This window comes from Oncorhynchus mykiss, chromosome 5, assembly GCF_013265735.2.
Source record: "Oncorhynchus mykiss isolate Arlee chromosome 5, USDA_OmykA_1.1, whole genome shotgun sequence".
NCBI lineage: Eukaryota > Metazoa > Chordata > Actinopteri > Salmoniformes > Salmonidae > Oncorhynchus > Oncorhynchus mykiss.
Window position 1 is genome coordinate 53,177,835 of NC_048569.1, and position 223,575 is coordinate 53,401,409.

The window sequence follows — 223,575 nt, forward strand, 5'->3', positions numbered from 1 at the left end:
TCCCCAAAAAATACATTTTTATATATTTATATTTGAAGCCTGAAATGTGGCAAAAGGTCACAAATTTCAAGGGGGCCGAATACTTTCGCAAGGCACTGTACCTTCCATAGTATGACACCAGTCAGGCCCCCGAGGACTGGAGTTGCTCATACCTGTTATAAATCAATGGGGCACGACTCTGACTTTCTGAGAGTCTATCTGAACAGAGGGAGAAGCCTGAAGGGGCCCTTCTGACCTCGGTAGCCTCGTATTCATCCACCACATCAGGGTCAGAGCACGACTGAGGGATGGTAACGGGGAAGAGGGTGCTTCACTCTATGTCGTAGCAGTCGATGTCAGGGCTCTCCAACCCTGTTCCTGGAGAGCTACCCATCTGTAGGGCTACCCTCCTGTAGGTGAAAAGCTTCACGTTCCTCGGCGTACACATCACTGACAATCTGAAATGGTCCACCCAAACAGTCCACCCACACAGTCGCCTCAGGAGGATGAAGAAATTTGGATTGGCCCCTAAGACCCTCACATACTTTTACAGATGCCTGGTACTGCAACTGCTCCGCCCGCAACCACAGGGCTCTCCAGATGGTGGTGTGGTCTGCCCAACGCATCACTGCCTGCCCTCCAGGACACTTACAGCACCCAATGTTACATTAAGGCTAAAAAGATTATCAAGGACATCAACCACCCGAGCCATGGCCTGTTCACCCAGGTATCATCCTAGAAGGTGAGATGTGTACAGGTTCATCAAAGCTGGGACCGAGAGACTGAAAAACAGCCAAAGGCCATCAGACTGTTAAACAGCCATCACTATCCGGTTACCACCGGGGTACTCAACCCATCACCTTAGAGGCTGCTGCCCTACATACACATAGACATGGAATCACTGTTCACTTTAATAATTGAACACTAGTCACTTTAATAATGGCAACATACGGCTTTACTCATTTCATATGTATACTGTATTTTATATTTTTGTCACTGACATTGCTCATCCTAATATTTACATATTTCCAGTGGAGTAAGTACTTAAGTAAAAATACTTTAAAGTACTACTTAAGTCATTTTTCTGTATCTGTATCTGTACTTTACTATTCATATTTTTGACAACTTTTAATTTAATACATTCCTAAAGAAAATAATGTACTTTTTACTCCATACATTTTACCTGACACCCAAAAGTACTCGTTACATTTTGAATGCTTAGCAGGACAGGAAAATAATCGAAATCATGCACCTACAGTATCAAAGAGAACAGCCATGACCGTCCCTATTGCCTCTGATCTGGCAGACTCACTAAACACAAATGCTTTGTTTGTAAATGATGTCTGAGCGTGGAGTGTGACCCTGGCTATCAGTCATTTTTTTATACATTTTTAACCTCAATGGTATCGGTATCCCCCCGCGGGACGGTTGAGCTAAATTAGGCTAATACGATTAGCATGAGATTGGAAGTAACAAAAAAATGTCCCAGGACATAGACATATCTGATATGGGCAGAAAGCTTAAATTCTTGTTAATCTAACTACACTGTCCAATTTACAGTATCTTTTACCAGATCTGTAATGAACATGATGGGAGACAGAGAGCTGGTTTCAAGCACAGGGCGCAGTAGGTGTTTATTGGTGAAGGAATACAGGAGGAGGCAGGTAGCTGGGTCCAGGGGCAGGCAGAAGGTCATACACAGGGCGTCCAAAAAGGCAACAGTACAGGCAGGGAAAAGGCAAAAAGCATCATTAGTGAGGCAGGCCAAAACTATCACACATAGGAGGATTAAATTACAGGCACACCAGCGCTCCGAATAGAAGCGTGTCACAAACAAACAATACCTCACAATGATGGGGGCGCAAAGAACTCAACTAAATTGTGTGTGATAATGACATACAGGTGTGTGAACAGGTGATCAGAATTCAAGTGATTGGGATCTGGAGAGTGAGCTGCATTCAGGGGATCTATGTGTTTGAGTGTGAGCTGGAAAGTGGGCTGGAAAGTGAGCTGCGTTCAGGGGGCCTATGTGTTTGAGAGTGTGACTTGGAAGCAGACGTTACAAGATCTAATGTATCAAAAGTCAAAGTAAAAGTATAAATCATTTCAAATTCCGTATATTAGGCAAACCAGACGGCACCATAAGGATCGGACCCTTTTTAAAAATGTGAAATGTATTCTCCTACATTCATTTCACATTTCCACAAACTTCAAAGTGTTTCCTTTCAAATGGTACCAAGAATATGCATATCCTTGTTTCAGCACCTGAGCTACAGGCAGTTAGATTTGGGTCTGTCATTTTAGGTCGAACATTTTTAAAAAGGGTCCGATCCTTATGGTGCCGTCTGGTTTGCTTAATATACGGAATTTGAAATGATTTATACTTTTACTTTGACTTTTGATACTTAAGAACATTTGAGCAATTAAATGTACTTTTGATGCTTAAGTATATTTAAAACCAAATACTTTTAGACTTTAACTCAAGTAGTATTTTACTGGGTGGGTTTCACTTTTAATTGAGTCATTTTATATTAAGGTATCTTTACTTTTACTCAAGTATGACAATTGGGTACTCTTTCCACCACTGTATGTTTCTTAATTCCATTCTTTTACTTTTAGATGTGTGTATATTGTTGTGAATTGTTAGATACTACTGCACTGTTGTAGCTAGGAACACAAGTATTTCGCTTCACCCGCAAAAACATCGGCTAAATATGTGTATGTGACCATAACTCCAACCCCTGCTGTAACTAACCTGATTCAGTTTATCAACCAGCAAATTATTAGAATCAAGAACGCTAGATTGGGCTTGGAGCGCAAACCTACAGGACGGTATCTCTCCAGGAACAGGGTTGGAGAGCCCTGGACTATGTCATATCACGTCTGCCTCTTTTAGGTAGGTCATTAGCCCCTGCGTCGCACCTCCCGCACAGGGCTGTCTCGTAGCGTAGTGCCGTAGCCTTGTCCTTACACCTCCGGAGCCTGCCAAAAATACCCCCATTGTCAGTGAATGATGATGATATGAATAATGGGCCATCCCCTGTAAATATGACAAGCGTTCTCCCTAAACAAATGGCTCTTTGCTCTCTCTGGAGAGACTGGAGAGAGAGCGAGAGGTCGGTAGCCAGCGGTCAGAGCCCAGTGTTCTGGAACTATGGTTGTGTCTCTGCACTCTGGATGTAGAGTGTCACCTAGAGGGAGCTGCAATATGGCAGCCTCCCAATGTCCCAAGGCTGGATGGAAATCTGGGGTCATGCGTGTCAAGCATCTCAGAATACAAGTGCTGATCTAGGATCAGGTCTTCTCTAACAATGGAACCTTTTTTTCAATGTGATCTAAATGGCAAAACTGATCTTAAATCATCACTCCCACTCTGCGACACTTGATACATGCTGACTCGGATCATTTCTGCTACCAGGGTGAAGTGGAAATGGGGGTAGAAAAACATCCAACACCTTTTTGTACTGAATGGCGATTTCCCAAAGAGAAGTTGAAGATGAAACGTCTTGGGTGTGTTTGCCGGAGCATAGAGACTTCATAGAGAGGTCTGGAATATACAGGTTGGTATGACTACGGTTAATAGGAATTATTCTCATTCATGGCAACCACTTTGTTGAGCTGCCCCTGGTCATGACAGTTTCATTCAGCTGTCATTTATTTCACCAAACAAATCTGTTGAGCCCCCAATCGAAACGAATGGTATGTTACTAGGCAACAAGACACAGATAACTAGCCTGGCTCATGTAGCGGTATGCTCGCCAACTATCCCTGGCGTGTCAGCTGTACTGTGGCTAATTAGGTAAGCTGTATCGCTGCAGGTTTCATGACTGCATTTGTTTGGAAGGGACATGGCGTGTAAGCATCGCTTAGACCGTGGAGCACGTCGACCCTGTCACGGCTGTATGCATGTTGCCGTTCCTCAGTAATGGCGGTACAAAGAGGACGGTAAATGGTGATGGTAAAGTGTCTTCCCGTCACTCAGTCTCCGACGTGGCATCGAAATCTAAAGCAGTGTAAACCACTCCGTGAGAGGGTGAGAAAAGTGTGGGGAAGATAATGGCTCGTCTAAATCGCCGACCGTGACAGGTGCAACATTATGCATGCTGAAAGGTGCAGTAATGAACACGTCAAAAAAGCACATTAAAGGAAACTGTGGGGAGATAGGTACTGTACACTAATAAAGCTCTGTTCTCCCTGTGCTTGAGTGACGCCATTGAGCGGTAGAGAAAGGGGAGATGTCTACAGTTGTGTGGTATGCAATAAAATCTGGAAGAGTGCCTTGGCCCATTAACAAGGAAAGGGAACCGGCAAATGATAGGCACACTAATGCGTATTAAGCACAACTGCACTGTGCGTAGCTGGTCTCTAGTCTTTGAGCAATACCTTAATGGGGAGAATTGATTAAGCCATAAATAATCACACTACAAAAGATGCAAATCAAAAGTGTGAGGACGTGCAATTTCTCATCTGCAGGGGGGGGGGGTGTCTTCGTCCCTCGAGGACCCTGGGTTTGATTGGCTTGATTGGTGTTGTGCTCAGAGAGTGGAAGTTTTTGCGTGCATGTGTGTGTGTGTGTGTGTGTGTTCACTGCTGAGAGCCCAGCTGTGTTTCCTCAGCGGACCATTCCATTTTAGGAGTTCATAATCACGCTCTCCTAACAGACAAGTCTCTGTGGCACAATTGCTGTGGAAGAACAAGGTCGGAAGACTGGCTTCAGCAGTGTCCCTCCACACCAGTCATTCTCTGCCTCGCAGTAGTGATTATGACACACTCATCTACATGTACGTTGCCAACCCTCACCCATCATACAATGTTCAAACAATGGAGCAAATATAATTAACAGCAGACAACACTGAATGTTCTAATTACCTGACCCTTAACATGCATTCATTGAACCATGTGGGTCACCCAGATCAGGTGATGGTCAATACGACACAAAATGGACCTTTGTGTGTTTTCTTGACACCTGGGGTGCTGCTTCCTGCACCTCTACTGGCCTGTGCAGGACCCCTCTTTCCGGCAAGTCCATCATAGCAAAAGGGAGAGCGGAATGGATAAAACCAGCAGACATTTGACATTTCTCTGACATTTCCTTTCTACTCACTCTATTCTTTTGGACATTCACCCACTTGTAAACAGTATGATGGCTTTGTACAAAAGCTACGACTTCACAATAGAGACTGGAAAGCACTAACCTTTCACAGTGCATACGGAACAAATGGTACCACTCCGAATCACTCTTTGGTCCCCTCCCCCGTACTAAAGTGTGTGCCTTTGTCACAATGGGCAAGATTATTATGGTCTGGCACCGTAAAACTATTAAGCTCTTTTGAATTAAAACCAAGGGAAAGACAACTTTGTTTCTATGGTTGCGACAGCACGCTGGATATATTTGATTGGAAGTAAATACCAGTGTATCAATTCATCATAACACTGGCAGAGGGGAGGAAATGATTGGATGCCTCCCTCATATGCTTTGTAGCAGATGTGGGTGCTACCAAACGCATGCACGCAAACCATTAATTAGTCATCAACTGCCTCTGCTACCATGATTATCAAAACCTGGGAAGTGGCTTGGCGTAAATGTAAACGAAGCATAAGCGCTGGCTTTGTCTTTGCCGCTTTCAGTCTTACACCAGTCAAAAGATCACCATTTCCTTGGCAGTATCTGCAACATGGAATGCAACATGCACATTTTAATCCTCCAAATATAACATCTAAAGATGCTCTTTGTTTCTCTTGTATGGTGTTACAGTAACTTTGTTTCTCTTACATGGTGGTACAGTATCTTTGTTTCTCTTGTATGGTGTTACAGTATCTTTGTTTCTCTTGTATGGTGTTACAGTAACTTTGTTTCTCTTACATGGAGGTACAGTATCTTTGTTTTTCTTACATGGTGGTACAGTATCTTTGTTTCTCTTACATGGTGGTACAGTATCTTTATTTCTCTTACATGGTGTTACAGTAACTGTGTTTCTCTTACATGGAGGTACAGTAACTTTGTTTCTCTTACGTGGAGGTACAGTATCTTTGTTTCTCTTACATGGTGTTACAGTAACTTTGTTTCTCTTACATGGAGGTACAGTAACTTTGTTTCTCTTACATGGAGGTGCAGTATCTTTGTTTCTCTTACATGGTGGTACAGTCAACAGCCTAACGGTCCATTGGCTGCAAACAGGGAGAAAAACAAGAGGCTCAGTAATGAGGGAGAAACGGGTAGAGAGAGGGGTTCTCTAAACCCATCTGCGGTCCTGACCAGGCCCAGCCTGGAACCACTTAAATCCCCCAGCCCTCCATCTATGAGATCAACACAGTTAGGCACACAAACACACACACACACACATGCACACAAGGATGCAAACACACACACACACTCTGGGGCCAGTTGCCATGCACACTTCACCTCTGGTGTTGCTGCTTAAATGTGTCAAAACTCGCCCAGCCAGGTGGAGAATAGCTTCAGCTCTTCTTACTGTACTTAATGCCCACCTACCATTTGTCACAATTATGGCTCAAAATTGTCATACTGCTTTCTCGTCAAATCAAATCAGATTTTATTGGTCACATACACACATTTAGCAGATGTTATTGCGGGTGTAGCAAAAATGCTTGTGTTCTGACAGCTCCAACGGTGCAGTAGTATCTAGCAATTCACAACAATACACAAATCTAAAAGTAAAAGAATGGGATTAAGAAATACACTGTATATAAATATTAGGACGAGCAATGTCGGAGTGCAAATGACTAAATACAGTAGAATAGAATACAGTATATATATGTGAGATGAGTAAAGTAGTATGTACTATTATATTTGCATTATTAAAGTGAATAGTGTTCCATTATTTAAAGTGGTCAGTGATTCCATGTCTATGTACAGTACAGGTCAAAAGTTTGGACACACCTTCCCATTCAAGGCTTTTTTCTTTATTTTTACTATTTTCTACATTGTAGAATAATAGTGAAGACATCAAAGCAATGAAATTACATATATGAAATCATGTAGTAACCAAAAAAGTGTTAAACAATTCTTCAAAGTAGCCACCTTTGCCATGGTGACAGCTTTGCACACTCTTGTCACCTGGAATGCTTTTCCAAGTCTTGAAGGAGTTCCCACATATGCTGAGCACTTGTTAGCGGCTATTCCTTCACTCTGTGGTCCAACTCATCCCAAACAATCTCAATTGGGTTGAGTTCGGGTGATTTTGGCCAGGTCATCTGAAGCAGCACTCTATGACTCTCCTTCTTGGGCAAATAGCCCTGACACAGCCAGGAGGTGTGTTTTGGATCATTGTCCTGTTGAAAAACAAATGATAGTCCCACTAAGCGCAAACCAGATGGGACGGCGTATCGCAGCAGAATGCTGTAGTAGCCATGCTGGTTAAGTGTGCCTTGAATTCTAAATAAATCACAGACAGTGTCACCAGCAAAGCACCCCCACACCATCCCACCTCCTCCTCCATGCTTCACGGTGGGAACCACACATGCAGAGATCATCCGTTCACCTACTCTGTGTCTCGCAAAGACACAGCGGTTGGAGCCAAAAATCTCAAATTTGGACTCATCAGACCAAAGAACAGATTTCCACTGGTCTAATATCCATTGCTCGTGTTTCTTGGCCCAAGCAAATATCTTCTTCTTATTGGTGTCCTTGAGGAGTGGTTTCTTTGCAGCAATTCGACCATGAAGCTCTGATTCATGCAGTCTCCTCTGAACAGTTGATGTTGAGATGTGTCTGTTACTTGAACTCTGTGAAGCATTTATTTGGGCTGATATCTGAGGTGCAGTTAATTACCGATTTCTGAGGCTGGTAACTCTAATGAACTTATCCTCTGCAGCAAAGGTAACTCTGGGTCTTCCTTTTCTGTGGCGGTCCTCATGAGATCCAGTTTCATCTTAGCTCTTGATGGATTTTGCAACTGTACTTAAAAGAAACTTTAAAGGTTCTTGACATTTTCCGGATTGACTGACCTTCATGTCTTAAAGTAATGATGGACTGTTTCTCTTTGCTTATTTGGGCTGTTCTTGCCATAATATGGACTTGGTCTTTTACCAAATAGGGCTAACTTCTATATACCAACCCTACCTTGTCACAACACAACTGATTAGCCCCCAATGCATTAACTTTGAATAATGCATTCCAAGTGACAACCTCATGAAGCTGGTTGAGAGAATGCCAAGAGTGTGCAAAGCTGTCATCAAGGCATAGGATGGCTACTTTGAAGAATCTCAAATATAAAGTATATTTTGATTTGTTTAACACTTGTTTTGGTTACTTTGGTTACTACATGATTCAATATGTGTTATTTAGTAGCGTTGATGTCGTCACTATTATTCTACAATGTAGAAAATAATCCAAATAAAGAAAAACTCTTGAATAAGTAGGTAATGTCAAAACTTTTGACTGGTACTATATATATAGAGCAGCAGCCTCTAAGGTGCAGGGTTGAGTAGCCGGGTGGTAGCCGGCTAGTGATGGTTATTTAACAGTCTGATGGCCTTGAGATAGAAGCTGTTTTTCAGTCTCTCAGTCCCAGCTCTGATGCACCTGAGGGTCTTAGGGCCCAGTCAAATTTCTTCAGCCTCCTGAGGTTGATGAGGCGCTGTTGCTCCTTGTTCACCACACTGTCTGTGTGGGTGGACCATTTCAGATAGTCAGTGATGTGTACGCCGAGGAACGTGACGCTTTCCATCTTCTCCACTGCGGTCCCGTTAATATGGATAGGGGTACGACTTAAATTATTTGATGTAAAGATACAAATATAATCAAAATAGATAACGGTGAAGGTGCATTAAGATGTACTTACCACAAATGTCTTGTTTACTAAGTTTGCCATATTGAACATTGCTCCCCGTTACTTTTTTTGTATGGGCATTAGCGCAGTATACATGATCCCAATTCTAGCTCCAAGACGGCTGGATTTGTGAAAATAAAAAAAATTAAAAAAAAGTAGATTGTGCTGATTTACTGGCACATTGAACCAAGTCGCGCGCCATTGCATGACCAAGAGAAGTAGAACACTGCATGAACAAAAATGGTCTGAGACAAAAAAAATCACCCCTGGCATTTCAGCTGAACCGCACGCACTGTTCCAGTGACCAGTGAAACATAGTCCCAATCATTTTTGAACTAGCTCATTTTGAACCAGCTCACATTTAAGACAAATACAACATGTAAAAACACCACTGTAGATGCAAATGATCACTATAACTGTGACTCTGTTGCCTCCCTGTTGTGCAGTCTGTCTCCGTCCGTCCGTCCGTCCGTCTGTTACTTCTGCAAATATAAAAATATAAATGTAAAAAATGTCAATAAACTGGCAATTCATGTGTCAGTGTCTCTCTCTCTCTCTGTGTGTGTGTGTTTTCTCCCTACGTCCACTACACTGGACTGCAGATGTCTGCGCTGCTATACCTAGCATCACTGGGACCAGAAGACCAGGGGACCACACTGTCAGTGCTGGGCCCAGCAGCCCTCTAGGGTAACACTCTATTTTAAGGGGCCATAATAAACCATTTATAAGGCATTTACAAAAACCATTTGCTCACCGTTTATGAATCATTACTCCAACATCTGTAAATGTTAGTAAGCTAGTTATTCACACATGTACATATATTTCCTTAAACATCCTGTGTCGCGTGCTTGTTCTTTTACCAGGTACTGTACTGCAGGAACATCTACCTATGGCATGCCCGGCTTTTTGTGAGAAATTACACTGGTCAATCAAAACATTTATAAAGTATTTAAAAAGTTTAAATATCACTCACTTTAGATTATGGACTCCAAAAAGAATTGACTAGTAAATGGTTTAAAGTGGAAGTAGCGATTAATAAATGGTGAATCCACAATGTATAAATGCCTTATAAATGGTTTATTACACACCATTAATATACACTTGAAATGTACTGATTTCAAATATGTAGTTAGACTGTATGTATATAAGCCAATGGTCATCTATAAGGCATTTATTCAGTGGTTTTCTTTGTCTAATGTACGTGTTCATTCATTCATTCACAACTAGGACGGAAAACAGAGAGAGAGAGAGAGAGAGAGAGAGAGAGAGAGAGAGAGAGAGAGAGAGAGAGAGAGAGAGAGAGAGAGAGAGAGAGACTACCAGTTCCTTGAATATTTTGGGTGTAGCCAATGGCTACATTAAAGGAACTGGCAGTCTCTCTCTCCCCCTCTTTCTCCGTTTTCTTCTATTGAACTCAACGTACAACCTTCTGCGTTTTTCAAAGAACGATGCCGGGTCTCGTTTATGTGGACGTTGAATGGATTCCCAGCACTGTGCTACGGCCTGACAGTGCCGCGTTCGTATGCGTTTTCTTTCTTTCGGGGAATGAAATCAACGGGAGATAGGCGGGACATTCCCAACCTTCAGTGCTGTGGCCATGTAGTGTAATCCGACACCAGAGTCACTTGTTACCACAGCTCATCAACTCACTCGCTGGGCTGAAGAGACTGAGATTCAGAAGCGAATGAACATTGATAAAACAATTCAAATACGCAGTCCCCGAATTGACCTTTATTGTAATTCATGATGACTTGTGTTTAGTAAAAAAGCACTGTATGCATGTCTAATAGATGCCTATTGCCTCAACTATGTGTTATAAAAGTCAATCTAACTACTGTTAGGATATGCTGCTTGTTAGCCTATATTATTCCCCTGAATCACCCTTCCCCAATTACGCTACTATAGTAGGTATAACATATATTTCATACAATATACAGCCAAAATATTAGGCCGAACTGGCAGTAGTAGGCTACATGATCTGTGTCAGTGTGCATAAGTGTCTTTCTCTGTTTTCCCCCTACTGTACGTCGACTGCATCACAGAAGAGGGTCTGCCCTTTCTCACGGACACAGACACAGCACTCTGACCAGCAGAACCGGAACTTGTAGCAAAAGAAATCGGTTAATTTCACACATTTAGCAGCTTCTCCCTTTTTTTGGTCTCTCAAAATGTTTCGCCGCCACCATTCCGTTTTTTTCCGCGGGGTCTCACTCTCTTTGATGATGCACGTTTGAATGCGAATTTGCGCTATTCCATTGTTGCCAACTCCTCAGTAAGGAAAGTAGCTATTGGCTGTCCTAAAAGTCGCTAAATGACGTCATTGCATAATTTGCATAATGTGCGATGTGTAATGTAATTGTGATGGACGCTGTAGGAGGGAAGAATAACGTCGTGGGAGAGACCAAAAGTGAGTAAAAAACACCCTAAATATGTTTAGAACTACAAATGAAACTTTCTTCTGTCGATTGTTTTATTTTAGATGTCACAATTCCAATCCTCCTCCTTTATCCGGGCTTGGGACTGGCAAAAGTGACCCAAAAGAGACACTGGCGGAGTTACTTAGTTTTTTATTTTATTTTTTGTTTTTTTGTTTAGTTTTATTAATTTGGTTTGGTTTTTAACCTTATTGTCCACCTAGCAGCCTACAACAAGTCACAGTAAAACATGAACATTTTTAACCATAATATAAAAAAAAAAAATTTGTACACAATCTACATTAACAATCTAAATGGACCAAAAAGAGACAATAGAAAAAACTGTCAATGGCAATGTGAGAAAATTATGGTAACTAGTCTGGCCCTAATTCAGGTGAATAGTTTTTTTTTTTAAATGTAAGCCAGGGCGGGATCAGCCAGCGGCGGCTTCCCACATGCGCGATTCATTTGCTGTCTGGACGCAGAGGGGTGAACATCTCCTGCTCTGACTGCAGCTGGGAGGAACTACTGCACGAGGACTGGGCCACCTGTGAGTGCTTTGGAACGGGGTGGGGCCCACAGCAGCACCCGCTGCTTGTTGAGAATTGTAAGAACAATAAGCGCTTTCACGTCAGAGTCTCCAAAAGTCTCCAGTAACACCAGAAAAAGTTGTTAGATTTGCCGCTAGTCACTTTTTTGAAAATGTGTCGCTAGAGGGGTCTGAATACTCGCTAAAAATAGCGACAAAGTCCCTAAGACGGCAACACTGGCTACTTCAGTTTAGCCAATCAGAAAACCGGGGGGGGGGGGGGGGGGGGGCTGGCCATTGGTCACTGGTCAGCCAAATGCTCAATTTGAGTATACAAAACATTAAGAAAACTCATTCTATGACATAGTTTTCTTTCCATGACATAGACTGTCCAGGTGAATCCAAAAGAAAGCTATGATCCCTTATTGAAGTCACTTGTTAAATTTACTTCAATAAGGATTTTTAAGCCTTGAGACAATTGAGACATGGATTGTGTATGTGTGCCATTCAGAGGGTGAATCGGCAAGACAGAAGATCTAAGTGCCTTCGAACTGGGGTATGGTAGTAGGTGTCAACCTAGGCCAGTGTACCTATGGAACGCTTTCGACGCCTTGTAGAGTCCATGCTGTTCTGAGGCTGTTCTGAGGGAAGGTGCTCCTAATTTTTGGTATACTCAGAGTAGATTACTATGACAACAGAGAAATAGCGCAAAAGCAATAGAAAAAAGTCACATGGGCCGCAGGCCGTGTCCATTTATCATTTATTATATGTATTATTTTTGGGGGGGGTCAATTTCGACCAGCCTACCCTAATAAAAGATGGTCCAGCCCTTCCGGCATTTGTCAGAATTGCCAGATGTCCAATCTGCCCATGTACTGATGAGATGGCCCACCCTCAATAGATAAAACGTTTAAAGCGTTGCTGGAAAAATGCACTCAATCCCCAGACTAGGGCTCTCTTTAGCAGTACTGTGCATAAGAGAAGCCCCCTCCAAACCCTCCACACTTCATTTACCCTGTCACACTACCCCTCTTCCTCTCCCCCCTAACTGCGGCTGTTGGCTTGTAACAGCACAAAAAGGGACTAAGATACAAATAGTTTATCTGAGAGTAATACATCTTCCCAATGGGGTCTCGTGGGACGGTGTGCCTGGAGAGGGGTCCCTGTAGCTGTTGTGTAAGCGAGCTGCCACTGCCCCCGTGGAGCAGAAGGCAGAGAGGGTAAATGCAGTCGTTGCCAGGAGGATGTAACAGTGGTTACGGGGGAGTGTGACGGTTCTCATCCCGTCACCATCTAGCATAACTGATTAGAGACACAAAGGTAATATTTCATTGGTTATTGAGCACCGGTGTGTATAATGTGTAGCAGAGCACCGCATGTGCAAAGTGTTTCCGGGTCGGGGCAGGCACACCGTAAGCTGTAATAGAAGAAACACACAACACGTTTTTGCGATCTCTTGCCCATTAATAGACAGCTCACCTAGTATTGTTACCAATCTTTATGTTGTGATCTGTGTGTTAACATTTGCACTTGTCTTCATGTGCACATTCCATTCGCTTCTGCATCCCATCCCGGGAAGGAAGTGACGTCGCATTCCGACCCTTTTTATGAATGGGTTCCTGCCACTGTTGATGGTGGGCTAGTCCAAGTTCATGAGTGAATTGTAATTTTCTAATTACTCAGGACGTTCAAAATGATTTGTCAATGTTGGATAAATGATCAAGATTAACGTGTGAAAATAAGAAGAATGTAACACGACATTTCAAGCTAATTGATATGTTGGCTTGTTCCACATCTGCATGCTATAAGAGCCTGACCAGGCAGAGCCAGTTAGAGCTGGAGTGCCAAGAGGGCAGGCTGGGTTGGCTCGCCTCGCCTCGCCCCCCCAGCTATGCTAAGTCTAAAATGCTAAGCTAACACAGTGCAAGGGTTCAGTTGGGACAAGTTATTTGAAGTTTATACATTTAAAAAAACAACTTTATCCTCTTATTTTCTACACTTCTCTATTTTTTTTCCATCTTCGCTTGAAAAGAAAAGAAAACGAGTTGCAACTGTCTACCATCCTCCTGTCCAGTCATTTGGCACCTTAGACACCACTCCTAACGGTGCATCTCCTTACACGGAGGAAAAACACTTCAATGCTCTGTCACAGAGAGGATTTATCAGTGTTCAACTGTAGCTTAGCAGTGATTAGTACAGTCCTATCTTAATATGGGAACAACAACAATTTTACACTTTGGAAAATGATACATGATACAAATATTTATCTGTCTTTGAAGTTGGCTTGTATGTTGACTTATCTCCCCCCCATCTGTGCAAATTACTTAAGAGTTATTATGAAATGTCAGGAGGATATTTCTCCTCTGACGAATGCCATTTTGCCACTCATCAGAATGCCAAGATGGAAGAGTGACACCCAGTGGTCGTCTCGGTCTCTCTCCTCATGAGGGAGGTGGTCTGTGGATTTACTGCTGGATACCTGCTGACAGGATCACGGCAGGGCCTCAGCTGCTGCATGTATGAATAATAATTAAAATTCATCATGCATAAATGCATACATATGAGATAAATAAAGTCCAAGATCCAATCATTTTTGCCAGCTCTCTCTCTCTCTCACGGGCTACGTATCCATAATGGATTCCCCTCTGAAGTCATCTCTAGAACTCAGTTTTATACATTCCTCCATTTGCAAGCTATTTTTATCACAAGGCAGTGACGCAGACATGCAGTATCAGACTCATCCACCCCTCTCTCCCAACCCAGTACCCATCTCCCACTTCATACCTTGGCCTCTGGCAGAACCATTCCTCACCCACTCTCCCACATCCATCATTCCTCCCCTCTCTCCCTCCCCAAAAGCCATCTCTCACTCCACCCCTCTCCCACCCCAGAACCATCTCTTTACACCTCTCACTACCCAAAAACCCATGCCTCCCTCCACTCCACTCCTCGCTCCCTCCCACAACCCATCTACCACTGTATCTCTAAGTCACTACCCCAGAAACCATGCCTCACTCCACTCCACTCCTCGCTCCCTCCCACAACCCATCTACCACTGTATCTCTAAGTCACTACCCCAGAACCAATGCCTCACTCCACTCCACTCCTCGCTCCTTCCCACAACCCATCTACCACTGTATCTCTAAGTCACTACCCCAGAACCAATGCCTCACTCCACTCCACTCCTCGCTCCCTCCCACAACCCATCTACCACTGTATCTCTAAGTCACTACCCCAGAACCAATGCCTCACTCCATACCTCTACCTCCCCATAACCCGTCCCTTCTTAACCTAAAACCCATCCCTCACTCAACTCCTCTCAATCCCACACCACAACACATGTACCGCCGCCACCTCTCGTTCTCTCTCCAGCCCCAGGACCCATCTCCCACTCCATACATCTGACAGCCCCAGAACCCATCCGACACGCTCCATTACATACTGCGTGTTCCAATTAAGCCTGACTCCATTAGATGTCAGAGCATGGCGGTGCCCTGCAGAACGGGAACCCTCCCCACAACTGAGGGGGGCCTGACACTCAGTCAGTCAAGGTGTCTTCGACGGATGGGGGGAGGTAGATGTGATAGACAACCAGGGAAGGCATTGTCCCACACCAGCACGGTTACCAGAGTAGAGAACTCAAGCAGACACGCCGCTGTAAATGTCATCATGTCAAAAAGGGGGGAAGCATTTAAATGGCACACAAGCACTGATTGTAGCTTAGGGCAAAGATCTGTCTATGTTTTTCTGCTTATGGGTGATGAGGTTGATGTGTGGCCCCACTATGGGTATGGGTATTCTCTATGAGAAAACACTTCTGTTCCAGACAGTAATTGGCCAATGGCAAAAATGCATAAACACGTTATGTAAAAAGCACATTCTGAGAAATTAGACAAAGAAAGCTCATCAATAGCGATCCCCCCTGACAAAGCAGTCAAAACAAAGTCGTTGAGAGGCTCAAAATGTTCCCTCAGTCCCAGAGTGCACTGGATCCCACTGATCACCCAAGTCCAATCTAAGGATTACTAGGGAGGGGAGAGGGTAAGATGCAGTAGACGGGACTGAAATGGGTAATGAATGGAACTAACGAGAATAGCCAAGGCGCCCATTTCAGCTGGACCCGATTCAATGAGCGCACGAGGTACAGTACAATAATTTCATTTGCTCTGAGGTGGATCTGGAGGGCAAGCCTTTTTAAGCAGCTAGGCTGGCAATCTGTAGAGAAAAGGGTAATAACAATTCAATTTGGTCTGGTCCACCTCATTATTACTGACTCAGTCCCCACGTACATATGGAACTATTTTACTTATATTAGAGATGTCCACCAATTCAACACCAGAGCCAAAGACTCTGATATTGCCATTTTAAATGTAAGAGTCTATCAGGTAAGAACACCTTTTTATATAACGGCGATGTTGAGTGGAACAAACTACCACAGCAACTCAAAGCCATGCCGACCATAACTTTGTTTAAAAATGAAGTCAAAAGCTGGATGATGATTAAAGAATAGAACAATTGTTTCATGTCTGTATCTATGTGATGTTGTAATGTTTTAGCACCATGGAATTTAGGGACCACGATGGAAATACTTTTTGTGACATCCCTGTCAAGTTTAAAAAAAATGTATATACTGTGAGTATGTGTTTTGTTTACTGGCAAATGAAATCAATCAATCAAGGCTCAAAGTGGAGCTTCTCATATTGCAGACACACCTCAAGATGACTTTCTAGATCTATTGATGTGGTGTGAATGGTGGGATAGTCTTACTCATTGACATAGAGAGTCTGTCACAAATCTGTCACGGTCACAACTAGGGCCGGAACGATTCCTGTATCGCCATACTTGTTAGTATAGTGGCTAAGAAACAAAACAAGAAGTGGGTTTTACTTGAGCAAAATCAACCCTTACGTTAGAAGTAAACATCATAATGTTGTCATTGGAAGTCACATGTATTTATTTTCCAAGCTTATAGCGCACAATATTTTACGCACAGCAGGTTTTTAAAGGACCAAAAGAGTTGGGTCTGCTCCATTTTCATTTTATTGCGAATGTTGTGATACTAGTATCGTCACAGCCCTAGTTACAACCTGGGCAAGCAACATTGGCCTGAATACTGTAATACAAAAGGGATCCGAAAAATCAATACGCTCACATCAGTAGAGTAAATGGTTTTACGGCGTCGCCGTCCTAGATCGGATCCTTTAACCTTCATTCACACCCTAGCCTGGGATGAGGGGACCCATTTCTTAGTAGTGTAAAACATTTTGCCCTATTGCGTTTGTCAGAGTTTGGGTGAGGAACAACTGCGCAACGTGAGTGATAGAACACACAAAAAAACAGGAAAATCAAAAGAAAATGCTATTTTGTCACATGCGACGAATACAAGTGGTGTAGACTTTAACTTGAGAGGCTTGCTCACGAGCCTTATACATTAAGTTTAGAAAACAGTAACACAACAGGAATTAAAGACAATACACAATAATTATATACAGTATATATACACAGTATACAGTGCATTCGGAAAGTATTCAGACCCATTGACTTTTTTCCACATTTTGTTATGTTACAGCCTTTTCTAAAAAATTTATCAGATCGTTTTTTTCCCTTCATCAATCTACACACAACAACCCATAATGACAAAGGAGGCCACTGCGTTCTTAGGGACCTTCAATGCTGCAGATATTTTTTGGTACCATTCCCCAGATCTGTGCCTCAACACAATCCTGTCTCGGAGCTCTACGGACAATTCCTTTGACCTAATGGCTTGGTTTTTGCTCTGACATGCACTGTCAACTGTCGGACCTTATAAAGACAGGTGTGTGCCTTTCCAAATCGTGTCCAACCAATGTATTTTACCGCAGGTGGACTCCAATCAATTTGTAATAACATCCAATGGATATAACATCCAATGGAAACAAGATGCACCTGAGTTCAATTTCAAGTCTCATAGCAAAGGGTCTGAATACTTATGTAAAAAGGTATTTCTGTTAATTTTTTGTAATGAATGTGAAACAATTTGGGGTGTTGTGTGTAGATTGAGGAAACATTTAAAACATAAAATATATTAATTATTTTATAGAATAATGCTGCAACGTAACAAGATGTGGAAAAAGTCACGAGATCTGAATACTTTCTGAATGCACTGTATTCAGGGAGTACCAGAACCATATCAATGTGCAGAGGTATGAGGTATTTGAGGTAGAAACAGCACACTTGGAAAGTATTCAAACACCTTAATCTTTTCCACATTTTGTTACAGCCTTATTCTGTAGATTACTTTTTTTATCAATCTACACACAATACCCCATAATGACAAAGCAAAAACAGGTTTTTAGAAATGTTTGTAAACTTACTAAACATAAACTGAAATATCACATTTACATAAGTATTCAGACCCTTTACTCAGTACTTTGTTGAAGCACCTTTGGAAGCGATTACAGCCTCAAGTCTTCTTGGGTATGACGCTACAAACTTGGCCACACCTGTATTTGTGTAGTTTCTCTCATTATTTTCTGCAGATCCTCTGTTAGGTTGGATGGGGAGCGTCGCTGCACAATAATTGTCAGGTCTCTCCAGAGATGTTCGATCAAGTTCAAGTCCAGGCTCTGGCTAAGCCATTCAAGGATATTCAGAGACTTGTCTCGAAGCCACTTTTGCGTTGTCCTGTTGAAAGATGAACCTTCACCCCAGTCTGAGGTCCTGAGCACTCTAGAGCAGGTTATTATCAAGGATCTCTCTGTACTTTGTTCCGTTCATCTTTCCCTCGATCCTGACTAGTCTCCGAGTCCATGTCGCTGAAAAACATCCCCACACCATGATGCTGCCACCACCATGCTTCACCTTAGGGATGGTGCCAGGTTTCCTCCAGACGTGGTGCTTAGCATTCAAGTCAAAGAGTTCAATTTTTGTTTCATGAGACCTGAGAATCCTGTTTCTCGTCTGAGAGATTTTATGTGTCTTTTGGCAAACTCCAAGCGGGCTGTCCAGTGTCTTTTACTGAGGAGTGGCTTCTGTCTGGCCACTCTACCATAAAGGCGTGATTGGTGGAGTGCTGCAAAAATGGTTGTCCTTCTGGAAGGTTCTCCCATCTCCATAGAGGACCTCTGGAGCTCTGTCAGAGTGACCATCGGGTTCTTGGTCAGCTCCCTGACCAGGGGCTAGGGGCAGGGCTACCAGTTCTAGGAAGAGTCTTGGTGGTTCCAAACTTCTTCCATTTAAGAATGATGGAGACCACTGTGTTCTTGACTCCAATAAAGTTGTAGAAACATCAAGGATGATCAATGGAAACAGGATGCACCTGAGCTCAATTTTGAGCCTCATAGCAAAGGGTCTGGATACTTGTGAAAATAAGGTATTTCTGTTTTTAATTTTTTATAAATTTGCTAAAAAATGTAATAAAAAACAGTTTTCACTTTGTCATTATGGGGTATTGTGTGTAGACTGATGATGATTTTTCTTTTACAGTTTTTTGGGATTGCTTACACACTAAAATTAAAAGTAGTACAATATTAGCAAAACCTTACACTCAAGAAGCAAAACATCAGCCCATATTTGCACAACTATAAGCACATTGTCAACCTCACACTTGTTGCAAAACTCTACACACAGTGATTTGCAAAACACTAAACACACTTAACATACATTACACACAAAAATCTATCATGAAGTCACGTCCTTGCAATACCAAAGCACTGACTGTCAAATTACCACACCATCCAACCAATTGGTTCAGCACAGTCATCAGGTGTGCAAACACTCGTTTGCTTAATTATAGACACACCAATCAGGTGTATTAGCACTATAAAAAGCAGCAGGTGAGGTCATCGGTCTTCAAGCACAATGGAAAGAGTCAGAGAAAGAGTAAGACGACGATGAGGAGGAGGACAAGGAGAACGAGGAGGATGAGGAGAACGAGGAGTAGGAGGAAGGGGAGGAAGAGGAAGACAAGAAGGTGCTCAAAGAGGACCGAATCTGACAAATGAGATCCGCGCAACACTGGTTGACAACGTTGTCAACCACGGCCTGACGCTGAGGGAGGCTGGACTGTGAGTACAGCCAAATCTAAGCTGATATACAGTGGCAAGTGTGATAAGAACATTTCGACTGGAAAATAGGTATTGTAAAAATATCATCATATCAAAAACATCTGCACGGTTTCAGTAACTGCTTACAGTACTGTATTCTATGCACTATCAGCACTTCTGTTACCTTTTCCTGTGAAATTACTGTACTAGTGTATACTGTTTTTTTTCTACATAGGATTGAGGGTCAGGGACGACAAGGGGGAAGGCCTCCTATGTTCACAGAACAGCAAGAGAGGGAGATATGGTTTTGGCCAACAATGCTATAACACTCAAGCAGCTCCAAGCTAACATTGTCAATAACCACTGCATTTTCAACGATATCCATCAGGTCTCAACATCAACAAATGGCACGCATCCTAAAAAAAAAACACATTCAAATGAAGCAAATTTATTGAGTGCCTTTCGAGCGCAATTCCGAAAGGGTGAAACGACTGCGGCATGATTATGCAGAGGTATGTATTCACTTTAGCAGTGTGATCTTGCATACTGTCTCATAATCTTTTACTGTACTGTAATATGTATACTAGATCTACACTGAACTACACAATTTTGCCTGACACTGTTTTTCAGAGTTTTACGAATGGATGGAGAGGAGATCCAGCATGAGTTCATTTACGTAGATGAGGCTGGGTTCAACCTGATGAGAACATGAAGGAGGGGAAGAAACATCATTGGCCACAGGGCTATAGTCAATGTCCCAGGGCAACGTGGGGGTAATATAACACTCTGTGCAGCCATTACACAGAATGGGGTCCTCCACCGCCATGCCTATATGGGCCCTTACAACACAGCACTCATACTTGCATTCTTGGACCAATTGCACAACATAACAGCAGCAAATCAAATCGATCATATGCAACACATTGTTGTCTGGGATGTGTGTCTTTCCACCGCTCTGCTCTGGTTCAGAACTGGTTTCAGCAACATCCCCATTTCACCGTCCTATATCGTCCACCATACTCTCCATTCCTCAACCCTATAGAAGAGTTTTCTCGGCATGGCGGTGGAAGGTATATGATCTCCGTCTCCAGGCTGAGGTACCCCTCATCCAAGCCATGGAGGAGGCCTGTGACCAGATGGAGGTAGCAGCAATGCAAGGATGGATTCGTCATTCAAGACGTTTCTTTCCAAGGTGTCTTGCTAATGACAAAATTGCCTGCGATGTTGATGAAATTCTCTGGCCAGATCCAGCTAGGCGAAGAGACAATGTCTAGTTGTTATTATTATTATTATTATTATTATTTTTTACTTACAATACGTAAAGTGACGTTTGGTTACATTATTATGAATCTCCATGTCAACATTTTGGGCGTGTTGAGAAATAAATTAGTTTCTTCAGTCTGCAACATTGGTCTTGTGTAGTGTTTGGTGAATTTACATTATATTTGTACTTTGTTGATAGTAGCCTACTCTAATCATAGGGAAGTAGAAGTGCTAAAAGTGTTTTAGGTTTATCACAGTAGAGTGTAACTCGTGCAAACAGAGTATAGTAATGTGAAACGTGTCTGTTTTCAAATGGTGTGGTTTTTAAAAAGAAGTGTATCGTTTTTACAAGAGTGTTTAATTTTGCAAAGGATCTGTAGTGTTTTGCTAATTGGTTGTGCTAATTGTGTGTAGTGTTTCGAAAACACGGCAAAACACCGGCCCTGTTTTGAAAATCGTGCTTAAGCAATCAAAAAAAAACTGTAAATCCATTTTAGAATAAGGATGTAATGTAACAAAATGTGGAAAAAGTCAAGGGGTCTGAATACTTTCCGAATGCAGGATAAAGTGACTAGGCATCCAGATAGATCATAAGAGCAAAATGAAAAACAGAGCAGCAGCAGCAAATGATGAGTGTGTGAGTGTGCGGGTGTGTGTGTTTGTGTTGTCGGTCTGCGTGTGTGTGTTGTGTGTGGGCGTATGCGAATGTGTGTGAGAGTGTCAATGTAGTGTGTGTGACTGTCTGTATATTGTTTGTATGTATAGTCTAGTGTACAGTACGTAGGGTCAGTCCAAGATAGAATCAGTGCAGATAGGACAGGATAGAATATTATAGGTCAAGGGTATTCATCTTACCCTACGAGGTCCGGAGCCTGCTGCTTTTCTCTTCTACCTGATAATGAATTGCACTCACCTGGTGTCCCAGCTCTAAATCAGTCCCTGATTAGCTGGGAAGATTGAAAAAAAAGCAGTGGAACTGGCTTCAATGTCCAGATTTGAATTTGAGGGTTGCAATGTTGGAAAACTTGATCCATGGTGCACCATGGTGTAAGAGGGGCTGGTCATCAACAGAACTGTATACTGGGTAGAGAGCGTTGTAATTAATGGCCCAGAATGCATGAAGCCGTGGCTTTGGCTTGTCAATAAAGCATAGACAGCATCATCATAAGCAATCTCTAATCAATTAATAATGTAGGGCCCCAGTTTTCAACCCAAAATATTTTTATTGAAGAACATGTACCATACAACTTATCTTTGCTGTCTTTACTAAGGAGTGTAGTTACATTCACATGTTAAGGGTTCATTTAGACTGTATAGAGCAAATATTTCAAGAGCCTGAATAAGTATACCATTTGGATTAAGCCACACAAAAACAACAGAAACAAACAAAAAGCCCATAAATTACAGAATAAGACCCGTACGATATGTCAGGAACTCTGACCAGACACCTTCATACCTATGCTGTCCATGTCAGCAAGCTCCCCGCAAAGACCTAACCACATATCTTTTGAATGTGCATGTTCGTTTTTCCAGCATTTTGTTACACATTTCCTTGCTGCTGCTAAAATATGATCTGTCAATTTAAGTGGAGAGGATTGGAGTGTATCCACATGAAAAATAACTATTTGTCTACACTGCCTCCAACACGTAGCTGATGACCAAAAATAGCTTAAATTGTATTTTTCACCACTTCCGGTTGTGCTGTGAGTGAGTTTGCAACAAAAAAAAACACCTCCCGAAATCTGTTTAAAATGACTAGGGGATATCGACAGCGGCGTGTATTCAAGGATGCCAAGGGAAGCAAGAGTATGACATTGTTGCTTTCCGTAGTATTGAGTGTTTAAAAAATATATAGATATTTCACCTTTATTTAACCAGGTAGGCCAGTTGAGAACAAGCTCTCATATACAACTGCAACCTGGCCAAAGCAAAGCAGTTCAACAAAAACAACAACACAGAGTTACACATGGGATAAAATTAAGGGAGGGAAGGCAGTGAGATTTTAGCTTCCCTTGATAAAAAACATATAAAATAGTAGCCAATCAGCATTGAGCAAAACTGTCACATCTGCTCCTGCTACACCCTCTGGTGTTCATCTGGTGTCTTCTTGACCTGCAGTTACTCCCCTTGTACACTCTCTCTCTCCCTCTCCCTCTCTGTGTGATTGTGTGGTTGGAGACAGGTGTGCTGGAGTCAGAGCAGATCCCTACCAGCTGCAACTAGTTCCATAATCATTACCTCTACAAATACTCAGTCCTGCCACTTCCAGATTGTAATCTCAACCCAGTCAGTTCATGATTCTAGCCATTTATGATTATTCAAGATCCTGTTACTCTGCTGTGCCTGTTTCCCTGCCTGACACCGTTTATCCTCTCATTGCAGTTACCTCCCTGGCTCCTGTCCCACATCTCACCACCCAACTACCTTGCTCTGGATTTTACTCACCACCACTACCTTGGATTCCTCTCAGGACCTGTTTACCCTGTTCTACTCAGCTAACTCCAAACTCAGTCTCCACACCTAGTTTTTCTGCAACTCATCCGAGCTTCCCCGGATCTACACTCCATATCTCCCTGTGTCACGATACATATTTTCGTTCATTCATCCCTGTTTCCTCATCTGAGTCTGCTCTTGGGTTCCCCTGTGTCGCTCCGTGTAACATAAACTGAGCATACGTCATTGACAGAAACAACTTGAATTGTTGCATCTCATTGTGTTCTTGCCCTCTAGTGGCTAGCTAGCTAACTAAAATGGTTTGTTTCCTAAATTAGCCATGGGTGGAGTCTAGTGGTGGGAGGTGACCAAGAACCCGATGGTCACTCTGACAGAGCTCCAGAGGTCCTCTATGGAGATGGGAGAACCTTCCAGAAGGACAACCATTTCTGCAGCAGTCCACCAAACAGGCCTTTATGGTAGAGTGGCATGACGGAAGCCACTCCTCAGTAAAAGACACTGGACAGCCCGCTTGGAGTTTGCCAAAAGACACAAAGTCTCTCACATGAGAAACAGGATTCTCAGGTCTCATGAAACAAAAATTGAACACTTTGACTTGAATGCCTGGCACCATCCCAGGTGAAGCATGGTGGTGGCACACATCATGGTGTGGGGATGTTTTTCAGCGACAGTGACTCGGAGACTAGTCAGGATCGAGGGAAAGATGAACGGAACAAAGTGCAGAGAGTTCCTTGATGATAACCTGCTCCAGAGTGCTCAGGACCTCAGACTGGGGTGAAGGTTTCATCTTTCAACAGGACAACGCAAAAGTGATTTAAAACGGTGATTCTGATCCAATCATTAATTCATACATTGTGCCCCTGGCCTGAGAGGATGGACGTTCAATATGTAGCTAGAAGGAAGAAGGTTAATGTTAACTAGCCTGTGAAAGGAAGTTAGGCTAGCATTTTAGCCAGGTAGCCTTAAAGTGTGTACTGTATGACATAGTAATAGAAGTCAACATGGAAGAGAGGAGGATGGCATTGGCGTTTCTCTACAAGTAGGCCGAGTCAACATGTTTCTTTTCTACTTGCACAAACGTTCATGCACGCACAAACACACATATGCACACAGAAATCAGAAACATGGATAACCACATATTTAGCTTATTTAGTTGATTGAACTAAATAGTTTTTTGTATATTTTAGTTGTCACTGTATTAGACTAAGTTTAGGTGATTTGATGATGTTGAAATGGTGCTGGGATAGTCCTCTCCAGCAGTGTGGTTGAATATATTCTGCCACTGTCTCTTCTTATTGTCTTGGCCTTAAGGCTTATATATCACGGTGGCAAGGCATAAGAACTAACAGGTTACAGAGCAAACAGCGCAAATATCACAACACGTAGGTTGTAATATGGCTTTGTGACGACCCTCCCACTCTGTCTGAGGTAATTCTTTCTCTTTGCTCTTGTTTTCCTTATTAGGATGTCGGTGGGTGGAGCTGGGAGCGATATGGCACACACCTGGGCATTTCGCTACTTGCCAAGCATTTCACCACACTCGCATTAACATCTGCTAAACATGTGTATGTGACAAAATACACATTTGATTTGATTTGGGTGTGTTCCCGGGATAAATTGTCCTTTTCCCCATTCGTTGAGGAGACTCTCTCCATGCAGTCACACCGTTTGATTTTAGTTGTGGCATTTTTGTGTCCATTTCCTTTGTTTCCTTTGGCACCTTTCAACATCCCTCATTGTCACATCTATGCACACAACCACTCACTTACACCACTGACTACATACACCAATTGTTTCTTGTGTATAGGTTACTTCAGTTCTTAAAAATATTTGATCTCCACATTGTCTGCCTTTTTGTTACGGGCTTCGAGCCGGTTCGTGACAGCTTGGGCCGCTACATTGCGCACGTGTGTGTGTGTGTGTGTGTGTGTGTGTGTGTGTGTGTGTGTGTGTGGTGTGGAGGCGGGGGTTATGGCCTGTACAGAAACACACTATTCATTCCCTGCCTGCCTTGTATCTGTCAACTGCTGAGTAGAGGAGCAGGAACTTATTTCTGACAAGACAGTTTTTCTGTAGCCCCCTCCCCCGCTCTCCAACACAAAGCCATCCCTTTCTGCTGACTGGCCACTTCCAGGAGCAGTGGCAGAAAGGAGAGGAAAGAAATGATCGAGGGGGGGGTGGGGGGGATTCAGTCCACTGAGAAGTTTATGACCTCCCTCCTCTCCTCGTGCTCCTCTGTTCTCCCCCTCCATTTCCCGATGTGTGCAGAAGGGATGCCTTTTATCGCCTATGTAGTTTGTGTCCATAGGAGAGTTGTAATATTTATAAGGACACAAAGGACTCGTACTCTGCAGGTACTTATGATAACGTCGACAGTACCACAGGGGCTTTCAAGAGCATTTCCGCATGCAGGGAAAAGTCGTCACGTTTCACCACCTGTTCTGAAGTACTGTGTCTTCTGGGTATCCTAACCCATCATAGCACCCAAAGGAAACACAGCTGAGAGGATACTCAGTCAAAGAGCGGGCATTTACTTGAGGTATGCAGGAGTGGTTTTAGCACTGTAGAAGGATGAAAGAATGTGAATGTAAAGCAATGGTCTTTGCAAACTTAACTGCTCTCTATCCTTGTCGTCCTCAGGAAAAAGGCATTGCTTTCCATTCTATAATGCAATTGGACTGGGCGCCACTCTCTCGCTCCTTTTATGCATTAACAAAGGTAGTGCAAGCATCCATGATCCCTGTAGCAGACATGCGTCGAAGATTGACAAGCAAGAATGTGCGGAAACAAGGCAGTTGGATACAAGGGGTTGTTGGAAACATCCCCAAGGAGCCAGGGCCTGCACCACGCAATTATGTAGATCAGATGGTGTGCATGAGAATTTGAGCTGAACATGGGAGGTATCACAGAGGGGCTGTCATTTTCCATCTTGATAAGGCTGGCTGGGGATTATCTACAGTATAGTACAGTATCTACGTGACGTGACTAGGAGTCCACAGAGCCAGAGCCGGCTGATATCCCAGGATGCTAGCCCAGTGGAGGTGTGTCGAAGTGAGTTCAGGGCGTATTCAGCCCAGGGAAGGAACCGGTCCCACTCCCTCTGCCGGTCCTGGCAGTGACTCCTTAGGAACCTCCCCAGCTCCTGGTTGGTCCACTCCACCTGCCCATTGGATTGAGTCTGGTACCCCGCGGGATGTGAGGCTGACTGTGACCCCCAGCTTCTCCATAAAAGTCTTTACAGACCCGTGATGTGAGCTGGGGACCACGGTCCTACGATTGTCCTACGGAAGTACCGGAAGTCCTGCTGGAATAGTGGTAGGTAGAACAAAGAGAAGGATGAAACGGCAGGATTTAGAGAATCTGTCAACAATAGCCAGAAAGGGAGTTACAAAATCTATTGACAGATGTGACCAAGGTCACTGATGCATGGGAAGGCGAAGTAGCTTCCCTGCAGGAGCGTGCTGGGGAGATTTAGATTGGGTACATACTGAACATGAGTTGACATAGTGGGCGACGTCCTGCGCCAAGGTGGGCCACCAGTACTTCTTGGAGAGGGATTGGATAGCGAGGGTGATACCTGGGTGTCCAGCAGCGAGGGATGTGTGTGCCCAGGTCAACAGACGCTCTGGTTCGCTGGAACGATTCGTGGTAAAGGGTCCTCCGCTGGTTGGAGGTGGGCTTGGTGACATCACCCCTCGGACGATGTCGAGGTGTTGGAGAATACGGAGGACCTCATCCATAGCCGTACCCAGTTGCACCAGTTGGTTGTGGTGTTGGCGGATTAGGTCTCCCTGTTCGCCGACAACTCTGGGAGATGTCTGGATTTTCTGCTGCTTCCATTTGTTGAAGTAGCATTTTGTAACTAATGACTGAGCTCAACTGAGGGCCAAATAAAAGTGGGCTGATGGTGAACAGGTGTGTGTAATATACCGGCCACGTCAAGCACAGGAGTAGGCATGACATAACATTTTATTTGATTATCACAGGGTAAGTACTGGCTTCCCTGTCTACCCTGACCGCACGTCACTCACAGAAAAGAATGTGGCAGCTAGGCCGCCCAAAAATATCAAAATCTCACTGCAATGATTCCATGAAAATATAAGACAATATCTGAGGCAGTTTGCACTCATTGAGCACAGAGTGTATTCAACATTTTGAAATCCCAAGAAGAAAATAATAATTGAAACACTAAGAACAAACCCTACTGAGAAGGAAATTACCATTCAGCATCTCCAGTACAACATTGGGCAATCAGCCACCCTTCACTTTCAACAGTATTACAGTTCTCATGACAGCGTAATCACGGAGCGAGTTCACAAGAGGAACAGGGCGACTTCTGTCACATTCTATTTATTTATTTGTTTGATTGTGTGGTTTCCAGATGCAAATGGCGGTTGTAAGTCAATCGTGTTAGACAATGATGAAGGGCTTCGCAAGACAAACAACAGACTGAAAGAGGAAATAAAAATAGCAATGGCCACCCATGGTGAATGCTTGAGGGAAGATGGGAGGACGGGAGTATAGTGAGGCGCGAGGAGATTGATAAAACATAAAAATAGGTTAAAGTCAGGATTATTACTCAAGTCAAAGTCTTGGGAACACTCCGTACATCATCAGAAGGAGCCGGCCAGGGAGGAAGGGAGGGTGGGGTTGGGTGTATAAATAAAGAGCGGATGAGCAATCTTTCCTGGTGCTTATCAATCACCACGTAGGATTGAGCACCGAGCACCAAGCCCTAGAACCATGACTCACTCACTTTGGCAGTACATAAACGAACCCAAAGGGGCCGCTTCCCACAACACACCGCCCCTGTTCCATCATTCCCCGTTCCCCAGGTCAGCAACCGACGCGGCCGTGTGTCTATGAATGACGGGTCACATCTCGGAGAGGTGACGGTAGGTGCTTATTCCGAGACACGCTCGAGTAGGCACTCTGACTAATGGAGAATGGTTCAGTCAATAACATGTAATCCAGGATGTCAATAAGGTCCTCTGGTTTTTCTTGTAGTATTTCTGCGAGCTAAATGAGCAAGTGGAGAGTTCAACCAAGGGAAAAGGGCTTGGCTGCTGTTGTATGGCTGATGAAGGAATGACCTGCCGCCTGGAGCCAGGTAAAAACTGACTTTACTGCTGAATCCATTAAAAGGAAGGAAATTAAATGACTGTGGACCTAAACACATTGAAGCCTACAGTTGCATCTGAAATGGCACCCTATTCCATAAATAGTGCACTACTTTGGACTACAGTATGACCCTTTGGGAGAATGTAGTGCACTATAGGAATAGGGTGGCATTTCGGACGTATGTAATGAAAACGTGTATACTTTCAGTTACTCCTGCAGAGGGAGAAACAAAATGGCCATTCTGTGTTGGGATTTTATGTCTCCACTGCAGGCGTTGAGTGCACTCACATCTCACAGCACAAGTACATGTGTTGCCTGGCAGGAGCAGGGCGTAACTTGGGCAGAACTTTTAAATTATCTAATTATCGACCGACTTGGGATAAAGCTGATCGCTGGGGCAAAAAGGCAACCAGACGCCTAAAGTTATTTAAAAGGCTGCTCTCTCAACAAATGGGGGAGTGGTAGAGTTGACAGGAGAGAGGGGTAGAGGGGAAGAGTGCCTCCAGCCAGCCGGAATGGACACGTCATCTGGTTGCAATTAACACACAGATTATGTTTAACCAATGTGACCCTTTCACTAACTGACACTGATTGGAAGAGACTGGGAAGTGTGTGTGTGTGTGTGTGTGTGTGTGTGTGTGTGTGTGTGTGTGTGTGTGTGTGTGTGTGTGTGTGTGTGTGCGCGTGTATAAGGAACCTGTCATTTGAAGCTTATAAATTAATTAAATGTAATTTTCATGTCAAATCGTCAATTGGCAACCCATCCCTTATAGGATTAATTGACACATAAACAAACATTACAATGATTCACTGTCGTAATTCAATGATAATTCTTCTTCCGGTGTTCTCTGCATTGTGCATCGCACAAAGAGAGAAAAAAATTGAGGTAAAAATCTCTATATAATAATAAACAAGGTTATTCAAACATGAATTATATCCCTAGAGCAGTAAAATAATATACATACATACATAGACACACACACACACACACACACACACACACATACATACATACATACATACATACATACATACAAACAAACAAACAAACAAACAAACAAACAAAAAGAAACAGAAGACATTTGAACCCAGACGGGCACAAAGAGATGATTCAAATGGGAGACAAGCCTACACACAATCTATATACACATGTACTATTTACCACATAGAAGCTAAATATTTTTTACAATTGAATTATAGGTAGCTCTTATTCTTTCATTGCAGGCTTTATCTAAATATTCTGCAAATGGAAATACACAATGGGCAAAAAACATTTAAGTTTCTCCTCATCGCTCAGCCACATAATGCCAGGGTATATCTGGTGTGCTTTCTGGAATAATATCAAGCGTATGTCGTGGTAGAAAGGGCAATAGAGGATAAAATGAGTTGCATTCCCTATTTCTCCGAGGTCACAATAGTTACATCGTCTTTCCTCTTCCATTTCACCACCATATACTGACCTGTTTCAATACGCAGAGACAATATCCCTGATCTTACCTGTTTCAATACGCAGAGACAATATCCCTTATCCTACCTGTTCACATGGTGATCTCAAATCAAATCAATGTGTATTTGCCACGTGTGCCGAATACAACAAGCCTTACAGTGAAATGCTCACTTACAAGCCCTAACCAACAGTGCAATTTTTAAAGTAAAAAATAGATATTAGGTAAACAATAGATAAGCAAAGAAATAAAAAGTAAAATGACAGTGAAAATAACAGTAGCGTGGCTATATACAGGTGGTACCGGTACAGAGTCAATGTGCGGGGGCACCAGTTAGTCGGGCTAATTGAGGTAATATGTACATGAATAGTTAAAGTGACTATGCATATATGATAAACAGAGAGTAGCAGCAGCATAAAAGAGGGGTTGGCGGGGGTGGGAAGAGGCACAATGCAAATAGTCCGGGTAGCCATTTGATTACCTGTTCAGGAGTCTTATGGCTTGGGAGTTAAAGCTGTTGAGAAGCCTTTTGTTCCTAGACGTGGCATGCGGTAGCAGAGAGAACAGTCTATGACTGGGGTAGCTGGGGTCCTTGACAATTTGTAGGGCCTTCCTCTGACACCGCCTAGTGTAGAGGTCCTGGATGGCAGGTAGCTTAGCCCCAGTGATGTACTGGGCCGTACGCACTACCCTCTGTAGTGCCTTGAGGTCAGAGGCCGAGCAGTTGCCGTACCAGGCAGTGATGCAACCAGTGCTCTCGATGTTGCAGCTGCAGAACCTTTTGAGGATCTGAGGACCCATGCCAAATCTTTTCAGTCTCCTGAGGGGGAATAGGTTTTGTTGTGCCCTCTTCACGACTGTCTTGGTGTGTTTGGACCATTCTATTTTGCTGGTGAGGTGGACACCAAGGAACTTGAAGCTCTCAACCTGCTCCACTACAGCCCCGTCGATGAGAATGGGGATGTGCTCGGTCCTCTCTTGCTTTTAGGTAGGTTATAGATTATATATATCTTACACACAAATTCACCCTTAATCAAAGAAAAGGTTCTCAATTTGGGTTTATGATTCATCTCCTCCACCCATTTTTTTTCTTCATATTGCATCAACAGTTTAAAAAAAATCATATCTATGTCTCCCTTCATTTGGTTTTTCGTACAGATGTTCACAGTTAGACTGTTGAAAAAGGTCAGACATTTCAGTTGCTCAGGCTCCCCCTATGGATAGATCCCATTGAAAAACTTGACTAGCTATTCATGGCAGTTGGCATATCCCACAGTCTATTCCAAAGTCTCACCATACACGCCTTCCATCTCACCTCACAGGGTTCCCAGCCCATGTCCCCAGTTGTTGCAAGAACATGTGCAAACTTGTGTACACCTAAAAAGTAACGTACTGCTCTGCTGTGGACATGTTCGTTTTTAAGACACCTAACGGCACCCCACACTCTTGCTGAATAGTACAGAACAGGACACACGCAGGTCTGACACAGTTTGGAATACGTAGCATAACCAATCTATTTGAGTGTTTCTGTTTTCCCTATAACTCCCCTAAGAGCTCTACTTGCTGAGTCAGGCAGATGTTCTGTATAGAAAGGTAATATGTTCATCAATAAAAATACAAAATATTCCTAATTGCTAGTAAATTCAAGAATGTCTTCTTCAGTTTAACAAAACTGAAAAACACTTCTCTTAGTAGCTGCTTTTCTAAAATGCATTCTGTGTTTTTGTCTGGTTAATCGTAAGTCTTCATCTTTTACACCAATTGACTGCACATGTTCTGCAGGTCTTGTTCCGTTTCTGCCATCAAAATAATATCATCAGCATATAAAAGGTTACTTAGCATTTCGTCGTCATATCTTACTCCAAAATGTTACTGTTTACTGTTTGCCAAATCATTTAAAAACAGAGCAGAGTCGGTGATAAGGCGTCTCCTTGTTTAACACCCGAGGGTGTGTGAAACCAGTCTGTAAGATATTCATTAACACGCACGCAAGCAATTGGTATTTTGCAAAGAGACTGGATTGCATGATAACATTTCCCATCAACCCCTGTCTTTAACAAACTATAGGCTAAAACATCCCTATTTACAAAATCAGAAGCTTTCTGGAAATCACTTAAACATGCAAAAGTAGACTTCTCTTCTTGTAATATATTTCTAATTATTGTCCAGACCGAGAAGATATGAACCATACAGGCTCTGGATTTACGAAAAACAGTTTTGTTCGTCGACCAGAAAGTTTTGATCCTCCAAAAAGGTAATTCACCTATTGTTGAGAGTGGATGAATGTAATTCATAAACCGCACTTAATAAACGTATGCCTCTGTGGTTCAGTGGAACTATAGAGGCATACGTTTTCATGGAGCAATTTTTGTGCCCCTGGAGTCAAGCATCGAACCAAGTTCATGAAATCGTGGCCCTCCTGCTGGCAGAGTGAATGGATGGAGCGAGAAAAAAGGGAGGAAGAGAGGAAAGAGGATAGAAGGCTGCCAGAGCCTTCAAGCTGAAAGTCTAGGAGAAGAGTTTGACATCATGAAAGAAAGCAAAAAAAACGAGAGGAGGAAAAATATCCTATGGACATGAAACACGAAAGAGCAGAGCCAATTTCACTGGTTATACAGAAACATAATGGATTTTTCCCACTTCAGTTGAAACATGCTTCGGTGGCATAGCACGCTCTCCCAGTCCTGCCACGGGAGTAACAGCGCATTAAGGGCATCACCAGCAAACATTATGAGTGCTCTTATCGCGCCGAAACATCTTGGCACTTCCAATGCTTAATATTGAATAGTCACTCCTGTTCGTTCTCCCCACTCAGAGCAACAACAACCAAAAATGATGATTTAGCTGTGTTTTATTGACCGAATGAAAATCAACGCTGTTAAGAGAACAAATTAGGTCTGGAGAAGGAACATCCCCTCGAGCCACAGGACTTCAATTACAATGGAGTGCGTGTTTGCAAAAATTGTCTAGTGGATTCGCAACTCCCCGTTTCCTGCAAATCAATTTGTCATATTCAGGAACATGAATGTAAGTATGAGAAGCAATCTATTTCACATTCTAAAATAATAACTTATTTCCAAATTCCATTGTTGACATTTGAGCTGTGTTTTTTTTTTTATGTGTACAGGGCCTCTAGGCTTGGCAGCACAACCGAGAGGTCAATTAATCATCAAATATGATTTGCATATTTACAGTGTGCTAAACTGATTAGTGCTACTCCAATAGCAACGGTTTCAACAGGGCTTAGCGAGACACAACTTGATGAGGACTCGGGGCAGTTTTATGGGCAATAGGATAATTTCCCTGTAAACCAACTGACTAATAAATTACCTTGATCATGTCCCGCATTTGATCAACAAATTCAAGCTCCATTCATTTTGGAAAAGAGTCAGACATTCCAACCTGTCTCAACCTGTCTAACTCCTGTCTCTTGGAGTTAGTACGTGGTACTGGGGACGTTAAACACAACTGTTTTAAACCAACCAGAAATGTTCCCATGGCCAAATATTCCCATATTTTCATAAAACAATCCCACAGGTGGTCTCGTTTCTGCGTCACCAAATGTTGCACAATGCAAAAGAGTAGGCTAGGTGCGCTTCAATTAGCTCGTTTCGTGCAGTGGGAGCAGGGGTGTAGAGTTGCTGACGCGCACCGGAGTGTCAGTTTCGCTCCGACACTTCTCACAATGGGGCTTTTTTAATAAAGTTAGATCAAAGCTGAATCAATTAGAAGATCACATAATGATTCATTTGTATTCTACATAACAGAAACACATTTAATAGCTTATAATAGCATGTAATGTTACTGTTACGTCAAAAACACCACCTCATTTCTCATTCGATTTTAGGTCACACTTTTTTTCTCGTGCGGCCAAAACTCAACCTTGTAGGTAGGATGTGCTTGGATTGAAACAAAATACAGGAAATGCTGTAGGCTAGGCTATAGTTTGTTACCACCGTCTGCTTTAGTTTGTTCACGAAACAGTAATTCAAGATATAAATGCATATTCCCATGAAACTGATTTAGATCAAATGACTAGCATGCAGAGGCAGTCAGTTAGGACGTTTCACCGGTAAAACGTGATCTGAATGATCTTTTTTTATTTTTACTAGGCAAGTCAGTTAAGATAACTGCCTTGTTCAGGGGCAGAATTATATATTTTTTACCTTGTCTGCTCGGGATTCGATCTTGCAATCGTTTCGGTTGCCCAGCGCTCTAACCACTAGGCTACCTGCCGCTCAAGATTGACAATGATGATGGTCTATTTTGAAATAAGGTATGCCTAACTTGGTGTTTGAGTGTACAGTGGGGCAAAAAAGTATTTAGTCAGCCACCAATTGTGCAAGTTCTCCCACTTAAAAAGATGAGAGAGGCCTGTAATTTTCATCATAGGTACACTTCAACTATGACAGACAAAATGAGAAAAAAAAATTGTCTGATTTTTAATTAATTAATTTGCAAATGATGGTGGAAAATAAGTATTTGGTCAATAACAAAAGTTTATCTCAATACTTTGTTATATACCCTTTGTTGGCAATGACAGAGGTCAAACGTTTTATGTAATCTTTATGTATCTTCACAAGGTTTTCACACAATGTTGCTGGTATTTTGGCCCATTCCTCCATGCAGATCTCCTCTAGAGCAAAGGGTATAAGTATTGAGATAAACTTTTGTAATTGACCAAATACTTATTTTCCACCATCATTTGCAAATAAATTCATTAAAAATCCTACAATGTGATTTTCTGGATTTTGTCTGTCATAGTTGAAGTGTACCTATGATGAAAATTACAGGCCTCTCTAATCTTTTTAAGTGGGAGAACTTGCACAATTGGTGGCTGACTAAATACTTTTTTGCCCCACTCTGTATTAACAATATAACATATTATTGAGACAATATCAAATCAAATCAAATTTATTTATATAGCCCTTAAATCAAATGAGATCTCAAAGTGCAGTACAGAAACCCAGCCTAAAACCCCAAACAGCAAGCAATGCAGGTGTAGAAGCACGGTGGCTAGGAAAAACTCCCTAGAAAGGCCAAAACCTAGGAAGAAACCTAGAGAGGAACCAGGCTATGTGGGGTGGCCAGTCCTCTTCTGGCTGGGCCGGGTGGAGATTATAACAGAACATGGCCAAGATGTTCAAATGTTCATAAATGACCAGCATGGTCGAATAATAATAAGGCAGAACAGTTGAAACTGGAGCAGCAGCACGGCCAGGTGGACTGGGGACAGCAAGGAGTCATCATGTCAGGTAGTCCTGAGGCATGGTCCTAGGGCTCAGGTCCTCCGAAAGAGAGAAAAAGAGAATTAGAGAGAGCACACTTAAATTCACACAGGACACCGAATAGGACAGGAGAAGTACTCCAGATATAACAAACTGACCCTAGCCCCCCGACACATAAACTACTGCAGCATAAATACTGGAGGCTGAGACAGGAGGGGTCAGGAGACACTGTGGCCCCATCCGAGGACACCCCCGGACAGGGCCAAACAGGAAGGATATAACCCCACCCACTTTACCAAAGCACAGCCCCCACACCACTAGAGGGATATCTTCAACCACCAACTTACCATCCTGAGACAAGGCTGAGTATAGCCCACAAAGATCTCCGCCACGGCACAACCCAGGGGGGGGGGGGGGGGGGCAACCCAGACAGGATGACCACATCAGTGAATCAACCCACTCAGGTGACGCACCCCCTCCAGGGACGGTATGAGAGAGCCCCAGTAAGCCAGTGACTAGAGGCAGAGAATCCCAGTGGAAAGAGGGGAACCGGCCAGGCAGAGACAGCAAGGGCGGTTCGTTGCTCCAGAGCCTTTCCGTTCACCTTCCCACTCCTGGGCCAGACTACACTCAGACTACACAATATGTCTGTGCATAGGCAGTTGCAATTGGAGGATGCATTTCCCCCCGCCACATCACCTCAAAAAAAACAAATGTACCTCAAAATCATCCTATTGTCCCGCATTTGGGTATTGTAAATGGAGGGGTCATTTCGTTCTCTCTCTCTCTTTGTGTGCAGTTCTGCAGATTCTCTGCTGGGCAGTCAGCTCACCCCTACCCAGCTCCATAAAATGGGACAGAGGGAATTACGCAGGGATTAGGCTATAGTCAGGTTTAATTCCACCCCCTGGAATGAGATCCACACTGAATCCAAAGAGAAGATTGCTCACAAGCCCTTACGACAGACAGAGCAGAATCTACCAGAATTTACCACACAGTCAGCGTGTGTGTTTGTGCGTGTGCATGTGTGAGAAAATTCCCCAAAACAATCCATATCTATCTATACCTGTGAGGATTGAGGAGTGAGGGTAAACTCAAACCGTGAGCGCTAGTTATCTCTAGATACAACAACAGACCTATTGCTCTATCCACCTTCTAGCATTCACCTCTTTGATCTAGCAATACCCGCAGAACCTTGGCACATACAAAGATGGGATCATATATTCAAGCGTTAAGAATGTGTGCTGTATACTGCACTGCACTGGGTGTGTCTTGGTACGAGAAATTGATATGGGGCATGAGGCACCGGTTGTATACTATTCAGTCATGTCATGACTTTCAGAGAGAGAGGGAGAGAGGAAGCGCCTGCCAGCCTCCCTGAGTATAGGGGACCAGCAGATGGAAGATAATAGCATTTAGAGATGTCCCATTTAGGAGATTAAAATGCAGCAGCGCCAGCGACCCTTTAACTTTCAGACACAGGGCTGCCGAGGCTGGGAACATATGCCTGCTGGGGACAGCACAGCCAGCGTAGCCACCACACGTGTCCTTGGGCTGTTTGACCCCGGGCTCTGGCAGGCAGGCAGGCACCCAGGTAACAATTCTGGGGATAGAGAACATTTTTGTAATGTTGCCCGTAATGTTGCCCAATGTTTGAGTATCCAGTTTTATGTTAGTTAGGCAAACATCTAAGAACCTTTTTGGCATATTTTGGTGTTCAAGTTGGGAGAATATTCCTTTACTGTCAAACAGAATTGATATAGATCTTCTTCGGGATCGGTGTCCCATCCACGGGACGGTTGAGCTAATGCGATTAGCATGAGGTTGTAAGTAACAAGAACATTTCCCAGGGCATAGACATATCTGATATTGCCAGAAAGCTTAAATTCTTGTTAATCTAACTGCACTGTCCAATTTACAGTAACTGTTACAGTGAAAGAATACCATGCTATTATTTGAGGATAGTGCACAATTTGGAACATGAGAAGTTATTAATATCCAAATGAGTCACATTTGGGCAGTCTTGATACAATTTTTTTTTTACAGAAATGCAATGATTCATTGGATCAGCCTAAACACTTTGCGCACACACTGCTGCCATCTAGTGGCTAAAATCTAAATTGCACTTGGCCTGGAATAATACATTATTGCCTTTCTCTTGCATTTCAACGATGATGGTACAAAAAAATATACAAAAGAACGGTTGCTTTTTTCTTTGTATTATTGTTTACCAGATATATTGTGTTATATTCTCCTACATTCCTGTCACATTTCCACAAATTTCAAAGTGTTTTTCTTTCAAATGGCACCAAGAATATGAGATATGCATATGTGCATATGTGGCTTCAGGGCCTGAGCTACAGGCAGTTAGATTTGGGAATGTAATTTTAGGCGAAAATTGAAAAAAAGGGGCGAATCCTTAAGAGGACAGAACATGGTTACAATATTTTCAGAATATACAACATTAATGTTCTAGATGCGTTGAAAGAACATTCATGTGCCCAGTTGTCTGAGGGTTAGGAGAATATTCCATCAACGTCCCACCAAATATATACAGAACATCGTTGCCATGTTCTCAGAATATACAATATTAATGTCCTAGACATGTTTCATGAGTACGTGTCTAGAACATTAATATCTGATGTTCTGAGAACTTTGCAACCATGTTCTGTGTATGTTTCGTGGGATGTTGATGGAATGTTCTCCTAACCAACTGAGTGCATATATATTGTCATTTATTTATTTAACAAGGCAAGTCAGTTAAGAACAAATTGTTATTTACAATGACGGTCTACCCCAGACGACTCTGGGCCAATTGTGCACCGCCCTATGGGATTCCCAATCAAGGCCGGATGTGATACAGCCTGGATTCAAACCAGGGACTGTAGTGACGCCTCTTGCACTAAGATGCAGTGCCCTAGACCCCTGCCCCACTCGGGAGCTGGACACATGAATGTTTTTGCAAAGTTCTCATTTAATGTGTCTAGAATATTAATATCGTATGTTCTGAGAACATAGCAACCATGTTCCATGTATGTTTGGTGGAAAGTTGATGGAAGATTCTCCTAATCAACAGAAAACTGGACACATGAATGTCCTTGCAACGTTCCCCTGAAACGTTCCTAGAATGGTCTCTTGGAAACATTACTAGATATTAGTTAATGACCTAATGGGAATGTTCTTTTAAGTTGTGGGAACGTATGTCGTTAGCTGGGCAGGCAGGCAGGCAGGCAGGCAGGCAGGCAGGCAGGCACGCACACACACACACACACACACACACACACACACACACACACACACACACACACAGACACAATTCAATGCTCCAGGCAGCCGCATCAGAGCAGTATGTGTGTGTCTATGTGTGCATGTTCGCGTGTCCGTGTGCGTGTGTGGCCCTAGCCACATGGATAACGCAGTGCGCTGATGGCTCCACAGGCTAGTGAGGCGAAACTGCCCATCTCAACTGGAGCCTGTTGGCCATCTGACAGGTTCTGCCCTCTTCTCCTCTTCCCTCCCACACCTTGTGCCCTTTCACTGAGTCACAACAAACTGGCATCCCACAGTGGACTCTGGCTGTGCTGATGTGCCAGCCTTACCCAGCTGTCTTTGCCGGGGAGCATTGACAAAAAATGTGTCCAGCTTGACCAGGGAAGTGGGGATATGTTGCAGTTTCTCCAGACACAAATACACAACAGCAAAGCCTTGAAATACATACTATGTTGCAATAAAGGATGACAGTCATGACAACACATTGTTCAACAACACTGTAGGTCATAACAGGGGGCCATCAAAACTGTTGGGGGATTGAATCAATATATACCACACCTGCACATCAAACTGTAACATAGGACATGGAGAATTCAATGGTATTCCTCAAAGAGCCACTATAAAAGGGAGCTGAGCTCAGATCAGCCTGAACTGACGGTCAGCCTCCCGGAGAACCACTGCATTCCAGCTGGGAGGAATGTGCCAGGCAATTGCGTCCACTTCCCCAACTCCATTAATCACCTCATTACAAAGGGCTTCTTTTCCTTAAAGGAGCAGTTTTGTCCTGCTATCTCGCCTTTATCACAATACGGCTTAATGAAGAATTATGTTGGAGCATCTTGGTTTTAATTAGGTGAATGCCCATCCCATTTATAAAGGGGGCAGTGGGACTGGGAACAGGCTGTAGCCTATGCCAACGTGAATGATGGTAATGAATTTACAAGGCCCCCGCAAAACGGGGTAGACCTTAACCCTTGTGTGGTGTTCTTGTTTTTGTTATTCAACTAATGTTCGCAGATCTGATGGACCCACTATATCATTGGGTTTCTAAAACCTTACAGCCATAACAGTTTACGTAAAAATGATCATACTTAATACTTAGATGTTGACGTATATAGTAATTACATGTGATATAAAAGGCATACATGGTTAATATTTACCCCTGCTAAATCACATTTATCAATAAAAGCTATATTAGTTTGTTTTTATTGATAAAATGTGGATTTTTGTAAACAAAACTCAATTATAATCAAGACGTGTGGAATTAATCATGTTTATCTTAAACAAGTGTAAATGAAACAAGGTTTTCATCACTGCTGATGTTTATTGCATTGAACTGAACAAATTGTAAGGACAAATTTTACATTAAGTGTTTTATGGAAATTATAAATGATCTCCATTGAACACAAATTAAGGCCGGTCTACACACCAAATGAGGGACAGAGTTTTACAGTGTGTGTGTTGCAAATGTATTTCTTGCACATGATGCATGTTTCCTGTGTCTTCCTGTCCTTCTTGGGTCCGCTCTTCTTCTTGTTGCTACCGGCTGCAATCTAGAATGATGAAAACACTTAGTTCAGGAATTTTACTAACATCTCACTCTTTCACATAGATAGTTACAGCAAGCCAAGGTAGGAGAGTCAGACACACACACATGCAACAACATCACTCACACCTACTACCGGTATTGGAGTGGTTGGTTCTGTGGGTCAGGAGAATCAGGCATCAGCATCCTCTTCCTGAATCCTCCTCAGGATGATTGCAGAAGCTGGGGTCCTTGGGATATGTTGCCTCCTCTGGATTTGAGGTCTTACCAATGCCTTGCCCAGCTCCTCAAGAAAAAGCTGTTTCCTCTGGAGCTTCCCTCTATTCCAATCCTGGTTCAACGCCATCCAGATGACAAACACATTGTATGCCAAGATGTCCAAGATGTTGAAGAATATCACAAGTGGCCGGCGTAGGGTTCTTCTTCTGCAGCTGTAGCCAGTCACCAGCTTGTCTAAATTGTCCACCCCTCCTTTTGTGGCATTGTAATCCATTATATAACCTATTAAATCCTAGTGGAGAGAGGGGAGCCGGCCAGGCAGAGACAGGAAGGGCAGTTTGTCGCTCCTGTACCTTGACGTTCATCTTCGCACCCCTGGGCCAGACTACACTCAATCATAGGATCTACTGAAGAGATGAGTCTTCAGTAAAGACTTTAAAAGGTCAAGACCGAGTCTACGTCTCTCACATGGATAGGCAGATAATTCCATTAAAATGTAGCTCTATAGGAGAAAGTCCTGCCTCTAGCTGTTTGCTTAGAAATTCGAGGGACAACAAGGAGGCCTGCATCTTGTGAGGTATGTACAGCAGGACCATATCGGAGATAGGTAGGAGCAAGGCCATGTAATGCTTTGTAGGTTAGCAGTAAAACCGTGGAATCAGCCCTAGCCTTAACAGGAAGCCAGTGTAGAGAGGCTAGCACTGGAGTAATGTGATCAAATGTTTTGGTTGTAGTCAAGATTCTAGCAGACATGTTAAGCACTAACTGAAGTGTATTTAGAGTAGAGCATTGCAGTAGTCTAATCTATAGGTGACATGCATGGATTAGCTTTTCTGCATCATTTTTGGACAAAAACTTTCTGATTACGAGGATGGAAAAAAGCTGTCCTTGAAATAGTCTTGATATGTTCGTCAAAAGAGAGATCGGTGTCCAGAGTAACACAGAGGTCCTTCACAGTTTTATTTGAGACGACTGTACAACTATCAAGATTAATTGACAGATCCAACAGCCATCCACTCCTTATGTCTGAAACATGGCTTTAGCAATCTCACTGGAATAAAGACCTCCTCCATTCCTGTCAATATTGAAAGAGATTGCAATATCTCACATCTCAAAATAAGGTTTCTTAATGTTAGATCCCTCACTTCCAAGCCAGTCAGTCAATTAACTAATCACTGATCATAATCTTGATTTGATTGGTCTGACTGAAACATGTCTCAAGCCTGATGAATTTACTGTGTTAAATGAGGCCCCTCCTCCTGGTTAAACTAGTGACCATATCCCATGCGCATCCCGAAAAGGCAGAAGAGTTGATGACCTTTATGACAGCAAATTTCAATTTACCAAAAATGACACCATAGAAAAGTCTATATACAGTGTGTGCAAATGAGGTATTAGGGAGGCAATAAATAGGCCGTAGTGGCGAAGAAATTACAATTTAGCAATTAAATACTGGAATGATAGATGTGCAGAAGATGAATGTGCAAGTAGAGATACTGGGGTGCAAAGGAGCAACAAAATAAATTGGCTTTGTGGGTGACCAGTGAAATATACCTGCTGGCGTGCTGCTATGGTGACCAGTGAGCTGAGATAAGGCGGGGCCAGCCAACAAGGGCATACAGGTCGCAGTGATGGGTAGGCTTTGGTGACAAAACAGATGGCACTGTGATAGACTGCATCCAAATTGCTAAGTTTGAGGCTATTTTGTAAATGACATCGCCAAAGTCAAGGATCGGTAGGATAGTCAGTTTTACGAGGGTATGTTTGGCAGTTAGTCCCTCCCTAACCCGGACGACACTAGGCCAATTGTGCGTCGCCCCACAGACCTCCCAGTCACGGCCAGTTATGACAGAGCCTGGGCGCGAACCCAGGGACTCTGATGGCACAGCTGGCACTGCAGTACAGCACCCTTAACCACTGCGCCACCCAGGAGGCTAAGGCTTCTAATGTTAACATGCATGAAACCAAGGCTTTTACGGTTACAGAAGAAAACAAATGATAGCGCCTGGGGAATAGGAGTGGAGCTCGGCGCTACAGGGCCTGGATTAACCTCTACATCACCAGAGGAACAGAGGAGGAGTAGGATAAGGGTACGGCTAAAGGCTATAAGAACTGGTCATCTAGTGCGTTCGGAACAGAGAGTAAAAGGAGCAGGTTTCTGGGCGTGGAAGAATAGATTCAAGGAATAATGTACAAACAAGGGTATGGTAGGATGTGAATACAGTGGAGGTAAACCTAGGCATTGAGTGATTATGAGAGAGGTTTTGTCTCCAGAGACACCATTTAAACCAGGTGAGGTCACCGCATGTGTGGGAGGTGGAACAAAAGGGCTTGCTGAGGCATATTGAGCAGGGCTAGAGCTCTACAGTGAAATAAGACAATAATCCCTATCCAAAACAGCAATGGACAAGGCATATTGACCTTAGGGAGAGGCATGCATAGCCGAGTGATCATAGGGTCCAGTGAGTAGCTAGTAGAGCTGGAGACACGGCGATTCAGAAAGCTAGCGGGCCAGGGCAGCAGAAGGGCCTTAGAGGATGTCGCGACAGAAGAGTCTGTTGAAGCACTCTCGGATGGTTCATCGGCAGACCGGTCGTGATAGTCCGTGTAGGCAGTAAAAGGGTCCAGGCCAATTGGCAAAATAGGTATTGTAGCCCAAGAAATTGGCTGATGGACCTCTTCAGCTAGCCGGGAGGTGGGCCTAGCTCAGGGCTAGCTCCAGGCTAACTGGTGCTTGCTTCGGGATAGAGATGTTAACCAGGAGTAGCCACTCGTATAGCAGCTAGCTAGCTGCGATGATCCAGTAAAGGTTCAGAGCTTGCGGTAGGAATTCGGAGATGTGGCGATGTGGTAGAGAAGAAAACAAAACAGTCCAATATGCTCTAGATAGCGAGCAGGCCACGGCTAGCAGGCTAGCAGATGGGCCTTCAGGGACAATGTGACGGAGGAGCCTGTTGAAACTCCCTCAGGCGGATTATGTCGGTAGACCAGTCGTGATGAAACGGCAGGGCTCCGTGTCGCAGTAAAAGGTGTAAAGGCCAATTGGCAAAATAAGTATTGTAGCCCAAGAAGTGACCTCTTCAGCTAGCCGGGAGCAGGCTAACTGGTGCTTGCTTCGGGACAGAGACGTTAGCCAGGAGTAACCACTCAGATAGCAGCTAGCTAGCTGTGATGATCCAGTTGAAAAGGTTCAGAGCTTGCGGTAGGAATCCGAAGATGTAGTAGAGAAAAGCAGTCCGATATGCTCTGGGTTGCATCTCGCTTTGCAGACTGGCAGGAGTTGTCCGGGCTGAGGTTAGCTGATGACCGCTAGCAGTGGCTAACTGACTACTAGCTAGTAGCTAGTTAGCTGTCTAGCTTCTGTTGTGGGTTCCGGTTTTAAATTATAGAAAATAGCAGATCCATACCACATTGGGTGAGGTGGGTTGCAAGAGAGTATGTTGAAATTGAGGTTAAAAATATTTTTTTTAAATATGAGGGAAAAAAAGATATATACACACGACAAGACAAAGACAGACGTCTGACTGCTACGCCATCTTGTTTGTTGGAAAAAATGCTTCTCTCTCTCTGCAAAATAATGTCTAGGGCCCTCTGAGCAGAGATACTTTTTTGCCATACTGATTGATTGTGGTAAGGAGCCACACATGCAAGCTATTTATTTGTTGTGTCCGTCCCCCAATTTGCACCTGGCTGGGGTAGAGTGTGGGAAAATACTGAATATTTTACAATGTATCGATATAATGTATCAAAATAATTTATTGTAATAACATTGTGCAGGTTTCCGCAAGACATTGTGTAGTTTCACACACTACAAAGGGTAAAGAGTGCGAGAAAAGCGGGAGACAGGCAGACAGGCAGGGAGACGGACAAGCTATTGGTGCTATGTTGAAACAGCAGGCCCAGGGAGGAGGAAGACAGAGTGAAGGCACACAGCAAACCTTTTTGTTTCATTTAAATTTATTTTCACCTACACACTTTTCCACACTTTTATTACCCTCATATATCTCATATAAATGTGTAGGGGGGTGCACAATGAAAATGTGTTCTTTTACATGTTCTTCACAGAAAATGAGCCAAGGCCAATGAGTCTGAGTTTGAAAAAAAACGTCATTGTATAATTTTTATTTTAGTAAACATTGAAAATGGGTTCCACAGACTCAAAATTCACACAATGGTTAAATAGGATTAAGCATTGATTAACATTGATAAAGTGGATGTGGGAAGGAAGCATTTGGTTTCTTTGAAATAGCAACAAAAACAACACTCCCATCAAAAGGGGCGCCGACGTGGAGGTGGTAGGAGTGTTGGATGTGATAAGGAAGGGAGGGAGGAAAGGAAAGAGGGGAAATTCTGCGATCACAGAATAGAGAGCATGTCCTCCTGGGGTGCAATCTGTCAGAGAGGGAGGAACAGCCAATCAGATACACTGAGGGTGAATGTCTCCATTACCACTTGGAGTGCTTCTGTTACATGTCTCCAGACAGTTCATCTGCTCTGGCAGTGTCACAGTGCTGCTCTACTGACTGGTGCCGTTCACTGTGGCTCTGCCAGACAGGCAGGGGAGACAAGACAAGGGACTGTCACTTGTGGCAATGTTAATGGAGGAGGGCTCTGTTCAATTGAAACTTGTTACTGGGTTTCTGAGATAAGAAAAACAAAATTTCCCTTATGGCAGTAGAAAACATATTTGTGTACGTGTGCAATGTTTCCAGTGTGAAACAACGGTCTTATCAATGTCTTATCAATTCCAACATGCTTGCTTGCTGTGCAAGAAGAATACTAGAAACCCAGTTATCGGGGCCTTGTGTAGCATATCCTGAACAGGGAAATGGATAGCAACAGGGAACGAGCTAGAGCGACAAAAACGGAAGGGGGTGAGAGTGCCTAAGGAATTATTATTTTATTGTATTCATACACAAGTTAATCAAGTTAATACCTGTCCCCCCGCTCTCCCTGGGGGGAGGCTGCAAATATTTCCTGTGCTCTCTCTCTCTCTCTCTTTTCTCCCCCCCCTCTCAGCACGCTGATTAAATTAAATTTTATTCAAATGAAATCCCTTCCATGCTGTTGGAGGAGAGTCGCGAGTGTATGGCGGCAGATAATTAACATGAGGAAAGTGTCTCCTTTCCTCCTTTGCTTTTTTAATTACGACTCCAGCTCAAAAGTGCTGAGAGGAAAAGCTCAGGAAATGGAGGCTTTCCTCAAGGGGATATGTAGGGTTCGGTAAAATATGTACACATATTCCATGTTTGTTTTGTGTCAGGGCTTTCATTCCTGATTGAAGACATGTTAGCATGTTATTAGGGAACTATAAGAACTATAATTCAATAAAGAAAATGTGCACCTTGTACTGTGTTCCAGTTACAAGACTAGCCAGTAGCCTGTGAAACAGTGATGCATCTATGACTCTAGCAGAAGTGCATTTCCCTATTAACACAATCACCCAGACTATTCAATATTGATCACAATCAGAACAAATATTGAACACAATCACAACTATCTAGTAGTAATTGACATTGGAGAGGATTGCATGCAGTCAGAATAATGGATTGAGTTTTAATAATCTCGAGCTGGAACAAATGTTATGACAGTCAAATATTGTTGTCAGGGGGGCTTTCTGTTCCTGGTTGGCCTGGTTTCCCCTCTTCATCTATGATGGCGGGCGTCTTGGTGTCTCCACCTTCAGGTGCCTGAGTTCTTAGTGCGTGCTAATCCCCAGTGCTGCAATTATGTGAGTCCACTCCTCCATCTCTGCATATATTATGATATAGGGGAGCTGAGACGCACTGGGCTTAGAGGGACTGAACACGGCAGTGTTGCTGAACCATCAAGACTCTCAGACGCTCTAGTATAAAAGTACATACAATCAAGGTTTCTGTTCCACTTCAGGACCGAAAACACTATAAAACTCCAAAAAAGGGCGATGCATATTGGGGTCGAGATCACTAAAAACGGCACATAGTGCAAAGCTCGATGTTGGGGAGCCGTGAAGGTGACATTGTGTCTGGTTCTTGGTTACAAACGCGAAACTCAAACGCTGAGTCCACGCCAAGCACTCATCACATTCAGCGTTGGTCACAAACTAGACCTTTGTGAAAATAATATTTCAAACCCGAAGTTTAGATGCACATGCACAACTCCAACCTTTATGCTCATCTTCCATTGACATTAACACAAGGCCTAAAAAAAAAATGTCCCCTCTTGGCTTTCGCCAAATGAAAGGCCACCAGTGCTGCAGCACAAAGCTTAAAACGGCAGCCGATGTTGACGCTTTTCCAGGAATTTCTTTGAAACCTCTCCCTTGAAATGTTATTAAAACTACTTACAAAGAATGAATGAAATGCTTCGGCAGCATTGATAACCGTAGTGTACCAACAACTAGGGGTTTTAACAGTAGTTCGTAGGCTTTAAAGGGAAGGAAGCATGAGTTTTTACTCACCAAAGTAACAACACAGTGTGGTCAAAGACTTGGTAACTTAGTTGTAGTCATGATCTGGTTACCTACAGTGCCTTGCGAAAGTATTCGGCCCCCTTGAACTTTGCGAGCTTTTGCCACATTTCAGGCTTCAAACATAAAGATATAAAACTGTATTTTTTTTGTGAAGAATCAACAACAAGTGGGACACAATCATGAAGTGGAACGACATTTATTGGATATTTCAAACTTTTTTAACAAATCAAAAACTGAAAAATTGGGCGTGCAAAATTATTCAGCCCCCTTAAGTTAATACTTTGTAGCGCCACCTTTTGCTGCGATTACAGCTGTAAGTCGCTTGGGGTATGTCTCTATCAGTTTTGCACATCCTCCTTGCAAAACAGCTCGAGCTCAGTGAGGTTGGATGGAGAGCATTTGTGAACAGCAGTTTTCAGTTCTTTCCACAGATTCTCGATTGGATTCAGGTCTGGACTTTGACTTGGCCATTCTAACACCTGGATATGTTTATTTTTGAACCATTCCATTGTAGATTTTGCTTTATGTTTTGGATCATTGTCTTGTTGGAAGACAAATCTCCGTCCCAGTCTCAGGTCTTTTGCAGACTCCATCAGGTTTTCTTCCAGAATGGTCCTGTATTTGGCTCCATCCATCTTCCCATCAATTTTAACCATCTTCCCTGTCCCTGCTGAAGAAAAGCAGGCCCAAACCATGATGCTGCCACCACCATGTTTGACAGTGGGGATGGTGTGTTCAGCTGTGTTGCTTTTACGCCAAACATAACGTTTTGCATTGTTGCCAAAAAGTTCAATTTTGGTTTCATCTGACCAGAGCACCTTTTTCCACATGTTTGGTGTGTCTCCCAGGTGGCTTGTGGCAAACTTTAAACAACACTTTTATGGATATCTTTAAGAAATGGCTTTCTTCTTGCCACTCTTCCATAAAGGCCAGATTTGTGCAATATACGACTGATTGTTGTCCTATGGACAGAGTCTCCCACATCAGCTGTAGATCTCTGCAGTTCATCCAGAGTGATCATGGGCCTCTTGGCTGCATCTCTGATCAGTCTTCTCCTTGTATGAGCTGAAAGTTTAAAGGGACGGCCAGGTCTTGGTAGATTTGCAGTGGTCTGATACTCCTTCCATTTCAACATTATCGCTTGCACAGTGCTCCTTGGGATGTTTAAAGCTTGGGAAATCTTTTTGTATCCAAATCCGGCTTTAAACTTCTTCACAACAGTATCTCGGACCTGCTTGGTGTGTTCCTTGTTCTTCATGATGCTCTCTGCGCTTTTAACGGACCTTTGAGACTATCACAGTGCAGGTGCATCTATACGGAGACTTGATTACACACAGGTGGATTGTATTTATCATTATTAGTCATTTAGGTCAACATTGGATCATTCAGAGATCCTCACTGAACTTCTGGAGAGAGTTTGCTGCACTGAAAGTAAAGGGGCTGAATAATTTTGCACGCCCAATTTTTCAGTTTTTGATTTGTTAAAAAAGTTTGAAATATCCAATAAATGTCGTTCCACTTCATGATTGTGTCCCACTTGTTGTTGATTCTTCACAAAAAAATACAGTTTTATATCTTTATGTTTGAAGCCTGAAATGTGGCAAAAGGTCGCAAAGTTCAAGGGGGCCGAATACTTTCGCAAGGCACTGTATATAGACTCTCCTTTTTTTCTACTGTGCTATTGACTTGTTAATTGTTTACTCCATGTGTAACTCTGTGTTGTCTGTTCACACTGCTATGCTTTATCTTGGCCAGGTCGCAGTTGCAAATGAGAACTTGTTCTCAACTAGCCTACCTGGTTAAATAAAGGTGAAATAAAAAAAAGTTTTAAAAAAGCTTATCACTAAGCTAAAGATTCTGGGACTAAACACCTTCCTCTGCAACTGGATCCTGGACCCCCCAGGTGGTAAGAGTAGGCAACAACACATCTGCCACGCAGATCTTTAACACTGGGGCCCCTCGGTGGAGTGTACTTAGTCCCCTCCTGTATTCCCTGTTCATCCATGACTGCGTGACCAAACACGACTTCAACACCATCATTAAGTTTGCTGACGACACAACAGTGGTAGGCCTGATCACCGATAACAATGAGACAGCCTATTGGGAGGAGGTCAGAGAACTGGCAGTGTGGTGCCAGGACAACAACCTCTCCCTCAATGTGAGCAAGACAAAGGAGCTGATCTTGGACTACAGGAAAAGGCGGGCTGAACAGGCCCCCATTAACATCGACGGGGCTGTAGTGGAGCGGGTCGAGAGTTTCAAGTTCCTCGGTGTCCACATCACCAACAAACTTTCCTGGTCCAAACATACCAAGACAGTTATGAAGAGGGCACAACAAAAGCTTTCCCCCTCAGGAGACTGATAAGATTTGGCATGGGTCCCCAGATCCTCAAAAGGTTCTACAGCTGCACCGGTTGCATCACCGCCTGGTATGGCAACTGCTCGGCATCTGACCGTAAGGCGCTACAGAGGGTGGTGTGAACAGCCCAGTACATCACTGGGGCCAAGCTTCCTGCCATCCAGGACCTATATGATAGTCGGTGTCAGAGGAAAGCCCATAAAATTGTCAGACTCCAGTCACCCAAGTTATAGACTGTTTTCTCTGCTACCTCATGGCTAGCGGTACTGGAGCGCCAAGTCTAGGTACCAAAAGGCTCCTCAATAACTTCTACCTTCAAGCCATTAGACTGCTGAACAATTCATAAAAATTGCCACCGGACAATTTACATTGACCCCCCCAACACCCTTTTGTACACTGCTGCTACTCGCTGATTGTTTGTTACCTATGCATAGGCACTTGTCCCCCACCTACATGTACAAATTACCTCAACTAGTCTGTACCACTGCACACTAACTCGGTACCGGTGCCCCCTGTATATAGCCTCGTTTTTGTTATTCTTATTGTGTTACTTTTTATTATTACTTTTTATTTTAGCCTACTTAGTAAATATTTTCTTCTTCTTGAACTGCACTGTTGGTTAAGGGCTTGTAAGTAAGCATTTCATGGTAAAGTCTACAGTTGTATTCGCGCATGTGGCAAAATAAAGTTTGGTTTGATTTGAGGTTGTATGCCGACCAAAGTCCTCCGAATGCTCGACAAAATGGGAGTGGCCACCATTCACCGCAGCACATTCTTCCGTCACCTTGAGTCAGCAGTCCTCAAGACATGGGATGTCAAGCAGAGTGGCGCCATCAAAAACCCTCCAGGAAGTGGGTGGAGATCTGGACTTGGCAGCAGATCGAAGGAGTGATAGTCCCAGGCACTCTGCAAGGTTTGAGACGTTCCCTGCTGTCGAACAGAGAATCAACAAGATTTTGAACATACAAGATTTTGAACAGAAATTGTTCAGGTAAAGAACAATTTCTCTTACACTGTAAAGTCGTTCAAAAATTTGCTCTATTGATTTGTCAAATCTGATTTGCTTAATTGCACTGACGTGTATTTGTTTGTTTATATCTTAGAGCAATGAAGTGAAGAGCGGCACATGGTGTGAGCTGGAGGGGTTGAAGAGGAATAAGCAGTTCGTTGACAGATCTTAGCTTGTGTTTGAAACCCTCATCACTCAACATTATTTTCTTTGTATTATCTTTTACCAGATCTAATGTGTTATATTCACCTACATTAATTGTACATTACCACAAACTTCAAAGTGTTTCCTTTCAAATGGTATCAAGAATATCCTTGCTTCAGGTCCTGAGCTACAGGCAGTTAGATTTGGGTGTCATTTTAGATGAAAATTGGAAAAAAAAGGATTGGATCCATAAGAGTTTTTTTTAACCTGCATCCTCCCCTTCATCTACACTGATTGAAGTAGATTTGACAAGTTACATCAATAATGTATGATAGCTTTCAACTGGATTCACCTAGTCAGTCTATGTCTAGCGCAGGTGCTCTTAATGTTTCGTACACACAGTGTATTTTTTATAACCACTAATAAAAAAGTAAAAACGTGTTTGAATTATTTTTATGGTAACATGAATCCCGTGTAGGGCATGTTCTCCTCATTTGGGAACCTATTTCTTATCCCATTGACTTCACACGATGGAATTGGCACATGGTTGTACTGCCCCAGATATCTCCACTTCCAGCTGTGGAACTGTCTGTAGGCAATTGTATCTGAACTTTCTAAAAAGACAAGGAAAAAGTTTTTACTATTGGCAGGGGGAGTGCTGTAACATAATTAGATTTTATTATTACATTCGATTTGTAAGGATTCTATTCATAGATTAACTAGCTCGTGTTGACTATGAACTTTATTGGCATTCTGGGCATATAGTTTTTTTGGGTATCTGTAATTTGCTTTAGTATTTATATTTTTGACAACTTTTATGCCACTACATTCCTAAAGACATGATGTACTTTTTTCCCTGACACCCAAAAGTACATGATACATTTCAAATCCTCAGGAGGGACAGCAAAATGGTCCAATACATGCACCTATCAATGTAAATTATTGTTATCCCTACTGCCTCTGATCTGGCAGACTCACTAAACACAAATACTGCGTTTGGAAATCATGTCTGAGTGTGGGAGTGTGCCCTTGTCTGTCCCTTAATAAAAGTTTTACATTTTTTTTATGTATAGCATAAACTTTTTACATTACTAAAGTATGATCATTTAGTAATTTTTCTACCACTGTACTTTTTAAACCAGATACTTTTAGACTCTTACTCAAGTAGTATTTTACTGGGTGACTTTCACTTTTATCTGAGTCATTTTCTATTGAGGTATCTTGCTTTTACTCAAGTATAACAATCGAGTACTTTTTCCACCACTGGGGGTACTTTAGGGGTACTCTGGGTCGAGCAAAATTCAGTTGGGGGTACAGTAACCAAAAAAACGTTTGGAACCACTTTTGTAGGCCGTGCGCAGCACACTGACATTCAGGCAGGCAGTGGGGAAGCCAGAATGTTGAGTTATACAACCCACTCCATCCTCTGTCATCATGGACGTTGTCTGCAGGTATTCCTGACAGCACACAGACTAATGACATGGGAATACACCTGATGCACGAGCACCTACAACAAGTTATTTTGACATGGTTCAGACATAGTTACAAAGGAAGTGACATTATAGGGTGTATTCTCAGTAGCAAACTAGCTAGCCATATTACCAATCAACATTCCCCACACGTGGAGCCGCATCCTGCACTACAAGTTCAATCCCAGCACGCTCTCGGTGCCTTGCTTTGGGCTCAAATCGAAACAGAAATCTGATATGTGCCTCAGCTGCCTGCTCTGTTACCACCACCTCGTCTTTATCAGATTCTCCAAACAGGTCAGGCTCAGGGGAGACAGAGTTCCTGCTCTGCTCGGAGACGCTGCTTTTGTCTGAGATTGACATGTATTATCTGGCGGACGTTTCCTCTGCAGTGATACGCTAGCTGGCAAGGCTAGTTAGCTGGCTAAAATAGCTAGCTAGGCTTCTCACATCGCTCCCTGGCACTCGCTTTGTTTGGTAGCTAACTCAGCGTACCGTCCTTACCATGATGGGCCCCTGCCTGTGCTCGCTGGTCTTCTTTGTTGAAAAATAGCTGGCTAGGCTAGCTGGCTGATTAAAATAGTTCACGTTAACTGGCTAGCTAGTTTGCTGGCAAAGATCATGTTAACTGCATATAACATTCTTTGATAACTGGACAGATGTGGTTATATATATATTTTTTAAAACTTTGCTTTACTTTAATGTAGCTGTAAGCTAAGTATTGATAGCAACTGGCTGACTCTTGAAGTGCTAATGTAACGTTAGCAGGCTGGTATGACTAACATTAGCAGGCTAGTTGGCTAGCAATCTTGCAAGCTGATTTGTAACAATATATTCATAAAGTATTTGATTGTAAGTTGGCTCAAAATGTAATTGAAACCAGTAGTAATGAGTTTTGGTTTAATTTGAAATTATACATTTGAAGTTATTTCTTTCGGATTTTACATTATAGGGAATTAGCTGGCTTACCGGGTCCTCCATATGACGTCACACCCCGCAAATGTTTTTTCCTGGCATGACCTCGGCATTCTTCAGCCTTCTACGGAATTTTGATCAGTTTTATGTCATAACTCGAAAATAGAAAAGTGAGGTGTAACTTTATATTGGGATGCAAAGCCATATGTTACATGTGGTTACATTTATCCTACCTACCCCTTAATTGGAGGTGTTTAGGGCCTGTAATGTGTTTTCTCCAGATAATTCATTTTCTTTCTCCAACAACAGTCTCTATCAGCAAAGTGAAATTAGGAATTTGCACAAAAAAAGAAAGAAAAACACCACACGGAGCAAAATTCTACACAGGCTAAAGGCTAATTGTGTCTGAAATGAGGTTTTAAGCTACTGAATTAACAGAGAACATAGTGTACAGAGCAAGGGGCTGAGATACGGGAGGGGGGGGGGACTAGGGAAATAAGCCTAGGTCAAACGCCACTCACAGATTAGCATGCAGACTCCCCCGAAGCACTTGTGTGTTGTCTTTACCTCACAGAGGACTGAGTCTGCTGATCATACCGATAGCCAACTCCCTGAACAAATGGCTTTATTCTCATGTGCCTATCTGAGTGAAGTGAAGAGAGAAAGTGTACATGTGCATATTGAATGTGGTTGATGGATTCAGCCCGGGCCCTGAGAGAAGGGGTTGGGCTGCGACCGCTCTAAGACTAATTGGACGATTAAGAGCTTTGAGGGGGCAGTCATTTATTGGTCTTTCCTGACCGGATAAAGATGCACTTTATTAATAGGCCACACACTCACCAGTACTGTTTTTCATTTAAACTTGTAGGGCCTCTCTTTCTCTTCTCTCCCTGATGAGAAAAGGCACCCAGTGCCGTCTGCCATAGAGAAGTGAGGAGAAGTGGGAGCGACCGAGTGCTGTGCAGAGATAAACATGTATGGATACTTATTTCCAGTAGTCACAGGAGCTTGACAGATGTGATTGTCTGGAAAAGAGAAAGTGAGGAGAAGGTTGCCACATTCTCCTCAAATGTTGATTGGTTAAAGCCGCATTACCGCCGGTGTCTATTCCACAAGTTACCACCAGCTAAATCTATGACGCTAAAATGCCTATTTACTCTGTTCCATCTGACTGTGCAATCCACTGTCTCATCAGCCCAGCCAGGAACTTTATAAACTTGATCTCCACTATAAAAAAAAAACATCTAGACATTATCTCACATTTATTTTAGGCTAACATTTAGTTTTCAACCGCTGAGATTTGAATAAAATTTGCGGCCTGTCTCTCTGACATTTGCAACATTGTTTCAATATTCAAATTCGATCTCCAGCTGTCACATAGTAATGAACTTGTCGGGAGACAGACAGGCAGGCAGCGTTTCTCAGCCACTCGAAATCATGAAATAGGCTGGCATCATTTGTATGGATATATACAAGGAAATGTCAAATGAATAAAGAGAAAAAATTAAACAAAGTGAAAATAGTTTGTAGTCTTTCCAGCTTCAGTTTGAAGTGATTGTGTTAGTTATGTTGTTGGCTAGCTCCTCTGAACAACAGTGTCCCGACGAGCGAGTACATTTTCTATGCCAAGTGAAATCGCGCCTCATTAGCTCATTGCAATGGATGTGTCCAAATAAATGTCACTAGAAAACAGCTTGAACAAATGCAAATGTGGCTACTTTGCTCTTATTCTGGCTGCATGACTGTACAGTGCATTAAGAAAGTATTCAGACCCCTTGACTTTTTCCACATTTTGTTATGTTACATCCTTATTCTAAAATGGATTAAATAGTTTTTTCCCTCATCAATCTAAACACATCCATTGCAATGCCCATAATGACAAAGCAAAAATGTATTTGGGTAGTTTTTCGCATTCTTCTCTGCAGATCCTCTCAAGCTCTGTCAGGTTGGATGGGGAGCGTCGCTGCATAGCTATTTTCAGGTCTCTCTGGAGATGTTCGATTGGGTTCAAGTCCGGGCTCTGGCTGGGCCACTCAAGGAAATTCAGAGACCTGTTCCGAAGCAGCTCCTGCGTTGCCTTGGCTGTGTGCTTAGGGTTGTTGTCCTGTTGGAAGGTGAACCTTTCCCCCACAGTCTGAGGTCCTGAGCGCTTTGGATCAGGTTTTTCATCAAGGATCTCTCTGTACATCTTTCGCTCGATCCTGACTAGTCTCCCAGTACCTGCCGCTGAAAAACATCCCCACAGCATGGAGCTGCCACCACCATACTTCCCTGTAGGGATGGTGCCAGGTTTCCTCCAGACGTGACGCTTTCAGGCCAAATAGTTCAATCTTGGTTTCCTCAAACCAGAGAATCAGAGAAAATATCAAAGGCTGCACTGAAATCTAACAGTACAGCTCCCACAATCTTCTTATTTCTTTAAACTAATCATCAGTCATTTGTGTCAGTGCAGTACATGTTGAGTGCCCTTCTCCATGAGCATGCTGAAAGTCTGTTACTAATTTGTTTACAGAGAAATAGCATTGTATTTGTTCAAACAAAAAAACATGAAAAAGGTTTGCTAAGAGCTGGCAGCAAGCTGATAGGTCTGCTGTTAGAACCAGTAAAGGCCACATTACCATTCTTGGGTAGCGGAATGACTTTGGCTTCCCTCCAGGCCTGAGACTTTCCTCTGGGCTCAGATTAAAGATAGGACAGATAGGAGTGGCTATAGAGTCAGCTACCATCCTCAGTACCTTTCCATCTAAGTTGTCAATGCCAGGAGGTCTGTCATTATTGATTGATAACAGTAATTTTCACACCCCTCCCACACTACCTTTACAAAATTCAAACTTGCAATGGTTTTCTGTTATTATTTGTTTTTTGTGCATGAGAACGATGGCTCAATCATCGTTGTTGGCATTTCCGGCTTACGCCAAAGATCTTTTTCCATAATTCATATCATTGATCTTGGCTTCATAATACAGTTTATTATTCTTTTTGTTGAGTTTAGTCATATCATTTATCAATTTGCAGTAAGTCAGACTTATTAGCCACTTCCCTTGCCTCATCTCTTTCAAACATACCATTTTTCAATTCCTCGTCAAGCCATGGTGCCTTAACAGTTATAATAGTCAGTTTCTTAACAGGTGCATGTTTATCAATAATTGGAAGAAGCAATTCCATAAATTCATCAAGTGAAGTAAGTGTCTGGATGCTCCTTATACAGTTGAAGTCAGAGGTTTACAGACACCTTACCCAAATACATTTAAACTCAGTTTCTCAGTTCCTGTCATTTAATCCTAGCAAATATTCCCTGTCTTTAGGTCAGTTAGGATCACCACTTTATTTTAAGAATGTGAAATGTCAGAATAATAGTAGAGAGAATGATTTATTTCAGCTTTTCTTTTTTTCATCACATTCCCAGTGGGTCAGAAGTTTACATACACTCAATTAGTATTTGGTAGCATTGCCTTGTTGTTTCGGGTAGTCTTCCACATAAGTTGAGTGAATTTTGGCCCATTCCTCCTGACAGAGCTGGTGTAACAGAGTCAGATTTGTAGGGCTCCTCGCTCGCTTTTTCAGTTCTGCCCACAAATGCCTTATAGGATTGAGGTCAGGGCTTTGTGATGGCCACTCCAATACCTTGACTTTGTTGTCCTTAAGTCATTTTCAGCAACTTTGGAAGTATGCTTGCGGTCATTGTCCATTCGGACGACCAAGCTTTAACTTCCTGACCGATGTCTTGAGATGTTGCTTCAATATATCCACATAATTTTCCACCCTCATGATGCCAGATATTTTGTGAAGTGCTCCAGTCCCTCCTGCAGCAAAGCACCCCCACATGATGCTGCCACCCTCGTGCTTCACGGTTGGGATGGTGTTCTTTTGCTTGCAAGCCTACCCCTTTTTCCTCCAAACATAATGATGGTCATTATGGGCAAACAGTTCTATTTTTGTTTCATCAGACCAGAGGACATTTCTCCAAAAAGTACGATCTTTATCCCCATGTGCAGTTGCAAACCGTAGTCTGCTTTTTTTATGGCGATTTTGGAGCAGTGGCTTCCTCCTTGCTGAGTCGATATAGGACTCGTTTTAATGTGGATATAGATACTTTTGTACCTGTTTCCTCCAGCATCTTCACATGGTCCTTTGCTGCTGTTCTGGGATTCATTTGCACTTTTTGCACCAAGTACTTTCATTTCTAGGAGACAGAACGTGTCTCCTTCCTGAGCACTATGACGGCTGCGTGGTCCCATGGTGGTTATACGTGCGTACTATTGTTTGTACAGATGAACGTGGTACCTTGAGCCGTTTTGAAATTGCTCCCAAGGATGAACCAGACTTGTGGAGGTCTACAATTTTTTTTCTGATGTCTTGGTTGATTACTTTTGATTTTCCCATGATGTCAAGCAAAGAGGCACTGAGTTTAAAGGTAGGCCTTGAAATACATCCACAGGTACACTTCCAATTGACTCAAATTATGTCAATTAGCCTATCAGAAGCTTCTAAAGCCAGGACATCATTTTCTGGCATTTTCCAAGCTGTTTAAAGGCACTGTCAACTTAGTGTATGTAAACTTCTGACCAACTGGAATTGTGATACAGTGAATTATATGTGAAATAATCTGTCTATAATCAATTGTTGGAAAATGTACTTGTGTCATGCAAACTATAGTTTGTTAACAGAACATTAACAAAACTAATTTCTTGGGGGAAAATGTGTACATTGTTTTTCAGATTTTTGAATATTCACATGAAAATCTTGCCAATTGGATGGAAATCTAGCTACTGTGATTGTTTTAAATTACAATGGTCAAAAATAAACAAAAATACAAAACAAATTCTGAAGCAACAATTTTGTTAGGTCTGAGTGGGGAGGGGAAAGCTGACAACAAGCTGTTAATAGCAGAGGTTTGGAACTTACTTTCTTGTTGGTCTATTGTCTAATTTGCCACCTGGCGATGTCACCAGGCAGGCCAAATCTCCACCCATACAAAACTAGCTGACATTTCAGGTGGTCTTTCAGACCACATTAAAAGGGTATTATCATTATTTTGAAAATGTCACAGTATTATTCTAACCGCATAGTGTGGAAATATTAATGCCTAGTGATTAACTGAAATGTCGGTTATTTTTGACTGACATTGGTTCAATTTTCCATTTCGTTCAGTTTTTTTTCTGTGAGCTCTATGCGCACATTGCGCCGTTTCTCTAGAGATCAATCAGATCAAACCCAAAGTGTGTGATGTGGTAGGGAGATGTAGTTTCCAACAGGCCAATATTCTACATAGTTTAGAGCAGAAAACGCAGTAATTAACTACAATGACTACAATGTGTGTTTCTTTTATGCCTGCCAAAGATTGTGCGATTGTGAGGGTATATAGAGAGCAGTTGCTTCCCAAGGTATCTCTACATGAAAATACACCATCTGTGATTGGTAGTTGGTATGCAGGAGTCATAAAAGTATGCCTTACTAAAATAGTGATTTTGTCAGACAGAAAAGGTAGCAGCTCTATAGAGATGAGATAACGACTTCATCAAATAAAACAGATGTTATACAAAACAACTGAAGTATTTTATTAAAGTAAAAGTCATGTGACTAAATGATGGTTAAAAAGTAATAAGCAGTAATGGGCAGTCTCTATCATCGTGGGACATTTATTCATTGTTGTTACGTCGTTTCAACCCACATAATGCATAATCGAAATTGAAATCAAAAACCATAATTTTTTTAATAATCGAACTGAAATCGACCGACCTTATAAAGCACTAATCGCTCAGCACTAGGAAGTATTGTATATAAAACACAGGGAAAATCACGTTTTTGACTGCACTGCCCCTTTAAAAATACTTATTGACCTAATGCGTGTAGTTTTGGAAAAGCCAACTGTTTCCAGACATAGAGCCCTACACTTTGCTTTATGTCTGAAAACCATCTCATATGCTCAAATGTGCCATGCAAGGCAAAGTAGGCCTATCACTTTGCCAACATGGAAACAAATGAACTAAAAACGGAGTTTCAGCTTCATTGAGACCTTTGTTTTATCTATTGAGTTGACAGTCAAATTAGTTGGTTGCCGTTATTTGATGTGCCTATTGTCATATATGTTTCCCAAAGTAAGACTGACTGAGAATGCCTGCACCACTTGTATTTTCAGACACATTGGATGGTGATGGATAATGTAGACCTTTCAGGACAAGACAACAAGTCAGCAACAGGGAGGCTTAAGAAGTGCCATTGCTAGGAGTATAATTATTATTATTTTTGTTAAGTTTCATTGGTGCCGCTGAGTGTAGGCCTTGTTTATGTTTTTGTGAATTAACAGTGTTTTCTGGAAACACCTATTGCCTATATCACAGCATTGAATCCCGACCCAATTGCCACCCACTATTTGTTTGGTGCCGAAGGTTTCATATGTTAATAGCTTACCACCTTTGGCTTATGTGCTCACCGCTCTTTGTACTTCAACCTCCCGATGTCTGCCTTCGATTCATTTCTTTCCAACTCTTCCTTTCCCCTCCTTGCCTCTTTTGACCTCACTGTTTCCCAGGCCCCTCCCACTTACAAGACAGGCAACACGCTTGACCTCACTGTTTCCCAGGCCCCTCCCACTCGGAAAGGCAGGCAACACGCTTGACCTCACTGTTTCCCAGGCCCTTTCCACTCACAAGACAGGCAACACGCTTGACCTCATCTTTTTCTAGAGGCTGTTTGCCTACTAATCTCACTGCAATCCCCCTCCAGGTCTCTGATCACTACTTTGTTTCCTTTTCTGTCTCCCTGTCCACTTGACCCCATCCCCTTCCTCTCTTCTCCAGACCATCTCTGGAGACTTTCTCCCATTCCTCACTTCCCTCATCAACTCGTACCTGGCCACTGGCTGCATACCCTCTGACTTCAAAATGTCCAGAGTCGTTCCCCTCCCCAAGAAATCAACACTCAACCCCTCTGACTACAGACTGGTATCTCTTCTTTCTTTTATTTCCCAAACACTTGAGCGTGCTGTCTCTGACCAAATCTCTCTCTCTCTCTATTACTCTCAGAACAATCTTCTAGACCCTAACCAAGACCGTTCACTCAACTGAGACTGCTCTTCTCTGTGTTATGGAGGCTCTCCACACTGCCAAAGCTGACTCTCTCTCCTCGGTTCTCATCCTCCTAGATCTATCCGCTGCTTTTGACACTAAACCATCAGATCCTCCTCTCTACCCTCTCAGGGCTGGGCATCTCAGGCTCTGCACACTCTCCCTGGCAGGCTGCTCGTACCCTCACTACTGGTGTACCCCAGGGCTCAGTTCTAGGCCCTCTCCTCTTCTCTCTATACAACAATTAACTCGGCTCCGTCATATCCAAAAAGTTCAATTGTAATCTCATCTGACCAGAGTACCTTCTTCTATATGTTTGGGGAGTCTCTCACATGCCTTTTGGCGAACACCAAACGTGTTTGCTTATTTTTTTCTTTAAGCAATGGCTTTTTTTCTGGCCACTCTCAGCCACTTTCTGGCCAAGCTCAGCTCTGTGGAGTGTACGGCTTAAAGTGGTCCTATGAACAGATACTCCAATCTTCGCTGTGGAGCTTTGCAGCTCCTTCAGGGTTATCTTTGGTCTCTTTGTTGCCTCCCTGATTAATGCCCTCCTTGCCTGGTCTGAGTTTTGGTGGGCGGCCCTCTCTTGGCAGGTTTGTTGTGGTGCCATATTCTTTCCATTTTTTATAATGGATTTAATGGTGCTCTGTGGGATGTTCAAAGTTTCAGATATTTTTTTATAACCCAACCCTGATCTGTTCTCTACAACTTTGTCCCTGATCTGTTTGGAGAGCTCCTTGGTCTACACAGTGCCGCTTGCTTGGTGGATCCCCTTGCTTAGTGGTGTTGCAGACTCTCGGGCCTTTCAGAACAGGTGTAAAATACTGAGATCATGTTACAGGTCATGTGACACTTAGATTTCACACAGGTGGACATTATTTAACTAATTATGTGACTTCTGAAGGTAATTGTTTGCACCAGATCTTATTTAGGGGCTTCATAGCAAAGGGGGTGACGACATATGCACCCACCACTTTTCAGTTTTACATTTATTTAGTATTATTATTATTGTCATTTTTTAATTTCACTTCATCAATTTAGACTCTTTTGTGTATGGCCATTACAATGAAATAAAAATTAAAATCAATTTAAATGACATAGGAAAAACCCCAAGAGGGGTGAATACTTTTGCAAGGCCCTGTATGTAAATCTCCCCACATGAAGATTGGCTCTCCCCAGCTAAGGCCTTGTCAAACAAAGGTTTCAAGGTTGCATCAGACTTCTGAAGTGTAGTAACATTTTGGGGAACATCCCATTGCACCTCTAACCCAGACACATCAGCAACAGGTCCAGGGGTCCCCACAAACTTCACAAGACGCCGCTGGCGGCATGACTTTCTGGGCCCTTTGGTCCCCCCCCCTCGCACAGACTATCACAGAAGTCAGGCAGAGGTTGTAAACCAGCTTTGGCCTGGGCACGAGTGACAACTGAGCATGACATATGAACATCAGACTGGCAAACTGACTGCTCATATACAGTAGCTGACCCCCCACATTTCCCAGCAGATCAGCGAGTACAGCTTCCCCAACATCATCTCAAAAGGTAGCTTCTCTACTACCCCAACTTTGAGGAGGTACTTCTGGCACAGAATCTCAACTGTGAGCTCAGCTGTGGGCTGCTGCGAGTGTTCACCGTGAACACACTGGATCAGTGTCTGATGACCGTAGTCAATGCAATTACCAGGTACATGATATTTTCTGATCAAAGACAGGGAACTGCCGGTGTCAATCCTTGCAGTAAGACTTTTACCATTCACTTTACAGAGGACTAAGACTGACCCACTCTGCCTATCCTGAACACCATCCCCCTCTCTGGGCACATAACAGTAACCCGAGAGCTTGGATTTACAGAGTGGAAAACATTGAAGCTTTGTGCCCTTGCTGCTGACAGTAAAAACAGGTCAGGCCCCTCCCATCAGAGCAAACTGCATGATCCCTTACCTCCCTCCTCCCAGACACATACCCCCCAGAGTTACCTCCACCATCTCTGGCATCTCTGATGTCCCTTGTGTCTCTGAAACTCACTGGAGCGGGTGCTGCAGGTCGTGGTGGGCCCCCTTTACATGCATTAAGGTGCTGCAGTGCCAGATTGACGTTAAGTCTCCGGGGAGATGTTGAACTTCACCAGCATCGCTTCCTTCAGATCCATGTAGATGTTGGACGACCCCTCCTCCATTGCTGTGTAAGCCACTAAGGCCTTGGCCGTGAGCAATGGGACAAGCCTGTAGTTCCACTCAACCTCTGGACACCGCCACGTCTTGGCCCTTCACTCAAACTTCAAAAAAGCAGGTCGTTTTCAATGTGCTCCCCCTGCTGGAATGACGGCATCTTCGGCTCCTTCCTCACGAATGCTGGAGGGTGGACGTTGGCGCTGGTGGACTGGTCTCCTGGTGCTGGGGTTGGTCTCATCACTGCTTGGGGACCCTGCTGTGGAGTTGAAGTCCCTGCTGTGTCGATCCTCAGTCGTTCTGGTGTTGGCAGACCCAATCTTGGGCTCTCACTGACGAGTTCCGCTTGGTGAGGAGCTGTGAGGAGAGATTGTCATAATCCCCGGGACTCCTGCTTGGGGTCTTCGTCCCTCCTCTCAAGGCAGGTGAGAAGTTGCTGGAAAAGGGCTATCGTGGTTGTGTGTGGTTCTATCGGCAGCTCAAGCGGTTCTGGTTCTGTTTGTCCCCTTGGTGGGCTCCAAGTTTCTCATAATTGACCTGAGCTTTCAGTCGGAGCTTGCATCCACTACAAGACCATGGTACTTGCCTACGGAGCAGCAAGAGAAACTGCCCCTTCTTACCTTCAGGCTATGCTCAAACCCGACACCCCAACCCGAGCACTCCATTCTGCCACCTCTGGTCTCTTGGCCCTCCCACCCCTACGGGAGCGCAGCTCCTGTCCAGCCCAGTCCTAGCTCTTCTCTTGCTCAATACAACCCAGAGAGATAAGGCTAGTTGATGCTTAGCCTCAAGGCTTCCTCGTAGACTGAAGGGAATTATTGTTTCTTGTTCCCCCAGGCTAGCTCTTTCGAGATTGTCTTTCTGTGTGATCAATTTCAGATTCAACGTCTTTTAAATTCTCTATATGACAAAAGAAAACGGTGTCAAGACTAGACTAGACTAGAGCCATGTAGTGTGGTAATATTTGATACCAAAAGTTTGGACACACCTACTAATTCAAGGGGTTTCTTTATTTTTACTATTTTCTACATTGTAGAATAATAGTGAAGACATCAAAAAATATGAAATAACACATATGGAATCATGTAGTAACCAAAAATTGTTAAACAAATTAAAATACAGTGGGGCAAACAAGTATTTAGTCAGCCACCAATTGTGCAAGTTCTCCCACTTAAAAAGATGAGAGAGGCCTGTAATTTTCATCATAGGTACACTTCAACTATGACAGACAAAATTAGAAAAGAAAATCCAGAAAATCACATTGTAGGATTTTTAATTAATTTATTTACAAATTATGGTGGAAAATAAGTAGGACACCAATAAAAATAAGAGACTTGATTGGGCCAAGAAACACGAGCAATGGACATTAGACCGGTGGAATTCTATTTTTTTTGTTCCAAACGCCACGTCTATGTGAGACTCAGAGTAGGTGAACGGATGGTCTCTGCATGTGTAGTTCCCACCTTGAAGCATGGAAGAGGAAGTGTGTGGGGTTGCTTTGCTGGTGACACTGTCAGTGATTTATTTGGAATATAAGGCACACTTAACCAGCATGGCTACCACAGCATTCTGCAGCAATACGCCATCCCATATGGTTTGCACTTAGTGGGAATATCATTTGTTTTTCAACAGGACAATGACCCAAAACACACCTCCAGGCTGTGTAAGGGCTATTTGACCAAGAAGAAGACTGATGGTGCTGCATCAGATGACATGGCCTCCACAATCACCTGATCTCAACCCAATTGGTTTGGGATGAGTTGGACAGCAGAGTGAAGGAAAAGCAGCCAACAAGTGCTCAGCATATATGGGAACTCCTTCAATACTGTTAGAAAAGCATTCCTCATGAAACTGGTTGAGAGGATGCCAAGAGTGTGCAAAGCTGTCATCAAGGCAAAGGATGGCTACTTTGAAGAATCCAAAAAAATCTAAGATAATGCAGCATTCCTAAGACAACACAAATGAATTCTTGCATTCGGTTGATAAGAGTCAATTAGTGGGCTGGGCCCTACAGCCGTATATTTAGACTGAATATTGAACGGTTGGTTATTAAGTCCCTGGGATTTTTTATTTACAATTGGTAATAACTGTTGAAGAATCATGGTGTTTGCTTAAATAACGAGAGATTGATTGTGAATATTTTCCCCTTTAACGCTAATGTAAACAAAAGTGCTGGTATTATTGCTCGTCTTTGTACGTCATTTGTTTGGAAATGTAGGCCTTAATGCGTAAACAACTTGGTGTTTCCACTACAGGAGACTGCTGTGGGTTTGTGAAGACTAGTCTGAGCATCTGTGTTGTACAAGTCTGCGTACGGCAGTCCCCTAAGATGCGGCTCACATACAGCAGCGTTTTTAAAATATTTTTTTTATAGAACATGTTATGATCTTAGAACCAGCCCTGCTTCCTGTCTGTACTTTGTGTTTGGTCACAATATCACCCAACTGTGCAGATGCGAGGAGCTGTTGGTTCCAAATGTATGCAGTTTCCCCATAAATCACGGTTCCATGCCGCCCTGTGTGTGGACTGTGGAGAGAGGGAGACTTGTTTATCAAAGTGATACATAGTAGTAACTTGACAACCGTATACTGTACACAGTATGTGTGTGTGTGTATAGGTGGGGGAATATGAACGTTAGAGGCATCCAATACCAAATCTACCTCTTAATCCTTAAGAGGGGGTAGCTTATCACCTACCCCGTACACACTTTAGGGGGTATATAAATGAGGGGTGTTATGGACGTTGTCTAGTCTAGGTATTGTGACATTTGCTGTGTACCTCGCCCCGTCTGTCTCTGTGCTAACCATGTCACAGCTCAAATCAGAAACTGTTGGTATGTGCCACATTCCCATTCTGGTCATGTTGTTAAAGCCCGAATGAAAGTGAACAGGAAGAGCACATTTTATCGGGACCAGAAACCTGAAAGAAATGCTAGTGCAGTGACTGCTGCTCCCCCCCCCCCCCCTCCCCTCCCCTCCTCTCTGCCACATCTCGCCCTGCGAAGTGAGAGGATTTGTTGAACCCCTAATCTTTTGAAGTCGTTGTCTAGCTGGAAGGTTCCTTCTCCTCGTGTGGCCCTGCTCGTCTGGCATTGCACAGAAAGAAACTTGTTTTGAAGTCGCCAGATGAAAAGCCGGCTGACGTACCGAGGGGGATGAGGTCTCCACAGAGTGACCCCCTCTATCGGTGTGACGGGTGAGGGGTGTGGGGGGGTGAGGGTGGTTTTAGCTGTTTGATGTGAGGCAGGATTTCTAATTATAGCTGGCATACTGAGGGGGGGGGGGGGGGGGGTTGTAGGGGGTGGGCAGAACACGATGGGACTCGGGGGGACTCACGGTGACAAATCCTCCAGACGCACACACACACACACACGTCGATGCCAAAGCTGAGTCGCCCTCTGTAATGGCACAGCTATTAAAATTCTAAAGTGGCGCTCTCAGTCCTGCTTTGCGGTGGGGATGTACCAGCTCTGCAATTACTTTAACAGGATGACAGGTTTTATTTATATGAACCTTCGTGGGGGTAAATGAGTGTGGACTGAAAAGGACAAGCAGTACTGGTTTCCTTCATCCCTTTAGTGAAACTGAAGTGAATGATATGAGCAGATGTTAATATAGCGTTCAGTTGCGTTTGACATCGACTACATTCTCAAGCGTGCCACGTGTTGCGGTGCTGGGTTCATCCTTCGTATAATGACAAAATGATTGCAGTTTGAAACCAGCATAAATATTTGAATCCACTCAGTACAAATGCCACTGCTGAAGAGAGCATCAAAATATGAAAAGGCAAATTTGAAGCAAGTCAAGATGAATCATTTATCTGTACTCAGTAAAGATATGCCAGGGCCTAAGGGACTCTCGCTCACACATCTCCAAATGGTTTTCTAAACATGGTCATTTGTCACAGTGCAAGCACATAATCAATATTTCTGTAGTAAGAAGAGAGGGGATCCCATAATTCACAACTCATGTCTCATCATGTCATATACAATACAAAGTGCCGTCAGAAAGTATTGATACCCCTGGACTTATTCCACATTTTGTTGTGTTACAGCCCGAATTCAAAATGATTAAATCAAAAACAACTCTCACCCATCTACAGTACCCTATAATGACGAAGTCAAAAAAAATACATTTATTGAAAATGAACTATATATCCCAATGCCCCAGGGCAGTGATTGGGCACATTGCCCTGTGTAGGGTGCCGTCTTTCGGATGGGATGTTAAACGGGTGTAATGACTCTCTGCGGTCACTGAAGATCTCATGGCATTTATCGTAAGAGTAGGGGTGTTAACCCCGGTGTCCTGGCTAAATTCCCAATCTGGCCCTCATACCATCATGGCCACTTAATCACCCCCAGCTCTCAATTGGCTCATTCATCCCCCCCTACTGTAACTATTCACCTGGTCGTTGCTGTAAATGAGATTGTGTTGTCAGTCAACTTACCTAGTAAAATAAAAAGTTAAATAAATGGTCAAGTAGATTTAAGTCGAAACTGTAAAATCGGCCACTCAGGAACATTCACTGTCTTCTTGGTAAGCAACTCCAGTGTAGATTTGGCCCTTTATTTTAGTTTATTGTCCTACTGAAAGACATTCATCTCCCAGTGTCTGGTGGAAAGCAGACCAAACCAGGTTTTCCTCTAGGATTTAGCATGTGCTTAGCCCCATTTCGTGTATTATTTATCCTGAAAAACTCCTGTGTCCTTAAAAATTACAAGCATATCCATAACATGGTGCAGCCACCACTATGCTTTAAAATATGGAGAGTGGTACAATATTTGTATTTGCCCAAAACATAACACACAGGACAAAAAGTTAGTTACGTCGCCACATGTTTTGCAGTACTATTTTAGTTCATTCATCATTATTGACAGAGTGAAAAGAAAAAAGCTTGTACGGAATAAAAAATATTCCAAAATGTGCATCCTGTTTGCAACAAGACTTAAGTAATACTGCAAAAAATGTGGCAAAGCAGCTAACTTTTTGTCCTGACCACAACGTGTTGCGGTCTCAGTTCCTGAGTGGCTGAGTTACAGTTTTGACTTAAATCTACTTGAAAATCTATGGCAAGACCTGGAAATGGTTGTCTAGCAATGATCAACAACCCATTTGACAGAGCTTGAAGAATTTAGAAAATAATAATGGGCAAATGTTGCACAATCCAGGTGTGGGAAGCTCTTAGAGACTTACCCAGAAAGACTCACAGCCGTAATCGCTGCCAAAGGTGCTTCTACAAAGTGTTGACTCAGGGACGTGAATACTTATGTAAATTAGACATTCATGCATTTCATTTTCAATTAATTGTCCAAAACAAAATGTAGAAACACATGTTTTCACTGTCATTATGCGGTATTGTGTGTAGACAGGTGAAAATTTCATTTCGAATTCAGGCTGTAACAAAATGTGGAATAAATCAAGGGGTATGAATTCTGTCTGAAGGCACTGCATATCTGTTTACTAGATCCTATTCATACAGTGTTCTGTCACTGCCTTTGACCATATTCTGGTGATTGTGGTTGCCATCCTTGAACAGGGGCAACATTTCAGAGTACTTGAAATGTACTCAACTGTATTCAATAATACATAGGGCTAGAGCAAACCATCTACATTACTACCTCTACATTTTTTGGGGGAATATCTGTGACCTCACAGCGTAAGAGCCATAGGCTGCATTTACACAGGCAGCCAAATTCTGATATTAACCAATCACACCAGAGCTTTTAACATCAGATCCTTTTTCAGAGCTGATCTGATTGGTCAAAATGTGTGTGAAGGAAATATCAGAATTGGGCTAGCTGTGTAAACACAGCAACAGCTGCCTTTTGTGGTGGAACTCTAGAAGAAGGCATTTTAGAGATGTTGAGACCGGTTGCCTTCTGATTCTCTACCCTTTATCCAGAAGTGTGCACTCCCCTCCCCATGCATTTAAAGCTATCGGATTGGTGCAAGCATGGCTGGAGGGAGTTCCCACCATATCCCTTACACCAGTCCATTCCTTTTATAATCGATGAGAGGGGAAATGTACGAGTGCACAGTTTCGGAGAAGAGTAGAGAATCCGACAGAAAGCCACAATTGGCAGATGAGGTGAGGAACAGTCACTGTCCCGCTTCTCATTAGAACTACACCTATGGGCAGTAAAAATCAATAGTGACCTCAATGGCCTCTGGAACACTTTTCCCCTCCTTTAAACATTAGCCTCCTCTTTGGGATTCAGGTTGTGATGTTGCCAGAGGAGGATGGGGGGGGGGGGGGGGGGGGGCAAGTAATAGCTGTAGTTATACCTCCACTGTGCTCAATCGCACCATTAGAGCAAAGTCAAACTGTAGCGGCCTGCAGGGAAGGGGAGTGGTGCGTGGGATGAGCAAGGACGGACAGCTGGTGGAAGAGAGAGGGATAAGAGCGAGTTTCGAAACATGAGAAAGGAAAACCACGGCAGCTAGTAATCATTGCAACTCTTGTTTAATTCCTATGAAATAAAGCCTCTTCAACAGTTAAATGAAATGGCTAGTATGACATTGACAGATGTGATTCACATACACAAGGCTTGCACTATGTACAATGTGACTAAGGGTATGAGAAACATGCTTCCTCAGTTGGTCCAGGATACCTTACAGCACCCTATATAAAGAGTCAACACACCATTTGAAAATTCATCATTTCTTCACCGGAGTAGAAATTCAATTTATGGTTCTAAAATCTCAACAAAAAAAAAGGATCACAATTTGATAATCAAACCATTTTCTCCGTCACCTCGTGAGGTTAGTTAATATATATTCACAAAAGAAACAGAAAGAATAGTCATACAGACAGACAAAATTGAATAGTAACATTGATTTGACATTTTACGAAGAATGCTACAAAAACAAGCCCAGAAGTAGAAGTTCTGGAGTTGGAAAACGTGAGCCGTTTGTATACGGCCATTTGTGTAACACCATTTTGGGGTTTAGTCGACGCAAGGTCACATTCGCAACTACTGCGACACATCTTCACAAAATTCAATGGTTCTGCAGACAAGTTTACGGTAAAGTGCAACTACCATGGTTGCATTGAACATGTTTTTCTTTGTACAAATATTTTATATCAATATGTGACTAAGACATTTAAATACTTGTGAAACCCCCGTAATACACCCCCACCCTTTCCCCCAGGACCTCTCGCAAGAAAAAACAAAAATACATTATTGAAACTGTACACAAATATTCTGTCCATTTGATTTTCCGTTTCCTTGTTAGCGGTTGGTATGGCTTCTTTAAAAAATAAAAAAAAGAGACTTGTAGCTGGTTTTATAGAACAACTCAAAAAGCTGATGCACGTAGACTGCTGATGTCACGTGCCCATTTGAAGGGGTTCTCCTTTCTGTAAAAGTGTGAGAAATGGGTAAATAAATGGATGCAGAGAGGTACGGCGTTGATGCTCGCGAGAGTCTATTCATGTCTATACATTGTGTCTTGCACAATGGAAAAGATACAGAGGTGCGGAAGAAGCCTCCCTCTCCCGCTGCAGTTCCAGGAGCTGCCCATCACCACAGTGAGAAAATTCAAATGAAGAGACATGCAACCGAGGAGGGCTTCCTCTGCCGCCCTGTTTTCAACTCCTGTGTAGCGGATGCTACTGTCCATTAGCTAGCCTCCGTTAGCTTCGTCAACCGCTAGCTTCCGTTAGCATAGATTAAGTTATCTTTCATAGCATTAGCTGAGCTCCTGTGAGCCTAGCTAGCACTGCAGAGTGGTATGTCTCATTAAAACAGGGGGCCGGGGCCCTTTTCCTGAGGGGGGAAATGTGCATTGAGCAGAGTCTCCATGTAGGATACGTAGCTGGAGCTAGGCGTGTAGACTTCGCCCTGGTGCTGGGAGGGCATGTCTGGGGACAGGGGCAGCAGGGGGGCGGCTGGGAGATGGTCAGCGAGATAGGGGTCAGGGAGAGCGGGCATTGGGTTAAGGGTGGGCTCGGGGATGGGTATTGCCAGAGCCTGTGTGAGGGTAGGGGCACTGATGTCAGTGTTGGGGGGAGCAGACACATGGCTGGGGGTGGTGGGTGTAATACTGTGAGGTGCTGGGGCTGTAGCTGGGGGGTGGCGTCCGAGGTGCTGCTGCGTTGAGTCCATGAGGGCTTGAGGTGGGGGGTGAGGAGCGGGGAGGCGAGGCCGCTTGGCTGCCTGTGGTTCATCTCCTGACATAACACCTTCCTGGGTTGGTATTGCCTGGAGAGGTAAGATACAGCTTATGATTAAAACAGTGGCATGAAATAGACACAATCCCTTCTTCCATACCTTTGCCCCTACATCATACAAACCACTACAACCTTTTCAACCAAACTGTAAGCATGTATGTTTCCCATCAAGTAAAGTACACGACATGACCAAAAGTATGTCGTCAAACATCTCATTCCAAAACCATGGGCATTAGTTTGGAGTTGGTACCCCCTTCGCTGCTATAACAGACTCCACTGTTCTTTGAAGGTGTTCAATTAGATGTTGCTGCGGGGACTTGCTTCTATTAAAGAACAAGAGCATTAGTGAAGTCGGGCACGGATGTTGGGCGATTAGGCCTGGCTTGCAGTTGGCGTTCCAATTAGTCCCAAAGGTGTTCGATGGAGTTGAGGTCAGGGCTCTGTGCAGGCCAGTCAGGTTCTTCCACACCGATCTCGACAAACCATTTCTGTATGGACCTCGCTTTGTGCACGGAGGCATTGTCATGTTGAAATAGGAAAGGGCCTTCCCCAAACTGTTGCCACAAAGTTGGAACTACAATGTAATTGTATACTGTAGCGTTAAGACTTCCTTTCACTGGAACTAAGGGGCCTAACCCGAACCATGAAAACAGCCCCAGACCATTATTCCTCCTCCACCAAACTTTACAGTTGGCACTATACATTGGGGCAGGTAGCATTCTCCTGGCATCCGCCAAACCCAAATTAGTCTGTCGGACTGCCAGATGGTGAAGCGTGATACATCACTCCAGAGAACGCGTGTCCACTGCTCCAGAGTCAAATGGTGGCGAGCTTTACACCACTCCAGCTGACGCTTGACATTGCGCATGGTGATCTTAGGCTTGTGTGCGGCTAGCCGGCCATGGAAACCCATTTCATGAAGCTCCCGACAAACAGTTCTTGTGCAGTTTGGAACTCAGTGGTGAGTGTTGCAACCGAGGACAGACAATTTTATACACTACATGCTTCAGCACCCGGCAGTCCCATTCTGTGAGCTTGAGTGGCTGAGCCGTTGTTGCTCCTAGACGTTTCCACTTCACAATAACATCACTTACAGTTGACCAGGTGCAGCTCCAGTAGGGCAGAAAACTGACAAACTTACTTGTTGGAAAGGTGGCATCCTATGATGGTGCCATGTTGAAAGTCACTGAGCTCTTCAGTAAGGCCATTCCACTGCCAATGTTGACCTAAGGAGATTGCATGGCGGTGTGCTCGATTTGTATACATGTGTCAGCAACTGGTGTGGCTGAAACAGCCGAATCCACTCATTTGAAGGGGTGTCCACATACTTTTGTATATACACAGTATGTACAACTCCCCGCCTTATCCATTTGGACAGTGAAGCTGACATTCTATATTTTAGCATTGTACCCTAGGACTTTGGATATGAGATCAAATGTTTCATATGAGGCGATTGCACAGAATGTCACCCTTTACTTGAGGGTATTTTCATACATATCTGTTTCAGCATTTAGAAATGAAAGCACTTCTTATATTTAGTCCCCCCGTTTAAAAAAGTAATAAGTATCTGAACATAGTTTATTTACAGTGCATTCGGAAAGTATTCAGACCCCTTGACTTTTTCCACATTTTGATACGTTACAGCTTTATTATAAAATGGATATATATTTTTCCTCGTCAATCTACACACAATGCCCTCATAACGACGAAGTAAAAACAGGTTTAGGGTTTAGACATTTTTGCAAATCTATGAAAATGCTAAACATACCTTATTTACTTAAGTTTTCAGACCCTTTGCTTATAAGACTCGAAATTGAAATCAGGTGCATCCTGTTTCCATTGATCATCCTTGAAATATTTCTACAACTTCATTGGTGTCCACCTGTGGTAAATTCAATTGATTGGACATGATTTGGAAAGGCACACACCTGTCTCTAAAAGGTCCCACAGTTGACAGTGCATTGGGCCCATCCCTACGGTGAAGCATAGTGGAGGCAGCATCATGCTGTGGGGATGTTTTTCAGCGGCAGGGACTGGGAGACTAGTCAGGATCGAGGGAAAGATAAACGGAGCATGGAGAGATCCTTGATGAAAACCTGTTCCAGAGCATGCAGGACCTCAGACTAGGGCGAAGGTTCACCTTCCAACAGGACAATGACCTTAAGCACACAGCCAAGACCACGCAGGAGTGGCTTCGGGACAAGTCTCTGAATTTCCCTTTAGTTGCCCAGCCAAAGCCTGGACTTGAACCCAATCGAACATCTCTGGAGAGACCTGAAAATAACTGCAGCGGAGATCTGAATAGTTATGTAAATGTAAATGTTATTTTATTTGCACTAAATTCTAAAAACCTGTTTTTGCTATGTAATTATGGGGTATTGTGTGTAGATTGATGAGGGGAAAAAACTATTTAATTAATTTCAGAATAAGGGGTCTGAATACTTTCCAGATGCACTGTACATACAGTGGGAAGTACATTTTATAAAAGGGCTCAGCACAGCCCTGACTGAACTGATTATCATAACGTAATGTGCAATAATATTGTGCACGCACCAATTCCTTTCCTCTCCTGCCATCCTCTCCCCCAGCCCAGCCCACTCCTGCCATCCTCTCCCCCAGCCCAGCCTACTCTTGCCATCCTCTCCCCCAAACAACACCTGCTTCCCTCTCACCAGCCCATCCCTGCTTCCCTCTCTCCAGCCCATCCCCCTGCTTCCCTCTCCCCAGCCCATCCCCCTGCTTCCCTCTCCCTAGTAGGTGGGTGCCAGGTGATCGCGTACCAGGCGGGCGCAGACCCTTTTGGGCAGGTCCTGCTCCAGCGAGTGGATCTCTGTTTGCTTCAGTAACAACTGTGACTCATCCTGGAACTCCACCTGAATAGTGGAGAGGACGAGAGAGAAAAGAGAGATGGAGAAAGAGAGAGGGCAAGAGAGTGAGAGAGAAAATAAAAAAAAACTTTAATAAAAAGTTGATGAAGTGTCATACTTGGAAAAACTACAAAAACAGACCCTATGATTTTTGGAGAGTCCCTGGCTCCAAGTTGGATAGGTCAATAGGACAAAATACTGTACCAGAATTGCGTGATTGAAGGTAACAAACACAAACACCAGGGTTTCCATTAGCAGGTAATAGCCGGCTTTTGGGCGCCCAAAAAATGGAAAGCCGATAAATAAAAAACTGCCACCGGCCAATTGTCCAGGAGAAGAAAAAAGTTGGATGCCAAAATACAGTTTTTTTAGCCTGTTCATCGATGGAAATACCCGTCAATGTAAATACATTTCGATTGGTCATGCTTATCAGTCCATAGGTCCATTTGCATAATGTAGTGGAATTAAATTGGCGCGGGTGTATTTTTGTTAGTAGTTATGTTTATCACAAGTGCACAGCACATGAGTAGGAAATCTGTCAGGCAGCGTGAGAGCAACAGCTAGAGCTTCTCAAACAGCTCATTCGTTGCTGCTGGACTAAATGTGCTTTTATAAGCCCAATCATTGGGTAACAAAAATTCAACAAATGCAAAAGGAGGTTGATTAAAAATAGCTACAATTATTTTAAAAATGTAAACTGGTAATTGAAGCGTGCTTCCCATTCCCCATTCTATTACATAAGCAATGGTAGGCAGGTTATCAGCTCGTTTACCCACCATTTTGGAATGAGCTGGAGAGGGTATGCATTTTGAAAACTCTGGTGAGTGAGTGAGTGAGTGAGAGAGAGGCCCTTTGGGGTGGTGACGGCTACTAGACAAGGTCGCGCTCGCCACCCTGACACAGGCACCAGCTGGAGAGTTGATTTTAACAGCTTCTTAGCGCTGGCTCACACAGACATCTCACCGCCAGTAAGACGGGGAGGGAATACACTTTTTGAGAAGTTTTTCTTTCTTTTTTTCTTCTGAAAGTGTTGTGGTTGTTTGTTATGTTGGAAATAACATCTGAAAAAACAGGATTTTACAAGCACAGTGAGACTCCTAGATTAGAGCGCACACACACACACACATGCGCATGTCCGTGAACTCACATCGACTGCATTCGGAAAGTATTCAGACCCCTGGACTTTTCCCACATTCTGTTACGTTACAGCCTTATTCTAAAATGGATGAAATATATTTTTCAATTGAGTTCAAGTCCGGGCTCTGGCTGGGCGAGTCAAGGACATTCAGAGGCTTGTCCCGAAGCCACAGCTGTGTGCTTAGGGTTGTTGTCTTGTCGGAAGGTGAACCTTCACCCCAGTCTGAGGTCCTGAGCAGGTTTTCATCAAGGATCTATCTGTACTTTGCTCCATTTATCTATGCCTCGATCCTGACTAGTCTCCCAGTTGCTGAAAAACATCCCCACAGCATGATGCTGCCACCACCATGTTTCACCGTAGGGTTGGTGCCAGGTTTCCTACAGACGTGACGCTTGGCTTTCAGGCCAAAGAGTTCAATCTTCGTTTCATCAGACCAGAGAATCTTGTTTCTCATGGTCTGAGAATCTTTAGGTGCCTTTTGGCAAACTCCGAGCGGGCTGTTATGTACCTTTTACTGACAAGTGTGTGCCTTTCCAAATCATGCCCAATCAATTGAATTTAACACAGGTGGACTCCAATCAAGTGGTAGAAACATCTCAAGGATGTTCAATGGAAACTCAATGGAAGCTCAATTTCAAGTCTCATAGCAAAGGGTCTGAATACTTATGCAAATAAGGTATTTCAGTTTTTTTTTTTATACATTTGCAAAAATGCCTAAAAACCTGTCTCCAAGTGTCGTTATGGGGTATTGTGTGTAGATTGCTGAGTAATTTTTTTTATTTGAACCATTTTAGAATAAGGCTGTAATGTAACAAAATGTGGGAAGAGTCAAGGGGTCTGAATACTTTCCAAAGACACTGTACATACAGACAGACTCACACACTGATTAAAGGGATTGGTCTGTGTGATCCTAAACCAGAAAAAGTGTGTGTGGCATTTGTCTTGTCATATCACACGTCGCCCATGCCGAGTATGTGTGAGCTCTGAGCGCTGAAAGTGTGTGTGAGCGCACAGACGTGCTCATTAGGCTAGGACCAGGCCGACTTGCTTCGAGATTAATATAACAGGCTCTTTCTCTCGCTCTCTCGCCTTGTGTGTGTGTGTGTGTGCGCGTGTGTGTGTACACACCACGTGTCTTCTGAGGAGTTGTGTTGCTCTGGTACAAATTCCAGGAACACTAAGCAGGAAATTCCTCTCCTCTAAGCGGTATACCTCGTAAGCACTCTGCGCATCGCACCAATAAATTCCCCACGTGCCGACCGCAAACGCTAAATCTCTCAACTTTTACATTTCAATGCCCGCTGTTTCAAGATCCTCCGTCATAACCTACAAGGGTGGCCATCCTTTTTCGCACGCAGATAAATACCGTGCCGGAGAGTAAAAGTCCTGTAGGTTGTAAGTTGTGTCGTAAAGAGGCTGGAGCTGTAGAACCGACCTCGTGCAGTGATAGGGAATCAATGTAAATGCCTTTCATAAAGCCTACTAAAAGAGTTTACAACAGGTTTGAGGGGAAATATATTCTTCTTGACCTGTCCGCGCATCCTAGTGGTAGAACGATAATATACAGTAGCTCCATTTTGCCCTAGGCTATGCTAATGTGGACTTTATGACTCAAGTGACGCGTTTTAGACGTCAGATGTTTACAAACTTCAAAAGTGGTCCGGATTTTAAGCCATATACCCCTCGGACCCACATGGCGGTACACAGGGTGTACAGGCTTCTGTACTAGACTAGCTCGAACATCCCGATTCTAACTAATCAACTTGACATTAGTGCTGGGCTCGAATCAAAAACCTGCACCGAGGCCTATAGTCGCTCTCCGGGTAAAATGGTTGGTGGGCTGATGAGGGGGAGTGAATAAAGGAGAGTATGGGAGGCCACCGCTACTCACCTGGTAGTGCTTGTGGACGTGGTCCCTGACGTAGGAGGCGTTGAGCGCCTTGCCCTCCGTGGTGTGGACCAACATCAGCTCGCCCATCTCTGGCGGGCCGTTACGAAGACAGTCATGACTCTGGAAGTGGGGAGACATGGGGGGGGGGGGGGGGGGGGGGGGGGGGGAGTGAGGGAATGAGAGGAGGGAACAAGACAAGAACAGGTTAGGATTTGAGATGCATCCAACATATCCATTCGATATGCCGCTCTATGAAACACGGCTTTGAGAGCTCATTTTCTCTCCTGTTGTTATGTTCGTCGACTAGGTCAACACTTCACCATATAATGGTCACCTCACTGTTTTAAACCTTAACGATTAACATTGACGGGGCTGTAGTGGAGCGGGTCGAGAGTTTCAAGCTCCTTGGTGTCCACACCACCAACAAACTATCATGGTCTAAACACACCAAGCCAGTCGTGAAGAGGGCACAGCGCAACCTTTTCCCCCTCAGGAGACTGAAAAGATTTGGCATGGGTCCCCACATCCTCAAAAAGTTCTACAGCTGCACCATCGAGAGCATTCTGACCGGTTGCATCACCGCCTGGTATGGCAACTGCTAAGCATCTGACCGTAAGGCGCTACAGAGGGTACTGCGAACGGCCCAGTACATCACTGGGGCCAAGCTTCCTGCCATCCAGGACCTATTTCCTGCCATCCAGGACCTATCTAATAGGCGGTGTCAGAGGAATGCCCATACAAGTGTTAGAGACTCCAGTCACCCAAGTCATAGACTGTTTTCTCTGCTACCGCACGGTACCAGAGCGTCAAGTCTAGGACCAAAAGGCTCCTTAATAACTTCTACCCCCAAGCCATAAGACTGCTGAACAACTAATCAAATGGCCACCAGATTATTTACATTGACACCACCTCCCCCCCATTTGTTTTGTACACTGCTGCAACTCACTGTTTATTACCTATACATAGTCCCCTCACCCCCACCTACATGTACAAATTACCTCAACTAGTCTGTACCACTGCACACTAACTCGGTACCGGTGCCCCCTGTATATAGCCTCGTTATTGTTATTCTTATTGTGTTACTTTTTATTATTAATTCTACTTTAGTCTACTTGGTAAATATTTTCTTAACTCTCCTTGAACTGCACTATTGGTTAAGGGCCTGTAAGTAAGCATTTCACGGTATGGTTGTATTCGGCGCATGTGACAAATAAACTTTGCTTTGATTAAGACACCGAGCGGTGTAGAGTGGAACTCACCACAATGTTCTCTGGGAATAAGTTGTCGCAGTAGGAGCCGTCATCATAGTTGACCTCGTAGAAGGTGTGCGACGCCATGCCGATGATGGTGCAGGGGTAGAACCAGCCGTCGCTGTTCCGACCAATCACCTTCTGGCCCAGAGAAAACTCCCCCCTTGGCCCCGCCCTCGCCTTGACAGACAGAGAGAGGGAGGGTGTTTGAGTATTTGACATGGAGGGAAATATCATGTACTTGATTAAAATCTATCTATTGCCATTTTATTTATATGTTGTTAGAGCAGTGGATCACAGACAGTGCACAGCCTTCATATTCTATGATAATTTCAGTTGGCAGGAAACCCATAAGTGGGACATATGAGATTTAATCTGAAAAACGTATAGTGTAGCAGTGAAGCTAACACTTAGCCTGACACATTCATAACATAAAGCTAAGCAGAAGCTGTTCGTTTTGCAAATGTCTATTTCACACAGCGTAACACAGCTCGCACCTTGTGATTGGTCTTCTTGTGCTTGTGGCACGTGACGGACACCACGTAGGGCCAATCGGCAGGCTTCATGAGCACGCCGGCGATGTGAGCGCAGGTGACATGAAAGGAGGTGGAGCAGCTGTCGTGGGAACACTGGATACACGCGCCGCACATCTGCTTGGTGTTTTTATGGCAGTACACACACTTCTGCAACACCAGAGAAGGGAATAGGCATGTTAAGAGTCAAAACATCGTACTGACAGTGTCTAAAGTCTGTCTAAAAAAATATATATAACTTTTCTACACTATTGTCAGAGCATTTAGTATTTCAGGAGTATGTTTCAATATCGACAAGAGCAAGAGACTTGGCTGAAAATAAATGCTTAACTTTGATTGAGTTTACTTTGATACGGAAGCAACACAGTGTACCTGTTGTGTCCGAAGTTGATGTTAAAAAACAAAAACATCCAAATATTGTTCGAGCAAAAACGATATTTCAGGGGTACAGTTTTAGTGAAAACATGGTGTAAAAGCAAGTGAACAAGGAATAAATGCTCATCGTAAGTTCTGCGAAACAGTATTTCACTCTAAAGTTTACAAGTGAAACTTTTGTTTTAACTTTTGATATTTGTAAATGTCATGAAAAGGTGAGAAACACTCAATCAAATGCAGTTACAAAGGTGGTGCGCTCTGTTGCGCACAGCAGGAGTTTAAACGAGGCAACATTTTAAGTTGGCTCTTCAAACTAAATATTATCCTTCATCTGTTATTTTCCTGTCCATCCTTTCTTCTCTCTGCCTCCTTGATCCTCTCGTACGTGGCATTCCCCCACCTCGCATCGGTCGCTCATCTCTTTCTGTCTTTCTCCCATCTCTCCTTCACCCTCAAGACCTGTTTTCTAACTCGCCTCCCTCTCTCACCATCCTCCTTTTTCCTTCCTCCCACTCTTTCAACCTATTCCGATCCCATCTCCACACTCTCCTTCTCTCCATTCCTTTCTTCTTCTCTCCCCCATCTCTCCCCCCTCACTTTCTTAACCCCTCTCCCTGCCTGCCCCCCCCCCCCCCCTCCCCTCCCCTCGCTCGCTCCCCATCCCTCTTCTGTCTCCTTCTCTCTCGCTGACAGATTGCATATAGCCCGCCGTGACCCGCAGGAGATCGATGGAAAATAAAAAATATTTATTAAAATGTCAATACTTCATTTTAGACCCCGTGGGCCAGCGGTGGAAATGCACAACAGCTCTCGATAGGGCCTCGGCTAGGAGATATTTCACCGGCCTCGCAGTCGCCTGATTTAATATTCCACTGGGCAGAATCATGAGACAGGCTTCACAAACGGAACGAACCACAGGAGGAGATTTATGGACGTCAACAAACATTTATTTATTTGTTTGTTTGTTTAGCTTGCCCCCTTTTTTTTGCTTTGGTCTTTGCCGGCTGAGGTTAGAACCAATGCATCAAATTTCCTCATAGAAATACAGTTGAAGTCGGAAGTTTACAGCCAAATACATTTAAACTCAGTTTTTCACAATTCCTGACATTTAACCCTAGTAAAAATTCCCTTTCTTAGGTCAGTTTGGATCACCACTTTATTTTATTAAGTATGTGAAAATGTCAGAATAATAGTAGAGAGAATGACTTATTTCAGCTTTTATTTCTTTCATCACATTCCCAGTGGGTCAGAAGTTTACATACACTCAATTAGTATTTGGTAGCATTGCCTTTAAAATTGTTTAACTTGGGTCAGACGTTTCGGGTAGCCTTCTACAAGCTTCTTACAATAAGTTTGGTGAATTTTGGCCCATTCCTCCTGACAGAGCTGGTGTGACAGAGTTTTGCCCACAAATGTTCTATAGGATTGAGGTCAGGGCTTTGTGATGGCCACTCCAATACTTTGTTGTACTTAAGCCATTTTGCCACAACTTTGGAAGTATGCTTGGGGCCATTGTCCATTTGGAAGACCCATTTGCGACCAAGCTTCAACTTCCTGACTGATGTCTTGAGATTTTGCTTCAATGTATCCACATAATTCTTTCTCATGGTGCCATCTATTTTGTAAAGTGCACCAGTCACTCCTGCAGCAAAGCACCCCCACAACATGCTGCTGCCACCCTCGTGCTTCACGGGTGAGATGGTGTTCTTCGGCTTGCAAGCCTCACCCTTTTTTCTCCAAACATAACGATGGTCATTATGGCAAAACAGTTCTATTTTTGTTTCATCAGACCAGAGGACATTTCTCCAAAAAGTATGATCTTTGTCCCCATGTGAGTTGCAAACTGTAGTCTGGCTGAGCGGCCAGACTACAGTTTCCTTACTGAGCGGCCTTTCGGGTTATGTTGATATAGGACTCGTTTTACTGTGGATATAGATACTTTTGTACCCGTTTCCTCCAGCATCTTCAAAAGGTCCTTTGCTGCTGTTCTGGGATTGATTGCCACTTTGCGCACCAAAGTACGTTCATCTCTAGGAGACAGAACACGTCTCCTTGCTGAGCGGTATGACGGCTGCGTGGTCCCATGGTGTTTATACTTGCGTACTATTGTTTGTACAGATGAATGTGGTATCTTCAGGCGTTTGGAAATTGCTCCCAAGGATGAACCAGACTTGTCTACAATTTTTTTTCTGAGGTCTTGGCTGATTTCTTTTGATTTTCCCATGATGTCAAGCAAAGAGGCACTGAGTTTGAAGGTAGGCCTTGAAATACATCTACAGGTACACCTCCAATTGATTCAAATGATGTCAATTAGCCCATCAGAAGCTTCTAAAGCCATAACATAATTTTTGGGGAATTTTCCAAGCTGTTTAAAGGCACAGTCAACTTAGTGTATATAAACTTCTGACCCAATGTAATTGTGATACAGTGAATTATAAGTGAAACAATCTGTAAACAATTGTTGGAAAAATTACTTGTGTCATGCACAAAGTCGATGTCCTAACCAACTTGCCAAAACTATAGTTTGTTTACAAGAAATTTGTGGAGTGTTTGAAAAACAAGTTTCAATGACTCCAACCTAAGTGTATGTAAACTTTCGATGTGGGTGGGTGCCACATGTTCGGCAATAGAGCACTAATACCTGTGGAGGAGCCGCTCCTGTGGAGGAACTGAACGTTGGGGAAGCAGGTTGTGGTACACTGACAAAGAGCTCCGGGCCAGTTTTGTCGGACTGTCTTTGTTTCTCCCTGGCTGTACCATTGATGCCCCGTCCACTCATGCTATACTGCATTTCCAACCCACTGCATCAACTCCCTTTCCATCATCCGGAACGGACTACTAGAGAGACTTTTCAAACTCCATCTCCATCAATGAAGACCACAATGGAAACAAGTCTGACTTTTTTTAATGATATCCCTGTCATGTGCGTGTGTGTGCGTGTGTGTTTCTTTAACTAGCAGATCAAATCAATCAAACAGCTCGAGGGGGGGAATTCCAAAGGATTGGCACCTGATTTGAACTCATCCCATCTGTCCCAAAACCAGGGCTCGATGAAGACTAGGAGAAGGTCAATTTCTATTGTAGATTCTCAAATTTAAATACAAAATTCAGTTGCTTCTGGAAGTATTCTAAGGGTGATTATTAGGTTGCATAAACGTGATTTTAACCCCACAATCCTTTGAATTGGTATCAATAAAGAGGATCTGTTGCTGCTGTCATTTAACTCTCCAAATTGAGTCTAATACAACTGTTACCACTTATCACTAGATTTAAGAAAATAAATGCTAACACGTGAGATGCATATTTTTTGCACTATGCAAAATAAACTCTCTATTTGAAAAAAATTGTATTTTCTATAAAATTCTTATTATTGCTTCTGACTTTACCAAGTTAAATTTGATTGTACTATTTTATTTGTTTTAAGTTAGCTCACAGATTTGAGGGTTTTGGTAGCCCTCGTGATCCTGTATACGGGGTTAAAAATGGCAGAGTTTGTCATTGATCAGCACCTAAATTGGAACGCAGTGGGTGTAAAGTAACGAGTTGTACACAACTTCAGGGGTCACATTCTCCGCTTCACAGCGCTGTATTGGTTTTCACTGACAGCCATTATAAACTTGAGCACTGCGGGGACAAGAAGATGGTCAGATCCATCCCGCTAATTGGGCTACTTTTTTGCATATTTGTTGTTTGAGTGATGAACATGCGGTGAATCTGTGTTCCCGAAAGTTGAGACTCCATTCTCTGCGCACCACAATAACAATCCGTTTGTCTGAAGTGCAGTATCCAGGTCACCTGTGACTTCCTTGATTTGACCGAGGGTGTAAATCTGCCTCGTCTTACTTCATTAAGGCTGTCATTCTCCTAGGATTACCTGGCTCACTTCATTTGGACTACTTTCAAACAATTATCTTGCCTTTGTCCATTTGATCAAATGCTCTACAACCTTCTCCCCCTTATTCTTTTCCCTTTCTGCTTTTTGGATTCTAATTCTGTACCGCAGAGTAGTTTACCAGTGAAATCGCCACTATTCATTCATCCTGTAAACTCTTATCTCGATGCTCCTAGAATAAGTCTTTCGTCTATAAAAGTATCCACTGGCCTCTGAGGAATGGATTTAGCTCGTCATTTGAGAACTTAATGACCTTCCAAATGAGATGACAATTACAGTTTCTTGTGGACTAATAACATGTGGTGCCCCAAATTAATTAGATCACACCATTCCTCTACAATAGAGATAAGCCCAGTCGTCCAAATCATCAGGAGGGCGCGGCAGCTTTTTTAACAGCCCTTTTCAAAAGGTGGAGGAAACAGTGCTCGGATGTAAATTATTCAAAAGACGATCTTCACTTCTTTTGATAGATTATTCGGGGGACGACGACATTATATTTGTAGATTTGTGACAATGCCACTGCGGAGGCTGTGCGACTGAAGTCGCTTCGGATGAAGGGAGGGAGGGATCAAGCGAGGGACGGAGAGAGGGAGATAAAGGGAGGGAAGGGAGCCGTGTGTTCAAAGGCGCGGCAGCAATGGGAAATTGCCTCCTGCCCGCGGGATCAACGCAGTTCATTTAGCGCACAGAGAAATGACACCTGATTATTCAGCCATTCATTTCCGTGCATCTATTATTTAACTCTGCCACCGTCCTCCTCGGCTCACTAATACACCATCCATCCATCCGGGAGGAGGAGAGAGGGAGTGACGGATGGAAGGAAACAGAGTGGCAAGAGCAAAAGAGAGAACGGGAGACAGTGGAGTGTGAAGGGAGTTGGTGATAGAGAAAAAGGAACAGAGAGAGAGAGAAAGAAAGAAAGAATGAAGGACTGACAGAGATGGAGTGATGGGGAGAGAGGAGGAGTGATGGGGAGAGAAAACGACATGAGAGCGGGAGACGCGAGGTAGTTTGTGAGAGAATAGTTGAGAGACCCGGGCCCGTATCCACAAAGCATCTCAGAGTAGGAGTGCTGACCTAGGATCCGTCCATATAATTTACGGCAAAACTGATCCGAGATCAGCACTCCTACCCTAAGATGCTTTGCGGATACGGGCCCTGGTAGCGACAGAGCAGTCGCAGCAGTTGAGGAGCAGGATGGGAGGAGCGTAATTCTAGAATACTCCAGTCTAATTTTGAGAAGGCAATTCAAAGGAGATCACCAAGTTTAAGCATCTGACGAAAATGCCGTGCATTTTACACATCGGCCATCTAGGACCAGAGTCATGTACTTTAGGGCACAGTGTCAGGGCCACTCATTGGACAAGTTCAGTTAGTCCCCTTCAGTTAGTCCCCTTTCAGGCCATTTGGTGCCAATTGAACATGACTCTTGGGCTCCCTCCCTCCACTCACCAGACTCTTCCTGTTCTCTGGGATGGCGCTGATGTCCACCGGCTCCCTCTCGACGGCGTTGACGAAGCGGGCCTCGGCCACAGCGATGGCACAGATCACATGGACCCACCTGGAGGGAGGAGAAGAGAGGAGACATGACGTGTGTGTGTTTGTGTGGGGGGACACATATGACGCGAGCACCCAACTGTTCACAACACACAGCGTACAACTTATCACAAGCCATGCCATGTTACAGTAACATAGGGGACGGCCAGTGCCGTGCAGAAGTTAGGGAAGGGGACACTGACCGGTTGTCCGTGGTCATCTTCAAAGCGCCTCCCCGTAAGTTACACAGACAGCAGTCCTGTGAGAACACATGAAGGGTTAGGATGTGGGTAGGTAGTGGGCACAGAGGGGAAGTGAGGGGTGTTGTTCAGTCGTATCAACATCCCTGCATATAAAATATGTTTCCAAATGGGATAAATATGGTCAATTAAGAAGCCCGGTGGTCTGAGTCCACATGGAGTTGTTTCCAGTGAAGGCATAATGCGGTTTTGTGTTGATTTGATTGAGGACTCACCGCTGTCCAGGCGAGCGCTGTACATCTCAAACACTTCCAGGCCCCATTGTGTACCGTGTCCGGCCTAACACCATAACAACCTGGGGGGGGTAAGAAAGAAAGAGAGAGAAACAGAGAGAGAGACAGAGAGAGAGAGAGAAAAGAAACAAGTCAACATTAACTGAATCTTCTGGCCTGCCATTCACATTTATTGGTACTGAACCTACTGAGCCATGAAAAGGATTCTGTTAATCAAAGCACAACTTTCTCCTCCTCTCTTTTTACAAATCCCCACAGCTACACGTAGTTCTGATTGGGCGGCAAAATATTTTTGTTGTTGTTGTCGTTTGTGCATTTGAACTCGCGTGCATGTAGATCAGCTACAAGCAATGACCCAGGAAGAGAAGACGAGAGTGTGTGTGTGGGGGGGGGGGGGGGGGGGGGGGGGGGCGTGTTTGTTTTTTGACAGGATGCCTCCTCGCTTCATTTCTTCTTCTCAACAACACCGTTGCTGCTGCCTGTCCAGTGTCTCGCTAGCTCAGTGCTCCTCTCTCCTGGATGGGATAATGAACTTCCCTGTCTGGGGTGGGAGCTCCGCTTTAGTGCTAATAAGAGCCCAGGAGGCCAACTTGGTGTGGTTGTGTGTGTGTGTGTGTTTGTGGGAGAGGGGGGGCAGTGTGTGTGTGTGTCCTTCACTAAGGAACCAATTGTGTTTAAATGTGGCCTAAATGCATGCCTTTAAGTGGGATCTCATCCACAATAAAACATAGGACTATCAATTCACTGAAACTTAGAAAACAACAGAGTTGAGAACAATCATCTAGGCCGAAGCTGAACTGTAGTCAAAACCCAGCTAAGCAAGCAGAAACACACACACACACACACACACACACACACACACACACAGCGCTGATAACAAGCTCTCTGCCATTTCGTGGCGCTGCACTTTGACAGATGTTGCACTTTGACAGATGCCGTATGCCCCTTAAAATTGAACTCTCGGCATCTCCGTGAAAAAAATAACAAGTGGTGGGGAAAGTGGGTTTGTTGGTAAATAAAGAGAGACGGAACTTTCTGGAGTGTTGTCTTCAGAAAGAGAGGCTGTTTATTTCAAGACATGGCATATGGGGGCGTAGTGAGATACACAATGGGCTGGATGAGTCTCTTCTCGTCACTCATCTTGAAAAAACACACAAAAAAAATCAATCCATCCACCATCATTAACACATTGGAAAAGGTTGATGATTTATGATTGAAATAGCATGGGCGAGTCTAGAAAAACAAATCGATACAATTTAAGGCCAAGTGTCAAACAATAATGCAGGCACTAAGGATGGGGGTGTGAGCAGGCAGGTCTGGGCAGATGAGATGTCGCCATTGTTTGTGTGCATCTGTAAGTTGCTGTTTGTATGTATAAGTTTGTATATGGAATGGAATTATATATATATATATATATATATATATAAAAAGAAGAGGTGGCGTCCTTAATGACACCCTATTCCCTACATAGTGCACTACAGTGTATGGAATAGGGTGCCATTTGGGACACAAACCTCATCCGGACCTGCAGAAGACAACTAGGAAAGCTGCCGTTACCGTCAATATTACTCACCAACGTGCAATCATTGGACAATAAACTAGGCGAGGTAAGATCACGAATATCCGACCAATGGGACATCAAAAGCTGTAATATCCGATGCTTCACAGAATCGTGGCTGAATGACGACATGGATAGCGGGATACACTCTGCACCGGCAGGAAAGAACAGCACACTCCGGTAAAACGAGGGGGGGGGGGGGCGGACTATGCATATTTGTAAACAACAGCTGGTGCACGAAATCTAAGGAAGTTTCTAGATTTTGCTCACCTGAAGTAGAGTATATTGTGATAAATTGCAGGCCACACTACTTGCCTAGAGAGTTCTCAGCCATACTTTTTGTGGCTGTTTATTTACCACGACAGACAGATGCTGGCACTAAGACCGCACTCAGTCAGCTGTATAAGGAAATAAGCAAACAGGAAACCACTCACCCAGAGGCGGCGCTCCTAGTGGCCGGAGACTTTAATGCAGGGAAACTTAAATCAGTTCTACCAAATCTCTATCAACATGTTAAATGTGCAACCAGAGGGAAAAAAATATTACCTAGATCACCTGTACTCCACACACAGAGACGCGTACAAAGCTCTCCCTCGCCCTCCATTTGGTAAATCCGACCACAACTCTATCCTCCTGATTCCTGCTTACAAGCCGGAAGCTTACAAGAAATCCCGCTATGCCCTGCGACAAACCATCAAACAGGCAAAGCGTCAATACAGGGCTAAAATTGAATCATACTACACCGGTTCCGACACTCGTTGATGTGGCAGGGCTTGCAAACTATTACAGACTACAAAGGGAAGCACAGCCGCGAGCTGCCCAGTGACACGAGCCTACCAGACGAGCTAAATCACTTCTATGCTGGCTTCGAGGCAAGCAACACTGAGGCATGCATGAGAGCATCATCTGTTCCGGACGACTGTGTGATCACGCTCTCCGAAGTCGACGTGAGTAAGACTTTTAAACGGGTCAACATACACAAGGCTGCGGGGCCAGACGGATTACCAGGACGTGTGCTCCGGGCATGTGCTGACCAACTGGCAGGTGTCTTCACTGACATTTTCAACATGTCCCTGATTGAGTCTGTAATACCAATATATTCAAGCAGACATCCATAGTCCCTGTGCCCAAGAACACAAAGTCAACCTGCCTAAATGACTACACGTAGCACTCACGTCCATAGCCTTGAAGTGATTTGAAAGGCTGGTAATGGCTCACATCAACACTATTATCCTAGAAACCCTAGACCCACTCTAATTTGCATACCGCCCAAACAGATCCACAGATGATGCAATCTATTGCACTCCACACTGCCCTTTCCCCCCTGGACAAAAGGAACACCTATGTGAGAATGCTGTTCATTGACTACAGCTCAGCGTTCAACACCATAGTACCCTCAAAGCTCATCACCAAGCTAAGGATCCTGGGACTAAACACCTCCCTCTGCAACTGGATCCTGAACTTCCTGACAGGCCACCCCCAGGTGGTTAGGGTAGGTAGCAACACATCTGCCACGCTGATCCTCAACACTGGCGCTCCCTAGGGGTGCGTGCTCAGTCCCCTCCTGTACTCCCTGTTCACCCACGACTGCATGGCCAGGCACGACACCAACACCATCACTAAGTTTGCTGATGACACAGCAGTGCCTGATCACCGAGAACGACGAGACAGCCTATAGGGAGGAGGTCAGAGACCTGGCCGGGTGGTGCCAGAATAACAACCTATTCCTCAACCTATTAACCAACACTAAGGAGATGATTGTGGACTACAGGAAAAGGTGTACTGAGCACGTCCCTATTCTCATCGACGGGGCTGTAGTGGAGCAGGTTGAGAGCTTCAAATTCCTTGGTGTCCACATCAACAACAAACTAGATAGGTCCAAACACACCAAGACAGTCGTGAAGAGGGCACGACAAAGTCTATTCCTCTTCAGGAAACTAAAAAGACTTGGCATGGGTCCTGAGATCCTCAAAAGGTTCTACAGCTGCAACATCGAGAGCAACATCGAGAGACTGGTTGCATCACTGCCTGGTACGGCAGTTGCTCAGCCTCCGACGAAGTAGTGCGTACGGCCCAGTGCATCACTGGGGCAAAGCTGCCTGCCATCCAGGACCTCTACACCAGGCGGTGTCAGAGGAAGGCCTTAAAAATTGTCAAAGACCCCAGACTGTTCTCTCTACTACCGCATGGCAAGCGGTACCAGAGTGCCAAGTCTAGGACAAAAAGGCTTCTCAACAATTTTTACCCCCAAGCCATAAGACTCCTGAACAGGTAACCAAATGGTTACCCGGACTATTTGCATTGTGTGCCCCCCCCCAACCCCTCTTTTACACTGCTGCTACTCTCTGTTTATCTTATATGCATAGTCACTTTAACTATACATGTACATACTACCTAAATTGGCCCGACCAACCAGTGCTCCCGCACATTGGCTAACCGGGCTATCTGCATTGTGTCCCACCACCCGCCAACCCCTCTTTTTTACGCTTCTGCTACTCTCTGTTCATCATATATGCATAGTCACTTTAACGATACCTATATGTACATACTACCTCAATAAACCTGACTAACAGGTGTCTCTATATAGCCTTCCTCCTCTTTTTTCAAATGTATTTTTACTGTTGTTTTATTCCCTTACTTACACACACACACACACACACACACACACACACACACACACACACACACACACACACACACACACACACACACACACACACACACACACACACACACACACACACACACACACACACACACACACACACACACACACCTTTTTTCCCCCGCACCATTGGTTAGAGCTTGTAAGTAAGCATTTCACTGTAATACAACACCTGTTGTATTCGGCGCACGTGACAAATAAACATGATTTGATTTGAGACCCGAAGCCGGATCATTGTTGTGCTATAGGCCCGCCGATGGCTGCTTTAACCCAGTCAAGGCCCTGTCTTACTTGCCTCTTCTATGGGTGCTCGATGGACCTAGGATATAAAAGTGTGTGTGTGCGTGTGTGTCTGTGTGTGTGTTACATACTACCTCAACCAGCCTGACTACCTGGTGTCAGCTACTTTTATAGCCTCGCTACTGTATATAGCCTGTCTTTTCACTGTTGTTTTTATTTCTTTACTTATCTATTGTTCACCTAACACCTTTTTTGCACTATTGGTTAGAGCCTGTAAGTAAGCATTTCACTGTAAAGTCTACTACACCTGTTGTATTCGGCGCATGTGACAAATACACTTTGATTTGATTTTAGTGTTGAAGGCCTGGGTGAGTGTGCCTCTACAGGATGTCCGTTCTTGACCTCTCCTGACCTCAGCAGCTGGCGAGGGCCGAACGCAGCCCAGGCGTAGGGCCGGCCAGATCCGGACAGACAGCTGCTGGGGAGGTGCGTGTGTGTGGTAAGAACGTACTGTAATTACTATCTCATTCTAACCAAAGCTGGGGAATAATCCAATTTGGAGTAATTAGATGGCAGTAAGCCAACAAAGACAGTTGCCCATGTTCAACATGTCAAATAAGAAGATTTGATTTTTCAGTGGGTGGAGAATCAGCACATAAATTGTAAATCAGACCTGCCAACCTGAAGAATTATTACGAGTACCACTTCAGCCCCCCCCCCCGGAACACACGACGGCGCACCCACTGCTTAAATCCTAGGCAAATGCACTTTTTATTATTATAACGATGTTGCCGGCTGAAGATTGCCTCTGTAGAAATGGTGGGCCATAGACTGGTATGGGTACTTGGTAATTGGCTGCTCTTTAGTAGCTAACTAGAAATCATGTTTAAAATCACAGGAGGCTGCTGAGGGGAGGACGGCTCATAAGAATGGCTGGAATGGGGAAGATGCAATGGTATCAACCACGTTAGATGTATTTGATACCATTCCACTATTCTGCTCCAGCTATTGTCAAGAGCCCGTCTTTCTAATTAAAGGTGCCACCAACCTCCTGTGGTTTAAATGTACAAATCAGGGCTCTCCCTGGGATTTTCTGACAAGGTGGTGCTGATGTAGGCCTAAAATTAGGTAGGGGGAGGTCCGGAGGGTGTCAGTCAACTTCCCCTCAGGAAAACCTGTAACTGCCATTTCCTGAAACCTAGAGTTTTAAAATTATATATAAATAAGAATTTGTTCTTAACTGACTTGCCTAGTTAAATAAAAGGTTAAATAAAATGTTTATATAAATGTTTTATTTAACTAGGCAAGTCAGTTAAGAACAAATTTTTATTTACAATGATGGCCTACCCCGGCTAAAACCCTAACCCGGACGACGCTGTGCCAATTGTGCGCCGCCCTATGGGACTCCCAATCACGGCCGGTTGCGATACAGCCCCGACTCGAACCAGGGTCTGTAGTGACGCCTCTAGCACTGAAATGCAGTGCCTTAGACCGCTGGGCCCCTTTGTTTATATTAAACAATGTAGCCAACACAGAAGGCTTGTGCTTGACTGAATGAAATTGAGGCGGTTCTCAATGACACTAAAACAGGTCTCGGTTAACTTTAGGTCTAATGATTATTGTAATTAATAGGTGTCTTTATGTGGATAGGCTAGCAAAAATGTAAACTGGCTTCTTAATAACTTTGTTTGGGGAGAAAATGTTGGGAATAATCCAATGCAGTAGTCTAGCTTCCTGTAGGCCATTTGGAATATGAACCAACTGAACTCGGCCTATATGAGCTCATTGCAGATCTCCATTCATCAAGTTAGGTCTGACTACCAGACCACCATTCATTTAACATGCCTTGTTGTTGTTGGTGAACGGACTTATCACATCATGCATCATGGCATGCATTCTGCAGCTATACGCCTTCCCATCTGGTTTCTGAGACAATCATTTGTTTTTCAACAGGACAATGACCCAACACACCTCCAGGCGGTGTAATGGCTATTTGCCCAAGAACGAAAGTGATGGAATGCTGCATCAGATGACCTGGCCTCAGGGTGAAGGAAACAAGTGCTCAGCATATGTGGGAACTCTTTCAAGACTGTTGGAAAAGCATTCCAGGTGAAGCTGGTTGAGAGAATGCCAAGAGTGCGCAAAGCTGTCATCAAGGCAAAGGGTGGCTACTTTGAGAGCTGCCATCTGGCTCAAGGAAGAAAAATAGTACCAGAGATGGAAGAAAAAGCGAGACATACCAGTCACAGTTTTTTTCTGGTTCTTTCTGGTTCAATTGCACTAAGTACACCAGACCCAGCTGCTATCGCATTGGTGTCTATGGGAGAGCCACCCCCTTAAGTGGCCATGAACTGAAAAAAGTCCAATGCTAAGGCCTGACTCAACTATCTTAATTTATTCACCATCTTTGATAGTACTACGACTACGGGGGGCAGGCCGGAGAGGACATCTTGAGATTTTCCTCCTCTCCCAAGTCCTCTAATCAGAGTAGGGTCACCTGGCTAACATTGCGTGTGCGCAGGCTAACCGCTCCCCGTGCGTTGCACGCTAACCGCTCCCTGCCACCGTACCATACAAAGGCAAGCTTAATTGGCTACGCAGCTTAGACTGGCCGAGTAAAAAAATGACACCAAACTATTTTATTTACCTCTTTTTCTGCAGGGGGGCAGTTTTAGGGGGGGCACACTGGCACAGCAATCCCAGTCAGTTCAGGCTGAGTTGCAGTAAATTAACTAGAACAATTTGATTGGCATTTTGATCCTCGCGGAGAGAAAAAAAATCCTTGCTTCGGGCCCGAGGGGGAGCAAATATGTAATGGGAATTTAAATTAATACGGCGTGCAATACTACGGACCATTAGTTGGCTGAATAAATACAAGACTTGGGAGAACAGACACAGTAATTACAGTCTTAAGTAAACATGGTGGGGGAGTTGAATGACTGGTATTGACTGGCTGGTTGCCTGGTACGGACTGTATACTGTGAGGGAGTTGACCGGTTGGTAATGGTATTAAATGACTGGTTTTGACTGGTTGGTACAGACTGACTGGCATGGACTTACCAGAATATACACCAGCTTTGTTGGCGTGGGCTTGGTGAGAGTTTGGCCGATAGGTACTGAAGTTTGAAATGTATTAAGAGTTTTGTCTGGCTGGTACTCGACTTACGTAAACTTGGTGTTTTATCTGGTTGGTATTGGACGTTAGAGGGAAAAAAAAAAGTGATTTTGACTGATAGCCACATTTTGACTGGATCGATAGAAACACTGTGTGAGTTTGTCTGCGCCTCTGTCTGGCACCTGTCCTCCTGTCTGTCTGTCTGCCCGCCACGGTCAATCCGTCTGTCTACTCACTGGAGTGGACCTGCAGGCTGCAGGAGGAGCAGGAGAGCAGCGGGCTGGTGCCGTCGTCACCCGTGTGAGAGTTGGAGGGCGGCGGCTCGGTGTTGCCTGCCCCGGCGCTGAAGCACATCTCGGGGACCAGCGGATGGGTACGGCTGCCGCAGCGGGATACGCTGTGGTGGTTGGGGGCACCGGGACTGTCGGTCGGGTAGGAGGAGTCCTTCTGGAGTTGAATGAAACAGGGAAGGACGTTATAGAATATTGTTGGGTTTACCGGGTGGAGTTCAGACCTTGAAAGAGATGGAGACCCCGTAGACTGTTGAAAAAGAGGAATAAATCCAAAATGGAACCTTAAATGCAAAAATATTATAATAAACATAATATATTTATTTGAACATCATGGTGCCCAAAGGTTCATTGTGCCAATTATTATTATTATTTCTTAAAGGTTTCCACATGAAGGCACCATCATTTTCGCTCTGTTTGCAACCCTGAAGAAGGCACTCCGTGCCAAAACATTGATTAGGTGTACCCGTTAAATTGCTGGGAGCATATTTAGGGTGTGCAACCTCCTTTCCTTGTACACAGTTGACCTCCGTTAGTATGCAACCCTACATATCTTTTTGGGCGTGCGTCAACAAATGTTTCTTTACTAAACTTTCTATCAAAACGACAGAGCAAACGGTTAACTTTCTTTGACATAGCCCGTAGTTGTCAAAGACAACTGTTGCCTGATTGCGATGTTGACGGTGTTTGTGCCGTTGCGATCCATGACAGCATATACATTGTTCTATTTTAGTCTATGTTGTGTGCCCTACCTGTGTGTACGGACAGAACAGAGTGCATACGGCACAGTAGGGTTCCAGGGTAGCCACGGCCGCGTTGAAACCCTTCTCGGCCAGGAAGTTGGGCGTGCGGTTCTGCCACAAGTGGCCTGCCTTCTTCACGTCGCCATCCAGTGGCCAGGGGGAGAAAAGTTCTGCTTAGGGAGAAAGGAGAAAAAAAGACAAGTCAGATCAGTGGGACTGGATGAACACAGAACAAGCACGCATGCAAGGATGTATGCTCTGTCCGGCCTGCAATGCATATAACACAAGGCCCAAAACAATCCGCAATACTGTGTTTAGACCTAACCAGACAGGAGAATACAAACCCTTCGCCTGCGCCTCTCCCTCTGCCTCCCTCTCCCCATCTATCGCCAGGCAGCTCAAAGTCACTTTGAAAGCAGTTAATTCGGAGTCATGATCCCGGGATCAATATGTGTCAGTCATGAAAGAAAAGAATAGGGGAGAGAGGTCGTGGGGGAAGAAGGGAAAGACAGGAGTCTTAGACTTCAGCTACGCTACACTACACTATGTCACGCTGTGTCGTCATCAGCGTTGTGTCAATGTGACGTTCTGTCTACTCCAGAAACCGACCAAAAATCTACTTTATTCCTCATTATTTCAATTCACGAGATAGGATGAAACGCTCGTGTCAGCCATCAATAATTGAACCTCTGCGATTTCTGAGCTTGGACGTGACGCAACACGGACAATACAGCAACTAAGACTGATTTCAAAGGAAGCATTCCCTAATTTGCTGATGGCAATGCCAGACGCCTGCTGGCTGTAGTGTAGCACTGACCAACTTTGTTTAGTTTTTCTTCTACCATTTACATGCTTTTAGCATCATGATAATAGACCTGGTCCCAGATCCTTATCGTGCCGTCTTGTCAAATAATAACAACCCTAGCAGTTGGCTGGGAACAGGCTATCATGACAAAGCCACAGTATTATACTGACATTGTACTGAGTATAAAGACTGTGCTACAGCGTGGTCACGCAGAACCCACCTTCGTCACTAGATGTCTCCTGCTTGACGATGGACAGTGGGGATCGCATGGGGGGTTTGCTGAGGGGGTGCCGGCGACTCTTTTTCACCTCCATCCTCATCTTCAGCTGCTTGGAGTAAGACGATGACTGAGGGGGGGTCATACAAAAAGGTCACCAACAGGTTATTGGGTAAGGTCCTGGGTTGGAATAAACATTCGATTTACCTCGAACCACAATCAACATTAATAATCAATTAATCTATTGCGTTAACCTGACAAATCTGAACCTAATGGGGTTGAGTGTCAGCTAGTTTTAAGTCATGCCTTTTCATAAGCTACTGGTTTAGCCCAGTGGCTACGCTGTGCAGATAGATATGCATTGGATTAAATCAAACACAATACTCTATCAAGCCTAATGGAAAGGTGTGACCATTCTAATACAACAGATTTCTATCTGCAATGTTCAAAAAACGTTTCACGCTAATGATCGGACACCAGGTGTGCAGACGCTCAGACCGATTGGTCAATTAAAGTGAGAGACGACTGGCCGAATTAGAAGTTGCTCTGCATAAAAGTCTACTACGTGATTAAAATATACACGAAAAATCTTCAAAGGAAGCCTCAAAAACACAGCATGACAATCTGTGCGATTCAAATGCCAGTGTTATGGTTGTTCCGTGATCCAGGGGTGAAGTTTCCCATAGGTACAGATCTAGAATCAGCCTTCCATCTACCAATCCTAACCTTAACCATTAGTGGGGTATAGGGGCAACTTCACCCTATGGCATTCCACCAGTGCTTACCTGCTGCATACCGTTCACATCAAGCTTGCCCTCTGCTGGTAGGTCTGTGTCATTGCTGCCTTTGGGCTGCTTTGGGGTCTGCGGGATTTTAAACGTGGCAAACTTCTCAAAAGCTGCTTGGAAAGAGTTCATGGGGTCGGAGGGCAGGGCGGGTTGTTTCTTCTTCTTCTTTTTCTTCTTCTTCTTCTCGCCATTCGCCGTCAAGTGCAGCAGGTCTACCTGGGGGTCTTGTAGGCCTACCCGGCAAGATAAATAACAGAGAGGGATTACTGCCGGGGGAAACACGGAACCTCAATGCTCCTTCCAATTCAAAAGGTGAAAAAGGTTATCTAATCTCTGTACCACGTATTGGTTCTGACAGGCATTTATTTGGATACTAATTTGATCAGGCACCGTGTGATTTGGAACTGCAATGTCAGTTAATCTCCCCGAATTAACCAAATTTAAATGGAAACTGACCCTAACGCTGTAGCCAACTTGTGCCTTGTGATACCTCCACCACCCTCCTCACCCTCACCTCCTGGCTCCGGGGGGTGAACTTCCCCGTATCAACGATCAGCTTCCCCCTCCCCCAATCCGAACCTTAACCATTCGCGGCGAAAATGCAAAACTGATCCAAGATCAGCGACGTCAAACTACTTCGCCCTACACCCTCACCTCCTGCGTCCTGGGCGGCAAGGGCTTCCTGCCTCTCCCGGTCCTCTCTATCCATGGCCTCCAGGGTCTGCAGGGCCTCGCGGGCCATCCTCTCCTCCCTGTCCTGCCGCCGCTGGGCCTCGCGCTCCTCCACCTGCCGCTGGTAGGCCACTGCGTCCAGCTCAATGCCCTCTTCCGCCAGCACCTTGACCTCCTCCAGCTTCAGCCGGCGCAGCTGCTCCTTCTTCTGCAAAGCCCTGGGGACGGAGGGATGGGGGAGATTGGGACATGAGTGACTGAGGCTTGTTCATTAGAAAGAAAGAAAGAAAGAAAGAAAGAAAGAAAGAAAGAAAGAAAGAAAGAAAGAAAGAAAGAAAGAAAGAAAGAAAGAAAGAAAGAAAGAAAGAAAGAGAGAAAGAGAGAAAGAAAGAGAGAAAGAAAGAGAGAGAAAGAAAGAGAGAGAGAGAGAGAAAGAGAGAGAAAGAAAGAAAGAGAGAGAGAAAGAAAGAGAGAGAGAGAAAGAAGAGAGAAAGAAAGAGAGAGAGAAAGAAAGAGAGAGAGAGAAAGAAGAGAGAAAGAAAGAGAGAGAGAAAGAGAGAGAGAGAGAAAGAAGAGAAAGAAAGAAGAGAAAGAAAGAGAGAGCGAGAGCGAGAAAGAGAGAGAGAGAAAGAACGAAAGAGAGAGAGAGAAAGAGAGAGAAAGAACGAAGGAGAGAAAGAACGAAAGAGAGAGAAAGCGAGAGAGAAAGCGAGAGAGAGAGAGAGAGAGAAAGCGAGAGAGAAAGCGAGAGAAAGCGAGAGAGAGAGAAAGAGAGAAAAAGAAAGAAAGAAAGAAAGAAAGAAAGAAAGAGAGAGAGAGAGATAAAGAACGAAAGAGAGAAAGAACGAAAGAGAGAGAGAGAGAGAGAGAGAGAGAGAGAGAGAGAGAGAGAGAGAGAGAAAGAGAGAGAGAAAGAGAGAAAGAGAGAGATGCAGGACTACAGAGTGAGACACCAGAGTCTAAAGGTTGCTTTCTTGCTGCACACATTTCCACGTCTGACTGACAAAGCCTGGCCTCACAATTGTAGTGTGTGAGAAAGTGATCGACAGTGACGGTTTCCCCCGGCGATGTAATGCCACAGTGTGATTGGCACTATGCGACCTGACCGTTGTCCTGGCACCTGAGTGAGACCGCAACTAGGGCTGTGGGAGCCATGACATGTTGTCAGCCTGTTATTGCCATACAAAAGAGTGCCGGTCTCACGGTAATTGACCGTTACTTAACATAAAACACATTTAGCATCTCCAGGCCTCCACAAATACAAGCAGCCAGTGCACGCGTTTGGAACATGTGCATTTCCAAAAGAAAAAAAAGTTGAATGAATCCATTTCATTTACACCGTCACGATAAATCCATTCTTTATTTTCGGCAGGTTTAAAGAAACATATGATGAAAATGTATTTCAGAAGAACAGAATAGGAGTTGGCCTACTGTATGTTATATGGCTATGCGCCATGCTGTAGGCTGTAGGCTTGTTCATTTAGCAGACAAGATATGCTTATATGCCATTATTTTATATTAGGCTATCAGATTTTATAGTAAGAAGATTATAATTGAATAAAATAGAAAGGATATTTTTCCCCATTCCAGAGCGGCTACGTTGAGCGTACAAGTGATCATTTGAAACAGGTCCTATACGCTCGACTTAAGAGTTATTTGACAAATTTTGTTGTGAATGACACAAACCTTAGAAGGCCTTAGATATTTTTTTAAAGATATATGGGCTGAATGATGATTTGTGTAAAGTCGTAAAAAAAAAAATGCTTGCGCTCTGCTCCTTGCCTTAGGACACACACGCTGTTCTCTCCAGCCCTCATCATGTGATCATTATATCACCCGTCAGACTATTCTCAATTTAATCTCGTCTTTACTAATATGTAGAATTTGTTTCGAATGGGCAGGAACAGGGGCAAGAGGAAAAATACACATCATCCGATAGGAACGGAAGCCACTTGCCCACTGGTTCCACCCACGTCGGGAAGGCACTCCTGTTATTTTGCCCAAACTCTGTATGCCATTGGCTCTGCAACCCTGAACCTGCAGCTAACCCGGTGCTTCATTTGAGAAACCAAGTGAAATCTGGTCGGGGACATCGATAGCAAATTGTGTTTTCACAACGAAACATCTGTTGACAGCCCCTCTCTCTGTCCTCTGGTGAAAGGAATGAAGGAGAGAGAGAGGAGGAGATGGAAACGCCCAGTGGCGAGGTAATGACAGTCTATTCATTGTGAAAATATATATATTTTTTTAAATGCCCTATTACTAGGCTATTCAAAATCAAATACAAACTCACTATAATGTAAGGCTAACTCTGAATTTGTTTAATTTAGGCTGGACCAAGTATGTACCGAAGATATCTTAAAATCAGTTTTTGAATGGTTTTCTGCCTTCTGTAATATGCTGGTAGGCTATGTATTGTATAACGGCACAATCGTCATTTTAATTCATGGTTGTTGTTTATTTGTTTATTTGGGGGGGGGGGGGGGGGGGGGGGCATGGGCTCATATACAGGCCTATGCTATGCATCAGCGCTAATGTGCACATGGGTGTCCTGGATGAATCATCGCCTTAGAAAGCGCTGTCCGCGTCGTTGTGTTCGGTTCTTCGACAACGTCCACGTTTCCCCACTCAGTTTCAACCTGTCACTGAACTTTTTTCTTCAAATTGATCATCACAGTGAGGCGAGTTTTAAAAGCATGATACTGTTTTGATGATAAGTGTTTGATGTGATTTTTAGATTGCATTTGCATTGATGTCAGAGTGGTTAGTGGGGAAAAAGAGCCCTGAGTGCCAGGCCATTAGTGACCTGATGGTCGATTAGCGAGTTGGGTACAACCAAGACATGTCCAGAGTGCATAAGAGGAGATTACCGTGACTCAACGGTCACCTGGAATTTGACTGCGGTCGTGACTCATGACTGCCAGTGCAGCGGTAATGGGGTCACCGCAAAAACACTATACACATACTGTAGCTCAGAGTGCCCTGTTACTAGGGTCAGGAGTTTTTTCCCTAACCCTCGTCATTCCATCTCTTAGTATGAATGTACAGTATGTGGTATGCAATTATGCTCTTGTACGGCCAATGATGCCCTTCGTATTGACCCTGAGGGGGGGGGGGGGTTATGAAATTCAATTGTATAGTAATTCTTCTGTAATTGTGCTGCCGGTCCGTCTGTCTCCCCTCACCTCTGGAGCAGCTTCTCCCGGTAGGTGACCCGGTTGGCCCTCCAGTGCTCCAGCTCGGGGCTGTTGAGGGTGGTGGGTCGCTGGTGGTCCAGCACGGTGCCGTCCTTGCCCTGTTTCCACTGCTCATAGCGCTCGGGCTGCAGGCAGCGTACGAACACGTCCATAGAGATCTTCACCATGTCCTTACGACACGTACACTGTGGGGGGGGGGGGGGGGGGTTGGAATGAGAACAACTTTATTATCCACACAATGTGGAAACACTGCAGAATAGAGAGGGGGGGGGGCGGGTAGATACAGCAATGAGAAAGGAGGGGTTCACACAAAGTAGACAAAATCCTATATCAACATCTTCCATTTGCAAAACATTTTTTTTTATGATTTCCTTTGTTGCAGCAGCAAGAACCTCACACACAGACATTTCGGTCAAAATCCTTCTTTAGTGTGCGTCACTGAGAATATACTAAATCCAGATAAAATTGGTTCTGTGGGGGTGACACTTTGACCTTGAATTCTATGTCCACTAGAGATTTCAATTACCCGAAGTCAAAAAGAGAGTATACGGTACATCAAAGAATGCCGCAAAGTCGACATTGACTACTGCTAGGCGGTGAAAAAACCCCAGAACTCTCAATAGGTTCCTATTCAGGATCCTAACAGTCACTGGCCAATGGGGTTGAACAGATTTCAGCATTACAGATTTACAGGTTGAAATAAACTAGGATCATAGGCTCAAATCCTCAAGGATTTATATCCAGTTAAACTGAAAATGGGAGCTTTCACAAGGGACAGGAAACATGACTAAAATAGACTTTTCAAACAAGAGGAAATCTGAACTTGTGGCATCAAGTCTAACTGAACAGGACTATACAGCCAGTAAATAGCATTCATTTGAGTTCCCCCCATAAAATAAAAAGAAAGAGTTCAAACGCACAATATAAAGATATCTCAAAATGACACTAAATGGGTGACAATGGCATATTTTTACTTGCAATGGAAGGAAATAGGCGTTTTAGAGAGAGAGAGAGAGAGAGAGAGAGAGAGAGAGAGAGAAAGAGAGAAAGATAAATGGTGAGGGGGAATGGATGGATGGATGGATGGAGAGAGAGAGAAGGAGAGAGATGGTGAGAGAGGGGAAATGGAAAGAGAGCAAGAGATGAAAATAAAACTAATTTTCTTTTTGGGCCCCGGTAGGTGTATTATATTTCTGCTTTATTTCCTGAGCTGCGCTGAGAGGCCTTATGTTCAATTACTGGGAACATTCTTCAGGCCTGCCGCGCCTCAGACAGAGACAGGCAGAACAAGTGGAAGGAAGGAAGGGGAAGAGAGAGAGCGCGAGTGAGCGAGGGAGAGGTACTGGATGGAGAGGAGGGAGGTGGTTGTGGTGGTGGGGGGTTAGTAATAACCACAACAACAAGAGCTAGCCCCCCCCCCCCCCCCCCCACTGCAAACCAATATCCACACACTACATCTCATCTAGGCAGCACTTGAGGGATGGAAGAAGGGGGGGGGCCCGACGGATGAAGGAAAAAGGCGGCTGGTTACCATGGTCAGATTGGGGACTTTCATAAAAACGTCACCTGGAACAGAGGAATAGGTGCGATAAACCAACAACACAAATGAAAAGGAGATAAATGTGTCTCTTTGCACTGACGGCTGTGTTGGGAATGGGGGGACATATTAAGAAGCGCACCAGAGGAAGTAGGAACCAAAAAGATCACATTTCTGTCGTATAAAACTATTAAGGGAAATGTATAAATGTACCATTTCCGAGAGGGGTGGGTTAGAGAGGGGAGTACATGCTATGCTTAGATGACTTCATTATCGGATGAAAATGCATTTAGAAATGTACAAAATGTCTCCAAAACAACGAGTGACCCCAAGGCCTTCTAACCAATGAGCCCTATAGCCTACTTCACTTTATATCTTAATGAAGTTTAATGATCGTAGGAGAAGTCCTGAGGCAATGTCGCCCCCTATTAGAATAATATCCAACGTTAGGGGAGCGCTTAAAATTCCGCCACCCAACCGCTCTGGTTCCATCTGTCATCCTTCACTAAATAGGTCTGGACGTTTACAGTCTCTGGTCCCATTGGCAGCAGTGACTGACAGAGCTCCTGTTTAAAAATCCCAATATTTGTGATTCCCCTTCCAGCATTTGGGAACAGCCTGCTCCCCCTGTGTGTGCCACATCTGTTTCTATGGGTACAAGCACTATTCATGACACAAACTGTTCACGCCCATCTTGCTGGTGGAGAGAAGTGTGCAGGTTTAAAGCTTATTTTCTACAATTCTACACAATGTCTTGTCAATTCTACACATTTTGCAGCTATAAAGCACATTTTCTTGCAATTCTAGACATTTTGCCATGTCTAATGTGTATTCGTGTGATATTTGAGTGACACAAAAATTAAAACAATATCTACGTTTTTTTTTTTTTGGGGGGGGGGGGGGGGGGGGCTGACATGGGCTAGTTCATCTGGGCATTGCTGACAAGCTATAAATAGGTCTAAGGTCTGCAGTGACTGACATGGCAGGACTGAAGATTCACTAGCCATTTTCAAAAATTCCACCTTTTGCATTCTACTATTACAACTTTCAAGAGTAAGTTGGAAGCAGGGACTGTGTCCCTTTAAAAAAGACCCCCGGCGGGCCTCCCGAGTGGCGCAGCGGTCTAAGGCACTGCGTCGCAGTGCTAGAGGCGTCACCACAGACCTGGGTTCGATCCCAGGCTGATCCCAGGCCGTGATCGGGAGTTCCGTAGGGCGGCGCACAATTGGCCCTGCATCGCCCGTGTTAGGGGAGGGTTTACTTGGCTAATCGCGCTCTAACGACTCCTTGTGGCGGGCTGGGCGCCTGCAGGCTGACCTCCGTCGTCAGTTGAACGGTGTTTCCTCCGACACATTGGTGCGGCTGGCTTCCGGGTTAAGCAGGCGGGTGCTAAGAAGCGCCTTCGCCTCCTGAGCTGGTTGGGGAGATGCAGCGAAGAGACAAGATAGAAATTGGGGAGAAAATGGGGTAATTATAGACCCTGGTGCCCCCCCCTTACGCCCCTTCGATGCACGCCCCACAGTTTGGGAACCACTTTGCTAAAATGGCATGTATTAATATTTTACTAGACACGAAACAAGCTGCGTTTTGTAACAGGGAACATGCTCTCTTATACCGCGCATGAAAGTGTTACGGCGAGACAAACAACAGTCACATCTTAGTGAACTTTGACCAGAGTCATGGAAGTCCATCTAATGCGGAAATGTACAAGGCTTGAAATAGTGACCGTGTGAAGTTTGTAAGTGAGCGTTTTTATTTGCTGTGTGGAGGTGTGTGATTAAATCACATGTGGTAGGTTTCATAAGTGTGTGTGTGTGTGTGTGTGTGTGTGTTTGCCCTCCAGCCTCAGTTGCAGAGACCCTGCTAACGAGCTCTTCCACTGGCCAAACCAGGCAAACTCAAATAATGACTTGCTCGCTCCCCATCGCACCGCTTTCTCCCCTCGTTTAATGACAACAGCTGCACAGAGTGAGGAAGAGGAGAGAGAGAAACAAAAAGGGGGGGGGGGGGGGGGTCAAGTTTACAACCGTTAATGAGTCTGTAGTGTACTGTACTGTCTCTGTCCTCTCGCCTGCACCCATAAGAGAGTATCCTTCAAGTTTACTACAGATCGGCTGGACTTTACCTGGCATTAGGACGCGCGCAGGCTTCCAGAGGAAAAACAAACATTCAGCAGCACGAGACAAACTCCATTTGTTTGAAATGAATTTAGGAAGCTTTACTGAGCAGGTAGAGGAACGACAGTGGTTTTCTGGGGAAAGCTCAAAAACAAACGCTAACACTTTCATGCATATTGCATAAGGAAGCAGTCACAACTGCCATCAGGGGGGGACAAAACGAAAGAACGCAAGCTTATTTGGGCACAACTTAGTGGGCGACGTCAGATTCAGTGACGCAGCGTTGACTCCTGCCGCTGTGCTCTGATTTTCTAGTCGGAGCCACCAGATATTAACATGGCAGTCTGTTGTCAGTTCAGCCCGGCATTATCACACAATAAGAAGTGAAATGACAATACACACACATTGTCTATAGCCTGCTCAAAATCAAATCAAACTTCATTGGTCTCATACACATATTTAGCAGATGTTATTGTGGGTGTAGTGAAACGCTCCCGGCCTAGAGCATACGCAAGAATGCACACACACACACACACAAACCCACCCACCCACACAAACCACAATGATAATGCTTTAGTCTTCGGCATCTCCAGCACTCCTTATCAAAGCCCATCAGCTCTAACCCCAAACAAACAAGCGTACGCAAACAAATATCACTATTCGGAGAGTGAGTCATCTGCAATTCTCTTTGAAAGATGAAAGGAAGGGAAATGAATCTTCTATTCATACAGCGTGATGAACGTCCTTTCACAACACTCCGTTCTTGGGGCCCACAGGGAACTGGCGCCACTGTCGTGTAGTGTCTCGCCTGTTTATTCAGCGTTCTCTATGCGCACAAAGCGTGAAAAATAGAGGCATTTTGGGTTTACATTGACACTGCCTTGGGAGGCTACAATGAGATAAGGGTAGCACGGTATCATTGCTCTGTGAACAAACATAGCCTACCAGAGTGACTGCAAGGGAACTACTAAAATCAAGAGGACCGCAGCTGTAACTAGTAGGTGCTGGTAGGCAGGACAGATGGCTGTATCGCATTAGTGGATACTCACACTGCCCCCCAGGGCAGGTCTACCAGTTTTGACAAGCAGGAGTGACTTTTTTGTAACAGGTTAGGAGAATTCATGTGCAAGTTAGGAGAATTAGGTTAAGGTTAGGAAAAGGGTTAGGGTTTGCTAAATGTAGCTACAACCAGGAAGAACAGTCTTGGTTTCTATTAATGCAGTTCGGCAGACAGATGGGTCAGCTATTACAGCCTCTCAGCTTTAGTAGACAGGAAACTTGCAACAAGCCACACAGCCCAAAGTGACAGATCCTGCTCGAAGGACCATCTTCCCTGCCGCGTCAAGAGGAAGAGAGTAGGGCTTGGCAGAAAGGATGGAGGGGAACTAACGAAAGATGGGAAAAGGAGTGGACAGACGAATCCGAGAGAGAGAGACAGAAAAAACAACAACATATGGCTTTCTTGGTGCCCAAGCTGTTCTTTCTTTCACATTGCTCTGGCACTTTCCGGAGCAGCCTGTCAACTCGCTGACACAAAATGGAGGGCAAAGCGCAAAGCTGACCAATTCGTCTCTATCAAATTCAGACAGAACTGTGAGGGAGGGCTCCCTGGCCAGTGGAATGTGACCAGCGTTGAGAAGGGTCTGGGTGGGGGGGGGGCACGGCTGGGTTAAGTACGTCAGAGAGACCGTGTGGGGAGGAGAGGGGCTTCTAGTAGCCCTCTGGTTCTTAAAAACAGTTGGCCACACAGAGAGAGCAGAGCCCACTACCGCAGCACACTGAACTGGCGACCTCGTAACTCTGACACGCAGCCAAGCAGAGACAAAGAGGGACTGTGTGTCGCATCATATGCGTGTGTGCGCCGACGTGACACAGCTTACAGATGATCCTGTGACGCGGGTCCCCTTTGCCACACGATAAACACGCTACACACAGAAACACGCGCCGATTACCTCATGCTCAGGGCGTAAAACAGCTTGTGTGAGCACTGGGCTGTGGAACCGGTATTCCAAGTATGCAATTGCATGATTGTGTATGAGATGACAGGTAGCATGCGTAGCAGAGTACAACACATGGATTTCAATCTACACTAGCGGTCCGCAAACGCAAATACTACTTAAAGCTAGCTTTAGTCAAGGTGACCGCTAACTTCAGGGCTACGGGACGATGGCGTCACGCTAAATCTAGCTGCAAACGCCCCCAACTTCAAATGGCGGTCCGTTACAGTGCTGTGTGTTTTTATAGGGGACACTGAGGTGACCGTCTGGTCGAGTGTGCATTGACCCACCTGCGTTGCCATCTTGCCGTAGTCGATCCAGCGCAGGGTGGCAAAGTTGGTGGACTCGGCGCAGTTGAAGCCGTGGTTGAAACCGGCGTGGTAGCCGTAGGGAAAGGTGACCATGAACTCGCCTTCTTCCTGAGTGATCTGGAGAGAGGGAAGAGTTAAAAGCATAACGTCCCTCTGTCGACGTTATGATACTAAACCAACAGGACGCAGTGGTATAATCGAGTGTTACTTCCACATGAATGCATATCTGAACATTCTGTTTCGGTTTGGATGACTGACCCTGAAAACTGTAAAATAGTCGCATAAAAATGTTCAGTCGAAACACACAAAAACACACAAACATTAAATGTACATTAACTGACTGAGCATGCAAACTCATAAAACTTCATATCCATATATCGCATAAGAAAACAGTGTTATTAACCCAAGTTTTGATGGGCGGAGATGTGCCAAAATGACGAAGTAAGTTACACTCAAGGAAACTCCATTTGGACAGATAGACTTGGCAAAAACAGGGAGCGCAGGGCTAGCTCTTAATATCCACAATCATTAAGTGCTGATGGGAAGGCGGATTTGCTTTCTCAACACCCCCCCCCCTTCTCTTCCTCCCTCCACCTCTCCCTCACTTGAGCTGCCTAGCGGCGCCGGCTCCTAGAGAACCATTTGCGGCGGTACAAGCGCAATTAGACTGAAACCAGCGAGCATGGCGCAGGGAATTAGCCAGCCCGCGCAAATCAACATTTGCATTTGGTTGCGCTTCGTTCTGAGGCAGGGCCATCACTTACTGAGAGCCGGAGAGGCTGAAGAAGACACAGCTCACCGGTCCCCTCTGCATCTCTTCGAAATTAAGCCTGACAAATGATTGAGGTTTCTATTTCGACGCTCCTGGGTTTTCTGTGTTAACTATTACATTGGCAACCCCTGACAGAAATATGACATTATTTTTGCACTCAAAAACAAAAAGTTTTCTACAGCTGAACTTCAAATTACGCTAGAAGTTTTGGATCCTTGCTCTTAACCGCCTCTTCATCAATTCACCTCCTCTCTCCAAGAGGAAGGCATAATCTGTTCGCTATAACCATTGACTAGTTAGGACTAGCGCTCATGATCGAGGAGAGAGGCACATGAACTCAGCCTTAAGGAAGTGTAGTGATGGGAGACAGGCAGGCAGTGAGACGGAAGAGAGAGAGTGGGAGGTAAAACAGAATAGTCCCAATATCAAAGGCCTCCTCTTGTAGCCTCAACAAAGCACAAAGCCGCTGTTATTTTTACACTCAAATCAAGGGAGATCCTCTCAGTGTGTGCCAGGTAACACGGTCCCTGTGATAACGACACCCCGAAGGAAAACGGAAAAAAGGGAAGAGAAAAAAAGGAGAGAAAAAAAAAAAAACTTTGGGGAAAAAGCCGAACTCTGCAGACAGTAGAGAACTGTGTATGCCTGCATTAGAAACGTACAATTTTTTTTAATCTTCGATCTATTTCGCACCGTGAGAGTTTCTATCTCCTACAATTATTATCCATAGAAAAAAATTAACATAGTGATTCATTTTCTATCGCAGAAATGTGAAAATATGGAAATTGAAATGTAACCAAGACTCATGGCTCAATCTCCATCATCATTTAGTGTGAAGTGAAGCTATGGTCTTTATATAAAGATGTCATCAATCTCATTATCAACTTTTCAATACTGTGTGTGTGTGTGTGTGTGTGTGTGTGTGTGTGTGTGTGTGTGTACACTGCATATGCCTATTTGTGCGAGTAACGGAGTTAAAAACATACGGTAAGCTCATTCCCCCAGCTAGCTTGAAATGTTGCGGGTGGAGCCATCCAATTTGTACCTTTTGGGTGGCTCAACCCGTTGGAATGTTGTCGGGAGGGGGGGTCACATGTACTCTGAAGCAAAGGATCACTGGTTCTAGACCAGTGTGGGTCAGTCGGACAGCGGAAGAAGCTAAGCTGCCAGCAGCACACTTGATCCCCGTTACATGTGCACGTGTTGCGCAGGCCCACGTGTTTGCGCACATGTTGGCGCGTTCCCTTCTACGTCCTCCGTCCATCCATCCACTCGTCTTCTGTAATTTCCCCATCGTTCATCCCGTAGGTTGACAGGAGATCACCCTCACATCGACACCAACTTCAGCATGCCTCCTGACCCAGCCATCCTCATCTAATGTGCCATTAACCTCCACTTTGCTCAGAGATTGGCAGGCTTTCATACACCCCCATTCATTTTTTTATCTGCGGTCGGTGCTAGAGTCAGCGCGTCATATGGCGTGTGTCCCAAACGGAACCCTATTTTCTATATAGTTCACCACTTTTGACCCGAGCCCTATAGGTCCTGGTCAAAAGTAGTGCACTAAATAGAGTGCCAATTTGGGACACAGGCATGCGCTGAACCAAGCTTCCATGTCCTCTTACAGGTTGAAGAATTGCAATTGTGGTTCAGCAGAGGGTTCCATTCAGAGGGGTTAACAAAGAAAAAAAAACGGCCTTTGGGGGTCGAGTGTCTCCTTTCTGAGAGCTGTTTGACAGGTTAAAAGTGGTGGTGTGATGAAATGAGTTCTATTGCATTACCGGAATATCCGTCAAATACAGATGGTCAAATTGAGAGGTGTTAAGAGGTGTGTTATTGGTTAAATGTCACACATGATTGTATGACATCAAATCAAATGGATGTGGTCGCAGAATGTAACATCACTTCATTCACTTCCTCAATTAACCCTGACGGAACATTCTGTTGCTTTCAAACTTTAGAGCCCAGGGGCTGTATGTATCAAGAGTCGCAGAGTAGGATGTTGATCTAAGATTAGGTCCCGTCCCTCCCCCCATGTCCATTAATTATAATCTAAACGGCAACTGATCCTAGATCAGCACTCCTGTTGTGACATGCTTTATGAATTCGGGCACAGGCCTTTTCCAGACCCCAATTTCAACCCCCCAACTGTGTCCTGCCACCTACCCTGTCGAAGGGGATGCTGTACTTCTTCAATATGGACGGAGAGATGAGAGTCATCTTGTGGCGGAGGAAGGCGTCACAGCCCTGGGAACTGCCTGGGAAGAAACCTGCAGGTAAAAAAAAACTATTTAAAAACACCACATTACTAAATTGCATCCCATTTAGAGTTGAGTGGTGGGAACCTGGTTACCGAGATTTACCGGGATCTACCACCCAAAACAACTCCCTTTTCCCAGGATAAATAACTGTGAGAACCTGGTAAATTATAATAAATTGGTTATATGAACAGCATGGCGTGAAATGGAACTGTTAAATGATATGCAAAGTCTAAATCTGGCTTCTCTACGGCCATATTGACCCGGTTGTTTTTTTAGTTTTGTTCCGCTTGCTAATCCATTACTCTGCCTAACCTTCTAAACATATTATCACTTAGACTTTAATAATGACGTGGGATACTTTTAGCCATGTATGATCCATGTTCATCTGTTCAGGGTGTGGACAGACAGTTCATCGCAGTATGGAGCTTGGCTTTTGTGGGGGTTTTTCTGGCTTTTGTGGATCACATTTTCTTTTTGTAAAGAGGTATATATATATTTTTTAAATCGCAGCTGCAGATTTAAAAAAAAAAAAAAAAACAGACTGTCAATCAATTATCGTTGCTTTAAAATCAGTTCTCTCTCTCTCTCTCTCTCTCTCCTATTCAAAATTGCATCCAAAAATAGATAATCCTGTTTTTGACTGATACAGTGCATTCGGAAAGTATTCAGACTCCTTCCATTTTCCACATTCTGTTATGTTACAGCCTCATTCTAAAAATTGATTAAAATAAAACATTTTCCCTCATCAATCTACACACAAAAACCCTATAATGACAAAGCGAAACAGATATACCTGAGACCCTTTGCTATGAGACTCGAAATTGAGCTCAGGTGCATCCTGTTTCCATTGATCATCCTTGAGATGTTTCTACAACTTGATTGGAGTCCACTTGTGGGAAATTCAAATTGATTCGACATGATTTGGAAAGGCATACACCTGTATGGTCGAAGGAATTGTCCGTAGAGCTCCGAGACAGGATTGTATCGAGGCACAGATCTGGGGAAGGGTATCAAAACATTTCTGCAGCACTGAAGGTCCCCAGAACACAGTGGCCTCCATCATTCTTAAATGGAAGTTTGGAACCACCAATACCTTTCCTAAAGCTGGCCACCTGGGCAAACTGAGCGATCAGGGGAGAAGGGCCTTGGTCAGGGATGTGACCCATAACCCAATGGACACTGACAGAGCTCCAGAGTTCCTCTGTGGAGATGGGAGAACCTTTCAGAAGGACAACCATCTCTGTAGCACTGCACCAATCAGGCCTTTATGGTAGAATGGCCAGATGGAAGCCACTCCTCAGTAAAAGGCACATGACAGCACCTAAAGGACTTTGACCATGAGAAACAAGATTCTCTGGTCTGAAAAAAACCAAGATTGAATTCCTTGGCCGGAATGCTAAACGTCACGTCTGGAGTAAACCTGGCACCATCCCTACGGTGAAGCATGGTGGTGGCACCATCATGCTGTGGGGATATTTTCCAGCGGCAGGGACTGGGAGACTAGTCAGGATCGAGGGAAAGATGCCCCGAGCAAAATAGAGAGAGATCCTTGATGAAAACCTGCTTCAGAGCACTCAAAACCTCAGACTGGGGCGGAGGTTCACCTTCCAACAGGACAACGACCGTAAGCACACAGCCAAGACAATGCAGGAGTGGCTTCAGTACGGTCTCTGAATGTCCTGGAGTGGCCCAGCCTGAGCCTGGACTTGAACCCAATCGAACATCTCTGAAGAGAATAGCTGTGCAGCGACACACCCCATTCAACCTGACAGAGCTTGAGAGGATCTGCAGTGAAGAATGGGAGAAAATTCCCAAATACATGTGTGGCAAGCATGTAGCGTCATACCCAAGAAGACTTGAGGCTGTAATCGCTTCCAAAGGTGCTTCAACAAAGTACTTAGTAAAAGGGTCTGAACACTTATGTAAATGGAAATTACATTTTTTATTACATTTGCAAATATGTCTAAAAAAACTGTTTTTGCTTCGTCATTATGTGGTATTGTGTGATGGAGAACAAACAAAATAATATTTGAATTTGTACAGTGCCTTGCGAAAGTATTCGGCCCCCTTGAACTTTGCGACCTTTTGCCACATTTCAGGCTTCAAACATAAAGATATAAAACTGTATTTTTTTGTGAAGAATCAACAACAAGTGGGACACAATCATGAAGTGGAACGACATTTATTGGATATTTCAAACTTTTTTAACAAATCAAAAACTGAAAAATTGGGCGTGCAAAATTATTCAGCCCCTTTACTTTCAGTGCAGCAAACTCGCTCCAGAAGTTCAGTGAGGATCTCTGAATGATCCAATGTTGACCTAAATGACTAATGATGATAAATACAATCCACCTGTGTGTAATCAAGTCTCCGTATAAATGCACCTGCACTGTGATAGTCTCAGAGGTCCGTTAAAAGCGCAGAGAGCATCATGAAGAACAAGGAACACACCAGGCAGGGCCGAGATACTGTTGTGAAGAAGTTTAAAGCCGGATTTGGATACAAAAAGATTTCACAAGCTTTAAACATCCCAAGGAGCACTGTGCAAGCGATAATATTGAAATGGAAGGAGTATCAGACCACTGCAAATCTACCAAGACCTGGCCGTCCCTCTAAACTTTCAGCTCATACAAGGAGAAGACTGATCAGAGATGCAGCCAAGAGGCCCATGATCACTCTGGATGAACTGCAGAGATCTACAGCTGAGGTGGGAGACTCTGTCCATAGGACAACAATCAGTCGTATATTGCACAAATCTGGCCTTTATGGAAGAGTGGCAAGAAGAAAGCCATTTCTTAAAGATATCCATAAAAAGTGTCGTTTAAAGTTTGCCACAAGCCACCTGGGAGACACACCAAACATGTGGAAGAAGGTGCTCTGGTCAGATGAAACCAAAATTGGCAACAATGCAAAACGTTATGTTTGGCGTAAAAGCAACACAGCTGAACACACCATCCCCACTGTCAAACATGGTGGTGGCAGCATCATGGTTTGGGCCTGCTTTTCTTCAGCAGGGACAGGGAAGATGGTTAAAATTGATGGGAAGATGGATGGAGCCAAATACAGGACCATTCTGGAAGAAAACCTGATGGAGTCTGCAAAAGACCTGAGACTGGGACGGAGATTTGTCTTCCAACAAGACAATGATCCAAAACATAAAGCAAAATCTACAATGGAATGGTTCAAAAATAAACATATCCAGGTGTTAGAATGGCCAAGTCAAAGTCCAGACCTGAATCCAATCGAGAATCTGTGGAAAGAACTGAAAACTGCTGTTCACAAATGCTCTCCATCCAACCTCACTGAGCTCGAGCTGTTTTGCAAGGAGGAATGGGAAAAAATGTCAGTCTCTCGATGTGCAAAACTGATAGAGACATACCCCAAGCGACTTACAGCTGTAATCGCAGCAAAAGGTGGCGCTACAAAGTATTAACTTAAGGGGGCTGAATAATTTTGCACGCCCAATTTTTCTGTTTTTGATTTGTTAAAAAAGTTTGAAATATCGAATAAATGTCGTTCCACTTCATGATTGTGTCCCACTTGTTGTTGATTCTTCACAAAAAAATACAGTTTTATATCTTTATGTTTGAAGCCTGAAATGTGGAAAAAGGTCGCAAAGTTCAAGGGGGCCGAATACTTTCGCAAGGCACTGTATTTATTAGGGATCTCCATTAGCTGCTGATAAAGCCGGAATTCTTCCTGGGGTCCAAACCTATTAAAGCACTTACATGACCTATAAAACAAAAGATAATACAGTACATCATATAACATTATTACACCACTACATATCTACAATACAAATGGTTTAATACCACCATACAACAATACCACAATCCATGCATATGCATGTGTCTGTACCATTGTGTCTCTTCAGAGTCCCTGTTGTTCCATAAGGTATTTTTACCTGTTTCAAAAATAATAATAATAATAATCTGATTAGTTACCTGATGTGGAATAGAGTTCCATGTAGTCATGGCTCTATGTAGTAATGTGCACCTCCCATAGTCTGTTCTGGACTTGGGGACTGTGAAGGGGCCTCCGTGTACTTTTAAGGGCCAGCTGTGCTGCCCTGTTCTGAACCAACTGCAATTTTCACAAGTCCCTCTTTGTGGCACCTGACCACACTACTGAACAGTAGTCTAGGTGCGACAAAACTAGGGCCTGTAGGACCTGCCTTGTCTGTAGGCTTGGGCCCATTGGGCTGACTGTCCTGTTGAAGACAGCGCAGCAGAATAAGGATGTAACGTAACAAAACATGGGAAAGGTCAAAGGGTCTGAACACACACCAAATTTGTGCTTTTTTAGGGGGGGGCTTGGGCTCGTTAAAATGTAGGGCACATAAAACGTATTTAATGTATGGATCAGGAAGCGGCAGGGTTGAATTTGCGAGCAAAGCTCTAATCAAATCCAGACATAGGCCTATTTATCTACTTTAGAATTCTTTTGAACGACACTTCCGGTTTTTGGTGGGAAATACCGGGTTACCCAGGAGAAAAGTGATATTCTCAGGATGGAACATTTGTAAAATACCAGGGGGGGATATTCAACCCTAATCCCATTGTGTGAATTTACCCGTTGTGGCATCGATAGTGAATCGTATTCCCTCAATGTGAAATCTTGAACTGTGAAGTGCTCTGTGAAATTGGAACAACAGTCAAAATCAAGGCGGTGCAAGAGCGTCATCGTCCAACATGGACTCGCATAACATTTGATGGACCGTGTAGTCTCTTTCACATAGACTTCCTGCTTACGATGACCATATGACCCCGCTCTAGTGAATAAGCCACAGACGGCGCAGGACTTAGGCCTAAGCTCCCCACCCAAACGGAAGACATGCAGTGCCTTCAGAAAGTATTCATACCCCTGGATGTATTCCACATTTTGTTGTGTTACTGCATGAATTCAAATCATCCCCCCCTCTAACCCATCTACACACAAACACCCCATAACGACAAAGTGAAAACATGATTTTAGAAAATGTTGGCAAATGTATTGAAAATGAAATGCAGAAGTATCTCATTTATGTAAGTATTCACAGCCCTGAGTCAATACTTTGTAGAAGCACCTTAGGCAGCGATTACAGCTTTGAGTCGTCCTGGGTATGTCCGTATCAGCTTTGCGCATCTGGTTTTGGGGATTTTCTCCCATTCATCCTTGCAGATTTCCTCAAGCTCTGTTAAATGAGATGGGGAGAGGCGGTGAACGGCACACATTTTCAATGTGATTCAAGTCTGGGCTTTGGCTGGGCCACTCAAGGTCTTTCACATTCTTGTTCCGAAGCCATTCCAACGTTGCTTTGGCTGTATGCTTGGGCTCATTGCCCTAAATCTTCGCCCCCCCCCCCAGTCTAAGTTGGTTTGCACACTGAAGCATGTACTCATCAAGGATTTGTCTGTATTTGGCTCCATTCAATGTTCCCTCTATCCTTACCAGTCTCCCAGTCCCTGCCGCTGAAAAGCATTCCCATAACATGATGCTGCCACCACTATGCTTCACGGTAGGGATGGTGTTAGACAGGTGATGAGCTGTGCCTGGCTTTCTCCAGATATAGCGCTTTGCAGTCAGACCAAAGAGTTACATTTTTGTCTCATCAGACAACAAAATATTTTGCCTTACACTCTCAGTGTCTTTCACATCCCTCTTCGCCAACTTCAGGCGTGCTGTCATGTGCCTTTCTCAGGAGTGGGTTCCATCCAGTGGTGTAAAGTACTTAAGTATAAATACTTTAAAGTACTACTTAAGTCGTTTTTTGGGGAACCTGTACTTAACTATTTCTATTTTTGCCAACTTTTACTTCACTACATTCCTAAAGAAAATTATGTACTTTTTACTACATACATTTTCCCTGACACCCAAAAGTTACATTTTGACAGGAAAATGGTCCAATTCACACACGTATCAAGATAACATCCCTGGTCATCCTTACTGCCTCAGATCTAGCGGACTCACTAAACACAACATGCTTTGTTTGTCGGAGTGTTGGAGTGTGGCCCTGGCGATCCATCAATAAAAAAATTAAAAGTTGTACCGTCTGGTTTGCTTAATATAAGGAACTTTAAATGATTTATACTTTTACTTTTGATACTTAAGTACATTTGAGCAATTCCATTTACTTTTGATACTTAAGTATATGTAAACCCAAATACGTTTTTTTTTTAAACTTTTACTCAAGTAGTATTTTACTGGGGGACTTTCACTTTTACTTGAGTCATTTTATATATTTATATTACTTTTACTCAAGTATGACAATTGAGTACTTTTTCCACCCCTGGTTCCATCTGACCACTCTCCCATAAAGCCTAGATTGGTGAAGTACTTTATAGACCATTGTCCTTATGGCAGCTTCACCCATCTGGGCCAAGTTCTGTCAGAGTGATCATTTGGTTCTTGGTCACCTCCCAGACCGAGGTCCTTCTTGCCCGGTTGCTCAGTTTGGTTGGGCGGCCAAGTCTAGGCAGAGTCTGGGTAGTTCCGTATTTTTTCACATTTCCCTATGATGGAAGCCACTGTTTTTTTAGAAACTAGAGCATGTTTTATACCCCTCACCAGATATATGCCTCATCACAATCTCAGAGATCTACAGACAGTTACTTGGACTTCATGATATCGTTTCTGCTCTGACATGCACTGTCGGCTGTGGGACATTATATAGACGTGCGTTTCTTTCTAAGTCATGTCCAAACAATTTAATTGGCCCCAGGTGGACTCCAATGAAGTCGGAGTGACATCTCAAGGATGATCAAATTAAATTGGATGCACCTGAGCTCAATTTGGAGTGTCATAGCAAAGGGGTGCAAATACTTATTTCATTTTCAATAAACGTGCAAAAATTTCAAAAAAACATGTTTTCAACTTAGTAATAATGAGTTATTGTATGTCGATGGGTGAGAATAAAAATAATCTGTAACACAACAAAATGTGGAATAAGTCAAGGGGTATGAATACTTTCGGAAGGCACTGTAATTGGTGGTTGGAGGTCAATCGGAGAAGAGCTCTCCTCTTGGTCAAGACGCAGGATGTACAGGTCACAGTGCTCGGAGTACCGACGTGGTACACATCCAGAAAGCCTTTAATTATCATAATCATTTCTTTGGTCCCACAATCCCTCCCTCCGCGCCAGACCCCGGGTCAACGTCAGCAGGTCACCGGGCCAGACTACACGGCAAGCCAAAGTGAAGAGTGAGAAAATTGAACCAGTGCCAAAATGGCACACTGATATCAAATAACGTACGTGACAGTTTTACCGTTTTCTGACCGGGCCTTTATTTTGATTAAATTTTTTTCGGCGTCATACCATTTCATCTTTCTTTGTCTTTTCTCGATTGCCACGGCTTGTTCAGAAGGCGAGAGGTCCTTGTTGCCTAAATAAACTTATCCGATCTCATGTGAAAACCCTCCCTTCTCTTCCGCCTTTCTTCCTCGCTCCTCTTCAGATGACAATTCATTTCACGCCCATAGCCTCAAAGACCAGAGTCTCCTCTTCAAAAACAAATCAGTCCTTTCCTCTTGTATATCAATAGTTTCTTGAAGCCTTCAACTTACTAGACAAGGGAAAAATATGTTTCACACACACACACACACACACACACACACACACACACACACACACACCTCTCCCGATGAGCAGTCTGTGCTGCGACTCAAAGGATGGGTAGACCGTCTGCCCAGTTAAACTTTAATATAACTGACAGTATAATCGAGGCCCATTTCATCCTTCATTTTCATTGCATTGTTTCAGAGCCTGTTTCGTCTCAAAGAGGCGTTTTCTCTGGCGGCTGCTGTGTGAGCTGATAAAGGTGAATAGTGTACCAGCGAAGCCCGCGTATTAATCCCCATTAAAATTCAGCCGGCAGTGTGGAACTCTCCCCGGGGCAATATTAACTTAAAGCTTCATTTCGTCCTTTGAGTTTGAAATTAACCAACCCCCCCCCCCCCGCGCGAAAAAAAAAAAAAGGACCAGGTTATGACTGAAATTACGTGATGAGAGAGAGAGATAGTGGTAGCAGGTGTGACTGGCTGAGAGTGTTATTTGTGTAACGTCGGGTATGTGTGATGATGTCTGTGTGATGCTCTGTACTCATGGTCCTGTGTGACTGTTCATACAGCGACTCTGCACACTGACATATTGAAATAGATCAAAAAGCATCTCATAAGCATACGCATGGCTGTGGTCGGCGTTGCGACTGTCTGCATTGCTGTTACCTTGGCGTTATGTACGGTTGCACACGACCAACAGTAAAGAGCAAACCTGTTACAAAGTGAGTGATCTGAGGAGACAAACGATGTGTAACCCTCTACTCCACAAGCAAAGCATTCAAGACATACCGAACGAATACAACGCCGCTTTGGTGTCACCCCCGTCCTCAAAAAAATGAATGGTTTCGACTGCTTGAAACTTTTGGAAAGGAAGTTTTTCCTCCCGACTGTGCCATTCTGCTCGTAAAATGACTACTACCTTTAAACGTACTTATGTAAGAAGTTTGAAACTGCTATTGGGTGAACTAGATCTACTTGAAAATACATTTTCTACTACTTCTGAATACACAAAATATAGGTATTAAGACGATGATGGTCTTTAGTTCACAGTTAATGTCCATAATGGTCCGTTACACGATTATACGACTATTGTGCAAGCCCTACCGTCAATACTCCACGACGTTCTTACCCATTCGCAGCGCAACGTGTTGTACAGTACTTGAAGCGTTACTAAATAAAGAAATGAACTGGTCGTTTTTAGCGTTATTCACAGCCACAACAAAAAAGGGCATAGGTGTCTATAGTGCATTTTCTTTCCTGGGAAGAAGGAGCGAGAAATGTGAAGAGAAAGGCCGCACTCTCTGCGTCGTCAGCCTTTTTGAAGGCCTTATTAAACAGCAGTTGATGGAGAGGCCAGACAGTTAACAGGCCACTCTATAGTCACTATCAGGTGGATATCTGTTTAACATGAACCAAGGCCGTCTGTCTCAGTGTGTGTATGTGTGCGTCAGGATCTGGAGTAGTCTTACCTTGCGCCAGTCTCTCCAGCCTCTTGCCGTGCTCAGGTGGGACGGCGTACCTGAACAGAAGAGGAAGAAAAGAGAACATGAGGTGGGTGGCGGGAGAAAAGAAGAGTGAAGATGGCGCGAAATGAAGGGAACTCCATCTCCTCCTCTTTTTTACAGTCTTTAGGAGAGGAAATGGACAATTTTATACCTCTTTTTCGCACACACAGACAGAGAGTTCACCTCCACTTTACACAGCCATATACACTTCTCGCTCTCCAAAGACATAAGTCTGCTATCCCCAGTGAGAATACTCCGCTTATTATGCTTCTTGTCAAAGTCCTCATTACACACGCGTGAACACACACAAAACACACTTAACTCGGCTAACACTCCAAAACATTAAAAAAAGGGAATTCATCAAAACCATCTTGGAGAAATCAAATGACTGAGGACTTTGTAGTGGTCTTTGTAGTGCTCCATTCCCCCGTTTCAAATGAAATCATCAGAAAACAAGAGAAGAAGAGAGGCCAAATCTCTCTCCATCCGCATTAAGAGACTCGGCGCTTTCATTGCTCTTGTTAGTACCACCATCATCATCATCACAATTATTTCCTCCAGTTTAGGGAAAGCAAAACTAGCGCCTCACCCTCCCTCTGGTCAAAGCCCTGTTTATGTGATCGGAATAGAAAGACACCTACTGGAGTATACGGCGAGACGCAGCTGTGTTAGACTGCCACCCGGTGGACCTTACAGTGAAATGCTTACTTACAAGCCCTTAACCAAAAATGCAGCTTTAAGAAAAAATTCCCCCCAAAAGTATGAGATAAGAATAACAAATCATTAAAAGAGCAGCAGTAAATAACAATAGCGGAGCAATATACAGGGGGTGCTGGTACAGAGTCAATGTGCAGGGGAACCGGTGTTGAGGAAATTGAGGTAATTATGTACATGTAGGTAGAGTTATTAAAGTGGCTATGCATAGATAATAACAGAGAGAAGCAGCAGCGTGGGGGTGGGGGGTGGGGGCAATGCAAATAGGCTGGGTAACCATTTGATTAGCTGTTCAGGAGTCTTATGGCTTGGGGGTAGAAGCTGTTTAGAAGCCTCTTGGACCTAGACTTGGTGCTCCGGTAGCAGAGAGAACAGTCTATGACTAGGGTGCCTGGAGTCTTTGACCATTTTTAGGGCCTTACTCTGACACCGCCTGGTATAGAGTTCCTGGATGGCAGGAAGCTTGGCCCCGGCGATGTACTGGGTCGTGCGCACTACCCTCTGCACTGCCTTGCGGTCGGAGGCCGAACAGTTGCCATACCAGGCAGTGATGCAACCCGTCAGGATGCTCTCGATGGTGCAGCTGTAGAACATTTTGAGGGGGAATAGGTTTAGTCGTGCCCTCTACACGACTGTCTTGGTGTGCTTGGACCATGTTAGTTTGTTGGTGATGTGGACGCCAAGGAACTTGAAGCTCTCAACCTGCTTCACTACAGCCCCGTCGATGAGAATGGAGGCGTGCTCAGTCCTCCTTTTCCTGTAGTCCACAATCATCTCCTCTGTCTTGATCACGTGGAGGTTGTTGCACCACACGGTCAGGTCTCTAACCTCCTCCCTATAGGCTGTCTCATCCTTGTCGGTAATCAGGCCTACCACTGTTGTGTCATTGGCAAACTCAATGATGGTGTTGGAATCATGCCTGGCCGTGCAGTCGTGTGTGAACAGGGAGTACAGGAGAGAACTGAGTACACACCCCTGAGGGGCCTCCGTGTTGAGGATCAGCATGGCAGATGGGTTGTTACCTACCATTACCACCTGCGGGCGGCCCATCAGGAAGTCCAAGATCCAGTTGCAGACGGAGGTGTTTAGTGCCAGGGTCTTTAGCTTAGTGATGAGCTTTGAGGCACTATGGTGTTGAACTCTGAGCTATAGTCAATGAACAGCATTCTCACAAAGGTGTTCCTTTTGTCTAGGTGGGAAAGGGCAGTGTGGAGTGCAATAGAGATTGCATCATCTGTAGATCTGTTGGTGCACTATGCAAATTGGAGTGAGCCTAGGGTTTCTGAGATAATGGTGTTGATGTCAATATTACAATGCTAATAAGTCGTGCGTGTGTGTCTCTTCACGGGAATCAAAAGAAAACCTTGCTGGCACCCCCTGGGAATTCTCACATTCTCTAACTAACACACGCCTTTGTCAGGTGTGTGTGTGTGTGTATATTGTGCGAGTGTGTGTGCACAGATGAGCCCTTCCTTCAAACATCTAATCAGGCAATCATCACATCTACCTCTATTACATCCTCCCTGGACCACTGTTGTCATGGCAGCGGCACGTCTCCTTGCCAGCGCCCGACCGAAATAAACAAACAAAGAACACAGAGTAAATGAAAGGTCTGTGAACTTTTCCCTTTCTCTTCGGCAGTGAGATGAGATGATGTTTTCACTGCTGCTACTACTACTGGTGAGGAGAGGAGTCAGGAGCTGCGTGGGGGAATATTTCGCAGTTTGAGGAAAAGCTTGTAGGTAAGTGTTCGACTGGTCTGTGTGTGTGTGTGTGTGTGTGTGTGCGGGGGGGGGGGGGGGGTGAAGTGCGAGTGCTCTAGTGAGATTGGGGCAAAGTTGACTTAGTCTAATCATATGGGAACTATGGGATGTGCACGGTTATTCGAATATGTGAACATATGTTAGCACTCAAACACTTGTGAGTCTTCATTTGTGCCCCCCCCCAAAAAAATGATAGGCCTATTTTAACCGTGAAAATGCTTTTCTAAAATGACAGAAAAATATCCATGTGACATTGTTACATACAAGGATATACCACAACATTTCTAAATATGAATTTAACAAAACAAACTTTTTGGAGTGTCGTAGCCTCCAAGTGCTGTAGCTTGTTGTTCATGTTGGCCAACCAAAGCAGCAAAGAGGCTCAATGTGTAGTAAGTGGAGTGAGAGTTCACTAACGGAACGCAAGACGGAATGAAATTACAGAATTAAAAAGGAGTAGGCTACAATGAGCAACCAACAGGTAGGCTGTTGTTTTATCTGAATGGGGGTAGAAAGCGCTAACTGCTCTAGGTTACTCAAGTCAAGACAGGCACCGTTATACGGGATGCTAAATAACATTGTGGCTGCCACAAGCGCGCTAGTCTTGCCTGTAGCCTAGTTGCCTTGGGTACTGCAGCTCTCTCTTCACCTGTCTGCTCGCTCCCATCTCACCAGCCCCTCAGCAGCTGCAGCAGTAGAGCGCCAGCCTCTCGCTCAGCGGTATTCAGGTTAAAATCCACATGTATTTTGACTATCTGACAACAACAAAAAAATCATCAATACTATTCGAATAGTGGAATGATTTCAAATCCCTAGTGGGAACATGTAGGCCTACAACCAACCAACCAAAAACACACACACACACACACGGAAATTCATTAAAACAAGATAAGTAACCCTACATCCACTGCTCTGTCCTTCACACGCCACAGGAGATGCAGGATCACAAACAAACCGAACTAACCGATCTAATTGAGATGTAACACCACGTGGTATAAAACACATCCGCTCAACGGGCTGTCTTCTTAAAACCCACGCCTCCTCTCCTCGCTACAGACTCTAACATGTTAAAGTGTCCTATTAAAAAGGAGAAATGAGTCATTCTTATGTTTGTACTAAAACACACATGGACAGGGAGGCGGGTGTGTAGACGACAAACAAGTAGCAGGGGTCAACTGCCAGATTTATTAGCCTAGTGTCAAAATGCTATTTTGTCATGTTGACCATGCTATATGCATGAAGCGTGTCTGAGTACGAGTGCTGACACGGGATCAGTTTAGCCTTTTACATCAGGTTTGGAAGACTGATTTTGGGAACCCCCCCTTTTTTGGGGATCACGATGAATAAGATTGAACCTTATCCTATTGAGGGATTCTTGTGAATGGCTAGGAATTGGGAGGATATGGGTAAGGGCAAATATAATTTTGAAAGCGACATTTGTAATTTGAACCTAAACCACGAATGCATTCAACTGGGTTACCAAGGGAACCAAAGTCATCAAAGCACGTTCAAAAGACAAAATCAATATCCTGTAGAATAAACTCTAAATCAATCACAGTACATCAGTGTTCACTATTGTTGCTCACGGCTATTAAATTAATCTGGGTTTTGATATCTAAGGATTACAACCTAGGTCTTGCTGATCTACACAGCTAAACCAATTGATCTGCAACACACGGGCTTAAATACACTGAGGCACAATCCACCACCTTGCATTTCTATGAAGAATCAAGATCTTTGTCAATAAAGCACACAGAGACATTGTGGTTCAACAGACATGAGTAGTCATATTCTCGCTCTATCCTCTACTCGTCTGGGTGTCACAGAAAAAAAAATGATTTTAGCATAAAGAGATGATCGTTCGTCCATTGCCTACCAAGATGATCTAGTGCTAAAGACAATCTTTATGACTTTGGGAAAGTAACCTGCCTAGGTCTTCTAAAAAGGATTCAGAATGCATGCCAGATAGCCAACCAGGAGGCCTGTTGCTGCCCCGCCTGCTAACAACTCAAGAGGACATTAGTAGCAGCAAATTTGATTTTGTGCATGAAGTGCCACAGACGGTCGATACTAATTTGATGTCTCTTTTCTCAGCCAGCCCTGTCGCAAAAGCAGAGAGAGCTACTTGGTGTTCGTGTGTGTGTGTGTTGAAACTACTGAAACTTTAATTCCAATACATCCAAACTCTATCTTACATCTATTGGGTTCGTTTTTCATCTGGAAAACTCTTTCATCAAGGAAACCCAATCAATATCCAAAGGTCATTATAAAAAAAGGTGTGTATTGGTAACAGCCAGAAGACATATGGTTGTTTGAGTCTTGATTCGGGTATTCATATCCATAAGGGAATGGCAGAGCAGATGGGTTAAGATTAGAGTAGAGACATTTGGAGCAGAGATATAGTGCATTCAGAAAGTATTCAGATCCCTTCACTTATTCCACATTTTGCTGTGCCTAGCCTTATTCTAAAATTGATTTAAAAAAAATATTATTCTACACACAATACGCCACAACGACAAAGAAAAAACGTATTTTTTTTAAAGAAATGTTGGCAAATTTAAACCCTTTACTCTACTTTGTTGAATCACCTTTGGCAGCAATTACAGCCTAGAGTCTTCTTGGGTATTACGCTACAAGCTCTGCAGATCCTCTCAAGCTCTGTTAGGTTGGATGGGGAGCGTCGCTGCACAGCTATTTTCAGGTCTCTCCAGAGATGTTCGATTGGGTTCAGTCCGGGCTCTGGCTGGGCCACTCAAGGAAGTTGACGCTTGTCCGGAAGCCACTCCTGTGTTGTCTTGGCTGTGTGCTTCAGGTCGTTGTCCTGTTGGAAGGTCAACCTTCGTCATCAGTCTGAGGTCCAGAGCGTTCTGGAGCAGGTTTTCATCAAGGATCTCTCTGTACAATTCTCCGTTCATCTTTCCCTCAACCCTGACTAGTCTCCCAGTCCTGCCACTGAAAAACATCCCCACAGCATGATGCTGCCACCACCATGCTTCACCGTAGGGATGGTGCCTGGTATCCTTCAGACATGACACTTGGCATTCAGGCCAAAGAGTTCAATCTTGGTTTCATCAGACCAGAGAATCTTGTTTCTCATGGTCGGAGTCCTTTAGGTGCCTTTTGGCAAACTCCAAGCAGGCTGTCATGTGCCTTTTACTAAGGAGAGGCTTCCGTCTGGCCACTCTACCATAAAGGCCTGACTGGTGGAGTGCTGCAGAGATGGTTGTCTCATCTCCACAGAGATCGTGTTCTTGGTCACCTCCCTGACCAAGGCTCTTCTCCCCCAATTGCTCAGTTTGGCAAGGGGGGGTAGCTCTAGGAAGAGGTGGTTCCAAACTTCTTCCAATTATGAATGAAGATGCCACTGAGTTCTTGGGGACCTTCAATGCTGGCACCCTTCCCCAGATCTGTGCCTTGACACAATCATGTCTCTGAGCTCTACGGACAATTCCTTCGACCTCATGGCATGGTTTCTGCTCTGACATACAGTGCCTTGCGAAAGTATTCGTCCCCCTTGAACTTTGCGACCTTTTGCCACATTTCAGGCTTCAAACATAAAGATATAAAACTGTATTTTTTTGTGAAGAATCAACAACAAGTGGGACACAATCATGAAGTGGAACGACATTTATTGGATATTTCAAACTTTTTTAACAAATCAAAAACTGAAAAATTGGGCGTGCAAAATTATTCAGCCCCTTTACTTTCAGTGCAGCAAACTCTCTCCAGAAGTTCAGTGAGGATCTCTGAATGATCCAATGTTGACCTAAATGACTAATGATGATAAATACAATCCACCTGTGTGTAATCAAGTCTCCGTATAAATGCACCTGCACTGTGATAGTCTCAGAGGTCCGTCAAAAGCGCAGAGAGCATCATGAAGAACAAGGAACACACCAGGCAGGTCCGAGATACTGCTGTGAAGAAGTTTAAAGCCGGATTTGGATACAAAAATATTTCCCAAGCTTTAAACATCCCAAGGAGCACTGTGCAAGCGATAATATTGAAATGGAAGGAGTATCAGACCACTGCAAATCTACCAAGACCTGGCCGTCCCTCTAAACTTTCAGCTCATACAAGGAGAAGACTGATCAGAGATGCAGTGAAGAGGCCCATGATCACTCTGGGTGAACTGCAGAGATCTACAGCTGAGGTGGGAGACTCTGTCCATAGGACAACAATCAGTCGTATATTGCACAAATCTGGCCTTTATGGAAGAGTGGCAAGAAGAAAGCCATTTCTTAAAGATATCCATAAAAAGTGTCGGTTAAAGTTTGCCACAAGCCACCTGGGAGACACACCAAACGTGGAAGAAGGTGCTCTGGTCAGATGAAACCAAAATTGAACTTTTTGGCAACAATGCAAAACGTTATGTTTAGTGTAAAAGCAACACAGCTCATCACCCTGAACACACCATCCCCACTGTCAAACATGGTGGTGGCAGCATCATGGTTTGGGCCTGCTTTTCTTCAGCAGGGACAGGGAAGATGGTTAAAATTGATGGGAAGATGGATGGAGCCAAATACAGGACCATTCTGGAAGAAAACCTGATGGAGTCTGCAAAAGACCTGAGACTGGGACGGAGATTTGTCTTCCAACAAGACAATGATCCAAAACATAAAGCAAAATCTACAATGGAATGGTTCAAAAATAAACATATCCAGGTGTTAGAATGGCCAAGTCAAAGTCCAGACCTGAATCCAATCGAGAATCTGTGGAAAGAACTGAAAACTGCTGTTCACAAATGCTCTCCATCCAACCTCACTGAGCTCGAGCTGTTTTGCAAGGAGGAATGGGAAAAAATGTCAGTCTCTCGATGTGCAAAACTGATAGAGACATACCCCAAGCGACTTACAGCTGTAATCGCAGCAAAAGGTGGCACTACAAAGTATTAACTTAAGGGGGCTGAATAATTTTGCAGGCCCAATTTTTCAGTTTTTGATTTGTTAAAAAAGTTTGAAATATCCAATAAATGTCGTTCCACTTCATGATTGTGTCCCACTTGTTGTTGATTCTTCACAAAAAAAATACAGTTTTATATCTTTATGTTTGAAGCCTGAAATGTGGCAAAAGGTCGCAAAGTTCAAGGGGGCCGAATACTTTCGCAAGGCACTGTACACTGCCAAATGTGCGACCTTTTATAGACAGGCGTGTGCCTTTCCAAATCATGTCCAATCAATTGAATTTACCACAGGTGGACTCCAAGATGTATAAACATCTCAAGGATGACCAATGGAAACAGGATGCAACTGAGCTACATTTCAAGTCTCATAGCAAAGAGTCTGAATACTTATGTAAATAATCTGTTTTTAATTTTTAATACATTTGAAAAATATTCAAAAAAACTGTTTTCGCTTTGTCATTATGGGGTATTGTGTGTAGATTGATGAGGAAAAACATTTATTTAATCCATTTTTGAATAAGGCTATTACGTAACAAAATGTGGACGTTGAAAATACATATTTTTGGTTGTTTTCTTTCCAAACATCTTGTGCTGACTGGGGCACCACTTGTGCTGCATTAACGCCAAATGTTCTCATATCTATGTTAAACTACACAACTGAAATTATAGCCTGGGCCCAGATCCGTTTGTGCTATTCTATGTTACCAAATGCCGTGACAACGACCATAGGAGTTGGCAAGACAATACAAACAGGTCTGGGACCAGGCTACTGAAATGATCAGCATGAATCTGGGATGACCACAATATCACTGATTCGGCGACTAGAACTATTCCCAATCCAATCTTCGTTCATGAAACACTTACATTGTAACGAGACTGTAGAAACTGACGTCTCTTAAAGTGAACGCTCATCTCTTTCCTACCTGAAGACACAAAAACGGCGTCTACTACCCAATAAAAGTACAACAAGAAGCGAACAATGAATTAATAATGGGCTCTTGCTCCGTTTTAAAGTCTGTTTCACCCAACCCTAACATTCATTTTCTTTAGCTGTTTTCCTTACTCTCTCTGCTCGATGCTTCGCAAACAGCCAGCCAATCGTTAAAGCATCTGACAGCAGATCTTCGGGGGGGGGAATATGACTTTGATGGGAGCAGAGTTGGAGGGGAATGGAGTTAATTTCACAGTGGCTGCACAGGGGGGTTAGGCAAACAGCTCCGTGCACACAGTTTAACATACTGTAATTACCCAAAAAGTGAAAATTATTCCATTTCAAAAAGAGAAGGAGGATAGAGTGTGAGTGTGTGTGCATGTGTGTGTGTGTGTATTACTATCCTTGTGGGTAGCAGAAATAGTAAAACAAGGAAAATTCTCTCTCGTGGGGACATTTCCCAGGACAAAGGCTAGTTTTTCTTTAGGTTGAGGGTTAGGGTTAACTTAAGGATTTAGGGTAAATGGGACTTTGACTGGAAATCTATTTTAGGTCCCCACAAGGATAGTAAAACATATACTGTGTGTGTGTGTGTGTGTGTGTGTGTGTGTGTGTGTATTTGCACGCGTGCAGCGCACATTCACAGTTAAACAGAGTTGAGGGGTGCATCCATGTGAGTAAATTTACTTTTAAAGAGTGACAAGGAAATATTGCTTTTCCTCACAGGGGCATATGTAAGAAGAGGGAGATGATGGGGAGGCAGAAGGAGGAGGAGAAGAAGAAGAGGGGAGGAGGAAAATATATCTTCAGATGGTTGAGAGGGTTGCTAGGAGGGGAGACTAGAGAGTGGATCAAGAGGTGCTACTGAAGCATGACAACCCCTCTCTATTATACTATGGAGAGGCTCTGGTTGTGTCCTCCCAAATCACACCTTATTTCCTATGTAGGGCACTACTTTTGACCATGACTCTGATCAAAAGTAGTGTACCGAATAGGGTGCCATTTTGGACACCACCTCTCTGTTTTTGTGCCCAGGCATACGGGCTTTGTAAAGGCTTTATTCAAAAAAAATGAAAGCAGTTCACTAGCAGATAAAGAGAGAGTGTAAAGGACGGGTTTTATAGATAGAGCAGTAGCGTGATGGCTAATGGAACATTAGTCGTAATTAGGAGGTAATGTTTTTGATGCATTGTGACCATCGTTTCTACTTATTGATGCCGTTTGTTTGTTTTGAACCTTCTACCTTATGCACATTGAGCATAGGGAATGTGCTCTCGAAACGCTATATTTATTGTGAACATGCCTCTTGATGGAGCAGGGCTGGGACACAGACTAACTGAACTGCTGCTTCTAAATGACATCCCACTGCAGGGATGGGGATGCAGGACATGGAGAAACACGCATTCAAAATATTCACACACACACACACACACACAGGTATTGATTGGTACACTCCAGGTCTGTGTAGCCACCATACGCTCGCTGAGACACACACACACAAACACCTCGTTGCACAACCCAAGACCAACCCTAAGGGAAAGGGCTAAAGCAATGAGAGAAGCATTGAGACGAATAGGAACCACACTGAGACAAAAAGGAAAAGAGGAGAGTGGTGGGATAGAGTGGAGGTGCAGGAGGGGGCTCAGGTACACACACAGGCACACAAACATGAGCCATGAGTCACAACCGCAGTCAAATTCCAGGTGACCGTTGAGTCACGGTAATCTCATCTTATGCACTCTGGACATGTGTCGGTTGTACCCAACTCGCTAAACGACCATCAGGTCACTAATGGCCTGGCACTCAGGGCTCTTTTTCCCCACTAACCACTCTGACATCAATGCAAATGCAATCTAAAAATCACATCAAACACTTATCATCAAAACAGTATCATGCTTTTGATGCATTGACTGTGCAGGACGGCTTAGAGTTGGCCTACAATTACAGTGAATTTGTATTTGATTTTGAATAGCCTAGTAGTAGGGAGAAAAAAAAATATCAATCAAAATTAATAGGCTGACATATTACCTACAAAATATCTCACCGCCGTGTGAGTCACACAGTCACTCACTGCCATTTTTCTCCCTCTCTTCTCCACAGCGCAGTCTGAGACCGACACAAATCAATTGCGGTTGAACTCCCTCTAGTCATTTGTGTGTTTTAATTATTTTATCAAAAAGAGCTCATAAAGCATCAGACAAGCTCAGTGCATATGGGTGATTTGATCAAAACACATAGGACGTGTCTATAACATAGCCACTTCATAAGCCACTTCATATGCGCACTCGCTCTGAACGTGACAAATATCCATTCTATTTTATTCAGCAAAGTTCATTATATTCTTCTTACTATAAAATCATATAACATAAAATAATGGCATTTGACTAATAAGCATATCTTGTCTGCAAAATGAACAAGCCTACAGCCTATGCCATGGCGCATAGCCATATAACATACAGTAGGCCAACTCCTATTCTGTTCTTCTGAAATACATTTTCATCATATAATGTTTCTTTAAACCTGCCTAAAATAAAGAATGGATTTATCGTGACGGTGTAAATGAAATGGATTCATTCGACTTAAAAAAAAAAATGTACATGTTCCAAAAGGCGTGCAAAAGGCCTTGGAGATGCTAAACATTTGCACGACAATAACTGGCTGACAAAATGTCATGACCGCCACAGCCCTACACACAAACAAACAAACACACACACTGTGATGCTGGTATTGAGTGGTACGCTCCAAGCCCGGGCAGGTAGGGAGGGGAGAGAAAATAAAGAAAAACTAAGCCCTTCCCTCTGAGTTGCACAGACAAAGAGCCGGGGACCTCCAAGGGAGTGAAGAATAGGAAGGTGTGTGTGTGTGTGTGTGTGAGAGTGAGAGTGAGAGAGAGAGAATCAAAAACAGAAAGAGAGAGGGCAAGAAATTGAGCGTGAGAGCGCAAAGGAGTGAAAGAGAGCAAGAGTGAAGGAGGAAGAGTGAAGGAGGAAGAGTGAGAAGCAGAAAAGGTCTGCCTGGGCAGTAATGAGCGTTCAGCAAATATGATTGTTATTTTATTGTGTTACCTTTATTTTCTTTTTTACTTTCGATTTTTTTAGTAAATATTTTCTTAACTCTATTTCTTGAACTGCATTGTTGGTTAAGGGCTTGTAAAGTAAGCATCTCACGATAAGATCTACTTTTTGTATTCGGCGCATGTGACAAATTCAATTTGATTTGATTAAATTTCCTTGGAGATATAACTACCATGTGATTCTCCGCCCATGCATTAGGTAGCCTACTCCATTTCATTGAGACCCACATATAGGTCCTAGGAACACTTGATCCTGCACGCCAAACTAGGAGAGGAGAGGTAGGCTAATTAAAGCAGCGAATTCTGAGTGTGTATGCGACAAAGATGTGCTTTTAACACAATATGTAGGCTAACGCATACAAAGCAGAAATATGACAGTTTCCAAATAATCTGCTGGACAACAAAAATATTTTCCCTTCCCAAAGTTGTCAGTCCGCTCCCAACCGCAGCATGAACAGTGCTGACCATGCCGGCAATGATCTCTGTTGGGGACCTGCAGCTCTAGTTCAGAGCCCCTTTTTCTAATGCCACCATGAAAACCTTGTCACCCACACATTATAAATGGCAATTTCTCCTAGTCTGAGGTACCCATTCAAACGACAGTGCCAGCGATATACTGTAAGTATAGGATATCTACCACAAAACAATTTCTGTCTTTCAGAAATCAAGCCTGTTCATGCTGGGGTCTTTTCTTGTTAATGGGAGATGGGGGAAAATGCAAACTCCTTGAGGGTAAATGTTTTATCATGTGTATCACTACAGTCATATTCAAGTCATATTTGCAGACTTGTATCCAATAAATAAAGGGGGAAAAAAACTGCCATTCTATGGTCAAAAACATAACCCAGCTAGGCTTCAGTCAATACATCCCTAGCAAGAAAGGTGGACGAAAATGAAGGGATGAAAGGTTAAAATAACAGAGGAGAAACGGACGAGGAGGAGATCGATCCTTCTCTGATGGCGGAGCCGGTATTAGTCACCCAGCGAGACCCTGGAGAGAGATTGAAGGAGAGAGAAAAACATGCTCTCACCTTGCAGACACAGCTTACAGATGACGGGGACTGCGCCGGGCGCTGACACCCGATTGCCCCTACCAAGGTCGCCCAGTGAGGTCACCTCCGTTACCGTTGCTGCGACGAAGCATCAACCCTCCAATAGCGTTCTGTCGATACCCTTATCGTCTACCGTCATTACCTTGCCGCCGTGCAACTCGTTTAGCCGGGAGTGGCTGTATGTCTTTGGGCCCGTCCCAAATGGCACCCTATTCCCCCCATAGGGCTCTGGTCAAAACTAGTGCACTATATAGGGATTAGGTTGCCATTTGGAACGAACCCCTTGAGTGCATGATACTATAGGGCCCACGCAGTCGTTGGTTCCCCCCCATTCGCTTGACGTGAAATGGCCGCGAAAGTGATGGAGATGTGTCGGCAAATAGAGGCTCTTCATGTGACTTGTGTTGGGAGAGCCATAAACGCTAGGAAATCGAATTGGATGCCAAGTGAGGCCTTTGGGAATAGTGAGTCTCGACGGGCGGTCGTATTACAAGAGGAGGAATTAGAAAATGATGGGAAGAGGGAGGGAAGGAAAGAAGGAGGGAGGGAAGGAAGGAGGGAGGGAGCAAGAGTGGTGTTCGAAGAGCGCTACTGCTACCTAGCGACGAGTGGTGGGATGGTCGGGCCGGGACAATTTCACTGTTTGTTGGACACAGACACACTCATCTTCGCAGAAAAACACACACACACACACACACACCCACCCACCCACCTAGATGTTATACCTAGACCAACAAAATAAAGGAAACGCCGACATAAAAGTGTCTTAATAGGGCGTTGGGCCACCCTCGAGCCAGAACAGCTTCAATGCACTTTGGCCTACAATTCTATTGGAGGGATGCGACACCATTCATCCACTAGAAATTCCATCATTCTGTGTTTTGTTGATGGAAAACGCTGGCTCAGGCGCCGCTCCAGAATCACCCATAAGTGTTCATGGACTCATACAATGACACACACACACACACACACACACACACACACACACACACACACAGTAGCAAATTTGAGTGAATATGTTGCTCATATTGAAGATGCTTTATACTACAGAACCCACCTGGCTCCTTAGAAACTTTTGTAAGTCTAGAGTGTCCTCCAGTGGCCATCTGTTTAAGTACACAAATGCATGTATGACCAGTCTCCTTAACTCACAAACAGGGACTCACGTTAAATTTTACACACGTATAGGAATGATAGATGCTTGAGAAGCAACTGCCAAAGCCTGCCCAGATGGGCCAGTAACCAAAAGGTCACTACTGCTACCTGCAACCCGAGCGAAGAGTGATGGGATGGTTGGGCTTGGACAATCGAATTGCTTGTAGGACACAGAGACACTCATATTCACAGAAAAACACACATTTTATTGACCTACAAGTAACACACACACACACACACACACAGAGAGCGAAAGAGATGCAAAGAATGGAGAAATAAACCACTAATTCAGCCACTGACCATGACTTGGGCTCTCCAAAGTGGAGGTAGTTGATACTGTAGAGATCCATGTCCTCTGTGTGCCAGGCGAAGGTGGTCTTCCACATGCCAAAGTACAGGTAGGGCGTGTTTACCCCCTCGATCACGATGCCACACTCCTGCTCCACCATGTCCAGCAGCGTGTTCAGGTGGCCGATGTTCCACTCACCGATCTCCTGGAAACACAGACACAAAAAAGGGAGGTTAAAAGGGTTAGTTCACCCAAAATCAAATACAACAACAACAACAAAAATGACAGTTTCCTTACCCAGCCTGTAAGCAGACTTATGGACAAGTTATGAAAGCAATCCGTGCTTTTGTTTTGTTTACCTGGCCACTGTTCCAAGTGCTCACTTTTTTAGCATTTGTGGCACAAATCTTGTGCAAGTCAATGGTTCTGATTTTCGCCTCTCGCTTCATGTTCAAATATTTGATTTTATCATTTGGGTGAACTATCCATTTAACACTGTGACCCGATTCAAGCATGTTGTCCATATTTACCAATGAAATGTAACAGTGGATTTTGTCCCCGTTCTGCCCCGGAACAGGCAGTTAACCCACTGTTCCTAGGCCGTCATTGAAAATAAGAATTTGTTCTTAACTGACTTGCCTAGTTAAATAAAGGTAAAAAAAAAAAAAAAGTAAAAATATATAATTTTTTTAGGGTTGTCCCCGACAAAAAAACAACTTATTTGACTGAAAGTCGTCTACTCTTTCGACCAATCGATTGCCTGAAATTTTTAAACGTGTATTTTTCCATTTATAGACACCCTATGTGTTTTAATAAAATCAACTACGTGCATTGAGCTTGCCTGATGCTTTAAGCTTACGTTTTGATGCCTCAAGAGGGCGCCAGAGACTTAGATAACCAGAAGAAGAAAAAAAAACTTCACCTGGCCCAACTATTCTCCTCCAGTTCCTGCTGACTTCTCCAGATTCTGCTTTTACTCTCCTGAAGTTGCCGGTAATAGGCTACACGAGGAGTTGGCAAACTTCCTCATTTGGAATGCCAAATGTATCTTACCATTTCTACCAATCTGTGTGCCAGTTATGGCCTTCATAAGTACATTTTCGTAAAACAATTTAATTTATAATAAAGTGTTCATATCTCAAAATCAATGTCATGTGGTTAATCAATATTCTATCCAAATCTAAATTAAAATTATACAATACATATCCCATAACAATCACAATGGCTACACATGACCTGTCTGCAACAAACTTGAAACTTTGTGTCAACTATTAACTTTGCTCCAGCCCAAAGTTTGCATGAGCGAATTTGCAACATTGTATAAAATATCCTGGGCCCTCAGTTTCCAGTACCAGCTAATTCTGGACAGACACAGCTGTAGGCTATTTGTACAAGGGATAAGAAGCAGTGCTTGACTTGGACAGGAGCTCAACGGAGCTGAGTACAGGCACGTCAAATGTTCTACTGCTTAACCGCCTGTTCCACTTGTAGAATATTAGCTCAAAAGTATTGTGGAGCTCCTGCACCTAAATATAAACAGTACCAGCACTCAGAATGAGTACCGGAACCTATTTCAGTCCATGTCAAGCACTGATAAGAAGACTATTTTATGATGTTTCCACTGGATCAGAGCATTACCTTTTTCCCTTTCATACCGAGTGGTAATCGAAAGGGAGAGAGAGCTAGAAAGATTTTTCAAATACATTGAAGAACTATTGCAATTCTCATCAGACGTAAAAACATAATTTTCTTGTTTGCTGCTTGATGTGAAGAGAACATTACTTTGAGAAGCTTAGGCTTACTTCCATGTGTGTGCGTCCTTACTCAACATTGACAGGAGTGCTCCAAAACAAAAGACAATGGAAAAAAGACAACAAAATTGACAGAACCCGTAAATGGAATTACATAAACCAAAACGTGTTTCTCACAAGTGTGGCATAGCTTGCGCACTCTGCAAACAATGTGTTCACTCCGACAATGAGAAAATTAAGACTGGAATAATCAAAGTAGCCACCCTTTGCCTTGACAGCTTTGCACACTCTCTTGACATACTCTCAACCAGCTTCACCTGGAATGCTTTTCCAACAGTCTTGAAGGAGTTCCCACATATGCTGAGCACGTGTTAGCTGCTTTTCCTTCACTCTGCGGTCCAAGTCATCCCAAACCATCTCAATTGGGTTGAGGTCGGGTGATTGTGGGGGCCAGGTCATCCGATGCAGCATTCAGTCACTCTCCTTCTTGGCCAAAAATCGAACATTTGGACTCATCAGACAACAACAAAATAATTCCACCGGTCTAATGTCCATTGCTCATGTTAATTGGCCCAAACAAGTCTCTTCTCCTTATTGGTGTATTTTAGTAGTGGCAATTCAACCATGAAGGCCTGATTCATGCAGTATCCTCTGAACAGTTGATGTTGAGATGTGTCTGTTACTTGAACTCTGAAGTATTTATTTGGGCTGCAATTTCTGAGGCTGGTAACTCTAATGAACTTACCCTCTGCAGCAGAGGTAACTCTGGGTCTTCCTTTCCTATGGCGGTCCTCATGAGAGACAGTTTCATCATAGTGCTTGATGGTTTCTGCGACTGCACTTGAAGAAACTTTTCTGATTGACTGACCTTCATGTCTTAAAGTAATGATGGACTGTGGTTTCTCTTTGCCTATCTGAGCTGTTAATATGCCATAATATGGACTTGGTCTTTCACCAAATAGGGCTATCTTCTGTATACCACCCTTACCTTGTCACAACACAACTGATTGGCTCAGACGCATTAAGAAGGAAAGAAATTACGCAAATGAACACACCTATTAATCGAAATGCATTCCAGGTGACTACCTCATGAAGTTGGTTGAGAGAATGCCAAGAGCGTGCAAAGCTGTCATCAAAGGGAAAGGGTGGCTACTTTGAAGAATCTCAAATATATTTTGATTTGTTTAACACTTTTTTTTGGTTACTACATGATTCCATATGTGTTATTTCATAATTTTGATGTCTTCACTAATATTCTACAATGTAGAAAATAGTAAAAATAACAAAAAATCCAGGAATGTGTAGGTGTATCCAAACTTTTGTACTGCATATATTTGTTTCCACTTGACTAAAACAATCTCGGTCGACCAACAGCCTAACGACCAAATAATCGACCAGTCGACTAATTGGGGTCAGCCCTAAGTGGATTACAGTCTAAACGTGTTTTTTAAGGTAGGAAAACAATTATATAAATATGTCTTGAACAATCCAAGGCCTACAGACATGGAGTTGCCCTGTTATAGTTGTACTTCAGTTAGTATTTACCCAGTGAATAAAGTAGATTCCCATTGCAGTCAAAATACTTGTATAACTAACCCAAGACAGACCAGAGCCTGTTGTTTCCATTGGGAGCAAATTAATCACAAGCAAGGAGGTGAGCAGAGTCAAGCATGAGCTAGTGAGATCCTAATGGCGCGTTCTGGCATTTATTTGCATATTTCCGTTAGGGAACACCTTGTGAAATAACTCTATTTACCCTTGCACTCCAAAACAAAACTGTATGAAAATGAGCAGAATGGAGGCCAAAATCAATTTCGCTCTGTCTTCTCCCACTGCCGGCCACTGGGCTTTCTCTCATCACCATATTTGATTGTGGGTGGAAACGCCAACCGGATACTTCACATTTATAAATCCGGTGAAATATCTTGTTCATTGTACTGTATTGCAGTTCTCAAGGTCATGTAATAACACATGTTAACCACCAGATGGGATTAAGGCTAAAGAACTAAAAGGATGCACCCAAAAACAGCTCAAATGAAAAGGTGTCCTTTGTCAACTGAAAAACTAAATAAACGTCTGGGGAAAAAAAATAAAAAATAAAAATACACAGATCTAATGAGAACAGATACCAGCGGTTCATCTTTATTGCTGAAATACACTCAGTTCAAATACTTCCATTCAGTGGAATAATCAGAATGGATCTCCTAGGCCATTGGCACACAAATGCTCATTTCTGGTAGTAAGGAAGTAAAGGAATTCAAGACAATTGAGTAACTCTGTCCCAAAGGGTACCTAGTGGAACTTGCTTCAATGTATCCCAAAGAAGTTCATTAAGTAACTTTTATATAATAACTATAGAAATTTCTACTTTTCAACAACAACAAAAAACAGATAGGTACCATCTAAACTTGTCCCACAAGAAATGCTCATTTACTTGTCCTGCTGCAGAACATTTTGCTACACAACCCATGTACAGTGCCTTGCGAAAGTATTCAGCCCCCTTGAACTTTGCGACCTTTTGCCACATTTCAGGCTTCAAACATAAAGATATAAAACTGTATTTTTTTGTGAAGAACCAACAACAAGTGGGACACAATCATGAAGTGGAACGACATTTATTGGATATTTCAAACTTTTTTAACAAATCAAAAACTGAAAAATTGGGCGTGCAAAATTATTCAGCCCCTTTAAGTTAATACTTTGTAGCGTCACCTTTTGCTGCGATTACAGCTGTAAGTCGCTTGGGGTATGTCTCTATCAGTTTTGCACATCGAGAGACTGAAATGTTTTCCCATTCCTCCTTGCAAAACAGCTCGAGCTCAGTGAGGTTGGATGGAGAGCATTTGTGAACAGCAGTTTTCAGTTCTTTCCACAGATTCTCGATTGGATTCAGGTCTGGACTTTGACTTGGCCATTCTAACACCTGGATATGTTTATTTTTGAACCATTCCATTGTAGATTTTGCTTTATGTTTTGGATCATTGTCTTGTTGGAAGACAAATCTCCGTCCCAGTCTCAGGTCTTTTGCAGACTCCATCAGGTTTCCTGTATTTGGCTCCATCCATCTTCCCATCAATTTTAACCATCTTCCCTGTCCCTGCTGAAGAAAAGCAGGCCCAAACCATGATGCTGCCACCACCATGTTTGACAGTGGGGATGGTGTGTTCAGCTGTGTTGCTTTTACGCCAAACATAACGTTTTGCATTGTTGCCAAAAAGTTCAATTTTGGTTTAATCTGACCAGAGCACCTTCTTCCACATGTTTGGTGTGTCTCCCAGGTGGCTTGTGGCAAACTTTAAACAACACTTTTTATGGATATCTTTAAGAAATGGCTTTCTTCTTGCCACTCTTCCATAAAGGCCAGATTTGTGCAATATACGACTGATTGTTGTCCTATGGACAGAGTCTCCCACCTCAGCTGTAGATCTCTGCAGTTCATCCAGAGTGATCATGGGCCTCTTGGCTGCATCTCTGATCAGTCTTCTCCTTGTATGAGCTGAAAGTTTAGAGGGACGGCCAGGTCTTGGTAGATTTGCAGTGGTCTGATACTCCTTCCATTTCAATATTATCGCTTGCACAGTGCTCCTTGGGATGTTTAAAGCTTGGGAAATCTTTTTGTATCCAAATCCGGCTTTAAACTTCTTCACAACAGTATCTCGGACCTGCCTGGTGTGTTCCTTGTTCTTCATGATGCTCTCTGCTCTTTTAACGGACCTCTGAGACTATCACAGTGCAGGTGCATTTATACGGAGACTTGATTACACACAGGTGGATTGTATTTATCATCATTAGTCATTTAGGTCAACATTGGATCATTCAGAGATACTCACTGAATTTCTGGAGAGAGTTTGCTGCACTGAAAGTAAAGGGGCTGAATAATTTTGCACGCCCAATCTTTCAGTTTTTGATTTGTTAAAAAAGTTTGAAATATCCAATAAATGTCGTTCCACTTCATGATTGTGTCCCACTTGTTGTTGATTCTTCACAAAAAAATAAAGTTTTATATCTTTATGTTTGAAGCCTGAAATGTGGCAAAAGGTCGCAAAGTTCAAGGGGGGCGAATACTTTCGCAAGGGACTGTATGTGATTAGAAATGCTGTCACCGGGGCTGACTTACCGGGTCGTAGATGGAGCCGCTGACGTCGGCGCCGTAGATGGGCGAAACAAAGGTGAGGTTCTTCCAGTATTTCCTCTCCAAGTCGTCAAAGTCCTTGTGTCGGGGAGTACAGTACCTGAGAGAGAGGAGGACAGGGCAGTGTTTAGTAGGCACAAAAACTGAAAAAGAAGCTTTGAAAGAGAGATACCATCTCAATTTCTTCCAATAAAAAAAACAAAAACATTGAAGCACTTTTTTTCTACAGTGTGCCCTAATGAACATGACCCAGTAACAGTCGGGAGATTTAAGAGTGCCTTTCATCCTATGACCAGTCGAGACATTGGATATAGACACTGAAGGTAAAGACAGTAAAAACCTGTAGCGTGAATACTGATTTTTCTTGCAAAGCAACCCGATAATATCTAATGACTACAATAATAACCGTATCTAAAGAATGAATCAAAAGGTTTACAATTAGGGCTGGGAATTGCCAGGGACCTCACAATATGACATAATTACAATACTTAGGTGCCGATACAATATGTATTGTGATTCTCACGAGTCTATATATTGTGATTCGATACTGCGATCTGTTCTTTTTAGATTTGGTGTTCCAAACATATTGCTCACTATACGTCTGCAGCAGAGAGACAAGAGAGAGCATGACAAAATGTGTTTTGTTCAGTCATGGAAATAAAAGCACTGAAAACATGTTGGCTCACTATTTTAAAAAACAAGATGGAGGACAAGCTATAAGATGAAAAATACCAGCGTTTTGGCGCAGGTACAGATGACTAGCGCTAGCTAATGCAACCTAGGAAAAAAAAAATACATATACATATACCTGAATACGGTCTCTAGTCTAGGGCTGGGGCCAAAATATCATATCGGAATATTTTTCACATTTTGGACGGTATTTTACTGTTTTTGAAGAACAAAAAAAAGCTCTAAGAATATATTTTAAGAAAAGTTCATAACCAAATGTTCTGTCGAACCTAAGTGCGGTCGCACAGCTCCACTCGGCCCTGCCGCGCAGAAGAAATATCAGCCCGCGCAGAGAAGCACGCGAATTAACTTCACTCAACTTTCTATTGAGTTTTCCCCTTTGGTTAACACTATTAAGGTTTCACTCTACTGTGAGAACTGTGATCGAATCAATGCAATATTCGCCACTTTCAATGTAATGTACCCGAAACAAACTACGCAATTAGTATGCAAAACTAGCTGTGCAAGAGATTTTCTTGTGGACAGAACACATTGGAGTAGGATTCTATTGCATTGACAGGCACGACTCAGGCCCGCCTGGACTGTTTAAGCTACAGTACAGACCAGTCATGAGTGTATAATGAGTAGATGTGCGGGTTTTGAGATCAAAGCGAGAGCTGCGTGTACCACTTGTGCCCATTTGTTCAAATTCTTTGCTAGTTAGTGAGTTTTTAGCCCAGCTATAGTTAATTTATAGTCAACAAATGGGGGGAGTGGTTGCTTCCTACAAGAGCACAAAAAGTATGCATTTCTAGCCATCTTTGAAAAGCGAGTCAGGTAAACAGCTTTTTTTCTGTCTTAAAGGGTCAGTGTTGTATTTTGAGATGGTATTGAACATTACGTAGAGCGTAGCATAATTTCTCTGATTCTCTGCAATAATGGTATGGGAATAATAACAACATTTATTTTGCAAGCCCTGCAAGTCTCACGGAATGTAGGTCTACATTGAACACCACACATTGGCTGCTACTGTAGACTGAATGGTAGAACAGCTATTTCCATGTTAAAAATGTTATGGAAAGCATTTTGTTTTTGATGGTAGGCCACTGTGGTAGGCTTACATTATGATCAAATAGCCACAGTAGCCTACTTGGCCACTGTTAAAACTGTAACTTAAAGCGGGTACACCCTCAATGTTCACAGCGTTGCACAGAATTTTCACAACATTCAAGTTTGCGCTCAACAGACCGGAAATTTGCCCAGTGCCTAAATTTTGTTCATGACTTTAGGGTGGCAACATATTAATTATAAGTGATTTCAAAGTGGGATTTCTCCATTCTGATTGTTTAATACTGTTCAATCCAACATTTATTATAAGCATTTATCCATTTCTGCACTTTTGTTATTATTTCCACACTGTGGCTTTTCACAACATTCAAGTTTGCGCTCAACAGACCGGAAATTTTCCCAGTGCCTAAATTTAGTTCATGACTTTAGGGTGGCAACACATTAATTATAAGTGATTTCAAAGTGGGATTTCTCCATTCTGATTGTTTAATACTGTTCAATCCAACATTTATTATAAGCATTTATCCATTTCTGCACTTTTGTTATTATTTCCACACTGTGGCATATAGGGCTGCATGATATGGGTAAACAATCAAGGCCTTGTTTATTGGTGTACTGTTGGAATCATGGAAGTATAATGATTATTGTAATTCAATAGTTGAAATATAGTGGGCAACACTTTGAATACATTGTTGTTTGACATGACAACAAATAAATAAGAATTATTGTGACAGGGTAGGAACCCAAGTGTTGGTCAGTGTTTCCCAGGGGACCCTATACGATGTTACATCCCACTTCTTTGTGCAGATAGCCAGCATTGATAGCTAGCTAGCTAACATATTCATGCCTATTCCTAATTCATGCCAATCGCCTATTCCTCTCTGATTCAGAAGACACTGTTGCACAAACAACACGCTGATCTAGACCTACACTAGCACTGATATCAGCCTGTATTATCTAGCTAGGTCTGCTTTAACTGATTACATTTAGCTAGCTAGCTGTTCATCTAACTAGCAATTAGCATTAACAGCAAACATTTATTTTTAGCCATCATTTGCTAAGAAAAGACAAACTAGCTGTTTGCAGACAGTAAGATACACAAACTAAGTGTTACTACAGAACGCTTTGAAAGCATCATCATTGTCAACAACATCTTGTTGCGTCTGACCATGCAGAATGCAGAGTGAACGGGAACTGCTTTCCTTGAGAGGCAGGGCTTGTTGTGGGAAGCAGCATGCAAGAAGAGGGAGACAACTTGAAAGTAGCAAATGGAGTAAACTACAAAAACTGGCATTACACATGCCGGAGTTGCGTATCACATTTAACACTTGCTATTTAAACTGCCTTGATTCTAAACATATATTGTTTCTATTGTAGAAATACAAATAGAGAGATTTGAGAACTGTAATAAAAAAGGGAATTACAAATTAAATGTATTGTGAATAATATTATTAGCAAACCTAACATTGATATACTGTTATAGAAGGTAAAGTAAAAACCCAAACCGATTAGTGCATCAATATTGGTACATAGTAAAAGACAGTATACACCCAGCCCGTATCTCTTCTGCACTATTTTGACTGTGTCTCATTGAGTGTAGAATGGCTGGTAGCTAGGTGAGGACCTACGTTCTGCTGTTGGCCAGTTGACGGTACTCCCCGACGGTCATGGACTTCTTCTGGATGTTGTACTGGGTGAAGAGGCCCGACTGGCCCGTCACCACCTGCATGATGGGAGCAGGGATCACCATCTCCTCGATGGTGTCGTACGACTGCCGCGGCTTCCAGCCCTTAGGAGGAATCACCTGCGAGAAGAGGAGGAGGGACGGAGAGAACGTGAGCGAGAGGATGAGAGTGAAAGAGGGGACAGAGCAAGAGAGGGGAGGGGGTAGAGAGAGCGAGAAACATGTGGCAAAAGTAGGTGGAGCTACAGTGACATTGCATGGCTGAATTCAAACAAAACTGTCAGAATCTAGAGCACCCAGGAGATTTTTATGTGAACTGTTGTCTTGTTATACTGCAAAATATACACAATAGGACTACTTTTTCAGAGTAGGTCAGTTCTAATAGGTCAGAAAGCCATTTATATGAAAAGTGTGTGTATGTGTGTACCTTTGCCAGGCCTGCACGGTGTGCTCCTTGAGTCTCCATGTAGGCAACGTATTTGGCAAAGTCCTTGAATTCCTCCATGGTTGGCCGGAAGGTCATGATCTTACACCCCGGGTTCATGACTGGGACTGGAGGAGCTGGGGTAGGGGCTGGATCTGAGGCTAGCTCTGGGGCTTGAGCTGAATCTGGGGTTAATTCAGGAGCTAGGTCTGGGGCTGGATCTGGGACCAGGTCTGGTGCTGGGACTAGGTCTGGTGCTGGGGCTAGGTCTGGCGCTGGGGTTGAAGCTTCCAGCGACATGGTGGCAGTTGGATCTGGGGGCACTGTCAATGACATGGAGGCAGGTAGAACTGAAAATACAAAAGGACAACCTATAATCTACAACAACAAAGCAATAAGACACATATGGTCACAGGTCTGACTGTATCATGTGTTTCAGAGTAGGAGTGCTGATATAGGATCAGGTCCCACCTGTCCATGTAAACATATTCATTTTTATCTAAAAGGCTAAATTGATCCTAAATCAGCATTCCTACTCTGAGACACTTGATACATAGGGCCTCCCGAGTGGCGCAGCGGTCTAAGGCACTGCATCTCAGTGCTAGAGGCGTCACTACAAACCCAGGCGGTATCACAAGCGGCCTTGATCGGGAGTTCCGTAGAGCGGCGCAAAATTTGTCCAGCATCGTCCGGGTTAGGGAAGATTTTGGCCGGGTTAGGCCATCATAGTAAATAATAATTTGTTCTTAACTGACTTGCCTCGTTAAATAAAAGGTTAAATTAAAAAAATATATATATATATTATTTGGCCCCTGAGCAACAGAGAGGTTTAGCCGAATGAACGACTAATGACTGTGAGGTTAGAATATGATTCTAAACACTTCTACATTAATTAATGTGGATGCTACAATGATTACACATAATCCTTAATGAATCGTAAATAATGATGAGTGAGAAAGTTAGACAAACAATGTACAAGCAAATTATGTTTATAAAATTATTATTTTGGTCTCATCGACTGTCAATCCTTGCTTGTATAGCTCATTTACACTGAACCAAAACATGAACACGGCATGGAAAACGTTGGTCCCATTTTCATGAGCTGAAATAAAAGACTACAGAAATGTTTCATGCACACAAAAAGCTTATTTCTCTCAAATGTTGTGTACACATTTCTTTACATCCCTGTTGGTGAACATTTCTCCTTTGCCAAGATAATCAGGTGTGGCATGTCAAGAAGTTGATTAAACAGCATGATCATTACACAGGTGCACCTTGTGCTGTGGACAATAAAAGGCCACTCTAAAATGTGCAGTTTTGTTACACAACACAATGCCACAGATGTCTCAAGTGTTGAGGAACCTTGAAATTGGCATGCTGACTGCAGGAATGTCCAACAGAGCTGTTGCCAGAAAATTGTCCACCAGAGCTGTTGCCGCCTCCAATGTCGTTTTAGAGAATTTGGCAGTACGTCCAACCGGCTTTACAAACGCAGACCACGTATAACCACGCCAGCCCATGACCTCCACATCCGGCTTCTTCCCCTGTGGGATCGTCTGAGACCAGGCACCCGGACAGCTGATGAAAGAGAGTATTTCTGTCTGTAATACAGCCCTTTCGTGGGGAAAAACAAATTCTGATTGGCTCGGCCTGGGTGACAACCCCAGTCATGTGAAATCCATAGATTGGGGCCTAATTAATTGATTTCAATTGACTGATCTCTTTACATCAGTGGTTCCCAAAATGTTATAGTCCCGTACCCCTTCAAACATTCAACCTCCACCCGCGTACCGCCTCTAGCACCAGAGTCAGCGCACTCTCAAATGTTGTTTTTGCCATCATTGTAAGCCTGCCACACACACACACACACACACACACACACTATACAATACCATACATTTATTAAACATAAGAAGGAGTGTAATTTGTCACAACCCAGGCTCGTGGGAAGTGACAAAGACCTCTTATAGGACCAGGGCACAAATAATAATATAATAATAATCAATACTTTTGCTCTTTAGTTTACCATCTTATATATAAAAACCTTATTTGTTCATAGAAAAATGTGAATAACTCACCACAGGTTAATGAGAAGGGTGTGCTTGAAAGGATGCATGTAACTCTGCAATGTTGGGTTGTATTGGAGAGTCTCAGTCGTAAATCATTTCCCACACACAGTCTGTGGCTGTATTTAGTTTTCATGCTAGTGAGGGCCGAGAATCCACTCTCACATAGGTACGTGGTTGCAAAGGGCATCAGTGTCTTAACAGCGCAATTTGCCAAGGCAGGATAATCCAGAAATCTGGCAGTGCCTTCTGATTAAATTCAAATTTTCACAGAACTGCTTGTTGCAATTTTGATGAGGCTCTCTTGTTCAGATATCGGTAAGTGGACTGAAGGCAGGGCATGAAAGGGATAACGAATCCAGTGGTTTGTGTCATCTGTTTCAGGAAAGTACCTGAAAATATTGCACACCCAACTCACTCAGGTGCTTCGCTATATCACATTTGACATTGTCCGTAAGCTTGAGTTCACTTGCAACACAAAAAAAAATCATACAATGATGGAAAGACCTGTGTGTTGTCCTTGTTAATTAATACAGACAGAGAAGAACTCCAAATTCTTAATCATGGCCTCAATTTTGTCCCGCACATTGAATATAGTTGTCCCTGTAATCCTAGATTCAGATCATTCAGGGGAGAAAAAACATCACCCAGGTAGGCCAGTGGTCATCATGCAAGCGGTCAGACAAGTAAAAATTCTGGTCAGTAAAGAAAACTTTAAGCTCGTCTCTCAATTTAAAAAAAAAATGTGTCAATACTTTGCCCCATGATAACCAGCGCACTTCGGTATGTTGTAAAAGCGTTACATGGTCGCTGCCAATATCATTGCATAGTGCAGAAAATACACAAAGAGTTCTGGGGCCTTGCTTTAACAAAGTTACATTTTCCATTTTCACATTCCCTTGGCAGCAAAAGCCTCTCAGTGGATGCTGCAGTGTACCCAAGTGGCGTCGGGAGCAACTGCTTGCTGTCTCCCTGTCATGGCTTTGGCACCATTAGTACAGATACCAACATGAGCAGCAGCTATGTTTGGCTACATACGGACAGTTAGTGGAATTCCCGCAAGAGAATATTAATATGACTGGATGTTAATTATTTCACTAGGCTACCTGTATTTGACATTGTGTTGTTATTTCGCTGAACACTAGATGGTTTCATTTTGGCAGTGAAACGAGGCTACTCGGGCGAGAAAAAAAAACACCCATATGTATAGCCCCGTTGGAAAATGCCTTTGCTGTCCCTCTCTGTGATCTCCGGTCCGTCTGCTGTAGAATAGTTCATCAGAGAGTCTCTGGTTGCGTTCCCCAGAAGTCCCAAGGTCTTTCATGGTTGTAGTTCTCTCAGCGGGCTCTGGATAGTGTGTGTTGTAATGGGTACTTCAGACGTACCATTCTCCTAGAGTTGATCTATTCTAACCGATGCTTCCGCAGTTGTCCGTAACCTCATCCTAGACATATGCACATTTTTAGCTGCAGACTGGTTAAGGGCGTCTAGGATTTGCTCTTTCTGTAACAATCTATTGGTCTTTAGTGTTTAACCATTCGTGACGTCCAGTTCACACCATCAGTCTCCTTGGTTTGTAGGGATTTATATTCCAACATGTAGCTACCGCTTCATGCTTTCTGGTCTATTGTAAATTTTGTCGGAAGTGGGTTTTATACTGGAGTAGAAAAGGATGTCTGTGCTCACAGGGGTGAGGCCACTGACTGATCCTAAGTGACTATGAAAAACAATTCTCATTTAGAAGACTAACATCACATTGTTATCTTCCCAAAAGTATTCCTATACTCAATTATTTATTTTATACAACATTCAGATGCAAACCCCATATTTGAGAAGTGTATACAAACAAAGAAACAGTAATGTGTGTCTCCTGTCCTTCATGAGGTCACCAAATGAAACAAACTCGACAAGACTGTTCCTTAAATGTCCACGGACCACTCCAACTGCTTGGAATACAGAAATACTGCTCAATTATTCAACCTTTGATGTCCAAGTGTCTCTCTGTGTCCACAATCACATTCCAATCTCGATACTACAGAGCATTATGACCGCCATAAAGCGGCCCCCGTCCACCTCTGTGGGAGAGAGAGGGCGCTGTAGAGCTACTGTAACCTGATCCTTCAGATCTTCACAGGAGAGTCATGACACCCGCAAATGCACATGTACAAATTAAAACACTAGAGTCAAAGCAAATTAACATCATCTTCAAGACAAAATTGACCAGATACTTTAACAGTATATGAAAAAAGTGATCACTGGTTAAAGATGGGGTTTTGACGTCCATTTGAGTACTCGATTACTCATACCCATCCCCAGTCCGTTCATGAGATTACTGAATCTGAACGCTTGACACCTAGGAATTATTTGCCCAGTATTATTTTGAAGGCTCAGATGGTGTTGGGATAGGTGGATGGTTAGCCTACTGACTTTACAAATTAGGCCTAGTTCTAAAATGTAATGAATATGAGCACATATTAAATCAAACACAACCTTACTGTGAAATGCTTACTTATACAAGCCCTTAACCAACAATGCAGTTCACGAAAGAGGTAAGAAAATCTACCAAATAAACTAAAGTAGAAAATAATAAAAAGTACAATAACGAGACTACATACCAGTACCGAGTGAATGTGTGGGGGAACAGGTTCTGGGGACCCATGCCAAATCTTGAGTCTCCTGAGGGGGAAAAGGTGTTGTTGTGCCTTCTTCACGACTGTCTTGGTTTGTTTGGACCATGATAGTTTGTTGGTGATTTTGGACGCCAAGGAACTTGAAACTCTCAACCCGCTCCACTACAGCCACACCGATGTTAATGGGGGCCTGTTTGGCCCACCTTTTCCTGTAGTCCATGATGAGCTCCTTTGTCTTGCTCACATTGAAGGAGAGGTTGTTGTCCTGGCACCACACTGACATGTCTCTGACCTCCTCCCTATAGGCTGTCTCATCGTTGTCAGTAATCAGGCCCATCACTGTTGTGTCGTCAGCAAACTTAATGATGGTGTTGGAGTCGTGTTTGACCACGCAGTCGTGGATAAACAAGGAGTACAGGAGGGGACTAAGCACTCACCCTCAAGGGGCCACAGTGTTGAGGATCAGCGTGGAAGACGTGTTGTTGTTGCCTACCCTTACCACCAGGGGGGTGGCCCGTCAGGAAGTCCAGGATCCAGTTGCAGAGGGCGGTGTTAAGTCCCAGGGTCCTTAGCTTAGTGATGAGCTTTGTGGGCACTATGGTGTTGAATGCTGAGTTGTAGTCAATGAACAGCATTCTCACATAGGTGTTCCGTAGTACTCACCGGCTTCGTGAATTTTTACCTGTTTAAAGGTCTTGCTCACATCGGCTACCGAGAACGTTATCCCGCAGTTGTCCAGAACAGCTGGTGCTCTCATGCATGGATCAGTGTTGCTTGCCTCAAAGGCGAGCATAAAAAGGCATTTAGCTCGTCTGGTAGGCTCGCATCACTAGGCAGCTCGCAACTGGGTTTCCCTTTTGTAGTCCGTAATAGTTTTCAAGCCCTGCCACATCCGACGAGCGTCAGAGCCAGTGTAGTAAGATTCAATCTTAATCCTGTATTGACACTTTGCCTGTTTGATGGTTTGGGGGCAATCTGGGGTTCAAACAATGGAGTAAAATAAACATACATATTTAGACTTCAGGTGGTGTAAGACAGTTCATGATGATGGATATTATATTCTTCAAGAATATATACAATGGCGATAGATAGATATCATTCACTTAAAAGTCCAAATATGGATGTAGGCTAGCCCAATAATGAACTAAAGGAGACTAACATTACTCCTTATAGTCCCAGGACCGTATATATTCTGTTTAGAGAAGAAATGGCTCTGGCAGCAAAAACAGCCAAATACTCCATCTAAACTTGAATTGAATCTCAATGGGGAACGTGCATAACGATGGCAGAATTATTGTTTTAGCACAGCGTTTTTAAAATACAGCGCACGACATGGTTCACTGTGCCAATAAATCAAAAAACAATCTACTTTTTCAAAATCATTTTTTTAAATTGTCGTCACCTTAAAAATTGGGATTGTGTACACTGTGCTAATTACCATACAAAAATAGAGTAACCAATAGCAATGTACAATATGGCGAATTTAGACAAATTTGGAATTTGTGGTATGTGCATGGGGGATACCATCTTTATGCACCTCCGCTATTGGGTATGGTTCTAGAAACATGAAGCCCTCTACTTTTATATCACATCAACATAACGTCACAAATATAGACTTACTGTTTTAACACGTTTGCAACCGACAGTATTTTTCCGGGACAACATGTTTGTGGTGTCCGCCTTTCATTCACAAGCGTGTTCAGAGAAGCAGCTAGCTACATCACAAGTATGTGGACACCCCTTCAAATGAGTGGATTCTGCTATTTCAGCCACACCCGTTGTTGACAGGTGTATAAAAATCGAACACACAACCATGCAATCTCCACAGACACACATTGTCAGTAGAATGGCCCATACTGGAGAGCTCATGTGACAATTTCAATGTGGCACCGTCATAGGATGCCACCTATCCGACAAGTCAGTACGTCAAATTTCTGCCCTGCTAGAGCTGCCCCAGTCAACTATATGTGCTGTTATTGTGAAGTGGAAACATCTAGGAGCAACAATGACTCGCGAAGTGGTAGGTCACACAAGCTTACAGAACGGGACCGCCGAGAACTGACGCGCATCAAAATAGTCTGTTCTCGGTTACAACACTCACTACCAAGTTCCAAACTGCTTCTGCAAGCAACGTCAGCACAATAACTGTTTGTCGGGAGCTTCATGAAATGGGTTTCCATGGCAGAGGCAGAAGATACAAGCCTAAGACCACCATGCGAAATGCCAAGCGTCAGCTGGAGTGGTGTAAAGCTCGCCGCCATTGGACTCTGGAGCAGTGGAAATGCGTCCTCTGGAGTGATGGGTCATGCTTCACCATCTGGCAGTCCAACGGACTAATCTGGGTTTGGCGGTTGCCAGGAGAACGTAACCTGCCCCAATGCATAGTGCCAAATGTAAAGTTTGGTTGAGGAGGAATAACGGTCTGGGGCTGTTTTTCATGGTTCGGGCTAGGCCCCTTAGTTTCAGTGACGGGAAATATTAACGCTCCAGCAAACAATTACATTATAGACCAATGGGGGGCAAAGTACGGACATACAAAATAAAAATTAAATGTTTTACCTTTTTATTTTATCAATTTTTCCCTCCCCAATTTCGTGGTATCCAATCAGTAGTTACAGTCTTGTCCCATCGCTACAACTTCCGTACGGACTCGGGAGAGGCCAAGGTCGAGAGCTATGCATCCTCCGAAACATGACCCAGCAAAGCCGCACTGCTTCTTGACACAATGCCTGCTTAACCTCACTGGGGCCCCACCTGGCCAACATCCAGTGAAATTGCAGGGTGCCAAATTAAAAAATAGAAATACTCATTATAAAAATTCATAAAACATACAAGTGTTATACATCGGTTTAAATATGAACTTCTTGTTAATCCAACCACGGTGTCATATTTCAAAAAGGCTTTACGGCGAAAGCATGCCATTCGATTATCTAAGAACAGCGCACAGCAGACAAATTACAAACAGTTACCAGCCAAGTAGAGGAGTTACAAAAGTCAGAAAGAGAAAAAATTAATCACTTACCTTTGATGATCTTCATATGGTTGCACTCACAAGACTCCCATTTACTAAAAAAATGTTGTTTTGTTAGATAAAGTCCCTCTTTATATCCAAAAATGTTTGGTTCGTGAGTTTTGTTCAATAATCCACAGGCTCAAACTCAGTCACAACAGGCAGACGAAAAATCCGTAAAGTTCGTAGAAACATGTCAAACGATGTTTATAATCAATCCTCAGGTTGTTTTTAGCCTAAATAATCGATAATATTTAAACCGGACAATAACTCATTCCGAGTGGCCTTACTCGCTAATTTTTTCAGAATACAAGCCTGAAACAATTTCTAAAGACTGTTGACATCTAGTGGAAGCCATAGGAAGTGCAATTTGAGTCCTAAGTCAATGGATACTGTCATGGCATTCAATAGAAAACTACAAACATAAAAAAATCCCACTTCCTGGATGGATTTTTTACCTGCCAAATCAGTTTTGTTATACTCACAGACATTATTTTAACTGTTTTGGAAACTTTAGTGTGTTTTCTATCCAAATCTACCAATTATATGCATATCCTAGCTTCTGGGCCTGAGGAGCAGGCAGTATACTTTGGGCACGCTTTTCATCCGGAGGTGAAAATAGTGCTCCCTACCCAAGTGAAGTTAACCCAGAAGCAAGCCGCACCAATGTGTCGGAGGAAACACCATACACCTGGCGACCGTGTCAGTTTGCATGCGCCCCGGCCCGCCATAGGCGTCGCTAGAGCGCGATGGGACAAGGAAATCTCGGCCTGCCAAACCCTCTCCTAACCCAGACGACACTGGGTCACTTGTGTGCCGCCTCATGGATCTACCAGTCACAGCCAACTGTGACACAGCCTGGGATCGAACCCGGGTCTGTAGTGACGCCTCAAGCACTACGATGCAGGTCCTCCGTTGAATTTCAAAATTCCGATGTGGCCCTCGAGCCAAAAAGTTTGCCCACACCTGTTCTAGACAACTATATGCTTCCAACTTTGTGGCAACAGTTTGGGGAAGGCCCTTTCCTGTTTCCGCATGACAATTCCCCCGTGCACAAAGCGAGGCCCATACAGAAATTGTTTGAATTGATGAATTGTAATGCTGACTGCAAGCCAGGCCTAATCGCACATCAGTCCGACCTCACTAATGCTCGTGGCTGAATGGAAGCAAGTTCCCGCAGCAATGTTTCAACATCTAGTGGAAAGCCTTCCCAGAAGAGTGAAGGCTGTTATAGCAGCAAAAGGGGGACAAACTCCATATTAATGCCCATGATTTTGAAATGAGATGTTCAACGAGCAGGTGTCCATATACTTTTGTATAATTAGCACAGGTCACAAGGTACACTACATGACCAAAAGTATGTGGACACCTGCTCGTCGAGGCTGGTGTCCCAATTTGACGAACTGACTTGTTGGAAAGGCAGTATCTTATGTTGATGCCACGTTGAAAGTCACTGAGCTACTGCCAATGTTTGTCTATGAAGATTGCATGGCTGTGTGCTCCATTTTATAAAGCTGTCGGCAACGGATGTGGCTGAACTCGCGGAATCCACTAATGTGAAGGGGTGTCGGTTGTATTTATAGTGTATAATAGTAACTGGAGACTGCGTCCAAGATGTCCACTGTTTTCAAGCAGGGCCTAAAATTAACACCCGCCAAATGCAGGTAGATTTTGGCATTGGCGGGTAAAGATGTCTATTTTAGCAGCCAAGTTGGTGGGTGGTCAGGGCTCCACAGTGTTCGCATGTAAATAAAAACAGTCAAGTATGATCACATCTTTAGTAAAAATCATTGCTGCAGTAGCTATTTTCAAACTATTTCTGCCGTTTTGTTTCACAGCTGGTAAATAAAAAATTGCACAGTCAAAAAACTACAAATGCTAATATAGCCAATTCAACATCGGGCTGCAACACTGCCTGGCTGGGGTCTGTGCGCACGTGACAAGCTGAGTGAAAGATGCATTTTTAGAAGTGCTGCACACAGGAATAAAAGTTGGTCTAATTTACTTGAAACAAAATACTTTGTCCTTGTGTTTCTTTGCTATTTACATTGTTTTGTTCACTATCTAGGTTGTTTTTCTATGTTTGAGTTTCAACTGGTAGGGAAGAGAAGACTACTAGTCTTCTTCTAGTCAGACTCAATCTCACAGTCGACCTACCACGGTAACCTACTTCACCATTTTATTTTTATAAATAGAGTACGAGTCAAAAGTTTGTACACCTACTCTTTCAAGGGTTACTTTATTTGTACTATTTTCTACATTGTCGAATAAATGGTGAAGACATCAAAACTATGAAACAACATATGGAATCATGAAGTAAACTAAAAAAAAAGTGTTAAACAAATTCAAATATATTTTATATGTGAGATTCTTCAAAGTAGCCACTCACTCCACTCTTTGCATTCTCTCAACCAGCTTCACCTGGAATGTGTTTCCAACAGTCTTGAAGGAGTTCTCTGGCAAATGCCAAACGTCCTGCACAGTGTTGGGCTGTAAGCACAACCCCCACCTGTGGACGTCAGGCCCTCATACCACCCTCATGGAGTCTGTTTCTGACCATTTGAGCAGACACATGCACATTTGTGGCCTGCTGGAGGTCATTTTGCAGGGCTCTGGCAGTGCTCCTCCTGCTCCTCCTTGCACAAAGGCGGAGGTAGCGGACCTGCTGCTGGGTTGTTGCCCTCCTACGGCCTCCTCCACGTCTCCTGATGTACTGGCCTGTCTCCTGGTAGTGCCTCCATGCTCTGGACACTACACTGACAGACACAGCAAACCTTCTTGCCACAGCATTGATGTGCCATCCTGGATGAGCTGCACTACCTGAGCCACTTGTGTGGGTTGTAGACTCCGTCTCATGCTACCACTAGAGTGAAAGCACCGCCAGCATTCAAAAGTGACCAAAACATCAGCCAGGAAGCATAGGAACTGAGAAGTGGTCTGTGGTCCCCACCTGCAGAACCACTCCTTTATTGGGGTTGTCTTGCTAATTGCCTATAATTTCCACCTGTTGTCTATTCCATTTGCACAACAGCATGTGAAATGTATTGTCAATCAGTGTTGCTTCCTAAGTGGGCAGTTCGATTTCACAGAAGTGTGATTGACTTGGAGTTACATTGTGTTAAGTCTATAGGGGCGCTATTTCATTATTGGATAAAAAAAAACGTTCCCGTTTTAAGCGCAATATTTTGTCACGAAAATATGCTCGACTATGCATATTATTGACAGTTTTGGAAAGAAAACACTCTGACGTTTCAGAATCTGCAAAGATATTGTCTGTGAGTGCCCCAGAACTCTACAGGCGAAACCAAGATGAAACGTCAAACAGGAAATGAGCAGAATTTCTGAAGCTCTGTTTTCTAATGTCTCCTTATATGGCTGTGAATGCGACAGGAATAAGCTTAGACCTTCTGCCGTTTCCCCAAGATGTCGGCAGCATTGTGACGTATTTGTAGGCATATCATTGGAAGATTGACCATAAGAGACTACATTTTCCAAGTGTCCGCCTGGTGTCCTGCGTCAAAATTGGTGCGCAATAGCCAGGTGCAAGTATTTTTCCATTTGATAGAGAGGAGAAACCAGGCTTCCACGAACGATAAATCATCGAAGAGATATGTGAAAAACACCTTGAGGATTGATTCTAAACAACGTTTGCCATGTTTCAGTCGATATTATGGAGTTAATTTGGAAAAAGGTTCGCGTTTTGAGGACTGAATTTTCGGGGTTTTTTTGGTAGCCAAATGTGATGTACAAAACGGAGCTATTTCTAATACACAAAGAATATTTTGGGGAAAAACTGAGCATTTGCTATCTAACTGAGAGTCTCCTCATTGAAAACATCCAAAGTTCTTCAAAGGTAAATTATTTTTCTTGTTTTTGTTGAAATGTTGCCTGCAGGATGCTAACGCTAAATGCTATGCTAGCTAGCTACTGTTACACAAATGATTGTTTTCCTATGGTTGAGAAGCATATTTTGAAAATCTGAGATGACAGTGTTGTTTACAAAAGGCTAAGCTTGAGAGATGGCATATTTATTTGATTTAATTTGCGATTTGAATGAATAGTTAACGTTGCGTTATGGTAATGAGCTTGAGTCTGTATTCACGATCCCGGATCCGGGATGGGGAGATCAGAGAAGTTAAGTGTTCCCTTTATTTTTTGAGCAGTGTATAGACATGATGGATAGAATATTTAGTCTGTAGGATAGAATAGTATGTATACAGCAATAGTTAAATAGAATGGCATTCACTAGAATACAGTATTTACAGTTGATGTCAGAAGTTTACAGACACCTTAGCCAAATACATTTAAACTCAGTTTTGCACAATTCCTGACATTTAATCCTAGTAAAGATCCCTGTCAGGATCACCACTTTATTTTAAGAATGTGAAATGTCAGAATAATAGTAGAATGATTTAGTTCAGCTTTTATTTCTTTCATCACAATCCCAGTGGGTCAGAAGTTTACATACACTCAATTAGTATTTGGTAGCATTGCCTTTAAAATTTTTAACTTGGGTCAAACGTGTCGGGTAGCCTTCCACAAGCTTCCCAAAATAAGTTGGGTGAATTTTGGCCCATTCCTCCTGACAGAGCTGGTGTAACTGAGTCAGGTTTGGAGGCATCCTTGCTCGCACACACTTTTTCAGTTCTGCCCACACATTTTCTATAGGATGATGTCAGGGCTTTGTGATGGCCACTCCAATACCTTGACTTTGTTGTCTTTAAGCCATTTTCAGCAACTTTGGAAGTATGCTTGGGGTCATTGTCAATTTGGAAGACTCATTGCAACCAAGCTTTAACTTCCTGACTGATGTCTGGAGATGTGGATATATTGAAGCAACATCATTTTCCCTCATGTTGCCATCTATTTTGTGAAATGCACCAGTCCCTCCTGCAGCTAAGCACCCCCACAACATGATGCTGCCACCCTCGTGCTTCACGGGTGAGATGGTGTTCTTCGGCTTGCAAGCCTCCCCCTTTTTCCTCCAAACATGACGATGGTCATTATGGCCAAACAGTTCAATTTTTGTTACATCAGACCAGAGGGCATTTCTCCAAAAAGTACGAACTTTGTCCCCATGTACAGATGCAAACCGTAGTCTGGCTTTTTAATGGTGGTTTTAGAGCAGTGGCTTCTTCCTTGCTGAGAAGCCTTTTAGGTTATGTCAATATAGGACTTGTTTTACTGTGGATATAGATAATTTTGTGCCGGTTTCCTCCAGCATCTGCACATGGTCCTTTGCTGTTCTTCTGGGATTGATTTGCACTTTTCGCACCAAAGTACGTTCATCTCTAGGAGACGGAACGCGTCTCCTTCCTGAGCGGTATAACGGCTGCGTGGTCCCATGGTGTTTATGAGTTTTAATGATTCCAACCTAAGTGTATGTAAACTTCCGACTTGAACTGTATTAGAACTAGGGAGGCAGGATATATCGGTGAACATTTCGGAATCGGCAGATATTGGCTAAAAATGCCAACATCGGTATTGGCTGATGTCTAGTTTAACGCCGATGAGCCAAACCGATGTCAAAGCTGACGTGCATACCTATATAACGTAGGTTCATGACAATGTCGCCAAGTAAAATTTTACTCTATACGCGCAACACAGCATTCCTAACCTAGCCCACAATGTCTGTGTGGATCAAGCAGTCAACAAGTCAAGCAGTCATTTGAAAGGGTAACAAAATGTCAGCGAGACAACTCAATGGCGAAATCCATTAAAGCCAAGATAATGGAATTCATTGCCCTTGACAATCAAACATTCTCTGTCGTGGGTGATGTTGAATTTCGCCGACTGGTCTATCACCGGTTAACACTACCAAGTGTGCTATTTCTCCGATGTTGCCCTAGCGGAGTAACAGAGTCATAGCGTCACTGTTATTAGCTTCACGACATACATACTATGGAATGCCGTTTGGGTCTTTGCATGTCAAAAAAGATACAGTAGCACTGTCAAAGCTGTACAAAAGTCTACAAACAAGCAAACACCAGCCACGAACGATGTGTTTACAATACTGCGTTGGTAACAAAGCATCCTTTGTTCGACCACAACTTCTGGTGTAGCTAGCTTTAGCTTGGTACCTAGCTAGCACCAATACAATCAGCCTGAAAACAATGACCAGTAGAAACTGCAGTTCTTTTCATTATTCTTAGCAATGATTTAGGAATGAAGCTAGCAGCCAGCTAGCTTCATCTGGCTAGTGATGCTCGCCCGGACCAGGTTATGTGTTGTGAAGCTAGGCACAATAAGGATTAGGCACAATAGTGAAATTTGCAGTTTGCCTTGAAAATAAAAGCATGTCATTGACAGTGATGCAAATTAATACAAATAGTAGAATTATGCCATACTTTTATTTTGAGGGCAAACCGCAAAGTCCACTATTGTGGTTAGCTTCACAGATGGGTTCGACCACCATTAATCAAATAAGAACTGTCTTATAAATTAGGGTTATTTTCGATGATGACACCTAGCTATATATATATGACACCTAGCTATATACCTAGTGAACTATAGCTACTGAAACGGATGTCGTGTTGCTATGTTTTGGGGAAAGAACATTGTTTGCATCCATGAGCTAGCTAGCTACGAGACAACTTTACCAGTATCATAGCATACGTATCAATGAATCGTTGTGACATGAAATACGAGTGATCGTGTAATCAATGTGTAATAACTACGTAAAAAAATGAACGCGTTAAATGTGACGTGCATTCAGGTCCTAATAAGTCAACAAGCTTATTTGACACGTCAAATAATGTAAATAGTATATTTTTTGACACGCAAAGACCCAAACGGTGTTCCATAGAAATCCTGGTTGAGAATGAAACGACAGAACGAAACAGCACAGCAAGTAAGTGAAAGAAAAAGGTATTGATTATGTTTTACTGGTAATGGGGACATACGTAAATACCAACAAAATAACTGTTTGGTCAGTGTGGTGTGTAACCTTTATTTAACTAGGCAAGTCAGATAACAATTTGTTTTTATTTACAATGATGGCCTACCCCAGCCAAACCCGGACGACGCTGGGCCAATTGTGTACCGCCCTATGGGACTCCCAATCACGGCCGGATGTAATACAGCCTGGATTCGAACCAGGGACTGTAGTGACGCCTCTTGCACGGAGATGAAGTGTCTTAGACCACTGCGTCCGTGTTAACTATTGAACTGTACTCAAATGCTTAAAAGGCCGCAAAAAAATTAAATAAGTTTTCGGTATAATTTTGTCAAGGAAAATATTGGATATTGGTATCGGCGCATCACTAATTAGAACACATTTAATCTAGAATAAAAACACTTGATCCTGTCACTTCTTAGAATTCTTTGTGATGTTATTACTTACTATACATAACCTGCATTCCATTTTTTTTTTTTTCATTTTGATTGTAAATACTATGAAGATGCGACATTGAAGAGCACTCACTAACCTTGTTCTTAAATTCACTCATATACTTTTCTAAATTCTGCATGTGGTATATGGTATGACAGGAGACACGCACAGGCAGTTACAGCTGGCTATAAAAAAGGAGGAAAAAAAACTGGGGAGCTTAAAGCCAATTACGTTCTCTGACTGGCTAGCTTCACACATAGAGGAGCTAGAAGTTGTAGCATTAGCACACGGACTAAACTGGCAAACGGAATAGAGATTGAAAGTAGACATGAATAGCATCACGGACTCGAGTTATTTGTGACGTTACTTAGCTAGCATAACTAGCACGTCTTTCAAGGTAGACGTAAACTATAGCTACGTGCAGAAATGGCTCGCGTGCACGAGTATAATGACCGTCGTGACGTACGTAGCAAACTCGATACTCAGAATGAACCGTGGTTCAGAAACAAAATGACAAGTATGGATCAATTCAAAACGATTGCGTGGGGTCACTCGTGTTAGCACTAATTGCTAGCTACCTTGGTGCCAGAGATATGCAATTAAAGCTAAGCTAGCGTTAGCTACCTGGCGCTAGCAAACCACAGCTGACATTTCTTACAGCTATATTTGCTAGCTTACACTACGTGTAAGAACGCAAATGTCAGCTGTTGGTAAAACGTTCAAACGGTAAGTGTCGAATGGCCGGTTATGAGTTCATTTGAATTGACAACCTGTACACTACAACCCGTGCGCAGCCACACAGTCCGCAGGCTGCCTTCCCCATTCCATAAAAGTCAACAAAACAACCACCATTGCTGCTGCTGGCTTAAGCTAGCTACAACTGTTTAGATCACATCGGAAATAACCTTTGTATCTAAGTGCATTTGATCCCCAAAAAATTAAGCAAATCATGCAACATTACCTTAAGCAGCAAATTATTTTCCTTTCTTTTTCCTCAATCGATTTCTCGTTTTGTAAAATCCACACGATCGATTACCGTTGAGCATTAGCTAGTTGGTTGCACACAGACGAGCTCGGCCTCACGCCTCCTTCTCGAGCTTCAGCGCAATGATTGGCCAGACCATGTTTGTAGGTATTCACTGGATACGTTAAAAAGGTTTTATTTGGATGATCTTGTTGATAGATGGATAGATGAACCAATAGCAAGAGCTAAAACATCCGGTTTTGAAGGGGTTAACTTCCAGGAAGTGTCATTTTGCAATATCTAAATTTACCAGAAACAGAATTACATAAACGTTTACATCAAAAGTCCTCTGACCGGTGTTTCTCTGAAGAAATTGACACTTGATCGAAATAGAGCCATGTTATTAGGAAAAGTGCAACATCCTTTAAAACAAGACGTGTACATATTTTCATAAATGGCAGAGAACCTATGGATTTCAGCCAGGCAACGCTTGCCAAAAATGTATTGTAAAATGTGGCAGCATAACGAATAAGCACTTTCAAAAGGACATACTTAGTTCTCTATGCATTTATTGTAAAAAAACAACACAAAACCCAACAGTAATCATAATATTTAACAAAAGGCACCATTTATATTCTTTATATCTCAGTAACATTTCAATTTTGCAATTTTTATTTGATAAAAAGGTTGAAGATGTATTGGAAAATTCTGCACTTGGGAAACCATGTGCAAGCAAGTTACTTCTAAAACTACAAACAACTAAAACATATACAATTTGAAAATATACATTTCCAGTCTATGCAAATGTTGTAAATATTTGGGATATTACTAACATCTGCAGCTACTGGCATTCATTTTGCAATAAAACACAAGCAGAAATATGAAATTGAGCTAAATTAAATTTCTGGATCTTAAATATTTTTCTGTTGAACCACTATGGTCAAGTTCAACAGAGCTAGATGTTTTCCACAGCCCTGCCATGAATCAAAAGGTTGTGGCACACCTAAACGGTGAATTGTGCTCAACCCTACAATGGTTACAGGTTTTACATCTTTGGGTTTGTTCAGATGGAAAACGTGTGCTTAGACCGCAGTTAAAGGGTTAAGGTGAAATACATTTTACAACTAGGAAATAATTACTACAAAATAGAAAAATCTGCCATTTCATAGATTAGTGAAAGGTATACGTTTCTGTGGAGTATTTTTGCTCTGCTCAAATTTAAATCAAATGTTCAGCAACTCCATCAGATAACACATGGCAAAATAAATGACAGTTTTTGAAAGAGTAAACAGACATTGCTGGAATGTTAATTAATTCAACACATCCACCACAACTAAATCATTTCTATAGAAAATAGAATAACTTTAGGGTTCAATATCAAATCCAAACCCATCATTCCTTCTATTATAGCCCACAGTCATGTACTCAAGCACAAGTTGTTAAGGACGCAGCAACACGCGATGCTACATGTAAAACCTGCCATTGAGCGATGGCAGGCACAATCTAAGATCAGGACATTCACTTAAGCCCGGGATATGGAGGACATTTTCTCAAAACAGGGTTGCAACGGATTTATCAGTTGTGCTTAGCTTATGAAATACATGAGCTAGGAACAGTACTATTGGACATACAACTTAGAATATAAAACATACATTCTATAAAGGGAGTGTTTTCTAAATACAAATGTATGCAATTGATTAAAATCTATTACAAAGTGTTCTGCAAAGTATCCATATCGTATACATCTTAAAACTGCATGTGCTTGAAGGAATTAAACTTGTGTATTGATTTTGGCAAGTCAAGTTAAAATGCATTGTTACAGAAGAACGTTAGATACATTTGATCAAGGCAGTTTCATAGCTACAGTTCGTTACAAATAGGACTGGAGAAGATGGGGTGGTATTTCAGCGACCAAACAGACAGCGTTTTACATTTGCTAATTATATTAAGAAAAGTTTTTTGTTGTTGCCTGTACTGCTTAACTGCCCTCATAGTTCATGTAGTCAACATGCTGGTCAAGCAGCTGGAACGAGTTATCACCGTCCACTGCTGTATCCTGGGAAGAACTGGTTGAGAATGGCTTGGAGGGGTTTGTTGACACTCATTGGGTTGTTTTTGCCCAGATCGTGCCTGCATGCTGGGCAAGAGTACACCTCTGCCTTGAAAGACCGGTGAAGGCATTCCTAAAATAAATGAAAAATGCACCTTTCAATACCTCTTGCTAAATTTGTATTGCTCTTAATGGAAGGAAAGGAAAAATCTCAGTGCAAGGCTAACAAAGATCAACTTACCCTGCAGACATTGTGTTGGCACTCAGTGGTGATAGGTTGAAATACCACTTCTTGGCAGCATATACACAAGAAAACCTCCTCGACTTTGCTCAGGAATTTCTGGAAATGCAAAAATAACTGTTAAGTACCTAGTACCCAAACCATAGTAAGTGAGGAGATTGAGACATTAAGAAGCTGAAAAACAAAAAGTATTTTTATGCATGCCATTTCCTCCTGGTTGCTAAAATTCTGATAGTTAGCCTAATTTCAGTTTGTGACAAAACAAGCAAGTATAATGTAGAGAGCAGGGGTCTCCAACAGGTAGATCCACCTTATTTTTCTCCCCCATTTTATTCCATCACAAACTGTCATATACACAAAGCTCCCGGCTACTTTCCAAACATATCCACATTTACATTATCCAACCCCTGGTTAGCCACTATTGGCTTAAAAAAGCTAACCGTAACAGTATCTGCATGTCTGTTTACCACTCCTTATGTAGCCAGTTAGCAATGCTAATGATAACCATCTTGTGGGCAGACAAACTTTCCCCAAAAACATTTATATTTTTGATTTAACCTTTATTTCAATATGGCAAGTCAGTTAAGAACAAATGTATTTATAATGACTGCCTCCACCGGCTAAACCCGGACGACGCTGGGCCAATTGGGAGTCCCATAGATCGGCCGCCCAGTTGTGATACAGCCGGGATTGGAACCACGGTGTCTGTAGTGACGCCTCTAGCACTGAGATGCAGTGCCTTAGACCTCTGCGCCACTTGAGCGCCTTAATTAAATGTTAACTGCAGAGTAGGCTTACTTGAGAACTATATTATGATTATTTTTTTGTATCAACTGGGCGGCCTTTGGTTTTACAAACTCTGCTATGACGTGACGCAGCAGTTGGCCCAACAGAAACATCAAAACCAACACATTCCTCTCTTTCTAGATTCGCAATTAAAGGGGAATTACACAAAGCCAAATGTATTTGTTTTTACAGACCTCAAATTGTCTTTTGATGTAATTTAAGCATTTGACATGGACTCAGAACATCCATTTGTTGATCCTCTACAAATGAGTAAAATGTTTATCCCAAACCACAAAAAATAAAAACAAGAAACTGATGGGGCCTGTCAGGCCAAATATGGATAATTAACCATTATTAAAAAAAATAAAAAAACAAGGTTGGAGACCCCTGGTGTAGAGAATCATTGTACACCATATCTAAACTGCTGTGAAATATATTTTCCATAACCAGTTATTGTATTTTCAGCTTGTGTACAAAACAGAAAGACAGCATAGAAATAGTGCATATAGAACAGATCTACTGCTTCTTAGACTTCATTTAAATGAGAACGACAGATCCAAGACAATTATTTCCATGCAAATTTAGTCACCCTAAAAAAGTGACATATTGGACATTTTACAGGGTGATCCATGTCGCTCTACCTGCATGCTTTAATACACCACCACCTAAGCTTATATTGGTGTAGTGATGAAGATAATCAAAAGAACCAGCATTACAAGGTTCACATTAGTGTTCTACAGATATCCATATCGCAATACTAGGAAGAAAAGGAAATAAAGCAGACTTAATTACTTGAACAGTCCTAATGATGGAAAAAAACTGCCTTATCACCCAGTCACGTGTTTATTTCGCAAGCTATAGCACACAATATTTTACATAAGGAACATAAGAGCTTAGATTGCTTTGTTAAGGAAAATCTGGTCTAGTAGTATAGTGGCACATGTATTGTGATAACCCTAGTTCAGATGGTCACAACAAAGACCAATTGGCTTTGCATTGGCATAAATTCCAATAATGTGAAATCTGGAAAGGCTTTTCTTACCGGGCCAAGGGCCAGAGACTCCATGGCTTCGTCCCACACCTTCCTGTTGGGCTCGTCGTCCTTGATCCAGTCCTTCTGTTCTTTGGTCAGTTTGTAAGCCTCCAACTTCATCTTCTTGGGAGTGCCCTTAGCTGGCGATGACTTCTCTTCAGCTTCTGCAACAAAAACGCCACCAGTGTGTCAGAAGACATGTTAAATTATTATATTAAAACATTTGCAGCTGTATTCTCAGTTGGAAATCTGAACTCTACCAGTGTCTTGTGTGGTTAAAGATAATTCTAGAGCTACTTTAAAGAAGTCACTCACCATTAGACTGAGACTTTCTTTTCCGCTTCCCTTTGGTGGGTGTTTCAGTTACCTCCTCGTTCTCCTTCTCCTTGTTCTCCTTCTCCTTGGCAGCCTGGGCTTCCAGATAGCCTTCTGGATACTGAAACCAAACATATTCCTCAAAACAAGAGCTTAAATTGCATAATAACCTGAGCTACAGTTAATACCTGGTTGCAAAAAAACTCACATTCACCTAATTTCAGTTAGTCACAAAACAAGAAATGTATGTGAATCATGGTACAATCTAAACCGTTGTGTGGTTGGGATAAACAATATTATTAGAACAAATATTTAAATTCTATAAAATTATAGTTATGACGATATTGATATTTGACTCCAAGTACCAATTCGCAAAAAAATAAATAGCTAGGTAGCGTCGGCTATACCTGCGTCAAAGTTCTCATCCTGTAGCTTGTTCACCATCTTTTTAAATAGTTAGCGAACATGTTCAGTACTTTTACTACCACGACTGGTCAAAAGTAATTCTCTGCAGCAGACAGGTGAGTGTATATTCTTTTTGATACACCACCCTGTTCAATTTATCACTCCTACAGACAGTCGCATGACCGTGTCTTGCTACAAAGCATGCAGAGGCATTCAGTTACTGTTCGATTAAAACACAAGAGTGGACAAACCGAGTGACCTAAGAGACATTGAGCGTGATATGATCGTCTGTGCCAGGTGCGCCGGATCCAGCATCTAAGAAATGGCCACCCTCCTGGGCTTTTCACGCACGACAGTAGCTAAGGCTTACCGATTAATGGTGCGACGAACAAAAAAACCTCCAGTCAGCAGCAGTCCTGTGAGCAAAAACAGCTCGTTGATGAGAGCGGTCGAAAGAACGGCAAAAGTTGTGCAAGTTAACAGGCGGGCCACAAACCAACAAATTACGGCACAGTACAGCGGTGCTTTGCAAAACGGCATCTTGGAACACGCAACCCGATCCTTGTCACGGATGGGCTATTGCAGCAGAAGACCACAACGGGTTCTACTCCTATCAGATACAAACTAAAAAGCGGCTCCAGTGGGCACATGATCACCAACACTGGACAATTGAGGAGCTGAAAAAAGTTGCCTGGAACATGACCGCGAGTTCAGTTTACTTGAGTGGCTTGCGCAGTCCCCAGACCTCAACCCAATAGAGTATCTTTGGGATGAGATGTTCACAGCATGCCTGTACCGCCATTCAATCTGCAGCAACTGTGCGATGCCACAGGATCAGCATGGACCAATATCCCAGTGGAACATTTCCAACACCTTGTAAAAATGCCCTGAAGAATTCAGGCTGTTCTGGAGGCAAAGGGGGGGTCCGACCTGGTACTAAGAGGTGTGTACCTAATAAATGTTTTGAACACCAAATCACAAAACATATCGGCACCTAAGTATTGTTATGTCTCTTCAAAAAAAAAAAAAATATATATATATATATATATATATATTTTTTTTTCAGCTGGTGTACAAAACCGAAAGACACGCTTACATTTTTAAAAATTAAGACTAGCTGTCAATGAGATCTATAACTCACATTTATATGTAAATTGTGTCAGGTCGCCGAAAAAGCTACATAATAGACAATCCATGTCGCTTTACCTGCATGGTGAGTCCCAGTTTCTTGATGCGTTCCTTGCCGTCCCGGGTCCATGGCGCTGACTCGTCGTCATTTCGTTTAAGCAGATACCTCCAGACGAGGAAGCCAGACTTGCCCTTCTCTGGCCAGTATTTCACCACCTGGAAAAGAGACAGGCATTTTGTTTAGTCAGCATGGAACGGAGATGCCATTTACACTTGGTATTAATATGTGACTAATAGAGACAAGACATAATGACAACCGACAAAGATTAATTTTATTAATATTTAAAAATAAAAAAAATAAAAATCAGGATAGAACAGCAGCTTCTGGTAAGAAAAAGGGTGGCGTTAATGCACATTTGTAAACAAAAGCTTGTGCACGATATCTAAGGAAGTCTCAAGGTTTTGCTCGCCTGAGGTAGAGAATCTCGTGATAAGCTGTAGACCACACTATTTACCAAGAGAGTTTATCTATATTTCTCATAGCTGTTATTTACCACCACAAACAGATGCTGGAACTGAGACCGCACTCAATGAGCTGTATACGGACATAATCAAACAGGAAAATGCTCACCCAGAGGTGGCGCTCCTAGTGGCTGGGGACTTTAATACATGGAAACTTAAATCCGTTTTACCTCATTTCTACCAGCATGTTCAATGTGCAACCAGAGGGGGAAAAGAGAGAAAAAGCTCTCCCTTGCCCTCCATTTGGCAAATCTGTCCATAATTCCATCCTCCTGATTACAAACAAAAATGACAGCAGGAAGCACCAGTGACTGTCAATACAAAAAAAAGTGGTCAGATGAAGCAGATGCTAAGCTACAGGACTGCTTTGCTAGCACAGACTGGAATATGTTCTGGGATTCATCCGATGGCATTGAGTACACCACATCAGTCATTGGCTTCATCAATAAGTGCATCGATGACGTAATCCACAGTGACTGTACGTACATACACCAACCAGAAGCCATGGATTACAGGCAACATCCGCACTGAGCTAAAAGGGTAGAGCTGTTGCTAACCCGGAAGCTGATAAAAAAAATCCCAATATGCCCTCCGACGAACCATCAAACAGGCAACGCGTCAATAAAGGACTAAGATTGTAGCATACTTCACTGGCTCCGATGCTCAGTGGATGTGGCAGGGCTTGCAAACTATTACAGTAAGTAAGACCTTTAAACAGGTCAACTGATTTCCAGGACATGTACTCTGAACATCCGCTGACAACCTGGCAAGTTTCTTCACTGACATTTTCAACCTCTCCCCGTCTTGAGTCTGTGATACCAACATGTTTCAAGCAGACCAACACAGTCCCTGTGCCGAAGAATACTGAGGTAACCTGCCTAAATGACTACCAACCAGCAGCACTCACGTCTGTAGCAATGACGTGCTTTGAAAGGCTGGTCAAGGCTCACATCAGCACCATCATTCCAGAAACCCTAGAACCACTCCAATTTGCATACCACCCCAACAGATCCACAGATGATGCAATCTCTATTGCACTCCACACTGCCCTTTCCCACCTGGACAAAACAAACACCATAGTGCCAAGCTTCCTGCCATCCAGGACCTCTATACCAGGCAGTGTCAGAGTAAGGCCTTAAATATTGTCAAAGACTCCAGCTACCCTAGTTATAGACTGTTCTCTCTGCTATCGCACGGCAAGCAGTACCGGAGCACTAAGTCTAGGTTCAAGTGTTCAAATCAAATGGCTACCCAGACTATTTGCATTGCCCACCCCTTTTACGCTTCTGTTACTCTTATCATCTATGCAGTCACTTTAACCTTTTATAACTAGGGGGCGCTATTTTAATTTTTGGATGAAAAGCGTTCAGGTTTTAAACAAGTTATTTTGTCACGAAAAGATGCTCGACTATGCATATAATTGACAGCTTCGGAAAGAAAACACTGACGTTTCCAAAACTGCAAAGATATTGTCTGTGAGTTCCACAGAACTGATGTTACAGAAAAAACCCTGATTAAAATACAATCAGGAAGTGCCGCATTTTTTGAAACCGCCTCATGGCAATGACTCCTTATATGGCTGTGGAGGAGCTAGGAGTCAGCTTACCTTTTCCACGTTTTCCCCAAGGTGTCTGCAGCATTGTGACGTATTTGTAGGCATATCATTGGAAGATTGACCATAAGAGACTACATCTACCGGGTGGTCGCTTGGTGTCCTCCGTCGCAATTATTGCATAATCTCCAGCTGCAGTATTTTTCCGTTTGCCTCTGATGAGAAACCCACTACCAGGAATGATTTTTAATCGAATAGAATTGTGAAAAACACCTTGAGGATTGATTCTAAACGTTTGCCATGTTTCTGTCGATATTATGGAGCTAATTTGGAAAAAAGTTTGGCGTTGTAAGTGACTGCATTTTCGTTTTTTTTTTCTCAGCCAAACGTGATGAACAAAACAGAGCTATTTCTCTTATACAAATAATATTTTTGGAAAAAAATGAACATTTGCTATCTAACTGAGAGTCTCGTCATTAAAAACATCCGAAGTTCTTCAAAGGTAAATTATTTTATTTGAATGCTTTTCTTGTTTTTGTGAAAATGGTGCCTGCTGAATGCTAGGCTTAATGCTATGCTAGGCTATCAATACTCTTATACAAATGCTTGTGTAGCTTTGGTTGAAAAGCATATTTTGAAAATCTGAGATGACAGTGTTGTTAACAAAAGGCTAAGCTTGTGTTTCAATATATTTATTTCATTTGCGATTTTCATGAATAGGAAACGTTGCGTTATGGTAATGAGCTTGAGGCTATGATTACGCTCCCGGATACGGGTTTGGAGTCGCAAGAAGGTGTCTATATCCCGTAAATGTAGTCTCTTTATGGTCAATCTTCCAATGATATGCCTACAAATACGTAACAATGCTGCAGACACCTTGGGGAAACGACAGAAAGTGTAGGCTCATTCCTTGCGCATTCACAGTCATAAGGAGACATTGGAAAACAGCGCCTTCAAAATCTGGGGCATTTCCGGTTTGAAATTTAATCTTGGTTTCGCCTGTAGCATCAGTTCTGTGGCACTCACAGATAATATCTTTGCAGACTTGGTGTTTTCTTTCCAAAGCTGTCAATTATATGCATAGTCGAGCATCTTTTCGTGACAAAATATCTTGTTTAAAACGGGAACGTTTTTTTATCCAAAAATTAAAAGAGCGCCCACTAATGCATAACTGGTTAACCTTGTGACTAGGGGGCAGTATTTTCATTTTTGGAAAAATAACATTCCCGTAGTAAACGGGATATTTTGTCAGGACAAGATGCTAGAATATGAATATAATTGACAGCTTAGGATAGAAAACTCTAAAGTTGCCAAAACTGTACAAATATTGTCTGTGAGTATAACAGAACTGATATTGCAGGCGAAAGCCTGAGAAAGTGGTCACGATGGCTCTCGCGTAAAATACAGAGGTAGCCATTATTCCAATCGGTCATACTGAAAAACCAATTGTCCCGGTGGATATATTATCGAATAGATATTTGAAAAACACCTTGAGGATTGATTATAAACAACGTTTGCCATGTTTCTGTTGACATTATGGAGCTCATTTGGAATATTTTTCAGCGTTTTCGTGACTGCAATTTCCGGGCGAATTCTCAGCCAAACGTGAAGAACAAACGGAGCTATTTCGCCTACAAAAATAATATTTTTGGAAAAAATGGATATTGGCTATCTAACTGGGAGTCTCGTGAGTGAAAACATCCAAAGCTCATCAATGGTAAACAATTTAATTTGATTGCTTTTCTGATTTGTGACAAGGTTGCCTGCTGCTAGCTGGACACAATGCTATGCTAGACTATCGATAAACTTACACAAATGAACATCTAGCTTTGGCTGTAAAGCATATTTTGAAAATCTGAGATGACAGGGTGATTAACAAAATGTTTAGCTGCGTCTCAATATATTTCACTTGTGATTTTCATTAATAGGAATATTTATGTCCGTTGCGTTATGCTAATTAGTGTCAGTCGATGATTACGCTCCCGGACCCGGGATGGGGAGTTAGGGGTTAACTGACTTGCCTAGTTAAATAAAGGTAAAAATAAAAAAAGTGACATAACATTTTATTTTCATTTAGTTATTTTCTCATCCCAGGAATTCACGGTATTACCAGCATAGCACACAAGTGGGCGCTAAAAAAGCCCATTGGGACTTACCTGAATGCTAACAAAATGACCAACGAATAGTGAAATCACAGCCACTGTTAGCTAAATGCTAACGAGCAAACACTAACAAATTAATTTCAAAGACAGGCAAAGCCAGCTCAGTTATAAAAGCAAAGCCAGTAGCTACCAAATGTAATTGTCAGTGAGTGTGGACATTTACAAGTGAAAGTGAATGAGAAATTGTGCAAATTAATAAAATTATGCTGTTCTGAAGAAGAAAAAAGAAAAACACTAGCAGGAAGCACAGGGAAGAAATCCAGAGCTCTTTGACTTCTGGCAGAAAGTCATAAGATATCTGACAGCAAACATTTAATAGTGAATTGAATTCAACAGAGACTCGCCGATGGCTATAGAACGCTATGGACCAGATCCAGCCGTGCTATTTACAAACATTTTACTGGCTCAACTGTTCTGGGGAACTACGGTAAGCTTCATATTGTAAAGTAATGTGACAGGTGAAATTAAGAACGAACCTCTACGTACTGCACAAGGTATTAACTTAACGTACCTTCAAATATTAAAATATATTAACTTCAAATAATTAGGTGACGGCCAAATACCCCAGTATACTGCCCAAGCCTAATGGAACTTAATTTCACATGAAACATAAAAAAACTGGAATTCCCACCTTGTAGATTCCGTCGTATCTGTTGCCATCTTCCGGGCTGAACTTGCTGTGTTTGCGGCCCTTGGAGCTGCGCACCACCCTGACCGGCTTGCCTGCCTTCCAGTCTTTTGCCGTGGCCCCATCCTTCTCGTTCACCGATGCGTTGCAGTTCAGAGCCAGAGCCCTGGGTCACAGGCAAATTAAGATTGAGTCTCATTTGAATGAATCAAATTGTGGACTGCAGTGAATCATCAAATAAACACTCACAGTTTAAACATAAGACGTGTCCTTTTTGAATCATTGCATTCTAGCAAATCAATAAAAAAGGTGAATTGTTAGAACAAGTAATGACTGTTAAAAACAGTCACAAACCAGTGCTCAAGAGGCATAGACATGCAAAGCCAATAAGCCCGGCCATCGGAATATCCCCAATATCCCCCTCATACAAAACTACTGCATCACCCATACATACACAAGGTTAGTGGCTTGGGAAAGAGTTGTCCTGGTCCGCTGAATACATGTAGGAGAGAAGATTGCTCCCCCAATGCAGAGGTAACAGACCACACTTCACTGTAGCACAGATATGGAGACCAGGGAGAGCTACACAAGCATCCGTGGGTGTTCTCTGTGCAAAGAGATCTGATTCGTTTTGCTTACCAACCTGTTCATATTGGTGAGCTTCTGATCACACGACTGTTCGGCTGTCCTCTTGTTGCCAGACAGATCTCGCCCTCCAGAGCCGGTGTAGGTGAACTCGTTGCCGTCATCCTGGGACCAATTGAAAACCAGCGTTAGTGCAGTGACCTTTCATGCTTACGGTGTTCCATCCCTGCAGCTACAATGTTGGGCGTGGGGAGGGGGGGCTTGTAATAGATGTACATGTGCACCACAGGTGGCACCTTAATTGGAGAAGACTGGTTCATAGCAATGGCCGGAATGGAATAAATGGAATGGTGTCGAACATGTTTCCATGTGTTTAATTCCATTCACGCCATTATTATGAGCCGTCTTCTCCTCGGCAGCCTCCTGTGATGTGCAATATGGAAGATAGTCTAAATACCTGGTCGTCTTCATAGCCCCCAGCCAGCACTAAGGAGTAAGCTCCATCGTTGCTCCTCCCGTGGATCCCAGCAACATGTGGCCTGTGGCAACCAGACTCACTCACCTGCCAAAACAAAAACAGAGGAGCGAAAATGTCAGCGGACAACCTACCAGGACCTAGTCATTGAAAAATTATTTTGGTCAAATTATGTTAATTTTTTTGGGGTACATTATCCAAAAAAATACTGCCGTTATCGCTTTCCTTTTCAGCCTACTGCAAAAAGGCAGCAACTCACCTGGACCCTGAACTTCCAAATACTTCCGACCGGGACGCCAGGGACAGGGCCGTAGTGGTTGGAAGGGACAATGGTGCACTGCTTGCTGCGGCCAACACAAGCCATGCCCTGATAGGAGAAGAGATAGTGTAAAAACACAGGAATGTACTCAACTAACAACAAATCTATGCCATGTTTAGAAGTGTGACAGTGGCCGTGTCTGAAATCTAGCTTGCCTACTTAAATTGTATACTAATTGTACAAAATCATTTAGAACACTGTTTAGTAAAAACAAATGGAGTACGCAACAAATATCAGCATACTAAGCTCATCCTACTGAGAATGCATCATTAATGCTCAATTGCGTTGATTCCCGCAATTCTTTCAGTTTAGCACAGCGCATCCCCTCGCCTGTTGTCAGACACACGTGGGTCTCAAACAAGGATTCTCTTCCTCAAGAGTGTGTAACGAATTCAACTAGATGAAAAGCCAGATTGTGTATTACCACCTGGCATTTGAAATGTACATTTTTGAAAATTTCACATACTATAAAACGTTATTTTTTCACATACTCAAAATGCCTACTATTTAGAAAGCAAGTACAGTTATTCAGACAATGTACTTTTTACCAATAAGAGGTACGCCCACAGCACCATTTCTAAAAGCCCTTACCTTTCCCCAGTCCCTCTGGCTGGTTGAGCTGGCGGACGCCATCTTGGATTTCTTCTTGCTGTCCTTGAGTTTCTCTCCTGCTAGCACCACCTCACTAGCATCGTTGCGGCACTCGGGACAATACCTAGAGGTATTGAAATAAATACAGATCAGAACAAGCAGGCAACAACAGAACAGCCAAAATGTGTGATGCAATTTCAAAACCACTGCATCACACATGTGGAGAGTTAATAGTGGCAAAGGAAAGAGTTGTGCTGGTCCGCTGAATACAGCTCCACCAATGCAGTGGAAACAGAACACACTTCACTGTAGCACAGCTTTGGAGACCAGGGAGAGCTACACAAGCATCCGTGGGTGTTCTGACAAAAAGTCATTTGGACAATACACCAATGACTTGTGCTCACGATAGAAAGCTGATAAAGCTCGACTCAAAATGGCCAAATCAAAGCAGCTTGAAGAAACCATCACTTTCTCACCTCAAACTCCAATTAGAGACAGTTTAAGTGCCATCTGACGCATTGGTATGACTATGACCATCACATAAGCAGCACTAGAAGCTGGCAACGGCCAGACGGACAGAATACCAGCCCAGACTGTACTGTAGTATAGACCAATTTGTGTTTACAAACAGACGTCAAGAACGGTACCAAAAAGCACTGTAGCAGGATCGCTTGTGCTAAGGTCGGGAGCTTGACAAACTTAAAGATTCCACTCAAACTCTTCAGGTTTAGGTTTCATTAGTCCACTGTTGATACGGTCCTAAAAATGTTTTGCACGTCAGCAATCAAGTGTAAAGATACTGTGACACCTTATGTATTATGAAAGGTCTGTATGCTGCATTTTGAATGTTATATCATTTTTGTGATTCTCTCAAATGTTCTGTCGATTCCCAGGGTCATTTCATGTTTTCATTTGCATTTGAGCCATTGCCGTTCAAGCAGGCAGAAATACAGCCGGTATGGGGAGTTTTGCATCATATGACGCAAAAGACATCACGCTGGCTATGAGAATTAGCATTTTGAAAGTTCTACATCTTGAAAACTAGATTTGCTGACATGCAAACATTTTGGGACTGTATCAACAGTGGACAATTTTGAAATTGCATCTGATCGTATCCACTGCTTTTTCTGAAGCCCGGAACCTGCGCGCAACTTTTCAAGACGCGGCAGGGAAATGGGTCTATACTGACCAGTCGTCGTCATCGGGGAGGCTGGTCAGTCGGGGGTTGAGGCAGTAGATGTGGAATGCCATGTCACACTCGTCACACAGCAGCTGCTTGTCCGGGTCCTGCTTCACGCCACATACATGGCAGTTGCACCAGCGGCAGTTCTTCTTGGGGTCATCTTTGCAGTGTTTGCACTCGGGTCCGTTTGACCCTGGAGAGAGCAGGATCGAAGAGAACGTCAGCCTTTTTACTTATCTTTAAAACGGGTCCTGTAACCCGTACTGTAAGAACTGCACCAGTGTACTAGATGTATGCAATTAAGCATACAAAATATGTTACGTACTTTGTAAACCACTAAGACTAAGAGGTTGGTGTGCAGCCATGGCAACTAGCATGCATCTCATGCATCATGAACCTTGTCTACATTAATCCCAGAGTTTCTATGGTAACAATAGCATCTTGTCCTTTTCTAACATCTGACACCACTGGTAAACTACAGCCTACTTGCAGAGTCTTGGAAATGTTCACAATTTTGCATGTGCTTTACATGCACTCTCATCCTTCATGAAAATCTGTCCGATAAATGCACTCACTGACTCTACACGGGTAACAGACTAGAGATGGACTGTATGTGATGAAACTATTGCGTATCATTGTACCGGTGTATTGGGCGAAAGTCAATTATTCAATTATTCACATACAATTAACAGAATTCCGTCGTTTTACAAGATGTAAGCCTCAGCAACAGTTAAAACATTACATTTCAAATGTGTTTTGTGTGTCAAGCCTCGAAATCAGACAAACACACGCATCATAATTAGGCACACCTCAATTCTTCTGCATGAAATTGCGCAAACTCCAAAACATGTCGCGGTGCATGTTGGGATAGCACTTTGCTCTGGAGCCTGCAGCCTTGCTGGCATGGTCGAAGTGGCTATTGGAGAGTGTAATTAGCCCCTAGACCTTCAGCTTTGGGACACTTGTGCATATGGCGGAGGTGCGATCGAACGCACAAATGGAGGGCCGAGGGGGAAGGGAAAGGGGGTGATTTGGTATTCAGATATTGCTTCTTTTCAGGAGATCAACAATCATAGAAAGCCATCAGATCCCTTGCATGTCTTCCCTCAAACTTGACATTTAGAGACCGGGAACAATTTAATGCATCTCAATAGGAAATACTGCTTTTTACACATTGTAGGAACCTAATATTCAACAAAGTACTTTGTATATCTCAATGAAAGGTATTCGTAGCAACATTTTAGCTTTTATAATTCCTTTCTAGGGCTTCAAAAGTAGCTTGAATTCATATAGGCCCAAATACAGGCTGTATCTCAATCAATTCTTATTTTTAAATCTGGTACTCCTAAATTGTTGTGCTCCTAACATTAAACTGCTACCAATTACATTTTATTTAAAGCCCTGCAAACAGCTCCAACTTACTTTTCAATGGGCTATCAGATCCCGCTCCGGATCCATCCAAGGCTCCAGGCTCCTCGATTTTGTAGATCTCAGTCAAGAACATGATGCGACAGTCGTTTAGGGAGTCACCGGCAACCCTGAAATAAACATGAACTCTAGGTATACCCTTCATGGTCCTAATATGCAAAACAATTATATAAAATAGCAAAACTTTGACATTAACATAATACTAAAGTACAAACCATACGGTGTAGATGTATCAATACTGTATAACAAGTAATCTATGAATTTCAACAAATCATTAGAACACACCATACAATCAGATCAGTCACTGAACTCCTTTAATACCATTACCATCATGGTATGACCCTTTAAGGGGAAGGGGTTTACAGCGGAGACTAACAGAGCCAATTATATTACCCCAGCAGTATTTTGGCGTAGATCTCGTGCACAGTGCGTGTCTCCCTCTTCTTCTGGATCTGGGCGTCGTACCAGTAGCCGCGCTCTTTGGGTTCGTCTGGGTTGAAGTTTACCATGACCACCATGCCCGCCTCCAGCTGGTGCCACTGGTAGACTGTGCGGGCGCGTGGGCGTACATCCTTGGACTGCAGAGGCACCACTCCGTTCTCTGGGTAGCTAGAGAGAGAGACCACACAGACATAGGCAGTGTCAGTATTCAGTTCAGACACACAGCAGGTGCTTCCTACATAATGGGGCTTTTGTAAGATGATTGACATATCGGGAGAGAACAGAAGCAGGTCAAATAAGGTGTTTGAATTCTGAGGGCCTGACTGCTGGAAACAATGCGAGTAATTGTTCATTTCAATGTTCCTCCGGTTCTTACACTTGTTTTGCTTGCAATGTGGCAGAGCAATGTGCAAATTATCAAGCACAAATGTTCTATTTGCCAATTGCAGTGTTATGGAATTGCATATAGTTTCATCAGGAAAGACCGATGGAGTGGGACTGCACTCAAAAAAGCAATACATAAAAAGTCAAGAGTAGGAGGAGGAAATGGAACAAATAAAGCACTCAAGCCGCCAAAAAGCCACCAAAAAGCAATGCCCCCATTGGTCCAGCTCATCGACAGACAGCAACACCTTCCACACGGACATATTCAATCATTTTTCTATACATGTTCATTATGGGTAACTGTCAAATGTCACCAATGAGGCATAATGTCTCCAAACAGATCTTTAAAATATGGAATACATGAAGTTCTCACTCTTCATATTTGACATGGTAGTGAATAACTTCCTCTTCGCCAGGTTTAGAGTCAGAGCCCTCTTCCTCTCCAGGTGTCTTTGTGGTCTTTGTAATGTTCACAATCTGGGCCTCAAACCAGGCGCCCATGTTCAAGTCTCTGGCGTCAACAAACTCATTCATCTGAAAAAAAAAAAAAATATGGATATTGTAAAGTGACCCATGCAATGCTACTGTCACAGATTAAACATCTGTATTGCAATTTAAAATGAAGACTTTTCACAATAGATGCAACGCCAATTCAAGAAGGCTCCACCATATTGAAGCAGATTTACCATTTTACATATATCCAGTTAAAAGCATCCTTTCACTCCATCAAATGATACCAATACAGCAAATATTCATCCTTGTAGAGATGCTCCATGTTTACCTTGTAAAAGCCAAATCCCGGGTCAACCAGGTCTGGTGTGTCTGTTTGGGCAGAGGTTCCGGCTGCTTGCACCTCTGCCTCAGAGTGGGTCGAGCTCTTGTCCGACTCGCTCTGTGCCGAGCCACAGCCAGAGTCAGAGTCAGAGAGCTCGGCTTCTTTGTCCTTGCTCTTGAGGACAGCGGCAGGGGGCGTAGCCTGTCTAACAAGGAGCTGCACTATATCATTCAGCCCCACGTTGTAATCAAAGATGGTGTGGCTATCCTCCATCTGGGATCAGACACAGAACATACACATTCAGACATGATCAGTAAGGACCCCAGCAACTCTGTTGTAACTGAATTGAAACAGAAAAGTAGTCATCTGCCACACCTGCTTGCCCCGGTAAAAGAGCCTCTGTCTTTCTGGCTCAACCTTGAAGAGCTCCGAGATCTTGAGGCGCAGCTCATCCACCTTGGTGAGCTTGGACAGTGAGTCAATCCGATGAGTCTCCTTGCCATCCATGGTGCGCACTTGAATCCACATTGCAGCTGCCCTGTGCAGAAAGGAGCCAAACTGTGGGTTAACAGCAGCATGGCATCTAATACACTCGAGTTGAAAAAGCAGTGTCGTTCAATGTTTCTCCACTTCTTTCCTTTGAGTACTGTATTACTGTGCCAACTATTGATTAATACCATTGACCAAGTGGATCAATGTCAGTAAAGAAAGGCTTCCAAGTAATTTCAATTCCCAATGACAAGGCAAATCAACATTCAACAAACATGCCATACTGATTTTAATACAGTGTGGAAAACTGGATTACTAAGCCACTCCTACCCCTTTTAAATGCAGCTACTGCAACCCCATCCTTGTATCAAACAAACAATGTGGCTTCACTTCCTGACAATGTTAAGCACACTGTTTCAACACATTAACTGCCAATTTATGCTTGATCCAAAAATGGCTTTGTATGGAGGGTGTGACAATTGTGGAGCCTCCGGAGGCATGCAGAGGCCAAATTGAGCTGCGTACCTCATCTCCGTGTGCCTCTCAGATTTCTTAATGCGGAGGGCTCCGTATAGCTCCGCATTGACATGATTGGTTGACGATGGTGGGGGCGGGAGGTCGGGAATAAACACAAACTCACTTCCTTGACAACAGCGCTGCTGTGCAAAACACAAGTCCTATGGATGCCCTGACTTCTGCACCATAAACTCTGCAAGGCCAATGCACACGTCAGATTGACCACGCGCACAATTCGCCCAGCGTCGCCCGGGTTAGGGTTTGGCTGGGGGAGACCGTCATTGTAAATAAGAATTTGTTCTTAACCGACTTGCTTAAAAGTCACAATTTCTTTTTTTTTTGTTAACATGTACTGTATGTGTAGATAGTACATTTTATGTTTTTAATATATCAAACTTTGTACATATTGATTTTGACACATTAAACTGTTTTGACTTTGGACTATTTATCTAAATGTCTTGTCAACGGGAAGCAGTGGCAGCAACATTTAACTTAGGTTTTAGGACTATAAATTGAATGTTAACATTTCCAAATGGTACTGTACTTCAATCTGGTAAAAAAATATTTTCAAAAAACATACTGTGACACATTTTTATGATACCTGAAATCACCAAAACGGACTTGCCCTGCCTAAACATAACTACTGACTCGAAACTACAACATAAGCTAAGTACAGCGTACACTACATGATTTTGGGACCCTACTCGGGGCACAGCAATTTCTGGTTCATTCAGCCATTCCTATGGGGTAAATGAATGAGGAAATGGGGTTTTGGGATAAATGCTGAAAATAAGGTCTGAGGTTAACACATGCTTAGATCTTATAGGTTTTGTTCTGAGATATTAGTCAGTTAACATGACCTTTATGAAGCCTTTGTGCATGTTTTGATTACAAATGCTTCAAAATTCACAAGTGACACTAGCTGATGATCTCATAGTACAAAACTTAAGATCTCCTAAGCCGGTGTTTACCACAGACCTGATCAACAATAAAAACATTAAGTTCCCCATAAGAATTGACCAACGAGCCGTGGTGGAGTTGACGTCTTTTTGTAGGCACTATTACTATTGGTGCTGAGAGCTCGCCAGAGAAGAAGCCAGTGAAATGACGTTTCGCAACACACAGAATGTGTAGACTTGAGCACGAGCGATGACAAACTCAGGGCCTTAAATAAACAGTTTGGTCCACCAGCCACTGTGGCAGGTAGATAAAATATACAAATTCTACCAGCCACGCAAATCTTTAAACCAGGCAAAATATTTTGCACCAAACTAAAAAGAATGACCAAACATTGTAATGTTTCTAAAACAAGAAATCTTGAACAAAAATGTAAATATCCGAGAAACAGAAGGACAAAGTTTCACTTTGTAAACTTGAGTAAAAAATTATCCGTTCTTCACTGCTCCCCTGCCAGGCAACGTTAACGCGCCCGTTGGGTTGTAGGATTTGTATTTTAGTCACTATGTAACAAAAACAGCAGATATACTAGGAAGCCAGCTACTGCAGCATTTTTAGTACACTAACTCGCACATGCTCATATTTTACTTTATATTCACAAATGTAATACTTGCACTGTAGAGCCCTGCAAATTGACCTGCACGCCAATAAATAAATCTACCTGCATTTGGCAGGAGTTAATTTTATGCCCTGCTATTACTAGTAGCCTATGCGCTTGCCTTTAACTAAAGTATCAAAATCGTTACAGCGCTGAAGTTCACAAGCAATGTTAATCAATTCAAAATGTTGGTTAGATGGTGCAACTCTGGCAAGTGTGAATGTCGGACTGAAAACATTTGAGGCTTGCTTTTGAGCCACATCTCGTTCTAGCTACGCTAACAATGACATTGTTTTTGCGAAACAGCGTAGTATCAAGAATCTTCACAACCAAATTAAGAATCTTGTGGTGGGACCCGTCTGTGCCACATGGTTTAGGAAAGAAAGCCGTTTAATATGAGGCTCAGCGATGTTAAGATTGAAAGTCGTGTAGTGCACACCCAGCATAAGTTATATTTGACAGCCCATTTGTTTTATTTTACATTAGCTAGCGAGCGTAGTGTTCAGCTGGGAGGAGGCTAGTTTCCTCTGGTCAGCTGGTGGCGCTAGGATGGGGCACACACAGGGTTGGAAATTAACACCCCCTAAATGCAGGTAACAGACTAATCATTGGCGCGTAAGAATGTCCATTTCATCAGCCATGTTGGCAGGTGGTCAGATAATTTGGGGACTTTTTTTTTTCTTAAGGTATAAGTTACTTGAATTGACAAGAAAGTCTATTACAGTGTAACTTTATCCTCGTGTTTCTTGGCCAGTTAGGTTTTGTTCACATGGGACACACCAATGCCCAGGTGTCCCATTTTGCTGACGACCATCGCGGCGCCGCCCACCGACGTCTTAAGGAAAACAAAAGCAAAGAATTCGGCAAACAGTGGGAGGGTAGTCAAACTAGGTTGTTTTTCAATGTTAGTTTGAGTTCGAAGTCAATAATATTTTCCATCACATAAAGTGCGTGCCCAAATTACCATGGTAACAGCACATCTCTTAAAGCGACAGCTGAACATTTGGCTCACCTAATCATTGTGAAGTGATCACTCCAAAAAACTCATATGAACTTTGTCATTTCTTATGATTTGACCACTCAAATACTTCAATTGTTCTCCTAGAATGATTTGTATGCTTCTACATTTCTACTTAGATGGACATCAGCGTAGAGCCCCGAACAATAAAAAGTAGGGATGCAGGATATAAAAAAATATATATATCAGCACTGTAGATGCGCGAGACAACTTTACCAGCATCATAGCATGACATGAAATATGAGTGATTGATTACACTGTAATAACTACGGGAAAAAATTATGAACGCACTTAAATTATTATGTGACGTGCAGTCATATTCAGGTGTTATTTGGTACGTCAAACAGTGTTATTTGGCATGTCAAACAGTGTTAAATAGTATATTTTTTTGACACGCAAAGACCCAAACGGTGTTCCATAGAAATCATGATTGAGAATGAAACAGAACAAATGAACAACGAAACAGCAAGTAAGTGAAAGAAATAGGTATTGATTATGTTTTACTGGTAATGGGGACACGCGTAAAAGCCAACAAAATAATGTTTTGGTCAGTGTAGTGTAACCTTTATTTAACTAGGCAAGCCGGTTAAGAACAAATTCTTATTTACAATGACGGCCTACCCCGGACGACGCTGGTCCAATTGTGCGCCAACCTAATTATAAGTAGCTAGCTATTTAAATATCTCAACCAGGGAATTTTATGTATGCTTCAAGAAAGCGCGCCATTTGCTTTCTCGGCTGGTTAGGGAAAGGGGATACAAAAATGCATTCAACCAAAATATGTCTTCTGCATTTAACCCTACCCCTAAATCAGAGAGGTGTGGGGGGCTGCCTTAATCAACATACATGTCGTCGGTGTCCGGGGAGCAGTTGTTGGGCAGAACTGCCATGCTCAGAACCTTGCCTGCTCAGGATTTCAAATCAGCTCTTAACCGCTAGGCTACCTGCCTATTGGCGTAGCTAGCTATACAAGTGAATATTACAATCTGCAAGTAATATCTCCATAGCTGGCGAAAACAAACAATTTTGCAATAGCTACCTAGCTATCTTAGTAAGTTAAGCTAATTTAGTTCTATGTTAACTAGCTAGTCATACTACCTAACAGCTGATGGGTAGCCATTGAAATTCAGAAGCTAACTAGCTAGAAGCGGCTAGCACCCACACATCTAGTCTGATTAAATCAGGCTGTAACACAGAATTTCTATATAAAACAAATGGCTGCAAAATTGTACCTTACAAGCCAGAACGTTTAAAAATATATAATAATTTTATTAAAACTTATTCCACCTGTTGTGTCTGTGCAGTTTGATTTTCAGCAGCTCAAAAGATCTACAGGAAAGTATTGTTTACCTGACTTAAGAGAGCCAGTAGGTGGTTCATATATTGGCACCGAGGTCAAATTAATTTTGGATAGTTGGTTCCCCTCTCATCAATAGCTATTGAACCAAGCATGACATGACCATGAAAATGGTATGTTCTGAATCTGGGGATCGAAACAACGACGTATGAATTTGATTTTTTTATAAGATTTAAAAAATTGTTCTCCATCCTCCTGATTCAGAATATACAATGTTCATGGCATGCTTGGTTTAATTGCTTTTGACAAGAGAAAACCGAATATCCAATATAACACTAGCCGACTAAACTCCACGGTGTAGTAAGATTGATGAACTCAACTAACGGAGTGGAGCAGAGACCAGGCTTTGTGGAATTAAGTGCAAATGCGCATGTGTCAATTTTATCTCAACAATGAAACAGTTGCAGGGTTCTACGCTGCCTTTTTTAAAATATATTTTTTACAAGGAGCTAAGTTGAAAATGTAATAGCAAAATAAAAAGGAGCACAATATTTGAGGTATTAATAATATAAGTTGTTAGCAATTAAACATTTTTTCCCCCTTGCGGGCACCCAAATAAAAATTCCATGTATCACAGGAAAATATTTAGGTGCATGTGTTCAAAATGATAGCACTAACAGGCTGACTACACCGCTTGCGTCGAGTGGGCGAGCGTTGCAAAATAAATGTTGAAACCTATATTATTAAATTATTGCACCCACTGTGCATGCCAACAAGCATCTACGTTGCCAAGGGCTAAAATAGAAGTCAGTTCAATTTGACGCAGATCGCGCTGCAAGTCCTGCCTCTACCACCTCATTAGTTTATAGAAGCAGGTACCCACTTGCCATCTCCTCATTGGTTATACCCGCGTGGGGACTGGAAGGAGAGATGACTAGATAAGATTCGGTTGACCGTTTTGTGTGTGGATTCATTGTCGGAGTAGAGGACCTTGTGCATTTTTAGGTAAAATAACAACTCAATGTTTATATCCCAGGACAAATTAGCTAGCAAGTGCAAGCTAGCTAGCTAAATTGCCATAAAAGTTTTATGCTTTTCGACCGGTCCCCAAATGAATGTAATTGGTTGATATTTTAATCTGTGTGTCGTGATTGCGTTTGGTGTGGGGGGACAAAATACATTTATGCATGATGGTGCACGTGCGCAGCCGGTTTGGGTTCCATGTAACGTTCATTGAAAAAAAAGAAAAGTACTGATTTCAGCAAAGGAAGGCTCTCAACTACAGAGGACAAACATGGGTTCAAGGTAAGCATTTCATAATTACATTTTGTTAAAGTATTGACCTTATGCAAATCGATGTAGTCGCAGCTGAATTTTCAAAGCCTGGTCTCTGCTCCATTCTGTTGGTAGCCAATAAAACTCCCCAATTTTCTGTGAAGTTGAGCAGCAACTAGTGTGGGCAGATTATTTTTATTTTTTTATTAGCAGTCCTTCAATCTTCTCGGTGCAACAGTTGGGACAACGGGACAATTCTGGGTGCAACGCATTTATTATCCCTGGATTGGGGTATGTTTTCCAAGCCAAATCTTGCTGCTGGCTCCGTGGGGTCTTATTCTACACAGGAAACCTGTCCGACCCTAGTGCTGCTGTAAGCAAGCGGATCTGAACTACTGGCTACCTCGGTGCCAAGCCGAACCATATACTGTACCTACAGGATCTCTAAAAAGTTTCATAAAGATTTTTTTCCAGTTGATATCGTCTCATTTCGAGCAGTTGAAAGAGAAACCGCACAGATAACCGGTAATGTAACATTAGAGCGCCGTTTAAATTGATTTATTTAACATTCTGGCTTGTAGGGAACATTTACGATATCAGGCAATAGTTTCAGCAGTCTGATTTAATCAGGCGGTTCTACACAATTGGTACTTACATAGGTAGTTATAGCCTGATTAAATCAGACTACTGGTGGATGTGGTAATCGACATTGACAGCACACCACGTTACATTAGCCTAGCTACAGTAGCTAGATAACGCGACAACATAACGAAGGTTAGTATCTAATAAATTGTGGAGTTGAAGTAGCTCGCTAGGTAACCAAATTAAATATTATTACATTGATCACACTGACACGTACCTAGTGAGTAATGTGAAGCATGTAACGTTAACGTTCATTTCCCTCGACAAACTTTAACTAGAATATTTCGAATTCACCCTACCAAATGTTAGCAAAGTTAACGTTAGCTAGCTTATCCACTGTGCCAAGTTTCAGCCAGCAACTTTCAAAATACCAAACTTGTCAAAGTATAAACATTTATATTACCAGTTTTTTCTTCCAAATGTAGATAATTAAATTACGTTTAGTAAACCGTCAAGCTTAATCCGTACACAACTCCTCTGTATAGACTGCTTTCAGGGGACTGAATCAATGAGAATCTTCAACAGTGATTCCCCGCCTGCCAAAAAAAAACAACTTTGTTTCACTATTGGCTATTACCACTTCTGAGTTGCTCTCTGAGGGGCTATAATACCTGTCACTCAAAACTGTGTCCGGAGTTTAGCCTCAGCGCGCGAAACCAGGGTCTCTTGTCTTCCGATAATTTGGTGCGAGATTATGTAAATTGCAGTACAATCAAAGACAGAAACGGGACTGTGTTTAACAAAGTTCTATCGCCACATTATGCCTGAGAGAACACCGATCGGAGTTGGACACCACACGATAGATTGCAGAAACCAAAATAGCCGTTTTTGTCAGATCTAACTAAAAAAATGCATAGAAGCCTTGCTCAGCATAGAAAACTGTTTAGCTAGGGATTGCTACAGCCATGTGCTGCTGGCGCGTGATGTTATGCGTCCAGTGTTCCTGTCTCGTAGTTCAGTTTGGCGGGAGAATATCGTGCCAAGTGTGAACACAGTAGTCAGTTGTTGTTCACAGGACGTTATGAGATAAAAGACTTATCAATTTGGACAGTTTACATATCCCATAATCGTTTTACCTACAATGTTTCTTAATGAAAGTGTTTGTAGACTAACATTTGATGTTGATCGGGATGAGTGTTTGTTGTAGGTTACTACTAGGACAAATAATGTGGCAAGGAAGTACCACCAGGACAAAGTTGAATCTTTTTTTTCTCCTTCTGTTTTATTCTTGATTTTTATGCCTCTCGTCCATCCTAGCAACCAAAACCATGTCTTAAAGGACAACATCTTGCTCTACATTGTTCTAACTAACCACTGCATTACATAATTGGCTCTTTCTAACCACTTGTATCCTGTCTCCCAAGTCCTAACATGCTGGCCAAACCGCCAGCATTGCGTGCACGAACTTTGCAAAATAAATGTACACATAGTGCCTTCAGAAAGTATTCAAACCCTTTGAATTAAAATGTGTCACTGTCGAGACAAGTATTTTCTTAAGTCACAAAATAAGTTGCCTGGACTCACTGTGGACAATAAGTGTTTAACATGATTTTGAATGACTATGTACAGAGATGAGGTACAGATAATTGTAAGGTCCCTCAGCCGAGCAGTGAATTTCAAAACAGACTCAACCACAAAGACGAGGTTTTCCAATGCCTCACAAAGAATTGCTCATGTTGGTAGATGGGTCAAAATAAAATGTAAAAAAACAGACAATTAATATCCATTTGAGCATTGTGAAGTTATTAATTACATTTTGGATGGTGTATTAATATACCCAGTCACTACAAAGATAAAGGCGCCCTTCCTAACTCAGTTGCCGGAAAGGAAAGAAACAGCTCAGATTTCACCATGGGGACAATGGTGACTGTTAAAACAGTTAGCGTTAAGTGGCTGTGAAAGGAGAAAATTGTAGTTACTCCACAATGCTAACATAATTGAGAAAGTGAAAAGGAAGCCTGAACAGAATGCAAATATTCCAAAACATGAGTCCTGAAAACAGTTATGTTTGGGGTAAATCTAAATCAACACGTTACGGAGTACCACTCCATATTTTCAAGCACAGTGATGGCTGCATTATGTAATGTGTATGCTTGTAATCATTAAGGACTGGGGAGCTTTTCAGGATAAGAAAAAACAGAATGGAGCTAAGCACAGGCAAAATCCTAGATTTTTCACCCACACTTCTAGCGCGCATCAACGAGCATCTGTGTAGCCAGGCGCTAAAATAGAAATTGGTTCTATGTGTGACGCGCTGCATCCCATCTCATTGGTTTTTAGGAGCATATACCAACGTGGGTGATTGAAAGGGGGAGGTCCACACTCCAGTCGGCAGTGGTTAAGCACCTTAAAGTTGGTTGCCAACCGCCATAAAGTGCAAAGAAGAAGCCTGAAGGAGGAGAGGTGACTAGAAACAAACTTTTACCCTTTTATCTGTGGATTAATTGTCAGAGTATTTCAGATAAAAACAACCTAATGTTTATATCCCAGGACAAATTAGCTCGCAACAGCAAGCTAGCGAGCTAAATTGCAATAAATGTTTCAAGCTTCGACCTGTCCCCAAATTAATGAACTAAAAATCCAAATAACTTCACTGATATTTATTGTAAAGGGTTTAAACACTGTTTCCCATGCCTGTTCAATGAACCATAAACAATTAACATGCACCTGTGGAACTGTCGTTAAGACACTAACAGCTTACAGACAGTAGGCAATTAAGGTCACAGTTATGAAAACTTAGGACACTAAAGAGGCCTTTCTACTGACTCTGAAAAACACCAAAAGAAAGCCGTCTCTGCTCATCTGCGTGAACGTGCCTTAGGCATGCTGCAAGGAGGCATGAGGATTGTAGATGTGGCCAGGGCAATAAATTGCAATGTCCGTTCTGTGAGACGCCTAATACAGCACTACACGGAGAAAGGATGGACAGCTGATCGTCCTCGCAGTGGCAGACCACGTGTAACAACACCTGCACAGGATCGGTACACCCGAACATCACACCTGCGGGACAGGTACAGGATGGCAACTGCCCGAGTTACACCAGGAACGCACAACCCCTCCATCAGTGCTCAGACTCTCAGCCTATTGATGACAGAGGCTGGACTGAGGGCTTGAAGGCCTGTTGTTAGGCAGGTCCTCACCAGACATCACCAGTAACAACGTCGCCTGTGGGCACAAACCCACCGTCGCTGGACCAGACAGGACTGGCAAAAAGTGCTCTTCACTGATGAGTCGCTGTTGTGTCTCACCATGGGTGATGCTTGGATTCGCGTTTATTGATGAAGAAATGAGCGTTACACCGAGGCCTGTACTCTGGAGCAGGATTTATTTGGAGGTGGATGCTCCGTCATGGTCTGGGGTGGTGTGCCACAGCATCATCGGACTGGGCTTGTTGTCATTGCAGGCAATCTCAATGCTGTACGTTACAGGGCAGACATCCTCCTCCCTCATGTGGTACCCTTCCTGCAGGCTCATCCTGACATGACCCTCCAGCATGACAATGCCACCAGCCATACTGCTCGTTCTGTTCCTGCAAGACAGGAATGTCAGTGTTCTGCCATGGCCAGCGAAGAGCCCGGATCTCAATCCCAATGAGCACGTCTGGGACCTGTTGGATCGGAGGGTGGGGGCTAGGGCCATTGCCCCCTTGAAATATCCGGGAACTTGCAGGTGCCTTGGTGGAAGAGTGGGGTAACATCTCACAGCAAGAACTGGCCATGAGGAGATGCACAGCAGTACTTAATGCAGCTGGTGGCCACACCAGATTCTGACTGTTACTTTTGATTTTGACCCCCTCCCCTTTGTTCAGGGACACATTATTCAATTTCTGTTAGTCACATGTCTGTGTAACTTGTTCAGTTTGTCTGTCTCAGTTGAGTCGTATGTCCATACACATTTTTTCATGTTAAGTTTGCTGAAAATAAAAACGCAGTTGACAGTGAGAGGACGTTTATTTTTTGTTGCAGAGTTTAGTTAGTTCAGAGTTCATTTTGATATTTCAACCTGTGTGTCCTGATAGCGTCTGGTGTGTGTGAACAAAATCAACATGCACGCAAAGCGGTCTGGTCAGCATTTTACAGTTTTAACTTAAATCTACTTTAAACACTATGGCAAGACCTGAAAATGGTTGTCTAACAATTTTCACCAACCAATTTGACAAAGTGTGAATAATTTAGGGAAGAATAATGGGCAAATGCTGCACAATCTAGGTGTGGAAAGCATTTAGAGACTTACCCATAAAGACTCACAGCTGTAATTGCTGCCAAAAGGTGCTTTAACAAAGTACTGAGTAAAGGGTCGGAATACTTATGTAAATGTCATATTTCAGTTTGTTTTTATACATTTGCTACATTTCTAAAAACCTGTTTTCGCTTTGTCATTATGGGGTATTGTGTGTAGATGAGTGTGAAATCAAATATAATTAATCAATTTTGAATTCAGGCTGTAACAAAATGTTTAATAAGTCAAGCGGTATGAATACTTTCTGAAGGCACTATTCAATCATTTCCTCCAAACTGCTTGCGCAAGCAAGTCCAGCCTCACCCATCTACTTACTGTTTTTTTAGGCGCTTAAATAGGATGAGCAATCTCAGAGTGGCATCGACTAGAAGACGGCTAACCTAATATTTATATATTTCTTAATTCCATTATTTTACTTTGAGGTGTGTATCGTTAGATACTACTACACTGTTGGAGCTAGGAAGACAAGTATTTCACTACACACGCAATAACATCTGCTAAATATGTGTATGTTACCAATAACATTTTATTTGAACTAGGTTTCCCCTTTATTTGTAGATTGTCAGAGTACAGAACATTTTGTATGACTCAAAATATCCAGCAAAAAAAGGAACTTGTGCATTTCAGGTAAAATAACAACCCAATGTTTATCTCCCAGGACAAATTAGCAAGCAACAGCAAGCTAGCTAAATGGCCATGAATGTTTGTTTTTCAACCTGTTCCCAAATTAATATCATTGGTTTTGGTATTTTAACCTGTGTGTCATGAACGCATCTGATGGGGATAAACAAAATCACGATGGCGCGCAGAGCCGGTTTGGTCAGCATGTAACATTTCCATGTGTTTTAGTATGATGAGTTAACTTGAACCTGAACCCTTCTTGTCCAATTATTTTGTCAAGTGATTGCTGCGAATCAGTTCCTCAGCAGCAGCCAAGAAACCCATAAAAAAAAGCATTATAAGCAGAGACCTATCCAAAGTCTTTGAAATGAATGGGAACCTCATTACTGTGATGGCACCCCTATCTAGAGGCCACAAATGAAAGCATATCATTCTCCAGAAAATGTAGTGGCAAAGTGGTCTAAAAATATGATGGCGTTACAAAATATCAGTTATACATTTTTATTCCTGAAGGTCACAGTTGCCTTCCTGCTGGATTCAGTGTGCGCGTGATGTGTGGACGTGGGCGTGTGTAGAAGTGTAACCTCTGGTCACCCCAGCTGGGGAGAGCTGCTCTCCATCTCCTCCACTGTTTGTGTCCTCCCAGTCCCCTTTATGACCGGAGATTGTGTGTTGTGTCCTTAGTCTAATGAGTGCTCTCGAATGTAGGAACATTGTCCAGATGGCAGTTCATTATGGTGACATTATTGTTGCTCATATTCAGCAAGTCAGAGAAGGTCTATGAACTGAAGCTCTGCTTTATGAGTGTAGATGTATTCAGTGCTTCCCCTACAGTTAAGCAGACTGACGCCTAGGTACACTTCCCCTGTATTCCCAAAATATAAACAAAAGGCATGATTTTGGGTGTCCAATTGTGAAAGATTGTTTCTCCGACACGTATGTCTCTAAATACACAGACATTGCCATAAACGTGACTTATTTTTGTTGTTGAATTTTGGGCTGGTGTTTCTATGTAATACTACTAGCCAAAGAGCAATTTTATCAAGTAGGCTTTAGCAAGTCAAGATACCAAGAAGCCATTGCAGGCTATCTATCAAGTTAGAGTAGCTAGCTTGTCTAATTATCTTAGCTGGCATGCCTACTGGCAAGTTTGGTATACTTTTTTTTAAAGCAAGCAATTACTAAATAAGACTCACATTCCTTTACATTTTTTGCAGCGATGCAGAGTAGCAGGTTTAGTTTCTTTAACAAAATAACCACCAACCAGGAGGATACAGACAGCTCAAAAAGGTATGGTTATAGATATGCAGATTTTTTTTTTACTGACAAGCATAATGATTAGGGCTCTACATTTTCAGGAAAAAAGCAGTTTCAGGTGTTTGAAAAATGCTAACTTCCTGACAGAGCCCCCTTCCAGACCACCCCCCAGGTATCCTCACGTATTTTGTGCCCACTCAGAATTTTTAACATATCTGAAATGGATGTTAAAGCACAAGAATGAAGCAGTGATTATCAGACCTTGGTCAAACACGTCTGTCAAATATGTTTTTATACTTTGAGGGGCGCTTGAATTTTGCAATTGGAGATGTTGTAACCATTCCAATACTTTACAATTTACTGGACAAACTAAATGAAGTAGCACAAGTATTTGAATCATCTATTTGACTCCTATCTGAGGGTTAAAAGTGATTGGAGCTGTGGTGCTCTCTGGGACTTAAGATTTGATCAGTTTGGCTTATCCTCTTTTGAAGACTTGCGGCTGCTTCTGCTCTGTTTGCTCCCAGATCAACTTGATTGGGCTGTGGACCTTTGGTCCTGTTTTTTAATTTCTTCATTCTGCTTTCTGTCTGTTCTCCTGCTTCCTTGGCTTTTGTTGTAACGCATTTCAGTCCAGGCACAGGGAGTACTGCTCAACGAATCTCATCAGCAGTGTTTCTCCTTCCAGGGTAGAGGCAGGGCGGGTTCCCGCGGCTAGCTCTGCTCCTCCATGACTAAAATAATTAGGCTTCTGTTCGTTTCAATTGAAAATGCTGGTGAAAGAGAGCCAGGTTGTTTTTTTTAGTAATGAATCCACAGAGATCGGGGAAGGATTAAGTCACCTAATCACATCTGCTGGGCCTGCTCTGCCTGAATTATTGTTTCCATATGAAGAGGAGGAGGACAGAGTTGAGTATGTGACGCTTGTTTGTTTCCAAGTACTAGCCTGCAGGGGTGGATAATATATAATGGCCTCAAAGAGAAAGAGCATCAGTGTCGATTATGTTATTATCCGTATTATCATGAAAATGGGTTAAAGTCCATAAATTCTTTATCTTTTCCAGAGTTCTCATGGGCCCGAGACCCCACCAGAAGCAACAGAACCAGCAGCTACAGTCATCAGCTTCATGTCTCCAGGTGGGATAGACAAAGATAAAACAGATTGAGAATATATGTCCTGTTCAATATGAATAATAAAAATAATGTTGAGAGAGAGCGAGTTGATGGTTGTTTATCTAAAAGTGTTGCATGGCTCACACACACGTTCAATGGTTAACTGGCTACCATAAACGTTAGTGCTATATAGTGTGGTCTTAAACAATTAGTCTTACTGCACTAAACATTACAATAAATGCACTGAACAAAAATATAAATGCAACCATTTCAAAGATTTTACTGAGTTACAGTTCATGTAAGGAAATCATTCAATTGAAATAAATCCATTAGGCCCTGTTCTATGGATTTCACATGAATGAGAATACAGATCTGCATCTGTTGGTCACAGATACAACAAAAAGAAATGGGTAGGGGCGAGGATTTAAAAAAAAACATTCAGTCAGTATCTGGTGTGACCATTTGCCTCATGCAGCGCTTAACATAAAGTTAATCAGGCTGTTGATTGTGGCCTGTAGAATGTTGCCCCACTCTTCAATGGCTGTACGAAGTTGCTGGATATTGGTGGGAACTGCAACACAAACATGCTCAATGGGTGACATGTCTGGTGAATATGCAGCCCATGGAAGGACTGGGACATTTTCCACTTCCAGGTATTGTGTACAGATCCTTGCGACATGAGGATGTGCACTATGCTGAATTACGAGGTGAGTGTGGTGAATGAATGGCATGACAATGGGCCTCAGGATCTCGTCACGGTATCTCTGTGCATTAAAATTGCAATCGATAAAATGCAATTGTGTTTGTTGTCCGTAGTTTATGCCTGCCCATATCATAACCCCACCAAGGGGCACACCATGTGAGCCATGGAAACATGGCTCACTCGAGACACGCTATCGGAGTCGGTACAGCCGGCTGGTTTCTTCACGCATCGCGCCGACAGAAACCTTATGCCTTGTGATCATAACATACAGGAACTCAAGTCCTTCTGTTCACCTGACTTAGAATTTCTCACAATCAAATGTCGACAGCATTATCTACCAAGAGAATTATCTTTGATTATAATCACAGCCGCATATATTCCCCCCAAGCAGACACATCGATGGCCCTGAACGAACTTAATTTGACTATGTAAACTGGAAACCACATATCCTGAGGCTGCATTCATTGTAACTGGGGATTTTAACAAACCCAATCTGAAAACAAGACTCCATAAATTCTATCAGCATATCGATTGTGCAACCAGGGCTGGTAAAACTCTGGATCATTGTTATTCTAACATCCGCAACGCATATAAGGCCCTCCCCCGCCCTTTGGAAAAGCTGACCACGACTCCATTTTTTTGCTCCTTGCTTATAGACAGACTAAAACAGGAGGCTCCCGCGCTCAGGTCTGTTCAACGCTGGTCCAACCAAATCGGATTCTACACTTCAAGATTGATTCGATCACGTGGACTGGGATATGCTCCGCATTGCATCAAACAACATTGAAGAATATGCTGAGTCGGCGAGAGAGTTTATTAGCAAGTGCATCGGTGATGTCGTACCCACAGCAACTATTAAAAACATTCCCAAACCAGAAACCGTGGATTCATGGCAGAATTCGCACAAAACTTAAAGCGCAAACCACAGCTTTTAATCAGGGCAAGGTGACCTGCTCGCTTTGAGGACAATACAGTGCCACTGACACGGCCAAGCTACCAAAACCTGCAGACTCCTTCACTGCAGCAGACGTGAGTAAAACATTTAAACGTGTTAACCCTCGCAGGGCTGCAGGCCCAGACGGCATCCCCAGCCACGTCCTCAGAGCATGCGCAGACCAGCTGGCTGGTGTGTTTACGGACATATTCAATCAATCCTTATCCCAGTCTGCTGTCCCCACATGCCTCAAGAGGGCCACCATTGTTCCTGTTCCCAAGAAAGCTAAGGTAACTGAACTAAACGACTACCGCCCCGTCACACTCACTTCCGTCATCATGAAGTGCTTTGAGAGACTAGTCAAGGACCATATCACCTCCACCCTACCTGACACCGTAGACCCACTCCAATTTGCTTCCCGCCCCAATAGGTCCACAGACACAATCGCAACCACACTGCCCTAACTCATCTGGACAACAGGAATACCTATGTGAGAATGCTGTTCGACTACAGCTCAGCATTTAACTCCATAGTACCCTCCAAACTCGTCATCAAGCTCGAGACCCTGGGTCTCGACCCCGCCCTGTGCAACTGGGTACTGGACTTCCTGACGGGCCGCCCCCTGGTGGTGAGGGTAGGTAACATCTCCACTCCGCTGATCCTCAACACTGGGGCCCCACAAGAGTGCGTTCTGAGCCCTCTCCTGTACTCTGTTCACCCACGACTGCGTGGCCATGCACGCCTCCAACTCAATCATCAAGTTTGCAGACGACACTACAGTGGTAGGCTTGATTACCAACAACGATGAGACCTACAGGGAGGAGGTGAGGGCCCTCGGAGTGTGGTGTCGGGAAAATAACCTCAAACTCAACGTCAACAAAACAAAGGAGATGATCGTGAACTTCAGGAAACAGCAAAGGGGCGGCACCCCCCCCCCCCCCCCAATCGACGGGACAGTAGTGGAGAGGGTAGTAAGTTAAGTTCCTCGGCATACACATCACGGACAAACTGAATTGGTCCACCCAGACAGTGAAGAAGGCACAACAGCGCCTCTTCAACCTCAGGAGGCTGAAGAAATATTGGCTTGTCACCAAAAGCATTTAAACTTTTACAGATGCACAATCGAGAGCATCCTGTCGGGCTGTATCACCGCCTGGTACGGCAACTGCTCCGCCCACAACCGCAAGGCTCTCCAGAGGGTAGTGAGGTCTGCACAACGCATCACCGGGGGCAAACTACCTACCCTCCAAGGACACCTACATCACCCGATGTCAGAGGAAGGCCATAAAGATCATCAAGGACAACAACCACCCGAGCCACTGCCTGTTCACCCCGCTATCATCCAGAAGGCGAGGTCAATACAGATGCATCAAAGCAGGGACCGAGATACTGAAAAACAGCTTCTATCTCAAGGCCATCAGACTGTTAAACAGCCACCACTAACACCGAGTGGCTGCTGCCAACATACTGACTCAACTCCAGCCACTTTAACAATATAAAAATGTATCACTAGCCACTTCAACAATGCCACTTCATATAATGTTTACATACCCTACATTACTCATCTCATATGTATATACACTGTACTCTATACCATCTACTGCATCTTGCCTATGCCATTCTGTACCATTGCTCATTCATATATTTTTATGACAATTTTCTTCATTCCTTTACACTTGTGTATATAAGGTAGTTGAAATTGATAGGTTAGATTACTCGTTGGTTATTGCTGCATTGTCAGAACTAGAAGCACAAATATTTCGCTACACTCACATTAACATGTGTATGTGACAAATAAAATTTGATTTCAAGTTCACAATGTTGAGATCAGAAAACCGCTCACCCACACGACGCCATACACGTGGTCTGCGGTTGTGAGGCCAGTTGGACGTACTGACAAATTCTCTAAAATGATGTTGGAGGAGTCTTAAATGAACATTCCATTCTCTGGCAACAGCGCTTGCGGACATTCCTGTAGTCTGGCATGCCAATTGCACACTCCCTCAACATTTGAGGCATCTGTGGCATTGTGTTGTGTGACCAAACTGCACATTTTAGATTGGCCTTTTATTGTCCCCGTCACAAGGTGTACCTGTCTAATGATCATTCTATTTAATCAGCTTCTTGATATGCCACACCTGTCAGGGGGGGGGGGGGTTAGACTATCTTGGCAAAGGAGAAATGCTCACAAACAGGGATGTAAACAAATTTGTGCACAACATTTGAGGTATCTTTTATTTCAGCTCATGAAACATGGGACCCACAATTTACATGTTTTTATTATTTTGTTTAGTGTAGTAGTAAATATGGATTACTTACAGACCAGATTTACAAAACAGGGCCCATATTCATAAATATTTCTCAGAGTAGGAATGTATAATGCAAAAACAGATCCTATATCAGCTACTTTGAAACTATTTGGCCCAGATTCCGACCCAAGTTAAGCGGATGTAAATGGAACGTAATTCCCTTATGCGTTTTTCTATCTATGCATATTCTGACCTTGAATTTAAGCATGAGAATAGCATGCTATTAACCCACTAATCGTGTGTGTCATACCACCCAGTGTCATACCTAACTAACCCAGTGTCATACCACCTTATGACATGGTCATAACCATGTCATAACAGCTGACATAATAAAGGCAATCTGCCTAAATGACTACAGACACGTAGCACTCACGTCCGTAGCCATGAAGTGCTTTGAAAGGCTGGTCATGGCTCACATCAACACCATTATCCCAGAAACCATAGACACACTCCAATTTGCATACCGCCCAAACAGATCCACAGATGATGCAATCTCTATTGCACTCCACACTAGAGGTCGACCAATTATGATTTTTCAATGCTGATACCGATTATTGGAGGACCAAAACACGCCGATTCGGATTAAATCGGTTGATTTAAAAAATATATATTTGTAATAATGACAATTACAACAATACTGAATGAACACTTATTTTATCTTAATATAATACATCAATAAAATCAATTTAGCCTCCAATAAATAATGAAACATGTTCAATTTGGTTTAAATAATGCAAAAACAAAGTGTTGGGGAAGAAAGTAAAAGTGCAATATGTGCCATGTAAGAAAGCTAACGCTTAAGTTCCTTGCTCAGAACATGAGAACATATGAAAGCTGGTGGTTCCTTTTAATATGAGTCTTCAATATTCCCAGGTAAGAAGTTTTAGGTTGTAGTTATTATAGGACTATTTCTCTCTATACCATTTGTATTTCATATACCTTAGACTATTGGATGTTCTTATAGGCACTTTAGTATTGCCAGTGTAACAGTATAGCTTCCGTCCCTCTCCTCGCCGCTACCTGGGCTCGAACCAGGAACACATCGACAACAGCCACCCTCGAAGCAGCGTTACCCATGCAGAGCAAGGGGAACAACTACTCCAAGTCTCAGAGCGAGTGACATTTGAAACGTTATTAGCTATTAGCTAACTAGCTAGCCATTTCACATCGGTTACACCAGCCTAATCTCGGGAGATGATAGGCTTGAAGTCATAAACAGCTGCTGGTTGAATGAATGCTTACGAGCCTGCTGCTGCCTTCCATCACTCATTCAGACTGCTCTATCAAATCATAGACAGTTATAACACGATAACACACAGAAATACGAGCCTTAGGTCATTAATATGGTCGAATCCGGAAACTATCATCTCGAAAACAGGACGTTTATTCTTTCAGTGAAATACGGAACCGTTCCGTATTTTATCTAACGGGTGGCATCCATAAGTCTAAATATTCCTGTTACATTGCACAACCTTCAATGTTATGTCACAATTACGTAAAATTCTGGCAAATTAGGCGGCCCAAACTGTTGCATATACCCTGACTCTGCGTGCAATAAACGCAAGAGAAGTGACAATTTCACCTGGTTAATATTGCCTGCTAATCTGGATTTCTTTTAGCTAAATATGCAGGTTTAAAAATATATACTTCTGTGTATTGATTTTAAGAAAGGCATTGATGTTTATGGTTAGGTCCATGTTGGAGTAATGACAGTCCTGTTTCATGAATGCGCACCGCATCGATTATATGCAACGCAGGACACGCTAGATAAACTAGTAATATCAACCATGTGTAGTTAACTAGTGATTATGATCGATTGTTTTTTATAATTCTAATGCTAGCTAGCAACTTACCTTCGCTTCTTACTATATTCACCTAACAGGCAGGCTCCTCGTGGAGTGCAATGGTGCAAGAGGCAGGTGGTTAGAGCGTTGGACTAGTTAACTGTAAGGTTGCAAGATTGAAGCCACGAGCTGACAAGGTAAAACTCTGTCGTTCTGCCCCTGAACAAGGCAGTTATTAACCCACCGTTCCTAGGCCGTCATTGAAAATAAGAATGTTCTTAACTGACTTGCCTAGTTAAATAAATCAAATCAAGAATTATTATTAGTATTTTTTAAATCGGCCAAATCGGTGTCCAAAAATAGCGTTTTCCGATTATTATGAAAACTTGAAATCGGCCTTAATTAAATCGGCAATTCCGATTAAACGGTCGACCTTTACTCCACACTGCCCTTTCCCACCTGAACAAAAGGAACACTTATGTGAGAATGCTATTAATTGACTACAGCTCAGCGTTCAACACCATAGTACCCTCAAAGCTCTAAGACTAAACACCTCCTCCCTCTGCAACTGGATCCTGGACTTCCAGACGGGCCACCCCCAGGTGGCGAGGGTAGGTAGCAACACATCTACCACGCTGATCCTCAACAATGGAGCCACCTACAGGTGCGTGCTCAGTCCCCTCCTGTACTCCCATGACTGCATGGCCAGGCACGATTCCAACACCATTATTAAGTCTGCAGATGACAACTGTGGTAGGCCTGAAAAACGACGAGACAGCCGTTTTAATGATTCATATGTTCCTAACCATAAAATGAGTTTAAATAAAATACAAGATCAGAGTACATTTAAATCTGCCAGTTGGTGCTGATACGGAGACTAATATGCATAGATGGCTTTCTTGAATTGATCTAGTTCTTTAGTTGCAGGCGGTTTACTGGTATTTATTCAGAGCGCGCAATGTAGCCACACCTACAGAGCGCGCTATGCGACGTAATGGGATCCGCCAACACGTGTTCAATGTGTCAAATCGGAGGGCCTGTTGTCCAGACCTCTGGCACTCTCTATGGGGGTGCAACAGGGTTCAATTCTCGGGTCAATTCTCGGGCTGACTCTCCTCCTATATTAATGATATCGCTTCAAATATAAAATTAGCTCATTTTTACAATGCTGATTTGAATGTCATTAAGAAAAGTGTCAATGTTTTTATTCTCACAATCATCTTCCTTGAATTTAAAAGTAATCCTCTAAGTAATCTATTTTTTCAAAAGTATATGTAATATGATTACAATATTTTTTCTGCTAATGTAATGGATTACAGTTGTTTTTTCATCCATCCCTGTACTGCTCGTGCTGGGAGCGAACCAGGGACCCACTGCACACGTCAACATTTTCTATGAGCTCAAGTTATCTGTATGTCACAATAACTTGTTAGACTGTAATCCATTATTATTTTAGTATTCTGACCATTTATGGTTAGGGGAGAGTAGGGTATGTTTAGACATTATTTACATTTAGCATCACTCCTTCCAGGAAAATATAGTATTCTTTCTAATAAAGATACGGTGCATTCGGAAAGTATTCAGACCCCTTGACTTGTTCCAAATGTTGTTACATTTTATCAACTTCAGAATAAGGCTGTATGTTATCCTCATCAATCTACACACAATACCCCATAATGACAACTGAAAACAGGTTGTTAATTTTTTTGCAAATGTATTGAAAATAATAAGCAGAAAATACGTAAGCGTTCAGACCCTTTGCTATGAGACTCAATTCAGCTCAGGTGCATCCTGTTTCCATTGATCATCCTTGAGATGTTTCTATAACTTAATTGGAGTACACCTGTTTTAAATTAAATCGATTGGACATAATTTGGAAAGGCGCACACACCTGTCTATATAAGGTCCCACAGTTGACAGTGCACATCAGAGCAAACACCAAGCCATGTGGTCGACGGAATTGCCCGTAGCGCTCCGAGACAGGATTGTGTCAAGGCACAGATCTGGGGAAGGGTAGCAAAAAATAAAGTCTGCATCATTGAAGGTCCAATAACATACAGTGCCTTGCGAAAGTATTCGGCCCCCTTGAACTTTGCGACCTTTTGCCACATTTCAGGCTTCAAACATAAAGATATAAAACTGTATGTTTTTGTGAAGAATCAACAACAAGTGGGACACAATCATGAAGTGGAACGACATTTATTCGATATTTCAAACTTTTTTAACAAATCAAAAACTGAAAAATTGGGCGTGCAAAATTATTCAGCCCCCTTAAGTTAATACTTTGTAGCGCCACCTTTTGCTGCGATTACAGCTGTAAGTCGCTTGGGGTATGTCTCTATCAGTTTTGCACATCGAGAGACTGAAATGTTTTCCCATTCCTCCTTGCAAAACAGCTCGAGCTCAGTGAGGTTGGATGGAGAGCATTTGTGAACAGCAGTTTTCAGTTCTTTCCACAGATTCTCAATTGGATTCAGGTCTGGACTTTGACTTGGCCATTCTAACACCTGGATATGTTTATTTTTGAACCATTCCATTGTAGATTTTGCTTTATGTTTTGGATCATTGTCTTGTTGGAAGACAAATCTCCGTCCCAGTCTCAGGTCTTTTGCAGACTCCATCAGGTTTTCTTCCAGAATGGTCCTGTATTTGGCTCCATCCATCTTCCCATCAATTTTAACCAATCTTCCCTGTCCCTGCTGAAGAAAAGCAGGCCCAAACCATGATGCTGCCACCACCATGTTTGACAGTGGGGATGGTATGTTCAGGGTGATGAGCTGTGTTGCTTTTACGCCAAACATAACGTTTTGCATTGTTGCCAAAAAGTTCAATTTTGGTTTCATCTGACCAGAGCACCTTCTTCCACATGTTTGGTGTGTCTCCCAGGTGGCTTGTGGCAAACTTTAAACAACACTTTTTATGGATATCTTTAAGAAATGGCTTTCTTCTTGCCACTCTTCCATAAAGGCCAGATTTGTGCAATATACGACTGATTGTTGTCCTATGGACAGAGTCTCCCACCTCAGCTGTAGATCTCTGCAGTTCATCCAGAGTGATCATGGGCCTCTTGGCTGCATCTCTGATCAGTCTTCTCCTTGTATGAGCTGAAAGTTTAGAGGGACGGCCAGGTCTTGGTAGATTTGCAGTGGTCTGAAACTCCTTCCATTTCAATATTATCGCTTGCACAGTGCTCCTTGGGATGTTTAAAGCTTGGGAAATATTTTTGTATCCAAATCCGGCTTTAAACTTCTTCACAACAGTATCTCGGATCTGCCTCGTGTGTTCCTTGTTCTTCATGATGCTCTCTGCGCTTTTAACGGACCTCTGAGACTATCACAGTGCAGGTGCATTTATACGGAGACTTGATTACACACAGGTGGATTGTATTTATCATCATTAGTCATTTAGGTCAACATTGGATCATTCAGAGATCCTCACTGAACTTCTGGAGAGAGTTTGCTGCACTGAAAGTAAAGGGGCTGAATAATTTTACATGCCCAAATTTTCAGTTTTTGATTTGTTAAAAAAGTTTGAAATATCCAATAAATGTCGTTCCACTTCATGATTGTGTCCCACTTGTTGTTGATTCTTCACAAAAAAAATACAGTTTTATATCTTTATGTTTGAAGCCTGAAATGTGGCAAAAGGTCGCAAAGTTCAAGGGGGCCGAATACTTTCGCAAGGCACTGTAGTTTCCTCCATCATTCTTAAATGGAATAAGTTTGAAACCACCAAGACTCTTCCTGGAACTTGCTGCCCAGCCACACTGAGTAATTGTGGGAGAAGGGACTCGGTCAGGGAGGTGACCAAGAAACCGATGGTCACACTGATAGAGCTCCAGAGTTCCACTGTGGAGATGGGAGAACCTTACAGAAGGACAACCATCTCTGCAGCACTCAACCAATCAGGCCTTTATGGTACAGTAGCCAGATGGAAGCCACTCCTCAGTTAAAGGCACATGACAGCTCGCCTGGAGTTTGCCAAAAGGCACCTGAAGGACTCTCGGACCATGAGAAACAAGATTCTCTGGTCTAATGAAACTAAGATTGAACTCTTTGGCCTGAATGCCAAGCATCACATCTAGAAGAAACCTGGCACCATCCCTACAGTGATGCATGGTGGTGCAGCATCATGCTGTGGGCATGTTTTTCAGTGACAGGGAGACTAGTCAGGATCGAGGTTAAGATGAACAGAGCAAAGTACAGAGAGATTCTTGATGAAAACCTGCACGAGAGAGCTCAGGACCTGACTGGGGCGAAGGTTAACCTTCCAACAGGACAACAACCCCAAGCACACACAGCCAAGACAACACAGGAGTGCCTTTGGGACAAGTGTCAATGTCCTTGAGTGGCCCAGCCAGAGCCCGGATTTGAACCCGATCAAACATCTCTGGAGATAGCTGAAAAAAGCTGAACAGCAACGCTCCCCATCCAGCCTGACAGAGCTTCAGAGGATCTGCAGAGACAAATGGGAGAAACACCCCAAATACAGGTGTGCCAAGGTTCTAGCGTCCTACTCAAGACTTAAGGCTGTAGTCGCTGCCTAAGGTGCTTCAAAGTACTGAGTAAAGGGTCTGAATACTTATGTAAATGTTGTATTTCAGCTTTTTTTTAACATAGGCCAGGCACTGTTACCGCATATCTCAGCTATAATGCCTTGCATTATGCCTGGGAAGAAATACTTGCTATTGGCTCAACTTATCCCATTGGCTGAGCTTACCCCAAACATGGTGACTATATTAGTCCACTCAGCTACAATGATGGACTTTCATGCTAGGTTTAGGACCTTATATAGAACAATCTTAATGATTTACTTTGGTTTAGATATAAGCATCACGAAACCTCTAACACAAATTCATTTGACTTGGTGTAAATCTTTTTTACTTAACTTGCTTACCACTTTCTCTGTGGTTTCTTCCTTCAGACATTAAAGGATAACCTCTACCTAAATATCTGGTCAAATTATTAATTTTGTGTATGGTTTTATAGAAACAAGGGTGGCTCAACTTAACCAAACTCTCCCCAATATAAATATATTGAGGAAATAAAAATCTTCTCTCAGTTGTTTACAGGAAGTGAAACGTGAGTGTTAAAGATATGCTACAGTACATTGGTAACGAGTAAGTATTTTTAAACCTCCCACTTTGGACTGGATGTGTCAATGTGTAGTTTATACTGTACATGCATAATCTATGAGCAAAATTATTGTTTTACCTCAATTAGCCACAAAATCCCTAGTTTGAAAGTGACTTATGGAAGTTGTGCTGTGCCATTTTCCCAACATGTGGGCCAGCCCTAAGCAACTCGAGTTCCAACCAATGAGATTCAACCCCTTGCCATTTGAGTGACAGGTAGCAAGAAACACACATCAGAGTGCAAACTTTTACACTTTTTCCCCCTTCTTCATACAACTTTAACTGAAGATACTATCTACATTAAACACTAGAGCTGAAAAACTGAGGCTTAGCTACAAAAACTCAATGCTTCAATGTCTGAATGCGTTAAATTGACAACAGCAGTGCGTGTGTGAAAAAATAATCACTGGGGAAGCCAAGCCAGGGAAAAGCCATATTACAACTGTTGTGATAATTGCGTTAATATCCTGTTAAATCATGGTTGCAAGGCATGTGAACTATAGGCCAAAGGCAGAGACAAGACAGTGGCAGAATAAGTTAAACCACACCTGTTTTATCATAAAAGCGGGACAGCAACCTCAAGCAAGTTAATGTTTATGAAATTTTCAGACTAAACTATTGATTTAGAAGTCACAAAGAAACAGGCACTGCCTCCATTATTTCATCACCATTTCAGCTTCATCAAATCAACTACGCTCAGTCTAATACAGTGTCAACTAAAAGAGACCAAAAACAATTTAGTCGAATCGAAGTAATCTAAATGTGATATTGCTGTCAATGGTTACAATTTGTGTGTATATATGTGCGTGCGTTCGAGTAGGAAAAACATGTTGACTCACTATAATGTAGACGCTGGGAGTCGGGAAGCAAGTGGTGAGTTTAATAATAAACAAACCATAGAACAATACAAGAAACAACATCATTACTGCCTGGGATATAAACCAAAGTGAGTGTCAGATATAGGGTAGGTAATGAGTGAGGAAATGGAGTCCAGGTGTGCCTCATCATGAGGAACAGGTGAGCGTAATGATTGAAGCCAAGTGCATGTAATGATGGTTGCCAGGACCGGTGGTTTAGTAAACCTGCGACAAGCAGGAGTAAACCTGAGATTCACCCTATTTGTGGAGAAATGCCAATGCCATCCGCCTTTCTTTCATGTTGACGAAACGGTCTATGACTCTGTCATACAGTACATGCTTTTATTTTGTGTTGTCCTAGGCTACCTGGCTAAAATCCTTGCTCTCTAGCCTTACTTCCTTCCATGGGCAACGTTAGCTAGTTAATCTTCTACACCTAGCAACATATTGAACTTAAATCCTTTCAGTCCAGGGGCACAAAGTATGAATTTATGGTTGGATCAGAATTGCCGTTATAATCATTGGCCAGTACAGAAAACTAAGTAAAACCACAAGTCCAAATCACTGTCTCCATCCATGGCTAATTTAGTAAAGGGCCAAGTTTAGCTAGCTAGCTACCGGAGGACAAGAACATAACAATTCAAGTTTTTTTTTTTCAATGACTTATCTCGTTGTGATGTGATAAGAGTGAAGCCAAATCCACACTGGCTTCCCTTGACTTTGTTTTGGTGCGCCAGGACCATTCACAGTTGAGCTCACTTAGTTTAGCTCAATGCTGTTTGGCTATTATTTTTTTAAATTGTTTTTGGCTTCCTTTGCATTCAATGCTACAGGCGGCAACAATGTCATACTCTTTTTAACCAAACAGCATCAGATAGACGGCCTACACATACAGAGAGGCTTAGTTTTTCTTACTTGGATGCTTTCTCCGGTGAGATACATTTAGCCTCTTGTGAATTGAAGGAACATTCTGAAAACACAAAGAGATAAAAAGATATAAAATCATTTTATATGTTTTTTTGTTGGTACATTTGACAGGAAATAAAATGTATACACTCCTTTTATTTACAATAAACAAAATAATTTCTCAACATTAATGTACAAGCAAGTGACTTAAGCTTTTGTTTAACACAGCACCAAATCATTTTCAAAAAGCATGTGACAGAAAATGAATGATTTTCTCGGCATATAACAAAAAAAACAATAGATGTACATTTTCGAAAAGTGCTATAACATAGTATCCACTATGATCCTTATCAGCACCATAATCGAAAGGAACCCGATGTGAAATGCAAAGATTACATGATTATTTGGCATCAGCAGCGTTGCTTGCCTCAGTATAAGGGAGTGTAAGCCTAAGCATTTTAAAATGGTCCTGGGTCTGCAGGCCGACTGGCACCTTGTCACCTTGTGGCAGAACCTACGGCAGTGTTCCCTGCTGCAGACTCTCCGACAGACCCTCTGAGTCCTAGACTTGGCACTCCGGTACTGCTTGCCATGTGGTAGTAGAGAGAACAGTCTGACTGGGGTGGCTGGAGTTTTTGACAATTTTTAGGGCCTTCCTCTGACACCGCCTGGTGTAGAGGTCCTGGATGGCAGGCAGCTTAGCCCCAGTGATGTCCTGGGCCGTAAGCACTACCCTTTGTAGTGCCTTGCGGTAAGGCACCGAGCAATTGCCGTACCAGGCAGTGATGCAACCAGTGCTCTCGATGTTGCAGCTGTAGAACCTTTTGAGGATCTCAGGACCCATGCCAAATATTTTCAGTCTCCTAAGGGGGGAATAGGCTTTGACGTGCCCTCTTCACGACTGTCTTGGGGTGTTTGGACTAGAGGTCGACCAATTAATCGGAATGGCCGATTAATTAGGGCTGATTTAAAGTTTTCATAACAATCGTAAATCTGTATTTTCTTAAATGGACAGATTTTTACCTTGTCAGCTCGGGGATTCAAGCTTGCAAACCTACGGTTAACTAGTCTTATGCTCTAACCACCTTTTATTTTTTATTTTTTTTATTTTTTTTATTTCACCTTTATTTAACCAGGTAGGCTAGTTGAGAACAAGTTCTCATTTGCAACTGCGACCTGGCCAAGATAAGGCATAGCAGTGTGAACAGACAACACAGAGTTACACATGGAGTAAACAATTAACAAGTCAATAACACAGTAGAAAAAAGGGGAGTCTATATATACATTGTGTGCAAAAGGCATGAGAAGGTAGGCAAATAATTACAATTATGCAGATTAACACTGGAGTGATAAATGATCAGATGGTTATGTACAGGTAGAGATATTGGTGTGCAAAAGAGCAGAAAAATAAAAATAAATAAATAAAAACAGTATGGGGATGAGGTAGGTGAAAATGGGTGGGCTATTTACCAATAGACTATGTACAGCTGCAGCGATCAGTTAGCTGCTCAGATAGCAGATGTTTGAAGTTGGTGAGGGAGATAAAAGTCTCCAACTTCAGCGATTTTTGCAATTCGTTCCAGTCACAGGCAGCAGAGAACTGGAACGAAAGGCGGCCAAATGAGGTGTTGGCTTTAGGGATGATCAGTGAGATACACCTGCTGGAGCGCGTGCTACGGATGGGTGTTGCCATCGTAACCAGTGAACTGAGATAAGGCGGAGCTTTACCTAGCATGGACTTGTAGATGACCTGGAGCCAGTGGGTCTGGCGACGAATATGTAGCGAGGGCCAGCCGACTAGAGCATACAAGTCGCAGTGGTGGGTGGTATAAGGTGCTTTAGTGACAAAACGGATGGCACTGTGATAAACTGCATCCACCTGCTTTCCATTGCACTCTACGAGGAGTCTGCCTGTTACGCGAATGCAGTAAGAAGCCAAGGTAAGTTGCTAGCTAGCATTAGACTAAAAAACAAATGAATCAATCAATCATAATCACTAGTTAACTACACATGGTTGAGGATATTACTAGTTTATCTAGCGTGTCCTGCGTTGCATATAATCGATGCGGTGGGCATTCATGAAACAGGACTGTCATTGCTCCAACATGTACCTAACCATAAACATCAATGCCTTTCTTAAAATCAATACACAGAAGTATATATTTTTAAACCTGCATATTTAGCTAAAAGAAATCCAGGTTATCAGGCAATATTAACTAGGTGAAATTGTGTCACTTCTCTTGCGTTCATTGCACGCAGAGTCAGGGTATATGCAACAGTTTGGGCCGCCTGGCTCGTTGCGAACTGATTTGCCAGAATGTTACGTAATTATGACATAACATTGAAGGTTGTGCAATGTAACAGGAATATTTAGACTTATGGATGCCACCCGTTAGATAAAATACGGAACTGTTCTATATTTCACACAAAATCAACGTTTTGTTTTCGAGATGATAGGTCATTAATATGGTCGAATCCAGAAACTATGTTATAATTAAGTCTATGATTTGATAGAGCAGTCTGACTGAGTGGTGGTAGGCAGCAGCAGGCTCGTAAAGCATTCAAGCATTGCGCTGTTTATGACTTCAAGCCTATCAACTCCCGAGATTAGGCTGGTGTAACCGATTCGAAATGGCTAGCTAGTTAGCGGGGTACGCGCTAATAGCGTTTCAAACGTCACTCGCTCTGAGACTTGGAGTAGTTGTTCCCCTGTCTATGATTTGATAGAGCAGTCTGACTGAGTGACGGAAGGCAGCAGCAGGCTCGTAAGCATTCATTCAACCAGCAGCTGTTTATGACTTCAAGCCTATCATCCCCGAGATTAGGCTGGTGTAACCGATGTGAAATGGCTAGCTAGTTAGCGGGGTGCACGCTAATAGCATTTCAAACGTCACTCGCTCTGAGACTTGGAGTAGTTGTTCCCCTTGCTCTGCATGGGTAACGCTGCTTCGAGGGTTGATGTGTTCCTGGTTCGAGCACAGGAGAGGGACGCAAGCTATACTGTTACACTGGCAATACTAAAGTGCCTATAAGAACATCCAATAGTCAAAGGTACATGAAATACAAATGGTATAGAGAGAAATAGTCCTATAATTCCTATAATAACTACAACCTAAAACTTCTTACATGGGAATATTGAAGACTCATGTTAAAAGGAACCACCAGCTTTCATATGTTCTCATGTTCTGAGCAGGGAACTTAAACGTTAGCTTTCTTACATGGCACATATTGCACTTTTACTTTCTTCTCCAACACTTTGTTTTTGCATTATTTAAACCAAATTGAACATGTTTCATTATTTATTGGAGGCTAAATTGATTTTATTGATGTATTATATTAAGTTAAAAAAAGTGTTCATTCAGTATTGTTGTAATTGTCATTATTACAAATACATGTTTTATTTTAAAATCAGCCGATTAATCGGTATCAGCTTTTTTTGGTCCTCCAATAATCGGTATCGGCGTTGAAAAATCAAAATCGGTCGACCTCTAGTTTGGACCATTCTAGTTTGTTGTTGATGTGGACACCAAGGAAATTGAAGCTCTCAACCTGCTCCACTACAGCCCCGTCGATGAGAATGGGGGCGTGCTCGGTCCTCCTTTTCCTGTAGTCCACAATCATCTCCTTAGTCTTGATTACGTTGAGGGATAGGTTGTTATTCTGGCACCACCCGGCCAGGTCTCTGACCTCTTCCCTATAGGCTGTCTCGTCATTGTCGGTGATCAGGCCTACCACTTGTGTCGTCTGCAAACTTAATGATGGTGCTGGAGTCGTGAGGTAGTGTGCTTCCCTTTGTAGTCTAATAGTTTGCTGCAGGCTCAGCCAGTTATTTGCAGTGATGCAGCTTGATCCGTATTTAGACCAGCCTGTGGGGCATCGCTGCCTGCTCTCTGCCCCCTCCTCTCCGTCCTCTACGTCCTCCTCTGTCCGCTCAGTGACTGGGAGGAGGACAGACACAGTGTGGAGTTCAAACAGACCTGTCATAGCAATGTTAACGCTATGTTTTCACACGACTGCCCACTCCTTATTCTGACAACAGAAAGCATCTACTAGTGAGGGGAGTCTACCTGGTACAGACTTACCAAGAAGTGGGTTCTGTTCAAAGGTGTTTCCCCTCATCCTTCAGATCCTCTATAAAAACAGAGGAAAAAACAGTGGAGGAGGGACACCATTTGAGATGGGAAACATATGTATTCACTGATAAATAATCAACATACCCATAGCAGGAACCTGTTCAATATGAGTCTCCAGAAAGGGCACTGTAAAAAGAAAAAGGTATTGAATGCGCAGAATGGACCAAAAAAATGACGTTGTACCAACGTGGAATAGACGGTGAATTGACGTCTGTGCCCAGGGGGACATCTATAGAAACACTTACAGGGATTTGTTCCATATTTTCCTCCAGTAGGGGCTCTGAAACCAGAACAGAATAGGCAACACTGCAGTGAGGGTTGTACCTCATCAACAACACAAATACAGATACCATGAGAATGACAGGTAAAAAGTCTCAATATTGTAAAGTATAAATTTGCTTTGCTGTGTGTCATACCTGCTGTACCACTCAAAGAAAAGGCAGCATGGAGAAGCAGGGAAATTGTCAACATTGCCATGGTGATGATGCACTTTTGAAAATGAGACGAATACGAGGAATGGCTTCCGTCTGGCCACTCTACCATAAAGGTCGGATTTGGTGGAGTGCTGCAGAGATGGTTGTCCTTCTGGAAGGTTCTCCCATCTCCACAGTGGAACTCTGGAGCTCTGTCAGAGTGACCATTGGGTTCTTGGTCACCTCCCTGAGTAAGGCCCTTCTCCCCAATTGCTCAGTTTGACCAGGCAGCCATTTCTAGGAAGAGTCTTGGTGGTTCCAAACTTCTTCCATTTAAGAATGATGGAGGCCACTGTGTTCTTGGGGACCTTCAATGCTGCAAAACTGTTTTGGTAACCTTCCCCAGATCTGTGCCTCGACACAATCCTGTCTCAGCATGCTATGAACAATGCTCTGACAAGCACTGTCAACTGTGGGACTTTATATAGGCAGGTGTGCGCCTTTCCAAATCATGTCCAATCAATTGAATTTACCACAGGTGGACTCAAACCAAGTTGTAGAAACACTCAAGGATGATCAATGGAAACAGGATGCACCGGAGCTCAATTTCAAGTCTCATAGCGAAGGGAAAAGAAAAGAGGACCAAGGCACTCTATATATAATTAATTAAAATGCCTTTATTTGTATGGCATGTTAAAAGGAAACAAAATTTTAAAAAGGGAGTACAAAGAAATTATAATACAAAGTCCTCTTTCGAAAAGCTTTTTCCAATCAGCCCTGATTAGTAGAGGGAGTGGTTACTATACACATTAAAAAGTTAAATACTGTAGATATGTTATCAAAAAATTAAACTCAAATCTAGAAGCATCAAAAAGCCGACAAAAAATGGTTCTAATCTTAAACATGACTGGGCAAAGTGCCAAGAATAGGAGAGCCATCTATTCTATAGTACACGAGAACACAGCAAACAAGGACCACAGTCTAAACATAGCTGAGGGCAATAGACCAAAATGTCCACTAGATGAGAGCAAAGGGACCTTTCACAACCCTACAGAAAAGGTGAGAAATCCATGTCTTCATTTAAACCAGGGTACTCAGTGGCCTGTAGTTTGTAAATCCAAAAACTTTCCCTTTGGTTTAGCTGTTTAAGACGGTCCCCTTTTTCTAATTGAGGCAGGAACCCATACCCATAGCTTGCAGGGAGGCAGGGTTGCCATGGTGTAAGGTAGGGGTGCACAATTTGAATTCAAAGAGGTCCAGTGACTAACATTTTCTCCCCCCAAAAGTTCCAAACCGGTAAAATGTCTAATGATTTGGGGGGCATATGTAGTTCTTGTACATGTATAGCTAATAAACAAAGTACAACATTTCAACAATATTTATTGCACATCTTCAATGCAGACACATTAAACATGAGGTTAAATAAATATGCAGCCCAATCATAAATAAAAGTAGGCCAATCACAAATGTTCTCATTTCAAGCAAAACAAGACTGCAGCTTCACAAAAAAATAACAAAAAGTGCCTGTTTCTGAAAGAAGTGCTTTGATTTTTAAACAAATAAGAAACCACAGGTTTAATATTTATCGTTCCCACTCTCTCGCACCCTCCCACTTCACCATCTCTCTTCTTTAGTGAGAGAAATGGGCTGTTGCTTGCCCTGCCAGTCATTTGATCCTTGTCTGGAATGGAGTCCGTGCCATTGTCGTGCACATATGTAGGTGCTCATTGGGGAGACTAGAACGGTACTTATTGTTAATGATGTTCATAGTGGAGATAGAAGACTCACAACTGTATGTGGAGCCAAACATTGGTTAGACCAGGAAAAACAGTCTCAGGCACGGCCTGCAGCCAGAAAGGGTCATGATCAGTCAGTTGAAAGTGCTCTCGCAGTGCAACATTTGCTTGCAGATCAATCTGTTCCATCTGTAGGAGATCCAGCATGTGTCCACTTGAAGGTCTGTGTCACCTCCTTTGAAAATCGCCTGACATCTGTGATGAGGAATGGATTCTCAATTAGAAGGAGCTGCTGTCCAAGCAATTTCTGAAGTTTCCAATCAGCTTGTCTCTGAAGTCAACAGGAGGAGAAACATCTCTCTCACCATGAACCTGTTCCTGCACTTTTGGGAAGTGTGCACAGTCTCCTTGAACACTTCCAGTTTCCTCTGGAAGGAGCGGACAGATGTCATCAAATCACAAACTGAATTGTTCTTGCCCTGTAGTTTCACGTTGAGCTCATTAAGGTGTGATGTAATATATCCATTTTGCTCTCGTCTTGCAAAAAATTTGAAAACTGCGTTGCCTTCTGACTCTTGAGCTGTACTAGGAAAGCTGTTATTTCCTTTTTTAATGGACCAAAAGCATTCGAACACCCTGCCTTTACTGAGCCATCTTACATTGTTGTACAGCGGTAGGTCATTTGCCTCAACTTCTTTCAGGAATTCTCTCAGCAGGTCGATGTTGGTGAGATGAGGACGCCCGGAGGAAGTTGATGTGTTTTATCATTGCATTCATCACTTCAGCATACTCTTCTGACAGATTGGCGCACAGGACAGACTGATGAATGATGCGGTGGTAAGCTGTGAGATCAGGGTTGTCCTCTTTCAGCCTTGCCACAGCCCCTCTCTTCCTATCATGGCAGGGGCCCCCTCTGAGGTGATAGAGACCACTTGATTTAGATATCCCCCTCTTTCTCGGCATCTCCTCTATGGCCATGTATACAGTTGAAGTCGGAAGTTTACATACACTTTAGCCAAATACATCCAAACTCCGTTTTTACAATTCCTGACATTTAATCCAAGTTTAAAATCCCTTGTTTTAGGTCAGTTAGGATCACCACTTTATTTTAAGAATTTGAAATGTCAGAATAATAGTAGAATGATTTAGTTCAGCTTTTATTTATTTCATCACATTCCCAGTGGGTCAGAAGTTTACATACACTCAATTAGTATTTGGTAGCATTGCCTTTAAATTGTTTAACTTGGGTCAAACATTTCAGGTAGCCTTCCACAAGCTTCCCACAATAAGTTGTGTGAATTTTGGCCCATTCCTCCTGACAGAGCTGGTGTAACTGAGTCAGGTTTGGAGGCATCCTTGCTCGCACACGCTTTTTCAGTTCTGTCCACAAATGTTCTATAGGATTGAGGTCAGGGCTTTGTGATGGCCACTCCAATACCTTGACTTTGTTGTCCTTAAGCCATTTTTCCACAACTTTGGAAGTATGCTTGGGGTCATTGTCCATTTGGAAGACCCACTTGCGACCAAGCTTTAACTTGGTTTAACTCAAGACTGATGTCTTGAGATGTTGCTTCAATATATCCACATAATTGTCCTTTCTCATGATGCCATCTATTTTGTGAAGTGTACCAGTCCCTCCTGCAGCAAAGCAAACCCACAACATGATGCTGCCACCCCCGTGCTTCAGTTGGGATGGTGTTCTTCGGCTTGCAAGCGCCCCCCTTTTTCCTCCTAACATAACGATGGTCATTTTGGCCAAACAGTTCTATTTTGTTTCATCAGACCAGAGGACAATTCTCCAAAAAGTACGATCTTTGTCCCCATGTGCAGTTGCAAACTGTAGTCTGGCTTTTTTATGGCGGTTTTGGAGCAGTGGCTTCTTCCTTGCTGAGCGGCCTTTCAGGTTATGTTGATATAGGACCTGTTTTACTGTGGAAATATATACTGTTTCCTCCAGCATCTTCACAGGGTCCTTTGCTGTTCTTCTGGGATTGATTTGCACTTTTCGCATCAAAGTATGTTCATCTCTAGGAGACAGAACGTGTCTTCTTCCTGAGCGGTATGACGGCTGCGTGGTCCCATGGTGTTTATACTTGCGTACTATTGTTTGTACAGATTAACGTGGTACCTTCAGGCATTTGGAAATTGCTCCCAAGGATGAACAAGACTTGTGGAGGTCTTGGCTGATTTATTTTGATTTTCCCATGATGTCAAGCAAAGGCACTGAGTTTGAAGGTAGGCCTTGAAATACTTCCACAGGCACACCTCCAATTGGCTCAAATGATGTCAATTAGCCTATCAGAAGCTTCTAAAGCCATGACATCATTTTCTGGAATTTTCCAAGCTGTTTAAAGGCACAGTCAACTTAGTGTATGTAAACTTCTGACCCACTGGAATTGTGATACAGTGAGTTATAAGTGAAATAATCTGCTGGTACACAATTGTTGGAAAAAAAGTAGATGTCCTAACAGACTTGCCAAAACTATAGTTTGTTAACAAATTTGTGGAGTGGTTGAAAAACGAGTTTCAATGACTAACCTAAGCATTTGAATATGGAGCCATATTCATTTTTTTCTGAACAGAATGAGCATATGTTTGTCTACTGTGAAGAAAATTCACTGTGGAACACGCACCCGAATGCATTCATTACCAGTGGCCACCCGTCATTCAGGGCAGGTGGGGCTCCCAACCTTTTTAGCAACAAAAAAAAATGTACATGCTAAAATCGCCACTGTTCAATACTAATTTCTATAAGCACCATTACAATTGTTTCTGAATTTCCCTGTGAAAGCCTAAACACAGCAAAATCATTTAAAAAAAATATATAATTTAGCAAGTCATGTTGGCATTAACATTGTTTACCCAGAAGTAAAATGATAGAACATTTGTAAATTCCCGTTTACATGTGAATCTGTCTGTCATGTACTGTCATGTTGTCTTGTCTCTGTCCTTTCCCTTCACCCTGTCTCCCTCTGCTGGTCGTGTTAGGTTACCTTTTCTCCCCCGCTTTCCCCCAGCTGTCCCTTGTCTCCTCTAACTACCCATTCACCCCGTTCCCCACCTGTTCCCTTTTTCCCTCTGATTAGGTCCCTATATCTCTCTCTGTTTCTGCTCCTGTCCTTGTCGGATTCTTGTTTGTTTGTGTTGTTCATGCCTGAACCAGACTATCGTCATGTTTGCTGCAACCTTGTCCTGTCCTGTCGGAATCTGCCGGTCCATCTGAGCCTACGTTTGTTTTGTTATTAAAGAAGCTCTGTTTACGTTAAGTCGCTTTTGGGTCCTCATTCACGCACCGTAACAGAAGAATCCGACCAAGAATGGACCCAGCGACTTCGGATCCTCTCCACTCAGCCGTCGAGATCCAGGGAGCGATGCTAGGCAGACACAAGCAGGAATTGTCTGCTGCTCGACATGCCGTTGAGACCCTGGCCACCCAAGTCTCCAACCTCACAGAACAGGTTCACCATCTCCGCCTCGATCCACCGGCCACTTCCAGGGCTTTCGAATCTCCGGAGCCCAGAATCAATAACCCGCCGTGTTACTCTGGGGAGCCCACTGAATGCCGCTCGTTCCTCACCCAGTGTGATATTGTGTTTTCTCTCCAGCCCAACACTTACTCCAGGAGCACTGCTCGTGTCGCCTACGTCATATCTCTCCTTATTGGACGGGCTCGTGAGTGGGGCACGGCAATCTGGGAGGCAAGGGCTGAGTGTACTAACCAGTATCAAGACTTTAAGGAGGAGATGATACGGGTTTTTGATCGATCTGTTTTTGGGGAGGAGGCTTCCAGGGCCCTGTCTTCCCTATGTCAAGGCAATCGATCCATAACAGACTACTCTATTGAGTTTCGCACTCTTGCTGTCTCCAGTGGCTGGAACGAGCCGGCCTTGCTCGCTCGTCTTCTGGAGGGTTTCCGCGCAGAGGTAAAGGATGAGATTCTCTCCCGGGAGGTTCCTTCCAGCGTGGATTCCTTGATTGAACTCGCTATTCGCATTGAGCGACGGGTTGATCTTCGTCACCGAGCTCGTGGAAAGGAGCTCGCGCTCTCCGTCGCCTCCCTCTCCGCATCACTACCATCTTCCTCTGCCGGCTCGGGTGCTGAGCCCATGCAGCTGGGAGGTATCCGCATCTCGACTAAGGAGAGGGAACGGAGAATCACCAACCGCCTCTGTCTCTATTGCGGTGCCGCTGGTCATTTTGTCACTTCATGTCCAGTAAAAGGCCAGAGCTCGTCAGTAAGCGGAGGGCTACTGGTGAGCGCTACTACTCCTGTCTCTCCTTCAAGATCCTGCACTACCTTGTCGGTCCATCTACGCTGGACCGGTTCGTCAGCTTCCTGCAGTGCCTTAATAGACTCTGGGGCGGAGGGCTGTTTTATGGACGAGACCTGGGCTCGGGAACATGACATTCCTCTCAGACAGTTAAAGGAGCCCACGGCCTTGTTCGCCCTGGATGGTAGTCCTCTCCCCAGGATTCAGCGTGAGACGCTACCTTTAACCCTCACTGTTTCTGGTAATCATAGTGAAACCATTTCTTTTTTAATTTTTCGTTCACCTTTTACACCTGTTGTTTTGGGCCATCCCTGGCTAGTTTGTCATAATCCTTCCATTAATTGGTCTAGTAATTCTATCCTCTCCTGGAACGTCTCTTGTCATGTGAAATGTTTAATGTCTGCTATCCCTCCTGTTTCCTCTGTCTCTTCTTCACAGGAGGAGCCTGGTGATTTGACAGGGGTGCCGGAGGAATATCACGATCTGCGCACGGTGTTCAGTCGGTCCAGGGCCACCTCTCTTCCTCCACACCGGTCGTATGATTGTAGTATTGATCTCCTTCCGGGAACCACCCCCCCCCGGGGTAGACTATACTCTCTGTCGGCTCCCGAACGTAAGGCTCTCGAGGATTATTTGTCTGTAGCTCTTGACGCCGGTACCATAGTCCCCTCCTCCTCTCCCGCCGGAGCGGGGTTTTTTTTTGTCAAGAAGAAGGACGGGTCTCTGCGCCCCTGCATAGATTATCGAGGGCTGAATGACATAACAGTGAAGAATCGTTATCCGCTTCCTCTTATGTCTTCAGCCTTCGAGATCCTGCAGGGAGCCAGGTTTTTCACTAAGTTGGACCTTCGTAACGCTTACCATCTCGTGCGCATCAGGGAGGGGGACGAGTGGAAGACGGCGTTTAACACTCCGTTAGGGCACTTTGAATACCGGGTTCTTCCTTTCGGCCTCGCTAACGCTCCAGCTGTCTTTCAGGCATTAGTCAATGATGTCCTGAGAGACATGCTGAACATCTTTGTTTTCGTTTACCTTGACGATATCCTGATTTTTTCACCGTCACTCCAGATTCATGTTCAGCACGTTCGACGTGTCCTCCAGCGCCTTTTAGAGAATTGTCTTTTTGTGAAGGCTGAGAAGTGCACTTTTCATGCCTCCTCCGTCACATTTCTCGGTTCTGTTATTTCCGCTGAAGGCATTAAGATGGATCCCGCTAAGGTCCAAGCTGTCATTGATTGGCCTGTCCCTAAGTCACGCGTCGAGCTGCAGCGCTTTCTCGGCTTCGCGAACTTCTATCGTCGTTTCATCCGTAATTTCGGTCAGGTGGCAGCTCCTCTCACAGCCCTTACTTCTGTCAAGACGTGCTTTAAGTGGTCCGTTTCCGCCCAGGGAGCTTTTGATCTCCTCAAGAATCGTTTTACATCCGCTCCTATCCTTGTTACACCTGACGTCTCTAGACAGTTCGTTGTCGAGGTTGACGCGTCAGAGGTGGGAGTGGGAGCCATCCTTTCTCAGCGCTCCCTCTCTGACGACAAGGTCCACCCATGCGCGTATTTTTCTCATCGCCTGTCGCCGTCGGAACGTAACTATGATGTGGGTAACCGCGAACTGCTCGCCATCCGGTTAGCCCTAGGCGAATGGCGACAGTGGTTGGAGGGGGCGACCGTTCCTTTTGTCGTTTGGACTGACCATAGGAACCTTGAGTACATCCGTTCTGCCAAACGACTTAATGCGCGTCAGGCGCGTTGGGCGCTGTTTTTCGCTCGTTTCGAGTTCGTGATTTCTTATCGTCCGGGCTCTAAGAACACCAAGCCTGATGCTTTGTCTCGTCTCTTCAGTTCTTCAGTAGCCTCCACTGACCCCGAGGGGATTCTCCCTGAGGGGCGTGTTGTCGGGTTGACTGTCTGGGGAATTGAGAGGCAGGTAAAGCAAGCACTCACTCAAACTCCGTCGCCGCGCGCTTGTCCTAGGAACCTTCTTTTCGTTCCCGTTCCTACTCGTCTGGCCGTTCTTCAGTGGGCTCACTCTGCCAAGTTAGCCGGCCACCCTGGCGTTCGGGGTACGCTTGCTTCCATTCGCCAGCGTTTCTGGTGGCCCACCCGGGAGCATGACACGCGTCGTTTCGTGGCTGCTTGTTCGGTCTGCGCGCAGACTAAGTCCGGTAACTCTCCTCCTGCCGGCCGTCTCAGGCCGCTTCCTATTCCCTCTCGACCGTGGTCTCACATCGCCTTAGATTTTGTCACCGGACTGCCTTCGTCAGCGGGGAAGACTGTTATTCTTACGGTTGTCGATAGGTTCTCTAAGGCGGCTCATTTCATTCCCCTTGCTAAGCTTCCTTCTGCTAAAGAGACGGCACAAATCATCATCGAGAATGTTTTCAGAATTCATGGCCTTCCGTCAGACGTCGTTTCGGACAGAGGTCCGCAATTCACGTCTCAATTTTGGAGGGAGTTTTGCCGTTTGATTGGGGCTTCCGTCAGTCTCTCTTCCGGCTTTCACCCCCAGTCTAACGGTCAAGCAGAACGGGCCAATCAGACTATTGGTCGCATCTTACGCAGTCTTTCTTTTCGCAACCCTGCGTCTTGGTCAGAACAGCTCCCCTGGGCAGAATACGCCCACAACTCGCTTCCTTCGTCTGCGACCGGGCTATCTCCTTTTCAGAGTAGCCTCGGGTACCAGCCTCCGTTGTTCTCATCTCAGTTCGCCGAGTCCAGCGTCCCCTCCGCTCAGGCTTTTGTCCAACGTTGCGAGCGCACCTGGAAGAGGGTCAGGTCTGCACTTTGCCGTTATAGGGCGCAGACTGTGAGAGCTGCTAATAAGCGTAGAACGAAGAGCCCTAGATATTGTCGCGGTCAGAGAGTTTGGCTCTCCACTCAGAACCTTCCCCTTAAGACGGCTTCTCGCAAGTTGACCCCGCGGTTCATTGGTCCATTCCGTATCTCTCAGGTCATTAATCCTGTCGCAGTGCGACTTCTTCTTCCGCGATATCTTCGTCGCGTCCACCCGGTCTTCCATGTCTCCTGTGTTAAGCCCGTTCTTCGCGCCCCCGCTCGTCTTCCCCCCCCCCCCCCCCATCCTTGTCGAGGGCGCACCTATCTACAGGGTCCGTAAAATCTTGGACATGCGTCCTCGGGGCCGTGGTCATCAGTACCTAGTTGACTGGGAGGGGTACGGTCCTGAGGAGAGGAGTTGGGTTCCCTCTCGGGACGTGCTGGACCGTGCGCTGATTGATGATTTCCTCCGTTGCCGCCAGGTTTCCTCCTCGAGTGCGCCAGGAGGCGCTCGGTGAGTGGGGGGGTACTGTCATGTACTGTCATGTTGTCTTGTCTCTGTCCTTTCCCTTCACCCTGTCTCCCTCTGCTGGTCGTGTTAGGTTACCTTTTCTCCCCCGCTTTCCCCCAGCTGTCCCTTGTCTCCTCTAACTACCCATTCACCCCGTTCCCCACCTGTTCCCTTTTTCCCTCTGATTAGGTCCCTATATCTCTCTCTGTTTCTGCTCCTGTCCTTGTCGGATTCTTGTTTGTTTGTGTTGTTCATGCCTGAACCAGACTATCGTCATGTTTGCTGCAACCTTGTCCTGTCCTGTCGGAATCTGCCGGTCCATCTGAGCCTACGTTTGTTTTGTTATTAAAGAAGCTCTGTTTACGTTAAGTCGCTTTTGGGTCCTCATTCACGCACCGTAACACTGTCCATGAGATATTATGTTGGCAATAGAACAAGCTTTCAATTGATGCTCACCTGTGCCAGATTGCGATTTATAATGGTCCGTTTTTGGATTGCGTAAACAACAACAGTAATTGTGTGATGGCGGGGATGCAGGGTTGTGTTCGAAACAAAACATCAAGCTTGCTTCTTTGAGTCATAAAAGCGCATTGACATGATTTAAGAACTGTGCACACTTTGGAGAGGTGTGTGGCTACTTAGATACACCAGTTTGTCCTCTCACTCAAACCCTTGTCATTTATTTGTCTTATGTTGCACCTACCCCTTCCTTTTCCAGAAATATTCTTATCATGTTACTAAATGTTTTTCAGATTTCGTCATCAACAAATGCCGCGAAAAGTACAGTAAATGTAAAATGCATATACAATCAACAGTGTAATGTTTAGATTGTGTCCGGTGAACCCTTGTGACCACAATTTTGGTATGATAATTTTCCTATAATTACCAAACTGTTCCCACGAAATTGCTGCCTTCCTTAGGCATACGTTTCTCATTTTTATTCTGTAGGAAACATTTCAATTTAGCCCTATCCATTCAAGTCAATTCACACAAGCGTAAAGGGTTAATTAAACATTACATTTAAGTTCTGTAGAGTTTAAATTTATTCCAACGGAGGACTCCTCCTTCAGACGAGTGGCGGACATGGTGGACGGTGGCTTCAGAGCCTCTCATTGTCCAATGCATAACATCCTCAATCTCGTGTTTATATACTGTACATACAGTACGTTGCTCCCGCGCTGCCTCAGCCCAGATCGCACTCAACCAGCAGAGGGAGCAAACACGCAGCCGCCAGCAGGAGAGGAGGAGGAGAGGTTGTGAGACACGTTCTCCACATGTTGGAGCCAGTGGCAAAACTAGAGTTTTATACATGGGGTGGCCAAGGCTACTTCAGGGGGCCCATAGACCATGACAGAAAATGTGTGTGTAACCCTAACCTGGCATCTAAGGAGCATGAATGAATCCTATGATTGCTGAATTAGAGGTAGAAGTGATAATTCACTTAACCCGGAGTTCTTCAAAATGTGGCAGATACTGTAGTGTGGTCCAAAAGGTTTACTTCACTAGAATTCTTTAACATACTATGAATAGTCATTGTCTCTACCTCGGAACTGCAGCTCAATGTCTTACTCACGTACTGGAGAGACTTGGGTCACTAATTTCATGAATATATCATCTGGGTTTATAAAATGTTGAACATCCAAAATATTTTCAGAAAATAAAGCTCAAGCACCAAAGAGAAGGTAACATTTGTGTGTTACATAAATTGCATAGTTTATTTACAACAACAAAAAACACTGCAATTTGACATACCTGGTATCAAGCAGAAATGGACTTGAAAAATTATTTGGGAGCCCATCAATATTACAGACTTACATATTTATGTTCATAGATATTATGTTAACTAATAGCTAAGAAAAGTTTTGGAATCGGCCTAATCAAGACCGAATAACATCTGTGTGACATGATACCCTTTGGATTTATGATTTTAGAATGTCAGTGTTCTAGCTAGTACACAGTGCAGGTTTTAATCATGACCAGAGGGACTGCCTAAGTGCCAAATTAGTGAGTGAGAACTGGTTAAATGTTTCACAAACTCATCCATGTCGAGAGAGCGTGCCTTCCTTGACGCAACACTGAGAATTCAAGGTGACTTAACCTGTCATCAACCTTTGTTGTCCTAAGGTGGGTTTTAATCCGTTTTAAAGCTGAGAAGCTTCTCTCGCAAGAAGCACTGCTGACTGGTGTAACAACAGAAATCTTGCAATGTCGAAATAGCTCATGGAAGACCTCTTTATAAGGTCCTAGAAACACAACAAAGTCAAGGAGAGGAGAAGGTCTGTCCCTTCCACTTTTCTCTCTTGTATCAAGAGGCCGCTTGGTTTGATGAACCGCATGTTTGAGGTCCTCTAAATCTGACTCAAAGGCAAACAGAGGCTCCTCATTCAAGAATGTTGTACTCTTTGGGTTGAGAGACTGGACCCCTTTGCATTATCTCGCAATTCTGCTTTGAAAAACAATTCTGCAGCTCAGCTGTGAGACTGTCAAGCACCAGATAAAAGATAGCTATTCGGAAGCTCTCACCATCACTTTGGTCACTATTTTTCTGTCCTACAGTGCTCATCATCAATGAGTCGTGAAATTTTAACCTTGTTTTAGGCTGTATTTTACACAAAGTTTGTACACTTATTTTGCAGTGCTCTGCAACCTCTTTCCATAGTTCTCCAAAGTCACCCTCTGTAGTCCTGTAATGTGTCTGTAAGGGCACCTACTAGATCCACAGCCCTTGCTAGGTCAAGAGAGCTTGATTGGAGCATGTCAGAAAGACATTTGGCATCACCAAGCACTTTATAAAAGGTAACCAAAAGCCCTATGAAATGTCAATCTGAAAAAGAAGGCCCCTTGCCTCCACTGATCTATCACTACTATTTTCAAGTGTGATATCCTGTAGCACTCTCAGAACTGCTGGAAGCCTGTCCCTCAGATTACGGCATGTGATGTATCTGCATGCCCACCTTACATCTGTAAGTCTCTGTCGTTCCCTGGGCTGCTGCTGTGGCTACAGCTCTTTTTGAACTGCAAGCCACTTGAGAGGAACGTACGAGCCAGATAGAAAGTTATAAAACTTCTGCAGGAGAGCAAAAAAGTGAACTGCCTCGGGCACCAATTTTACAGCATCGACCAGAACCAAAACCCAACAATGTGCGTTACAGCGCACATACAATTTTTAATCCGAACAGACACACCAGAATGCTTTCCGCTCATGACGGATGCACCGTCATAGCCTTGCCCAACAAGATTATTTCTGTAGTCCAGAACATGTTTTTCAAGGCAATCAATTATAATTTTTGTGAGACCTGCTGTATCTAAGCTTTCAGCTGACTGAAAGTGTAAAACGCTATCGTGAATGGCCCCGTTGTAATAGTACCTCACAACTAAAGACATTTGTTATTTTTTTCTTTAAATCTCTGGTTTCATCTGTAATTACACTAAAAACGTATCTTTCTTTTACCCATCTTATTATTTCACTTTGTACCATCTCAGCTAAGCCCTCAAGAATTTTGTTCTGGATTTGGTGGCTCGTGTACTTAGCATTGCCACATGCATTCATCCCTTTCTCTATGAGAGGGTCATGCTTTGCGAAGTCTTCTAAGTGTAAATTTTTTTTACCCTGGTTGTGAGAGTCATCAGACTCTCGATGACCTCTCTGCGCTATATTTTGCTGCTGGTGAGTCTCTGATCCACCTCTACGCAGACGACACCATTCTGTATACTTCTGGCCCTTCTTTGGACACTGTGTTAACAACCCTCCAGGCAAGCTTCAATGCCATACAACTTTCCTTCCGTGGCCTCCAATTGCTCTTAAATACAAGTAAAACTAAATACATGCTCTTCAACCGATCGCTGCCTGCACCTGCCCGCCTGTCCAACATCACTACTCTGGACGGCTCTGACTTAGAATACGTGGACAACTACCAATAACTAGGTGTCTGGTTAGACTGTAAACTCTCCTTCCAGACCCACATCAAACATCTCCAATCCAAAGTTAAATCTAGAATTGGCTTCCTATTTCGCAACAAAGCATCCTTCACTTATGCTGCCAAACATACCCTTGTAAAACTGACCATCCTACCAATCCTCGACTTTGGCGATGTCATTTACAAAATAGCCTCCAATACCCTACTCAACAAATTGGATGCAGTCTATCACAGTGCAATCCGTTTTGTCACCAAAGCCCTATATACTACCCACCATTGCGACCTGTACACTCTCGTTGGCTGGCCCTCGCTTCATACTCGTCGCCAAACCCACTGGCTCCATGTCATCTACAAGACCCTGCTAGGTAAAGTCCCCCCTTATCTCAGCTCACTGGTCACCATAGCATCACCCAACTGTAGCACGCGCTCCAGCAGGTATATCTCTCTGGTCACCCCCAAAACCAATTCTTTCTTTGGCCTCCTCTCCTTCCAGTTCTGTGCTGCCAATGACTGGAACGAACTGCAAAAATCACTGAAGCTGGAGACTCTTATCTCCCTCACTAGCTTTAAGCACCAACTGTCAGAACAGCTCACAGATTACTGCACCTGTACATAGCCCACCTATAATTTAGCCAAACAACTACCTCTTTCCCTACTGTATTTATTTTTCTCCTTTGCACCCCATTATTTTTATTTCTACTTTGCACATTCTTCCACTGCAAATCTACAATTCCAGTGTTTTACTTGCTATATTGTATTTACTTTGCCACCATGGCCTTTTTTTGCCTTACCTCCCTTATCTCACCTCATTTGCTCACATCATATATAGACTTGTTTATACTGTATTATTGACTGTATGTTTGTTTTACTCCATGTGTAACTCTGTGTCGTTGTATGTGTCGAACTGCTTTGCTTTATCTTGGCCAGGTCGCAATTGTAAATGAGAACTTGTTCTCAACTTGCCTACCTGGTTAAATAAAGGTGAAAGAAATAAAAATACTTTTTTTTGAGTGGCAGTTAATAGGAGCACATCTGTAATTGTTTTAATGTAAGTACAGTTTTCCTCCACTTTCTTTTTCCGGTCCTCATTTATGACGTCTAGCATTAATGAGTTGCTGTCAATAGCCCTTTAATGCTGATTCCAAGCATACACAGCATTGATATGATGCTCTGCCTTCGAATGGAGCTTAAACCCAGAATCTTCAAATAGCGCCTTTTTCCAGTTACAATAACCCGACAGTGATGTGAAGGCAGATTCAGGTCTATTGGGCAGAGAAAAATGCATACAGGCGAAACAATAAGTCAAATCTTGATTTACAGAATATTCAAGCCATGAATTGTCCTTATTCCAGGAGATGTTGAAAGCCCTTTTCTGAGAACCATGCCGAGTTCTGGGAAATGTTTTCAAACACGCCTGGTACAGGACCCTCTTCTCTGGATCTTCAAAACGTCTGAAATACACGTTAAATGTGTCATATATCCACGGAAATGTATCATTAAGGCATCCACAAGATTAGATACTAACAGCTGCTAACTAAAATGTGTAGTTTAAAGTATAGGCCTTGGCCTACCATTGTGTCCTTTTGGAACAGAAGTCTGATATATCTCCCTTTCTTTTCATGTTTAATTGACCCCATACAAAAAATAAGACATCTAAGCATCCAATTACCCACATTTTTGTCTAATCTCAATCTTAATTACAAATCCCCATTATCATAGCTGTACCTTAAAATCAACTACCAGCCAACTGTAAGTTACTAGTCAGATCATGGCTAGCCCTACTCTGCAGTAAGTAAATTAGCTAGCTATACTTTCTTACACCTTCACAATAGCAAACAGGCTATCTGCAAATTGTGGTCATCTTTTGAGTAACGTTAACAGATTGATGATAATAACAAATTGTTCGTTTTGAGTTCAAGTACGAAAATCTAACGGAGTTAGTGGATTTCAAATTGCTGAATGTTAACTTGCTGAATACTGACAGCTGTAGCCTAATGTTGCTGGTTACCCCACATGAGCTAAACACTGCACTGTGTTTCCGTGTATTACTAGCACAGATGAAAAACTTAAGGTTAGGCTAAATTGGGAACCGATCTCTCTTATCTGGTTAACTGTCTGTTAATAGAGCCAAATGTCATTGGGAACCGATCTCTCTTATCTGGTTAACTGTCTGTTAATGGAGCCAAATGTCTAATGTTAACTTACACAGCGAATCAACTTTCGTAAATGTTGTTCAGGAAACCTAAACCCGATGCTAAAACCTTAAAACTTACTTTAAATATGATGCTTTCGCCAATCGCGAAAAGAGCTCGTGGAACTGTGGAAATACTCTTCTGTGCCCTTCTTATTCGTCTCTATCTCGCAACCAACATTAACATTCTCTCTTCCTCGTCCTCGATTTGAAAAACTGCGCCGCCGAACATAAAAAAAAATGCTTCTTTCAACAAGAGGTGAAGTGAGAGGTCAATCAGCATCAAACTGCCAGGGGTGGCCAATCAGATGTTAGGGATGCCACCCCGGACACCCATCTGGCTCCTTTATTTAATGGGAGAAGCATTAAATCATTTGAACAAATGTCAAATAAAATACAATTTTATTGGTCACACATATGGTTAGCAGATGTTATTGCGAGACTAGCGAAATGCTTGTGCTTCTAGTTCCGACAGTACAGTAATATCAAACAAGTAGTCTAACAATTCCACAACAACTACCTAATACACACAAATCCAAGTAAGGAGGGAATAAGAATATATACATAGAAATATATGGATGTGTGTGTTGTATTCGGCTCAGGTTATAGTTTGCACCCCAAATGTCACCGTATTCCCTTTATATTGTATAATGCACTATTTTAAATGAGGAGAGAACCTCCAGAAACGGTTATTTTGTGTTACTGTGTGTGTGTGTGTGTGTGAGTGTGAGTGTGTGTGTGTGTGTGTGTGTGTGTGTGTCAGTGGCGGTTGGTGCTGTTTAAGAGGAGGGAGGATGATTTTCATGAGCATAGCCTTATTTCCATTACAGCATATTGGATGATCAGGGTTGGGAAGTAAAGGATTACAAAAAAACGGCAACTGTAATCTGTTACGTTACCAGCAAAAAAAATATTGTAATCAGATTACAGATACTTTTGAAAAACTAGAAGTTTACTTCGAGGATTACTTTGAATATCACTTCTCTGTTTTCTCAATGACATTCAAATCAGCATTGAAAAAAGGCGCAAATGTAAGTTTGTTCCACCTGAGCGAGTCTGACCACAAGTCAGAGACCACTATGATGACACACCAAATGTGTTTGATGGATCGTGGGAAAAGAGCAGGAATAGGCTTTTTTTGTAGGCTGCAGTCCAAACTATGTCTTCCAATGGTGCGACTGCTGTCGGCATCCAAAGATGATCCAATTTGAATAAACGCTTGAAGGTAAGGATGACAACAGTGGTGTAGTCTACGGCGATACAGATATCACTTATTATTGATATCTACATCGCGCATTGATGTGAATCACACTGCTGCTCTCTCATTTAGCTATTTGCGCCTTACGGATTGTGTTTGTTGTAGATGGCTGTTCACAAATATAAATGTGTACTTGAACCCAAAAATGGTTGAATTCATTTAAGATGCTTGTCAATCATTGTTTTTGAAACTAGTGGACAGCCAGTGGGAAATGCGCTCTTGCAACAGCTGCATGGTGTGGATCCCAGCCTATAGAATAAAAGTGGGGCTTTTATTGCTCAATCTAATTCATGCTGATATATTTTTTTAAATCCATAGGCCTAATGGACACATTCTCATACTCACACACTTTTGATAGACTTCTGGGCAATCTGTAGTTACTACATCCATTTTTGGACTTATAACCTCTTATAACCTCCACTTGGCAGTGGAGACATGCCGTGCAGCAGAGCTTACTGATATACGGATAAGGTCCATGGAGCTAGAAAGGCAACATATGGACAATGTCAATGCTACATTCAGGCAGCCAGTAAAGAAATTCCCCTTTGCCACAGCTAATGCTAATAATACAGCCAACTCTGCAGTAGACAACCCCAATACATGCCGATATTGTGGCATTTCTCATGGACAAGGAAAAGAACACTGCCCAGGCTATGGAAAAATATGCAAATCCTGTGGTACAGCTAATCACTTTGCAAAGGTCTGCATGAAAAGCAAGAGAAAGGAGGGTAAAGTGCACTCCATGGAAACAAACACAGATGAAGGGAACGGCAGCACAGAGGATGCATATGCTAGCGAGTGCATAGGACAAAAGTGGTTTGTCACTCTGCTACTTCATAATAAACCACAGCAATGCCAGCTAGATTCAGGGGCCACATGCAACGTTATGAGCCTTAAAGACAAAAGGAGGCTCGCGCCCAGAGACAAACTCACACAGAGTAGCACCAAGCTGAAACTGTATTCAGGCCAGTTCATGACCTCTTTAGGCCTGTTTGTGACAGTGTTTTACGTGGCCAGAAACACACCCTTGAGTTTGAAATAGTTCAGGCTAGTCAACAGCCGTTACTGTCAGGTTCTACATGCGAGCGCCTTGGGCTTATTAACTTCACCATCCCAGCTGATCTTAACATTATAGACAAAGTCCAGGCTGGGCCCCTGAGCAAGGAGACACTCCTAAACAAGTACCATGATGTCTTCAACGCACCGGTCGCGTCAGTTCCCGGGGAAGTCCACTTTGAGTTGGACGCAGCAATCCAGCCTGTCCAGTGTGCACCCCGCAATGTACCAGTGGCCATGAAAGCAGCTACGAAGGCTCAGCTTGACAAATACGAAGCAGATGGCCACATCATATCCGTCACCGAGCCTACAGACTGGATAAGTAATATGGTTATCGTCAAGAAACCAGACAAGCTACGGATATGCATTGATCCTAAACACCTCAACCGGGCTCTGCGACGTTCACATTACATTATGCCCACGTTGGAGGATGTTCTTTACAAGCTTCCAAAGGCCAGAGTCTTCATGCTCGTGGATGCCAGAGATGCCTTCCTGCAGTGCAAGCTCGACGAGCCCAGCAGCTACATGACCACCTTTTGGACACCCTAGGGCAGGAAGAGGTGGTTGAAGCTTCCGTTTGGTGTCTCCGTGGCTCCAGAGGTGTATCAGCGGAAACAGCATGAGCTGTTGATGGGACTCAGTGGCGTGGAACCCATAGCAGATGACATCCTCATAGTGGGCTGTGGGGACAGTGATGAGGAGGCAGAATGTGACCATGACACCAAGCTGCTGGCCCTGATGGTCAGATGCAGACAGGTCAAGCTAAGGCTAAGCATAAAAAAGCTTCAGTTTCAAGTGCCAGAGGTCCGCTTTCATGGGCACATCTTGTCCTCCACCGGATTGAAGGCGGATCCTGAAAAAGTGAAGGCTGTCTTGGAAATGCCCCACCCATCTGACGTGAAGGCAGTGCAGCGCTTCGTCGGATTCGTCACCTACCTGGCCAAATTCCTACCGCGGCTCTCTGAAGTGTGTGAGCCACTAAGGAGGCTCATGGTCAAGGACACCATCCGGCATTGGCTCCCAAAACATGACGCAGCGGTGAGGGAAATAAAACAACTGGTCACCTGTACTGCGATCCTACAATGTGTCAAAACCTGTCACGATTCAGAGTGACTCAAGCCAGTATGGACTTGGCTGTTGCCTCATGCAGGAGGAACAGCCTGTGGCATTCGCCTCTAGGGCACTCACCCCAACAGAGCAGAACTATGCCCAGATAGAGAAGGAGTGCCTCAACATTGTGTTTGCATGCCAACGCATCCACCACTACCTGTACGGGCGCGACAATATTACAGCAGAGACAGATCACAAGCCCCTTATTGCTATATTCAGCAAGCCTCTTCTGAATGCCCCAAAACGACTGCAGAGCATGCTACTGGCCCTACAAAACTACAACCTCAAGGTGGTGTATAAGCCAGGGCCAGAGATGTATGTGAGTGACACGCTCAGCAGGGCTACTGCATCAGGCACTCACACACGCTCCATGCATGAACAACACGCAGTGTGCAGCTTACAAACAGAGCAAGTGGATGTGGAACACATCAACCAGGCTGACTACCTCAATGTTACGGACCAGCGCCTTTTACAAATCAGACAGCACACAGACAGGGACGAGGAACTCCAGGCATTGAGGTCTGTGATTCTGATGGGCTGGCCCGACTGCAGGGAAGAAACTGCTTTAGGCGTCAGAGAATATTGGCCAGTCAAAGAGGAGCTCAGTGTT

At 43.3% G+C, this 223,575-nt stretch overlaps 2 protein-coding genes and 1 non-coding gene across 9 annotated transcripts; all 3 read right to left on the reverse strand.

Annotated features, from left to right (window-relative positions):
- Positions 1-68,310: 68,310 nt before the first annotated feature.
- Positions 68,311-156,101, reverse strand: kdm4b (lysine (K)-specific demethylase 4B). Of its 3 annotated transcripts, none has more exons than XM_036977813.1 (22): positions 155,944-156,101; positions 139,950-140,269; positions 139,467-139,642; positions 136,087-136,201; positions 130,230-130,423; positions 116,303-116,352; positions 107,203-107,306; positions 104,244-104,381; positions 98,291-98,487; positions 95,088-95,323; positions 94,431-94,666; positions 93,649-93,775; positions 92,633-92,796; positions 91,827-92,037; positions 83,995-84,074; positions 83,723-83,778; positions 83,436-83,544; positions 77,681-77,866; positions 77,193-77,363; positions 75,934-76,053; positions 72,818-72,910; positions 68,311-70,068 (listed from the first exon to the last, which is right to left on the reverse strand). In XM_036977813.1, exons 2-22 carry the CDS (start codon positions 140,244-140,246, stop codon positions 69,607-69,609), a joined length of 3,522 nt encoding a protein of 1,173 aa, XP_036833708.1. In that variant the 5' UTR covers positions 140,247-140,269; positions 155,944-156,101; the 3' UTR covers positions 68,311-69,606. The 3 variants fall into 3 exon arrangements, with proteins under 3 accessions (XP_036833708.1, XP_036833707.1, XP_036833706.1); XM_036977812.1 differs by having other exon boundaries at positions 92,633-92,793; positions 139,950-140,296; positions 155,944-156,100; XM_036977811.1 differs by having other exon boundaries at positions 139,950-140,296; positions 155,944-156,100.
- Positions 156,102-156,498: 397 nt separating this feature from the next.
- LOC110524026 (E3 ubiquitin-protein ligase UHRF1) lies at positions 156,499-198,765 on the reverse strand. 5 transcript variants are annotated; one of them, XM_021603314.2, is made up of 17 exons: positions 198,675-198,765; positions 173,325-173,487; positions 172,956-173,222; positions 172,548-172,708; positions 171,743-171,958; positions 171,344-171,459; positions 169,928-170,114; positions 168,739-168,862; positions 168,088-168,195; positions 167,811-167,915; positions 167,412-167,518; positions 166,772-166,934; positions 161,983-162,120; positions 160,372-160,492; positions 160,066-160,220; positions 158,238-158,336; positions 156,499-158,129 (listed from the first exon to the last, which is right to left on the reverse strand). In XM_021603314.2, the coding sequence occupies exons 2-17, from the start codon at positions 173,475-173,477 to the stop codon at positions 157,983-157,985; spliced, it is 2,367 nt and encodes a 788-aa protein (XP_021458989.2). In that variant the 5' UTR covers positions 173,478-173,487; positions 198,675-198,765; the 3' UTR covers positions 156,499-157,982. The 5 variants fall into 5 exon arrangements, with proteins under 5 accessions (XP_021458989.2, XP_021458988.2, XP_021458987.2 ...); XM_021603313.2 differs by lacking the exon at positions 198,675-198,765 and adding an exon at positions 180,145-180,298; XM_021603312.2 differs by lacking the exon at positions 198,675-198,765 and adding an exon at positions 179,959-180,067.
- Positions 167,246-167,383, reverse strand: LOC118964771. Its single transcript, XR_005051964.1, has one exon. It is a non-coding gene; the product is annotated as a small nucleolar RNA SNORA22 (small nucleolar RNA).
- Positions 198,766-223,575: the final 24,810 nt, after the last annotated feature.

Bases quoted from the DNA above. Each gene is read 5' to 3' on its own strand.
- LOC110524026 (XM_036977814.1), bottom strand. From the start codon at position 179,223: ATGGAGCAGAGACCAGGCTTTGAAAATTCAGCTGCGACTACATCGATT. The intron at 167,916-168,087 runs GTGAGTTGCTGC...TTGTTTTGGCAG, and splicing joins TTTGGAAGTTCAGGGTCCAG to GTGAGTGAGTCTGGTTGCCA. The intron at 162,121-166,771 runs GTGGGAATTCCA...TCTCTTTTCCAG, and splicing joins GATACGACGGAATCTACAAG to GTGGTGAAATACTGGCCAGA.
- kdm4b (XM_036977811.1), bottom strand. From the start codon at position 140,282: ATGTCATTGACAGTGCCCCCAGATCCAACTGCCACCATGTCGCTGGAA. The intron at 104,382-107,202 runs GTAGGTGGCAGG...CCCTCTCTCCAG, and splicing joins ACAGCATCCCCTTCGACAGG to ATCACTCAGGAAGAAGGCGA. The intron at 77,867-83,435 runs GTGAGTGGAGGG...CTGGTGTTGCAG, and splicing joins CAGAGAACAGGAAGAGTCTG to AAGTGTGTGTACTGCCATAA.